Source organism: Ophidiomyces ophidiicola (assembly GCF_022830035.1).
Source record: "Ophidiomyces ophidiicola strain CBS 122913 chromosome Unknown scaffold_29, whole genome shotgun sequence".
Lineage (NCBI taxonomy): Eukaryota > Fungi > Ascomycota > Eurotiomycetes > Onygenales > Onygenaceae > Ophidiomyces > Ophidiomyces ophidiicola.
This window is the reverse complement of record NW_026054669.1, coordinates 12463-267831: the sequence shown is the minus strand read 5'-3', so window position 1 is coordinate 267831 and position 255369 is coordinate 12463. Positions and strand designations below refer to the sequence as shown.

General features: G+C 46.9%; 69 protein-coding genes across 69 annotated transcripts; 35 read left to right on the top strand and 34 right to left on the bottom strand.

The window, feature by feature from the left end:
* Positions 1-896: 896 nt before the first annotated feature.
* On the bottom strand, positions 897-2323 carry LOZ57_005605 (uncharacterized protein; the record flags this gene model as incomplete). The annotated part of the gene is made up of 3 exons (XM_049254634.1): positions 897-1443; positions 1515-2121; positions 2212-2323. The coding sequence occupies 3 exons, from the start codon at positions 2321-2323 to the stop codon at positions 897-899; spliced, it is 1266 nt and encodes a 421-aa protein (XP_049106459.1).
* An 11885-nt stretch (positions 2324-14208) lies between these two features.
* Positions 14209-15277, top strand: YVH1 (tyrosine protein phosphatase yvh1; the record flags this gene model as incomplete). Its single annotated transcript, XM_049254633.1, has 2 exons — positions 14209-14369; positions 14890-15277. 2 exons carry the CDS (start codon positions 14209-14211, stop codon positions 15275-15277), a joined length of 549 nt encoding a protein of 182 aa, XP_049106458.1.
* Positions 15278-16239: 962 nt separating this feature from the next.
* LOZ57_005603 (uncharacterized protein) lies at positions 16240-17025 on the bottom strand (the record flags this gene model as incomplete). The annotated part of the gene is made up of 1 exon (XM_049254632.1): positions 16240-17025. The coding sequence occupies one exon, from the start codon at positions 17023-17025 to the stop codon at positions 16240-16242; it is 786 nt and encodes a 261-aa protein (XP_049106457.1).
* Positions 17026-17695: 670 nt separating this feature from the next.
* On the bottom strand, positions 17696-19845 carry LOZ57_005602 (uncharacterized protein; the record flags this gene model as incomplete). Its single annotated transcript, XM_049254631.1, has 3 exons — positions 17696-19295; positions 19350-19620; positions 19704-19845. 3 exons carry the CDS (start codon positions 19843-19845, stop codon positions 17696-17698), a joined length of 2013 nt encoding a protein of 670 aa, XP_049106456.1.
* Positions 19846-20214: 369 nt separating this feature from the next.
* LOZ57_005601 (uncharacterized protein) lies at positions 20215-21103 on the top strand (the record flags this gene model as incomplete). The annotated part of the gene is made up of 2 exons (XM_049254630.1): positions 20215-20508; positions 20585-21103. The coding sequence occupies 2 exons, from the start codon at positions 20215-20217 to the stop codon at positions 21101-21103; spliced, it is 813 nt and encodes a 270-aa protein (XP_049106455.1).
* A 295-nt stretch (positions 21104-21398) lies between these two features.
* On the bottom strand, positions 21399-22373 carry LOZ57_005600 (uncharacterized protein; the record flags this gene model as incomplete). The annotated part of the gene is made up of 1 exon (XM_049254629.1): positions 21399-22373. The coding sequence occupies one exon, from the start codon at positions 22371-22373 to the stop codon at positions 21399-21401; it is 975 nt and encodes a 324-aa protein (XP_049106454.1).
* A 303-nt stretch (positions 22374-22676) lies between these two features.
* On the top strand, positions 22677-23944 carry MVD1 (diphosphomevalonate decarboxylase; the record flags this gene model as incomplete). Its single annotated transcript, XM_049254628.1, has 2 exons — positions 22677-22744; positions 22807-23944. The coding sequence occupies 2 exons, from the start codon at positions 22677-22679 to the stop codon at positions 23942-23944; spliced, it is 1206 nt and encodes a 401-aa protein (XP_049106453.1).
* A 185-nt stretch (positions 23945-24129) lies between these two features.
* Positions 24130-28538, bottom strand: ELP1 (putative elongator complex protein 1; the record flags this gene model as incomplete). Its single annotated transcript, XM_049254627.1, has 9 exons — positions 24130-25118; positions 25166-25466; positions 25537-25670; positions 25730-26004; positions 26060-26402; positions 26455-26608; positions 26661-27214; positions 27265-27357; positions 27407-28538. 9 exons carry the CDS (start codon positions 28536-28538, stop codon positions 24130-24132), a joined length of 3975 nt encoding a protein of 1324 aa, XP_049106452.1.
* Positions 28539-28913: 375 nt separating this feature from the next.
* On the bottom strand, positions 28914-29271 carry LOZ57_005597 (uncharacterized protein; the record flags this gene model as incomplete). Its single annotated transcript, XM_049254626.1, has 3 exons — positions 28914-28939; positions 29007-29039; positions 29094-29271. 3 exons carry the CDS (start codon positions 29269-29271, stop codon positions 28914-28916), a joined length of 237 nt encoding a protein of 78 aa, XP_049106451.1.
* Positions 29272-29614: 343 nt separating this feature from the next.
* Positions 29615-33110, top strand: MTR4 (ATP-dependent RNA helicase mtr4; the record flags this gene model as incomplete). Its single annotated transcript, XM_049254625.1, has 6 exons — positions 29615-30337; positions 30391-30481; positions 30539-31600; positions 31651-32246; positions 32306-32871; positions 32930-33110. The coding sequence occupies 6 exons, from the start codon at positions 29615-29617 to the stop codon at positions 33108-33110; spliced, it is 3219 nt and encodes a 1072-aa protein (XP_049106450.1).
* A 533-nt stretch (positions 33111-33643) lies between these two features.
* On the top strand, positions 33644-34651 carry STS1 (Tethering factor for nuclear proteasome sts1; the record flags this gene model as incomplete). The annotated part of the gene is made up of 2 exons (XM_049254624.1): positions 33644-33722; positions 33801-34651. 2 exons carry the CDS (start codon positions 33644-33646, stop codon positions 34649-34651), a joined length of 930 nt encoding a protein of 309 aa, XP_049106449.1.
* Positions 34652-36559: 1908 nt separating this feature from the next.
* Positions 36560-37996, bottom strand: LOZ57_005594 (uncharacterized protein; the record flags this gene model as incomplete). The annotated part of the gene is made up of 4 exons (XM_049254623.1): positions 36560-36687; positions 36752-37352; positions 37415-37633; positions 37688-37996. The coding sequence occupies 4 exons, from the start codon at positions 37994-37996 to the stop codon at positions 36560-36562; spliced, it is 1257 nt and encodes a 418-aa protein (XP_049106448.1).
* Positions 37997-38486: 490 nt separating this feature from the next.
* Positions 38487-40291, bottom strand: LOZ57_005593 (uncharacterized protein; the record flags this gene model as incomplete). The annotated part of the gene is made up of 3 exons (XM_049254622.1): positions 38487-39427; positions 39478-40082; positions 40146-40291. The coding sequence occupies 3 exons, from the start codon at positions 40289-40291 to the stop codon at positions 38487-38489; spliced, it is 1692 nt and encodes a 563-aa protein (XP_049106447.1).
* Positions 40292-42173: 1882 nt separating this feature from the next.
* BUD5 (Ras guanine nucleotide exchange factor bud5) lies at positions 42174-45902 on the bottom strand (the record flags this gene model as incomplete). Its single annotated transcript, XM_049254621.1, has 2 exons — positions 42174-45305; positions 45360-45902. The coding sequence occupies 2 exons, from the start codon at positions 45900-45902 to the stop codon at positions 42174-42176; spliced, it is 3675 nt and encodes a 1224-aa protein (XP_049106446.1).
* A 6368-nt stretch (positions 45903-52270) lies between these two features.
* On the top strand, positions 52271-53271 carry LOZ57_005591 (uncharacterized protein; the record flags this gene model as incomplete). Its single annotated transcript, XM_049254620.1, has 3 exons — positions 52271-52642; positions 52706-52974; positions 53067-53271. 3 exons carry the CDS (start codon positions 52271-52273, stop codon positions 53269-53271), a joined length of 846 nt encoding a protein of 281 aa, XP_049106445.1.
* Positions 53272-55397: 2126 nt separating this feature from the next.
* Positions 55398-59057, bottom strand: LOZ57_005590 (uncharacterized protein; the record flags this gene model as incomplete). Its single annotated transcript, XM_049254619.1, has 4 exons — positions 55398-55540; positions 55623-55877; positions 55964-57299; positions 57480-59057. The coding sequence occupies 4 exons, from the start codon at positions 59055-59057 to the stop codon at positions 55398-55400; spliced, it is 3312 nt and encodes a 1103-aa protein (XP_049106444.1).
* A 2242-nt stretch (positions 59058-61299) lies between these two features.
* On the bottom strand, positions 61300-62402 carry LOZ57_005589 (uncharacterized protein; the record flags this gene model as incomplete). Its single annotated transcript, XM_049254618.1, has 4 exons — positions 61300-61947; positions 62073-62196; positions 62260-62300; positions 62349-62402. 4 exons carry the CDS (start codon positions 62400-62402, stop codon positions 61300-61302), a joined length of 867 nt encoding a protein of 288 aa, XP_049106443.1.
* A 1073-nt stretch (positions 62403-63475) lies between these two features.
* LOZ57_005588 (uncharacterized protein) lies at positions 63476-64042 on the top strand (the record flags this gene model as incomplete). Its single annotated transcript, XM_049254617.1, has 3 exons — positions 63476-63547; positions 63611-63840; positions 63895-64042. 3 exons carry the CDS (start codon positions 63476-63478, stop codon positions 64040-64042), a joined length of 450 nt encoding a protein of 149 aa, XP_049106442.1.
* Positions 64043-64564: 522 nt separating this feature from the next.
* On the bottom strand, positions 64565-66094 carry CHL4 (chromosome loss- protein; the record flags this gene model as incomplete). Its single annotated transcript, XM_049254616.1, has 1 exon — positions 64565-66094. The coding sequence occupies one exon, from the start codon at positions 66092-66094 to the stop codon at positions 64565-64567; it is 1530 nt and encodes a 509-aa protein (XP_049106441.1).
* A 1003-nt stretch (positions 66095-67097) lies between these two features.
* Positions 67098-68254, top strand: LOZ57_005586 (uncharacterized protein; the record flags this gene model as incomplete). The annotated part of the gene is made up of 2 exons (XM_049254615.1): positions 67098-67371; positions 67725-68254. 2 exons carry the CDS (start codon positions 67098-67100, stop codon positions 68252-68254), a joined length of 804 nt encoding a protein of 267 aa, XP_049106440.1.
* A 601-nt stretch (positions 68255-68855) lies between these two features.
* Positions 68856-71914, bottom strand: RIM20 (pH-response regulator protein palA/rim20; the record flags this gene model as incomplete). The annotated part of the gene is made up of 6 exons (XM_049254614.1): positions 68856-69321; positions 69379-69781; positions 69835-71301; positions 71360-71414; positions 71522-71759; positions 71907-71914. 6 exons carry the CDS (start codon positions 71912-71914, stop codon positions 68856-68858), a joined length of 2637 nt encoding a protein of 878 aa, XP_049106439.1.
* Positions 71915-72546: 632 nt separating this feature from the next.
* Positions 72547-73873, bottom strand: LOZ57_005584 (uncharacterized protein; the record flags this gene model as incomplete). Its single annotated transcript, XM_049254613.1, has 6 exons — positions 72547-72768; positions 72823-73160; positions 73215-73433; positions 73488-73513; positions 73621-73655; positions 73763-73873. The coding sequence occupies 6 exons, from the start codon at positions 73871-73873 to the stop codon at positions 72547-72549; spliced, it is 951 nt and encodes a 316-aa protein (XP_049106438.1).
* A 2008-nt stretch (positions 73874-75881) lies between these two features.
* Positions 75882-77305, top strand: LOZ57_005583 (uncharacterized protein; the record flags this gene model as incomplete). Its single annotated transcript, XM_049254612.1, has 2 exons — positions 75882-76375; positions 76423-77305. 2 exons carry the CDS (start codon positions 75882-75884, stop codon positions 77303-77305), a joined length of 1377 nt encoding a protein of 458 aa, XP_049106437.1.
* Positions 77306-78698: 1393 nt separating this feature from the next.
* LOZ57_005582 (uncharacterized protein) lies at positions 78699-79991 on the bottom strand (the record flags this gene model as incomplete). Its single annotated transcript, XM_049254611.1, has 3 exons — positions 78699-78751; positions 78813-79458; positions 79509-79991. The coding sequence occupies 3 exons, from the start codon at positions 79989-79991 to the stop codon at positions 78699-78701; spliced, it is 1182 nt and encodes a 393-aa protein (XP_049106436.1).
* A 1102-nt stretch (positions 79992-81093) lies between these two features.
* LOZ57_005581 (uncharacterized protein) lies at positions 81094-81928 on the bottom strand (the record flags this gene model as incomplete). The annotated part of the gene is made up of 3 exons (XM_049254610.1): positions 81094-81203; positions 81284-81758; positions 81821-81928. 3 exons carry the CDS (start codon positions 81926-81928, stop codon positions 81094-81096), a joined length of 693 nt encoding a protein of 230 aa, XP_049106435.1.
* A 188-nt stretch (positions 81929-82116) lies between these two features.
* NOP15 (nucleolar protein) lies at positions 82117-83959 on the top strand (the record flags this gene model as incomplete). The annotated part of the gene is made up of 3 exons (XM_049254609.1): positions 82117-82150; positions 82203-82842; positions 82903-83959. 3 exons carry the CDS (start codon positions 82117-82119, stop codon positions 83957-83959), a joined length of 1731 nt encoding a protein of 576 aa, XP_049106434.1.
* Positions 83960-84193: 234 nt separating this feature from the next.
* Positions 84194-84862, bottom strand: LOZ57_005579 (uncharacterized protein; the record flags this gene model as incomplete). Its single annotated transcript, XM_049254608.1, has 1 exon — positions 84194-84862. The coding sequence occupies one exon, from the start codon at positions 84860-84862 to the stop codon at positions 84194-84196; it is 669 nt and encodes a 222-aa protein (XP_049106433.1).
* A 970-nt stretch (positions 84863-85832) lies between these two features.
* LOZ57_005578 (uncharacterized protein) lies at positions 85833-87358 on the bottom strand (the record flags this gene model as incomplete). Its single annotated transcript, XM_049254607.1, has 4 exons — positions 85833-86447; positions 86502-86789; positions 86844-87154; positions 87229-87358. The coding sequence occupies 4 exons, from the start codon at positions 87356-87358 to the stop codon at positions 85833-85835; spliced, it is 1344 nt and encodes a 447-aa protein (XP_049106432.1).
* Positions 87359-95123: 7765 nt separating this feature from the next.
* Positions 95124-96476, bottom strand: LOZ57_005577 (uncharacterized protein; the record flags this gene model as incomplete). The annotated part of the gene is made up of 5 exons (XM_049254606.1): positions 95124-95604; positions 95659-95801; positions 95858-96082; positions 96137-96241; positions 96312-96476. The coding sequence occupies 5 exons, from the start codon at positions 96474-96476 to the stop codon at positions 95124-95126; spliced, it is 1119 nt and encodes a 372-aa protein (XP_049106431.1).
* A 2487-nt stretch (positions 96477-98963) lies between these two features.
* LOZ57_005576 (uncharacterized protein) lies at positions 98964-100882 on the top strand (the record flags this gene model as incomplete). Its single annotated transcript, XM_049254605.1, has 5 exons — positions 98964-99107; positions 99195-99840; positions 99901-99920; positions 99974-100303; positions 100364-100882. 5 exons carry the CDS (start codon positions 98964-98966, stop codon positions 100880-100882), a joined length of 1659 nt encoding a protein of 552 aa, XP_049106430.1.
* A 226-nt stretch (positions 100883-101108) lies between these two features.
* Positions 101109-102305, bottom strand: LOZ57_005575 (uncharacterized protein; the record flags this gene model as incomplete). The annotated part of the gene is made up of 2 exons (XM_049254604.1): positions 101109-102231; positions 102289-102305. 2 exons carry the CDS (start codon positions 102303-102305, stop codon positions 101109-101111), a joined length of 1140 nt encoding a protein of 379 aa, XP_049106429.1.
* A 456-nt stretch (positions 102306-102761) lies between these two features.
* LOZ57_005574 (uncharacterized protein) lies at positions 102762-103302 on the bottom strand (the record flags this gene model as incomplete). Its single annotated transcript, XM_049254603.1, has 2 exons — positions 102762-103106; positions 103162-103302. 2 exons carry the CDS (start codon positions 103300-103302, stop codon positions 102762-102764), a joined length of 486 nt encoding a protein of 161 aa, XP_049106428.1.
* Positions 103303-104983: 1681 nt separating this feature from the next.
* On the top strand, positions 104984-106579 carry LOZ57_005573 (uncharacterized protein; the record flags this gene model as incomplete). The annotated part of the gene is made up of 5 exons (XM_049254602.1): positions 104984-105351; positions 105402-105434; positions 105464-105595; positions 105653-106101; positions 106149-106579. The coding sequence occupies 5 exons, from the start codon at positions 104984-104986 to the stop codon at positions 106577-106579; spliced, it is 1413 nt and encodes a 470-aa protein (XP_049106427.1).
* A 579-nt stretch (positions 106580-107158) lies between these two features.
* LOZ57_005572 (uncharacterized protein) lies at positions 107159-107746 on the bottom strand (the record flags this gene model as incomplete). The annotated part of the gene is made up of 1 exon (XM_049254601.1): positions 107159-107746. The coding sequence occupies one exon, from the start codon at positions 107744-107746 to the stop codon at positions 107159-107161; it is 588 nt and encodes a 195-aa protein (XP_049106426.1).
* Positions 107747-118002: 10256 nt separating this feature from the next.
* On the bottom strand, positions 118003-119115 carry LOZ57_005571 (uncharacterized protein; the record flags this gene model as incomplete). The annotated part of the gene is made up of 1 exon (XM_049254600.1): positions 118003-119115. The coding sequence occupies one exon, from the start codon at positions 119113-119115 to the stop codon at positions 118003-118005; it is 1113 nt and encodes a 370-aa protein (XP_049106425.1).
* A 350-nt stretch (positions 119116-119465) lies between these two features.
* GET1 (GET complex subunit get1) lies at positions 119466-120234 on the top strand (the record flags this gene model as incomplete). The annotated part of the gene is made up of 2 exons (XM_049254599.1): positions 119466-119552; positions 119614-120234. 2 exons carry the CDS (start codon positions 119466-119468, stop codon positions 120232-120234), a joined length of 708 nt encoding a protein of 235 aa, XP_049106424.1.
* Positions 120235-121502: 1268 nt separating this feature from the next.
* LOZ57_005569 (uncharacterized protein) lies at positions 121503-122454 on the top strand (the record flags this gene model as incomplete). Its single annotated transcript, XM_049254598.1, has 2 exons — positions 121503-121616; positions 121675-122454. 2 exons carry the CDS (start codon positions 121503-121505, stop codon positions 122452-122454), a joined length of 894 nt encoding a protein of 297 aa, XP_049106423.1.
* Positions 122455-125923: 3469 nt separating this feature from the next.
* Positions 125924-126946, top strand: LOZ57_005568 (uncharacterized protein; the record flags this gene model as incomplete). The annotated part of the gene is made up of 2 exons (XM_049254597.1): positions 125924-125995; positions 126068-126946. The coding sequence occupies 2 exons, from the start codon at positions 125924-125926 to the stop codon at positions 126944-126946; spliced, it is 951 nt and encodes a 316-aa protein (XP_049106422.1).
* A 3117-nt stretch (positions 126947-130063) lies between these two features.
* Positions 130064-131689, top strand: LOZ57_005567 (uncharacterized protein; the record flags this gene model as incomplete). The annotated part of the gene is made up of 5 exons (XM_049254596.1): positions 130064-130088; positions 130146-130205; positions 130263-130541; positions 130599-130964; positions 131022-131689. 5 exons carry the CDS (start codon positions 130064-130066, stop codon positions 131687-131689), a joined length of 1398 nt encoding a protein of 465 aa, XP_049106421.1.
* A 2730-nt stretch (positions 131690-134419) lies between these two features.
* LOZ57_005566 (uncharacterized protein) lies at positions 134420-137200 on the top strand (the record flags this gene model as incomplete). The annotated part of the gene is made up of 6 exons (XM_049254595.1): positions 134420-134461; positions 135555-136038; positions 136142-136386; positions 136452-136801; positions 136865-137129; positions 137180-137200. The coding sequence occupies 6 exons, from the start codon at positions 134420-134422 to the stop codon at positions 137198-137200; spliced, it is 1407 nt and encodes a 468-aa protein (XP_049106420.1).
* A 797-nt stretch (positions 137201-137997) lies between these two features.
* On the top strand, positions 137998-139584 carry SFH1 (Chromatin structure remodeling complex protein sfh1; the record flags this gene model as incomplete). The annotated part of the gene is made up of 2 exons (XM_049254594.1): positions 137998-138335; positions 138396-139584. The coding sequence occupies 2 exons, from the start codon at positions 137998-138000 to the stop codon at positions 139582-139584; spliced, it is 1527 nt and encodes a 508-aa protein (XP_049106419.1).
* Positions 139585-141154: 1570 nt separating this feature from the next.
* Positions 141155-141862, top strand: LOZ57_005564 (uncharacterized protein; the record flags this gene model as incomplete). The annotated part of the gene is made up of 2 exons (XM_049254593.1): positions 141155-141739; positions 141803-141862. The coding sequence occupies 2 exons, from the start codon at positions 141155-141157 to the stop codon at positions 141860-141862; spliced, it is 645 nt and encodes a 214-aa protein (XP_049106418.1).
* Positions 141863-142851: 989 nt separating this feature from the next.
* AGP2_2 (general amino acid permease agp2) lies at positions 142852-143202 on the top strand (the record flags this gene model as incomplete). The annotated part of the gene is made up of 1 exon (XM_049254592.1): positions 142852-143202. One exon carries the CDS (start codon positions 142852-142854, stop codon positions 143200-143202), a length of 351 nt encoding a protein of 116 aa, XP_049106417.1.
* A 568-nt stretch (positions 143203-143770) lies between these two features.
* On the top strand, positions 143771-145232 carry AGP2_1 (general amino acid permease agp2; the record flags this gene model as incomplete). The annotated part of the gene is made up of 2 exons (XM_049254591.1): positions 143771-143991; positions 144053-145232. The coding sequence occupies 2 exons, from the start codon at positions 143771-143773 to the stop codon at positions 145230-145232; spliced, it is 1401 nt and encodes a 466-aa protein (XP_049106416.1).
* A 633-nt stretch (positions 145233-145865) lies between these two features.
* On the bottom strand, positions 145866-147267 carry LOZ57_005561 (uncharacterized protein; the record flags this gene model as incomplete). Its single annotated transcript, XM_049254590.1, has 3 exons — positions 145866-146885; positions 146932-147137; positions 147201-147267. 3 exons carry the CDS (start codon positions 147265-147267, stop codon positions 145866-145868), a joined length of 1293 nt encoding a protein of 430 aa, XP_049106415.1.
* Positions 147268-147414: 147 nt separating this feature from the next.
* LOZ57_005560 (uncharacterized protein) lies at positions 147415-149651 on the top strand (the record flags this gene model as incomplete). The annotated part of the gene is made up of 4 exons (XM_049254589.1): positions 147415-147503; positions 147554-148313; positions 148381-148632; positions 148686-149651. The coding sequence occupies 4 exons, from the start codon at positions 147415-147417 to the stop codon at positions 149649-149651; spliced, it is 2067 nt and encodes a 688-aa protein (XP_049106414.1).
* Positions 149652-150406: 755 nt separating this feature from the next.
* On the top strand, positions 150407-151462 carry CKB1 (casein kinase 2 regulatory subunit; the record flags this gene model as incomplete). The annotated part of the gene is made up of 1 exon (XM_049254588.1): positions 150407-151462. One exon carries the CDS (start codon positions 150407-150409, stop codon positions 151460-151462), a length of 1056 nt encoding a protein of 351 aa, XP_049106413.1.
* A 2360-nt stretch (positions 151463-153822) lies between these two features.
* Positions 153823-154741, top strand: LOZ57_005558 (uncharacterized protein; the record flags this gene model as incomplete). Its single annotated transcript, XM_049254587.1, has 3 exons — positions 153823-153991; positions 154095-154576; positions 154637-154741. 3 exons carry the CDS (start codon positions 153823-153825, stop codon positions 154739-154741), a joined length of 756 nt encoding a protein of 251 aa, XP_049106412.1.
* Positions 154742-156123: 1382 nt separating this feature from the next.
* On the bottom strand, positions 156124-157239 carry BAT2 (branched-chain-amino-acid transaminase bat2; the record flags this gene model as incomplete). The annotated part of the gene is made up of 3 exons (XM_049254586.1): positions 156124-156136; positions 156194-156892; positions 156947-157239. The coding sequence occupies 3 exons, from the start codon at positions 157237-157239 to the stop codon at positions 156124-156126; spliced, it is 1005 nt and encodes a 334-aa protein (XP_049106411.1).
* A 984-nt stretch (positions 157240-158223) lies between these two features.
* ppk32 (Protein kinase domain-containing protein ppk32) lies at positions 158224-160940 on the top strand (the record flags this gene model as incomplete). The annotated part of the gene is made up of 2 exons (XM_049254585.1): positions 158224-159658; positions 159712-160940. The coding sequence occupies 2 exons, from the start codon at positions 158224-158226 to the stop codon at positions 160938-160940; spliced, it is 2664 nt and encodes an 887-aa protein (XP_049106410.1).
* Positions 160941-161390: 450 nt separating this feature from the next.
* On the top strand, positions 161391-163767 carry LOZ57_005555 (uncharacterized protein; the record flags this gene model as incomplete). Its single annotated transcript, XM_049254584.1, has 3 exons — positions 161391-161518; positions 161682-162561; positions 162652-163767. 3 exons carry the CDS (start codon positions 161391-161393, stop codon positions 163765-163767), a joined length of 2124 nt encoding a protein of 707 aa, XP_049106409.1.
* A 1246-nt stretch (positions 163768-165013) lies between these two features.
* NOP4 (RNA recognition motif-containing protein) lies at positions 165014-167212 on the bottom strand (the record flags this gene model as incomplete). Its single annotated transcript, XM_049254583.1, has 1 exon — positions 165014-167212. One exon carries the CDS (start codon positions 167210-167212, stop codon positions 165014-165016), a length of 2199 nt encoding a protein of 732 aa, XP_049106408.1.
* A 191-nt stretch (positions 167213-167403) lies between these two features.
* On the top strand, positions 167404-168471 carry RAD10 (ssDNA endonuclease and repair protein rad10; the record flags this gene model as incomplete). The annotated part of the gene is made up of 1 exon (XM_049254582.1): positions 167404-168471. One exon carries the CDS (start codon positions 167404-167406, stop codon positions 168469-168471), a length of 1068 nt encoding a protein of 355 aa, XP_049106407.1.
* A 476-nt stretch (positions 168472-168947) lies between these two features.
* Positions 168948-171054, top strand: LOZ57_005552 (uncharacterized protein; the record flags this gene model as incomplete). Its single annotated transcript, XM_049254581.1, has 4 exons — positions 168948-169551; positions 169654-169940; positions 170000-170133; positions 170196-171054. 4 exons carry the CDS (start codon positions 168948-168950, stop codon positions 171052-171054), a joined length of 1884 nt encoding a protein of 627 aa, XP_049106406.1.
* Positions 171055-171564: 510 nt separating this feature from the next.
* Positions 171565-173091, bottom strand: LOZ57_005551 (uncharacterized protein; the record flags this gene model as incomplete). Its single annotated transcript, XM_049254580.1, has 2 exons — positions 171565-172467; positions 172582-173091. The coding sequence occupies 2 exons, from the start codon at positions 173089-173091 to the stop codon at positions 171565-171567; spliced, it is 1413 nt and encodes a 470-aa protein (XP_049106405.1).
* Positions 173092-173979: 888 nt separating this feature from the next.
* Positions 173980-176500, top strand: LOZ57_005550 (uncharacterized protein; the record flags this gene model as incomplete). Its single annotated transcript, XM_049254579.1, has 5 exons — positions 173980-174134; positions 174388-174854; positions 174919-175214; positions 175268-175956; positions 176038-176500. The coding sequence occupies 5 exons, from the start codon at positions 173980-173982 to the stop codon at positions 176498-176500; spliced, it is 2070 nt and encodes a 689-aa protein (XP_049106404.1).
* Positions 176501-177112: 612 nt separating this feature from the next.
* Positions 177113-178348, top strand: SEC13 (GTPase-activating protein S13; the record flags this gene model as incomplete). The annotated part of the gene is made up of 6 exons (XM_049254578.1): positions 177113-177115; positions 177182-177220; positions 177299-177414; positions 177480-177510; positions 177573-177973; positions 178024-178348. 6 exons carry the CDS (start codon positions 177113-177115, stop codon positions 178346-178348), a joined length of 915 nt encoding a protein of 304 aa, XP_049106403.1.
* A 249-nt stretch (positions 178349-178597) lies between these two features.
* Positions 178598-180200, bottom strand: LOZ57_005548 (uncharacterized protein; the record flags this gene model as incomplete). The annotated part of the gene is made up of 5 exons (XM_049254577.1): positions 178598-179032; positions 179093-179184; positions 179250-179717; positions 179769-180051; positions 180123-180200. 5 exons carry the CDS (start codon positions 180198-180200, stop codon positions 178598-178600), a joined length of 1356 nt encoding a protein of 451 aa, XP_049106402.1.
* A 1632-nt stretch (positions 180201-181832) lies between these two features.
* LOZ57_005547 (uncharacterized protein) lies at positions 181833-185316 on the bottom strand (the record flags this gene model as incomplete). The annotated part of the gene is made up of 2 exons (XM_049254576.1): positions 181833-185021; positions 185308-185316. The coding sequence occupies 2 exons, from the start codon at positions 185314-185316 to the stop codon at positions 181833-181835; spliced, it is 3198 nt and encodes a 1065-aa protein (XP_049106401.1).
* A 1190-nt stretch (positions 185317-186506) lies between these two features.
* Positions 186507-189194, top strand: GCN20 (ATP-binding cassette, regulator of translational elongation; the record flags this gene model as incomplete). Its single annotated transcript, XM_049254575.1, has 8 exons — positions 186507-186569; positions 186628-187359; positions 187439-187519; positions 187588-187891; positions 187942-188115; positions 188174-188264; positions 188337-188786; positions 188843-189194. The coding sequence occupies 8 exons, from the start codon at positions 186507-186509 to the stop codon at positions 189192-189194; spliced, it is 2247 nt and encodes a 748-aa protein (XP_049106400.1).
* A 533-nt stretch (positions 189195-189727) lies between these two features.
* On the top strand, positions 189728-191597 carry LOZ57_005545 (uncharacterized protein; the record flags this gene model as incomplete). Its single annotated transcript, XM_049254574.1, has 3 exons — positions 189728-189921; positions 190060-190356; positions 190442-191597. The coding sequence occupies 3 exons, from the start codon at positions 189728-189730 to the stop codon at positions 191595-191597; spliced, it is 1647 nt and encodes a 548-aa protein (XP_049106399.1).
* A 459-nt stretch (positions 191598-192056) lies between these two features.
* On the bottom strand, positions 192057-194001 carry LOZ57_005544 (uncharacterized protein; the record flags this gene model as incomplete). Its single annotated transcript, XM_049254573.1, has 4 exons — positions 192057-192227; positions 192281-192359; positions 192414-193532; positions 193592-194001. The coding sequence occupies 4 exons, from the start codon at positions 193999-194001 to the stop codon at positions 192057-192059; spliced, it is 1779 nt and encodes a 592-aa protein (XP_049106398.1).
* Positions 194002-195823: 1822 nt separating this feature from the next.
* LOZ57_005543 (uncharacterized protein) lies at positions 195824-198117 on the top strand (the record flags this gene model as incomplete). The annotated part of the gene is made up of 3 exons (XM_049254572.1): positions 195824-196068; positions 196134-197816; positions 197877-198117. 3 exons carry the CDS (start codon positions 195824-195826, stop codon positions 198115-198117), a joined length of 2169 nt encoding a protein of 722 aa, XP_049106397.1.
* A 1967-nt stretch (positions 198118-200084) lies between these two features.
* PHO81 (phosphate system positive regulatory protein pho81) lies at positions 200085-206683 on the top strand (the record flags this gene model as incomplete). The annotated part of the gene is made up of 10 exons (XM_049254571.1): positions 200085-200106; positions 200177-201282; positions 203194-203319; positions 203410-203460; positions 203538-203681; positions 203740-203787; positions 203870-203887; positions 203962-206203; positions 206257-206426; positions 206486-206683. The coding sequence occupies 10 exons, from the start codon at positions 200085-200087 to the stop codon at positions 206681-206683; spliced, it is 4125 nt and encodes a 1374-aa protein (XP_049106396.1).
* A 1309-nt stretch (positions 206684-207992) lies between these two features.
* NAT2 (DUF1279 domain-containing protein) lies at positions 207993-208779 on the bottom strand (the record flags this gene model as incomplete). Its single annotated transcript, XM_049254570.1, has 2 exons — positions 207993-208141; positions 208197-208779. The coding sequence occupies 2 exons, from the start codon at positions 208777-208779 to the stop codon at positions 207993-207995; spliced, it is 732 nt and encodes a 243-aa protein (XP_049106395.1).
* Positions 208780-209239: 460 nt separating this feature from the next.
* Positions 209240-210115, top strand: LOZ57_005540 (uncharacterized protein; the record flags this gene model as incomplete). Its single annotated transcript, XM_049254569.1, has 2 exons — positions 209240-210039; positions 210106-210115. The coding sequence occupies 2 exons, from the start codon at positions 209240-209242 to the stop codon at positions 210113-210115; spliced, it is 810 nt and encodes a 269-aa protein (XP_049106394.1).
* Positions 210116-210448: 333 nt separating this feature from the next.
* On the bottom strand, positions 210449-210898 carry COA1 (cytochrome oxidase assembly protein 1; the record flags this gene model as incomplete). Its single annotated transcript, XM_049254568.1, has 2 exons — positions 210449-210571; positions 210650-210898. 2 exons carry the CDS (start codon positions 210896-210898, stop codon positions 210449-210451), a joined length of 372 nt encoding a protein of 123 aa, XP_049106393.1.
* Positions 210899-212673: 1775 nt separating this feature from the next.
* On the bottom strand, positions 212674-215779 carry LOZ57_005538 (uncharacterized protein; the record flags this gene model as incomplete). The annotated part of the gene is made up of 2 exons (XM_049254567.1): positions 212674-215453; positions 215509-215779. 2 exons carry the CDS (start codon positions 215777-215779, stop codon positions 212674-212676), a joined length of 3051 nt encoding a protein of 1016 aa, XP_049106392.1.
* Positions 215780-226719: 10940 nt separating this feature from the next.
* LOZ57_005537 (uncharacterized protein) lies at positions 226720-229298 on the bottom strand (the record flags this gene model as incomplete). The annotated part of the gene is made up of 8 exons (XM_049254566.1): positions 226720-226838; positions 226896-227085; positions 227147-227536; positions 227662-228032; positions 228083-228194; positions 228242-228475; positions 228559-228773; positions 228836-229298. 8 exons carry the CDS (start codon positions 229296-229298, stop codon positions 226720-226722), a joined length of 2094 nt encoding a protein of 697 aa, XP_049106391.1.
* Positions 229299-255369: the final 26071 nt, after the last annotated feature.

Below are 255369 nucleotides of genomic sequence, written 5' to 3'. Positions count from 1 at the left end.
AGAAAAGAAAAAGAAGGAAGTAGGAAGGACAGAAAAAAAACAAAGAAAAAGTGGAAAAAGGAGAAAAGAAGAAGACAAAGAAGCAGGAAAAGACGGAAAAAGAGAGGAGGAGAGAGAGAGGGGGAGGAAGAGGCGGGAGGATAGGGTGAAAGTGAGGGGTGAGTAGGACAGGGAACGAGGGGAAAAAACGAAGAAGTCCCAGATTTTCGAAAGAGTTCCATCCTGCTTTTTTGGGGAGGGGGGGGGGGGGTTTTTTGGTTCTAAAAGCAGGCTCGAAAGAAAGAAGCTTTGTCAGTCTTGACGCTCCGATCTCTCTTTTCGAAACGGAGGACGGGCGAACGGCGCAGCCAAGAAGAGAAGCAGCCAAGAAGGGGGCAGGGGGGCGGCGCAAGGTAGGGGGGGATATCTGCACGCCCGCCAAGTTTTGCGGAATCGAAAAAGAAGAATAATCGAAGGGCAGAGGGAAGAAGAAAAAAAAAAAACAGGCTTCCAGAAGGGCGGCAGAAAGAAACAAAAAAAACAAAAAACACTTGAAAGGCCCATGTGCCCGCCGTTGCAATTTAGTTTGGGATCTCAAGAAATGATAAAATAGGAATAAAATAGAATAAAAAAGCCAAGGAAAATCAATTATCGTTCTTTTCAGGCCAATCAAACCACACACACACCGAGAAATGAAAAAGGAATCGAAAGTCATGGGAGGCATGCCTTGTTTGAAAAGCAAACCGGATTGTGTTTTTTCCCCACGGCGTTGATATAATAAGAAAGACAGAGAGAGAGGGAAAAAAAAGGCCGCCTTTCCCCGCTAGTTACCCATTCCGCGAGTACGGAGTAATCACATTAAATTTACTAGAAAAAAAAACGAAAAAACAGCTCCCCCCCCCAAAAAAGGGGGGATATCAAGCGCCTGTCATCACTTCATCCAGCGGGTGATGCGCCGCCACCACAGCAGCATTGGTGCTGCTACTGCCCTCGCTCTCGGCATGGTCCCCGGGCTGCTCGCCGATGCTGGGCAGGCCCTCGTGCGGCGCTTCCTCCTTCATGCAGGCGCTCTCCAGGGTGTTGGTCCATTTGCCGCTGGCGCCGTTGTGGCTGTGCTTGAGGTGCTGGCGGAAATGGTCGGCGCGGTAGAATTTTTTGGCCTGGTTGCACTCGCCGAACTTGTGGCTGTTGATGAGGTGGTCCATGCGCCGCTCCCACTCCGGCGCCGGGAAGTTGGCGAATTCCGCGCCGCAGTAGCCGCAGGTGTCGTGCGACGCGCCGTTGGGCGTCTGGTACGCCGGCGACGCGGAAGGGTGGAAAGCCGACTCGGGATTTGACAGTGCCGCGCACGACCACGAGTGGCGCCGCAGGTGGAGCGAGTTCTGGTGGCGTTCCGCTTCGTTCTTGTTCTTGAACCGCTTGTTGCAGAATTGGCAGGTGTATTGCTTTTCCAGCTCATGGGCCCTAGGATTCAAATAATAAATGATTAGTCGTCATCGGCATTATCTGCACGAAACCCTGTCTCAGTATCATACCGTAGCTCTTCTAAACTCTCTAGCTTCTTGGGTTTTTTCGGGCAACACTCGCAAATATACAACCTTCCTATCCTTGGAGCGGTAGGCTTCGACAGGCTAATGCCGTTCTGCGTCGATCCCTTTCGCGACACGGATCCTTTGATATCCACCAGGTCGGAATACTGCGCGCGGTGGGGCGCGGGTGTTAAATATGGTTTTTCATAGCACGTCTCCAGCTCCGACGTTGGTGACATGGCGCCCGGGGATCGTCCGCCAAAGGACGTAATGCTGCTCGCCGCGACCGAGAACCCGGTCGAGGAGCCGTACGATTCCGTGCGCAGACTCGAGATCGACGAAATCGACCCGTGGCTGACGGGGTAGCGGGAAGTGCTGGGTGACGTGCAGCTGTTGGATCGGAGCCCCAGCTGCCTGCGGTCCCGATTCTCGACGACGTCCGCGAAGGCGTACATCGGGTCCGCTGCGGCGCCCCGCGGCGGCGAGGAAGCGCGGCGTTTCATGCCGTGCCGCGACACGGGCGAGAGCCCATCTGCAAACGACAGCATGCGGCCGGGCAGGCTGTGCTGGCGCGCCGGGCCAGCGTCGTCCATGGCGAAATCGGCCTCGGGCTCTGGAAACATGGCGTGGTCGTAGCTAGCCTTGGCCGCCGCCGCCGCCGCCGCCCGGGAGCGCTCCTCCGTGCCGCGGCGTGCGGACGCACCGCTGCCGTAGCGATCGCGGGCGTGGGCGAAGCCGTCGACGTCCATGGGCGAGTGCACGGCGCTGTCGGCGGACGGACTGGGGTAGCTGACGTAATCCGCCCAGGCGCCCATCTTGGTGCCGGGGGAAATCGCGGCCGACGGGGGGCCGCTGCCCCATCGGGAAGGCACGTCGCGCGGGCTGAGCGCGCCATCGCCGATCGAAAGCGTCGACAGCGTGCGCGTTTTGGCGTGGAAGGGCAGCCCGGCGTTGCTGGCGGGCGCGCTCAGCGACGGCGCGCGCGGCGGCGACCCGGGCTTCCCGATCTTCGAAAGCAGGTGTTGGTCGTAGGCATTGGACGAGCGTTCCACGCTTTGTTGTGAAAGGGGTTTTTCTCCTTGTAGGCTATATCCCATCCTACTCCCAGAAGGCATGGACCATGGGGCTATGGTTAGCGACGATTTCGTCACACAACGAGCTTGCAGAGCGCAGAAATCAAAAATCAAGTCATAAAAGCAGCCGTTTGTTTTTCTTTGTTTCAAGGGCCGGGGGTCTCGCAACGGCTAGGTGCCATTTTATACTCGTGTCAAACCCTGCCGGGCGAGACGCAGCAAGCACCGAATTTAAAAGAAGAAGGAAAAACAAAAATATTGCTCTGTACTAGGATCAATGGAGATGATCTGCACCTGGGGAGGCAAAAAAGACAGAGGGACAAGGGAGGGGGTTTAAAAAAGTCAGATGTCACTAAAAAAAAAAAAAAAAAAAAACGGACGAACCGTGAATTGGAGATATTATTAGAAGCAGCCAGTGAGCTGGCGGGCGAGGCGGCGGCGGGGAACAGCGTAGCAGCAGACGGCCTGGAGTCGGACGATGGGCTGGTGGAGGCTGACATCCTGCCAGCAGCAGCAGGAGCAGCGGCAGGCTGGGCGAAGTCGTCGGCAGCGGCAGCAGCGGCAGCGAAGGAGAAGGACTCGTCGCGGCGGAGCAAAGACGGGCGGGCGTGGGCGCTGCCGCCGAAGAGGCTGGAGGAGGCCTTTATCGGGGCGAGGGTGGGCTTGCCCTCGAAGGAGTTCCCCCATTTCCAGCCGGAGTCGTGGCCGTGGGCCAGGTCCTCGATGTATCGCGGTGGCGGCAAGGGCGGCGGCGCCAGCGGCGCGTGGGTGGACTGTGGGATAGGCATTGGCGTGCCATATGACGAGGGGGAGGACGGGGAGCGGTGATCGGAGGGTTGGCGGGAGGAGCGGCGCGAGGGCAGGCGGACGGGCAGGGCAGCGGCGGCGGCGGCGGCGAGAGGGGTGGTAGTGGAGGTGGTGATAGGTAGAGAGTAGGGGTTCACGTCACACACGCGGATGGAGGGCGGCGAAGGAGCCAGTCGAGAGCGCTTGTCCATGCTCGTCGGACATCAATCCGGGCAGCGAGAGCGGACAGCAGCGCCGGGGCGGCGGGCAGGCTGTCAGGACCAGTAGCAAGTCGTGGTAGGTAGTAGAAGTGGCAGCGAGCGCGGCGCGATGACGGCGGCGGCGGCGGATATGGACCGGCAGGCAGCGTTGTCAGTGGCGATTGTGGCAACGGGCAGCGGGTCCCAATGGGCCGTGGTTCAGCTGGCACTGGCAGGGACAGTAGTAGAGAGCAGGTTAGAGGTAGAGGAGAGAGAGAGAGAGAGAGAGTGAAAGAGAGAGAGGGAGGAAGAAGGGAAAAAGAGACGACAAGACAAGCCAGACTAACTAGCAGCCAGACTCGCAGCCAGCCAGCCAGCCAGCGGGGAAGGGGGGGGTCGGTGGTGTGTGGGCGGGCAGCGGGCAAGGCAGCGCAGGGCAGCGCAGCGGCGGCCAGCTGCGACTCGCATTTGCTTAAGTATCATGGCCCGCGGTAGGGCTGAGCGGCGTTCGTTACGTATCCGTACGTACCGTACGCTCGCATCCTTACACACCAAGTTACGCCCGCCCGCCCGCACCCACGCACGCGCGAACGAACGCTTCAGGGCCCCGGCCCCATTGATTATTATTATATGAGTGTCTCACGTCCTTTTGATTGTCGTCTCCCTGGCCGGGCCTGGCCTGTCGATCCGGGGCATGCCCACCGTCGTGAAATTGGCCGGCGTGCGCGCGCCTGCCCTGGCGCTATGCTGTCTCTGTCTCTACGTGCGTCTGTGTGTGTGTGTGTGTGTGTGTGTGCGCGCGCGCGGGCGCCGGCTTCATGCCCGGGCATCCTGCCTCCCCAGGGGCCTGGCCGCGGCCGCTGGGCCTTGGGGCACGCGCGAGGACAACGAGCACTGCTGCTTGGGCGGCAGTCGAAACAACATGTGCTGGGTGAAACAACAGGCAGATTTCCCCGAGACATGAAACGCTGCCGGGCGAGACGGGAACGGCCAGCCCTGTAGCCTTGTGGAAATTGGGCGAGCCAGCAACCAGCTTTTTTCTTTTCGCCTGCTCGGGTAGTTCGGCGCGGGTGCAGGCCTCCAGGCACATGTCCCGCTTAACTAGTTGACTAACTAATCCTCCCAGGGCCGGGACGGGTGCCCGGCCGTTGTGCTCGCCACCGCGCACTTGCACCGCAAAACCCACCGCCCAACAAGAACAACAAGACCACACCAGCGCGCTGCGATCAGCCAGCAGCAACGCGTCTGTCTGTCTGACTCGCACTCGGCCAACGCCCTGGGCTCCCTGACAGCCCGCGCGCCCAGCCCCCAGCCCGCGCCAGCCAGCCATCCTGCCAGCCAGCCCGGCGCCCGCTTCGTATAACTAACTCGCTGCTAACGAGTTTTACCCCCTGTCTGGATCGCTCCAGGATGCGATGCGATGCGATGCGCTGCGCTGCGCTGCGCTGTTGCTGTTGCTGTGGCGGCGGGCCTGGCGCTGCGGGTTGCGAGTAGTTAGTTAGTTAGTTAGTCGAAGCGGCCAGGACGGGGCCGGGGCTTCACAGCAGCCCATCCTGGATCCTGGCGTCGCGCTAGCCTCGTACCCCCCCCCATGGCCATCCTTGTAGGGCCACCCGGGGAGGGCAGAGTTGCGGCCTGGTGGAGGAGGAGGAGGAGGATGATGATGATGATGATGCGGATGATGTGATGTTCAAGAGCAAGCAACAACAGAAACAAGACAAGATGGACACTACCCCCCCTTGACTCCTCTTGACCCGGTTTGCAGCGTACTGGGCCTGGCAGGCGAGCGAACGAGCGACCGTCCCCACGCACGAGTCGAGCGGCAGCCTGGCCGCACCCCGATCAAGCCCGTTCGCGATCGTATCCGCAGAGTTACGTCCCTCGTGGGCGGTGTAGGGCGGAGGCAGAGGACCGAGGACCACACACACACACACACACACAAGAGCCAGCGCTCGCTAGCTCTAGCGAGAAACTCCTCAGCAAGATTAATTGACTATTTTATGATTCTTTTTAGTTACATTGCGCTTCCCCCTTCCCACCATTCCATCCATGCGCGCGCGCCGCGGGCCTGTGACACTGGCGCGCGCGCTGGGTGCTTTCGGTCGGTCGCACTGCCCAAAACGGCTATTCGAGAACCCGCCCGCGCGCCCATATTATTTCGTTCCTGTCGCCGACAAGCTTTTTGCCTGACTTGTTCTCCAGCGGTGGGCGAAAGGAGCGCGCTAGGCAAGCGGGCTAACGATCGAACGAACTAACTACCGGACGTGGTTTAGCTAGTTAGCTAGCCGGGCTGACTAGTTAGTTACCTGTTAGTTGGCTCGTTAGCTGGCCCTGACGACGCACGACGACGACCACGGCGACGATGACGGGCCAGCTACTACGGAGTACTTGGTACTACTAGTAGCTAACGACGGCAGCCGAAACCGCCTAGGCTGAAGGATGCTCCCCCGTTTGTGCTTGTTCCGGGGGCTGGGCATTATCATTCTTATTGGTGTCTGTCCACCGAGCCAGAGTGCCGCCAGCCGTGCATGCATACCCGCATAACTTGCACACTGTGCCGTCATTTATGATTATTATTATTAGTTCCGTTTACTACACTCACCTTTCTTGCTTGAACCAACCCAACCAACTAACCAACCTACTGCTAGCTAACTACCTAGTTCCTCAGCACTACGACCTTCATACATTTTCTTTTCTCGTTTCCTGATACCACCCACTCAACTAACTCACCTGCCTGCCTTGCTTGCTCGCTGCTACTACCTGTCTTGCTCCTCCCACCTGCTGGGCGCGGGGACCGCTGCCTCGCCCTTAGCGTGGTGTGTCAGCGTTAAGAAAAAAAAAACAAAAAAAATCCTACTTGCGCCGAGTTGGGAATAATTTTCCAGAACATCCACCCGCCGGGGCTCCATCCGCATCAGCCGCGGATGGGGTGGGGGGGCGTGTGTGAGTCGTGGGTGGGTTGGGTGGCCCCAGCGCGCGCGCGCTGCAAGGGAGAGGAAAAGGAAGAGAGAGAGAGAGAAAAACAAAAAAAAAAGTCTGTGTTCTCCCGGAGCCCGCGCGCGCCTTACACTAACTAACTAATGGCTGTGGGTTGTACGTGCGTGTGCGTGTGGTTGGAGTTGGTCCCCATATTGCTTGGAGTTGTGTCCAAGGGACATGGCAGAGCAGAGCAAGGCAGGACAGGGCAGCAGGGTAGGGGCGGGCTGGTTGCGATGGTTCATTTATCTATGTATTATTTTGTCATCATCAAATCTCCCGCCCACGTCGCCTGGCAAGACACAGTCAATGCGAAAAAGAGCGAGGGAGGGTAGAATTGAGGGTTGTGATGTACTTTGCACTGCCACAATGCCCGTGCTAATGAAACCTCCCAGCACCAGCATGTATCGTGTATGCCCGATTCCTCGATATGCTTTTTTTTTTTCAAGTAAAAATCATAATCTTACCACGCCTGAGAGCGTTACATGGTCCGCTCCTTGCAACTCAACTCGCCTCCCTTCTCTCATTCACACACAAGGTTCATTATTATTCATACTACTATCTCCCCAAATGTGTCGAATAAATCATGCCGTGCGGATTTCCGTGCCGGGCAAGGTGGAGCCTTGCTCCCTCCCCTCCCTCCAGCGCTCGGCTACCCACAGGTATTATTATTTTTGTCGTCGAAGCTGCCTTGGCTGGCGCGCGTTTCGCCGGCCAGTTCGCAACGACGACTCTGGTGCGTCTTCTCAGCTAACTAACTACTATAGCTACGGCGGACCACAGCCCCCCCCCACCTTAGGGCTGGGCTAACCGTCTCTCGGTACGGAGTACGGAGTAGTCTGTTATACCTCTTCTGCAAGAGTAACGCCCTACTTCTGCGATGTGCCGGGCGGCCAACCACTTCATCTGTCCCTCCTCCCAAGCGCATGAGCCAAGCCGAAACTTCCGCCGGCTCCCCGCAAGAGCCCGCGGTGTTTGGTCAAGCTCAGCCGGCGCGCGCGCGCGCGCCTGGGGCTTGTGAAGGCCAGAGTTTTTTTCAAGGCTTTTTTCGGTGGTTAGGGTGGGGGTGTTAATCATAAACAAGAAGGTCGGATTTGCTCGAGGGATCAAACAAGAGCCGATTTGTTTTTTGGTTGATTATTATTATCCCTACTATTATTACTATTGCTATTATTGATCATCGGGCATGGGGTCTGAATCTGTTAACTAGCCGTCTTTTTTTTTTTTTTTGGCCCGTTGTACTCCGTATGTTTTTGTTTTTCATGTTTACCAAATGCCGATGAACAAGTGGGCGATGATACTTTAATCAATATGCCGACGAAAGGAATCATTCTCAATGCCGGGCGCCCCGACTTCAACTGCTGCTCATCACGCCTGTGGTCTGGCCCGGGTTTGCGCTGAGGTCGAGAAGGAGTCAAGGAATGAACCACACGCCCCGCCAAGGCGCGCGCGCTCTCGCAGAGCTGGACGCGTTGGGCTTAGTGCGCTTCCCAGCTCACACAGCAATCTTCCCATCGCGCCTGGGGGGAAGGACGGCCAGACGTCCGTTGCTGACTGACCTGCTTTTTGCTGTGTGACCACCGCCGCCGCCGCCGCGGCTGCTGCTACTTGTTGTTACAAACGATGGAGTATTCCTCCTCGATCGCCGGGTAAACTCAACAATGAGCGGCTGGAGAGTCCTATTCTGGCAGACTCCTGACGTGTCTAGCCTCTCTCCTTCTGCTACCTCACTACTAACTAGGTACACAGCTGAACGGAAGTACCTTTTGCCGGGCCGCGCGGGATGCGATACCGTGCCTTGGAGAGTAGCGCTCGCCTTGCGGCTACAATTCTACTACTACTACTACTAATAATAACAATAAAGCTGAAAAAGAAAATATAAAAAAAACTCGCTCACTCACTGACTGACTCACTCCAGTAGCAGCCGGGGGTGGAGCAAAGGGGGTGAGGGAGTTCTTGTTTTTGCTTCTTCTTCTCCTCCCTTGTTCTTTCTCGGATGATCAGATCGTGAGATCGCAGGAAAAAAGAAAAAGCGGAGTCGAGTTTATAATAAGAAACATTATTCCCCAAGGCCCAAACCGTGCGCATTCCATTTTTATGTACGGAGTACCTTTTATTATTTTTTGTTTTTTTTTAGCACGAACAGGTCTCGATGTCGACTGTCGTGCGCGTGCACGCACCCCACGCGTCCCACGACTCTCCCTATTATTCATCCATCCATCCGTTCGCCCGCCCGCCCGTCTATCCGCTCGTTCCCCAGGGACAAAAGAGGCCTGTCCGTCTGGGATGCGCCGCATCGTCAGGCGGACGGCGCGGCGGGGGGAGGGGTGGGACGCGTATGAGAGAGGGAGAGGCAGGATGATGCGCGCTGAGGGAGTGTATGAGGGATTTGTTTGCCGTGCTGACTCGGACAGGGCTGACAGGCTGGGCTGGGCTGGCTGGGCTGGGGTGGTGGTGGTGGTGCGGCTGCATGCAATAAATGCAAGCTACCCGTAACTAGTTGACTCTGTACGGAGTACGGACTCACGGAGTACATCATGCAAGAGAGACGATGGAGAGAAAGAAAAATAAATAACTATACCAATAGCATACGGAGTATGTAAGCAGAGAAGACAAGAAATGATCATACTCCGTAACGCGGCCGTGGTCCAGGGAAGTTGCCTGTCCCGAAGACGGCAAGCCAAAATCCCTCCTTGTCTTTTTCATTTCTTGACCATTTAAGACAAAGTATCGAGCCGTGTCGCCCGCCCTGGGTGCGCGGTTTCGTATATATTATTATCGTCGGCTCCTTTCCTCTGGACCCTTCAGCAAGCCCCATCGTTACTCCGTCCTCCGTAAGCAACAACGCATGCCCGCATATGCTCTGCAGAGTTACACCACGGAGCCCGTCAAGCGTCCGGCACGCCTGAAGGGAGAGGGGGTTCCCTAACTAGCTAGCTCTTCTGATCCTCTGCTGAACAGAAAAGAAAATAGAAAGAAAGCCAAAAAACGGAAAGACTTGCCATCATCAGCCTTAAGCCTGGCGAGCGAGCGAAGGCGCAGGCGCAGGCGCAGGCGCAAGCGTGGGCGTGTGAATCAATCGCCGGCGCCCGCGGCGCCCCACCTGAGTCGTGCGGGCGTCGTCGCCCGTCATCAAAAAAACGGGCAAGCTCAGCGCGCGCGCGCGCCGACGGCACTGACCCGTGACCGTTCGGTACGCGCGTACGGTACGGTACGGACATGGTTCCGTTCGGTACGCAACCCGGCAACGTTCGATGTTCTTCTTTCGCTCGCGCCAATCATCGGAACGCCTGAGACGATTAGTTGGTTGGCTGGCTGCTTGCCGGAAGAGGTTTCCGCGCTGCGAGTCTCAGGTGCGACATGATGGATGGACTAGGTGGGTAGTATTATTGCTGTTGTTATTATTCGTGCGTCCCGTGCTAGACTCCGAACCCTAGGAACAGGCCCGGAGCTGTCTTGTGCCCGTTACCATGGTTCGAAGCTCCCCCCCCCAAGCACCCACGGACCGAGTTACGGAGCACCGACTAGCTAAACTAACTAGGTCGCGACAGAATAGACGCCAACTCAGTCTGCTTTTAACATTTTCCCCCTCTCTCCGACCCAGACAAACGAAAAAGAAAGCTCTCAGCGAACTGTGGTAGTAGTGGGAACTCCGAGCGACACAGCAAGTACCAAGTGTTTGGAGTATCCACGCCCCCAACGCCCAGCTAAGCATTTCCTCACGGCTTTTCCCTTCGTCTTGGCCTGCTGGGCAAAAACAAAAAAAAAAAAAAAAATAACAGATTCGCAGTTGTCTAGAAGACAAAAAACCCACCAATAACAACGCCCCCCGTCTATCAAGAGACCAAGCTTTGCGCTTTCTTCGTCGTCACAACGACGACGACGACTGTCCTCGTAACTCCGGGGCTATGTATCATATCTGCGTGTGAATATAAGCCCACCAGTGGTCTCGGCGCAAACGACAACCTGCATACGTCGTCGTCGTCGTCGTAGTCGTCGTCCTACCCCCTCTCTTTGTCTGCTGATGATTCCATACAAGCCTACGGGTGTGCCTTGTGGGGCCCTCTTTCTACTACCTGCAGCTATATTGCGCGCGCGCGGGGCCCAGGCTGGGCCCGTCTCTTTTTTTTTTTTTTTTTTTTTTTTTTTTTCTAGCTAAAAACGGCTGTTTTTAGCGCTGCGATCGAATTGGCCTGGGGAGGGGGGGGGGGTCTTGGGCGGGCTGGAACGTTGTTAACTATATGGTGGGGAAAGGTCTGATATGATATTTGGTGGTGTTCCGCGGAAACGCGCGCGTCGAGAAGGGCAGAACTAAATGGGGGATGCGATGGATTTGCCCTTGCTCCGAGCCATGGATAGTCATGGGAATAATAATATTATTATTATTGCCAGAAACCTGGGGCTGTTTTCGGGTGTTATGTTATGTACGGAGTAAAACAAAAAAAATAAAAATTGAAATGAAGAGAAGGACCGTGCAGCCCGTTAACTATGCCTTGCAGGGGGGGATCAGTTGGTGCCTGCCGAGGTATTTGCCGAGTGCCATCTTGGATTCCAGCAGAAGTGACTATTATTACCATCATTATTATTGACTCCTGCAAAGAGGAAAAGGAAGCCTCTTTCTTGTGTTCCGGTGATCCGTCCACTCTGCTGATGCCTGCTGAAGGGCCCGTGGTTGGGCTGCTACCTCCCAAGTGGATCAAACAGAGGACAGGAACAAAAAAAAATAGGCTGAGTCGATTCCATACACCTTGCGAAGTGCTAACCACTGCTACCACTGATCCTGCAATAATACCCTTTATCGTTTTTTTTTTTTTTTTTTTTTTTTTGCTTTTGATGTCCTAGCCCCGTAAGGCGCTCTCATGACGAAAAAGACAAAAATCCTCGAGATTTGCTCTTTTTTCTGCAAATCTCTGGGTCGGGCTATTGGCCTTCGGCGTTTGTGTGTAACTAACTACTAGCTACTAGTTGCCTGTCTGGAACGCCAGGTTGAAATTCTCATCTCGAGTCTGTTTGGTGGAGGAGAATACGAGCAGGACCGGCGCTTTTCTGCTCATCATCCCTAAGTTTCCCCCCCCCCCCCCCCCCCCCCCCTTCCCCCCCCCTCCCCCCCCCCTCTTTCCTCGCTATTGCCTACCGCCTCTCCACTCTCTTTCCTGCTTCTCGCTTCGCTTCTCCTACCCACATTTCCCCCCCCCCCCCCCCCCCCCTCTTTTAATTGTGAGTAGTGGCTGATATGGGGCACTTCTTCAGATCTTCACGCGCGCATGCGAGATCTACTACTACTAGCTAGTTACTCCCTGGGTGTATCGATCTGGCGGAGCTCAGACTTTCCCACTCTCCCACATGACGACGGGCGTCAGAGAGAAGCGATATGGCTAATTCATTACAAAAAAAAAAACAAAAAATGCTACCGTGCAAATGATCGAGTAGCATGGTTTCAAACAATCCACAGACCTACATACAACCCCCCTTGCTGGCGGCGACGTCTTGGGCTAAACTAGTTTCCCCCGCTGGACAGGTCACAGAGATACGCTTTTTTTTTGGAGGGGTTGATTGACAAATTCGCCTCGATCCTGCGGACATCTCGTGCGCCTCCGGCTCTACGGACAGGGGAGATGGGAGGGAAGAAATCTCTGCCCCGTTGATGGTATTGGACATCTTCGTCGGGGTATTAGGGCCCGGGTTATCCTCCTGCACGTCTATGTGATTGGTCTTGGGGAAAAACCTCAGGTCAGAGGCAATATAGCCGCCAGAGTCCTCGGACCCCCGAACCCCCCCCAATATTGCATCATGGATCGATCATTTCGCTGGCGCCTGGAACTGATGTCACGGCCCCCCGGTGGCCCTGACTAAAGTTTTGGCAAAGCAGCAAACAGTTCCAAAGGGGCGGTGTCCACCACTCTCAATCAAATTCCAAATCATACTACTATTATGATTATTTATTCAGGAATCGGTAGTCGGCCCTCGCTCTGTGGGTCTCCTTGCTGTGATTACCAGGTCCTGGATCATCCGCTACAGAGGCTAGCGGTGAGCCGGTTCCCCCTACGTTGACCGATGACGGTCTCTGTCCTGCTTTCCCCCTTCGGCTGAATGCTTGAGGTTGACAAGCGTGCCTTATGATAATACACTCAACCTGCATGATGGCATCCGCCCACCGCCCACCGCCCGCCGGCCGCAACCAGCACAGCGCTTCGCAAAAACCCCCCTGTTCATTTCCACCTACGTCACGGGCTCGCTGCACGCGGGCACAGTTGGCCGGCGAGCTGTCAGACGCTTCCCCGTCTCCCCGGCGCGTGTGTTAGATGAGCGGCGCACACCCGCGCGAGCGTTACACGATGACTTTGCCTCCCTGCGACACCGCGGTGTGTGTGTGTGTGTGTTGCCCTTTGGGCCGGCGGGCAGGGCTCCACGCGGCGCAACGCCCGGTGGGCTAAGCTTCCCGATCATGGCGCACGCGGCGGCGCCTTGCTCTCGAATTCCCATCACCACCATCATCATCATCGACGGCGCTAGTACTCCGTACTTACCCAGCGATGTGCAACGCCGTGATCCGAACCATGGTACGGCAGCGCCTGCGCAGGGCCAGGACGGTCTCTGGTATTAGGGATTGCTGTTGCTGTTAGTGTTTAATTATTATGATTGCGGGTTCTCGACCGGCTGGGGTTCCCCGCAGATGGGCGAGTTAGTTAGTTATGCGACGTCGCTGGGAAATTTGGCCGTTTAGCTAGTTCGCTGGTCCTTGGTAGCGACCGTTCGGCGTGCGTGCGTGCGTGCGTGGAGTGGGCTGGCCGCATCTGCAACGAGGTTCTAGCCCGCTGGGCCTTTTTTTATTTTATTTTATTTTTTTTTCATGGGCGCGTGTGAAGCTGAGGCAGATCCTCCAAGAGCAGCGGTGCGTACAGCCGGTCTGCCGGCGACGATCCGATCGGAGAGGAGGCGCGCGATCGCCCGAGAGAGCTCATACATCCGTCAATGCATGCAGGTGACGCTGCGGGCGGGCGGGCGAGACAAGTCGTGACAAGGCTGGCCGCCAGCCCATCTGGCCTCTCTCTGGATGCTGGTTGTTCCGCTCGCTGCGACGAGGTCTTCGCTGGCCTGGCAGGGCAAACGCGGGGCCTCACCGCCCACGCCGAGCACGGCCGGCCATTGGCTGCGTTCTGCCCACCAGGCACTTCCGCTTCGACTTCGATTTCGCTCTTCTCTCCCACTACGAACTACGAACTACTTCATCCTCATCCACTCTCTCTACTTGCTTTGTCTGCCGGCAGCGAGCCGGTTCTCCACTGCCGCCCCAGCAACAACTACCCGGCCTCACGCTGCATCTTTCTTTGTCTCACTTCGCGCCCTGTGCCTGCCCTCCCGGTCGCCCGAGGCTGAGCTAGCTCGCTGGCTAGTTAGTCGTGGTGCGGCCTCGCTTCTGCCTGCGCCCGTCCCGCCCCCGACAAATATGTCGATAAGCAAGGTCGGAAATGAGAACCTGTACCTTGGCGGGTATGTTTTGCCCTGCCCTGCCTTGCATGACTCTGCGATCTGCAGTGCGTTGCCTGCGTGCCGAACACGACCGCTGAGCCCGTTGCCTTCCTTGGTCGCCCTCGTTCTAGCTTCCTGTCCCTGAGCAATAAGCTTGCGCTGGCCGACGCCAACATCACCCATGTCGTCACCGTCATGCGCGGCGGCGCCGACAGCGCCCGCTTCCGCGCCTTCCAGCACCATCTGCACATCGCCGTCGACGACATGGACGACGAGGACCTGCTGCAGCACTTCCCGACCACCAACGCCTTTGTCCAATCGGGCCTGGCATCCGGCGGCGGCGTGCTCATCCACTGGTCTGATCCACCCCCCGTCCTTGATATCTTGCTCGCTTTTTAGTCTACCTTTTTTTTTTTTTTTTTCTTTGGGTTTTGCGCTTTCCTTCCGCTTTCAGCGTATGTGGTCTTGGGAGATCGACGTAGGAGCCGCTTGGCCCACGCTCGCCCGACTAATGGCGACTATCAAAAACAGCCTTCGTCGGCGCTACGAGGCGCGGCGCGGGGGGGTGAATGGGCGCGCGCGCTGCACTGGAGCTTCGCGAATGGTGTAACACTGATGTGCAGCGCGCCGACGATGATGATGACGACGAGGTGCTTTTTTTCCTTTGGCCTAAATGAGTGTCTTTGATCGGAGATGTGCATCAGCCCACCACCTGCGTCCAGATATGCTACCCAAGGCTTCAGCTCCGTCCGATTTGCACGTGCGCCCGGCCGAGTCCGACCTGGGTTTTCCTTTGTTGCGCTGCCTGGCTTGCTTTTTGGTTGTTGGAGACAAGATGAGTGGACTGTGAACTAACTAACAAATTGACATGCATAGTGCAATGGGCAAGTCACGATCCGCCACCGTCTGTATAGCCTTTCTCCTACATCGAGATCCTGCCGCGATTGATCCTGCAGAAGCACTGATGCTCCTACGCCGGACGCGGCCGATGTGCGAGCCCAACGATGGCTTTATGGAGCAGCTGCGGCTGTACCACAAAATGGCCTGTCCGGAAAATGTCGTGGACCATCCGCTCTACCAGCGCTGGCTCTATCAGAAAGCGGTTGAGGACAGCGTGGCGTGTGGCCGCGGCCCAGACCTGGACGAGATCCGGTTTGAAGATAAGGCGACGACGAATGATAACAATGCTAACGCGCGCAGTGACAAGGGCGTCGAGGTGAAGTGCCGCAGGTGTCGGTGCGTGCCCGCTGCGAATTGTCATTGATGATTTTTCTTGATTGCGCTTCCTATTCCGGCTGAGAGCCTAGCAGCGATGACACGATTGATCAGCCCCTGGCTAACGCAGATGCTCTAGGCGCCAACTGGCCACGCTGCCCTTCATCATCGGCCATGATCTGCCTGCGAAAACAAGTATTTCGTCTGCTGCCCCAGCTTCCCCGTCGTCGCTCTCGTGCGCGCATCTCTTTCTCCACCCGCTGACCTGGATGCGGCCGTCGCTGTTCCCAGCGTCGTCGCCGCCCAGTAGTAGTGAGGCAGACGGCGGCGGGCGCGAGTCGCCGCTCTCCGGCCGGCTGACCTGCCCTGCGGCAACGTGCGGCGCGAACATAGGGAAGTTCGCTTGGCAAGGCATGCCCTGTAGTTGCGGGACATGGGTGGTGCCGGCGATCGCGCTGGCCAAGGCGAGAGTTGACGTTGTGGACATGGGAGTGAGACACGCGGGCGGTGGAGCCGGCATAAGGATGCCTCCGGGGGTCGCGAAGGATGCCGTTCCTAAGGCTGAGGCGGGCAGAGGCCTGCTGTAGACCGCCAAACCACCCAAAAAAAAAAAAAAAAAAACAAGCTGATGCTTGCAGCTGGCAGCTGCGGGCTGGTGGCGGGGAGGTCTGGGCGCCAGGGACAAGTGGTTTCTCTCACCGGTGGGAAGAGGCGTTGGCTGCCTTGACTACCTTGTTGCATCGCCGGGCGGGCAGCTAGTTAGCTCCGCGGAGCATGGGAGTAGGGATTCTGGCAGGCGTTGTGTTTCACTGGCTCGGTACGGAGTACTAACGGTCAACATACCTACATACACCGTTTCTGACCATAACAACGCCTCGCTGCGAATGCATCCAACGGGTTTTCGCATGGCATGTGAACACACACACTTATTCTATATCTATCGCCCGATACTCGACCGCCACCGTGCACCTCATCCCGTACTCCGTAGTCCGAACAAATTTCCCCCCCAACTCACTCATCCCCCCAGCCCACACCCGCCCCCTCGACCGCCCACCGCACCACACTCGCATCCTCCTCGCGCGACAGCACACGCAGCGCCTCGTCCGGCGCCATCCAGCGCACCTCATAATCCTCCCACGGCTCCGAGCCCGCGTGCGCACGCTCCGGCGCGGCGCGCGCGTCGGCCGCCGCCAGGAACCAGAACACCAGCTTGTGGCAGCCGTCCGGGTACGTGCGCTGCTGCACGGCGATGGGCTCTACGTGCGGCGGCGCCAGCGGGTGCGGGGCCGGCTGGCGGTGTGAGAACCCGTCGCTGTTGTTGCTGTTGCTGCCCGTCTCAGCGCCCGTCGCAGAACTAGGTACAGGATGATGGCGAGGCAGAGCAGTAGCACGAGGAGGACTAGCAGGAACACGGCGAGTAGCGGCGCGAGCAGCAGTAGGAACGGGAGAGACAGCAGGCTGAGCAGGGTCGTGAGGAGGATCTTCACCACCACCATTATTATTGTTATCCTTAGTAGTCGTAGTAGTAGTAGTAGTAGTAGTAGTAGCAGCAGTCGGCTTCGCCTGGTTGGTCGCGTTGGTGGGCAGGCGGTGCGGCCGCAGCGCGACGCGGTAGCCGGACTCCTCGAGGGTCTCGCGCACGGCGGCGGCTGGCAGCGACTCGCCGACGTCCTTGCGGCCCTTGGGCAGGAAGTGCGTGTTGCTGGTCGGCGAGTAGAGAATCAGCACCAGCTTCTGCGCCGCGTCGACCGTCACCGTGCCCGCCGACAGCACGAATGTGTCGGAGAGATGCAGCATGGTTGGGGTGGGGGCGTTCGGATGGAAATGGTGTTATTATTGCTGCTGTTGCATGGTCATACGAGGATCACAACGCGGCGGTGGTGGAGGGCTGGCGGAATGGCGCTGCCTGGGATTCTGTGAGTCGCTGCAGGGGAGGGAGGGAGATGTGCCGTTCGCGGGACGTTTTCTATAATTAATCTGAATGGTGATTTGATAATGCCTCCCGATATGATAGCAGCAGTAGCAGCAGGGCGGATAATAATATGACAGATGTAAGATTGGAGGCAATTTGCGCTCCAACACGACGCAGCGTGGGAGACGCCGCGGGCGAGGTAGCATTCACGTCGCTGAGACTTGCCCGCTGGTAACGGCCTGTACGAGCCCAATTTCATTTCGGGGATAACTACAAGGCCAGGTCATTGAGAAATCCTCCGCTGGAGCAGCATATTATTCTACACTATAGTTAATGTCGCTCTTCCAAGTCCCCAACCTTGTCGCAGCATGTAATATACTCGTACACGAATGGGGTATCGTCAACTCTCTCGTGCCTATAAACCAAATGAAAAACTATCTATGAAAAGAAAAAACGCCCGCTGATCTTGTCACGAATCCCTGGTTTTGGTGTGTTTTGTAAAGAAAAAAAAGAAAAAAGACCTCTGATATTGGGAAGGGAATCTGGAACAGCCAATTACTCCAACGCGGAGAGCCCAGCAGCCTGCCTTGCCATCCGGAGGTCTTTGCCCACAACACCCACCTCCTTGAGGTATAGCCGGAACGCACCCAGCAGCTCTTTCAGGCCTGTCTTCAGCGCTCCCAGCACAATCTCCACCTCGTCAACCCGGCGTGCGTCCCTCCGCTGCGCCTCGGGTGCAGAATCGGCCGGGAAGTCGACGTCTGTCCAGTGAACCTTCAGCCCCTTTTCACTGACAAATCCCTCCAGAGCCAGAATGCTCTCCGTAAACAGCCGTATTACCGCCGGCACGTCGTTCTGTACTTTCCCAAACTGATCTTCGGCCAAACTGGCCACGAGTAGCCTCGTCAGCACCTCCACAGCGTCGACGATGGGCACCAGTTGCTCGTACGGCGAGCCGAGAACCACCTCGCGCAGCCGTCGGGCATATGGCCGCCGGAAGAGAATGCCCAATGGGCTTCGCAGGGCCTTCTGCAGAAGGGGGTGAACCGTCAGTCGAGAGCTCCCGGCTTCTGCTTGGGGACTAGCAAGCAGCTTTAAGTCTTGGGCGGACGCCGTAAGTCTTCGCTTTTGCTCCGGACTTAGTATCACCGCAGAGGCCCGATCAAACATCTGACGTGCTTTGGCTCTAGCATTGGGTGTCCAGTCCTCACTCTGGCCATAGCTTTTGGCCATAGATCCAAACGCCGCTTCAAACTGCTCTGGTTTGCTATTTCCCCTGACCGGCGGCAGGAAGATGTTGTCCTCCTTGGGTGCGGCCGTTAGCCGGGGCAGTGTTGGGTATAACTGGCCTTCTGTTGTTGTCGTCGCTGGAGCTGGGTCTTTGGATTCGGGAGCTGGAGCAGCAGGCGGCGCAGGGGGAGCTTCAAATTGCGAAATTCGAGTAGTCATCCCTTTTATAACACTTGCGCTTGTGTCTAGGACCTGACTCCACGCCGGCCCGCCCTCACGGTCAATATCACTAAATATCCCTTTCCGACGGTCGGGGAATTGTTGACTGATAAGGCATAGCTCCCATAACGAAAACGCAACCACCGGCCCATTTTTCGCCTTCAAGCCATTTATCAAGCTCCCATTAGGGTCTTTTGCCTCGTTTGTCAAGGGCATACCTTTTTTGAGCGGTGCTTGGCCTAGGAGCACGGAAAAAAGTAGGTTGGATGTCTGCCACAGTACGATCAACAGGATACCAGACACTGCTGCTTTAAGTAGAAAACTTATGTGTAATGGCGGAATGATACCCGGGGGATCTTGCGCGGATCTAGGAAAATTCCAAAACATCTTTGCGAAGTAGAGCGTAAAACCCCAAGCCGTTTTCCTCAAAAATAGTATATAGAAAGGAAGACCTAGAACTGAAGTTACAGCTGTCTGAAACAAAGCTAGGCGAAGAATTTGTGGTGCAGACTTCGTGAGGGAATGAAGCAATGGCTCCAGTGGATGGGTTCGTTGGTCTTCGGGTTTTTCGGCGCGGTTTGCGACTGGAATATACAGCTGATCCCAGTCGTAGTATAAATGTAAGGTCGCCTGGCCCACTGCGAGAAGGAAATAGTAGCAATGGAGGTATATTGGCCGTTCATTGAGCCGCGCTCGTTCGAACGATCTAGTCACTGACGTTAAACCCGGCGTTCAAAATGGAGAGTAGGGGCCTGCTAACCGTCCAGGGTTCACCCAGTTCAGCTGTTCATTAAGTGATGCCGACCAGATGTATACTTCGCTAAACCACCAGGCCGAAAACATGTACCAGGCAAAAGTCTGGACGAGTCTGAGCGAGAATGTCGTTTGCCTCCATGATTTGAAGAGTGAGACGGTAGTGCTAGCGCCGATATGCAGCTGGCCCACGCGAAGGATGAATATCGATAGACTTGAAATGAAGAGAAGCAATGTTCGAAAGCCGCAGGCGCCCAGCGGAAACCAGGACCAGAAGACTTAGACGAAACAAAGCCGTTAGCAAGTCGTTATGAAAAGTTGCTTAGGGCAAAATGGGTTTGGAAGAGGCTAAGCGACTTACGAGAGGTCTTGGTGCCAATAAAAAATGCTACGACATAGCAGACAAGAAGAGAAAAAGCGGAGGCATGGACAAATCTGCGATGCAGTGTTGACGTCAAGATTCGTCGATATGGCCTCGTTTTCGCGGGTGGAGTAGCAGCCATTGTGGTTGACAGAAGGGCGATGTTTTAAATAATAGTAGTACCCCACCGCGTCATTCTTGGTAAGGACTGTAGAGGCGGACGGGCGGTTGCTGAAGCTGAATCACTCGAGCAGCGTTTATTGTTGTTGATCAGAGCTTCAATTGCGATTCTTTTAGCGGGCAAACAAAACAAACAGGCCGACCCCCAGGCCCAGCCGCCGATGACATAAGCAGAAGCTACTGGTTACATCATGTGGCCGCAGGCATCACAACCCAATCCTCAGACATCAACAAAAGAGACTCTCGTTGCCGCGTTCTCGCCTGTTTGTTTGCATTGATCCGTTAGAGCTACACCGAATACCCCTGATTTTAATTCCTCTCACCTGCCGGTATGTCGTTTGACCGCCTTTCGTCGTTGGAAGCCCAGACTTCATCTGCACGAGGCACCAGCGCAGCCTACCATGATGACCCGGATTTCCAGCACTTGACAGAGTCACTGTCAAACCAGCTGTTTACGTTGACATCAAATATATCCAAGTTGTCAAATCAAATTGGTCTTCTTGGAACCAAACGAGATACGGAGCGCGTGCGAGAGAGAATACATAACCTGCTTGAGGAAACCCGGGATGGATTCCGGGAGGTTGGAGAAGGTGTCAAGAAAGTCCAAGTTTGGGAAGATATAACTGTAAGTGGCATTAGAGAGATCGCCAGTTACAGTGGTTAGGGAGTGTGCTAATATGAGTTTTGTGTGAACATTGCAGCCTGGCCAGAAATGGACACAGCAGAAACTATCCTCCGAGTTCAAATCCACGCTCGAGGAGTTTCAGTCCGTCCAGCGTCGCGCGCTCGAAAAACAGCGCGCCTCCGCTGCCGCAGCTCGTTCTGCTCTGGAGGAGACCGGCGCCGCCGAAGCTCCCCAGGACGGCCAATCGCTGCAGCAATTACAAGAGCAGCAGCCTCGCCTTGCGTCCCAAGAAGAGGTCGACTTTCAGGATGCCTTGATCATCGAACGTGAAACCGAGATTCGAAATATCGAACAGAGTGTGGGAGAGCTCAATGAGCTTTTCCGTGACGTCGCGCACATTGTCCGCGAGCAAGGCGGTCAGCTGGACCTGATCAGTGAGAATGTTGAACGAACCAGAGATGACACCCGGGGAGCGGATAGGGAGCTACGCAGCGCAAGCAGATATCAGAAGAATGCAAGAAATAAGGCCTGCTGTCTTTTGCTCATTTTGGCGGTTGTGCTGGTCATTATCGTCCTCGCTGTGACCCTTGGTTGAAGAAACATGGATATACCCATCCGCTATATTGTTATTTTGTCAGCTGTTCTGTAAAATTCTGGTGTCCTGGTGTTTTTTGTTATTTACTCGGGTTGATTCCCCTTTTTAGCACTCCATATGCTTTCATCCTTACACCGCGCTACTCATTGCATGAGATGAAGTGAGTTGGAATTTTGCATGTCTTCTCGCAATATCGTACAGTGTCTTCTCTTGGATTTTATAATACTAATACAGTTCCAAACATATGATTAGAGTATCTGCTGGTTTTCATATAAGGGCTGTTGCCTGGTCATCATCATAGCCCAAAAAACCGGCTGATCCTCATTCTACACCCTTCCCATGAATTCAACTTTGGTCTGACATCCAGGTAGAAGCTCAACTTCCCATCTGGATTGGCAGGGCCTAGTCCTTTGGCCTGAGCGGACTTTCCTTGGTAGAAATCGATCACGTACTCGACCCTTTCACCACCACATCTTTCCACAACCCAGTCATGGCGATCAAATGGAAGCTGATAGCCGAGAAGGCCATTGAACCGCGCCCTTGGGCTCAGGAATTGGCTCTCGGCTCCTAGCCCACGAAACGAATATAATTTTGGCCCGCCACACTTTTGGCTCCCGGGGTCTAGGGAGGGTGAGCGCGATTCCCAGGATAATATCTCCGACCAAGCGCGTTCATTTACTGCGTTATGAATGGGTATTATAGACGCCACGGACGTAGCAAGCTCCTTGGCCGATGTTGTCGATGTAGGCGTGCCTTTTCGCACTAGGGCTTCGAAGAATTGCCGCTCAGACGGGTAGACCCAATTTCCTGTGCGCTCGTCATGACCTGTCTCCTTTTCTGAGTTTGAAGGAGTGCCGTGTGATGCCACTTGGGGGTAGGATTGTTGGGCGTATGGGGAGGAGGGTTTGGGAGGTGCCGGGTTTTCGGAATAGCTTGGTAAAGCTCGTGGAATGTTGCTGACTTCTCTATCGGTTGAAAGAGCTCTTTGGAGTTTCACTGGAGGTTTCTCTGGGGCTGTGGACTGTGATTCGGGTGTAGGATTTGGGGATGTATCGGACGTGGAGAGCCAGACAGCTCGGGCTTTGTGATCAATGGGGCAGGCCGGAGCTTCCTCCGGAGTCGAGGACGACGAGGCTGGGAGCGGGTGAGGCGCTGTCCCCTGGCCTTGTGAGAGCCAGACTCCGCGGGTCTTGTGGTCTACAGGGCAGGATGCAGCTGGTGAATCTGGGTTGGCCGCGGAGGCCGTAGGTGTGCTTGCGCCAGCTCCCATGATGGGCGAGGAGCTCTCATGAAATCATTCAGACGGTGGATTATAAATTCCGGGTACGCGATGTTATAAGTTTCTAGAGTATAAGCGTTAGTTAAAAAGTAGATAGCTGTTGTTTCTCTGCTGTTCGTGGAGAAGCTGACCGTCGAATCCCCGAAAAAAAGCTTTGCAGCGATAAGCAGCGCTACGGCGGACTGGGAGCCGCAGTCGGGCCGCTTCCTTCACCCCACCATATCGCAACGACATTTCTACCCAATTCACAAGGCATCTCGACATTTTGCAATATCCGGTCCAGGGAGCATCAAGATGTCAGGCAATAATAAGACGGTTTATCGTTCCAGCACCACAGCTCCGGTGAATATCGCTGTCATCAAGTAACATTTACCCTCACCCGCCTGCCTGGGAAATGGGAAAGCAAAGACTGATGGCATGCTAGATACTGGGGGAAGCGAGATGAGGTCCTTAACTTGCCAACCAATTCCTCACTGTCTGTGACTCTTTCACAGAGCGACTTGCGTGCACATACCACAGCTTCATGTTCCGATAGTTACCCCCATGCTGAAGGCGATACTCTAACGCTCAACTCCCAACCGCAAAACATCCGTACCTCCAAGAGAACGCTGGCCTGCCTGGCCGATCTACGAGCCCATCGCCGAGCCTTGGAAGATGCAAACCAATCTCTTCCCAAGCTCTCAACCTTCCCACTCCGCATCGTATCCGAAAACAACTTCCCTACCGCGGCCGGGCTGGCAAGTTCCGCCGCTGGCTTCGCAGCTCTTGTTCGTGCCGTTGCAGATCTCTACGAATTGCCTCAGTCGCCAAGCGAATTGAGCCGAATTGCTCGCCAGGGTTCCGGATCAGCATGCCGCTCGCTAATGGGTGGCTATGTCGCCTGGATATCTGGCTCTGAGGCGGATGGAAGTGATAGTTTGGCGCAAGAAGTTGCGCCAGCGAGCCATTGGCCAGATATGCGCGCATTGATACTCGTCGTGAGTGATGCCAAAAAGGATGTTCCCAGTACCGAGGGAATGCAGTCTACTTTTAGAACCTCCCCCCTCTTTCCTTCACGGGTTTCCTCTGTTGTACCTGAAAGGATGACTGGTATGGAGAACGCGATTCGCGCCAGAGACTTTACGGCTTTCGCAGAAATTACGATGCGTGACAGCAACAATTTCCATGCAACTTGTTTGGACACTTGGCCGCCGATTTTCTACATGAATGATACCTCTCGTGCCGCTATCAGGGCAGTCCATGACATGAATCGTGCGGCTGGTGAAACAATCTGCGCCTATACGTTCGATGCGGGTCCTAATGCTGTTATTTACTATCTCGAAAAAGATGCAGACCGGGTACTGGGTACATTTCGACAGGCCCTGAACCTTGACACCGAAGGTTTCGGCAACATCAAGCCCTCTCAGGCATCTCTCCTTGGCGCAATTGATCCCAGGGCTGCGACATCGCTTAAAGACGGAATCAATCGCGTGATCTTAACTGGTGTGGGTGAAGGCCCCATCAAGGTGAATCATCATCTCGTTAGCGAGTCGGGTGACACCTTGGGTGGCTCCTCCAGTTGATTTTGGTTACGAAAATCCCTTTAGTATTGAAGTCTGTCAATAGATGAAAATGTAATGAGAAATGACCTCAAGCTGAATAAAATACCAGCATGCTAGAGAGCTTTTATATACATACAACTCCAAACTTAATCCGTTCCAATACATTTTTAATTCCAAGCATCAATTCGCATCCAATCGGCTCGTAATCAACCACTTAGAAGCGCTAATTTTTTGAACTCTTTCAGTATGGGTGGTTCTTTCGGCTTAGAGCTTGCCTCCAAGCTATCCCAGAAGACACCCTCGGCACCAGTAGTGATCCTTTGGAAGGTTTCCTCTGCTTGTTCTCCAGGCTCTGCACCCTCTGATCCAGGAGCGACTTGAGGCTTGATCTCAAACACTTCATCCATGCAGTCCTTGCACATGGTTATCACCTCGTCAAGGTTCTTTTCAACAACAGCAGCTCTCTCCCGCATACCCCGTCTCAGCATAGCCTGCACCAAGACTTCCACTTCCTCAACAGCGCCATTGATCCTTTCCATCAACCTATAGACGCTATTTACTAGATATTCCTCTTCGTAGACTGTTCCCTTTTTGCCACGCGCACGTTTTCGTTCCTCGCGGCGTCGATTTTTGCTGGTTCTCTTTGAAACAGATGTTGAGCCAGTGTACCTAGTGAACATGCTGCGGCCCGCCATCGTGCTTGCGTCGGTGGGTGCAATGGAGATATTATCCAGTATATCACCACCTTCCGCTCCACCAGCCGGTTCTCCGCCAAAAAATGCCAACGGGTCTGTGGCGCGGCGGATGCGCAGCTCTCTGATACGAGGCACCTGTGAAAGTAATTGAGTCCTGCAGTCTGCAAGCAGTTCGATCATGTTGCCCATACTCTCGCCTAGCGAGCTGTCAACAATGTCTATTACGAGTGATTGGTGGCCATTCAATGCGAGGATGCGGCAAGCATCCCCAAATTTCGAACCGCGGCAAAGCAAGCGCGCGGCGGCGGGAATATCTTTTAGGTGGTCATTGTATATGTGAGCTGCGGAAATATAATCTTTAATTTCGGTAAGAGCGGAGACTAGGGATTGGGATAGCTCTGTCATTTGGGCGTCTGCTAATGGGACGAGACTTGCACAGTAGAGACATTCTTGCCACATATTTGCAATCTTGTACGTTTCGTAGGCGGTCTCGAATTGGCCTAGTGATTCATAGGCTATAGCAGAATTAGTATTCCTGGCGCAATACTGGAATATTTGAAAGACTTGCCTATGGCCGCTTCTTTATATTTTGATTGGTCGTGTAGATAGTCAGCATACAGCTGGGTCATGTCGCGTAGAAGTTCTGGTTGATACTTGTACAACTCCAACGCTTCACGGTACAAGACGTGTTTAATAGTGTATAGCTTAAGCTCATCGTATTCATGCAGGGCATGCAGACTTTTTAGAGCTTTCACATTGCGGCCTAGATGATTATCTATTTCGTATCGACGTCTGAGCTCAGTCATTCCTTGCAATTTTTGAAGGAAAGGGAGGTATTCTCTAGGGTCCTGAGGGGCCTGTTAGCCTGGAGTCCATATTCATGTACACATATAAAATGATGCTATGTTCAATTCGTACCCTTTGCGCTTGTTGAGCGACTAAGAGAGTAAGCTCAAGGTCATATAAACCCAGGGCATTATTGAAAAGTCTGTTTGCATCCGTAAGGAAGCACATGTGTTCAATGGCCTCTTCTGCTTGCTCTGCACTTTGCTCTATCATATAAATATTAACATAAGAACTGTTGTATGCTGATATACGGAGAATTACACACCTCGCAATTTTGCCACCAGTTGAAGCCCGGCGTCCAGATCAGGCGGAGATTTACAGACATGGGCAGTGATAAGATTTTGGAGATTCGTCTCGATCCGATTGACAAGCACTGATAAAAAGGCATCACAGATTTGATTGACCTTGTTTCGTTTGCTGGGCTCAGAGACGGCCGGTGGAATTACAGTCATTCCAACCCCCGTTGTGGAGGAGTTTTGTGCTTCGGTGTGTGCAATTTTCAGTGTATCTTTGTAAAGTGTCTCCGATACATCCTCGTCTCTAAATTAGGCGAATTAGTAGAGAAAACCGAATGACAATGATTCTAGAGGCGTACCTGAGACGAGAGAGAAATTCGTCAATGAAATCTATTCTTTTAATTTGGTCAATAAATAGCTGGATGCTGGCCATAAATTGTTCTGGCATGAAGTCATGAAGGATATTCATGTCTACTATGTGGCTTCGGCAAGCAAGATATGCCGACCTGTATCGTTTGCTCTCAATATACTTTCGAATTCCGGCGAGTACTAGTGCTCGAGGATATATTGTCTCGATATTTCCACGGGGCATTTGCATAGTAAGAGCAAAGGTAGAGGGAACCGCAGCGATTAATCGAGCACCTCGCTCGATACTTCTGCACCGCTCGTCTGCTTCAGGGGTATCACCTGGGATTTCGAGGCCTGGAAACATCTGTTAGTTTCAACTCAATTTAGTTGAATGGGATTCACGAACTGTCGACATTCGTGATGTGAACAAATTTTAGCAAATGCTGAGTAGTGGTAAATATGAGATGAGCTGGTGTGATCAAAAACGATGTACAATTTTGGACTAGGAGCCGTTTGTCCGCGTAAAGAGAGCCAGTCCTTGAAAGGGAGAAAAGTATATGCTGCAATATGTTAGAGTGCAAGGCCAGGTACTAGGATAGAGAAAATACTTACCCCTTTCCCCGGTAGAACAAGTGCACTGGCCCAGGTTGCTGCTTGGGAAGGGCTATCATACCACGGCGTTGGCGAGGTACTATCTCCATCTCGAGATATGTAAGAATACGAGGTAGCCTTTTGACCTCCGGAGGTTTTAGATATCCATATTGTATTTTGCTCTAAGTCAGTGAAGATTGAGGAAAGACGGTCCGACTCTGCACTTGCAAAAGCAATTTTTTCGTTTTGCGTATCGATATCAAGCAGTTTTATCATATCTAGGGATATATCGTCTTGCATTAGCACGTACACATCGGTTTCACCTACAATTGCGATCCGCCTTGGCCGCTTTGAGGTCTGCGAAAAGGCATAGAATCGATCCAACTGCGGCTCTGGAGGCGGGACAGACCCCAGTTTCCATGAAATCAGAGCAAACCCTTCATTTGCTAATACTGCAATTTTTGTTCCTGAATTGCTAAATGCGACATCTACCGCATTGTAGTCCAAGGCCACCTCATAGAGTGCCATTGGAGGAGGAATTGCTGCAACCTTCAGAGGGGAAAGTTTCAATGTCTCTGTATAATCGTCAGGCAGGCACACAAAACTACAGAAAAAAGGTACATACTTCCGTCAATCACTGCTACAGAGCCAAAATCAACCGGCTGCATACTAGAGCCCCGCGCAACATCGAAGACATAATCCGCGTCTATTATAGATTCTATTACAGGTTAGAACTAACTGAAAAGGTCAGGGGAGGTTCAACAAACTTATAGATCCTGCCACAAAACGGATTGCCTTCTCGTGGTGCCAACGGAATGATCGTATAAATTCTGCGCCACCAAGTTTTGAAGAAATTGGAATTTCCTGCTTAAGGTAATAGTGGTAGTTGCCCATAGTCCAGAGTTGTATTCTATCCTTGAATTGGACCGCCAGCACGGTAGAATCGAGGTTCCAAGCTAGGTTAATAGATGAAGCCCAGGTCCTTCTATCATCATCGTTTAATCGAAGTGTAAATTGCCCATGTCGTAGACCATTGCGTTCGAAAAATACAACATCAACGCGGCTTTCGAGACGCTGGATCCCGGCAATAAGATTTCCAGAGGGTCTCCAGCTTATTTTACCTTCGAGACCATCGACCGGCTCACTAACACTGTCCAGAGCACCCTCCCTGGAATATACACGTATGACACGCCGGGATCCAGATTCAATGCTGTTCACAGCCAAAAAAGCGCCGTCTCCTCTCCAGCTGATGCAGGTACTCCCATCGTCAAAATCGCTGAGCTTCCCCTCATCAACGTGCTCCGGCATTGTTGGATCTCGTAATGCTTTGGCCCTTTTGCCTTGGAACTGGGTTTCTTTCTTCCCCCAGCCGACGGAGACGTGTTTCGAGAGTTTAAGATCATCGTTAGAGAATTCAACGGTCGCAATGTTCTCAAAATCCCGGGTCATGTAAAGTAATGTGTTGGATCTAGTGGCTATCACCAATAGCTCTTCATCAGGCGCCCAAGAGGCAGCTGTGATCCCAACGTCTATTGATCCAATCATTTCAATTTTATCTTCACCGGGCTGTGGCTCCTCACGTACAACAATAATATCGCCCCCTTCAAGGACCAAGCATGTAGTCAGGGTATCGGCAAAAAATTGCATTGACAGTATGCGATCACATTTTAGCTCTGGGAGCGGGCATGGCGCATCCCAAGAGGCGATAAGTGGGAGCTCTGCGCTTGAGCTAATATCCGCATCCTCCTCTTTTCGCCTCAGTTCGATGACTGCACTAGCCTCAGTTGGGCCAAAGGCGCACAGTATGGAATCTGTGGCTGGATCCCATGCGGTCGCAGTCAAAGGTAACCCCTCAGGCAGCGGCAGCTCCGCAAAGCGGATGTTCCTTAGGTTGCGCATGGTATTTTGAGCTTTTCAAGAAATTCGTTAGAATGTTATTCAGACATTCTAGGCAGTAACAGCTCTTTGGGGTTGAGCACAGGTTGCGCACCACAGCGTGTCCTGGGACGGATGGTGGTTATCAAGAAACTTTTTTTTTGGGTGACAGATCTCCGACCAATGATCTCATTCCTGTTTACAGTGTTGAGTGTGGGATGCCTACAGTCGACAATAAATAACGAACGTATGCACAGAATGAGATGGAAATCGCTTAAAAATACAGATATTCATATGGTTTTCTTAAATTGAAAATTTGTACATGCTGCTCTACAACCCTGAAGTAGCATTCCAATCCCACACCCAGCGTTTCACCCAAGAAATATACGCAAGGGCCATTTATTTCGCTTTCTTGATTTGCCAGACTATAGCACACAAGAGAAGTTAGCAACAATGTTGCTACCCAGCAAATAACAGTAGAACATAGCATACCAGCAATTCCAAACGGCAAGAAGAATCCTAGGCCTAAGGTACGGGTCAGTCATAGTCCTGTACTGCTTCCCCTTCCCATTGACATACCCATGAAGGTCCAGTATCTCCAGAAGAAGTGTTTTGTGAGAGGGTTGAACGGGATGCTGCTTCGTGGTCCTTCAGGGTAGTGGAATGGGCTGGCAAGTTGAGCGCGGGTAGCGTGGAAGCCACGGCGGGTCACGAGCGAGGTGGCCGGGTTGGCCCGGATGGCGGATCGAGCGAACATCTGGATCTGTCAGGAATCGTAGCCATTCTCGCGTATGACTTATATACGTACCTCTGCGATTGGAGTGGATGTAGGCTGGAATGGGTGTGTTGTTCGGAGGGCAACGAGGAACGAGATCAAGCCGAATCGTCAATCCGGCGTGATTTTGACGGGCCGGGTAACGTGATAACTAATCATTCACGTGACACAATGACTGGCTTGGCATGCCCGGAAAAGTTTCTCCGGCCCGTCCTTTTGCAGGTCGAAATTATTTCCATACGCAAAGGAAGCAACTGGGCAGCACGGCCGTTGTTTGGCTATCGAAGCCTAGGGTTTTTGCGGATTACGGTAGCGATCCTGCATTATGGATGAGCTTTTCGACGTCTTCGAGCAGACCCCAGGCTCTGCTCCCCCAACGAACCAGCCAGTGAGAGCTCGACCGAAGAAGGATAAGAGCAAGAAGAGGCAGGCAAATGGCGATGTTAAACAAGACACACTTATGACGGAGGTGGATGCGGATGCAGATTCAATTCCGAAGCAAAATGGAAACGGCGCTCTCCCAGAAACACCAGCTGAACAGCCAGAGGCTAAGCGATTACGAGTCGAACCTGAGCCAGTTGTTGCCGATACTTTCGAAACAGAGCAATCTCGTGAAATTGCAGCTTCAGCAGGATTGCAAGCTACGCAGGAGGGAGCTGCTGTTGTCCTCTCCCACCAAGTTCGACATCAAGTTGCTTTACCACCAAATTATCCTTACGTTCCTATATCCGAGCACAAACCACCCGAGACGCCGGCGAGGACCTGGCCATTTACCCTTGACCCTTTCCAACAAGTCTCTATTGCATCGATTGAGCGAGGCGAGAGTGTCCTCGTATCTGCCCATACTAGCGCTGGGAAAACGGTGGTTGCAGAATATGCTATTGCTCATTGCTTGAAGAACAACCAGAGGGTCATTTACACAAGTCCAATCAAAGCTCTGAGTAATCAGAAGTATCGGGAATTTGCTGCTGAGTTTGGTGATGTGGGCTTGATGACAGGTGATGTGACAATAAACCCCACGGCAACGTGTCTGGTTATGACCACAGAGGTAAATCCCCTAATGACGTAACGTTACTGTAGCCGTTGCTGATCGTATAAAAGATTTTGCGATCCATGTTATATCGGGGCTCCGAAATAATGCGCGAGGTTGCTTGGGTTGTATTTGACGAGATCCATTACATGCGCGACAAGAGTACGGCGAATGCAGGCTCTCTTGTTTTCATTTAGGATATGCTGACCCTGTTTCTAGTTCGTGGTGTTGTCTGGGAAGAAAGTATCATTCTTTTACCCGACAAAGTTCGCTACGTTTTTCTTTCTGCTACGATACCCAATGCCATGCAATTTGCAGAATGGATCACCAAGACTCATAATCAACCTTGCCATGTTGTGTATACCGATTTCCGGCCTACTCCTCTTCAAAATTACCTTTTTCCAGCTGGTGGAGAAGGAATGCATCTTGTTGTTGATGAGAAGGGGACATTCAGGGAAGAAAACTTTCAGAAAGCAATGAGTGCAATTGCGGACAAAAAAGGAGACGACCCGGCTGATATCAATGCCCGTGGAAGAGGAAAAGGAAAAAATAAGAAAACTAATAAAGGCGGTGAAAAGGGCCCCTCAGATGTCTTCAAAATCATAAGGATGATTATGGTAAAAAGTTTCAATCCGGTCATCGTCTTCAGTTTCAGCAAACGCGAGTGCGAGAACCATGCGCTCGCTCTCAAAAATCTAGCCTTTAACGACAACTCGGAAAAGGATATGGTATCAAAAGTTTTCAATAGCGCCATCGAGATGCTTTCCGATGAAGATAAGAAGTTGGAACAGGTCACAAATATCCTTCCACTTCTCCGGAGAGGAATTGGTGTGCATCACTCTGGATTACTACCAATTCTTAAGGAAACCATTGAGATTTTATTCCAAGAAGGTCTTATCAAAGTCTTGTTTGCTACTGAGACATTCTCTATTGGTTTGAATATGCCGGCTAAGACGGTTGTTTTTACAAGTGTGCGAAAATTCGACGGGACGAGTCAACGATGGCTAACGCCTTCAGAATTCGTGCAGATGTCCGGGCGTGCAGGTCGTAGAGGTCTAGATGACAGGGGTATTGTCATCATGATGGTTACTGAGGAGATGGAGCCTTCTGTTGTGAAGGACATTGTTCGAGGTGAACAAGACAAGCTTAATTCAGCGTTCTATTTAGGGTATAATATGATCCTCAACCTACTCCGAGTTGAGGGCATATCGCCAGAGTTCATGTTGGAGCGGTGTTTTGCGCAATTTCAAAGTACATCCAATGTTGGAACGTTAGAAAGAGGTGCGTTTCCACATTTTTTCTGTCACTATTTTTTCTGCTAACAATGTTAGAACTTGAGGAGCTGGAAGCTCGACGAGGAGCCATGAACATTCCCGATGAAGGATCAATTCGAGAATACTACGAATCACGACAACTATTAGATACATATAACAAAGAAATGCGCAATACGATGTGCCATCCAACCTACTGCCAACGATATCTTGAGCCAGGCCGTCTTGTTCACGTCAAATATGAAAACCACGATTTTGGATGGGGGGTAGTTCTAAACTTCCAGCTGCGTAAAGCGCCTAAGAATATGGAAGAGGAATTTTCGCCTGCGGAGAGTATCATAGTGGACGTCTGCCTGGAAGTCTCAGAAAAATCCACCGTATCCTCCAAAATTGACAAGTCGCTGCCCCCCGGTGTTTACCCACCCAAAGATGGCGAAGGGTCGACCATTGCTGCAGTACCTGTGGTACTTAATTGCATACATGCTTTTTCAGCGTTGCGAATGAAAGCACCAAAAGACTTGGTCACGGCAGAGGGGAAAAAATATACCAAGAACTCGCTCGCTGAAGTACAGCGGCGGTTCCCTGATGGCATCGCAGTGCTGGATCCAATCCATGACATGAAGATCGAGGATGACTCGTTTAAGCGGACTATGAGGGTATGCTGTCATGAATTACTTACCTTTGCTGAACTGTTCTAACGAGTTGTTCGCTGTAGAAAATCGAAGTAGTTGAAGCGCGTTTGTTAGCAAATCCATTGCACAACTCACCTCGGCTTCGAGAGTTGTACGACCAATACGCCGAGAAGGTGGAACTTAACAACAAGATCAAAGAGACAAAGCGCAAAATTGCCGAGGCGATGTCGATCATCCAGCTGGACGAACTGAAATGCCGAAAACGTGTTCTGCGACGCTTCCAGTTCATCAACGAAGCCGAGGTGGTGCAGTTAAAGGCCCGCGTTGCCTGCGAGATCAGCAGCGGCGACGAGCTTATGTTGAGCGAGTTGCTGTTCAACGGGTTCTTCAACAATCTTACGCCGGAGCAGTGCGCGGCAGTATTGAGTGTTTTCGTGTTCGAAGAGCGGTCGAAGGAGACCCCGGCAATTACCAACGAGGACCTTGCGAAGCCGTTGCGTGACATCCAAGCCCAGGCCCGAGTGATCGCTAAGGTCGCTCAGGAATCCAAGCTCGCACTGAACGAAGAGGAATACGTCCAGAGTTTCCGGTGGGAGTTGATGGCGGTCATTTTCGAATGGGCGAAAGGAGGCACTTTCGCCGAAATCTGGTAAGTTCAAGTCAGCCGATCCTACCTGGACATTGATGGCCTAACATCGGCGGTTTAGTAAAATGACCGACGTCTACGAAGGTAGCTTGATAAGGACGTTCCGTCGCCTCGAGGAGTGCATGCGGCAGATGGCGCAGGCGTCGAAGGTGATGGGGAGCACCGAGCTGGAGACGAAGTTTGAGTCGTCGCTCTCGCTGGTGAAACGGGATCTTGTCGCTGCTCAGTCGCTATACCTGTGAGAAGGGGCTGCATCGCTGCCGATGGATGATATTGAGATGTTACTTTGGATTAATCTGTGTATCTCGTGTATGTGCTGTTTTGGCGGGCTTAAAAGTGGGTACAGGGCATGGGCGTCTGGGTTTGACGGCCGGCAGCTTCCGGCAGGGCGTTTTGCAAGTAGACAGCGATAGTTCGCATCGGCCAGCGCAACAAAGCAGCTGTTTTGATAGACAACGGCGCGGACTGTGCGCTGGATGTTGCGTGCAGCTCAAAGAAGAACGGGAGGTGGCCGCGTATTGGGCCGTACCGCTGCGCAGTTGCCCAGCGCAACCACCGCTGTATGGCGCGTAACGTACGGTCACGACTAGTTCGCCCACCCGCGGCCTGACCGGCGTGAAATGTTTCTTCGCAGCGCCTTCCGACGCCCTGAAACACCACAACCACAACCACAACCACAATCACAATCACAGCCGCAACCTCATCCGCTCCCTTTCCAAGCCACGGGCTCGCCGTCTGCTCCCTGCTGCTACTACCTGTCTGTTCTGTCGGCATCATGAACAGCGTGGTGGCCTACCCACCTGTTCCGCCGCACTTTTACCAGCACGCCAGACTCAACTCTCCCTCTCGCCTCGGTAAGATGCTGCTGCTGCTGCCCCTGGCGGCAACAATCCGACTCAGCCCTTGTTCTGACTGAGATTCCTCTTCTGTAGCTCCCCCAATGAACCCAAGCGGAAGCCGCAAACGCAAAGCAGACGATGACCATGGCTTGAGCGATCATGACACCCGAATGTCCGCCTCGCCCACAGCTTCGCCAGCCCTGGCTTCCAGGCCGCTTGCCGCTCGCCAGATAAAACGAGCTAGACCCAACGTCTCAGGCCGGCCGCTGTCTCTGGGCCGTCTGCTGGAGACTCTGGATAGCCATGCCCTTCGGTCGGTGCTGAGATCGTTGTGCGATCGCCACCCGGAACTAGGGCAAGAGGTTATTCAGACGGCCCCCCGACCGAATGTGAATTCCGCCCTAGAAGTCCTGAGCAACTATCAGTCTACCCTTCAATCTTCCTTTCCTCTTGGTGGCAGCCCTTCCTCCGATTACTCCTACAACCGTGTCCGACCTCATGTGACGAGCTTGCTAGACGCCCTGAACGACTTTACGCCCAACTTCCTCCCCCCTAATGAGACCCACGCCTCCACTTCGCTTGGCTACCTTGACGGAGCGACTGAAATCATTCACCATCTTCCCCGATGGGACACGCCGCACTACAACCTCGAGAAAGAAGCGGCGTACGAAGAGATAGGAAAAGCATGGGCTCTGGTTATCCGTGAGGCCAGCAAGCGTGGCGGTGGCATACAGCTTCAGTGCGAGGAATGGAGTCAGAAGCTCAGCAAGCATAACCAAACCTCTGGGGGCAAGCTTCAAGATGCACTGAATGAACTGAGTGCCAGCCTGGGCTGGATGACCGGCCCTCCTGGCTATTCCCACTCTGACACTGCGTCCGTCCGCCAGCAACTACTCTCCGGGACATATGGCACCGGCCTACCGCTCAAGGTCGGCCCATGGTAGTGCTACTTTCGTTTCCGCTTCACGACACCCTCCTTCATTTTATCCGATGCTCAGAACAGTGCCGCGATTTCTTTAGTGAGACCGTCAACATCATTTATTGCGTTAAGAGCCACTTTTTTGACCGATCATTCGAGACGATAACGATGCCTATTCGAAAACCAATAGAACAAGGGTTTGTGGTTGGAGTTTATAGCCTTTGCACTCATTTTATTCCTTTCCTTTTAGTTGCTGCTATTCCTCACTGGCATGGCTGAATATGTGTTAGGCGTTGGTGTCTTTCCTTTTCAAGTCCCTTGTCTTCCCCAATTTTCTACTTCATTCTCTGCATTTTGCTCCTCTTATTTTGTATTTTCGTAACACTTTTTATTAAGATTCTCAACTGCGACATTGCATCATTTTTTTTTTACTACTTTCGGTTTTTCCTTTTTTTAGTTGGAGGCAGAAAGCCGTTTACAACTGGCTATGTATACATGTTCTCTTACTTTTCATAGGTTTCATTGTTTCCCCCCCCCCCCCCCCCCCCCCCCCCCCCTCCCCCCCCCCCCCCCCCCCCCCCCCTCCCCCCCCCCCCCCCCCCCCCCCCCCCCCCCCCCCCCCCCCCCCCCCCCCCCCCCCCCCCCCCCCCCCTCCCCCGGATCTCTTGCTCAGGAGTCCCCAGATGAAGGCGGACTTTCACAATCGTACTTCCCAATACATACTACCCCTTTGAACCGAAATGCAATACTTTGCTTGTACCTATCTTCCCTCGCTTTTCAACGCCACATGCCACGAACTGTACAAGTTTCCAGATGACCGGGTTTAGATTACCCAGTACCATGTGGCATAGCCCCTCAGCGGATGATACGAACAGATGATTATTATTGCAGCAATACCCCGCCTAAAGAAAGTTGGAAAAGGCGTCTTGGAAGTAGCGGTGAAGAATCAAACTTCGTTTGGTCTGAGCCACACCAGCCTAATCATGCCCAACGGAAACGACATCTAACATTGCCATCGCACCTCCGGCTACAGCTTTCTTTCCTCCGGAGCTTTCGGGGCTGGTTTGTTTGACGGTAAAAAAAAAAAAATAATAGTAATACGATTCCTGTGGAACACACCACGTCACCACCCAAGGCTGGCTGGATCGGCTTGCCGGCGACCTAACAAGCTTCGGCGAACTTAAAAGCTGTGGCTTCTCGGCATGCCGAGACGGCGTAGACGAGAAGGCTTGTTTGGGTGGGAAAGGGAGCACATGGGTAAAAGCAAGAGGAGATCGATCGGATGACGACGAGGTAGTAAAGGATCTAAAAGGATTTGATACTGCTTCTTCAGCACGATCAGGTGGACGGAATGAGAGTTGTCAGCAGGCAAGTACGGAGTACGGAGTATAGCATCCTCCTATAAAAGGGGCAATTAATCTTCCTAGCCAAGCAAGCTACTAAGGGAAGCTCCGCCACATACGTGCACAATAAAGGAGAAGATTTATAGGCCACAAATCGCATAGAGGAATGCATATGTACGGTGTATGCACGTAATATTCAGACTAAGAATCACGCCCCTTAAAGCTTTTTTCAGTACTTCAGTGTATTAATCTCCATATGCTATTTTTGGGACTTGACCGTTATCTGCAGCCTTGCTTGTTGGGCGCTGGTTGCTTAACATCAGCCCAGAGCTCCATCCACCACATTTACCCATTTGATTGGGTGCGAGTGCGAATTGTGCGGGGCTATGACAATATGGTGCAGGCGATGTTGATATGTCACGTCGACCACTATACATATTTTGGACCGGTCCAAACTCATATCACGCATATATGCTACATAGCCCAGCGCCTTCAATCAAAGCTCTTGGGGCTGATTCTGATTATCATGGGACGCTGCTTTCAAGCCACATCGTGAATATTTGAGAATGGGTCCGATGGGAGGCATACAATCACCCTGGGAGACAAGCACGCTCAAGAGCCAGCATTCGATATCGGGATAATAAATCGGTATATGCAACGCCGGGTTGATGCTGAAAATTAAAATGTACTGCAAGTGCAGAGCCGATGACATTGACCGCTATGAATATGGTTAATCTTTTCGAAGTCGGGACCCAAGCATCGATATGCAAGCCTATACTTACGTCTTGAGTACATTTTCGGCAACACCATGACAACCATCTCCTCATCACTCCTCTCCGCCGGCCAGCTATCAATATCACTATCCAATATATCGTCCGCCATAACAGCAAGCACATTGATCCGAATTCGCTCGTTGTCCATATTCCATGGACGACCGAGATTGTATAAATGCAAATTCCCTGTTTCTAGATTTTCAAGAAACGAGTAGTGCTGCTGTGCGGCGATGGCCCAGCTTAAGTATGTATGCCCCCATACTTCATACTTAAGGTTTGATACCGGTGTGCGCGAGATGGCTGTGTCGTCCTTCACGCGGAGCCAGCGGTGGCCTCTAGCTGGCGGAGCGGTATCCAACGACCATTCAAAGGCCTCTGGACCCTCCCAGTGAGGATGAGCTGACGGCCGCCAGGCTTTGTTTGGGCTAATCTTTTGCGTTGCATTGCCGTCCTCGTCCAGCTCAGGGAAATAAGGGTGCAAGGCGCCAAGATGATAATGTATAAACGATAAAGGGGGATTATTTATGATATTTGCAGATACAGCAAAGTCATCTGGATTGTGCACTTTGTGGTTTACTATTCGCGGAATTGCGTCGTCGGCCAGCCAAACCTACAAAAGGTTTTTCAGATATCAATATGGAGAATAAGCAGCAGGACAGAACACTTACTCACAACATCGTCATCAATTTTGATGTATAATTTCCCTCGATACAAGTGCTTCCAGATCTGTCTAAATTCAGGGCCTCTCACCCTTTTCCCAAGATCTAACTTCTTGTAGCGTCGAGGTGCACGGGATAGCAATGTATCTAAATACACAAGATCCCCTTTGTTTTCGGTATTGACGACCCAAAGAACCTCATCCAGCCATCCGCCATTATCAACAAGGTTTCTCTAATGACATTATCAATATATGACTCAGGATATTTAAAAAGGGGATGTACACACCTCCAGGTAGCAGTGCATGGACTCGACCCTGTCCTTTCGTCCAAAGAAAACAATTCCAGAAATTGTCAAGTTCTCAGGCTTCACAAGCTCCGGCTCAGTCGGTGGTAAAGGAGAAGTTGGTCTCGAAATACTAGCATGATTGAACCCAGAAGCTGCACTTTTCTGATAGAGAATATTCATAAACACCAGAACATTCACCAGCGCCAGCGCAGTGACAGCAAGCAGAGGTCTTCGGCGTTTGATTGCAGCTGCGATTGAAGCTCCGTGACAGTGCTTGGGTTCTCCGAGAATGCCATCATTGCTCAACATCTTGCTTGCAAGGCAAGGATTCAGCGGCCAAGTCAGTCAAACATGCATCCAAGACATCACAAATAGGATTTTTTCCGGGAGCCAGAGAAAATAGCGCCCGGAAAAAACTAAATAAATCATTCTTGACGGTGAACTTGCTGTTGCACAGTCATCTTTCGCGCGCGGCAATATAGCGTTGCTGATTCGCGCGCGGCTCGACGGCCCGAGTCACGTCGGGCGGCTGCATGGGTCTGAACATGTTGGGGGCTGTTTCACAAAGGGCCGTCAGACTGCCATAAGGCGGCCTCGTTGGTGCTACCAGAACGACAAAGCGCTGCGGCGACTACAAAAAAAAAAGAACAAACGATTCCAAGTATAGTCAACGTCCTATAGGCGGGGCCAAAATGGGTTGATATCTTTGTGTGAATGGAGATTTAGTTATTTGGATCAGATCGTGCTTGCTAATCGACCAAAAGATATCGATCCTTTGGTTTTTACTAGTGTTCAACAGTTATTCATCCTCGTCCCTGTTATCGAAAGGCCAATGCTTCTCAACCATAGCCCTCTCCCCTGGCTCTACAGCAGCCAACAATACTGATTTCAAGGTCTTGCACCTTTCCTTTGCATCCTCATACATATCCAGGGGCACCCACCCATTTTCAGCCATGCCAAAGCCCATTTGTATTTCCTTCATGTGCCTGTCAGACTCTTCTTGCTCTTCATGTAGTTTGAGATACTTGTCGATTTCTGCTTGTTCGTAATTCAAAGGACATGAAGATCCAAAGGTTGCAAGTTCAGACTCCCTTAGAAGGAATGGCCACATTTGCCTTGCTGTCATCAGATCTATTTTCAGAGTGACATTAGTTCCCTCCCAAGGGGTTGAGGAGTGTTCAAAAAGTTTCTGCTTCAACACTATCATTGGATGCGTGCATATTCTAACATTATCCTTATTTAGCTCCTCTGATATGGACATATAGTGATAATGTGTATGACGTCGGCGATATAGCTCCATAGCAACATCCTGTTCATTGGAATTCAGCTGGTCAAAGTCTTTTTGGAGTTCAGGTTTAATACACTTTTCAGATTCTTCGTCTCCATAATTTTGGAAGTGCTTAGCAGGCTTTACCTGCAGAAAAAGAGGGAGAATCAAGCAATGCTGCCAGTCTATCAAGCCATTTATGGTAAAGGATTCAGAGATCAAGATATTATTAGGCTGAGGATCAGGATGCCGCAGGGTATGGCGGTTGAGATAGCTCTCTTGTGATGGTGCAAGATGCTTAGCAATCTTCAGATAGTTCTTAAGGTTCTCAATATGCTCTGCAGGTGAGACCTTTTCATAATTATAGGACTCTCTATACATAGGCTCAAGGGGATATCTAGGTTTGGCATATTTCTCTGCCCATAGGAGTTCTCTCTCTGCGCCGGCGCAAAGAATTTCTTCGGAGGTCTCGCCTATCAACACATCAGTCTCAGTCCGAACAAGAGAATAAGACAGCCCATACATGAGCCGCGATTAATCTGGAGCCCTGATCGTTCATCCAGCCACGCACGATCCTGCACATCGGGGCCAACGCAAAAGCCATCCCCAATCTCAGTTCGCTTCATTCTGGGATCTAGATCTTTTGCATAAAAGAGACTTCCGCTCGCCGGGAGAGGAATTGAAAACAGCCGTGCTTCCAAGGTCACAAGTTCACGAATCAGTTTGATTCGCTGGTCGTCAGTCATGGTGTACCAGACATCGCCCGCCTGCAGACCTTGCATCTTTTCCATTATGATATACTCCACGCCGACGTCATTCTTGTTTGTGGCAGAGTATGCAAAAACTTTGGGAGCTGGGACATTGTGCTGCCGCACAAAGTCCATTGTAGCAACTTCACTGGCTGTGGCATATTTCTTTGGAAGTGTAAAAGGGTATGGTAAGCGAGCAAGCACCTGCAGCCCATCATGCATGGAAATTTCAAAAATACGATTGAAGCCACCCTCAGCAAATTTTTTTATCCCAAAGACATCTTGCTCTTTGTGCCCAATGGCCTCCGCGGCAACGCGCTTCAATTGCTCAACATTGAAAGGCAGGCGACGCTCAGCAAGCCGAAGCTCTTCATTATAGCTTCACGACCAAACCGTCAAACATTGCGCAAACGAGAGAAATCAAAGAATCAAAGTCACTCACAGCCAGCGTCCGGAGGTGTAGTTGAATAGATCGTCTGGATCTCTTTGTTCTACCGCGGCACTAAAATACCTAACGCAGCAGCATGGAGACTTCTGTTTAACAAATGTAGTACCGCAATGGAGCAGCCGACTACCCCGTGCTAACATGATACAAAGTGGGCGAAGTGGACATCGGGAGTGGCGTTGCTCGAACTGGCTGGAGGTTGTAGTCGTGACTCCAGCAGCCGGAAAAACAAAGGCCCGTCCAGCGTCCCGTTGCCGACGGAGCCTCCCGTGCCGCCGGCAACCAAATGCCGCCGCGAAGCCCAACCACCGTCGACTTCCTAGTCAACAAGCTAACCAACAAAGCGACGTTGGGTGTCCCGCTCGATCCTTCACGGCTCCATCAGTCCAGCCAAGCTGTCATCTACTCGCAAGAACTGTCTCCATCGAACAAACCGCTGGCCCCTCTGTGGGCTCACCCATTATGTACAATTCTTCCTGGTGGAATCCTGCCCGATCAGTGCCCCAAACACCGCACAATCGTACGCACCCTGCGCTCGCTGTGGGGGGGCCGGACGGAGTCGAAGCGAAATCGCTAAGAGATCTGGCCAGACGTCATGCAGCGTTCTTTGGGGGCTGCTGATGCGGGGTTGGGGATGTGCCGCTATAATAATAATAATAATGATAATAATAGCAACAAGGTAGGTGCGTGGGTGATTGCGCTTGGGCAAGGGAGAGAGAGAGAGGAATGCCTGGATCAGTACGGAAGAATTGCCTTCTTTCGTTTAAGTGGAGCTTTGAACGGTCGGTTTCGTCCGCGAATTAATAATACATAGGCGTCTTAAGGACACGGTGGGCTGTAAGATCGAACAAAGGTAATCATTTCTGAATGGAGAAGGACTCGAATAATGATAGTCGACGGGGACCGTTGTTTCTTGCCCCGTCTCGGGAAAAGCCATTGATTCTTTTTCGGACCTCCTGGTCGAATTCGCCGCCGCCAATGCTTTTACTACGCTATTAGGAGTTGGGTTTACATACCTATTAAGCGAACTGATAGTTTGCTTGCCATGTTTCCATCTGGGGTAGTATGTTTGAGTCAAGTCTAGACCTGCAATGCACTGTCGGGCTGGATGGTCCTTGGTTTCCGAGCTGGCCCCATTGGAGTAACGACGGGAAGGATGCTTGCTACCCCGGTGGAAAGCTATCAAAACGGCCTAAGCGCCGGATCACACTGCATGCTTTGTTACGCCGCTGCTGCATATGGCGGGCAAATCGGTAGATGTGCAGGGGAAAGGGACTGGACAGGTAGATCTGGCTCATATCAATTCAGTTTGGATTCATATTCCTAGTCTGTATACACGCTCAATAGGAGGATGTTCAAAAGGAGGAGGATCCGATAATCAGATCCAAGAAAAAGTATTCGCCATAATAACAAGACTCGCGAATCGGATTAAAAAAGAATAAAAGCCAAACACACCGTGGGGCCAAGAAGACGCAAAAATCCATCTGTGCTCCGGATATTCCCAACCTGTGCCATGCAAAGTATAGTGATAAAAAACGAGTAGTGGCGCCGAAGGATCACACTTGCAAGAAACTAATACGAAGTAGCAGTATGTAAGAAAGCCTCCCTTTTTTACCCCCCTCCCAAGTTTTTTTTAACGTTCCAGGAACCATCCCGAGCCCACAACCCCCAAGGTAAACAAGACAAATAGTATATGCAAAAAAGGCCAAGTAGAGTACAGAGCAATATCCACAAAAGAAGAGAAAAGGACCGAAAAAAAAATAATAGTGTCAAATATAAACCACAAGTGAATAGAAAGACAGGTACATCAAAGGTCATAAAATCGTCATGCATGAAGCACACAGGTTTGAACAAAAGGCATAGAGGCACAACGAGTTTGGAGGGGGTATATTCGAGCGGCAAATAAAAAAACAATTCGACCGTGCGTCGTTAGTGGAGACGGCGGGCATGGAGCGGGAGAAAAGGATGGGTTTAGGTAAGAGAAGCGGAAAAGGAAAGGGGGAAGTGTAGATCGTAAGAATTTCATCAGCTCACAACAGCCTTAATCTTCGAGCTCTGAGTCCAAGCCAGGAAATCAAACTTGTCCTTGGAATTGTCGCGCGAAAACAACGAGAAGGCATTGTTCCCGCCATGGTGGTGATTATTGTGATGCTGCTGCGGCTGACGATTATTCATCGCCGCCGCGTCGCCCGGTGAGTTGCGCTGCGTCGATCGCTCGCGCGGCTCCAAAATCAGCGATCGCCGGTAATAATCTCGGACCCCCTTTTCGCCTGCTGCTGATCGCACGCGCACCAGCTGGTCCTGGATCCACGTCTGCAGCTCAGGCACCTCCGTCAATCGGTAGGGAATCTGGAAACGCTGCAGCTCGCTGATGATCCGCGCAGTCTTCATATGCTTGTCAAAATTGATGACCTCGATGGACGCACCGCCGGGCACTGCGAGGGTACGGGTGTCCTGGTTGCCGTGGTCGACGAAGGTGAGGTCGGTTAGGTAGGTACCGACGAAGGGTAGGCAGGGCGGGACGTGGTTCTGGATGCGGTGACGGAGGACGGCATAGTTGCGAGAGACATCGACAATTTCGCGAAGGGTCTCGAGCGTGTTCTTAGTTTTCTGTGAGAGGAGTTCCCAGGTGCGCTTGAGCCGCGCGATCGTAGACGAGTTGAGCGAGCAGATGATAGCCATCAGACTGTCATAATTATTGAGTTCCAAGCACTTGGTCGCAATCTTGACCCACTGTTTGATAACAGCAGCCCGCTTCTTGGGCTCTTCTAATTGCAACACGGTATCTGCAACAAGATTGGCAAGGTCGGTGGATAGCGTGGACATAGCGCGAACATTGACAGCCAAAGAGCCGGTCTTCTTCATCCATTCAGTGCCCAACAGCTCTTCAGGCAAAATCGAGCAGAATATCCTCGATTCTTTTAACGTAATCTGCCGAGCCAGTTCCATGGGGTCGAAATCCAAAATCGTCAAGTTCTGCCCTCCATTTCTCCACTGCTTCAGCAGATTCAACTGACTCTTCGAAATAATCGGCGCTGGCAAGGGCTGATCGGGATTAACATATTGCGCCATCGCGGTGTTCGTCTTGCCTATCGAAGACACCAGTCTGGGAACAAGCGGTCCATGAAGATCCGACACCTTCTCGACGAGCTCAACGAGCCGTTTTCCAGCAGTAGGCAGAGTGGCCATGAGCCGGTTGCGCGCAAAGCTCAAGATACACGGAAGGGCGATGTCATCACAATCGTGGCGCCAATGGGCTTCCAGCCATCCTTTAAAGATATTCGAAACACGTAATCGAACCGCCCCGCCAGCGCTAGGGTTGTCGCCGATGTAATCATATCGATCGATCAGCGCCTCAGCAAACTCAAGCGGAGAAGCGAAGTGTCGGAAGGTCAGGTAGAAAGTCGAGACAAATAGCACATCGGGGGTCGACTCATGGGCGGTAAGTTTCTCGATGAGCGCCCTGAGGCTGCCGCCAATGACTTGACCATCCTTGAATTTGAGTTCATGTGCGTACGTCTTCTCAAGGATGCACTCCTCGCTTTCTTCGCCTTCGTCTCCGCAGCTGGTATCTGCACAAACGACATCATCCTTCAAAGGAGGGGGTGGGGCGAGGCCAGTGCCGATCGGCGTGGATGGAAGAGTCAAGTCGTCAGCGACAGTCACCGATTCAGAATCCACGGTACTATCGACGCAGGTCCGCTCGCTCTGCGCGCTCTCAAGGCCGCGAGCTGGTTCTTCCTGAGTCTCCAGCTCCTCTTGGATTCTGGGGTGTCTGTAGATAGCGAGTTCATGGTGATTTTTCGATTCAACGTGTGTGAGGAGAGAGTCGTTCGGGTCAGAGTAAGTGGAGAGAACCGAGCTAAAGGGCTCGTCAAGGGTAGAAGTTGGAGTGTGAATAGTTGGAGCGACATAGCTGGAGGAAGGCGTCGTGCCGCCATCAGTAGTCAGCGAAGGCGTCAAGGATATCGTCGACAGAGAGCACCCGGGAATCTGTAGTGGAGGAGGCAGTCTGGCGTCACGAGATTTCGTAGGCACAACCGATTCCTGACTCGGGGAGCCATCGATTCTGGGCATGTTCTGAGGCAAAGCATCTCCGAAGCCCGGAGGAGGCGGTGTACCGGGCTTCCCAGAGTCGGACATCGAGATGCCCAGGCCAATTTCATTAATTTCAAAATCCCCTGCTTGTTCCAAGACTTGTCGGGCTTTGGCAACGCAATCGCCAGCTCCACGTACGCAGAAAGTGGCGGCGTCGACTAAGCGTTTCCCTTCGTTCGGCATGAATATCGTCTCGTCGTCACCGTCGTGTGCAGGCTGAAAGGTATCTCTAGCGGCATGGACAAGAGCTTCGATCCGCTCGTACATGGCATCCTTAGACTTCTCCAGGACATCTGATCGATGGAAGTCGTGTTCCCAGACCGCCTCGACGACGCATAGGAGCACGCGGCACGACTGCACAGCTTGGCGCGTCGTCATGATAAGTTCCGTTGAGGATCGAGACTGCAGGTGGTTTCCGAGGAAAACCCCGAGCAGGCCCAAAAAGTCGTCGATGGCGGCTGTCAGGCGCTCGCTGGCCAAGTTCGGATTCTGGGCAATGGAGGAATTCCCCGTGTAGGACATCCTGTGAGAGACAGAGGCACGCTTCTGGATACCGGAGTGTCTGACTCGGCTGGCAGTGTCATGGTAGGAGAGCTGGGAGGTTGCACGCGAACTCAGCGATATATTACTTCGGGTCCGGCTCCCGATGCGCGAGGCGCCGCTGACGGAGGATGCCGGCGTGCTGGCTTGGGTCGAGCCCCAGGTGCTGCTTGATAGGTTGAAGGAGCCATCGACGGGGGGTGTCAGTGGTTCATCGTACATGCGAGACAGGGAGTCGCCGGGACTAATCTCTGAGATTATTCTTGATAGGCCAACCTCCTCGTTCCACACGTCCAGAAAACGCACACCACGTGTAACGATTCTGAATGCCTTAAAGAGCATCTGATCAAACACGGCATCAAGAGGGTCGTCGAGCGGCGCGCCATTGGCGATATCGCGCAGATTCTTCGCCATTTTCGCCAGCGACGATAGATCGGAGAGCAGAGCTTTCCGATTCCTGCGCAGGCCAACCAGCCTCAGAACCAAGTCATCTTCTCTTTTTAAACACTCAGATTGTTCCTAGTCTCGTTAGATTTTTTCGTTTGGCAAAATATTGAAAGAATGTATACATACTAAAAGGAAGCGAACCCCGGCAATGATGCCTCGCATATAGTCCTGGTTGCCGAAGCGGTGCAGTGTGGCACATGATCCCGCGCGAATGACATCCCAGAAATCCATCAGGGCCTTGAGCAAGGGCCGCATCAACTGTTGGTCATAGGCCTCGCAGTAATTCGTCGGCAGCCAACCTCGCGACCCGGTGTCCAAGAGGGTGCCATCAGCCCAGCCGTTAGTATGCACAGAATGTACCAGCACCAAATCACCTTGATCCAACGGCAGCGTCACGGTGGCGGAAGACAGAGGTGCGCCGGGACGGAAGGGATAGAAGGCGCGGAGATAGTTCGGAAAGGGGGTTCTGTCCTGATTTTGACGGTCCACCATTTCCTCTCGGGAACTGTGGGGCGTCAGCGGCGGAGTCATTCTTAATTGCGTTTTCAGAGCGGAGATTAAACGCTGGTTGGAAGCGGCACGGGAGGAGAATGATCCATTTCGGTGAGCAGAATGGTTTTTGACCTGCGAGAAGTTCAGAGGCGCGATATACTCAGGTCGGTCTTCCATAGTGAATTGTGTTACGCGTGCAGCAGGGGAGTGAGTTCCCTTCTCAATAGCTCGTGTAGTATACCGGGTCAGAATGCTAACATGATCAATCGCGTCAAATTTTTGCAGTAGGGACCGACAGATGGATGCCGTCTAGAGCGGCTATTGCGATTGCAAGTAGAAGACTATAGACCGGTCTGGTTAGCATGTTCTGAAGGCCATGGTTACCCACCAACGGATATAGAACAGTCGTCGAGGACAGCCGCCAGCACATACCACAGCAACCACGTCACACAAGCAGGAATTCCAGAGAGATGAGGCGTCTTGCAGCTCCCGCGCTCGACGTATAGATGGCCGTTCAAAAAAAAAAATAGGAAAAGAATCCTCAGCTCCGGTAGGTATAGAGTGTATGTATGCAGCAGAACAGCAAAGCAGCTCGCAGAGCCGGCACCAATGAAGCGTGCTTCGGCGGGATATTGGACTGATAGTAAGCAGCAGGGGATACTCCTCGGGTTTGTGGACAGCAAATGGGTATGATGCGTCCCGGGGGGTGGTGAGCAAACAGACGAGGATGAGCAACGGCACAGCACCGGCTTGCCAGAGGAGAAGGAAGGGATATGCCGGCCACGGGTCAACAAAACACAGTAGTAGGGGTAGTAATGGAGGAGAGAAAGAGTAGGGAGGTGAGAGAGAAAGAAGAAGAGAGAAAGCAAGAGATTGGCAGACTGTTCTCTCCCAGAACGACGGGCAGGGCAGTGGAGCAGACGGGCGAGCTAGAGCAGGGCGGCGCGGAAGGCAAAAGACGAGAGCGAGCGAAGGGGGGGCGCATCATCGTGTGCCGGACTGGAGACCGTTGACAGGCAAAAAGCAAAAGCCAAAGCAAAGCAAAGCCAGAGCCAGGGGGGGCCGGGCAGGCGACAGAGTTCCAACGGTACGTGATAGCGTGCGTTCCGACGGGCAAGGTTTCTGGACCGTCACATCACGGGCGTTCATCTTATTATTATTATTATTATGACTTGGGTTAGGTTATTCGGGCCCACCAGAGGGATCGTGACAGCGACGGTGATTCATATTAATTCTGACTGCGGCAGTTCCTTCTGGCCCTCGCTTGTGCTCTTGTCCCGTCGGCTTGTCTGCTGTGCCTGCGTCGCGGAGTCAGCGGCCGTGCGGTGCGCAGACAGCACGAATCGAGGCTGCAGGGAAACTCCGCGCGTCGTCTTGGATGGCGCCACCCCCCCACTTTCCGGCTGCCGTCCGTGTCGTCACAGGGATGCACTCGGGCGAGTTGGCGGGCGGTGATGGTGGTGTGGTGGTGGTGATGGTAGTGGAGCGAACAGGAGGAGGATAGCGAGGATGGGATGGAGTCGGGGTTACCTATTACGGCATCTCCATCTCTCTCTCTCTCTCTCTCCATCTCGCCGCCTCTCTCTGTCTTCTACGCGCGCTCTCTCTCTCTACGGAGTACAGCCTACGAACTTCTTCTCTCTGCACGCTCTGGCCACCATCCCGGCTGCCGCCAAACCTTGCCTGAGCTTAGCGCTGCCGAACCAGTCACCTCCCGCGCCCTCGCGACCTGAGCCATCACCGCCCACCGCATCATCCATCCAACTTCACGCCCTCTCTCACCCTCTCTTTCTCTCTCTCCCCAAGCCCTCGCCGCGACGTAGCAGCAGCGGCGGCACTCCAGTCGCATCCACGGCTGCTCCGCGCCCACCAGCTGTTGATCGGCACGATGGCGTTTTGAGACCTGAACCCACTTCGCCGCCCGGGCTCGCAATCTCTCCCTCGTCGCTCTTGCGTTCATTTGCCCTAACTCTCGCAACAGAGTTCAACGGTGGCTACTTAAACCCTTTGCCCGTCGAAGCAAAACCATCCCCTCGGTTAACCCGGGGCCTGGCGAGCTCGAAAGAGCACCTCCCGCCGGGTAGTTCTGTCTGTCACCTTCCCTTTCGCGACAGGCCCCAGTGTGTGTGTGTGTGCGTGTGGGTGTGTACACCGAATGTATGACTATATGTAGTGTGCGTGCAGGATGCAGTGGATTGGCAACATGTCCGCTGTAGCAACTCTATCCCGCCGGCTGGACGATGCCTACTGGTCGAACTGAAAAGCGACACGGAGCTTCTTCGTGCATGCATCACCAGCCGATCACCAGACGCCCATCCGCGCTGATCGCGGGTATCCCCCATACAGCCCTTTTTTTTTCTTGTTTTCTGGAAGCGCAGCACTGACAGAACGCCAGCCGGCTCTGCTGACCAGCTGTTGGACTGGTATCCCCTTCTGCCAACTTCACGGCCAGAGACACCTTATCCACGGGACCAGCTGGTTAGTTGGCGCGCCGTCTAGAAAGCTCCAGCTAGCAGAACCCACACGATCTCCCGGGTCTGGCTTGTGTTGTTCGCCTCGCGGAGACTGTTTTGCAGTTTTGGCTGGTAAGCCCAAATGTTAATTTTCCGCTCGGTGGGTTGTATCTCTGCTTCTCGAAAAGAAGAAGCACGATAAACCACCATTGGAGCAAAGAGGAAGAAAAATGGGGCCGGGGCAACATCAAGCATGCGCCCACGATCGTAAAAGCCCCGAAGCGGCCTCCACTTTTCACGACTCTCCCCCGTATTTGAACTCGCCTAAAGCCCGAACGAGATAGCGTGGGAAGCAGCTGCACCAGCAGCAGCAACAGCCGCTTTGTTAACACTAGAGCATTAGAGCTATTTAGTTTCCGCCAACGCGGTACCCGGGTCGTGGCCAATCCTCGCAAGCGAGCTGAGCTGAGCTCTCACGGTGTGCGTGTGTGTGTTGCCGGAGGGCTGAAAAGACTTCCGTAGCCGGTCATTATGTTATCGATTATGATTTCCCGTAACCAGCCCAGGAGATTTTGATACAGGGACTGCGCCAGATGAACCGGTGGGGGGAAGGAGGGGAGCCCGAGGGAGGGAGTCTTCCTCCAATGAGCGACCCGGCAGCCCCAGACAAGCTTTGGGCTCAGACAGCGAGCGGACAGCTTTTTACCCTTCGTTCATTTCGCCCGCTAGGTCTTTTGGCGGTTTTGACTTCGCCCGGACACCCGGCGGTGCGGGCAAGACACGATAATAACAGATTCAGTGAATCAAGTATCAATAATGGCTTTGTGACGTGAGGCTCTTTCGTTTCATGGGGGCATCTCAGGGGGATGCATATTCGGCATTGACACAGCACCTTAACAGCGCGCCGGTATTGATACATCATTCGTGCGAGGTAAGATTGCACATAACTAGACATATTCCTCTCTTCCTTTATGCGCAGCGAAATGAAAGGGCCGCTTCTTTTGGCCTCACGATCTCCCCCCCGATGCGGCGTTCCGATACACAACCAGCCAGAGAGACCGGTTTCACCGCGCCTGAAGCGGGCAGATATGCCACTGCCAATGCCCGGTCGATCCGGACAAGACTCCAAATGGGAAAAACAGCCGCAAGATAGGGAGTCATAGATGAAATTCTGCCAAATTTTTTCGCTACCGATTGACAGGCGAGCACACACAAGGAAGAAGACTAGAAGAATGCAGTAACCAGTCTGGCAAACTCCCCGATAAACTCTCCCGTTTCTTGCTTTACCACTTGAGCGCGCTCTTGTCGCGATAGGGTTATGCTTTGCACCAAGAGCCAAAGTTCCTCCAATGCCAGCACACGGACGCTTTGTCCGTCTTGGCCCTGACAACTCTCCCCCCCTTTTCTTCTGTTTGGGTCGGTTGTGGCCCCTTTTTCGACGATTGGTAACTCAGGGTTTCACGACCTTAGACTTTCATCCCGATGGCGCTGCGCCGTCCAACTGGGACAGGGCAAACCGTCTGTCAAAAGAACAACCGAAAAGTGCCCGGTTTAAAACACACGCTTTCCAGGGTCGCTCGTTGGATCGCCTAGAAAAACCTCCTGAGGGCAAACATACACAAAGTGCGAAGTATGTTTGTGCAAGCATTTGGATTGGCATCACGATTCTCGCCCTACGATGGATCCTTGACAAGCCAAAAAAAAAAAAAAAAAATAAGCAAAACAGGCTTGTCTAAAAAACAAAATTTTATTACATCACATCGCGCGCATTTCGACTTCCATGTGTTGCTCGAGAGCCGCTCACTCCCCCCGCCGGGGTCTTGGAACAAGCATCTGTGTTGGGGTTTGAAATTGGAAAGAAACCGGCGCTCAGAGACAGGGTTAGCGGGGGGCCCTGTTAGGGCCGATAATGATAATGACGATGCCGCTCGCGTTCTTGTTGTTACTGTTGGCTGAGTGACCGTTAACCTCTGGCGGTTAGCTACGCAGCTAGCTAACCTTGCCGCGATCACAAGATCACCTCCAGGGTTCCCGCCCGGCGGCGAGGGTTGTCTTGCAGCGGGATCCCTGCTTGGTGCATTTGCCTGGACTCCCCCTCCCCCAACACGTGCGAATCAATCCATTAAATTTTTTCTCTCTCTCTCTCTCTCTTTCTCGCGCGCACGGCCGTGCATGCGTAGGGCGGACATTTTTCGGGTTCAGCTTCAGCCAGGTCTAGACCTCGCTGCGCGAGGGGGAGCGTGAGTGCAATTAAAATGATTCAAAATGAAAAATGAGTCGGCAGACCTGTCGAGTCGATGCTCTGTGTGACCCGCCGACAGCCCGTGTGTTCCCCGGCCTTCCGTTGCTCCGTAGCATCGTACGGTGGGAGTGTAGGGGCGGGCGTGAGTTCTGCGATGATTATTAGACCTACTTACTGCTACCACCGCAAGGAAAGGCCCGGGCCTAGGGGGAATGGGAGATTGCTTCGGGCTATTATCCCGTCCCGATGTAATATTATTCTGATTGTGTGTTCCAGAGTACGGAGTATGATCGTGCCTGGTGGCGAACGAACCCACCAGGGAAGATGCGTAGATTACGCCGAGCAGGGCTTTGCCTGTGAGAGAAGGCGGTTCGAGAAGGAGAAGAAAAAACGCCCTTCAGTGCGCCTGTTCGTGTTTGTTCCGCTGTTCGGCCATGTCCCTGTGGTGACGGTGGTTGGATTGCGACGATCAGTTGGTTTTTTTTTTTTTTTTGACATCTGAAAACCGGTAGCATGTGCTATGAAACATCGTCGCTGGGCGATGGACATCACGGAGGGAGCAGCCCTTGTCGAGTTAGTTACCTAGTCAGTCAGCGATCTTGTCGGCCACGCGAACATCGGCCGTTTGGCCATGGCCAGGCTGGCTGGGGCCTTTCCACGCGGGCATCGAGCTGCGGCGACGATGATGATGATGATGATTACTTTTATCCGATCAGCGCTTCCTTTCCTGTTCATGTCGGGATGTCTCAGACAGGCGGTGAATTATTTCATCCTTCCAGCCCAAGCCGGCTTGTCAGTTTCGTTTCAGGACCCTATTCATCCTACGACCCGTTTTTTCGGTAGATTCCGTAGGATTCCGTCCCGTCGAAGCACAGCACTGGGGAGGGGCGCTTGTATATATAGATCTGCAAACCTATCGTCAACACCATCTGCGCTGGCTTCGGGGGAGGGGATTCTAGATGGCGAGAGACCAAGCAGGGCAAGACTTCGGAAATATCCGCGAAACACATAACAACACCGGCGCCGGACGCACAAGGGGGAGGACGGGCGGGTGAAATGACGATGCGTCAAACGGGCGACAACGGGGGCCCGCTCGGCCGGTGCGGCCATAGCGTCTATACAGAAAAGAATCATCATTCATGCCTGACGAACTACTGACTCGCGCGCAAACAAACCGGGCGCGACGCAGCGTGATTGCGCCACGCGTGGGTGCGCTGGGCAGCCATCACTGATACTATATAAGTACTCCGGACTCCGGACTCTCGTATGGAGCGCGTGCAAGCTGGCGATCGACGGCCCGGGGGCGATGTGATGAGCACGCAGGCTCACGCAGGGTGCCTAGGACCCCTGGCGCAGACTCTTGGACAAAGCGCTGGGCGGGTAGGCGGGCGGTTGCGCGCCGGGCCGTTGGCGGCGACATGTATATCAAATAATAATAATAATAATGGCGAAGTGATAAGCTGCGAGCGAGGGAGCTGGAGGGGAGGCTGTTGAGCGGAGTGGTGGTGGTGGTGGGGATGGAGAGCGGTGGGAGACGAGAGCAGCGCGAGACGGGCGGGCGGTTTGCTGCTCTGGAGGCTGCTGTTTGCCCGAAGCAAGCTGTTGGATGACGGCTCCAGAGTCGCGATATCCCATCATCAGCGTGTCTGCCATCTCTCTCTCTCTCGCTCGCTCTGCTGCGCCGCCTCCGTCGCTGAGACACCAATCACGCCGCCTGCCTGCTCGTGTTCGCCCGTCTGCTCTTCTTCGCCTCTTCTCACTTCTTCTCTCTCTCTCTATCACGCTCTTTCCACTCTCTTCCCTCTCTCCCTCTCTTCCCTCTCTTCCATCCGCCTGTCGCTCGTTTCGCCATGGTTGCCGCCCCCGAGCCCGCGCCCAGCGCCCACCCCGACACCATCACCTTCACCGTCAACCCGCGCACGCTGTCCATGGACGAGAAGGCCGCGCCAGCAACCTCCACCACCACCACCACTACCACCGCTGCCGCTGCTGTCCCCGCTGCTGCTGCGGCTCGCGGCTCTGAAGCCCCCGCCAACCCCGTCTCCGTGCGCGCGGTGGGCTCCCACGTCGCCGCCGCGCCGCTGGGCATCACGCTGGTCCACGCGGCCGTCGCCGTCAGCAGCATCGTCGCCGTGATCCTGCTGGCCGTGGCCATCAGCAAGGAGACCGGCAGCGACCGCCGCGGCTACTACAGCGGCCTGCCCTACGTGCCCATCGCCACGGTACACCCCCTCTCCTCGAATATACTCTTCATATTTGACCGTCGCCCGCTGACTCCCTCGCAGGTCTGCCTCAGCGCGCTGTGGGCGCTCGTCGCGCTGGCCATCACGCGGCTCGCCCGCTCGCGCCTGCACCCGGCCTTCTACGTCGCCTTCGACCTGCTGCTGTGGCTCTCGCTCATCAGCATCTCCGCCTGCCTGCTGGCCATCATCGGCGCCGTCGACGACTACGCCTGCCAGTACCCGAGCTCCTCGCGCCGCCGCCGCTGCTACGCCGAGTTCGCGCTCTCCTACCGCCTGCAGCTCGCCGCCAACGTGCTCGCCGTGCTCAGCGGGTAAGTCTTTCTCCAGCTCTCCCTGGCCGCCGCCGCGCACAGACCCCAGTAGTTCTGTAGTTTCTGACTCGCTGGCGCCCCGCCGGTTCTAGAATCGGCCATTTTGGCATCTTCGTCTGGGGCTGCAAGGCCGTGCACAGTCTCAACAGCCACGCCCGCTTCGAGGTCACCATCAACGTGAATGGCTTGACCGCCGCGCAGGCCGCCCAGCCGGCTCCTCTGCCTGCCCCCGGCGCACCTCCTCCCGCTGCTGCTGCTGCTGCTGCTGCTGCTCCGGCGCATGTCAGCTACGCGTAAAACAATCCCCCAAGCTCTCCCACCTCCAAGATACCCGACTCATTCGTCACGCCCTTTTTTTTGTCTCATTCCTTCTATTCTTGTCTGGATACTTTGTTTGTTTTTGTAACCTGTACATTGCTTTTACTTTTGCATTCTTCGTCCGCACTCCCCCATCCAATAACCATCATCTGTGTATTAGCATATCTTTTCTTATCTTCTTCTTGTCTTTTCTTTTTTTTCCCTTGAAAGTTCCCTCCGAGAGTCCTCCGTACATAAGGCAAAAAAAAAAAACCCTGTGATGATACCCTCCCCACGCCCACCCCCCACCCCCGTATCACAATAGTAATGACATATCATAATGCACAACCCGACATGCAATGAAACTCTGTTTTATGACTTGTACTCATGCACGCCGAGTTCTTCAAGGCCAAACAAAAAACCACTGTAAGGCCAAGATGGGGAAACTCCATCGGCTAGCTAACTCTCTCTTGCATGTGCATGCATGCATGCATGCATCACGTATAGCTACGGCTGCTAGGACGGTCTGGAACATCGAGGGATATTTTGAACTTGCATGCAAAGTCCCTCTTAGTTTATGGAGTGAATCCATAATAATAATAATAATAATAATAATAATAATAATAATCAATAGGGCTATAGAAGCAAGAGACTGTCCCCACGAACAAGAAAAAAAAAAAATTCCAAAAAGTGAACATGTCTCAACTGCGCACAAGTCAAAGCGTCATATCTCCCCACCGCCCACCCAACAAAAAAAAAAAAAAAAAAAATTGGGATCAAAGAAGATTTTTGTTTTTTTAAATATTTGATTAGCAATATTTTGTGTGGTCAATAGAAGTCTTAAGCAGCACAAAGCAAAACTGTACAATCCTGCAGCTCCAAAATTCTTTTTTTCCAAAGTAACGACATGTAAAGAAGAGTTAATATATGTGAGAGTGTATGTAAACAGAGACAAAATTCCCCCCGCCCTAGCGCCAACAAAATACATTTAAATCACACGAGAAAAGAGAGAGAACGATAACTATTAAAAAGCTGGGGGTAATCACAGCAAAAACAAAAAAAAGACAACAGCCAAACTTATATGTATAGATACACGCAAAACAGACCAAAAAAAGAGATCAAAAAACTAGAACCAGAACCAGAGCCAGACCAAAATACCAATTAGATATTAACCCCCATTTTTTTTTACCCATTTTCTCTGTTTGCCTTCAGCATTCTGGTTCTGTTCCACAAAAACATTAAAAGATAATCAGGCCATGGGGTGTGACCCAGGCAGTTTTAACTGTGTTTTCCCCTCTTTCCCGTTGTTGTTTTTTTTTTTCCCCCTGCAAGAGACTGACCAACGCACACATAAACACACACACGTACAGCGGATAGACATACAAAAACAAAAACAGAAAAAAAGAGAGTTGGAGAGTGGCTGGTGAGGGAGGACAAATGATGGAGTTAAGGTGGGCGGTCTTTTCGTTTCGTGAGGTAAGTAGGTAGGAAGGAGGGCGGGCATCAGATGATGGTGGGTGTGTTTCGGTGCAGGTATAAAACCCAGAGACAGATGTAGAGATCAAAGGTCAACGGTGCGGGGGCGGGAGGTAGATATCCGTGAGGACTTCAGTGTCGAAAAAAAAGTCTTGAAACAGAGTAATAATAAAAGGAGGGTAAAAAAAAAAAATCCAATCCAATCCAATCCCAACCAACAGCAACCAAAGAAAAAGAGAGAGGCGTATGTTTCGTGTCCATGCAATGAGGGCGAGAAAAAACAAGTCCAAAAGAATGATCTCCCCAGGGCTTGCGAGAGGAGAGAGAGGGGGGGTCGTCGTGAGATTCGCGCGGAAATTAAACGAATGGGGGGGGGGGAAGGAGGGCTTTTTGTGCTGCATATACATATATCGGAGAGAGGGCAAAAAATAGAGAAATGCAGAGAACTTGTAGTGGTATTGCGCCGTACCAAGGGGGCGCCATCAGGTAACCCCTGGGGAAAAAGGGGGGTATAATCGAGTCAGTCTAATATCTTTTTTCTTCTTCAGTCTTTCATCTTCCGCCACAGTAAAATCCAATTATGATTAATTCCTTATATTCCATGGAGTCTCTTTTCCTCGTGTATTTTCTTTCTATATCCCAATATCAAATCACCCCATGCCCATGCCCACACCCACCACGCCGATGCGCGGCACGGGCTTGCGCTTCGAATTATCCGGCGCTTTCGGGATGCGCGGCACGCCCTGGATCATGCGCGGCTCTTTCATATAATTCGGGTCCAGCTTCGCCGGCACTAATCAAACCACCCCCAGTCAGCACACATCCATACCCCCCCCCATCAGAATCTTCCCACCCCTTTATTCCTTTCTACTCACCTCTCGTCACAATACTCTTCCAGTCGCCCGAGACGGAGATCTCGCGGCGGCCATGGGCGGCGAACGGCGACGCGCTGGCCGACCGCCACAGGTGGTTGGACGTGTCGGACAGGAAGTCGGTGGTCATGCGGCCCGAGAAGATCGACGACCGCCCGCGGTTGCGCTTCGACAGGATGATCTCGTCGAACAGCACGATGCGCGGGTCCTTGGCCTTGGGGTCCACGCGCTCGCGCTCGCCGATGAACTCGTTGAAGCCTGGTCGTCCTCGGTCGTCAGCATAAGCATAGATAATAGATAATTAAAAAAAAAAAAAAAAAAAATAAGGGGAGGGCACGGCTCACCCTGCGTCTGCTGCAGCACGGCCATGTACTCCGCATGCTCATGCGGCAAGCTCTTCAGAAACGCATCCATATGGAAACTATTGGTCAGGCCGGCCTTCTTCTTATCGCCGGTGGCGGGGCGCATGAACTTCTTGTACGTGTACAGCAGGCTGGCGAAGCAGCGCACGAACGCCGCGCGGATCTGGTTGGGGTGGAACGCCACGCCGCACGGCAGGCAGATGTGCGCCGCGCACCGGCCGTGCACCACCAGCTTGCAGCCCGAGCACCGGTACATGGCGTCCTCGGCCTTCTCGTCGCAGATCGTGCACACGCCCGCCGCGTCGACCTGCTGCTGCTGCTGTAGCTGCAGGCAGTGCGCCTCGACCAGCGTGCTGCCCACCGGGTTGCGCATCGGCTGCGGGAACGCGTGCGGCATGATTGTCGACGCCGCGATGGTCGACTGCGCGTACACGGACGGCGCGTACACCGAGGCGTTGTACTCGTTGCCCGTCGTCGACACGGACAGGTTGTACGAGTGGCCGAGGAAGGGCACGCTGGGCCGTCGCGAGACGCCGGGTCGTCGATCGACGGCCATGGACGAGCTTCGTCGGGAGGCGGTGTCGAAATGCGCCGAGCGCTTCTCGCGAAGGGACGCTTGCAGGGCGAACCCGGAGTCGTTTCGGGACACCGGCGTCGTCGGCAGCGGCGGGAATTTGCTCGACGTGGGCGACGTCCGGGGAGACGGCGGCGTGCTGGCCTTTGAGCGCGAGCTGGTGGTCGGCCGATCGTTGCCGCGGGAGTACGCCAGGTCGGTATGGGCGATTGAAAAGACGTTGAAAACGGGCGGCGGCGGCGCAACGTATGCGTCTTGGCCGAAGGAGCCGGAGCTCAAGTTGACGTATTTTGAGAGGTGGGTGGGAGGCGCCTTGGGGGAATAGAGGGATGGGGTTTCGGCGCCCATGGCGTCAAAGGGGTACGTTTCAATGGCGTAGGCGGGCGGGCCAGGCCGCACACCGAACCGGTACAGCGGAGCGGCGAGTTGGAGGAGAGACTGCAATTTCCGGCGTTGATGGCGAGGCAGCGGGGTGGGTCTTTGAGTGCTCTCGATGACATCCTGGTCGAGGTCGACAAGAACGAAGTCGTCGGAGGGCAGCTCCAAATTTTCATATCGGCGCTCCACGCCGACGATATACGGGCATGGTGCTTCTACGGCTTGCAGGAGGCGGGCGGGGAGAATAGGAATGAACACGCCGGTCCATTGGAACGGGAAAAGGAGTTCTGTGATGGCTCTGCTGACAAGATTCAGCATCGCAGTATGGGACGAGAGGAGGATGATGCGGGATTCGGCGAGTAGGTACTGGAAACGAGATTAGCTAGTGCCTTCGCGGGGGATTTCGGGAAAGTATACTTCAAAGAGGATGATGATATTAGAGATAGAAAGGGCACGGAAGAGGGGATATAAGTCAGTCTGCAACAGTTAGCAACGCTCCCGTCAAAAAAAAAAAAAAAAAAAAAAAAAAAGGATAATACGCCATACATTGCGGGCACTGGGCAGCTCATTCGCGGCCTCCTTGCGAGCAAACAGGCGCAGCTCTCGAACCGAGATCTCGACCTGAGTCTTGGACGACAGCGGGCTAAAGGCCTCGACGCACAGATTCACGACATATCGCTCCAGCGGCTGCCAGCGGCCGACTCGCGGCGAGGTCGGCGGAACCCTTGACACGGCGCCGTCCATCATGGGCACGGTGATGGCGCGCAGCCACTCCTTCCAGAAGGTGGTCATGGAGGCATCGCGGCCCATGATGCCGTAGGCCCGGGGGATCCAGAAGCCGGTGTCGCCGTCGGTCAGGCCGTCGATCTTGGAGGCGGCGCCGTGACGCACGGGCCGCAGGAGGTCGGCCATGAGGCCGATCTTCTCCTCGACGGCGCTGATTTCGTCCTCGAGCTGGTCGCGGGCGGCCGAGCCGGAGGGCACGGTGGGCAGCTGGGCGAGCAGGCGCGAGAGCTTTGCGCGCTCGGAGCCGAGGCGCTCGCCCAGGCTGGCGGCCAGCTCGCGCTCCTCCTCGGTCATGTTGTCGCGGCGCCACTCCTCGCAGCGCTTCTCGAGCTCCTCGGCGGCGCGGTTGCTGAGCGGGATCCAGATGACGACACACACGCCGTGCAGCTTCGAGCCGTCGCCGCCGGTCATGGCGAAGCCGTGCCAGGTGGATCGCGGGCGCTGGTCGGACGAGACGATGTTGATATCATTGGGGAAGGCGAACATGGGCACGTAGTCGGGGAACTTGCCGCGGCGCTGGCCCTCGTCGGGGGCGCCCTTGGGGGGGTAGCGGTCGAGGAGGACGGGCTCGAAGCGGCGCTTGAGCGGGTGCATGTTGGGGGTGACCTCCAGGGGCTGGGGGGTGGGGATGACGGAATTGTAGTTGCTCAGGCGGCGGGAGGTGCGAATGGACGCTGGAGGAGGAGGAGGAGGGACAGTGAGCGTTAGCCCGCCACGTCTGCAGACCTGGGCGTAGGAGTACTCACCTTGACGGGCCAGGGACGGCTGGCGCTTCAGGCTGGTCATGTCGCGGAAGGACATGTGCCGTCGCACGCTGCCGATGCTGGACTTCAGGGGGTTGGGGCTCATGTCTTCGGGCACGATCTTCTGGGTGCGCGGGCGGGGCCGGGCAGGCTTGGGGGTGACGACGGCGCCGGCGCTGAGGTTCAGGTCGGACAGGAAGGAGTCGCGCTCGGCGGCGAATTTGCGCAGGGCGTTGTCGAAGTCGACGTCGTTGAGCAGGGCGACGCGGTTGGGGGCGGCGGGCTTGATGGTCATGCTGCTGCGGTTGCTGTGGGTGGTGCCGTTGGTATCGGGGGAGGTGTCAGCGGCGGCGAAGGACTGGAAGGACAGGCGGTGGGCGTCGGGCGGCAGGGCACGGCGGGCAGCGTGCTCGGCCTCCTCGGCGGCGGCATCTTCCTCAATGGTGTCGGCGATGGGCAGGGACGGGGAGGAGTACTCGTCGCCCAGCTTGCGGAAGATGTCGATGATCTCGGAGCCGTCGACGCCGGCGATCCAGAAGAAGTCGGCGAGGGGCGCGGAGTGCGGGTCGACGGCGGCGGTGGCGAGGGGGGCCATGGTGAGGAGGTGGAAGAGGGAGAGGGAGAGGGAGAGGGAGAGGGAGAGGGAGAGGGAGAGGAGAGAGAGGCGAGAGAGAAGGCAGTGGTGATGGTGGTGCGCGAGGCCAGGCTCAGGGCGGTGGGCGGCTTAGGCGGTCGGAGGGTCCCCGCAGCGACGCACGCTCGGGGCATGCACAGCGCGCGTCGCGGGCCCGGGCATGGGCGGGCCAAAAGGGGGAGGCAGAAGCGCGAGAAAGAGAAGAGGAGAGAAGAGAAGAGAAGAGAAGAGAAGGCAGAGTAGAGAGACAGTGAGAGTAAGAGCGAAGAGGAGCGTGAGAGTCAGAGACGGGGAGAGAGAGCGAGAGCGAGAGATGGAAGAGAGAAGAAGAGAGCAGCAGTTAACTAACTAACTACCTAGCTGGCTGGCGGGCGGGCGGCGATCGGAAAATCTCTCAGGGGTTGAGCAGGCCACGGCCACGGCCACCCACGCAGGCGCATCACCAACACAGGCACCCCGTACGGAGTACTCTACACTAACTACTACATAGTACTATACTCTACAGCCGCAGGTTGGCCGTGGGCCCGCGCGGATCGCCCGCCTGGCCCGCAGGGGACGCCGGTCGCGGCCGCGGCCAGAGGTCGGAGGAGCAGAGCTGCGAGTATACGCAGCATAACCAACTGACTAATTAACTAGTTAACTGCTCCGTTATCTGTCTGTCTCTCTGATCGCCCGACATGTGAACGGGGCCTGCCCTGCCCTGCCCTGCCATCGCCCGTCGTATCCCGCCTGTCGCTCTCGCTCACTCGCTCGCTCGCTGCCTGCCACGCCCGCCAATCCTTCGTCCAGCCGCCGCCCCGGAAGGGATACGCCCGCCGTCATGCCCGCCCCTGGTCAACTCACCACGCCCTCGCTGCTAATCCGCGCGCCGTGTTTCGCTGCCACCAATCACTCCTCGTTTCTTTTTCGTTTTGCGGAGACCATCCCTTCTTAGCCCTTACCCTCCCCCCGGCCGCTGGACCCTGTAGGGCGCCCTGCGCAGGCATCGCGAAGACTCACATATGCCCGCCTCGTGCCTGCTGCCGCCCTTCCCGCAGGGATGCAGGGTCTCTCTCTCTCTCGCTAGCCGACCGTCGTCTACTCCCCAGCTCACTAACTCCCTCCCTCCCTCCCTAGCGAGCCACCATGAAACCCCAAAACCACAGCGTCCTGCTTGCCCGCCACGAATTACCATGCTGACTTGCCAACCCGGCCAGGCCCCGTCGCTGAAACAAGACGCGGGAAACCCCTCGTGCAACGCCAGAGTATCACCCCCGTCCTCGTCCTCGTCCTCGTCCTCCTCCTCTCATCTCGCCTCCGCCCTCAACACACTAACTACCCCCCCCGTTCAAACGGCCCACGTATCGCCGCCCCGTTGCCCGCCGCGCCCAATACCAAAAAAAAAAAAAAAAAATATACTCGTCACGCCCGCGCCATCGCTGCTGCACGATCTGTATTTGTGTGGTGTGTATTGTGTGCGTGGGTGGCGGTTTTTCGCCGCCCCTCGAAACCCATCACAATCAACAATCGGGCGGGCCGCCGCGCGCGCGAGCGGGCACACCCGTTTACCGGTAACACGTACCTGGGGCCAACTTTCCGCCGACAGTATAAGATAGACATACCCAGTAATAAGAAGTATATTAATTAATTCTTTGTTTTTATTTTTTTCACTTAATTTGTATCACCGCTTCTTGGTCATCAAATTGCCCGTCGTCAGAAACCCGCGCTCGCCCAACGCACTGCGCCACTCCAGCGAGAGCTGCCCCAGCGTCGTGCGCCCGCCCTCGCGAGCCACCGTCGTCGTCGTCGTCGTCGCTGCCGCGCTGCTGCTGCTGCTGCTGTTGCTGCCGCCCTCCGCCCCGTCCGCCTCGCCGGCGTCCTGTTCCACCAGGAACGCGATCTGTAACACGTCGCGTGGGCTCAGCGTCGGCGCGTTGCTGCTGCTGCTGCTGTTGTTAGTGGCCGTGCCCGTCGCCCGCGGCTCCACGTCCCAGTTGAGCGACTGTGCGACGAAAGGCGCTTTGGCGTTCAATGTGATCGCCTGCGTTTCAGGCCGATCCGATCAGTCACAGCCCGCTTTCGATTCGCAGGGCAAAAAAGGAAAAATAAGAAAACAAGCAAGAGAAAAAAGGGAAGGAGGAAAAAGAAAGAACGAAACCAAGCAATAATAAATAATGAAGGGCTGAAGGAAGGGAAATATAATAACAATAAAAGTGACATGTAACTAGTGGCCCAGGCACGTACATACCCCAAGCGTAATGATCTCATCGCCCACATTCTCCAGTTGCGCCTCCAGCACAAACCGCTGTAATTTACTTTTCCCATACGGCCCCAGCGATCGGTTATCCACTTCGCGCGCCGCCAACTCCGTGGCCTTGGTCCGTACGTTCAAACAGGGCTGCGCAACAAACTGGTATAACTTCCGGAACGTCCGCGCCCTCCCGCCCGACGCTTGGACGCCACTGCCACTGCCGCCGCTGCCCAGCACGCCCACACCTGTCGTCGTTGTCATCGCCGCCGCTGCTGCTGCTGTTGTCAAGGTCTCCGTGTAGCTGATACTCACCGCCAGAACGTGATTGCCCTCCTCCTTCAGATCGAAGCGGACGATGCGCTGGATCGAATCCACGCGGGCGATTCCCGCGCCGAGCCTGGCGTCGGCTGCCTGCTGCAGCTCGTCGTGGGCGTCGTGCAGCTCGAGCGGGACGATCTGGGAGGGCGTTTGCATTTCCGCGACGAGACGGATCGCCGTGACGACGCGCGACGCTCCTCCTCCTCCTCCTCCTCCTTCGTCCCGGAGCTCGTTGTTGGCCGACAGGGAGCACGCGAAGGTTTCGCCGACGTATGCGGAGCCAAACGACGGAGGTAGCGCGAGCTGGAGATGGGGCAAAAAGGGACAGGTATCAGTTTTATTTTTAATTTCTTTTTTTTTTTTTTTCCGTTCCCCATGTGCGTGGGGGGAGGGAAGGAGAAAGTGTGTTCTGGGTTGCGGCGTCTTACGTTAGGGCTTAGCATGAACTGCTTGTCCAAGTTTCCGACGGGATAGCTGAGCGATGCTTCAACTGGGATGTTGGCGAATTCTTCCGGCAGAGGATACTGGTACGAGAAGGATGGCCGCGAGAGCCTGGTTGACAAACGCAGTTAGCTCCGGGCGTTGAAGCCGGAGTCGTAGCGGGAACATAGTTACCGTAAGACTTCATCGTCATCGTGATCATCGGTCAGCGAAAGCTACACTGTAGCCCGTAGGGTCAGGAGGGCCGTACCTTTGAGCGAGACGGAATGGGGCTCCTTGGCCCCATCCGCGCCGGAGAGAGCTCTGGGACGAGCCATGGGTGTTGCGCTGCGATGTCCGCCCGCGGCGACTGCAGCTCAGCGTGGATGACATCCATCCAACCAATGGTGTACACGCAAACCCCGTGACTGATTAGATTGAGATAAGATAAGGAACAGTCACGTGCAGGTGACGTTTGAAGCCGCCGCGACTTCCCACGCAAGTCATTCCACGCAGCCAATTCGAAGGATCAGGGGAGTACATAAGGGGCATCTTGGGCCAATTTCCCTTCACGCTCATTCTCAATGCCTGTTTTGAGCTAGACAAGCTATCTCGAACACCCTGCGGGAATGCCGGACCACCGCACTCCGTCACGCGCGCCCGTCAGGCGTGGCCCTTCTTCCACCGTCACCGTTCAGCCCGAAGCCAATAATGTCATCTGCCGGCCGCGCCCAAACGCAAACATGAAACGAGAAGCTGAAGCCAGTATTGGGGAACCTTCCACCACACCCAAACGCCGCAAGGCACAACACCAACATCAACAACAAGCTCGTTCGGAGGATCGGGGCCATCCTGCCACCTTCTTCATCCCGCCGCCGCGGAGGGTCCGACCGGCTCCAACAGCAGCAGCAAGAGCAGCAGCGGCTAGGCGCATCTTGGTTGATGACGACGACGACGACGACGATGTGGTCGAGGTCCACGGCGAGACCAGACTGCGTTCGTTCCGAACACACCCGTCGCAGGCGTTCCGTTCGCGGCAGGCTCGGGCGACCAGCGGGCAGTGAGTGTTCGACACTGCCCCCCCCCGCGTGTTTTCTTCCTTTTTCGGTCTCTTGGACCAGCTGGCTAACCATGCCGGGGTTGGCGGCGGCGGCTGTGTAGGATGTTTATCGTGAGCCGCGAGCGGAGTGACGGGCCAGACGGGCCAGAGGAGACCGTCGACGTCGTCGGCTCGACGGGCAATGTCTACACGGTCGTCATTGGGAAGCTGCCCTCGTGCTCCTGCCCGGATTCGCTGAAGGGCAATCAGTGCAAACACATCATCTATGTCTGTCTGCCAATTACATTGTCCTGTCTCTCTGCCACACTGGCCGGTTTATCCTGGAGAAGTATGGTTCCTAATGTTCCCTAAATGGTGCAGGTCCTTTGCCATGTTCTCAAAGTCCGGAATCACCTACGATACCAGGTCGCCTTCCTGACCTCCGTAAGTCGCCGTCTTCCGTAATCGCCGAACGCTGCTCGGGGAGTCTAATACTGTCTGTCCCAGGAACTGCGTGAGATTTTCGCCAACGCCCCGATAATGGAGCCGGGCACCACGGCTACCAAGAGAAAGCGCCAGCCGATCGAGGGCGACTGTCCTATATGCTTCTCGGAACTTACTTCCGACACCAGTGCCATCGTTTGGTGCGAGGCGTCGTGCGGGAACAACGTCCATAAAACATGCTTTGAGAAATGGGCGTCCAACAATCGGGGGAAAACTCTCTGCTGCATCTTCTGGTTAGTTCAACCAAACGCTGCTGGGAGGTTGTAAATACTGACTTTCCCACCTAGTCGATCGCCCTGGAAGACCTCTACGTCAGAGTTGACTTCGATTGTCAGGAATGCATCCGTGGGCGAGGAGGGCTACCTCAACGTCGGAGAGGCAATGGGCTTGCCACACCAGCGGGGTAGGCTTCGCTCCCTGTACAGCGCCCTCTAACGGCCTTTGTTTGAACTCATAATGGAGACATTCGCTGACCTGACGTTTATTTAGATTATTCCACCTATCATCAACCCTGGGTGCGCCAACATTTATATCTCTCCTTCTAGCGTAGATTGGCCTTGACTAGATGATTAGGAAGACCGCTTTCTCTTGAACAGCCTTGTTTCCTTCTAGACCGGCTCGATTAGGCATTACTGTAAGCGTAAACATGCATACTAGGAAAGGCAGAGATCAGGACTGGGCATAATTTCTCTGGTGCTATTAAGGACGTAGCATTGAACAAATCGCGATATCATTGCCGCACCTCATAATCACCGCGTACTGTGCTCTCTCAACCCAAATATAACCTTGTTGGGCAACGGGTAGCCATTGACGAGATATAGAAATAACATAAGGCGATCTTAAGTAGAATATCATATCCATATTCACCAACTATTCATAAGCTACTTTACCTGCCCTGACTCCGTACACCCCAACCTATTAAAGAAAACCGCACTCCCTCCCCCCAAAGAACGCCATTCACAAAGTATCCTCCACCACCCGCTTCCCACCCTTAACCGCAGCCGAGCTAACACCTTCTTCACCCGTCATCCACGCCGGCATCCTCGCCGCATCAATCACCCCCATCTCCGCCAGCTTGCGCAGACCGGATATCACATCTGATCCAGAGAACGTGAGCGTAAGCGTGGGTTGTGGCGACGCGGTGAGAGGACCAGGGGATGATGTGCCGGTGGTAGAGATGGGGTCTTGAAGGCGGATTTCGAGTTTTTCGAGGGTTGGGTTGCTGTTGCTGGTAGCAGCAGCAGTAGTAGAAGCTGTCGCCGAGGATGAGGAGAGCGTGAGGGGCTGGCGGGACGAGTCGGTGGTTCCAAAGCGGGAGATCACCGTCTTCTGTCGTTTCAGTAACAGTTCCGGCTCGATGTCGTCTAGGTCGGACTGCCGTCGCGTCCTCCTTTTCGCCGTCGTCGCCGACTGCTGGGGGATATTCTCCTTCTCGGCCGTTTGGGTTTCCGCGTCGCCCACGGCGACGGATTCCGGCGGCCGGGGATCAAGAGGCCCCTGTTCGGCCACCGCGTCGGCGAAGATGCTAAAAGCGCCGTTCGCCGCGTTGCTCCGCCACGGCCCGCGGAGGGAGAGCAGCGTGTGTAGGTTCTTGGTCGTGAGGGACGTCAGTCGCAGTGTGTATCGTTGCTGTGGGCGCGATAACGCTTTGGGTATGGCGTCGATGACTATTCGTCGCAGCGTTTTGACGTCCGTGGTGTGTGAGCGGGCGGGCGTGGAGGCGTTGCGCACTGCGGGGATCGAAAATAATGACGAGTATATAAAGGGCGAGCTATCGGGGAACACGAGGTATATTATTCGGGAGGCATCGGTGAAGGCGTGGGGTGTTTGTCTGGGGTATTGATAGGGTGAATCGATGACGAAAATGCGCACGAAGGTCAATGGCAAGGTTGCAGAGCGAGATATATAGTAATGAGCCTTGACAAGCGGCGATATCTCGTTTTGAATTAACTTGAGAAATGTCGGGCCGTTGAATCGCGGGAGCGGAGCGCTATTCTCGGCGGTCGCGTGCTTTGATTCATCTGCGCCGCCTTGCAGAACAAGCTGCAGCGCAGTCCACCGGTGGCTTGCGGAGGAGTGGTCCTCGATATAGCGGATGTCTGCCATAGCAAGCTGGCGCAGCGTTAGGCCATGCCTCCAGTCTCCGTCCAATATGCGATCCACCACCTCCCTCTTGCCGCCTTTGCGCTCCAGGAGCTCCGCGTATACATCTCTCAGCTCCTCGATGGAGTCGGCCGTGTCGTACAAACTGACATCGTCGGCATCCTCTCCGACCGACCGCGCAGTTCTCCTTTTGGCATCACTGCTCAAGTACGGGCGGCACGTCGGCAGGTGCTTGTCGTCGAGCCATTGCAGGACGAGGGCGATGAGGGAGCTCCGAGACAGCCGGGAAAGGGACTTGACCAGGGCAGAGGTGCTTGCGGGAACGCGAAAGGTATCAGGGAGACTGGCGGCCGACGGCGCAAGGACAGCAGAGCGACGCGCCATGGAGGGCGGCACGCAACAGCAGCGTAGCTGCGTCGATGCATCGCAGCCACCGTCGAGCAGACGTGCAGCAGCGCGCGGGAGGCTTAGCTAAGCGGCGGGAAGCCACGTGCCGATACGCGTTATCACTGGGCAAACGGTGCAAACATGGCCCCGTTGAGTCGCCGGTGATGCCGCGCACAGGACGTCTGACTCATCCTCTGGCGAGCGTACTACCTGCTCGCGCATCGAAGACTCGATCGCGGTATTATTTTTGTTTAGCCGCCAGGAGCCACGTAAGAGTGATTCCTCCTGGAGGCTCGAGCCCGGGTCTGCCCGACGCAGCGTATTCTGTAGAGTTTGACGCTGCATCCTGAGTGATTAATAAGAGGCTTGGATCCCGAGGCTTTCTCGTTGTCTCGGTTGCCAACCACGGACAGCGCGCTCGACAACCGGTTTTCCCACGCCATTATTCAGCACTAAGCCAGGTGCGCGTTGCCTCTTCCCAGATGGTTAGCCGCAGAGCCGATGGCGGAGCGGTTGCAGGGCGCGGTGCGGTGAGCGGGTGCGTCAGTTAATAATCAGGAGCGCACTTCGTACTCCGTAGACCCCGCCGGCTGGATTTGCCGCATGCGGCCGCGTTAGACTTTTTGCTGCTCCTCCTCCTCCTCCTCCTCCACCACCACAACCACCACCGCGGACGCCCGTCGGACCAACACCGGTCCTCTCGCTCCTCTACTCTGCTCTCTTCCCTCCCTCCGCCGTTGGGCATTGCATCCTCGACTGTGTGTGTGAACCGCCGTTGTCGAGCGTCAGCCTCGCCGCCCACCCACCACCACACCCCCCCTTCTGCCTTGTGACACCGGGCCTGCCTCCGATCCGCCGTCCCGCTGGCCGTCTTCTCGCAGCGCCCTCCCCCCCAGCTCTGCTGCGCGACCGACAACAACTCCCTCAAAAACATCCTCGACTTCGCTCACCAGCCCATCGCCCGTCTCTGGGACCGGACTGCCCCATCGATCGCTTTGCCATGTCCGGCTACAATGGCCGCCGTGGCCCCAACTTCTCGCAGTACTTGAACGACCTGAACGCCGTACCCTCGCTCTTCGACCAGACCGCCCAGCAGGACCACGAGCTCTACGACGTGAGCGCCGATCTAGCCCTCTTCACCAACGCCGAGTTTCTGGATTACGATTCGAAGGGTGACATGTCAGATCGGGCCCCTGTCGCGTTTGCAGACGCTCCAGCAGCACATGCAGACGCTGCTTCAGCCCAGTCGATGAATTACCTAGATATGCTGAGTGGTACGTCTTGAAAGCAATCCCAATCCTGGGGCGATTTGCACACTTTCACTGTACCCCTGCTCTTCACTATTGATGCTTGGTGTCGCTCCTGGCCGAGAGGCATATATTATGGCGGACTCCCTCCTTTGCACTCTCTCTTGACCCTGTGCTACCTAGCCATTTTCGTCGCATGTTCTTTTGAATCTTTCTCCTTGCACCTTCTCTCCTTCCACGTGATCCACCTGGTTTCCCTTGCACCTCTCTACTGACATCATGGCCTTTTACCTGGAGCTGGCCGGTATTTTGTTTCTTTCATTGCTTTTTCCAACGGTGGATATGTGTCATGATCCAATGCTAACTCTATCCGTCACCAGACTTCAGCATCCCTAGCTATCAGTACCCCCCACCTCCCATGGTCCCAGTATCTGCACCTGCCTACTCGATAGCCCCACCAGTTCAGCCCATCTCGAAGCCGGTTACAAGTTTATCCCCAGGCCCCGTCGACTCAAGCCTCGTCCAGCCTGCCCAACCTAGAATCCAGCCTAACAACGGCGCCAAGCGCAAGCAAGATTCGCCTATCCTCGACGAATCCGCGCGTCTAGCCCAGGAAGAAGACAAGCGCCGACGCAACACTGCTGCCAGCGCGCGCTTCCGCGTCAAGAAGAAGGAACGCGAGAAGACCCTGGAGCGCACCGTCAAGGACGTCACCTCCAAGAACACTGCCCTCGAAGCACGTGTCAGTGAGCTTGAGCTAGAGAATCGCTGGCTGAAGAACCTGATCACCGAGAAGAACGGCACGTTCCTTTCGGACAATGAGATATCGAGTTTGCTGAACAAGTTTCAAGAAAGCAAGGATGTGCAAGGTGTGAAGACTGAGAGCAGCGAGCTTCCCAGCTCAGTATGAAAAAGAGACGTTTGACGACCCTTTTACGTGGTTCTCATTTCTTTTACATGAAAGGCAAGAAAGATTAAAAATGAATTTTATGAATCATGTCTCCTGTTCTAATTACCATTTATGGTAGATTCGCATTTGCTGCCTGAATCTGTTACTATGCTTCTTCCGTTGGGCGGTTTTTATTTGGTCTTTGGTTGGCCTTTTGCGGACTTTCTTTAGCTGGGCAGAATGGGAGACTTTGGGCCTGCTGACAGACACCCTTTTACAATGCTGGTATGCCGCCTTACTGTGTGCACATACATCTAGTCCACTCGGATCCACAGTACATACATCAAAATCAACTCTCGCATGTTTCTGTATTATAGTCCTGCTCCAGCTTTTTCCTATAGAGTAATAATTGATCTACACTTCCCTTCAAATTTCCCATTTTTCGCCTTATCATGTTCATGAATTACAATGGCGCGCATGGGGTGGCATTTCAAAATTCAAACCAGCTATACAGCCGGAATTTATATATATACGGAGTATACTCTCCTACCAGAGCCTAGTCTATAGAACAAACAGGAAAATATATCCAACCGTCTTGAAGCCGATATCCAAAACAAAACCCTCATGAAAACCTCAATCCATTGACAGGATCCCACTTTCCAGGTATAGGGCGCCGCTGCTCATCACTATCACCAGCAACACCGCCGCCGCCGCTGGCAGGCACACTAGGCGCCGGAAACCCAGCACCGGAGCTCCGCGCATCCACGCCGCCTTGCGGCGCTGACGCCCCGAACTTGATCCCCATTTCCGGAGCCCAGAGCCCCGACACCGCGCTCTGCGGTATGCTCGGAAACGCTCCTGGGCCCACCGCGGCCGCGGCGGGGGTGGCGGGGGTGGGCGCTGGGGTGAAGTTTGATAGAGGAGGTGCTTGGGCGGGGATGCGGGTTGGCTGCGGTGCGGTGAGTGGTGGAGGGGCGTTGTTGGTTGTATTCTGAGGCCGCGATAGGGGCGGGGCTTGAACGGGAGCTGGGTTTGGTGTGGGTGGTGAGATGTTGAGAGAGGCCATGGCCGCGGTGTTGGTGATGTCTCTGGATAATACGATGAGCAGCGTGATCAAGGGATGTTGGGAAATGTGTGTTACTTACGTCTCGAGCTGACCTGCTTCCATTCTTCTCTGCTGAACGAATTTCTTGCTCTCGTCCCTAAATCGAGTAACTATTTTAGCCAGGTCATTATAGAATTTCCTGCCGACTTCGATATTCGATATTATGTCTTTATATTTTAGATATCCATTCTCTAAATCTTGCAGCGCTTTCTCTCTATCTTTTGTTGACGAGTCGCCTTTTCTCGCTGTTATAAATGCTTTGTTCGATTCTCGAAGCTGATCTTCAAGTTGCGTCTGGCTTTTCTGCTCCTCAGTAAGCATGTCACGATCGCTGTCATATAGACGCAGTTGCTCTTCAAACAAATCCTCAAACTGGCCTGGCTCAATGACCTGCATTGGATACTCTCGCTCGAGGCGAGTAGTCTCCTTAACCAAGGCAGAATCTATTATGGTGGTCAGTTCAAATTCGGCGAATCGATACATTTAAAACGCTTACGGATTTTGTCAGCTTTCGCCTTCTCTCTTAAAGCTTCAATCTTGCGTTTGCGTCTACCCTCCAGCCTGGTCACTTCATTAAGAGTGCTTCTGAGCTGCCTCGACTCTCGTTCCACCTGTGGTGTTATCACAACTCTTTTGCTACTAGGAACATATGCTTCCAGGTCCCTGCTCGTCCCGGTTAAAACTCGCAAGACACGCTCAGACTCGCTGAGCTTTTTGAAAACCAGGGTGTCACTGTTATTCGCGGATGAGAGATAACCATCGATTTCGCGGATGTTCGTGTACAGCTTTACAGCGGCCTGCTCCGAGGGAAGCCTAGCCCAGCGATCTGTCCCATACTTCGATCGTGCTCTATCATCTTCTTCCTTTTCTGCCATCAATAGTTCAACTCCTTCAGCATATATAGCGTTGTCATTCGCTTTAAGCCTAGAAGTGTCGTCCAAAGAACGATGAAGACGGTGTAAACCATCTTGTTGTCGTATTTCTTCCGCATGCGATAAAAGCGCTGGAGGTAATCCTAGAGGCTTTTCAAGAGCCTGCAAAGACCCTGGGAGATTCAGCGACTGAAGCAGCTCTCGAAGCCTTAATGTCATTGACTCCAATTCTCCAATTGTCTGGTTAACAAGTTGATCTCGCCGGTCGGCATAGATACTGGCAGCGATATGTACTGCATATGGCACCAGTTTCGAGAATAGGGGTTTGCCTAGGGGAGCATCTTCACCAATCATAGACAGCGCGTTTGTGACTTCAACTGGTGCTTTTGAAGAAACCATCGGTGCTCTCTCAAGCAGTTTCAGCTCTGATTTCGGTGGCACGGGATTTAGATATATCATATCATTATCACGTTCCGCCCTTTTCAAGTCTTCACCCACCCGAGACTTTAACGTATTCAAATCCCCTAAAACAACCTTGTTGATCCATTTCGACTCTCTCAATGCTTCATTAACACAGACAAGGCTATCTCGCAATCGTGCGACTTCCTCTCCATATTTCCTCTTTTCCAAACAATCTAGCGACTGCCGATACTGTGCAGCTGCGGCAAAATGGTGATGCTTAGCAGTAATATGGTGAATCCATTCTGTGCTGATAGCATTCGACTTCACAGCGAAATCGCCCGCGTTGGCGTAGAAGTCTGATACTTTTGCAGCGAGTCGCGCTATAGAGGCATCTTTCAAACCATCTTTGACTGCCTTTTGCCAGAAGCATTCCTGCGCTTGTGCAAGCATTAATTCCTCTAGGCTCTGCAGAGTCATCTGGTCCATGTCTTCTGGCGGTGAGCCCCGGAGATCTGGGATAACATCCGTTCGTAAGTGTAAAAGAACCCCCGCGGCCTGGCAGAAATATTTGCATGCCGTCTTGAGATTGTTCGAATCGGAGGTGTTTAAAGAAATGGCAAGTTGGGAATACAGTGCGGCCAGGTTAAAGAGTACATTCGCTAGCTCGTATCGAATATTGTTTTGGGAAGCTATAAAATGCAATGGGGTGTTAGCCGTGAGTGTGTAAAGAGCATGGGTAAATCCAACCTGGCCTCAAAGTGTTGAATCCAAAGGCAGGGTACCACGAAAAGTCCGCGCCGACCTATTGACAGTCATAAGTTTGCATTAGTGCCTTTCCTCTCCCAAGACGATCCAAACATGATTCTTTCCAAGCTCTCCATAGCTATCTTACACACCAGATTCACTCACATCAATGGGGAACTTCCCCCCAATCCACTTCAACTGCGCCGCATATATAATCAGCCGACTTATACCGCTCACATGAGGCTCCTGGACATTTATAGCTTCACTGCGGAGCCGGTCGATGATGAGGAGGTCCTCCGAAAACATCTCAGGGTGCTGGTCATATTTGGAAGAAATGTACTGCCCCAGAGCCTTGGATAGGGAGACCGGATGGGACCGCCGGAATGGAATTTTGAGTATACTACTATAGTATTCATATCAGTAAAGAACTAGTAAGATGGTGTCATTGTATGAGCAGCTTTTTGTTAAGCTGTTCGCTTTGTAGGTAGAAAGGTGGTGCGCTTCGCGGGGCAAATGGTAAACTGAGGACCTCAAGAGAGAAGATACTTACGAAGTCATGGTTGTAGAAAAGAAAGAGTGTTCCTGAAGTGCAAGAAGATCGCGTATAAAGGCTATCCCAGCTCAATCGGCCCCTAAGAAGGCGTCAATGAACGTTGGGCACACAGATTCCTTAGATTTTTGAGGCTGCTAGCAATCACCACGACGACCAGACATCGTTGCCAAGACCACGCACATATGCTGGGAAATGACGTCTAAGCGGAGCTCTCTCAACGAGCTCCAGGCTGTGTGTATGAAATAAAAATGACACAGTAAAAATGGTAGTTATCTGAGGACAAGATGTCACATAACTACAGCACGGTGATGTGGGCATCCCAACAGTATCTCTTCGGCCTGGGGTCATCCTTGTCCCATCAAGCTACATACATACTCCAGGAATAGAAAGAGAATGTTTTCCATTAACAGATCCTTTATCATGGTATGACACTCGATCCAGTCGATCAAGCTACGCAGTTACATATGTTTTGAAAAAGTGACGCGTAGCTTGGAAGTCCAAAGCGCAGAAAAATAGCAAGTTAAAGCAGATGTGAAGAATGGGAATGTGAAATTGGATCAGGACAATCGCCACAATTACCAAGTGTGCACGACTAAAGGAATATGTCATGTTGTTAGAAAGAAATACCATCACCAGATTAAACCTTCTCGTCATATACGGGAAGGAGGTTGATTTTCATCTTGATATATTCGAAAGATGAGAGGAGGATCATGTTCTGGATCGACGTGCGAAATAGCAAGACAGTCATACCACGGTATGTAGATGACCTTGCAGCAGCAACCGTCGCTTCATTGGTCTCCTTAGACTTCCCGAGCAAGACACTTTGAGCACGAGTCTTCCGCGTATCAAGGCCGTAGGTCTATATTGATCGTCAGTATCCTGAGGTACAGAACTGCTAAAGGCATGGACGCACGCATATCCAAGGAACCACACCACAAAGCGCTCCAGCGGCCATTGAGGCACCGAACGGAGATCCTTTATCTCCTTGATAAGTAGAGATAAGTTGCTTCGTGGTTTCATATATTGCGAAGTAAATGCCAGTGCCGATGGTGTCGCGTAGTGCATGCAGACGAACTCCAGTGTAGAGACCGCCGATACCATGGCGAGATATAATCTGCTTGATGGCCTCGGTGGTAGTTAGACGTTTTACGTCCCGAAGAGAAGAGCTTTCAATGACTGTGCCAGAGGCTTGCGCCCGATTGGCCATAAGAACCGAAGTTTGAACTACATTTTTGGCAAGTTCGAAAGGGCCTATACTCCCGTGAGTAAGAGTAACCAGAAAGAGAATACGGGTATAGTACTTACAAGCTAGAGGGGCAGCTGCTAAGCCTGCGGCCATACCTCCGATCATGAAAGTAGCCAAAGTTGCAAAAGTCGGCAGGCTACCAGGAGTATTGTAGTAAATCAAAGGAGAAGTGCCAGTGGCGCTTTCGATTGCATCTGATACCATATATTTCACCTTTTGATATACGGTGAAATTGATAACTCGCACAATAGTGACACTTGCAAGCGGTGGCAACGCGCCTGTTACGAATTAGTACAAGAAGAGAAGTGTGAAACTGTTTTTATCGTTCTCACCAGCTGTATACCCGCGAAGGCCTTCGCTGCGCCACATATAACGAGCACAGTGTCCATAGCCACGAAAATCATGTCTTTGAGCCTCAGAGTCAACGAATGATAGAAAAGAGGGAGGGTGAAAATGTTGACTTACGTCTGCATACGAGTTTTGAGATTCTCCAGCGGTGTCTAGATTAGAAAGGCAGTTAGTATGTGCCAGAAAAATATACAAGTTTTTCCATGGATGCCAATGTCCTTCGACGATACCAGGGATGGAATTGACTATCTCAACCTACCGATATCAATGTCGCGAGGATAGTAGACGCGCCTGACGACACCTGCGTCCGGTACTCTTTGAGGAATCGATTCCTCTTGGACGTATCAGTCCACCACAGGGCGGTTGCCATTGATGATGCTGGTCTTGTAGTTTTGGTTGTGGTGATGGTTTTTGTTATGTGACCAGCATCATCCTGGGGGAAAGTCATTGGGGAGAAGGCTCTGTGTGTTCCTCTTTAGGGTATGGACTGCGGAATCCTATGGAACGCAAAGCGGTCTCTCGGCGTGAACACGAGTAGACCCCCCAGCGTTCCACAGTTGTCCATGGATTGAACAGAAAGGAACAGCCCTTAGGTAGATATGGGGATTCCAATGCACACTCTTGAACAAAAGAATGGCTAAGAACCCCAGAGGCTTGTGGCGGGCCTTCTCTGGGACCACCACCGTGGCTTTCTGATAGGGAAATTAAATCTCAGTGCACTGAAGGGCTTTTATGTCGTAAGCTTAGGGACTGGTAAGTCCTTCACCAACGACTTCTGTCTCCAACAGCCGCCCAAATGGTGTCTGGCAGAGGTAAAAGCTCACCAAAGAGCTCAATGCACAGGTAAGTCTCTATTGCAAAGGGTGGAACCCAGCTAAGTTGCAGCAGAAAGGACTTGTAGGTGAGGCCAGGAGCGCCTTTGGTCACAACGCCCTTTGTCTCTAACAAACAGTCCCTGGCTCTTGGTTTAGCGTAATAGTAAGTCAAGCAAGTGAGCACAAACAAAACAAAGACACAAATTAGCAGTCTGACCAGGAACTGCAAACTGCCACCAGTCTGCAGGTCAAGCCATGAGCAGTGAAGAGGGGAAAAGAGAGCAGGCGACGTTGTGAAGAACGCAAGCCAAAAGCTGTTGCGGACGTTTGGTGGTGGTGTGGATGGGCTGCAGCACGCTGATTGGCGGTGCCCGCCACGCCAGCACAGATGCGGCCTAGTGTGGGACGCCGGCCAGCCAGTGACGTCGTTGGGGATGCGCTGTTGAACTTGCTCTCGCAGGATGGGCGGCGGCATGTATACTCAGGCTAGCAGCGGAAGCTGTCCGCGAAGCCAATGGGCGTTGTCGTTGTTGTGGAGGGAAGCTCGCCTTGCGGGCCTGGCCTCTGTGCCCAGGATGCGCAGCTGGCTTTGTCGCACTTGCAGGCCATAGCCGTGACGGACTTGGTGAAACACGGTCAGCGGGCACTCCTACCACCTCTCTCTGATGCCTCCAGCGCACTGTGGCGGACTGGCTGCTGTGCAGCCACGGTTGACGCAGCGAAACACAACTGTCCAATGCAGCTAGCTGGCCGTCATCTAGTTAGACTACACAGGCCACAGAGGTGCGGGACAGGGTTGGGCCACCCAGGCATTGAGGAGTACTCTACCCTAGGATGTGGCCGTGTGCCCTTTGCCTGTTTTGGGTGACAGCTCATGGCCCGCAGGAGGACCGAGCGCCTCGAAGTGCGGAGTAATGGGATATCGATGAACTGCCGGTCGGGCTGGATGGCAATCCCTTGCTCTCCCCTCTTGCCTATCATGACAGAGGGGTGAATACGAACCTGGTTGACGTGACGCTCAGGGGTAAGTCGCTACCTTTGTCTGATTGACTGTTCCTCTCTCTCCTCGTGGAAACTGTGGCCTGTCGTTTGGAGCATTCGGGATCCCCTCAGAGCACGACGCTCAGAACCTAACCTTATTAATATTTCTGAACTGCCAGAGTCATGCTAGTCTCCTATCACTGTCTCCCTAGCATTATCGGCATCCAACAGTGGACTGCATTTCCTATCTGCCTAGGCAATATTCCTATGGTGTTTGACATGTTTGGTTGCACGGGTGGTTGTTCGCCGAACCTCGGAACCTCGGATCCCCGCAAATGCTTATTTTAGGGCCTGAGATATTAAAAGCCAGAACGGCCAAAATAGAGGCATAAATACTACCGGAGCTCAACGCTCGACTGCATTCAAATATTTCAAACGATCGCCCGTTCTATTTCTAAGTTTAAGAGCTATTGAGTAAGGAAATTGTGATGGGTGTGCTCGGCTAGAGGAGTAGAAACTTGCTGATGCAGTTCTTTGATAGATAACTACCTCACCGAGAAGCTCAATTCACCTCTCCTCACAATGGGCAAAAGAACAGCTTCTCCTGCCTATGTCCTGGGCGTGGGCATGACAAAGTTCATCAAACCTCGAGGAAAGGTAGACTACACGGAACTGGGCTTCGAAGCTGGTGTTAAGGCCATGCTGGACGCTCACATCACATACGACGACGTCGATCAAGGAGTTGCTTGCTACTGCTACGGCGACAGCACATGTGGCCAGCGCGTCTTCTACCAGTTTGGTTTGACGAAGATTCCCATCTACAATGTCAACAACAATTGCTCCACCGGCTCGACGGGTTTGGCGATGGCGAGAACATTCGTGTCGCATGGCGCAGCGGACTGTGTCCTGGTGGTGGGCTTTGAGAAGATGAACCCTGGAAGCTTGCAGGCTCATTTCCAAGATCGCGCCAATCCTACAGAACAGTTTGGTACCATGATGGCTGCTACAAGAGGCATCACCAATGCGCCGGGCGCCGCTCAGATGTTTGGTAATGCAGGCAGAGAGTACATGGAAAAGTATAGCCTCCTTTATTTTGTTTTAATACACTTCTAATTCCCCATAGGTATGGCGCTAAGGCAGAGGACTTCGCGGAAATCGGCCGTATTAATCATGAACACTCGAAGCGCAACCCCTACTCTCAATTCACCGATGAATATACCCTAGAACAGATTTCGAAGGCCCCTATGATTCACTACCCCCTGACGAAACTCCAATGCTGCCCTACCTCCGACGGTGGCGCCGCTGCTGTGATCGTCTCTCAGGCTTTCCTCGACGCTCGCCCGCACCTTAAAGACCAGGCTATCCTTATTTCTGGCCAATGCCTTGCTACTGACACTCCTTCAGTCTACAACCGAAGTTCAATTAGCTTGATGGGATTCGAAATGGGACGATATGCTTGCCAAACCGCCTGCAAAGAAGCCGGCGTTAATGTCAAAGATATCAAGATCTGTGAGCTTCACGACTGCTTCTCCGCCAACGAAATGATTACCATCGACGCCTTAGAACTCTCTGAGCCAGGTAAGGCGCATGAGATGGTTCGCCGCGGCGATATTACATACGGCGGCAAGATGGTGATTAATCCCTCTGGCGGCTTGATTTCCAAGGGCCATCCATTGGGTGCTACGGGTATCGCCCAGTGTTCTGAGCTCGTCTGGCACCTTCGTGGCTGGGCCAATAACCGCTTGGTCAAGGGTACCGATTCTGCTCTCCAGCATAACCTCGGGTTAGGTGGAGCTGTGGTCGTCACCGTTTATCAGCGTGCAGACAAAAAGGCAGCAACGCCAGTGTCAAACGAGGAAGTAGGAAAGCGGAATGGTCTTGGGTATAACCCTGCTGTAGAAGCTAAGGGGTTCACCCAGGAGCAGATGAACAGTGTGTTGAGCAAGGAGAATAGAAGCGATTGGGCCATGTCAGACACATCGGAAAGGGTATTGGCTCGATTTTAGGCTCTTCTAAGACTATATTGTAATTTCTAGGATCGGTTTTGCTATAATATCGTCGCGTCGCAATGCTATATAGTTATTTCTAAGTCCAGTACTCCGCACCCACAGGTTTGATCAGCGCTAGTCCTAAGCAGGCTAGACCATTGATGCAGACTTTTCTCCCAACTTGATTATTTCTTTCCTTCTTTTTTCTTTTTATCGATTAAAAACATATATCTAGGTCTCAAATACCCTTGTTTGGTATATTCTTGCCGTTACCTTAACAAATTATGTCGGAGACCAAGAACAAACAAAAACAATGCCCGTTCTAATCCCAGCCTTCCCTCCACATTGTGGACAAATATGGCGATTGATGGGTTCGCTTTTGGGCATATATATTTTTTTCGAAGATGAAGCAAAACGATTTGTACTCGCATACTATCGATAGGATAGCCACTCGCATATCGGATCCGCTTGTCTTGCGACGACGACGACGCGAGGCAATGACGATAATGAAATGAGGGGATACACTCATGAAGCACAGGATTCTTCAAAAAAGAGAACCGTTTCGGACATCCCACTCAAGAAACTCGGCAATACAATACGTACTATTAAATCATTTCACCACTAACCAAATTTATCTAGTAATAAGGTTGAGAACACCTGCCACAGCCTCAAACCCCCTTCCTTGTCACGGCATCATCGAAGTCTCGTTCGTCCTTTTCTCCCGTGACTTATCGAGGTCAAAAGTATGCCAACATTAATAGATATAAATGAGTTTTTCTCAAAATTCCAAAGTCTCCCTCATCTTGTTTCTGCATGCTTTCTTCAATGAGGCACCGCGTTCAACAGTGTGAGATACATTCCATGAGCACGATTACTTGGCGAGCCGCGTGGATAGGATAATACACGGCGGCTGCAATTGGCGTTTGATATCTTCCGTTATCACAGAGTAAAGACCCTGCATTGAAAGGCCCCATACGTATGCAACGGCAATTGCATCGTGCCGCGTGAAACACAATTCCTCAATGCAAATGTTCGTAGGAATACTTTTCTATTGATTTTTTTTTGTTTGAGTAAATTAATGCTGTAAGAGTATTGAATTGGAGAAAAAAGAATGGTAAATTTTTATTTCCATCCGTCAATGATATTACAAGAAAAAAAACCCTTTAACAGCTAAGAAAAATGAGGTGGCACAAATGAAAACGGGGAATGTTCAACATTCAAGTGGAATGCGTGACGGAATATACATAAAATTTGTGTGGGAAGAAGAAGGGGGGGGCACAGGGGGTATTTCGACTCAAATTCTAAGAACATTTGACCCTGGAAAAATTGCGACAGAAAGCTCACATCCCATTAAAAAATAGTTTTAGGAAACGAGCCTTTTCGTCATAGCATCAAAGGAAAAAGCTTCAGGTCAATTCCAGAAAGGAACGGCACGCTTCTGGGGGGGAGACATGGGGATAGCGCCTGTAGTAGAGTCTGTTAGTATCCATGCTAGTTTCCTGTCAGGTATGGACGTAGAACTTACCTCCAAAGCCACCGGAGCTTCCGACGCCTGTTCCTGGAGGGAATTCCGAGGCACCGCAGAGACAAGAGCAAGAGCAAGTGCCGTCGCCCATGTTGCCATTTCCAGGAACGACTTGCCCTTGGTTGCCACCAACAGGAGGAGCAGGGGGAGGAATGACCGGAGGAGGGTTTTCAGCGATTCCGGTGCCAACAGGAGGGATTTCGGCTGCTGGTGGTGGCAGTGGTGGTGCCTCGACTGGTGGAGAAGGAGGAGGAGGGGGTGGTGGTGGTGGTGGTGGAGCTCCACCAGCGCCTCCCTGGTCGAGTGCCAGCGCCTTTTGTTTGAATGCTTCATGAGACTTCTCGGGGGTAGGGTTCAAACTGAACACCATCCCCTTCGTGCAGTGGGGTCGCTGGCGACAGTACATCCAAATTGGGTCCGTGGTGGTAACCTGGAACATCATTGACGGAGGCGGGTTGACTGTGTTGTTTGCATTGGGCATAAAGCCAGAATCCACACCACCTTCCATGCGGGTGCAGGGGTTATCAAACGTGGACTGGGTGACTGTGTGATTCTGTGACTGGAAGTTGAATTGGACCATATCGCCAATCTGAGGGTTCAAGACTTCGGGTACGAAAACAAGTCCCGCATCTCCTCCAACCGTGACCTAGATGGCGTTAGATACATCAAACTGAAAGGCTGAAATGGAGTACTGACCTGATGCACTGTCCCTTGCTTCATGGGGGGTTTGTTCCACTGTTGTGGAACAGCACCACCACCAAGATTAGTCGTAATGATGGTCACAGTCACCCCACCACCTAAATGGCCTTTTCCAATTCCCTTGCCGATCCCCTTGCCGATTCCATTCCCACCTCCGATGATTGTTTTGCCGTGTCCAATTCCGCCGGCCATTCCACCACCAATGGAGCCGCCGATAGCACCGCCAACGGAACCGCCGACAGCACCACTAGCCCCCCCTTGGGATTGGCCTCCGCCGCCCATCTGAACACTACCACCACTCATTTGGTCTTGGCCACCCATCTGGGAGTCGCCGCCAATTTGGCCGGTTCCCGGCCCGGGAAGCGCAAATGGAAGTGAGTTTTCACCGCCTACTGCGCCTGTTGGCGCCGCCCCCCCGTCCTGGGGGCTCGCGATGACGGTCGCCGCAAGAAGCGAGAAGAGAGGAAGCAGTCGAGTCATTGTTGTGTAGTTGCGTAAAACGTTGAAGTACCGGAGAAGAAAGAAAATAGTTCTTAAGACAATGTAACCCCGAGAGTGGAATAATCGAAGTCACTTAAGAGGAATATAGAATGAGATCCTGCTCAGGTCATTAAATACTGTGCCAGCCGTATTAGAACGAAAGAGATCCAGCCCGCAACAAAAGAATGTAAGTGACAGAAAAGGAGGGCGAAGCACCGCTGGACATAAAACTTCTCCTTGGTGGGACGAAGAAGAAAAGAAGAGCAGGACGGACAGAGACATCTCAGGGGAATCGCTCTTGTTAAATGGGGCATTAAATTAGCAGCTTTCCTAATTCTCGACACTGGAACACATCCTGTCTTAGGCTGAGGACTAAACATATTCCTTTCTGACAGCCGGAATGGCGCTTTCTGGCAAAAATTCCGTTCTTGGTTGAAGTGCTAACCATGGGAGTGCAGCTGTCTGGGCATTGACTTCGGGAGCTCTGACAGTGGTGAGGGTCGGGATGTGTCGCGACAGTCTCACCCTACCCCAACCCCGTGTTTCGGACCACAAGCGCGCGCTGTGGCTGGCCGGCGACCCTCTAGTTTGCCCAGAAAATCCAAAAAATTCGGGGAATTTGCCAGTGAACTGTCGTGTTTGATGATAATTACATGTTCACGCTATTGAACGCTTCCTGCCGCTGATTCTTCGGGGCTTAGAATAAAGTACAAAATAAATTGCCAGCGACGAGTCGAGAGTCAGCGAGGTCTCCCAGCCGCCGAATTTCCGGTCGCCAAAACTACTGAAAGCATGAAAGGTGTTTTCCCATCGTTTTGTGTCATCCAAAAGTAGATGGGCCCCCAGGCCCACGCCAGTATTCCCCGAGATTCCTTTGGCGCATGGGATTTCCCGAAGTGAAACCCAAAGCCACGATTCTGGGTCAGAGGGTCCCGTTTTGGTAATTCAGCAAGTTCCGAATAAGCAGTCGGTTCTCTTTTCGGAATGTTGCCTTCTAACTTGGCACAGATAGCGTCTCAGGTGCTCGACGGTGGCCACAACCTACTAACCTCAGCATCAAAAAACTTTCCGTCAAGTTCCAAAAATGGCCAAAGTGGCTTGCTTAATCTTGCTGAGGCGTGCGTGCGCGTCTTTGCCCTTCGTAGAGTCCTGTGTAATATCCAGCAAAGTACCAAGCCGTCATCAAGTTCTTCAAACCTTCATCTTCTTGGCCTATCAATGGAAATTGTTGGTCAGTACGCAGTATGCTGGGCTAGAAGCTGTCAATTCTGGACGGGCTAAAAAAGACATACCGTTTAAGCCATCAGCCGTGCCCAATACCTCGCGCGGAATTCTGGTGAATAGGCTGGGCATCTGGCTAGGTTCAGTCTGCTCGGTGCCTTCTTGGGCCCTTTCTTTACGTAGCCGCTTTGGCATAGGTTCCTGCTGTGGGCCACCGTGAGCAAATGCTATTTTTACATGCATCAAGCAAAATATTGAATGCGCGACAGGCGGAAAACAGCCAGAAAAGGGCGTGAAATGTTCCAACATATGACAGCCACGAACCTGTATAGTGGGCGGCGGCTCCTCGTCTTCTCGCATGGATTCAAGACTCTGGCCATCAAGTGCTACCTCCTGAGAGTGATGTGCATTCACTCCACCGTTTTGGGTAGTCGCGGCGGGGCCAGCCCCCGTCGCCCCTTCGGCAGCCTTTTCAGCCTCGTTAGCTTCATGATCCCGTAAAGCATCCTCCAAGCTCTCCCCTTTAGCTTGGATGCCACGGTAGAGCTGATGAAACGCGGCCTGTCAGAGGTTGCAAGCCACGCTGTGACAGAAAGTGGTTAGCTTACCTTGTATTCCTCGGCCGCCGCCTCCCAAGACTCTATTAGTGCAGAATCGTCCCAGATCTCCTCGTGGGTCAATGGCCGATTCTTGCTGCCTCTCTTTCGTTTTCCCATCTTCTGTCAATGCCGTCTCGTTTTAGCCAAGGGCGAGATGTCAACATGAGGCCGCCATGTTTGCTCTGTTTGTCTGGAGCTCCTGACAAGGCTTGGCGCGATCCAAAAAAATCGAAAATTGAAGGCAGAGAAAATCCAAACATCGCGTGTATAGCCAGCCGCCACAGTCTGGGCGCGTGTTCGAGCCAATGGCTACAGAAAAGAAAGAGAAGAAGCGGAAAGGTAATGCTCCTTCTCATGCACTCTATGCTGCCTAGCTAACGCGCTTCTTTAGCCGCTGCAAGCTCCGGCGCAGTCGACCTTGATACCCCCTCCAAGAAGTCCAAGAAATCGTCCGTGAAGCCTGTCAAAGCTGCGACAGAGTCAAGAACCAGAGTTCCAAAAAGTGGCAAAGCTTCAGACGACGTCAATGGGTCAGTCTCAAAGTCCCTCAAGGTAGACAGCACTCCCACCAGGGATATCAAGCCACGAAAACGGGCAGCCGATTTCCTCAGTGATGATGAGGCGGATGCTACAAAGTTATCTAAAAAAGGCACAAAAAGCTCCAAAAAAGTCACTGACGAAATTGTGAAGCCTGTTAAAAAGAAGGCTAAGGAAGAGTCTGCATCTACATCTCTAGTAACCAGCAAAAAACCATCATCAAAAGACAAAAAAGTGAAGGAATCCAAAGAACTAGCAAAGGCAGTAGTCGAAACTTCCCCCGAAGAAGATGAACAAGAAGACGAAGGTGATGATGCTGAATTCCTCCGAGGTTTCGAGAGTAGTGGAGAGGAGGATGCTTCTGGAGATGAAGGATTCGCCCATGGTCAGGAAGTCCCGCAGATTCCAGACTCAAAGCAAGTCAAGAGGAAAATACGCAGTATGAAGAAGCATCATCCTGATGAAAAGGATGAACCCGGCGTTGTGTATCTAGGGTAAGCTTTTCCTACGTCGTTCCACCAAAACCACCACTATGTCTAACTGTCGAGATGCAGGCGAATCCCTCATGGATTCTACGAACATGAAATGCGTGCCTACTTCTCGCAATTTGGCGATATCACCCGTTTGAGGATGGCGCGCAACCGCACCACCGGTCGCTCTAAACACTACGCATTTATCGAATTCTCCTCTGTGGCTGTTGCCAAGATTGTGGCAGACACTATGCACAACTATTTGATGTTTGGACACATTTTGAAATGTGAATATAGGCCCCAGGATTCAGTTCATCCGGAAATCTGGAAGGGGGCAAATAGAAGATTCAAAAAGGTTCCCTGGAACCAAATTGAAAAGCAGCAGTTGGATGCTGGGAAGACTCGGGAACAATGGGCAAAGAAAATCGGGAAAGAAGAGTCTAAAAGAGCTGCGAAGGCTGAAAAGATGAAGGCTTTGGGGTACGAAATGGACCTCCCAAAGCTAACAAGTGTGGATGTTGTTCCTGTTCAAAAGACCCTGGCCGAGGCTGAAGAACCGGCCATCCAGAACATCGCCGATGAAACTCCGAAAGCACTTGAAGCTCCGCCAAAGAAAGGAAAGGAAGAAGTTCCTATTAAGGAAAAGTCTAAGTCATCAGGCAAAAAAGCAAAAAAGACCAAGGACTCCGCGGAATCAAGTACAAAGACCCTAGCCAAGGCTGAGGAGCCAGCCATCCAGAACATCGCCGATGAAACTCCAAAAGCACTTGAAGTTCCGCCAGAGAACGGAGAAAAGGAAGTTTATGTCAAGGAAAAGCCTAAGTCATCAAGCAAGAAAGGGAAAAAAACCAAGGACGCCGCGGAATCAAGCGCAAAGACCGCTGACGTCCCAAAGGAGGAAAACGCAGCCTTGGAGAAACCGGCAAAGTTGAAAAAGGGCGATTCTGATAAGAAGTCTGCAACGAGTAAAGAGGGGAAAGTAGAGAAGAAATCCAAGGCCAAAACTCCAGCAACCGTAAAGGATGATTCTGCAGCTCCTTCTAAAGAACCTAAGGCAAAGGAATCGAAAGAAAAGGAGCCAAAAAGGAAGGTGAATAAAGGGGAATCCGGAGAAAAGAAGAAAAAGAAGGCCAAGGCATAAATGATGTGATACCTGCTTGTTTGATACTGTTTACATTAACGCGTTCGAGTACAACCTCAGATCAAATTGAATATCAAACCAATGGCAGAAAAAACATGTATGCACTTCGGTTCAGATTGCCTTCCTTCATTTCATGTAGCCACCCACCCTAGACCTCACTCAGGCTTCATGCGCGATGACCTTGAACAAGCTGCCATTTGAGAACCTTTTGCATAACACCCGGTGGAAACGCCCTCAAAATGGAGACACAGACTTCCCGTAGATTTTCTCCGCGACCATTCGCAACTTCATCGGCATAAGACTGTCGCCATACTTTTCTTGGATATCAGGCTTCTCCACCGCGTATCCGATAAAATGATTGCCTTCCGGGTTTTTAGCCAGACGCTCACACGCCTTGCGGGTATTGGGGCTCCACCAGGACGGCAGGACACCGCATCTCATCTTGCCGTTCAGATTCCACTCCCCATTCCCGCTCCCTGCAAGCTTCGCCTCATCGCGTCCCGTCAATCTCTCCGCCCGCGCTAGGAATATACGGAAATCTCTCACTGGGTCGCCCCCAGCGTACAGACCATGTGGATCCGCGAGGAATTTGTAATCGTCTTCAACGCGTAGCCGGTACATATCGATAAGGTACCTGTACACCTCATCTCTTGACTTGAGGGTTTCCAGAAACTGGTTGTTTTTGATGGCCGCGAATGTGCATGGATTGCCCTTGTGTTGTTTCCAATGTGCTTTTTGACAGTCAATGTTGCAGTAGCGTGATTCACGGCAGCGCGCGCACATTTTGAGGCTTTCACCGGGTGGCGGAGAGTTGTTGCAAGAAGCACAGGTGGTGTCGTTGTGTGCTGCCATCAGAGCAAGCAGTCTATTCATTCCAGCATGAGGATCGGGACGGGCTGCCATATCGCTTGGGTTTATTTGTGTGGTTTGTAAAGAGGATATGCATGTACACAAATGGTATGCTATGTGCTGTGGACAGCCAACACCTATATCTGTGTGGTGTGTCAGAAAAGAAGAAAAGGAGCAACTAGGAGGGTTGATTGCGCACGTGAGATATTTTTATGTGTGCAGACTGACAGGCGACTGCCATGCACTGAAGGGATCAAACACTCAAAAGTGCATGTTGTGAGCAGAGTGTCAGTCAGGAAGCTCAAATGGTACTCACTATGAACCCGTTCTCAATCTAGTCGCCCAGTCTGCGTTATCACGAGCTATTTAGATACATGCTTGGTATGAGGGAGTAATTACAGATATTCGGTGTATGAAATTCTCAGCTGCGACTTGCAGGCTTCAATCATGTTTGACAAGCATTGTAGACAACAATATCACAGGAAGCCGGACGCCTTAATAACTTGGGTATAAATAGCACTGAAGAGAAAACTGAATTGGCATTGATCTCGTCGCCCGGGTGAACTCCGTGGTGCTATTAAAGATCAGTAGGAGAAGTGTAAGAACAGCCCAGGATTATTAAATTTTTTTTTATCAAACTGCACCACAGAAAAGCAAAGATGGGAAAACAAAATCAAATCAACAGGTACATTGGTCATATCGTCCGTCAACAACCTTACGTAGGCGTTCGTCTTTTGTGAATCGAGCCCGAAAAGAAATGAATGATGCCATATTACTTAGTTGTACAGGGTTTGAATTGAAAGAGACTCGGGGAACGTTCAGAAATGCACCCGCCCAGCCGAAAAATGAACGTAAAGGCAGAGAACCGTTAATTCATCTTTCTAATAAAAACGCAACGGTACGGGTATAAGTAGACGAGAAAGAAGCCGTAGAGTCCACATGGCCGAAGCCAAATGTGCTCAAAAGGGCGAAGTTCGAAATAAAGAAGGATATTTTTAGGGGAATCAGGATCGGGGTATATTTCTTAAGAAGGCTTGTCGCATCCAATCCGGCCGAGCAGAGCTTTTCGGTCATGTTGATCGCTAAGGCTGACGCGGCCGCGGGCTGTTCTAAATCTCACTGGGTGGTGATTTGGAGCAGTGCCATTGGCTATTACAGATTTGGCCCAGCCAGCTTCAGGGGAATTGTAGAAATCTCCGCTATTCGTAGCAATATGAGGTTCTTCGGGGGCATCTTCGCCTTCATCGTCACTACGAGTATCCTCTGCAGACGAGCCTGTTCGAAGAACGTTGACCGCAACACGAAGAATCATACCGAACCATATTAGAGAGAGGACTTGAAGGAATAAAAGGAGGGAAAGGAATGCCCATTTTATGCGGAAGCTCATGCATATAGGTCCTTCAATGTCCATGTACGGATAGATAAGTGACGTCCAGGAATCATGGTTGACACCAACAAGCCTCTGGCCATTGGCACCTGAGTAACAGCCATAAGGTATGGCATCGGTGATATTTTGATAAATGGACCACCATAACATCATATAAATCACGTGGCGGGCGATGAACCAAGTGGCCAGGAATACGCCAAACGCAACGGTGCAAAGACGCTCGTATCCTAGGTATTTCAACATTTTGGCAGACTAGTTCACAATTAGTTCCAATTAGTCAGAAAAACTAGGCAAGGAGTGCCTTACGGGCAATAGGAAGTCTACAATGTCCATGATGCAAAGCACAAGATTGGCGACGTTGTAGAAACTGTAGACATATGCAGATCCGAGAAGGGTGCTCGTGACAATGTGGTGTGTCAACATCTGATAGTGGTCTTTTCTCCTTTCTTCAATATTGATGACGAATATTTGCTGCAACCAAAACGACAATTGCAACAAGCAGTACAATTTGAAATAGCCTGGGATCTCCCTCGACGGCCAATCAGTCCAGATTTCGCGGAAATTCATGAAATACTTCGAATAAACCCAGATATACTACGCGAAGGCATGTCAGTATCCCTCTTGGAAAGAGTGAAGAGGTAGACTAACCAGTCCATACGACCAGAACACGACATAATAGACGAGCAACCAGCCTTGCTCTGCAAATCTCAGCGAATTCTTGGACTTTAAGCCGAGTTGCAAAGCAATTGGCCGGAGGACCCAGTCAATTGCAATTGCCCTGACCGCAGTGAATGCGATCATGGAACTGAGTATAAAATACACATCGTCCATGCCCTGGACATATGTTCCCTTGGCGGGCAGATAGTGCGGGAGGGACAACAAAGGCGCAGTGTACGGCTTCAGGGAGGGGTAGAGGTTATGCACCGCGAAGATCATCGTCAGGACGGTAAGAGATATCCCTGCGGTATGACTATGCATTAGTGTACTGCTGATCGAGTGCCAGGAAAAAAACTCCCACGGTAGGAGGGCATACCTATCTGGTTGCTAAAGAGCCATTCTCGAAGACTGGCATCTTTGCCCGCGGGTCTCCTTCCTTCCAGCGGCGAGACGCATGCTTCAACTTCTGTAACAGAATTGGATTTGCTACGCGCCGGCTTCGCCATTACGATTCTGGATCAATGGCGGCCCCAGGCACCACGTAGTCCTCGGGCGAAGAGGAAGTCCGTGGTTTGCGTTTGGTCAACGTCCAACAGAGCAAATCAGAATGAGGGCTTGACAGTTCACGGCGTCGCGTGCGGAACGGCAAAGGAGACACAGGAGACAGAATGCAAAGACAAAGCCTGGTCTGATCGAGGCGTTGATGTGTTCGAGGGGCTTGCAGAACGGCAAAGCAGGGAGCAGCAGCGACGGCGAGAAGATGCGGATTGCAGGAGAAGCCAAACGGAAACAAAAAGAAAGACAGGCGTGATGCCGAGCACAAAGTCACACGCGCAGCTGGTGAATAATAGGATTGTGCACAATGCTGCCGGCGGCGACGGATTTCGCGACGGCTCAACAATCCACAGGTTGACAAAATGGTACTTCCAAGCCGAGACTCTGGCCGTGCCCTTTGCGCACTGCAGGTACCGGGTACTTCTGCACAGCGGCGGGCAGTGCACTAGGGGGTGGTACCAGGTACCTAGATTAAGGGATGGCGGCGCGATCGGCCACCAAACCAGTCTCACCATCTCACCGCTTCCGACTAGCTCTCCAATAAACAGCACGCAATTTCTCACGCCGCCCGCCTGCCCCATGTTCTCCTCCACGCGCTGCCTGGCCTGCTGCCTACAGATATCTTCTGGCCGCCATGCCAGCCATACGCATGCAATCCTCGCTGCCACTGCCGCTGGCGCACGCCCTCTCGCTCGCTTGCTGTGAAACGTACCCTCGCCACTCCAGGACACACAGAACCATTAACCGGCCCCCGTTTCCACCTCCACCACACCCCAAAAGCCACCTCCGCACTCGATCCAGCAGCAGCCGATACCATAGGCTACCAAAACCGTTATTTGAGGGAGGCTGTGATACCCGCTCGGCCTCGGGTCTGCCGATCTCGCCGGTGCGCCATAGTTAAGTACCGCTCGATTCGTACCACTCCGACGGCCGTTCGCCAATCGCCATTGGATGTTGTTGACCTCAGTGCAAGTTTTGGTAGACAATACCTGGTATCGCTCGCTTATCGAATCTAGCAGTCCCGTGGTTAGAAGCAAGCTCCCTTTGGAAGCGCATGAGTCAAATCTATAGCTGAATAGATTGCATCATGTCGCCCAAAGACTTCGGACGTAAATCGCCTGTCGAAGTCTACGGGTAAGTTTAAAACGGTGTCTATACAGCAGCTGACCTCTTTTGGTTGGTTGCTGATTAGAAATATGCTTATAATTAAACACCGTTTCCCGCCGTTTCGGCTGGCGCGTGCCTCTTTACCAAAACATTATTGCGGATGGGAGCTATAGGTCAATGACGAGTATTATGTATGTGGTTGTGCCGTGTCGTTGTGGAACGCCGAGGGTTCTAGCAGACGTCTTGTACAGAACACAGAGCGACCCAGCCATCTGGCGACAGGCCAGTTGCAGCCAGCATCAATCTCGAACTATCGTCTATGAGAGTGGACTCCTTATCATAACGAATGGAAACTCCAGCATTCTTCCTATTAAGTTTGCCTCTTTTTTTTGGGTACCACTACGTTGGAACACTTAGGCCTGAGAAATATGCGATGGCCTGTGCTTTCCTGCAATATTTTTTCCGCGACAAATACCCTACAACGAACACCAAGCCGATGACATTATGGACAGTTTTGATATACTGGCAGGTTCAAGTAGAGACTCTACTGCAGCACATGGTTGTCAAAACGATTGGCCATACCCGTCCTAATTCAAGAAACACATCGGGGGACAATGAGCAGCATGTCATCACAAGAGACGTTCGCCAACACCCACAACCCAGTGGTTGCTACTTATGTTCACTGATGTGGCTTGTTCCACTTCAAGTTCTGATTGTTTGTTTGTTACAGCTCATGCAGCTTGCTAAGCTTTTGAACTTATGGTATTATTGCATATTACTTGGTAAGTTTGAGGCCCACTGGTTCATGAAGCTTATGAGATGAGCAATGCCTGATCGATCAACGCCTTTGCTTATCACCACACCCACCACTATTGGCTTATGAATATGAGAATACAAGATTTCGTCATGAGACTTGTAAATTTAAAATCAATCCAAAGTGGCCGCTAGAACTCCACTTGACCCAATGCATGACCGTTTACTTCTGAGCCCTCAACACAGATCTTGTCCTTGAAACCTACAACCATGGTTGTTAAGAAGATAAGTTTTGTTAGGTCGCAGCCACACTGGCAACTACTATAGTCAATCAAAAATTATTGTCGTGGTATGAGTATGTTTACTAACACAGCCAGTTCTAGCCTGGAATTTGCAGGTTTACCCATCTCATGCAACCTATTCTTCAAGATGGGCAAGCCATTAACCATTACACAGAGTTTAAAACTGATTGTGATGTCAAATAAGTTCTACCGTCCCACTCTATAAAGATATTTTCACAAAGATAGAACTATACTACGCATAAATTAATTCCTTACAAATGAGCATACCTATCCTGCTCTCATCAAATGTTTATCTCTAAGATGACAGCATGGTGTGATTGACCCTTTACACAACAGAATAATCACACAGTAATTTTTTTGAGGTATCAACTAAGTGTCTATAACCAAAGCCAGGTCAGGTGTGGGCAATCACCCTGTTCACAAGAAGAAGTAAAACACACCGCACTCTTCTCTATAGCAGGGATTCCAGAACCAGTATTACTGACAAGCGTACCCCTCTTGATAAAATCAAAAATTGTTTGACTGTCTAGCAGTATTGCAAGACCATAGGGCAGATAAACAATGTTCCTACTTTATAATTATTTAGAGAAAATATAAATTCTTGTTGATTGCATTTTCATAAGCTTCTATACTCTACTATACGCTATTACTTCAGGTCTCACCCCTATTTCAGACACCATATCCTCCCCTGTTGTTGGCCTCCAAGGCTCCAAGACTACAATACTGTTGCTTTGCTGCCCTTGCATTTGACCTCAGCACATATTACCGACCTTGGAACTCCGTAGACAGCTGCATGATGCCACATCCAAGTCGATATCAAATCTTCCCCAACAAACGAAAGATCATGTTGTGCACCAGACAGAAGACATTGTGAAAGAGCTTGAGGTCATGATCTTTTCAAGTAACAACTCTCTTGATTTGTATTGATCGATTACTTATAGATCTGGGAGCTGGGCCGTTTGACTTAAATTTGGAAATAAAAGCTCATTTTGATCACCGACTCTCACTGTGCCAACAGATCGAATGAGCTCCCAAGGAATCAAGGATATCTCACCACTTAACTTTTCACAGTTTGTCTTCACTAACTGGGTTATCGGTTCCAGGAATATTGTCTTAGAAGACCCTGAGAAAAATTGGTTGATTTACCGGACAGATGCTGGTGCCTGATACCTCTCTACTTTTGAACAAGCGGCTCTCGCAAGCCAGTACAGGTTTTCGGAATTTCATAGTGATGCTGAACAACTGACGTTGAAATATGAGCTAGAAGAGCTCCAAGTAAAGTCAATCAACTTTCTCTTGATAATTTTGGCTGTGTAATGAGCCATTTTCCATCATCCATCTAATATTCACTTGAGGTTAAGAGGAAATGGTATCAGTGTAAACATAGAAATTCCCATCATGAAACAGACAAATATTCTTGAACAAACAGCATCGACGCGACTAGAGTTGAGTCTAGTCAAACCCAAACCCCAAAACCTTTTTCACCCTAGATTCAAAATAGGACATGTATAAAGGTCATCGGCGAGGCATGAAACCCCTTAGGATTAATATTAGGTCTTCAAAAGAGGATTAAAGTCCACATGCACCCTATATATATTTTCAGGTTCAGGCAGCCAAATTTTATTCCGCGGAATGTCAAATTGTGACCACCTGTTTTGAAGCGATCTTCCAAATCATCTATTCCTTTAATGGTACTCCATGAAATAAAATTTCTGGGCTGGCGATGACGGTGAATCTGTGACATTGCAGGTAGTCGGCAATTTTTGGTTCACCAGGCCCAGGGGGTCAGTCGCTCTAGCAAAACGAAACAGCGTTCATTATTCGATTCAAGAAAGTTGATAGGGCATATGTTCTCGTTGGCTGAGAGCATAGGAAATTTGGTAATAACTGGCACTTCATATATAGAATAAAGATCAGAGCAAAGAATAGAATGATAGGACCACTAGCCAATATTCTAGGCTCGCACGCTCAAACGATTGGTATAGAGGCTAGAGTACTGCTCTGGCCCAAGAAATTCATATGAGCAACTATACTCTCATTTTATGTGGACAGGAAGCTAGTTCTTAACGTAGTAACAGGGAGCAGGCATTGCTTTCATGGACGTTGAATCGGCTTCTGCCAGAGCAAGCACAGGAACTAATTGATAGATCCTTAGGAACAATGCATCGATCCTAACACCATTGAACAGATAGAATTATTTTTATTCTTTGATCCGTAGAGCATCTGGTAGTCACTGGTGGGTTAATACTCAAGCAGGAGCTTCTGGTTTGCCCTAGTGTGGTTGCTTTGACGGTTTCCATTTTCATCAATTCTTTCTCGTATCAAGGGGCCAAAATGCGGATCACATAGTGGAGCAAATTGCGTATGGAATACGTTGCTGAGCACGCTCTCCAGCAACGCTTTGTACGCTTGATCTGCCGATGGCACACTTGCACCCAAAGTCCTGGTTGTTGGAAATATATGAACGTCGGTAGGGTGCTCCACAGGGTGGTTCGATACAAGGCCAATGAATGAGGCTCAACAAGCGTGCTTAAGGCTTGTCTTTTGCCCTCGAGATCGTACTTACACGATTCCAAAAAATGCGTTTCAATTGACTCGGAGATTTTCGAGGGCCAGGATCCAAGAGGCCCATACTTTTTCTTTTCTGGGTTTCAATTGTCAGTGGCCTGAGAAATAGTTATCAAATGCGTCGTGATATCTATAACGGCAAGATTCCAAGGTAACTAGCCATATCGGACAGGGTTTTTTTGATCTGCTGAAGCTGCTCCAAAGTGCTCGAGTTGAACGAGGCAAACCTGGCGCTCATTTTCTTTCCCTTCAGAGGCTGACAGATCCGGGGCGCATTGTTCCACAACGTTTGATGAGCCGAAGGATCATACCACGTAATAAGGGAGTAGGAAGTCAACACATGGTAAACCTAGCAGGAGGCGCTATCGACGCCGCAATGAGCCCTTTTTCTCATTATTTTTTTTCGGTGGGTGAACCATCTAGTTCATTTTCTGGGTCGAGTCGAAGAACCGAAATCCTGGAACCATCGATGTTAGTTAACTGGTTAGTTAGGCTCCTGGGGTCAAATCCTTCCGGCTACGGACTACCCATTAGGGGGAAAGAATCAGGGAATTTTTACTCCGTACTCCGGGGGCAACATCAGCAACAGACATCACTCTGTTCTAGGGAGGCCGAGATAATTATGAGGAGGATGAGCGCAGCAGGGCGAGGCAGTTGACTGCTATCCGAGGACAACTGCCGCCTTGCCTTGGTACTCGGCGAGCAGCATTCAAGGAGAAGGGCCAGGATGGCGCAGGCAAAAAAGGCTCCCGTCGGTCCCGAAATATGCGTGCCCCTTTCAAATGGTTTCATGCAGGATTTGTTCTTGCGAGCGCGGGGTTCGTGCCTGCAGGGTTCGAGCGCTATTGCTTCGATTTCAATTCCGTCTGGGTGGCAGATTACCTCTTCATTCGGACCAGCTGGACTTCTACAAACGTATTCTGAGCCTATCCTTCCGTGCTGTGATGTAGTTATGGCGCGAGAGGATGGCGATGCCTGGATGGAAAATATTCCGAGGAGGTTAAGGGGGCAGTATGCACAGCAAAATGGGCCGGTCGACACGGTAGTGTTTCAATTTTGGATCCTGGCTGCTAAGCGTCCTCTGGATTGCTAAGTATGGGTGTTTTTTGCGAGGTACCCGCAACGTGTGCTCTAAGCGCCAGGAACATATACGAGCCGATTCTTGGAAATTCGTGTAAAAGCGCATTTTCAGGGCCGTGTCTTGGGGGTCGAACATAATAATAACAGAAACGTACTGCTGGGACACGCAGTCCCGCAAGCCCCCTTACAGGACTATGCATACATATATGTATAACTATGGGGACGGGCTGCGACGATATGCCTTGGGTGACGCCTCGTTTAGAACAATCCGAAGTCAAGCGGATCGTGCAGGCGTACTGAGTAATAATCTCTCTTATGCACGAGAATGAGCTCTCAATACTCCAGTTTTTGAGGCCAGGCTAGTTTTTGTAGAAGTCTGAGCCGTCAGGGGTCCGAGGATGTTTCTCATGGGCCGCGTTGGAATCATATCAAGCGACGCTCTAGGATCGATTTGCCGCCCCCGGCTCGCTCCGTTGAATATTCTGCTTCCCACGTCTTTTTTTTTCTGGCGCAATGTGACACTATGGCTGATTTCGCAGCTGTAGTGAACCCACAGCGACCATATCTCGCCCACCGGAGATGAGGCAGAATTCTCCCTCAATATCGTTGGATTCTCGCAGCGCTGGCCCGCAAGGGACCCATGTAACCTCAGCAACTACCCTCGTGGGCAGAGTGGGTTCGATTCTCCAGGTTTTCGTCTTGCTCCCACGGCTCCGACATGTTCATGGAAATGACATGCATGCCAGGCAGGGCAAAGGATTTGCTGCGACTCCACGCCTCCATCTCTCGGCGAGCACGCTGCAGCGCTGTTGCGCGGCCCCCCTGGACCAGGCAAGCTGTTTCAAGACTTTTCTCGAAGGCCGGCAGAGTGACCTAGCCGGTGCTATGGTCGAAGCTTGGCCGTTTAGTACCAGCGACCGTTGCGCCTGGTGTGGTCGAGCGAAGGATGCAGTGGCAGTGACCTTAGTCATTAACTTACTATCCGGGCCTTTGCCTAGTTCGTTAATTAACTAGCTAACCAGTGCGCTGGCCGCACAACAGTACTCGCAGCGGCCGAAGAAACGAAGAAGCACGACAAGAAGCAGTCCAGCAGCGGCAAAAGAGCATTGGCAATCTCTTCCGCTGTGCGTCCTGACTCACAGCCACTCATCCCCTCCCCCCCCGCGGCCTCCCACGCGTTTCACTCGTCGGCGTCCAAGGCCTTGCTTGCACCCCAGCACCCGACCTGCGCCAAACCAACTTCGCCCGCCACGACTCTCAGGCCTCCCACATGCGAGCGCGCCGGCCGGGGTGCGCGTGGGGAAGACACAGTCCGCCTTCCGTACGACCCGAGCGCCCTTGAACCGCGCGCGAGGGATGCCAAAAATTGCGCCGTGCTCGCCCGCTTGCCCAATAATAATCTGCGGCCGGCGTTGTCCTGTGTTTGGCCTCATCCCGGCCACCAGCCGCTCCGCGCGATAACGCTTTGCTGCATGTGAAACCCCCCCGGGCGGTGCGTTGGAGCCCGAGGCAGGGATGGTGCTGGCTGGCTCTCCGTCTTGTGCTGGAACTCCACTGACCGCCTAAGAATAATAATGAGAGGATGGCCTGTTCTTCGCGCTTTAAGCATCGTGATAGGGCGTTATGGAGCGGCCGGAGAAATATAAGCAAAGTGAAACGCTTGTATGAATGTCAATCGTCAGCTATAGTGGGTATATAATATAGTATGCAAAAATGGCGCGGCGTGATAGTGCGTTCGTTGTAGGTATGTACAGTGCGGCATGAGTCTCCATATACGAAGCCGGAAAAAAAAAAAAAAATAAGAAAGTCTTGAACCAACCCCACGCCAGCAGTCTATTGCTTTTATTAGAATTCCTCCCAGGAAAGATGCCGTCCCAAAGGGTCAAAGCCTGCGTAGCTCACTTTACTACTGTCCTGGGTGCTGTTGATGCGTACTGCGGACCTCCACATCCACGGTGAATGTCCGCGTCTCTTTGATGATCCGCGACTGGCTCGACTGGCTGTTGCACTCATCCCAGTCCACCACCCCACTCTCCACCTGCGTCCCATGACCGTGACGTGCTCGCCCTCGCTTTGAGCTCAAGACTCCAAGCTCGTTGAAGTCGTCCGGATCCTTGCGCGTCGCCTTCTTCCCGGATGCTTTGGAGCCGGACAGGTTGTAGCGGTACGACCCTTTGGTCGATCGGCGGTACTGATCGTCCGCGCGGAGCAAACCGGACTCAAGGCTGTCCAGGAACGGCTTCAGGAAGGGGATGCAGGCTGTCACAACAGCGAGCGCCTGCACGATCTGAGTGCAGATAGACATGCGCCAATAATCGAATGTGGCATTCTTGGTGTTTTGGACTTGGTTAAGGAAGTATAATTGCAAAGCAACCGCGACTACCACACTGTAGGCCTTATTTTAGTGCGGCGGGCCAAAAATATCAGCGGGGCCAACTTACAAGAGACGGCACGCAAACACGGACGCAATGGTAATCTTGCGGCGGGTTGATGTTTGGATTTGGGTAATAATCATTAGCATGAGTCCCAATTGAATTATGTCCGAGACCATGTTCAGAACCCCATAAAAATTCCAGAAATTTTTCTGTACGGCACTTGTCAGCCTTAAACAATTCCACTCCACAGTTGACCAAGACATACTCTTGCCAAGCAGACATTGTTGATATAGTCCCATGGCCTGGGTAGATCGCATTGAAAGCTAACAACGAGAATTGACGACGCGGTCCAGAGAATTACAATACCCCCAAGGCAATATATAGTGTATTTGTATTGCTTCAGAAGGGCAAATTGGTAATTCAGAACAAGCAGCGAAATTTTGGTTAAGCAAATGGCCAGAATGAACAAGATTGTTGCTGCATAGTCGGCCTGAATAATTGCACATTAGCTTCCCTCATACTCCCCTGGCGCAGTTTCACTCACTTTCAAGACCGTTTCCAACTGAGACTTGCTTAAGGAGTCAACATATTTCCCCCAACCATTAGTGTTCTGTATCCCAACGGCGATGGATTGGCCGGTCGCAAGTAACTGGGGTAGTTATATGTCAGTAAGGTCAAGGAGAACGAAAACTAAAATATAAAAAAAATAGACGACTTACGACAGAGGCTAAAATGATATAGTCTTCTGTAGTGAGATGCCGTCGAATCGCTAACTTGGTTGCAATCGAAGCGATGACCGCTAACACGGCGACAACTAAAAAAATCCACACGAATATGTCTACCAACGCAGACTTGTCGGTGTCTGTTATCAAATTCTGCGCCATTCATACAGTCAAGGCAAATTTTCTTTTCTCATGATAGTAGCAAACAAGTCTGGAATGGACAGTTGTGCAACGGCGCTGAAAAACGTCAAAGAGAAGCAGTAATTATTGTCGTCATCATTCAGATAACGCTAATGAAACGGTGTGGAAGGTATGGACAAAAGGGGGGTTTTTCTATCCGTATACATACAAAAGAAAAGAAAGAAAGAGAGCAAGAATAGGAAAAAAAGGAAATATCGGGGAGCGAGATCTGACGAACAAGGAAAGTATTTATCCAAATGCAAGTATGTATGAATTATGTATGTAGGTCCTGGGGTGCCTTGGACATCGACCAGGTCCACCTTTAGTTACCCCGAAATCCTGCACCTCAAGAGACACGGCTCTCAAAAAGGATTTGTATGGTCAAGGCGTTCATCAACATTGGACACATGCGTCTCACAAGGATGCCCCTCGCCTAGGCAATTTCTGGCGAGGGAGGGTTGAGCGGATAAGAAACAGTGAACAATAATGGGGTTTCCTTTTTTCTTATTCGGTGATGTTTTTCTTGGAAACCCAAGGTGATCTGGGGGATGGTCTGTGGAACGCGTCCAAAAGGGTGGACGGGACTAGCGACAGCCACCGCCAGATCTGCAGGATGTGTGAAAGAGGCAAAAAAGGAAAATTTTTCGGTAGGGCTTGAATGGGGCTGGGGAGAGCTTGGTGAGGCAGCTCTGGAGCAACTATGGATTTAATTCGCCTAACAGCATAATGAACCAAGCCGAAATGGCGGTCGCCAATAGGGGGCTCAAGGACCCTAGAGGCCACCACGAAGCTGTTTTTGTTATCCGTTCTCCGTGGATATACATAATAGGATACATAGGAGGGCGGTCCGTCACAAAGCCGGCTTCTAAACTCCATTGGCCTTGGGGCGACAAGGAAAATTCCGCTGACCAGGATTAGGTCCGTATCCGTCTCCGGGACGGGGGTTGTGTGAGGCCCCCCAGCCCGTAGCTGCTGTCCATAATTGATCACAACGGCTCCCGCCCGAAGGCGGACACCAAGTATGCTAAAACGAGAGCGTACAAAGGGTTTTTTTGGGTGTGTTACAGCTCACCTCCCATACAGGTGGATGGATGACGGATCTCGGTGGCCTAAGCCCTGGGATCATCCTGGTCAGGTGGCTTGGAGCACTCGCGCTTAAATTGGACGGCCAAATAAGATTTCGGGAAGTTCGCTGCGCAGACAAGGAGCAGGGCCCGCCAGCCAGTCAGCGGCCACCAATGCGATGGGCTTCGTATCATCAGAGCCAAGCCGCGAGCCTTGGCCTCGATGCAAAGAAAGCTGGAGAAAGATTAAGATGCTGCTTTGGGTGCTGCAAGTGTTTGCTAGTGTGGGGGGTGGAGACAGAGAACCGCCCGGTGTGCAAGCGGAAGCGGACTGCTCGGCATCGTGGATATTTGGGAGTCGCTGCCCGGGTGGCCTCGCGTCGCTACGAGAGCGATAATGCACGACGAGCAGCGTCGCCGCCTGTGAGATGGTTGAGGTTGGAATACGGTTGCTGAGTCAACGCCCAAGAGCGGCCGGCTGCGGATGCTGACTCACAAGCCCGGCGCTAACCCAAATACGCCGGCCCGCATGGCACGTGCACGCCGCGGCGGCGGCTGCAAACCGCGCAAACACACCTCAGTCACTCACGTGACTGCGATCGCGGCGACCACTCGATCCCACCGTGACGCTCCGGGGTCGTCGTCCCAGTGCAAGTCTGTTGCTGCTGCTCGCCAGGGGCCGCCACGCAATACCCGGAACTCTGGCGTGCCCAATCACTGCAGCCGCCGCCGCCGCAGCCAGCATCAGTGGGGGGGCGGCACAGTGCTTGTTACTGCTGCTGCCATGCTTGGGCCCCCTGCAGGCTTGTCCAGAGCCACACGGCTCTCAAACTCGCGAACTAACCTGGGATCTAGTCCCCCCCCCCCCGTCCCAGGATTATCAACTAACTATCCGGTACAAGCGCGGCACCGATGAGCCGATGATGCTGTTGTTACGCATTCCTCCCCCCGCCCGCGACAGGAATCACGCCCAGAGTATCTGTCACCCCCCGGGCACAGCATGGCAAACTCCCTCGCTGTCAACACCCTGGCTAGCTCCGCCTTTGGCGTGGAAAAAAGTGCGCGGAGACATGTCGAAGTATCACGCCTGCCATGAGCCACAAAAACGCCTGGCTCGCGAGTAGATCCGCTTGAGCTGAAAGCTTCCGCGCGGGCTACAATTAGTCAAGATCCTCGTTGGGACCTCGCGCTGCTTCCTTTCCTTCCCCGAGAATTTATTCTTTCAACTTCTTTGTTGTTGTTCTCGTTTCTTCCACCCCCCCAACGCGTATCCTTTCACTCATGCGTCTGGGTTCCGTGCCCTTTTGTTGTTGATCGTTCAATTGCTGCTCCGCGTTTGGGAGCACTACCCCCAAACTGCCTTCGTTCTTTTCTCGAACTTCAACCATCAACATCCCCCTCCCTCATGGCGAAAGAGGAGTCAGCACAAGAGCTGGCCTCCTTGGATGGCCATGGATCCAAAGCAGGATTCAAATCCAAGTCATACCAGCTCTCTCAAGATCGCGACCGCGATGAACTCCAGCGATTGGGCAAGAAGCAGGTGTTACGGGTAGGCCCCGATCCTTCTGTTCCCTCCATGTGAACAGTAATGATAGTACTACGCCATATACAAGCTAACAACGAACCGTCTTTCTAGCGGAACTTTGCGTTCATGTCCATTCTTGGCTTCAGCTGTACTGTCCTCATCACCTGGGAAGGCGCGTTGATTTTGTTTCTTACCGGCCTCTCCAACGGTGGCTCTGCGGGTTTAATATATGGCTACCTTGTCGTGTGGATCGGCAACTTCGCCGTTTTTGCGTCGCTCTCGGAACTGGTCTCCATGGCCCCAACATCTGGTGGCCAATATCATTGGGTCGCCATGCTGGCTCCTCCACGCTGGAGCAAGTTTCTGAGCTACATCACCGGTTGGGTCACTGTTCTCGGATGGCAAGCGTCTATCGCTTCTACATGCTCACTCACGGGGGGCCTCATTCAGGGCTTAATTACACTGACCCAACCCGACTATCAACCGAAATCATGGCACGGCGCTCTTCTCTTCTGGGCTGTGGTGTTGTTTTGCGTCTTAATCAACACGGTCATCAGTAAGATTCTACCAAAAATTGAGGGGCTGATCTTGATCTTTCACATTCTGGGCTTCTTCGCCGTTCTGATTCCCTTGGTCAAACTTTCCTCTAAAGCGGATGCATCTGAAGTCTTCACTATGTTCAATAACGGTGGCAAATGGTCAAGCCAAGGCGTGTCCTTTCTCGTTGGCCTCATTGGGAATGCATTCGCTTTCCTTGGTGAGTTTACGTTTTGAATATACTCCGTACTCAAATAACATCTGCTGACATACTATTTAGGCCTTGATGGCGCGTACCATGTATGGATAACCCAAAACTATCATCTTCCCATACGCTCTCTAACCGATTTTAGATGTCTGAAGAGATCCAGCGGCCGTCTGTCGTCGTTCCCCGGTCTATCATGCTGACCCTGGTGATCAACGGAACCTTGGGTTTCGGTATGATTATTGCGGTGCTATTCTGTTCCGGGAACCTCGAAGTTGCTCTTGAATCACCTACTGGCTTTCCCTTCATGGAGATTTTCAGGCAGGCTACAAATTCGACCGCAGGAGCGGCTACAATGGCCAGTATTATTACTGCCCTAGCAATGTGTGCAAATGTTGGCTTTCTTGCCTCAGCATCAAGAATGCTCTGGTCATTTGCCCGAGACCGGGGCGTTCCCGGTTGGCGACTGTTATCGAAGGTAATTATTTCACTTAATCCTTGCAGCCCTCAAAGTCTTATCCTAACGTGATGTAACTAGGTGGAACCTCGCACTATGGTCCCTGTCTGGTCTATTGCGACGATCACCTTTATTTCCATCCTCCTTTCTCTCATCGCCATTGGCTCGCTCACTGCGTTCAACATTGTCGTCTCTTTGACCGTCGCCGCTCTCTACATAAGCTACTTCCTAGCTATTGCTTTGCTCCTCTACCGCCGTCTGACAGGAGGCATTGCGCACTCGTCAGACTCCCCCACTATGCTATCAAACACCACCGGCACGCGTCTCGTTTGGGGTCCCTGGCGTTTCGGCAAATTTGGTATCTTCATCAACATTTTTGCTCTTTTCTATCTTGCCCTAGTACTTGTGTTTAGCTTTTTCCCAGCCACCTCGACTGTGAATGCCGCTAAGGACATGAATTACAGCAGTGTTTTGATTGTCGCAGTTATGAGTTTCAGTGTCGTCTATTATTTTACGCATGCGCGGAAGACATATGAAGGGCCTATCGTGGAGACCGACGGAACGGCCGCTGGCTCACCCACGATATCCTCAAAAATGTAGGTGTTCTTTGTGATTTGGGGCAAATGGGGTACTAGGATGCAGGAGGATATAGGTTTTTATAATATCGGTTGACTTCGCGTATTTACATATTGGGAATTGTCGTTGGTACGTACATAGCTTTGCAGACTGGGAGTGTGTAGATGATACGCTTCTTCACCCTAAAATTTGTCTATAAAGAAAAAAGGAAAATTCATTTGTTTCTATTTCAAAAATAACGTTTTACAACCTAACCTTCGAGTTCCAGTCCAGCTGTGGCTCCCTCTACAAAGTTGGAGGCTTCTTTTAAGGCTTCTTTCATGATATCAGCCTCGTTCGAACGATCACCAGCTTCCTGCGCTCGTTTCGCTAAAGCTCTGGAAATTGCCTGGACTACCTCTTCATCGTCGAAAACGCTCGTCCCATCGCTGCCTACTATCCCACCGGTCCTCCTGACAATGTCCGCCCACACGGCGTCCTCCCGTTGTTTTAAAACGGCGTCATGCATAACCGTATTCTTTAGTAGGCCCAACGCATGTAATTTCCCCATCGCACTCGTCAAATTCGAGCCCATCAATTCTACAAATTGATCGACTTGCTGATCCGCTGACACCGTGGGCGCCATGGCGCCAAAGAAGAAGCGATTTGTGGCTGACAAGTAAATTAATGAGGCGCACCAGGCGTCGAAAATCGTGAAAGCTAGCGTGCGCACGGTGTATAGGAGCGTGTACAAGCTCCATGGGACGATGGCTGTGTTCAGCGCATTTTTAGTGTACGGGTCGTATGAGGCCACCACGCCCAGGTCTGCAAATAGCAAGATGAACGCTGCCCAGAGGAAATGTTTTCTCCATCGCGCTGCTTCTGGACCCACTAGTGGCGCGGATGTCGCAATTCCAATGACAAAGAGGTGAAATAGGTGCGGGAGGAGTATGTTGAATGGGATATGGTAAATGAGGTACGAGTTAGGACTATCTGGGCCACAGAAGGCACAGGAGAGCAGCGTCTCAGGGCCGAAGCGGAGATATGTCTTTCGGGCCTGTGGCGAGGTAAAGTGCGTGCGGAGTAAGCTATCGATTGGGGTCAGGGGGCGTGTACGAGAGATGCGCGTGAAGAGCAAGTCCGTGGGGATGGAGAAGCGTGACGAGGTGGTACTAAAGACGTTGGATGTCGGAGCATAGGGGTTCATCGGGAGACTGAGCAGGAGAAAGAGAGCGGTTGAGAAGAAGAGGATATTGAGCGCGCGCGAGGCCTGCGGCGTGAGCGGCTGCCGGGGCACATGGCGCTGTTGGGCGATGGCGCGGCGGGTGGACTGAACGAGGGAAATGGCGCGAGGAATGAGGATTGGAGCGAAGAAGATGGCAAGCGACTTGATGCTGGATAGATACGGGCAGTGTTAGTCAATGTGCGACACTGTAGGATCAGGAACGTACGTGTCAAAGGCCGTCATGATGATTCAAATGCGCGAATCTCTAGGTAGCAAGAAGAACTGGCAAAGAACAAATCAAATAAAGGGCAACTTCCGGTCATTATCGACTGTCTGCCTGCGCTTGCATCTGGCTGTGACAAGCAGCCGGCTCTGGTTTGTTAGCGACGCTGTCGCGCTGAAGCTGCCAAAAATAATATGAAGAGCTGCCAAGATGACGCTACATTTAGGCTTCCCGCCTGGAGAATCTTCAAATGCGAGGAACGTGAGATGTATGTCCACAAACTACTTAAGATGCTAGACAGAAGAAACAAGGCACATATAAAAGAGATATACAGTATTAATGTAAAGAGATGCTTGCACCCCCTCAACGCCCAAACATATAACCCACACACATGATGAAGGGAGTCCCTTTTGTTGCCCAGTATCATAAGAATCATGACTCTTCCACTACTATTTCACCTTGAACCCACTTGTATTTCATACGCGGTTAGAGTACAGGGCTGGGTGATGAGCCAGGTTCGGAACTGCAAGATCTGGTTCGGCTGTAAATTTCCCAAATTGTTCTGGGTTATCATTGATTGGTGATGAGATCTTTACAGGGATTCGGGGCGTCGTTCGCATCGACACTGATCTGGTCGATATAGCTCTAGGGCTAGAATAATTAGAGGATGAAGGGCGGTAGGTTGGCAGGGAATCCTGGCGATTGAGCTGAAAGGATTTGTGACTGTTGTCTCGGGTAATGACCTTTTGCTTAGCGACCGCTCCGTGTGCGCGGACATGACGAGCTGTGACTCCGATATTTCTCTCTTGGAAGATGAAGCTCTGTATTAGAGTGTCAGTACGCTATAATGCTAGAAAATAAAAGATGAAATCGTACCACAACGATGTTGATGGCACCCATGATTATTACCACGATACCTGAAGATATCACGATTCTCCAGAAAGCCAGTCCCAATGACTCTTGACTCGTGGCCTCTTTGTTGAGGTTGCCTAGAGTCGAGACTCCAATTATGATCATGGTGAATCCCAGCGTAACAAAACCCGAGTCTTGTCCAAACAACGGCCAATTGCGGTTAAAATACCCACGAAAAACTGTCAACTCAGAAACTATGAGAAAAACTGTACAGCGTTAATATTCCAGCCATTACCGCCGCGGGTGTCTTAATCATCACACTCACGACTGATACTGGCCACCACCACATGAGTGACAGCGTCGAAAAAGAAAAATTTGCTGACAACGAATGTCTTCACCAGCATAACAGTACAAGCAGAAATCACTGCAAGAAGACTGATGATATTCATAACTCGGATAACATTCAAGATCACGTAGCCTGGACCAGCCAGAGGTTTCTTAAGAAACGGCATTTTAACAAAAAACTAGAGAGGGAGTAGCGAGTGCTGTGAGTTTGATTAGGTAGGAGATTCGAGGCAAAAAGCGGACGTTTGCTGAAAGAGACTCGAGCTGTCACAGCTCGTGAATATCAAGACGAAGGTGCCGTTGTTGGACAAAGAAGCGAACGTATTCGAAGCCAGCGAAGATGTAGGAGCTTCACGGAATAGGAAGAGAAAGGCCTTGTTACCTGACAGGCGCTTAAAAAAATAGTGATTGAAAAATGGGAGGCTTGCCGAGACGCTGTTAATTCAACATATTGTTGAATGTGCCATTGAAGGCAAACAGTCGACAGGAGGTCGGAAGACAAAGGAATGAATAGACTATGCAAAGTTTTCTTAATAAAATGGAAGAGGGGAAGGAGAAAAAGTATTAAGACCAGCAGCACACAATAGAAACTGGGAATGAAACACAAGGCGGAGTAGGAAGCGAATAGACCCAGTCTCTAAAGCGCTTAATTGCAGGACAATAATAGGGACAGCGACATATCTTCTCATTTTCATGTGATGTGTTCCTCTTGGGCTTGATAACAATAAGTATCACCATGGATATTTGGGGAATTTCCGCCCCAACCATAAACAGACCGAGTAGGGATGAGACCCTCGCGTTTCAAAACGGGTGTGCAGAACGGGAAGGCGAATCGAAAGAATGGCTAGCCTGGGAAGGACTGAAGCCTTGTGCGGCCCCAGGAAGTTCCAAAGCTTCCTGAATTACTGGCTAGCAGTGTAAGTTCGGAATTCTGGTCATGTTGGTGATGAAACACGGCATTTCCTCGCCTTGGTAGGTTTTTTAGAATGCTAGCACGTTTATAGGCTGGATGTTTTGGCGCCGGGGTTGGCTTTGTGGAGACGGCGGCTGCTGAAGGGAACTAAAAATATGCAACGAGTAACTAGTCACATAATTAGCACCTCCGGGGATAGATCAGCCGGTTATTCGGATATCTCAGTCTTCATCTTTTTAGTCGTCTGAAAGAACAAAATCGCGGATGAGGGCATTCGACTAATGATGTAATCGCCCTCAAACTAATCGCATCTATTCTTGCATCATGATTGGCTGGACCCCTCTGCTTAACGTAATTACTCTAGATCATGACCAACTGCTTTATACGTGCATGTGTGCGCGCATCACCCTTGCTTTAGGGTCCAGGTTTACTTATCTAATGAGGCCTCTGTTTAGGCTAAAAGAATGAGGAACGTGAAACAGACAACATCCCGAAGGTACGCGCCCAATCAGCCACTTCTTAGATGTATAGCGATAGTTCGCTCACTTTCGTATTTTAGAACGAAGACACCTACAATATCTGTGCCATATGACTTCCCCAGTCTCTCTGGAGCCATCTCGCAAACGACAGGAGGCTGACTATCTCGACCCACCACGACCTCCATTGAAAAGGCAGAAGCTCGAGCTGCCCTATTCAGTATATTGGGATAATTTGTCTAAGATTTGGTTAACGAGGGACGCTCTCGAAGAGTTGGATCGACGAAATAGTGCTTCTAGCCGCATCTCAGGGCCACCTCACTCCCACCACCGGCCGTTTACTCGGCAGCTGCAAGCGAGACTCAAGCGTCGTTACCAGACACTTACCCCCGATTCCCTAATCGACCTTCAACCCGAGAGCCTGAGCGAGATTAGAAGATTCTCCAGACGAGGTGGACCTGACCTGTCCGATCCAGGAATGTATGTAATTATTGCGACGTGCTATTACCTCTGCTGACACCCTAGCTTAGGTCCCAGGCCCTCATATTCCTTTTTACCAATCAGTGAGTGCAAACAGCTCACATTCACGCAGCCGGAAGCGCCGTGCCGGATCTCCCTCAGACAGTAGCAACAATAAGACCACAAAGACTACAAGCACCACCGCCTATAACCGGAACTTTGAGCAGAAGCTGATCGACAATGGCGTTTACCCCAAGGGCTACGAGTATCCTGATGGTTGAGTACCTGCGAAGCCAAATAATTGGGAGGAAATAAATGAAAGACTGCGCCAACCGCGGAGCTCACTCTCACCATCAAAATTCTGTGAAAAGGACTTTCAGAAATCTGAACAAGCAGACACAAATACATCTAAAGAGAAACCAGTAACATCTTTTGTTGTCCCAACCATTGATGGTGATATTGATGACCCCAAATGTGTTGGAGGAGACTACCCTTTTGGAAACCTTGCTCCTCTGACTGATGGAACACTGGCAAATGCAAAACCAGACCACTTCTTTGGTGCTCACCCTGAGCAGCTCAAGCCTGAAATCCGCGATGAGCTTAAGGAGTTCATTATTCCATCAACCCAGAGTTCTCTTCCAATGGCTCCCAACTTCTTTCTAGAGGCAAAAGGCCCTGACGGGTCGCCTGCTGTGGCCACAAGGCAAGCTTGTTACGATGGTGTGCTGGGGCTCGAGGAATACATAAACTTCAGTCATACAAGCGGGATGAGTCTGTCTACGATAATAATGCTTACACAATAATATCAACATACCAAGCTGGCCAACTCAAGTTCTACACAACACACCCCACTGTTCCCCGGGAAAGCGATGGGCGTTCTGAATATATTATGACTCAACTAAATGCTTGGAGTATGGTTGGGAGTGCAGATGGCTTTCGGCAGGGGGCGTCCGCGTATCGGAATGCACGGGATTGGGCAAAAGAACAGAGGGATGAGTTTATTAAATCTGCGAACGAGAGACACACGCAGGCTCTATCCGAACTTCTCTCATCTGAACGTGAGCCAACTTCTGAACCAACTGTGGTCTTGGAGGGCTCTGATACATCAGCTACATCCGATGAAGCCGAATTTCACGATGCTGAATGGAGTTTTGCACATCCAAACGACAGCGCTGAGGATCGGGCTTCGAACAAACATACAAGAGCCGAGCCAACCAGTAGTAATAGCCGCAAGTCTCTCCAAAATTAAGATATTTGCCATTTGCGCTTATCCTTATAGCATGTAGAAGTGATTTTTTCTTTTCGCTTCACCTTGCTACCCCAAGTGTCGTGAAAGAACTGCCAAGGCGTGATTGAATTAGCAAGCTTGAAGAGGTAACTACATAACGGAAAATATATTGTTCCGCCAATCATTACATTTAGAAGAATGCGCTCTGCCTCGTCATGCCTGGCTAAAAATAATTCAAAACGGGCGCTTAGGACCAGCCTTGGAATCACGGTCGCCGACTCCGATGCATTTCAGGAGCAAGGTAGACCATTTATCTGTACACCGATTGGATGGATATACCGGCACTATGAGTCATTGGGGGTACCAGAAAGTGTTGCCTTCTCGAAATATGCGTGGCGTATAGTACGAATGGTTCTTCCCATCAAGAGTTGGAAAGCGAGACCTAAACTGAAACGGTTGATTGAATGAAGCTAAATCGTTATACGTATACATGTCGTAAGCGGGAAAGCTGAAAACTATTCGCTCGACCTCATCGCTTGGACGACTTTGATCTCCATACGCCTGGGCCAAGCATGAATATCATTGTACATCCAGATAGGTCTACCATACCGCATAGTTCTCCATTTCAAATCGATACTGATCCCTTTCGCACTCCGTACCTGTCTCCATGGCGCTGCCTTCCTTACGCCGGATTATCCCTTGACTAGATGACATGACCCGACGGTAATGAACGAGGCCGTCTCTCTCCGTTTTATCTTGGATCTCGTTTTCGATGAAATTCTTGCGGACTGCCCTTCGCTCGCGTGCCTCCGGAGGGTTGAACATTTTTAAGAATTTCAAGTATTCTGCGCGCTCTGGGCGTTTTGAGTATTTGCGTGATCCCTCCGGCCTAGCTTGGAGAGAATTTGTTTCCGCCACCTTATCTGGATGAGCGACCTGAGTTTTGTCATAGCCCAACGACGACCGGCCGTCGGAACTACAGGAGGTGGATGGGTCGGCGGAATACAAAGGATTGCTTAAATCCTCATGCACTATTGGCTCGAAGTTAATGGGCTGGACGACGGGATTGCGCAAAGACATGGTTGTGATTTCTTGTTGGTTATGCTTCTTATCAGGTTCGAGAAGTGCCTTGAGTTGTCCTCTAGCGTGGTAAGACAAGTGGAAATACATTCCCCAGCCATGTGACATGGAATCATTACTGTACATAATACCAGAATAGTTAGCTACTTAGTCAGCCCTTTGAGCTTACCCACAAAGCTGGAAGAAAATAGGAGAATGATCTTCTACTACACAACCAAAATCACATGGACATTCCATAGCTCAGTTAGATCAGGTAACAAACTGGTAGCATGTCTTGCTTGATTGGGGACTCTGAGGGCAGCCCAAAATTCTAAAAAATCTTACTGAAATACTCATGAACTCTAAATATATTTAATGAGAAATAATGAAATCAGCAAACAAAATCAGATCAATTATTGAGTCTCTCTCTAATTCTGTATTGCAAACAGCTAAATACATAATTAACTATAGCCAAAGTAACTCTAGCTCTCAAGTAATTTCACTTGGCACATGACATCTAGCAGAATTCATCACCAAAAATAATAAGATATCATTATTGCAAATTCAAGTCTTCAGCATTTATCAATCTTATATATCAAAGAAGAATTCTAAAGTGCTTCTACTGAATAGTTCACAGCTGATTTAATCAGAATCAGAGCTCTTCAACATTTTTTATTCAGCAGACTGAAATCTTGACTCATTGATAATCAGAACAGCAATTCACAAATTCATTCAGAACATAATGATAGTTACAAAGCTATCTTCTTATAGAGTGTCACTATTAAGCAAGCAAGACATTTTGAATAAGTTCTCAAGCAATCTCTTGACTAACTTGATGATGAACTTTTTGTCTGAAAGTGGTAATTCAAATAATGTTCCATCAACAACTTTCAATTAAATATAGCAGAAACTATCTATCTCAACAACATATGAATTTTCATCTCTTGATCAGATAACTACAGAAAATCAACAATCAATTGCAATCATGATCTTTAATGATCAAAACTTCTCAAACACTGACAATTCTTCAGAATCATCAATTAAAGCTCTAGAGAAATGTGCAGCTCATATAAATGACATGAATATGCAACATATTATAGATGCAGTAACAGCAAATATGTGCACAATTATACACTCAGAATTAGCAGTCTTATACAGAGAATCATCTACTTCTCTTTTAACTTCAGTTTTATCAGCTCAATATTCTATGCCTAACAACTTCATACCCCAGCAAAACTGGAAAATCACTGATATTGGCTATTTCTACTCAGATATGCCATGTCATTGAGAAAGAGACATTGTAGACTGAGAAGAAAAGATCTAAATTAAAGATGTCTATCTTTTCATGACTAGAATCAAAGCAGCAGCAGTAATTAAAGACTCACTGCAGATAGAAGCTGAATTGCACTTATGTCTTTGTGAAAATGTTATGATCTGATGAAGAGTTGAACTAAATAATCTTGCATGCAAAGTTCTTGTCTGAGATTCAGTTGATATTCATGATTGATGCTTTGCTCTTGAAAAATGTTTCTGAATTTCATCAGCCCAAGCACAAGCAAAATTTAATAACATCCACTACACAGTTCTGAATATCTGTAACAATAAGTCAACAGCAGTCTATCTCACTGATATCACAGCAGCAGCTCATCAATGTGAACTGATCACTTCAGAATTTGCAGTTGTACTGCATGCATGATGTCATCTTGAAACTTTTCTATGAGTCATAATAGATCAATCACTAGAAGGCACAACAATGAATGTCTTTTGTGAACTGCTGACTTGCAAAGAAGTCAATTGATTTGATCAATATAATATGACATCTATCTATCAATCTCTCTATAAAGCTGTCACATTTCAGGCACCAAATATGAGATGCCCATATGCAACTAGTTGATTCTATGAAAAGTTCAGCTGCATGCAAAATAATCAACAATGAAGAACAAGATCAAATGACTGATTCCAAAAATTTCAGTTCAAGCCAACTGAATGAAGTTCATCATCTCCATTTCATAATACAGTAGAACTGCAATGAGTATACATAACAGATTCAGATTCAACAAATGTTGATGAAGATTACTCATATGAATCAGAAGAAAATCCAATTATCACTGAAAACAACATATTTTCAGAATCTGAAATAGATCAGATAAATGCTGATTCTCACACTATCTGCTATCATTGTAAAGAAGTCTTTTCTTCATGAAATCAGCTTTTTGAACATCTACATACATGTGAATCATCAGTCTACCTCACTAGTTCTGAACATGATATAGTGATGTTGCAATGCATTGATCTCATTCTGAACACACAATGAAACTTCCATCACTGAAAATATGCAACAGCACAAGATTACATTAAGAACTCTTTCAAACTAACAGTCTGTTGCCTTGACTCAGAGTGCAACTCTATGTTAGTTAACTGTAAATTCCTCCAGAAACAGGATCTGATGATAATTATTTAAGATTTAACATCATTGTTCATTAGTGGAATTGGTGAGAGATTGATATCTCATGTCTCAGCATGCTTTTCACTATACTTTTCAGATTTCAACTCAAAAGATGATAAAATCATTATTTGCATCATGATAATGGTTCAAATTGTCAACACTCTTTCAGTTAACATACTCATTGAAGTTGACAATCTGACATCAGAAGGCATTATTCTTGATTTTCTTTGATGATGTGCAATATTTGCAAGAGCAGATAATGCCCACACATAGCTGACTGTCACTTCAAAATCTAATCATCAATCAAAATGAACATTGTACATCATCTTAACTGTGAACATTTCATCACATTCTTGAATCAAACTATCAATTAGAATCTGGAATCAACAATCACTATCAACAGATAGAGACTATATTTTTCACCCCCAATGCTCTACTTTAACATGCTATAATTAAGTAATGCAGACTAATCTTTCATTTACTATTTTAGAAAACAATACTGATATCCTCTACACTATTAAACATCATGCCCACATTAGATATCTAGAGAAAGTTCAGAAAGACTTTGCATATCATGTTGACATTCTGATGCTGAAAACTTTAGCTTGCATACCAGCACAACAACTGTCAATAATAAAATTAATCACATCAGTACTAGAGAAAATCAAGCTACTGAATGGAGTCATCATATTCAGCAAATCATCAGACACTCAAAAACTGACTGATGCAGTCATGACTCATCACAACATATGAAAAGACAAAGAGACATTTATGAACATTTCACAACACTGATGAATGAGAATCTCAATTAAAGACACTGCTAAATCATAAGAATCTGCAAGAAAGTATTCTCTTTCTAAATAAGAAGAAGCTATAATTGACAAAACATTTAATGAACTTCACTGCAAAGACTGTATGACACACAGTCTACATCATGCAAAGTACACTTACTCAGTCTTTATAGCATACTGATGAGTCATGAAAAATGGGCAGCAAATAGTCAAAGATCACTCAGTGATTGGCATTTGTTCATTAAATGTCCATTTCATTCCAGATATCTACCCACTACATTAATAAGAGAATATAATAGCAGCCATAGTTGACTGTTTCTACATTACAGTTTTAGATGCCACATTCTTTTTTTATCAATGGTGAGTACACTCTGATGACCAAGATAAACTAACAGTGGTAACACACAGAGAACAGAAAGTTTTTAATGTTGCAGTCATGAAATACATTAATAGTGTCTCTTATGTCCAATGTCAAATGGATTATGAATTTCAACACTGGAAAAAATTTGTCCATATATATATAGATGACATAGTCATTTTCTTCAAAACACTAGAGAAGCATATTCAGCATATTCACATCATTCTTGATCATCTTGACTCTCTGAACATTTTTCTGAATTTAAAGAAAGTCTTCATTGGATTTCCATTGATCAATCTTCTAGAACAATGAATTACTGATCTAGACATGTCCACAGCAAAAGAAAAACTTGAAGCAATCACTCAATTAAAATTCCTAAAAACTTTACATCAACTGGAAATGTATCTTGATTTAACAGAATGGCTATGTCAATACATTTCTTACTATGCACAACTCAGCAAACCACTCCAAATCAGAAAAATGGAACTCAATACAAAAGCACCATCTAAAGACAAGAAATGGCTAAACTATGCTAACAGAACTTACATGAACAATTCATTACAGTAAGAACTGAATTCTTTTGCAAAAATTCAAAAGCACTTCACTGTTGAAAATTTTCTAGCACATCATGATTCAAATTGCTACTTATTTATGAACATCAATGCTTCAAAGAAATGAGACTTTGAAGTCATGATTTTTCATGTCAAAAGTACATGAACTGGCATAATTAATAAGTAATTTATCACACCACCATCTTCAATACTAGTTGAATCAATCATGTTTCTAAGTAAACTACTCAACAATGCTGAATGAAACTACTAATCAACAGAACTTGAAGTTTCTTGTCTAGTCTGGACTCTCTGAAAAACTTGTCATTTAGTTCTAAATAATCTCAATCCAACAGTAGTATACATGGATCACACTGCCATTCTAGTCATAGCCAAACAAATCTCAATGAACATCACAGCCACTGACAAACTAAATTTACATCTAGTCCAAGCTGCAGCATATATACAGCAATATCAACTACTTATCTACCACAAGTCAGAAAAAATCCACATAATATCAGATGCACTATTCTGACTGAAATCAAATCTTGACACATCAGCACATGCTTTTCTTATCTCATACACTGTCATGATTGTTGAACTTAACTCAAAGTTCTGTGTGAAACTAATAGAAGAATATACCAAAGATTCATTCTTCATCAAAGTCTCACAAACACTTAACTCATCAATGACAGCCAAATTATCATTTTATGTACAGAATGATCTTATATGATGTTATGACAATGGACACAACAGTCTCTGCATTTCCAAAACAAGCATATCTACAATAATTAAATTAGCACATGATCCAATCCACTTTGACATTGAACAAACACTAGCATGACTTCATGAACTTTCCATTCATTAAATGCACCATAATGTCTGAATCTACATTCAACATTGTCAACAATGTAACTGCATTTGCTCAAGATGTCATAAATCATTTAATGATTATCAATTAATATTGACTTCAAAGATTCCTCATCACACAATCATCATGAACTTTATACTAGAGCTATCTGATGAACAATATAATATGCTTCTGACAGTAATTGATAAGTATATCAAGAGAATTGTCTTGATCTCAGATCACACAACATGAACAGTCCATGACTGGACTATAGCTTTCTACATCAGACTCAGTATAGCAGATTGGGCAATTCTCAAAGTTATAATTTCTGACAGAGATTCAAAATTCATGTCACAGTTATGATGCTCACTTCTAGCCCAAACAGATACCAAACTACTATACTCAACAGTCTATCACCCACAAATGAATGGTCAGTCAGAAAGAACTAATCAAACAGTTGAAATTGCACTCATTCATCTTCTACTAAGCATCAATGACTCATTGCAATGACACACACTTCTATCTACATTGCAAAGATACCTAAATTCAGCAATGAACACCAGCACAAAAACATCAGCATATAAAATACTCTATGATATAAAACTCTCAACAGTATTAAACTGGCCACTGAATGACCAATCTCAATTCACAGTCAAGACAGATGCTGCTCTACTTCTTGATGAAGCAACAATGGTAGCAAAACATTATTTTGATAAAAAGCATCAATATTCAGAATTTAAGAAAGAAGATCAAGTTTATCTCCAACTTTGCAAAGAATATATCACTGTGCTCAGCAAACAACTGTGAAAATTTGATGACTGATATGCAGAATCTTTTACCATAACAAAAAAAGTAGAAAAGTTAGCTTGTGAGCTGAATCTGTCAGACTCATGAAAAGTCCATAAAACAGTCAGCATTGTTCATTTGAAATCAGCTTCAAATCTATCAGATCTTTTTAAATGAACAATTCAATTCTCCTCATCAATACAAATTGATGGTCATGAGAAATATGAACTAGAATGAATTGTTGCAGAATGTCTGAAAGACAAAGATATCAAAGCAAAAAAAGAATATCTAGTTCACTGAAAGAGATATGAACTTCAAGAAGACTTCTGATTAAAAGAATCAGAACTAGCCAACACAAAAGAACTGTTGCATCAATACAAACATGCAAACAAGCTTATATAATGTTATGTTCAACAACAACAACAACACAAACAACTCACAAATGCTAAGCAAATATATAATAGTTCACTTCCCCCAAACATTCTTCATTCTACAATCTCATCTAACATAACATCTTTTCTGACATTCTCTAACAGACTTTTTCTAGTATTCAAGAAATCAATCTTTCAATTTATATCCAAGCAACTGCTCAGTCTTTTCAACTCAAGCAACAGTCCATTCACTTTGTATTCAAGCAACTGCTCATTCTCTTCTACTTAAGCAACTGCACATTCTCTAATTCCCAATCATCTGTTCAGCATGAACACCCCCCCAAATACTAATGCATCTTCAAAAATCTCTATTAGAGCATCAAAGCTCATAATTCTATCTGTATCAAAGACCCTCTTCTGAGCCAAGAAATGATGTAAACTTCAAGATCAATGTGAAGTTTCAGAAGAGAACACAGACTTTTAAGCAGACTATATTCTACAATTCATATCTGAAAATGCTCAAGTCAGAATTCTATCTGCTAATGAATGGAACTTTCAGGACTCTTCATTCTGCAATTCTCCATCAGCTGTCTCAGAACCATGTCATCTCACTCAGATTAAGATAGAAATGATCACAGATGCATGAAAGAACAAAATTATGATAAATAAGCATACAGAAAACAAAATCATCACATGAAATCACAATGAATGAATTTATATTCATCTATCTGTCAGAGCACCTTTTTTTGAACAGTGTGATTCAGTGAAATGCAATATTGATGATGAACATGTACAATATGATGAATCTTTTACAATCTTGCAACAATGAACAGCAGCTGCTTTAGCCCTACAAACTCAAGCTGAATTAATCAGAGCTGAAATCAACAGAAAATGTGAAGAAGAAATAATTCAGTGAAGAGAGAGTCAGATCATATGAAAGCAGAAATTTCTTTAAAGAGAATGATTCAAAAATCACAACATCATCATTTAAGCTTCAGAAACAACAGACATGATAATCAATGAAGCAATTAATCATCTAGAGAATCTCTCTGAAGAAAACTTCCAAAAGAAATTGCCAATTGAGTACATTGACTGTCCAGAAAGACAAGAAATCTGGACAAAAAAATACAACATGAAAACTTCAGATGATATCTTTGACTTCTCTGAATCTGAAGATAATGTTCTTGCATTGATTGATGATGACTTATCAACAAGCTCATGAACTGTTCAAACCAATGACAATTTCACAACATTCATGCCAAAACAAAAGCTCAATAAATGAAAAGCTCTGAACAATAAAGCTACTCCATGCAAGAAAAAGACATCAGTTAAACAGAAAGCAATCTGAAAGAGTAAATAACTACTTAAGTCTACTGAAAAGATCAATCAACTGAATGACATCTCTGAATTCAATACTAATAAATTCTTCACTGATGACAACATTGTTTCCTCTACATTCTCTGACTATCACACTAACAGTTCACTTAATTGAGGAACATCTAGAAGTCATCTCTCATCTGAACCAAATGACACAGCAATGTTGGCTTCAAATACAGAAACAAGATTAGTCATAGAGATACCAAAATGCAATGAATCAATGCCTCAATCATCATCAAAGAAAATCAGTGGTAATGAGCTTCTGGGTTTTACTGATCTTTCCATCTGAGAACAAGAACTAGTATCTCAATGTCTCCAAAATGAGCAAGTGCTTTATTTACAAAACAGACAGTTCTCTGTCTTTTATCTTCCCATGAACTTTTCAGCAATAAACACTAATGACATACTTATGATGAATAAGTTAGATGCAATAATCAAATGATCAGCAATATCTAGTGAATGAACAGTAACATTCACAAAGTACAGAAATGCTTGATATGCCATGACAATTGATCAACATCTTGAATTCTTCCAATTCTTTCCCAAACAACAAAAGCTAAACACATCAAAATCAGAGAAATGACATCTAGTCTCAAAAGCTCTCATTACTTCAGTGATTAATTCTTATTTTAAAGAAATATTGAATAAACTTCAGAAAGATCATCATGAACTCTTATTGAGATCAATAAAATATGAACTCATTCACTTTCTATGTTGATTCTCTGAAGAATTCATTCAAATGCAATCATCTACAACAATAACTACAGAAATCTGATTGACTCTAGATGAAGATGATGTTATAACAATGGAAGAAATTCAAGCATGGCTTAATCTATCAACAGACAAAAAAAGAGAAGCTTACAGAGAATGTCAATTCATTCTAAATGACTTCATAAGATGCAAAGTACTATATCTTTCTAATCATCAATGGAAAGCTCATTCAGCTCATCTGCATACACTAGAAGCAACAGCTGAAGATTATTCACATCTAACTTAAATTGATGACACTGACATGCTAGAACAGAATTTAAACAACACTCTACAACTGTGAAAGAACTTTGCATTAGATGGAGAATGATATTCCCAGCAATAAATTAAAATATATGCACTAATGCAATCAATTATGTCTACTCTGACTTGAAAGAAGTTTCTTTATCTAATGATGCATATTAAATTGATCAATAAAACAGTCATTGAGAAGATGTTCTTCTTCTTCAACTTTCTCTACTATAATTATCAGTTCTAATCTAATATACTGATATGTGCAGTACTCATACTTTCAGTGAGAGCACTGGTTTTAAAAGATATTTTCTGACAACTGACATGGAATCATTACTGTACATAATATCAGAATAGTTAGCTACTTAGTCAGCTCTTTGAGCTTACTCATGAAGCTGGAAGGAAATAGAAGAATGATCTTCTACTACACAACCAAAATTGCACAGACATTCCATAGCTCAGTTAGATCAGATAACACATGCAAGACCAATCATTGTGTGAGAAATTTGTCATCATCTGATCAAATCTCACAGCCCTGCCAGGTTTCAGTCTCAAATTTGAAATAAAATTTAAAGAACATACTAGAACTGTAAAACAACTTCATATTAAATAAAGAATAATATCTGTAATGTTAATTTAAAATATATGACTTAATGCAGTCTATTATATCACTCTGACTTAAAAAAAATTCTTATACTCAATAACTCATTCTCAATTGATTAATAAATCAGTCATTAAAAATATGTCATTCTTCTTCAACTTTTCTTACTATAACTATTAATGTTAACTACAGCATGAAGCTCAGTGAGAGCACTGAGAATAAATTTATTTTCTGACAACTGACATGGAAAGTTCTTTCTTATTGTACATAAGTAGTTACATAGTAGTTAGTCAGCACCTTGAGCTTATCTAGAAGCCAGAATGAGAAAGAAGAAAGATCATCATCTACTACTCAATCAAATTACATATGGACTTTCTGTAGTCATATAGACCAGGTAGCACAGACACGATATTATAGTAGACTCTCAGTCACATGATCATCACATGTTCCTGTGTAATCTGATAACAACCCTTAATGAGTACAAACAAAGCAAATACGGAGGCCCCTCCTGAAACTCTCATGCACAAAGTTTGAACAACCAAGAACTGGAGAGTGCGCTGCAAGTCTGAACAGCCTCACGAGCCCACTATATATAGCACTCTCCCGAAGAAAGATTCCGACATGGCTCGTGGAAACCAACGCGACAAAGCCCGTGAGAAAACCCAGAAGGAGATGGCTTCTCAGGTACACTCGATCTCTTCCTCAGCTGACAGTTTTCACTGTCATAGCCTCGTCAATAGGGGTTTTCTACGGGTACTAACCCACAATAGAAAAAGAAGAATAATATGTCGGGGACTGAATTCGCAAGAACTAAGGAAGCCCAGGCGGCCATTATGCGTGCGAAGCAGGAAGCTGGTAGGACCGCTTCACCATGACTTAAGGTCTATCGGCTAATCAGATGTGCAGCAAATGCAAAGAAATCCGATGGATCGAGTAAAACGAAGTAGTTCGTTTCCTTTCCATATCTGAAGATATTTAGCGCCTGGAATTTCGGTGGAACTTTGGTCCTACCTTTGCGATATATATCCACCTGTCTATGTCAGAATTCAGGGCATGATTAGAAAAAAAAAAAAAAAAAGCCTGGATGGAATAATGGGAACTGCGCATTTATCTGTGCTGCTACTTCCGCGGAAAAGCAGCCGAACGAGATTCAGTCCAGCGATTTTAGCGACAGCATGATTATCAGTTAAATGAAGCGTTTTATATTTTTAGTCCTTTTTTTTTGGCTGAAGGTCCTATTATGACTAGTATCGAGCGCCTAAACATTTCTTTGTTGGTCTACGTTTGGTATCTGACCCCTGATGTCGATTTTTGCTTGAGCAGCTAGGTCCATCCAGCGGTGTTTACTGTCACGGATGCCTGTGCTTCTTTTTTGCTGGTAAGCTGTAAGGATACGAGAGTCAAGGGAGGTAAGATCCAGTTTAAATCTGGATAGAGAAATCTTAAGGAATATCCATAGCGCCTCCCCTTCCCAGTCAACATCCAGAGCGTAGCTGACAGTTCCTGCAATAAAGGCTGTTTGGCCTGCCTTGTTATTAAGAAGCTCAAGCATGTGTAAAAGGAACATCCAGCCGGATATATCGTGTGGATGACTCAAACACCATTTGTGCACCATTTCAAGCGCTTCCGTCCCTTCAGATTGCAGGTGATTTAAGCTTGATTGACACTCAGCTGGTGTTGATAGGCTGAGGAACTGACGTAGATAACTGAATGCATAATAATTCATTGGGTGTTGCTCTCCCGCCCGAAGAGCAACGACAAGTTCGTGCTGAAAGAACATTTCACGGACCACGGCATCATCCTCTTGAAGGGCGATAGGACTTGCTTCTTCTGGTTTTGATAATATTTTTGCTGCATGCTCAATACCTAGCTGGAATATTTCTATCATTATCCAATATCGATGATGCCATATCGTAGGAGACTTTGCATGACGATGTAAGGGAGATCGAAGCAATGTCGTAGTAAATGATACTTCTTCTTGTACTGCTTCAATATACTCATCGGATTTCGCTATTTTCTTTAGCCTAAGAAGCCTTTGCCGCCGCCAGTTGCACGCTGTTAAGTGTTCTGAATCAAAAAGAAGAATAATCTCAGAGGCTATTTTTACCCCCACATCATCAAACAGCAGCCCTTCCTCTGCCGGGGATTTTTCGTTGTTTGCGCTGTCACTATCAGCATTCTTCCACTTGAAGAAAATGCCTCTCGCTATGACAAAAGCCTGAGCGAGGGCACGTTTTGTGATTCCGATACTGGCGCCATCGCGCAACAATGGACCAAATCCTGGTGGGAGAATCTCAATATCATAAACACATCCATGTCTATCGGCAAAAACTTCAAGCAAGAAGTTGTAGGCATCGTCTGATTCCGACATTTAACCCGATTCTGCATTAAACTCGTTCGAGGGGGTTTCTTCCCAGATTGATAATTCTACGGAGTTCCTCATGTTCATCAACTGCAAACGTTGCAAACAAGCTGCATCATTGAAATCGCACATCGCACTTGATGAGACAACCAAACACAAGTGCTCAGGCCGCCAGCGCAGCCTTCTTTTGCATGCAATATTCATAATTGTGGTCGAAGGACGCCATCTTATGTACTAGGTAACATTCCACTACAGTGTGCCTTTGCTGCCGTATTCTATTACATAGCCTACCAAATGCAATACAACCTGTCCAACCATTCCACATCGCAACAATTGGCTCAACTTCATACGGTGTCACGATGGCTTCGCTGCTTCTTGTCGTCCTAGCGATCCATATCGTTACATATCTAATCAACACGATCGGCGCCAGTACAATAGACAGTCTAGTATGTTCTTGCCTTCGAACCCTAGCAGACTCTAACAGAATAATAATCAATTCCTCAATAGCTATGGCTGATATATCTTAAACTACCCAACCAAACCTCCCAGACTGCAAAAGAGCAGATGCGACTAAAGACGGAAGTTGTTCAGCTAAAACGAGAGATGCATGCTACGAGTTCGCAGGATGAATTCGCAAAATGGGCGAAGTTGCGAAGACGACACGATAAATCTATGGAAGAATATGAGACGAAAAGTATGATCATTCCAAGTCCTAGTGCTTTACTAGAAGTGGTGGTCAGGATATTGATTATTTCATTGGAAATCATAGACAAAGCTCTCGCCCAACAGAAGAGTTCTTTCGACATGGCAGTAAAATCCGTTAGGTTCGTCGGTACTACAGGTTTGAAGTTTTTCCTCCAGTTCTGGTATTCGAAATCGCCCATTTTTGAACTTCCTCACGGATGGATCCCATGGCAAGTTGAATGGATGCTGTCATTTCCACGAGCTCCACTGGGCACCGTTAGCATCCAGGTTTGGAGTGGTGTATGCGCGACCGTTGTCTCTCTCGTTGGTGATGCCGTTGGTGTTATGGTGGTATATATCACTGCCAAATCACCCAATAAAACAACGGGAGCGCCTAGGAGAGAGAAAGTTGCGCAGCCCATGGAGGCTAGAAAGGAATTATGATGACAGCTTTATGAATTAATTTTGAAGAATCAACGCTATTCATGTACAATAAAATGAACTAAAGGAATGAGGATTACAAACACGGAAGGCCAAAGGAAAAACGGAAGGGTAGACAGTATATACTGTAGGGATAAAGTTCATCAGATATGAAAGGAGTCTTCAACGGCTTTGCTAAATGCAAAAACCTCTGTGCTTGACTCTATAAATGTGTTATCGTCATTTGAACAGGTAGACTGAGTCCGGCCCCTTCGAAAGGGCATCTGCGAAGGTACGTGCTGACCGATGTAAAGTCAGCCAAAGCGCGCCTGTCGCCGCTTTCCATAAGCTACAGACCCTAAAGATAAAAAAAAAAGTGAACTCCTCGCCTCAAGAATAAGCCCCATCGAGTTATCCGTCAAACCGGGAATAGTTCCCAGTCGACAAGACAATCGCATAGCTATCCAACCACGACGAAGAGCAACCAGCTCCTACCTGAGCCCCGCTCTCAGACTCCATTGTTTCCCCTAGAAGTCTCCTCTCTGCCACCATCCGCATAAATCAAGAGAACCAAAAGCTCCAAATGAGGCACCACCAAGCTCGGACTCCTATCGTCGTCCTTATCCCTGACGCCGAAACGAACAGGGTGGTCCTGGGGTACACCATAGAAAGCAAAATTCAATCGAAATTATGGGACAGATAGGAAGAGAGTGCAAACGACTCACACGGCTAGGGTCGAGTCCGAAGACGAGAGGTAAGGAGAGGCGTGAGCCGCTATCAGTTGCTTTTATGGCGGCGCGTTTCCGCAGTGCCTGACACGGTATATTGTGCAGGTTGTCCGGGGACTTTCTCCCAAAGCTAGGTATGGTATGAGTGAGCCAACAACAAGGATGGACACTCTGTTCGTAAGCTTTGAATGCGATTCTTCGAGCGAGGAGTTGGAGAAAAAAAAAGTTTGAAAGGGAGGAGAATTTGTTAGTTTTTGTAGCAATATTGCGCTAGTCCATAAATAGAAAGGCTTGGAGCTCAAGAGTTTATGACTAAGCGGTAATTACATAGCACCCCGCTGCTACTTCCGTCATCGTCGCCTCGGCTGAACTCAGGAAGCTCTTATCACAGCACCTACGCTGGCGAGGATTGTGACGGTGGGTCATGACATTGCTGTAGACTTCTCAGAAGTACAGTTCAATTGACACCGTTCAACCAAGCTTTCCATTCTTTTTCATACCTCCTTTTCAGACCCATTATCATCATCCATGGTCCAGTCGAGGAGATTCGGCCTCTAAGACACCATGGGGGACGCACTGTGTGGACCTTCAAATGCACTTCAAAACTTCCAAAAACATACCTCTGTGGACAGGACTCTTCAGCAAGATCGCTTATCTTCACAGCACGGTGCAGCCCAAGTATGGACATTCAAAGCACAGCTGTCACATGCCCATGTTAATCAATCATAATTTCTAGGGGTTTCGATCTCATAATCACAATGAGGGTGTCTTAGATTCAGAATTCAATACTTTTGAAACTGGTATTTCTGGACCTGCGTTACCAAGCCTTCACGGTCCTCCCTTACTTCAGCAACCAGCGTTCTCCAGCCCGCACTTTAACCAACATGGAAAACATTCTGGGTGGGCCACCGATTTCGAGCAACTCCATATTTCATCACCTTCAGCTTCTGTCGTACAAACTCGTTTACAAGCTCAAACCGCTATTCAGAATCCTGTTTCTGTTGGCTGGCAAAATGACCTCATGAATAACTCCAGGTCAGGGATGCAATCGGCGATGCCGCAACGACAGATGATGCATAACCCCATGATGAATATGCCACTACAAACAGTCGATGATTTCACAATGAACCATGGCGTCCCTGCACAGGCAGCTCAATCTCACGACCCGCAGGGCTCGGAAATATTCGATGACTCTGCTTTTGAAGCCGCATTCGCAGAGGCTCGCGCTGAAGTTGAACTACAAGAGAACAATTTGTGGTTGGAGGGGGAGCCTGTCAATACACTGCCGTCGTTTGAGCAAATCAGAATAGGCTCTGACACGATACCTGCTCAGCATGCAGGAGTGGATGAGGCCGAGGAACTTGCCCGAACAGCAGGGCAGCTTCTGGAAAGCGTTAGTCACGACCAAAGTCAAAAGTTCAAAGAGAGCAATTTCCTTGCCTTGATGCGCCAACTTCGAGACCGCGAAGTTACGGTCGAAGGCGACGAATTCCGCCAAGTCAGTACCCTTCCATAATTCTCTCGGCTGGGACTTTGGTACTGGATAAGGCCATTCAAGGTAGTAGTCGTTTGTACTAATGTGCCTTTCAGGCATCACAGCCTTCACATCCAGGTGGGCCGTATTACCCTGAGCGAAGAAAATTTTGGAGTACCAAAACTACTGAGAGTGCATAATGACCCTGTTGGTGAGTCCGGAGGAAGCTCGCAGCCTAAAGGTCGCGCACGAACCATCGATTTGCCGTCTCCAAGAAGCCTGGTGTCCCTGGTTTCCCAAACTTTTGACGGTTCACTATCCGTTTCGACAGACTTAATCAAAACTCTTGGACCAAAAAATGGTGCGCTTGGGAAGAGTGAGTTGCCTGATCATGGGGAAATGCTGAGGTTTATCCAATGATAACCACAATATTGGATATCCTTTGCTTGGTATCACTCCACGTGCTTTAGAATCTCATGATATCATTTCGTAGAATTTTGGTTGCGAGGTATGGAAAGCATACGGACGATTTCGTTAATGCCTTCTTTTTGGGCGGATGCCTACCCCTTTATTCAGCTTGGGTTAGCGAGTCATTTAGCTAGCCTGTTCTACAACTCTTGGATTCATGAGGACGTTAAATTATTATTATTGAACAACATTCCACAATCAAAAACTAGTTGATTAAGATTTACAGTAATACCTGGATTGATGGTAGTCAATATTCTTCCCACTATAAAAAAAGAAAGGAAAATTGGTTACGTACTGAATCCAAGACTTATCTTATTTTGTGCCTATTCACCAAAGTATGAACCCACTGAAAATATCCCTTCATGAGGCAGAATGGCGTTGGATATCAATCAACCAAACTCACAGGGTCAGGATTTTGAAAATTAACCGTAATTTCGAATATTCCAGAATATATTAAGACCTCTAAGCTTACTACTGACTATGGAAGGGAACACCATTGCAAGGAAGTGGAATCATTGCTTGTCCACACTTCAACTCGACCCAGGCTTCATCTGCAAGATACACAGATGCAAGATTTCTGCAACATGCTTAGCAGGGCTGATGTCACCAAGTTCATGGTTTTTTTTTTTTTTTTTTTTTTTTTCAATTGGATCCAGTCAAGAATATTTCCCAAATAATCAGGTGCTTTTGAATACAATTAAATATTGGCCATAATCTGGAGCAGTGGGGTTCAGACTATCATACGTCTGTCACATAGACATATTGCCTCTCATACAAAACGCAATTAACAGTCTCCAGAAGCCATGTGGTTTGGCTGACAATACAGTCTATGACTTGTTGAAGACATATTTCACCATACCTCAGCAATTGAGGCCAGGAATGCATATTCGCCAAAAGACCGGCTCCATGACAAGGGGTATCTTCATACTTATTGCACAGTCCAAGGGTGCTGAAACTGGAAACTAGTCAATTTGGTCATTTAGATCGCCTGTATTTCCTATAGTGCGCATCAATGACATTCGCTACGTCACCAGCAGGATGGCGTAGGGTAGTCTCCCAGTTCAAATAATCCAGGCAGGCAGCATCGACAATAGTTTGTTTAGCTGTACGACTCGTCAAGGCCCCTTTTAATATATCACTCGACTCCTGAGCAGAATTATATCGAAGAGCATTGGGGTGGTTAACTATAGCCTTTTGCTCAATAATGTAAAATATAGGGGTGTATTCCTTCTCCATTTCCCATGCCACTTCTGACGATTGGAATTATATTTGGACAAGCTCGAATTTCGGCATGTCTCTAAAATCGGCAGATGGAAGTCTTTATTTGAACAAGGTCCTGCGCCTCGGGTAGTGACGGGAAGGAAATAGACCAAGCTCAGCCGTACGTTATCCAGGTCACCAAAGTATGTTGCCTTTGACTTGCGAATATAAAATCAAATCTCGAGGAGTGTCGCAGGGCGAGTAGGACTCCACTTCTTCGTAAGTATACTGGATGAGGATTTGGGTAATTTTGACTATAGTAAATGTAGCCTGGGGTTAAGTTGAAAAGGGTAAGGAGATTCTGCCCACATCTAAGACAAACTTGTTAGGTTCTGAAAACATAAAAGCGGAGACTGGACCTATGACCGGCCAGGGCAGATAAATTATCGAGAAGAACGCAGATAGATGCAGAGTGGGAAACGCCTCAACTCGTACTAGCGAACAGCACGCGGTGTATGAGACTTTGATTTGATCTTGAATTTCGCTAGTCAAAGCATAAATCAAAGGAAATGACTCAAGATAAACTAGGAGTGGGTGTTCGAGGACTGGAAGCAAGATCTTTAGCAAACCGAAGAACTTTAGTTCAGGGCTCTAGATCCCGTACGGGGTTATCCGTAGTCCAGGTCAATATTCGGGGGATTTATAGGGGCTCATTCTTGGCGGCGCATTTCACGACGCATGGCCCCAGTGGGGGCTCTGTAGTTAGATTTCAAAGGTATATCCTCCGTATATTTATAGTTATGCATCTCAAACGGGAAGGCAAAGCGAAACTCTGACCAAGTAGGTTGAGGTGTGCCCATACGACAGCGAAGGCACATGATAGAGTAGTCAGTGAGTGGTGTTGGGCGGTTAGCCGGGCCACCAAATTCGTCTTTAAACTGCTGGACTGTTGGATTAGTAGTCTTAGCAAGTCCCACAACATGCTTCTGTATAATATCCTAGTCCTGCTACAGAGAGAACCAGATAATTTGGAGACAAGATGTCGATGTGCCGGGCATGATGGCTGGTGTTTTCAAGATCAGCTGTTTTGATGCCGCCAAGGCCGCCAGAAACACAGCTGATGAGTAACTAACGAGCGGTGATGCGGCAGAATTAAGTTACGAGAAATAGGCGGCTTGGCACCGGACGACATCGACCGCTCGGTGCAAGCGGGTCTGCAATGCTTCTTGTTGCAAGGAACGCCTGCTACTCCCCGGGTGCGTGCTGTGAAGAACCGCACCTCGTGGCAGTGCTAGACCTCCATCAACCTATTTGACTGGTCTGCCATGATGAACCTTTCTCTCCATGCTGCACTTCGGCCAATGTTGTTCGAGGTTAGCTGTTGGGTCTCGAATCCCTCAGAACCAACTGAGATGCGACCTCAAAGCAGCCCGTGCCATAGAAGCCTATAAATATACTTCGATGGTCTATGGAAAATGATTACTCTCCTCCCTATTAAACGGCATCTGCTCGAAAACGCTCCATTAGTACTGTTCGATCTCTCCAATCCCGACCTCACGGAAGACTCTCATTACTTTCAGGATTTTGTAAAAGGAGTGGACAAATAATGTCCAGTAATCGACCGCGATTGTATGCAGGCACCGCCTGTGACCAATGTCACCGTACCAAAATGAGGTGTTGTGGTACTCGTCCCACCTGCCGCCGCTGCCTGGAGAATGAGAGTGCCTGCACCTACAGTACCAGCAAACAGAGCAAGCCAAAGCTACACGGGCATCACTCGACCAGCTCGGCAATATCGCCATTACCGTCTTCTCTCTCCGTGTCTGCCGGTCAAGGGCGACCCATGAAGCAGCCCTGTGGTCTATCTAGAAGAGAAACCGTTGGAGCGGAAGCGCGATATGAGCAAATCATTGCAGTGGGTCGTCTGCAACAAACATGCTACCGTTACCATGCTAATGTTGAATTCTCCGTGGCTTTCTTTATATAGAAAGACTGTTTTTCTCAAGCAGATGAGACATTGCAGTTGGACCTTACTCTTCATGGAGATGCTATTTTCACTCCGGATAGATTTGCAGCAGTCACTGGATTAGCAACACAAAAGGGTTCTGCTTGTGCGCTGGCGACACAGGGATCGCTAAATTTGCCCGTCACTACCGGCGTCGATTCTATACCATTACTTTGGGGCGGCACTTCGATCACACCTGAAGTCCCATCACCGGTATTATTACATGCGTCGTGGCCTGACTCCGACCTGGAATTAGGTTTACATGACGAACATTCTGACCGAAGTCTCTCCCATCAGTCAAAGGTGCCCACCGAACCATTCCTGGATCGTATTCCACCTCAATCATCTATGCCGCCTATGTCCACATTTTCCTCGCCTTTGAATGATTTTCGCTCGATTGAGCTGATTTCCAGTCTATACGATGCTCAGTTATGGGGCCCGGACACGCCGATAGAGATTTCGCTGCTTCACGCTCGACAAGGCTTAGCCCTCGTTTCGAGCTGCCTTCCCGTCGATAACTGGTCGTCAATATACACGGAAGTACCCGGATCATCTTCCCTTGCCCTCTGCTGTATTCACCTCACACAGCAGGTTTTAAGTTGTTACGCTAGTGTGAAATTTCACAACAGGCCTTTCAAAGGTTACTGCCAGACTGTCCGCTATGGCCAATTTTTGATGGATGAAGAACAGCTTACAATAGAAAAAATGGATATTTCTCAGGAGCTAAAGCATTGCCGGGAAATCATGATGACTATCAGACAATGGTGTAACGACTTGGTGAAGGCAGAAAAGGAAGGTTCATTGCTATTACTCCCATTCATACAATCTCTCAGAGATCGGGTTGACTCCCTCGGCAAGTAGAGAATTTACTACATGTACAGAGTAACAGGTATCCATACAGACCGTTCAGCTGAAATAGGATGCTGGAATGGCATCATTCAAATAAGCATTGTCTTAGCCTTGGCTTGAGCGCCGTTCGTGATTAAACTCAAACGTTTATTTCTATTTTCAATTTCTGCCCTGTTTGCTTGCGGGAAAATATCATAACTTCGCACAAGATAACTCGCCGCATTGAACGGGCAGCCCGTAACTTCACCCAGGTGCTGAGGCCTACCCATGCTTCTCGTATATCTTTGTCTTCCCTGTCGAAGGATCAGCTTCCTTGCACAAGGCTGCTGGCTTCTATGAACCAAGCTTCGGGGAACGGAGGGCGCCAATGGCAGGTTGAGAAGTTTATTTGCCCCGGCGACTTGATAGTTATTGATGTAACCTCACTGAAACAAGTCAGGGCCACTTTCAATGATCTTATCAATCTGTGCCTGTGTGTGAAGCGCACTGCTGCTGTCAGATAGGAAAGAAAACACGACAAGAGTCCACAGATTTGTTTGCCAGTCTCACTGACGGGAGTAATATGGCCTTACACATAGTGGCGTTGAACGATTCCTGGGCTGCTGAGCACATCGCTCGTGTCCACATGAGGCAGTATCCAGGAATTGATGGATGAATATTCCATGACGAAGGCCAGGCCATGTGAGAGGCTGTGGGAATCCCGGGGGCTCTTGAGGTCATTTCTTCGGTCCCATCGCGCCCCCACTGTTTGTTGCATCAAGTCTTCCATACCCCGTACGGAGTACACCAGTCTCTATTCCTCTATCGAGCGGTATGCAGCCCTTTAAAAAAGCGGGAATAAGCTCCCGTAATGGTAGACCGTCTCCTCATTTCCACGAAGAACGGCGGATACTAGGGTTTAATGCTCTTAACTCGCTTTTTTAATCATACGGAGACCGCTCTTCCGCACAGAACAGCTTGTTGCCGAGCATTGCCCCTGAAAGCATCGCTCTGCAAGCTTCTGTCGTGCTGGAGCCCTAGATCCGTATTGAGAATATCGGTCTTCATCGATGTTAGCATACAAGAATTTTGGGTGCTCGCCAATCATTGGGGCCCTCTTCTCGCCAAAGCCAGACGATGGGAGCGAGCTATCTTGATATCGTCTAATGCAAGGCCCCACCTCGCCAATGCACCGCAAATGGGAGAGAAATGCACGGATACAAGAAAATACAGGTGGTTCCATCCGCTTGAGATATAATTTCTATCGGAATTCTGTATGTTCGGGCTTTTCACCCCCACTAGCTTCAAGCTTCCCGGTGCGTCTTTTAATTCCATTGAATTTGGCACCATCAGTGTTGCCCCAAGCTTAAGGACCTGACGTCGGCATAATGGGGGAATTAGATTTATGGGCCTTTTGGAAATACTCTGCCGCGTCTTTTAAGGCTTCAAATGAGGACAGATCTTTCCAGATGATCGCCTCTAATAGCACCGTCTTTTCTGAGAAATTCTTGGGCCCCATCTGCGGTTGGATTAGGCCAGTGATAACAGCCACAAGTTCTAAGTCGACCATGTTAGCAAGCCTAGAAGAAATAGGAGAGATCGCAGGCTAGGAAAATTTATCCGGATGCTTGGCCAATCCCTCGCGGCCGGTTGAAAATATCCTATCTTCTTGCGAGAAGGTCCAAAGACCACTAGCTTCGACCCCTTATGCAGGGACGCTGTTGTGAGCCATTAAATTCGTTTTCTAGGCCCATTTGGTTGCCGCCCTGCAAACTGCTAGAAATGACGACCACGACTCCGAGTGCTACTGGGTGAATAGAGGGCTCAAGTGATGATGTAGACTCTGGATATAACCTGTCACTCCTGGGAGGACTGGTTTGTGGATAGTGGTAAAATATCCTGCCTTGGACGATTTCTAGCTCTGTCCTTCTGATATGCTTTCATACTACCAAGAAACAACAAATGGGTTAGTATCATGCGATGTGTAAGCTTGAATCTTGAATCGATTTTCCGTCTCACGGTCCAAAATTGCCTATACCTATCACCAGCGTTTTTTAGTCTCTAAACCAACTATATAGGGATAGGTGCATACACCTTAACAGGATGCATTGCGAAAACGACTGAGGCAAGTATTCACGAGTCAAACCCTTAAGTATTGGAGTGCGTGACCTTGAGTATCATGGTATCAAAGATGCCCACGATTGCCTATTATAGGCGCCTAGAATCCCAATTCATCTCTTCAGTACAGCTCAGAATTTCAATTAGACTGTCTGACACATGGTCTTCTATCCAGTTAGCAATCCCTATGGAGTAAATTTTCTCCTGGATCTTTTACTATATTGGCGGTACAAAGGGAGATCTACTTCTGCTCTTCCTGTACGACACACCTCTCTGCAAAGGTTTGAGTCTCTTTTGGGTAATTAGTGGCCTGGTCAAAATAATGAGCAATGATATTTCAAGCCGTGATAAAATGTGATCTTAGGGTCACAGAGGCGAGTCAGCACCCCTACAAAATGAAATCCCGAGATCAGTTAAAACAGTCCACTGACAAACAAATCTACCAGTTGCAGCAAAAACTGGTCGCTAGATCTTGCTAACTAACTGCCCCGTGCTACGGATTTCGGTCATAAAAGTCCGTTCCCGTACTTCCCTGACTCAGGATATATACGGAGAAAGCTTGAAAATCCAAAGTTAGACGCCTGCAGCTAAATTTCAGAAGATTCGCGCTCCTTGAATAAGGGAAATATTATCAAATCCACTTAACGTTAATTTAAAGACCCCTTTTCTATTAGACTTCCCTACCGAAGATTAATCGTCTCTTGCTAGGTTGAGCCATTGGCAAAATGTCACATCTAGTTGATTTGTTTGCCAGGATTTGCTTTGTGGGTGTTTGGGCTAGTGTTGCTCGGGTTAGTATGATCCCTTCTCACTTTGCAGTGACGCTTCATTCTTTGGCCTACCCATTGGGAGGCGCGAGTGGCAGGGCAATATTAACCCTTGATCCTATATTAACTCTTGGGACAGGCCCTCTGCACTGTAGTATACCGGGTGTGGTTTCATCCTCTGGCAAAGTATCCTGGGCCCTTCTGGGCCAAGGTCACTGATGCATATGGGAGCTATCATGCCTGGAAAGGTGATCTGCATCTGGATATGTGGAAATGCCATCTGAAATATGGTGAGAAGCCGGCCATAAAGCGTTGTTGCCCCATCATTGGGCTAATTCTGTAACCAGGGGATAAGGTTCGATATGGGCCTAACCGAATTATGTTCAATAACGTGGCGGCACTGAAAGGCATGTTCTTGTTGCAAAACTAAGCAGTCAAGTCCTTGAAACTGAGCATATGGATAGATATTTATGCAATCGGGGCCAATGTCAAAAAGGCAACAGCATATACTTCCTTGGGCCGTCGATCACCAAATACGCTTACTTTGCGGGACAAGAAGCAGCATGCTAGCCGGCGTCGAATTATCAGCCAGGGTCTGTCAGACTCAGCATTACGTACATATGAAGAGACAATTGATAAGCACATCGATAACTTCATTGAAAGGCTTAGCAAAGGAGATACAGCAAACATAGAGAGCACACCCACTGGGACATGGTCTGTTTCCAAGAATATGGCTCGTTGGTGTAAGTCCACTTGCACATTGAAAGAAAGAAGCGAATACTGAAGATCTCTGCTGAAAGGTGAATACCTCGCGTTCGATATTACAGTAGACGTTGTTTTTGGTGACCAATTTGAAATGATTTCAAAGGCAAACAATCGACCTGTCCTTGAAGCCATAGCAGTATCTAGCAAACGTGTGGGAGTGCTGATGCAGAACCCTGAACTCAAGGGCAGCTTCCTAGACAAATTGCTATTTCAAAAAGGTATAGTGGCTCGTCGGAAACTGCTTGGTTTCGTGGATCGAATGTTGAAAAACAAAAATGAACAACACCGTCCTGCACAGCAAAATGTACTCACCATGCTTCTCAATGGAAAAGACCAGACGACAGGGGAAATGCTGTCGCCATCTGTGGTGTTGGCTGAATCAACAACTTTGATTGTTGCTGGTAGGTGCAAAGTGCTGTAGCTATCCGGCTTAAATAACAGTATTTAATATCTTTTAGGGACGGACACAACAGCCACAGCACTGTCGGCATTTTTTTTCTATGTAAGTCGCTCGCCTACGGCTTACGAAAAAGTCAGTAAAGAAATTCGCACAACATTCAACTCCGTGGACGATATCAAAAATCGACAGAAGTTGAACAGTTGCCTCTACCTGCGCGCCTGTATTGACGAAGCTATGCGCATGTCCCCTTCGGTTGGTAGCAGCCTCTGGCGCGAGGTGGAGAACGAGGGCATGACTGTCGACAAGGATATCATTCCGGGCGGCTATGACGTTGGAGTTGCCATCTATAGCATCCATCACAAGGACGACTATTTCCCGCAACCGTTCAGCTTTATCCCGGAGCGCTGGACTCCTGACGGCAAGCAGTATACTCGCGAGTCTGTTGAGCTGGCACGGGCGGCGTTCAATCCATTTTCCATTGGGCCACGTAGCTGTGTTGGTAAGGGTCTCGCAATGTTCGAAATGACACGCATTTTAGCCACCACCCTCCTTCTATATGACTTCCGGGTGGTGGGCGGACCGGAAGGGAGGTTGGGTGAAGGCTCGCCATTGGCAGGTTGGGGCAGAGACCGGCAAAACGAGTTGCAACTCTGTGACCATGTGACAAGTGCGACCACAGGGCCTCTGCTCCAGTTCAAGCGACGTGACAATCACGCGTCCGCATAATGTTGCGTTAGAATGCGAGTATATGGAGTGATAAACGCTAGATGAGAGCATAATTTATTCACTGGTAAACTGTAAGTGTCGGCAATACTCCGTATTTCAATGGCCTTGGAGTAGTTAGTCAGTTAGTAAGGATTTGTGTGGATATTATTGCTGTCCTGAGTCCTGACTCTTCAGCGAGTGTACGGAGTAGTTATTTCAAAAAGTCGGAATTCACGAGAGCTCCGAATTCCGAATATTGGACGGAGTACTCCGTACTCCGAACTACCCCTAATACTGGTGAATCGGGGCTTCTGACTGTGCGAAAAAAAAATTAAATACGGAGTACTTCTGAATAACTTATGCTCTTCCTCGCTAGCAGACCTCCAAGGCCTGTAAGACAGGATTCTTGAATTTTACAACCGTTCGGCACCATTATCCAACGGTTGGCGATTTGAATCTCCTTGGTCGTGATGGAAGGGCGAAGAAAAATCCCAAACCCCCATTAAAATAGGTGACCCGGGAAGCACCTATGTCAGCTTTACTCTTGAAGCTGGGCTTGCCCTTCAGCCCCGTGGCCTTCTTGATGAACGACTCACGAACACAAACACAAGACCGAGTCGAAATGATCTTTCATCATAAGACTAAGCACTTTGCTCATGGCACCGCAATTTTCCATTGCGATGAAGGTATTAGCTGACATACTCGGTACTCTTAGCATCATTACCCGATTGTCGCTGTTTACACCTTCCTGTGGATCTCCCTCGTCAAACGGATGGAAATACAGTCCAGCAACACTCTACCTTTTTGGCTTAGAGCATACATTAGCTCTTGAGAATACCCCAGACAGTGTCTGACTGCACATTACAGTCTTTTGATTATTTACGCTGATCTTATGTTGCTCGATTTACCGAATTGGCAAGTCAAAATCATAACTTTTTGGGCTGTGCGCTTGATATTTTGAGAGACAGATAGATGGTTAATCTTTTTTGTCTGAAACATATCTTTTTGTTGTACAAGATAAGACTGGGAGCTTTCATGACGGGCCTTTCACGGGTTTGTTGAGATGGACGTTATACTTGTCTTATAAATGGATTTAAATAGAACATATTTAAGCTTCTTCAACACAGGCTGAAAATATGTCTTCAATTCATTTATAACAAGTATGTAATAGCCCTGAACCGCACAGAGTTCATCTTGGCTGGGCGGAGGCCAAGATGTGACTGTGGTGTTGGCCAACGACAACATAACAATTTATGGAGTTTGCTAAGACAAGAACGGGAACCCGGGGGGCGAAAGGTATCTGCTACGACCGATGCTTTTGTCGCTTGAAGCCGGGCTCTGCTGAATATCTTGAATAGCTTCTTAAACGACTTTCATCAACCCCCTGCGCGCGCGCTTCATCGTTCTATTCCACTCAAGCCGTAGACTGGCTATGGTCTATACTCCATCTGACCTTCTAGACCTTCCTAATGGGTATCGATGGAACAATCCTAGCATAATGCATGTCTTCCTTACCCTTTTCTCAGCACTTCACAACATGTTGTTCTTAGGGACAGAACACTTGCATGGGAACTTCAACACCACTGGCCATATTCAGGGTGCAAGAGATAAATCCACTCAAACCCATTCGCTGCATCAGGCAATGCCACCCGTTCAGTACAGAATTTTACAAAATCTGACCTGAAGCTAGCTCAAAGGCGTACTTGGACTCTGAAACTGCATGAGTTTGCCACATATGCCTTCCCGTTTCCACTATTTTTATCCATGTCCTATTTCCAATCGATGCCATTCTTCTTCTAGCCTTTGACTGGATAGTTCAAAATCGGGAACTGATATGTCATATAACTACGGATTAAGATGGCTTACAAATACCGTGGTCACCAGAGTATTTAGCAAGAAGAAAAAGTAGCACGCTTGAAATGTTTTCAGCTTGTGCTATTGAAGCAATACCGCCAGCTTCTTTCACTTTCAGCTAGAATTCAATCCTGGGGTGAAGTGTTGACACAGGACCACTGGAACGAATGGTATACGTATTCCAGTTTCCATGTAAAAAGAACTGTGGGTTTACCCAATTCTTACCATGAAAAAGATTGATAGCTAATTAATAGTTGCTAATCAGGGATAATATTTACTTCCAATCAGTACATCCATTGGTGTTAATACCCCATCGTGCATGATAGAAAGTATCAGCTGCTTCGACGGATTATCTCTGCCCTACTACCAGTAGCCTACAACATGACATGTGACTGTTGGCTTCATCTGGTTGTGCTGGTCACAGGAAAAACCAAGAGCTTTTCTATGAGTTGGCAGTTCAAGACCTGGACATGATATTCCTTACAAACTTCAGAGTTGAGCTGCTTCAGCAAGTGGAAGCATCAGGGCTGTTAGTTGATTATGAACATTTACGTATGCTCCATGATTTGGGATGCTTCCATGTTGCAGAACCTGTTGACCTAGCTGGAATTACCTCACTTAAACGCTCAACCTACTATGGGGCAAGCCTGCCACCTTTTGCTGGATGGCTGATACTAGCATTGAAAATCTTTCAAGTGAACTAGAGTCAGTTAGCTACTGGACAGTATGCTTTCGATCTCCCAGTTCCCAGCAGATAGCTCACTAGGCTAACCATGATAATTATGCCTACTTATACCATAACCCTTTTCCTTGCCATAAAAATTCTTCATCGCCCGCGAGAGTTACAAGAAGACAAACAGCTAGAAGTTGTTCTATTTTGTGCCCCAGTGGGAGACGATGGCAGCATACGACACGAAAAATTCCCTCAATTCTGGCGAAGTGAGTTTTTTTCCAGATTCAAAATCAGGATAGTAACCGCCCTGGGATCAAAAGATATCTGGCATACTATGAAACTGGCCTCTCCCCTTTTTGGCATCATTGATTCTTTTCTAATAATCTCAATTGGATGGAAGCAACCTCTTTTCTGGGAACAGATATTTAGCAACAAATTGGCTGAACCTGACATTTTTGGGTGTGAAGTCAGGAAATCCTCTTTTCCAACATGGAATGTCTAACTCAGTGATTTGGCTCTGGTTCTATGTGCAGTTAAACTTGGGAACATCGATTTAATTTAGTGTTGCAGCTTTCGTTTGCTCTTAAGGACATTCTGAATGTAACTGTAGAAGTTCTTTTTGCAAAGAATTGCGACCTTCGAAATCCCCGCTTTTCTGAAGAGGCGCTCGCCAAGTCAAATGCCCCTTTGGGGCCATAGGTAGCACTTTTCTCCCATCGCATCGAGACAGATTTCGAGGGTGTCATAGAACACGAGTTGCTGGTGAGACAATGCCGGATTGCAGATGCCTAAACCAAGGTCTGTTGGCTGGCGTCTTCCGCATGCTTATTTGAAGAATTAGCCAGTCATCCAGTATGGGGACTCAATTCCCGCCAGCCATTGCATGCATGCGTCGACAAAGAGGTCACGCCTGCCGCCGATTCCCATGATGCGCGCACGCTGTGATGCTGCGGTTGATCGTGCGCTCTGCAGGCACAGTGCCAAGCGCTGCGGCCCCCAAGCCCAAGCCGGCTACGAAAGCGTTGTCTGCTTGCGATGCATCGCCAACGAACAACACATACCGACCAGGTCCTCTCCTTGACGAAACAAGAGCCCGAGCCTTGACGAATGCGTGGTTCCGCCGAAGCGCACCCCAGCCACGAATCAAACTTAGCCTCCCAACCAACCAACTAACTAGTTAACTAGCACAAGCGCGCGAGCCGTTCAGCACATCTTATTGCCGCTTTCCATCCTAACATTTCTCTGCCAAATTGCGCGCAAACAGGACGCTCTTGTGCCTCCTATTCTGTCTTATAATTGGCCTTCCCCTCTTGTCAGCTAGACAGGATTCCCCCAGCTCGCCTGCTTGGGCGCGGCTAGTATCGTGACCGCTTCACCTCCAGCACCGTGGATAACAATATCGCATATCAACAACCACCTTCACCACCTCCTCCTCCCCATTCCCCTTCTTCCTCCCGCTCCGACGCTCCTCCATCGCCCGGCCCACCTCCGTTTTCGTCGCTATACTTCTCCCCTGAACCCGGGCCTAAAGACACTGTAACAGAATCGCCCGTCCCCGGTGTCCTCGCGTTTGCCTCGACTGCATCCCGTGAAGAACGCCCGGCCTCGCATTCCCTCGCCACCACATCTTCTGTTATCGCAGATACAAAAGCCGCTCTTTCAAAGGATACCCGAGGAGAGTCTTCAGGGAAAAGTCGAGACGACGCCGAGCCTCCACCTCCTTATACAGAGGGTTCAAGCCCGCTCCTGTCATTTTCGTACGTCATGGCGGCTGCGGGAGGGGCTGCAAGTATTATCACGCAAGTCCAACAGACAGGAGGGCCGCCTTTGAATACCCTGGGAGGTATGTGTGCCAGACACCGGTTAAACTGAACCATGATGGATTGATACGTCCTGTTGGGTTAAAATATATGTTTTCTGAAGCTAATATTCTTTCTATTGATTAGACGTCGGAGGCGACGAGAATATCACTCTCGATTTACGGTTCGTACCCTTTGTTCCCCATATGTTTCTGGTATTTCCTGTTCGTTACGATGTTGATTCAATTGCTCATAGAGGCACACGATTCACACTGTCTCGCGATGAATTGCTGACATTACCGGAATTTGTCTTACTATCGCTTTTTCCTAATGGGCTACTTCCAGATAGCCATATGGGGGCGTTTAATGAAGGTGATGTATACTCAGTTGATGTAAGTAAATGCGTGATCTTAAAGCGATACCGTTTTAGATTTTGACGCTTAATGATTTTTCCTAGTACGACCCTACATCCCTTCAGTATATGCTTGAATTCTTCCGATCTGTAGCACAGTCAATACCGTCTCCCACACCGTCACCAACCACTTCGCCCGATGCAGATCCACTCGAGTCCCTTCAAAACTCTCAGCGTGACATGCTCCAGGATCGTGCAGGTATTATAGTACTCCGTGAAGACCTGGATTTCTATGCAATACCGCCCAACTCGGAGGTTGAGCATCCAGAAATGATGGACATCAAACGAGCCGCTGGTAAAGCATTACTTAAACAGGATGGTATTTTTTCAGGCCTTCGGAAGACTGACGAGGCTGGAACAACGGAACAGCATTTAATTGAAATGTTGACTGCAGGGTGAGTTGCCTTTTTACGTCATGGCCAGTTGTTTCATGCCAGCTAATTATTGTATTTCTTCAGCGGGTTTAACCATGATGACTGTTGGGGTCACCGTGCCGCGGAGCCTAATAAAGCGGTAGTATGCAGCCTAGCATTAGCTAGATTACGAACCGATATACGTGGCGATCTCAACGGCAACAATGCTGTAGGTATGGCGCAAAAATTGCTGCTCTTTTGGAGGAAACCAGCGCGAAGGTGCTGGTGGGAAGGCGTCGAGCTAGAAAATGTAGACGGTGTAGAGGGCAAGCTCAAAGTCTGGATTCGAAGGGTGTGGACACTCGAAATGGTATGTTGACTCCACCGAATGCTTGGCTGAACTAACATGGCTATGCATAGAGTGTGATCGGATTACGCTAAGTTATTTTGTGAGGGAGGGCCGATGACTTTTTCTCTCCAGTACACAAAGCAGGCATCGCAGGCCCGATTTAGCTACCAGTATCTTCTGGAAATGTTTCAAGGTGGTCGCGTGCAATTACTAGCCGACTCTTAAACCCGCAACCTCCAGCACATTGTTAGGCGATTTTTCTGTCCCGCGGCACCCATTTTCCTTATGTCTCCTTTTCATACGCTGCTTATATTCCCCCTACTGTTAAATTTTCAGCTTCGAAAAATACCCGCATTGGCTGGTTTTCCAACTCCCAGTTCTTTTTCTTGAAGAAAAGATCTCTCTACAAAACCATCCCAGGCGTTTTCATTTGTGGATTTTTGTCAACCTTTACCTGTAGCTACAATGCTAACTCTGTTGAATTACGTACTTTTTTTTGTCCTTTTAGGCTACTTTGTAGTTACTTCGTACTGTACCGTCAATGATCTGTGAAGTCAACAGGGAGGCAATTGTTAACTACCCGCTAAGCCTGATTTGGGCTAGCGTCTTGTGCTTGTTAATTGAGCTCTTGAGGAACGGCTACTCCCAGAGTTATTCAATACAATCCTCCCAGCTTGCATTTGGCTGTTTTAAATGAGTTGACTTCGGCAGTATAGCTTATAGGACTTATCCAGAAACCATTTGAAGAGAGGTGGCTGAAGACTTTGACCGCGTCTTCGTCTCCGTGGAAGCTTCTCATTAAGCTTGTCGCGCATCATTGCGCCTAGATGACAGTGACAGTTGCTTGACCACTCCTTACCGGGAGAAAGGAAAAACAGAAAAAAGAAGGATGTCTCTCCCTTTTGCCACCGTCACATCTTACTCTCCCCGTCTGCGACAGTATGCCAACGCGCTATTAATACCAGTCCTTCCAGCAACACAAGTTCCCACTGTCCGAACAACGAAGCGCGGTACCACAGCGATCAATTATGCGGAAGACGATGGAGACGATGATACATGGGACGACGGTGATCGGAATCGCCCTACTGGTCTGAGGAGTATGAAGAGGGAAGAGATTCACCCAGATCGAGGACCTACAGGTGAAAAACTGGGAACTGAGATTTATGCGCCTGCAAATGTACAACCGAATTTTAGAGATTGGGCCATCAGGCGGCGGCCAAAATCGACGTGAGCTTCACTCCTTTGCCGTCCGCAAGCCCACAGAGATCTAATTTTCGTTTCTTTTAGGAAGGAAGTCCAGTCCGCGAGATTTGGCTTGCTGCCGTCAAATCTGGTTCCTATTCGTATCGACCTTGAGATCCCTTCACACCAACCCGTTGAACCCTTTCCTTTACCTCGAAATTACCTAGAGCTTGGCATTAATCCTACAGCGCCCGCATATCGAAAGCCAGAGGCGGCTCCTCCTTATCGACTGAAAGATTTTATTCTTTGGAATCTTCATGAGCCGTATGTTACACCTGAAGAATATGCCCTTTCCTTTGTCCGCGAATTAGACCTGCCAAGTCTCCCAGCAATGGTCTCGGCAGTGTGCACACAGATCCGTCAACAGTTGGAGGAATACGCTGGGGTGGCTATGCACCCGATCTTCCAGAAAACGACAACCTCGGGGGAGTCAAATCGTTTACCAAGCCATACGAATTATGATTTGGATTCACCTACACCAGTTCGAATACCACCTACGACACCAGTACAACTGGACGATGCCAATAAAAAGCAAACGATTTCCCAGGGGTTGCCTCCTAGTGACAACCTGTTCAACACCGACGACGCGTATCGCTGCATTGTAACATTAGATATTACTCTGCAAAACAGATTATACACCGACAAGTTCGAATGGTCTTTGCTTCACGATCAAGGCATGGCGGACGTGTTTGCGCGTGTCACGTGCGCAGATCTGGGCCTGGGGCCAGAATGGGTCAATGTCATATCACACGGAATCTGCGAGACAGTTCTCAAACTAAAAAAGGAAGCATGCGAAAGTGGTGGTCTCGTTGGTATTGGCGGAGATGGAGTTGAGATCGACAATCAAACCGCCAACGGCAAAGAGGCAGGCTGGCGATACGACCCTGACGGTTTAGGCGACGAATGGGAGCCAAGGGTGCAGTTCCTTTCCAAGGAGGACATCGAGAAACGGGAGGGCGACAGAGAGCGGCAAATCAGGAGACTGCGGCGAGAGACAGCGAGATTTTCGTCGACAGCAGGCATGTCCCTGGAGCTCACACGCCATACGGCCGGCGGTTATTTCGATCTTCCCGATCCAGATACACCTATGGGTCGGGGCGAGCGCAATAAACGACGTCGTCGGGCTCGAAGTAATAGCCCGGCAAGCGGGACCCCTGGCGGTCGAGGGACTCCAGACATCGGTGGTGCTGTGGCCGGGTATGGGGGTGGAGGCGGCACTTTAACTGATATGTAGGAACCCCATGTAATACCCTCGGTATTTGGAATTCGCTAACACTCATTGTAGGGAGCGACAAAACTGGCGGTGCACAAACTGTGCGTGGCCGGGACATGCTACATGGGCGGCCCGAGACGGCCCAGAGGGCCCCAAGGTATGGCTGTTGCGTACTTGGACTTGATTGATTCATCCGCTAATGTTTGCTTCTTTTTCTGGTACAGGTTCTTTGCCAAAACTGTGGTTTCGAATATGAACGTGATGGACGGCTACCAGCATGGTCCAAAGATCTCTTTGCGCCCCGTCGAGTGCTTGTCTGATTACAACCAAAAGCGAAAAAAACTTAGCACCCGCTGGATTTTAGCTCTGCTTGCGATATCCATACCCCCATGCTTCACTGCGATTGTCATGTGTTTACGGTGTATTTGTACAACGATCACAGGTTTCTTTTTGGCGTTTGAGCTACATAGAAAAGGGGGGCCTAACCGACCGTTTCAGGCCCTGGGGCGATAGCGGAGTTTTACATGAGGGAGGCTTCAAGGTTGTTTTCAACAATGGAGTTGGATTGTAGACACAGGTCTTATGTTTATTTCCGGCATTGAGAGTAGTTAGTTAGTTAACTAAGTCAGGGGCCCGGTCTTTGATAGCCAGCCACCCGGCGCTTCGCTCTCGCCGTCGCAGCAGGCAAAACAAAAGCAAACCCAGTGCGACTCTTAATGGGCTGGTGTCCAGCTTGCCGCCTGCAGCAATCCTAATATCTACTCCGTACTCCATACTCCGTACGTCGCACGCATTCCCGCCCTGGCAACATCGCCCAATCCTTCAGCTCCCACCCGCCTCAACGAGGGATGCGCACCCGGTGTAACGTCGCTCTGCCAGCTGTGGGTTGCACGGTTCGGCGCGTTTTATTCTGCTGAGAATGCGCTCTGTTCTGGTGGGCGCTGGGGCCAATCGCACCCGTTGCCTATTGACGACAATCGCGAACAATAGCCCCATTGAAGTGTCAATAGAAATAGCGCCCGCGTCAATCGCAATCCCGCCACCACAGCTGTGGGCTATTGTCTGCTATATTTATCAGTCAGTATTCATGCACTTTTCTGCTTGATGAGAAGTGCTTTTTGTTTTGTTTTTGCCCGCCACCGTTTGCTGCTAGTAGTCCTCAATAATAATAATAATAATAATAGGGATACCACCCCAGATGCCGGGTATAGAAATTCATTTTTGTTATTGCTTGTCTTTGAAAGAATAACTAAATCAGCGGATTCATCCGGCTTTATTCTGCTGCTTGTAACCTTGCCGTCAATGGTCTCCCAGCAACCCGCCGAGACTCTGCTGCAAGCTTGCAATAGGTGCCCTGCTTGTTTATTGAGCAGGTCTTCGACAGCAAACAGAACTTCCTATATATAACCTCTATTTTCTGTTTTACGTCTACAGAGAGCTCTCAAGTCTCAGTTGGCTTACCTTTTTGCTACTGCGCCTGTATTTTCGCATCTTTATCCCTTTATCAAAAGTATACTGCAGCGCTGGTCGCACCCGATACCTCCCTTACAGACGCCGCTTGCTTCTCTTGCATAATATTTTCTCAGCGACGATGTTTCCACCGTCCGACTCGATTGGCCATCAGAATCTCAAGCTCGCTGAGTTTGTCACAAACCTCCAGAGCCAAGCGCCGCTGCCTGCGCCGCCTCCACCATACATTGCCTCGCATTCCAACATCGATTTGTTTGACGATGACGAAGACGATGAGACACTAGCCCTCCCACCGATCGTGTTGAAAATCGACACTTCTATCACCATCGAGGGCCAAGAAAACACTGTTGCGATTCCAAGCTCGGTTGATGGAGGAAATCCGATCGCAGCTGAAGCAACAACCCAGGCACAGCCATCGAGCACCAGTGCCGGCGCTATGCAGCAGCTACAGCAACAACGGCAGGCTAAATCAGCCCAGATCGCCTCATCGGTGGTAACAGCATTGAAAGCTTGCGGCGTCCTAGACGATATTGATAGCGGCAAGACGCGACCTATAGAAATTAATATCGATGCTGGCATTCACATCAAAGGAGCTAAAAACGTGGTATGCTCTGGGATGAGAAAACGCCTGGACGCCACGACTTTGTCGCCGTCAGCTCTTGTAACAGACATTCCCCTTGCCGGCCGCAAACGTCGAGTTCAATCAGTAAGTTCACAGCGTTGCTTACCCTTGCTGCGTCGTTTTAACTGACAGTCTCTGGTAATGTAGGAGCCTCCTGAACAAAAAAGCAGCAAAAGAGCGCAGACCATGCAGGATAAAAACCAATGACGTCTGCAGAAACCCGGGCTGCAGTCTGATTTTATTTCGCACTCGCTCCGGTCGAATCCGGCCGACGACGACGCTTTCATCAAATTGGCATTTCGAACAGAGCCTGTTGCACCGGAAACCGGTATCGCCCCCCCGCTTCGCTGTCGGACATGCGCGCTATCCGTGCTCCTTCGTCATTAGGATTGTGAATTCAACGGCCCCGCGTCAGCTGCCTGGAGACAGTCCTTGATTTGTGGTCTGTTTCTCTGGATTCCAGCCGAGCCTTGTCCACACTTCCAAGACCGTTCGCTACCGACGGCATCTTCTTGTTGTATGATATTAGCAGCAGTGCATTTCGCGTATGTGGGCAGCCGCCTTGTGCATCGGTACTTATTAGTAGTAGATAGAACACTAGACTAGCACTAGAATCTTCACATGTATTTTCCCAAAGAAATTGGCAGCCACGGTACTCGTTTCCGCCTAGCCGTATCCGGCGGGCTTTGCGTTGAGGAAGGAGCGGTCACGGGACGTCGGTGGCGCAAACGTTATACGCTAGCCTGCACTGGGACTAGCGCATACTTGGGTTACGTCGTTGTTGAGCAAGAACAGCGCTGTTTTGTCGTCAAACACACCATGTCCTCGCCCGACCGGCGATCGACAGCGGCAATACTCTTTTCTGGCTTTACAGAGCGCCGCGCACGCAGCCCTGCCATGGTTGCTTGAACGCTGCGTGGCCACATGGGCCGCTCGGAGGATTCAGGTTAATACCCCCCTTGGTGGAGCCTGCCCGCCCCGGTTCTGTCCCGGCCATGGAGCTCCTGCCCACTCTCTCGTTTCTGCCTTTAAAAGGCTGCGGCGGGGCGCTTCCAATGTTTCTCGAAAATCCGGGGATCAACTGAATTTTTCTTTCTTTCGTTTCTTTTCCTCGCCATGTGTTGTTGAATAGGGTCAAGATTCCAAAAAAGACCACTAGAATTCCCCCTTTGCTCTCGACCGTCCTCTCTTTCGCAATGGCCCGCGACAAGAACGCGCCGTTGGCGGCTGACACCGCGTTCACCAGCTCCGTACAGTCCCCCTCGCTTGCGTCCCACCTGGCAGATCCGGAGAAGTCCGTGCCGTCGTCCCAACATGCTTCGATTCAGGAGGATGTTGGCGACCGGCCTACCATCGATATGACGCACCGAAAGCTGAAGCCAAGGCATATCCAGCTGATTGGAATCGGAGGCTCAATTGGAACAGCACTGTTCGTGCAGATTGGAAAAGGCCTGCTAAGTGGTGGGCCTGGGAGTCTTTTTCTAGCGTTCACGTTGTGGTACGTTTTGCCCCCGGGATGTTTCTTCTTCTTCCTCCGTGTGTGGTAAGAAGTTGGAGAAACATTGGTTTTCTTTTCTTTTCTGTTTGCTGCTTTGATTATTCTGCTCTATTTTCTGGGTGTAATGCCCCGGCTTGTATGTGTGGCCCCTTGTCCTTTGCCCTAGAGAAATGATAAGGTAGGCAAGGTATGGATAAGAGGTATTGAACGACCTTTACTCTCGGGATTTTTTTCGACGGTGCCATTCTGGATGACTGCCGTGACATTTATGATGTCATATTTAGTATACTTTCCGCCGAAGAATCGTGGTGTCTTGAAAATCTGCAATGCGTCCCCTACAATTCCCCCTGTTGCATTTTTAATATAAATGGAATCTTATGAATTTGAAAAATAGGTGCACCGTTATCTTGGCTATTACCATGTGTATGGCATATTCTCTCCCTGTTATCTTCGCATGAAGTGCAATGCCGATCATCATCACGCAAGTCACACAAACCATATCATCAACATCACCCTACACCCTATGCGACCTTTCGAAACTCCTAACTACTTCCCTATCGCGACCCTTTCCCCCTCTTTAAGACTCTGCTAAGACATGAGGATACGAAGAAACAGGCATGGCCGAGATGGTCACATATTTACCTATATCCTCACCGTTCATCCGATTTGCTGGTCGCTTTGTCGACGAAGCATTTGGTGTTGCAGCGGGATACAATTTCTTCGTTTTTGAAGCCGCTTTGGTTCCCTTCGAGGTCGTAGCATGCACTTTCATCATTCAGTTTTGGAGCCAGACCGTCCCCGTTGCAGCCATTATTACAGTCATAATTGTAGCCTATGGGTATGTGCTCCCTTCACTAGACTTAACTTTTACTGAGACCCAACGTTTACCTTCTTTGCAGATTTCTCAATTTCTTTGCCGTCAAATGGTACGGAGAATCCGAGTTCTGGCTCTCCTTAGGTAAAATGCTGCTCATCGTAGGGCTGATCATTTACACATTCATTGCTATGCTTGGTGGCAACCCACTTGGAGACCGCTTTGGATTCAGATACTGGAAAACGCCGGGATCTTTTGCTGAACTGTACAAGACGGGCGATCTGGGCCGCTTCCTTGGATTCCTGCAGTGTTTAATCCAAGCTAGCTTCACGATTGCAGGTCCAGACTACGTTTCCATGGCTGCTGGCGAGGCTGAGAACCCGCGCGTGTCCATGCCTCGCGCATACAACGCTGTTTTCTACCGGTTAACTTCATTCTTTGTCCTGGGAAGTATGGCAGTGGGTATCAACGTGCCGTATGATGATCCGGTTCTTAAGGATGCATTTGAGAAAAATCTTCCTGGTGCTGCTGCTTCCCCTTATGTTGTCTCCATGACCCGCCTTAAGATTCCAATTCTGCCACACATCGTGAATGCGGCGGTGCTCTTAGCCGCGTTTAGTGCTGGAAACAGTTTCGTATACTGCGCCAGCCGCAGTTTGTACGGTCTCGCTCTGGAAGGGAAGGCACCCCGAATCTTCACGCACTGCACAAAGAGCGGCGTGCCAAAGTATACTGTTATTCTCGTTCTCCTGATTTCCTTGCTGGGCTTCTTACAGGTCTCGAACAGTGCGGCGGTCGTTTTGCAATGGTTTGTTAGTCTTGTCACAGCCTCGCAGCTGATCAACTTTGCCATCATGGCATTCACATACATTCGCTTCAAGAAAGCTTGTGATGTCCAAGGATTATCTCGCAGAACTTTGCCATTTAGGTCGCCATGGCAGCCGTTTTTGGCATGGTACTCGTTTATAGCGTGCACAGTCATGTCCATCGTGGGTGGCTACACGGTGTTTCTACCCGGAAAATGGAACTTGCCGTCATTTTTCTTTTCGTATACGATGATAGCTGTGGTTCCCGCTATATTTTTTGGCTGGAAGTTCACCAAACGTACAAGATTGATTCCGCCAACGGAGGTCGATTTAAAGAAAGATCTCGCTGGAATTGAAGAATACGAAAGAAATTTTGTTCCCCAACCACCAAAGTATGCATACCTGTCCATTTACAGTACCTGTTCACAGGGAGTATCCCTTCTACTTCTCACATGCTAATGATGAAACTTTCTAGAAACCTATTCGAAAAAATTCTTGATTTCCTCTTTTAGGTAGATATGGTGTCATGGAGCGCTATTCATATGACCTTTGGATACGTCGAGGGCGCTTTGGTTGTTAAATTTTCAAATGTATTGACTGGGTTGGAAGACATAGACCACTCCGCGCCATTATATGTGCTTTTGGAGATAGTATTGATGGCTTGGAGTGAGGGAAGAAGGGCGGTCTGCAAGTCTTTGAAACCTTTACTCAACATTTGCATCCCTTTGTCAGGCTGCACATTCTCTTACGGCGCCGGAGGCCTGTGGATAGATTCAGGTATAAATCGTATGCACATATTCAAGTACATATTCCCACCCATTACCTTTACTATTTAATTGACTTTTCTGAGATGACACCACTGATCATCTTATGGAAGGAGGGCGAGATAAAGCCCAGAAACGATTGAAAATGAGCTGTAGCTTTCCTTGATGGTATTTGTCTAGGAACTCGCATGTAACCTGCTTTGTGGATGGGACGTGCCAGTTAGTTATACGGGGTAAAGAAGCTCAATTGGGGAAACAGTTAACGAAACCACCAGTTGACCTGCAAAAAGATCAACATATTAGCTTAGGTTCAGATAAGGTTGGATGGCTACAGAGTATCTCCTAGGCCGATGACACTCACCGATGCTGTAATTCCCATTCCAACACCCCTGATACTATGCCACCAGCCCATCGGAATAAAAATACCATCCCCGGCATGAACCACAGTTTCATAGGCGTCGTTGTACATCGCCGGTACGTCGGATCCAGTATCTTGCTCTCCCCATGTTTCCCGCTCAAGCAAGTCCTTCTCCGGCCCATACATCATATCGTCACCTCGAAATACGGCACTTCCAGCTCCACCATTCCTTCCAAGTCGCTGACTCACGCAATTAAAGATCGCAAGGCCGGCACTTGGAGGGAGCAGTCGTACATGTTTTGAGCCTGCGAGCTGCACAAAAATATTCGGATTGGGGTCTCGATGCAAGGGGGTGTATGTGGGCGCAACTCCTACCCAAATATTTGTGTCGTAGATGTCTCCTTTGCCGGCGTCTGAGACGTATGATGGGGTCGGGAGATCGTCCCGCAGCTGGGGTGTGAGGTCCAGCAACTGGCACTGGGCGAGGTAGAGGCGGGTATCTGGGCGGCGGCTTGCTTCGGCGTTCGCAGCTGCGTTTCCTAGGCTGGACGACTCGATTGATCGGGTCCAGTCGAGGAATAGACCCAGAGGAGCGTGGAAACGCTTGAATGATTCCTCCAGATGCCCATCTTCACAAACTCTTCTTGTAGTCAATTCGAGCGGCACGTAACAGTCACGATGCGACGACAAGTACCCGACATTGAGCGATCTCAGCGATGACACGTCACCGTCACTGGCCAACGGCACCGGAACAAACCATCGTGAGGCTGCCGGCAGCTCTCGAAATCGGCCTCGAGGAAGCACAACGGGGCGCTGGGGCTTGAAGTAGGACTCGCGGAACACAGAAGTGCAGCTGCTGGCCAGTGTCTCTAGGGCCGAAAAGCGAATAAGACCCGCTGCCTTGCTCTTCATGCCCTCTCTCGCCGCACCAGCCAGCGTCAGAGCAGCAGATTGTGGCAGCGTGTCGGCGTCGCGACTATGAAGCTCATCCTTTGGTCAGCAGCCAGTTAGCGAGCGTCTAATAGGCCAAGCGGACGTCCGCCATTCCCCAGATTCCAAAGGTTGCCGAGATTCCCCTCTCCAGTAGACCCCAACGTCGCTCCTCTGCGCGGCCCGGCGCTGTCTCAACGCTGCCACGGCCTCGATTGCGTGTGTCCCTCCGGCATCCTGAATCCAGCGCGATGTCTGCCAAATCGCCAGCCTCGGGCGTCGGCACAGCCCCAAGCGAGAGCCAGACGCCCACTTCCGGGAATGCCGCGGGCGATGCGAAGCGAAAAGCGGAGCCGAACAGCGGAACTCACACACGGTCAAAGCGGAACCGATATATCTCGCTTGCTTGGTGGGTGCTCTTGCGAACGTCGAGCCACGCCATTGCGCTGACGATAGGTGATTCCGTAGCAATGAGTGCAAACGGCGGAAGATCAAATGCAACGGGCAGGTGCCATGCCAGCGCTGCGGGCATCTGTCTCTGGAATGTATGCTGACTGCTGTTGGCCTGGCGCTCAGTCGACTGTGCAGTATGGCTAATGCGAGTACTCTGCAGGTCTTTACGCCCCGAATTGCTGCAGCAGCAATTTCAAGGATTCAGAGTAGGCTTGCGCTTTTGCTGTGACCCTTCCACCTGGGAAGCCCCGGCTAACAGCTTTCGTGCAATTTAGGGAGTTTCGGTCCATGAAAAAGCATATCGAGCAGTTGCAGGAACAAGTGAATACCTTATTTTCCAATATCACGGAGCTCTATCATAAATCTGAATCTACCCCCGTCGATCCCGGCCAGTTCAGTCGCGAAGCGTCGCGATCGATATCCGGCCAACCCGCCGCGTATGACAGCCAAAATACACCACAAGTAAAATCACGCTCGAAACATCCGCGATTTCACGGTCCGACCAGTACGGCGTTCAACTTCGATGTCGCGAAGTCAAGCTTGCAGACCATGGGGATTGCACCGGTGGATGATGGTGCACATGAGCTCTTTACTGCACAAGATCCAACCCCCGCGCAAACCCCTCCACAACACCTGGCACCCTATCCCCATATGTTCGCCCATCCTAGCAAGGATCCACTCTGGGTAATCAAGCGGGAAGAGGCCGTTCGCTTATGTCGGATATACGAGGAGGAAATAGGCATGATGTATCCCATTTTTGATATTGAGAAGCTAGTCACACAAACGAATCTTCTCTTCACATTCCTGGAAGCTGCTGATCGGACGGGCTTTGCGAAGAGATTCAAGCCTGGGGCGGATTGTTTGAGTGACGATGATACAAGTATATTAAAAATGGTGCTTGCTATTACCCTAACAGTGGAAGGTAGTGGAGAGAGTGCATTGGGCGCGCGATTCTATAATAGCGTGAAACAAAATGTAGAATTCAGCATCTGGGAGCCCGGTGATATCAAAACCATAAAGCTCCTTGCTCTGGTGGTAAGTACAAATAAAATTATTAGTGCTATCGGCCTATTGATATTTAATGTGGCTTACTATGTTCTAGGCAACCTACCACTTTCATACAGACAATGATGCTCTAGCGTATCGGTCAATTGGGATAGCCGCGCGAATGTGCCTAGAGATTGGCCTGCACCGTCGAGATGCCGTCTTGAAGGCATTTCATACCGATGAAGAATTAGCTGCTGCGAATAAGCTATTTTGGTCCGTTTATTCCTTGGACCGGCGTTGGAGTGTGGGGACTGGATTACCTTTCACAATTCAAGACGAGGATATAGATCCATATCTGCCAGATCCCGTGAGCTACCTTTACCGGTTTCTTTTTTCCTAGTCGATTCTAATGGCAAACAGGACGATTCTGCTCCCTATCTCAGAGCTATGGTTTCATACTGCCGCCTGAGCTCAAAAGTATGGTACTCTGGACTTGGCTCCGAGAGCGCTGCAATTAAAAGGGATAAGATTGAGTTCCTGGACTACCAAGTTGTTCAGTGGATGAAAAATGTGCCCAATGGGCTTAAATTTCACCCAGCTGATCTGAACACAAACTCTGAAACCGTTAGGGCGGTGAAGCGATTGCGCCTTCTGTTGCATATTCGCGGCAATCATTTAAGAATCCTCATCTATCGACCAGTATTACATTCAGCAACCAGTATAATGGAAAATATGTCCTACGCGCGTACTGTTGTGGGCATAGCTGCCGACACTATCCGAGTTCTGACTCGACTTAATCAGACGACAGACATTTATCGGTCCCAACAAATGCTATTTAATTACTTTCTCATCGCTTCACTTGCTGTTTTATTTCTTGCCGTATCACATGCTCCTGTTGAATTTAATCGCCAAGTTCGAGATGAATTTTATATGGCGCTTGATCTTATCAAAGGTTTCAGCACCAAATCTTACGTGGCAAAAAGGCTATGGAAGATGATCAGGGGGCTTCGAGAGATTGGAGAAAAGCTCGGCCTGTTTCCTCGCCCTCTGGGGCATGAACCGAGTGACCCGCATTCAAGCGCCGCCGTTGCTATGGCTGGACTTGCTGGTCACCCTATTGAGGTTTTGTCTGCAAACTATCCTGGAATGAACGTTAATGGCGAACTGGGCAACAGTCCTGTCAACGGCCTCCAGATGAGTAACGAACTAACCAGCCTTTTTGAAGCCATGGGATCTTATGGAACGTATCTTCACACGACAGGCGCCGATGGTCTAAATGGCGATTTTGTAAATCATGAAGGCGAGTTACACCATATTTCTGATGGCTTGCCTGGTGGGTTGGTGAATGAAGGAGAGTTTTCACGCATTGTCCGGGACTTATTTTGAATTTAGCGGGTTTTATTGATTATTAGTATGGTTAAAGAATTCTATGGATCTACTTCATGTGTCTGGTACTTGTCGTTTATATCGCGATTCGCCCCCTGTTGTTTGGGTTGTTTGCACTCTCTATTGCAAACATACCAAACAGAACACTAAGCGGGCATCAGGTGATTAGCGCGATATACCGCAATCCCACCACCTGATAAGGAAAGAAAGACAACCTCACTCTGCCGCGGTTCTCTTGAACATATTCCCACCAGGGCTTGTATGCGCCGCGACATTCGTGATGCCATTGAGCCACCCTCGTTCACGTGGTTTACATTCCGCATGCTTATTTTCTTGAAAACCCTTTACACCTGCCCCTGTGGGAACGCGAGTCTGTACATTGTGGGACTGTTGCCCAACGCCATTCCCAGTCTTCGTCGATAGGTGTGCTGCTTATCGCCTATTCACTTCACCACACGCCTTTAAGCAATTATTTTTATGCCGCTAATGTGTACGGGATAATATCGACTTGGTCGCTCTCTCTTTGAGCCCCTTCCCCAATCCCCACCACGCCTTGGACCATCATTCCGTGATTTCTGCCACAGACCTTAGTACTACACCACATTCGATTTCACACAGCACCCTATAGTAACACTAGCGAGTCCTTGTACCGAAACGTAAACGCACACCTTCCCGCCTGTGCTTACCTTTTGTGAACCGGCTCCTCCGCAACATCATCTTAAACAGCCTACGAACCCGGAACCGATTATTCCATCATGTCCGTCTCTTCCGGGGTACCGGAGTCGTGGATCTCGGCCTTTTGCTCCCTCATGGGACATGAGTATTTTGCTGAGGTCTCAGAGGACTTCATTGAGGACGACTTCAATTTGACGGGGTTACAATCGCAAGTTCCAAAGTTCAAAGAAGCCTTGGAGATGATTTTAGACGTGGAGCCGGATGATGACGACGAAGATGATGAGGACGAATATGATGACGATGAAGATGTCATATTGGGTGACACTCGTGATTACGATAGATCAAGTGGTGGGAGACATATTCGCGTCGCCAGCGATTTGAGCGCTATCGAAACATCTGCCGAGCTTCTTTACGGATTGATTCATCAACGATACATTACTTCACGCCTGGGTATACAGCAAATGCTAGAAAAATACGAACGCCAGGACTTTGGTATTTGCCCTCGCGTCTTTTGCCAGGGCTGCAGAGTGCTACCAGTTGGACGGACGGATACTCCTGGTCTGGATACTGTAAAGTTATACTGCCCAAGCTGCCAGGACTTATACACGCCGCCAAACAGTCGATTTCAGACCGTCGATGGCGCTTTTTTCGGCACCACATTTGGGTGCCTTTTTTTCATGAGTTTCCCTGAACTTGATGTTTCTGGCCCACCAGATGCGCCGGTAACTAGTTTACTCTCCACAGATGGCAGTAAAAGTGCTGGTGCAAGTTCCAATAGCCAACCAATTCAGATAAACGGCGTGATGGTGGAAAATCTTGCACCAGGGTTAGGGCAAGGCAGAATATACGAAGCGAAAGTGTACGGATTTAAAGTGTCGGAGCGCGCTAGGTCAGGCCCGCGAATGAAGTGGTTAAGGATGAAGCCGGACAATATCTACGAGCTAGATGAAAGTGCCATTTACCATGCTGCTAATCGAGAAGCTGGCACTGTTGACGGCGATACCGAAATGGATGCCGAGGATCCACAGCAGGCCGCTATTAGCCGACGGAAGAAGGCGCCAATACGAAAACGAAGAGTTGCAGCACCCACAAACCCAGAGCCTATGAATACTAATGGGGCTGGAGAGTTGGGTTGAAAAGAAAAGAAAAATATGTCCTCAGGAGTATACCCCATAAGAAATTTTGACATCCGTAAATGCATCAAAGTGGCATTGTAATTTTGATGATTTACTGTTTGAGATCGGACTCAGTACATACTCTTAGCGATTGCCCACCGCGTTTCCTGTTTCCAAGTTCTTCCTAATCTTTTATACTGCCTTGCATTTACGCTCTGCTACCCCTAAAAAAAGGAAAGTTGGAGGTATATGTCATTTCATTTTACTTCCTATTCGAGTTTAAATTTGTTTTCTCTAAACTTTTCTGGTCACTTAGGCTGTCAAAAACGACACAGCAGAGACGCTCAGAGTCTATTGTCTCCCAGGATTTTCATATTCCCTTTGGTCAGTGGGTGCATAGCGAGAATTAGAGCATTTGATTAATGATAATGACATTGGCCTTGGGTTCCTTGGGTTCTGAGCAACGTTCTCGGTAACCAACGGTTTCCCTAGGCTAGTTCTATCTTTCTAGCGGATGCCCCTCGAGGTCAAGCTGAACAGTCACGTGTACAGTTACCATATCCTCCAAGGTCAATGACAATGCTTCGTATGTTATATCCTATCGGGGCAGCTTATCGGGGCTGATGATTGGCTATGAAGGGCTGGTAGGAACGCATATCGTATTTTTTTTTCAGCCAGTAGCATCGCCAAATGTATTCCCTCCCGCGGCATGTTCCTAAAAAGCTCCGGCAACGCCAGGAGAGGATGACGTCGTGCGGCCAGCCTTCCGGTTATCAATGGAGCTTTGAAAAAAAGGAACAATTCCAAAAATAGCGTACGGAGCATCGAGCCCGGGGTCCGAGGCGTGCTGCAATACTCTTCGCTCTTAGGTGGCCATCACAGCGCAGAATGAGCTACCTGCATATTTTCGGAGATTGTGGTATAAGGAACGGGTTTAGTTGCCATGGGCGCAGGTTAAATGAAAAGGTATTGCAGCGGTGTAGTGTCAATAGGTATTCAGGTGATGGATCGTGGTTCCATTTGATTGACCCTGCAACGACACCATAAGTCCGAACCAGACACCAAATCAGGATAGAAAGAAGCCGGCGCGGGAGTATGAAAACTGGGGATCACGGAAAGGGCCGCAGCTAGAAATGGAAATTTCCATGGGGTGGCAGACACGAAGGTCATTTAGCTTGGGGCGGTGCACTAGAACAGGGCTGGTCAAACAGTGATGAGAGGCCCCTGAGCCGGCCGCTTTGGTGATATACGGAAGCCTGAAGTTTCGGAACGCTTCTTTGCGGCCATCTCAGCTGAAGAGGCTCGGCACATCGTATTGAGAGCCGATTGATAACTGGGGCACGAGTACACGTGGCTCGTGCACACGCGTTTTTGCTGGGAGCCTCATCGCGTGTTCGCAGTACGTGGACGGCGACGACAACACAGCCGGTATCAACGGGCAACCCGCCAACGACCAATGCACAGGACTGACGGCTTTTGGCTTTCACCCCTCAGCCCCCGACGTACACGCCGTCGCCCACAAGCCCAGCCCAACCCCAAGGGCTCCAGGAGCCATTCCGCTCTCCGCCTCACACACCAACGCTCATACACACATGTGCGCAGCACAAATGGACTGTTCGAGCAAAAGCGGTGCTGAAGATCACAAGGCAGACTCCACTTGGGATGAAGTCTAGAACTTTCTTTTAATGGAATGTCAAATGATGTGGCTCTGCTCGGTTTCCAAATCAAGTGCAGGCGCTTGATAGCTGGCTTGCTGTTCCGGTTTCACTTCGAGCGTCGTTAGAAATATGCACGTCAAGTGACAAATCGGAATGTGCCCCCGTCCCCGATCTTCATACCGTCTACCTGGTCTTCCTGGCCACGCCCTTGAGTCATATCTTGGGACCCTGAGAATGGTTTTCTACGGCCCTAATCCCTAGCTGCTTTCAATTATGGGCACCTCAGGTTTAAAATTCAGCCCCAACAGTGCCGAACATCCACCAGATGAATCGGTTTGAGGCTACCGGCCGGCGCCACGAGATATGTGGATCAGCTTCTATTTGCTTGGTTAACTACCCATGCGCTTTCGTGTTTAAGATCACTTCCCGCCGGCTTAACTAACCCCTGCATGCCACCTTTTTCCCTTTTGTGTAAAGTTTAGCTGCAACCACAGCTTGAATTATATGTTTGCCTGATATATGCTACTTTGCCTAGGAATTTCTAATCTTTCAGAAGCTACATATAAACCCTTCACCGTTGTCTATTGATCACCTTCGATCATGTCCGGTTTTCTGTTGGCTGATTGTTCTAGCCCTCTTATCGCTCACTTCCCCCCTTATCAATCGTCACGTCATCAAAATATAAGCGGCGTTATATGTTCAAAAAGAGCACGTTCCACAACTATGGGACGACAGAACAATCGGTCAACTTCGCCTCGGTCCGGCACCTTTCCGAGAATAGCGGGAAATAGTGCCTTCAGTGAGCATGCCCACCCGGATGAAGATTGGACACAGATATCAGATCTCACTGAGAGGCGGCGAATACAAAATCGCATTGCCCAGCGTAATTATCGTAAGCTGCTGTTCCCATTTCAATTTTTCTTAAAAAAAAACGAAAGCACAGGCACAACCATTCAAAATCAAAAACGTGGAGCCCTGAGCTGACTCATTCATAGGTAAGAAATTAAAGCAGAGAATGGAAGAAGAGCGATCTGCAGACGAAAGTGATGCTTTTAAATTATCGCCTGAGCAACGGCCCCTGCGTTCTCAGACAAAAGCCGAAGAAGCCCAACATACTATGAATTCAACAACACCTTTAGGAACTCACTCCACTTACACGAGTTTCATGCCAAATGATGGCCATATTGGGCCGCATCAATCGCAGTATAACCCAAGTTGTCCACCTGAACTATCGCCATCGCCTTTCTATGCAGAACCCTACACATATTCACAATACCAAACAGAACTATCGCAATATTTAAGGCCTCGACCAGAATCACAGCACGGCCTTTCTAGCTCAGAGCATCTAGGTGCAAGTCGAGAACTCCCTTTGAACCCTGAGGTTGGCCATTTTATCGATTACCGCAACTACTGCCAGTTTATATCTGACGCGAATATACCTGTCACCGAGCCGTTATATCAACAAGCTGGTTCCCAGGTACTGCCCCATGCGTCCCATCGTACAGTGCGACGACTGTGTTAACAAATTACTCATTAGCCTTCCATGCCAGAAAATTATGCCTATCAGCACTATGACCCGAATTCATACCCTTATTCAACGTCTTCAAGCCATAGTGGCCAGAAGCACTATCGGCGGTCCTAAACGTTTTAATATACTATACATTAACACGGGTGAGTTAAGCCGGGTACCATCTCATCCGCTATAACGCCTCCAATTCAGAATTCTTGGTGTTCTACGGAGTTGGCTACGCATCAACAGCCTTTTAACATTTCCCTCTGGCATTAATAGACGTTTCGATAAGTGGAGCCTTGTGTTTGGGTTGGCGGTAGATGTTTCTCTTTCTGTCCGGAATAGCAATAGTTTTGGACCTTGTTTTTCTGATAAGGGTTGGCAAGGAAAAGAGGGCCTATGTATTATTATAAATGCCATTGTTGATCAGTAATCTTAATGACTCATACGCACATACGATGGAGTACGGAGTACCTACCCGACTAATACACCGTACTTCGGTACTTCGTACAGAGTACATAGAGAAGTCTGTGTGGATATGACTAAAAATAGATTTTGCATTTAAGGTTGCGGGGAGTAGAAAAGGTTAAATACTTTTGAGGTGGTCGTAGTGGTCTTTGGCATCATGAAGCAAGTATTTCGGCGCTGTAGAAAAGATGGATCGCGTCAAAAGCCCAGCAGCACCATCCATAGTCCGTACACGCGAACGGGAATCAGTAAAAGACAGCGGAGGCCGCGGCCGGCGTGAAGATCGGAACCGAAACGGCGAGCTAAGCTTGCTTCGCATAACATACGAGCTGGGGTAAACATACGAGCGCGGGTGAGTCAAGCTGCACGATCATGGAAAATTAAGCGGGCCAGTCGTGAGTGAGCTGGTCTCAATTTCAATTTAGACGATCACTCCGATTTCGGCCTTCCCCATTGGAAGCAGTGAAGAGCTGAATCTTCTATCCTGAGTTTACGCAAGGAGTATTCTGTGCCAGTAGGCCACAACTCTTGCCGCTGAGGTCAAGTATGCGGAAGAAATGAAGGCCCAAGGGATCAGATCGGGTTTCAATATGAAGAGGGAGCCCTGGCTAGAGCTGTTTCCGGAGATTAGGGATATGCAGGTTAACCATGCGTGCACGTTCCAAGAGGACCCGTCAGGGCCCTGTTAGACGATTACGAATGGGGCTGAGCCAAAATTGGCGGGAACTTCTAGATGCCTGTCGGCTGGAGGACGTTCTCACAGATAGTCCATACTTTGGAATCTTCGAGTCTTTGATGGAGCACCAAAGACCCGGGGGAACGACTTTTTTGAACTAATTACTGAAAAATCGACCACACGTAAAGCTCTATTTTACTATCAGCAGTCTAGAAAAGAGAAGACCACGCAGAAAGAAAAACGCCTAAACACGCTATCGTAAAACACAGAAAACCGCCAAGAGTCAAATGGGACGAAAATACTCTGGTATTGGACAGCATTCAGAGAAGATGCGTTTTCGATACGATCATTCTTGGAACAACACAGGCATTTACAGTTTCACACTACAAGAAGGATTAGTTTGGGGTATTAGTGATTCATTTGCGCAGCTTTGGACGTACCTCCATGGGTGTTCTTCTTCCCCGTATTGGATCCCTTCGATCCAGTTCTTCATCTCAAGTGCAACCTTACCGGCCTCCTCATCTTTCTTCAACCCACATTCAACAAGCCTGCCCTTCCAGCTAATGTTGCGCACAGGGCTGACAATAGCAGCGGTTCCAGCACCAAAGGCTTCAATCAGCCGGCCTTCGTCCGCCGCTTGTGCAAGCTCTGGCATAGTAATCTTGCGCTCCACAATATTCCAGCCCCGGGGAACAAGTCTCTCACGAGCCAGAGTCAACACGGAGTCACGTGTGACGCCTTCAAGGATTGTACCGTCCAATGGGGGTGTGATGAGCTCATTTTGACCAGTCTCCTTGTTCTTCAAAGCGATGAAGAGATTCATGGTGCCGACTTCGGTCAAGTATTGTTCTTCACCAAACAACCACAAATTCTGCTGGAAACCCCGGCTGCTTGCTTCAAGCTGTGGAACAATACATGGTGCATAGTTTGCTCCAAGTTTTTTATCTCCAACGCCTCCAGGCCAAGCACGAACGGCGTAGTCTGTTGCTTCAAGGGAAACGGCTTTGAAGCCAGTAGGGTAGTAGGGGCCAACAGGGCTGGCAATAACAAATATCATTGCTGAGCCTGGCGCAGAGACACCAAGAGTTTTCTGTGTGCCAATCATCGTAGGTCTCAAGTATAACGAGTAGCCTCGTTCCCTAGAATAACTAGCTTTAGAATGTGGTTTAAAGAATAACCGAGGAAGAGCTCACTGTGGGATGAATCTACTATCCAGCTTCACGAGCTCGCCAACGAGCTTAATCATCGCTTTAGAGTCAAAATTGGGAAGTGCAATCCGTCTAGAAGATTTGTTGAGTCGTGCCATATTTTTATCCGGTCTAAATAATCGAACAGAGCCATCTTTGCCCTTGTAGGCCTTCATTCCTTCAAAGCACTCAAAAGCATAATGAAAAACGCAGGTGGCTGGGTCGAGCTTCAAATCCTGGTACGGAACAATTTCTGGAGCAAGCCATCCGTCCTTGGTGTTCCAATGCGCCTGGAGCATGTGGTCTATTCAATAAAATCAGCGCTGCTTCTCTCCAATGCGACACTGAATGGGATGTGAACCTGTAAAAGTAGATCCAAACACAAGCTCTTTTGGCGGAAGGAGCTGTTTTGGATGCGCAGTTTTTGTAATAGTAAGCTTTGAAGCATCTATACCTGGAAGCCCGTCACTTCTGCTTGGGGGCTGCCAGGCACTGGAATGCCTTCGCCATATGGCATTGGCGGTGTATCTCAAGACAGGGGACTTAGAAGGGCCGGTCGAAAGTGGTCGCGCACTTGCGCAACCTAATCTAAGAACACTTTTCATGTTTTGAATGAAAATATACTAATTCCCGGGAACGAGACGAACGCGCAGAACAGGGATTGAGGAGCGGAGAGGATTCTACTTGACTGCAAAATGGGCAATGGGTTTGAGTCACCGAAGATCCCTCAAAATATAATCCGGAGCGAGCTTCTTGGTCCGGTCCCAAAGCGCTTAACGGCGGCGCCGGGGCAGGCCTTTTTCCGCGTAAACGAGGCAAGTTACCGAGCCGGCCAATCAGGCGCCGTTCGCGTGACTCGGCTCGGGGCAAAATCGGAGGCCCCTGCACTAGCCTATATCTGGTACTGAGCCTCGGTGATATTGCTTATATAAGGAAGCTTTACCTAACTGGTCACGTGCGTCAGCTTTGGGTAAGTAAGCCGGGCATCAAAGCCTCGTCAGTCTTTTGGCATCGCTGTCCAATTGCTCAGAAACTAATAATATCGGACGTCTGTCCCGCCAGCCCAATTTTTTACTATTTTGCTATTTTCCTTCTTATATAGAAACAAGTATTCCAATGGAAAGATCCTGACACGGGCACTGAAAGCGACTCGCATTTCACGCAGCATAATAAGGTTGGGGGGCTGATTTCTGCTTGCAAGGTGTATGGTTACATATGGTGCCTCCGTTGAGAGACTTCACTCATCTTATTAAAAGTTGATTACTTCATGCAAGATCATCGTCATGTTTTCTTCTGCCTTAAAGTCCTTTAGCTCAAATATTTCCTCAAATTACCAGATATGCCCGACCCACTCTTTCACCTCGGGGCCCTGGAAGGTCCATGATGGGAAGAAGAAAGGTACCGGCACTCCGGCCTCCGTCTTTATTTTTGACCGCAAATCATTAGACTCCAAGGCGGGTGGCTTTGGGTCGCGTTCCAGTAATTCCTATCTCAAGAAGCTACAAGAGGGCGTGATTGAACGACTGAAGCGGGAAGCTTCTAATCTAGCGAGGCTCAGGCATCCGTCTATTCTCCAAATTCTTGAGCCTGTGGAAGATACAAGGAATGGCGGACTGATGTTTGTTACGGAGCCATTGACTGCATCTTTGGCCGGGTTGCTTCAGGAAAAGGACGAGCAAGAGAGAGCCGGGGGTCGAACGAGTCGATACGTTATAGAGGCTTCAGATGGTTCAAAGCGACGAAGAGATCTCGACATTGATGAACTTGAAATTCAAAAAGGACTGCTTCAGATCGGCAAGGGCCTCGAATTTCTGCATGAATCCGCCGCACTCGTCCACGGAAATCTTACTCCGGATGCCATTTATATCAATTCTAAGTCTGACTGGAAGATATCCGGTCTCTCGTTTTCAGGCCCAGCTGACTCGCAAAGTACTTCAACACTACCTCCCCTCGCTCTATCTGAAGTTTTGTATCACGACGCCCAACTTCCCCCTTTTGTCCAGCTAGACTTGGACTACACTTCGCCAGACTTTGTTATCGACTCAAATATATCAACCGCAGCGGACCTTTTCTCTCTTGGACTGTTAATAATTGCGCTTTATAATTCTCCACACATCTCTCCTCTTCAAAGCCACCAGAGCATCAATACATACAAGAAGCTCTTATCATCGCCCTCGACAGTTCCCTCTCAGAACAACTCTTTCTGCTGTTCCAGACCAATTCCGAAAGACCTTCAGTCGGAGATTCTTCCGAGATTAATTACAAGGCGACCAGCACAGCGGATGAATGCTCGGGAATTTCAGCAGGCCCGGTATTTCGATAATGTTCTTGTATCAACCATACGATTTCTAGAATCCTTCCCTGCTAAGACGCCAAATGAGAAATCCCAGTTTATGAGGGGCCTCTCACATGTCTTACCTGAGTTTCCTACTTCTGTGCTGGAGAGAAAAGTGCTCCCTGCCTTGCTAGAGGAGGGTAAGGATCATGAGCTTCTGCCGCTCATTCTACAAAACACGTTCAAAATAATCGACCGCCTTCCGGCTGGGTGCCGCGTTGTGTCCGATAAAGTACTTCCCCAGTTGAAAGTATTATTCCCTTCTTCAAATGGCAAAGCCACCACTGTAGAACGAGGCAGTGGTAAAGATGCAGGTCTTATGGTTATTCTTGAGAATATTAAACTGTTAGCTGAGAATTGTTCTGGGAAGGAGTTTAAAGAAGGTGAGCGTATCAACTGCTTCTTACCCTCAACATACAACTTATATCCGCTTTAGATGTTTGGCCTTTGATTTCTTTGGGCTTAGACTCTCCTACTCATTCGCTAGTCGACACGTCTTTAAGATGCCTTCCAGCTATGCTTCCCGTACTTGATTTCTCCACTGTCAAGGATGAAGTGTTCCCGCCGATAGCACTTGTGTTTAGTAAAACAAGTAGCCTAGCTATCAAAATACGGGGTTTGGAAGCTTTTGTTATCCTCTGTGGCGGATCTCTCGACTCTCCGGATTCTTCGGATGACCTTTCCGGGATTAAGAGTGCACCTAAATCTCAACATGTGGCTTCTTCATCCATTCTTGATAAATTTACAATACAGGAGAAGGTAGTCCCATTAATGAAAGGAATCAAAACCAAAGAACCCGCTGTGATGATGGCGGCTCTGAAAGTATTTAAACAAATTGGTCATCATGTGGATATCGATTTTCTAGCACTGGAGGTTCTTCCAATTATGTGGACATTTAGTCTTGGTCCGTTGCTAAATGTGCAGCAATTCACTAGCTATATGGATCTTATCAAGTCGTTGTCGTCGGTTATTGAGAAAGAGCAGACTAAAAAGCTTCAGGAGTTGTCATCGACATCCAGTGGTGACAAATCCCAAACTAGTACTTCCAGCGCTTTTGGTCCGCAAATAAATATCAATGGCGGCAGTACTGATCAGGAGATGGATTTTGAAAGTCTCGTTTTAGGGAAGGCTCGCACGGTGACATCTCCTTCCAATGTGTGGGGAACTCCGTCAGTGCCCTCTCTTCAGCCAATATCGCCTGATACTGGACCTAAGTTCTCATGGTCCTCGTCAAATAGTGCTTTGGGGGTATCGCCTAACCCACGGTCAATTACCCCAGATACAAAAATTGGTTCGTTTCCTGTACTCAAACCTACAAGTGGACAAGGCACGTCCTTCTACCAGCAGCCCACAACAAGTCTATCCTGGAATACAACACTCTCAAAGCCGTCGCTGAACTTGCAGTCAAGTCTTTCTAATACTCCTCCGCTAGCACCGTCCACGTATGCAACGCTTCAGCCGACCCAGCAGCCCATGACGACAGCGGCAATGTTTACTATACCTCCACCTCCCCCGATAAATCCTCAACAATCTAACTCATCGACATCACGATTTCTTCCCTCACCCCCGCCGACCACTTCTAATACGAAAAATTCTCCACCAAACCAGCCGGCAAGGTATGGGCAACAGGGACAAGGTCTTGATAAATATGAAAGCTTGCTTTAAGCTTACAATCCCGGGACTCGTGCTTCAAGACAAGCGTATATTATCCCACTTCCATTAAATCCTACCTAAAGGACTGTACAATACATTGCATCAATGTTTTCCGTAGCTGTGTAAACGAGGCACTGCATATATCCAGGCATCGTCGACATTATAGCAGCCCAATACGCGCGGAGGTTAAACTTCAGCCTCGGAGGATTACCTCATCGCCTCTGGGACGCAGTTTCTTTCCCCGCAGGGCCCGGATTGCTGCGGTGCCTGTTTGGTGAGATGACCCCTCTTCGCCGCATTTCTAGTATTGGGGCCCGCTCCTTCGTTCAAAGATATCACGCCAGGCCCAACTCCTTCATTCATCCCCTGCCGCAACAGCTACAGCTATTATCAACACGCTCATTTTCAAGCACCTCATTATTACTCAACTCATCTAGCGGAGTACCCAATTCCTTTACCAGCATGGATCGCAAGGCCAATGAGCAGTACCTTGCCGATTCCCCGCCCACTGTTGTCCGGCTGGAGATCAAACAACACTTTGATGCGTTGAAAGACGAGAAATTGAAACGATACGCGCACCACATTAGCAGGTGAGTCTTGGGATATTGGTCATCTCGCTGATGCTACTGGATTTCCTCTGCTATTTTCCCCTGGTATTAGATATTGCGTAATATCCCTCCAGAACTTGCCAGATATATTCCCTTTCTTTTCTTCAGACTCTGAGTGCTTTCACTGACAGTCATTGTGCTTCAGAGCAGCATTCCTAGGGACTAGAATTACTCTTCGCCAAGTCTCTCCGGAATCAGAACCCATATACGATCTAATATTATCCTTGTATCGCGCGTGCAACGGCGATTGGAAGTCCCTAGGTGACAAGACAGCCGTTAGCCAGAGCGAAGTACAGCACTTTCTTGAATATGCTGCTCAGTTTCTAGGAAATTGTGGAAACTATAAAGGCTTTGGTGACTCTAAATTCGTACCTAGAATTCCAGAGAATTTGTTCAGGCAGCTGGCATCCGCGACAGATGAATCTAAGAAAGCATTCGAAACCGCTTCCACAACTGGAGGCGGCATTTATGTCACCTCCTCCCTTGCCTTGATGCATCTAGGATACCCAGAGGATGGCCATATGACAACATACTATCCCGACTCCCCTACAATTACGAAAGAAGAGATCACCCTGGTGGGCGATTTCTTAGAAAAGAAAAAGTTACTCCTTGAAAACACAAGATTACGCAAGACGAAGAATGGGGACTTCGAACTACTAATAGCCTCGGCACAAAAGAACCCAGCGGGCCGTGATAGAGATGTTGGCGATGTCAATGGATGGCCCTTAGATGGAAAGTTGGAAGGGAAACAACTTACTCTAGTTTATGGAGATTACGCAGACCTCCTGGAGAAAATAACTAAAAGCTGCATGCAGGCAGGCTTGAATCCAGCCAATGATATCCAGAAGAACATGTACGAACAATATGCCAAGTCATTCTCTACCGGGTCTTTGGAGGCCTATAAGGAAAGCCAACGGTTTTGGATCAGAGACAAAGGGCCTATGGTAGAATCCGATTTGGGATTTGTCGAGACATACCGTGACCCTCATGGTGTTCGAGGAGAATGGGAGGGCTTCGCCGCTATGGTATGATTTACACTAACTCTTTTTTTTTTTTTTTTTTCTTTTTTTTTGCATTTATTTTTTTTGCATTTATTTGGACTAATCATTAAACAGGTGAATCAAGAGCGTACAAAATCGTTTGAAAAGCTGGTTGCCAATGCTCCTAGCTTTATTCCAAAGCTTCCCTGGGGTAAGGACTTTGAGAAGGACAAATTTCATAGCCCAGATTTTACTTCTCTGGAAGTTTTAACTTTTGCGGGAAGTGGAATTCCCGCTGGAATCAATATCCCGAATTACGATGATATTCGGCAGAATTTGGGTTTCAAAAATGTTTCACTTGGGAATGTTTTGAGTGCAAAAGCCCCAAACGAACCCGTTCCTTTTATTCGTTCGGAGGATTTGGAGATTTTCCGAAAATACCGAGACCCTGCCTTTGAAGTTCAAGTCGGTGTTCACGAACTTCTAGGCCATGGAACTGGCAAACTCTTACAGGAGACTGCTCCCGGCGAATATAATTTTGACGTTTCCAACCCTCCTATTAGCCCAATCACAAATAAACCTATTTCTACATGGTATAAACCAGGTCAGACCTGGAGCTCGGTATTTGGACCTATCGCCTCCTCATACGAGGAATGCCGTGCAGAATGTGTTGCTATGGCTCTTGGATGTGATTTTGAAATCTTGAAACTTTTCGGTTTCGGTGACGGCCACATCGACCTTGATGGCGAAGCGGGGGATGTGCTTTATGTCAGCTACCTAACCATGGCCCGAGCCGGTATCACGGCGTTAGAGTTTTGGGACCCCAAAAGCCAGAAATGGGGACAGGCACATATGCAAGCGAGATTCAGCATCCTACGAACATTCCTTGACGCGCCTGATTGCTTCGTGCAGCTGAAGCATACCAAAGAAGATTTGTCAGATATTGAGATCTATCTGGATCGGAGCAAGATTCTGACCCATGGACGCCCTGCTGTTGAGCAGTATTTGCAAAAGCTTCACATTTTCAAATCTACTGCTGATGTTGTTGAGGGAAAAAAGTTGTACGATGGAATCACGCATGTGGACGAATGGTGGGGTCAGAAATTGCGGCCGGTTGTGCTTCAGAAAAAGGTTCCCCGAAAAGTTTTTGTACAAGCGAACACTGTATTGGACGGGGACAGGGTGGTGCTTAAGGAGTATGACCCGACTCTGCAGGGAATGATTCAGAGCTATGCTGAGCGTGATGTGTAACGCGGCTCATGTCATTGGCTGGTAGAAAATGCTCCTTTCGGGTATTTTCGTATACAAGTAATCTCGGGACCTTTCTCCTGCCCAGCGCAAGGTGACGAGATTATACACATCATTAATTGAAACACCTAGACTCACTCCATCGAGTGCTGCTCTCCACCACCGGATCCTGATACAGTAGCTCCTCCATACAGCCCCCTAGCTTATGTAACCATCAGTCATTGCGGGGAAGGAGTACTAAAGACAGGCCTTACCCCGCCAAACAAGACATAGAGATCGAACTCGCATCACACTTAAAACATCATCTGTTTTCTAGTAAAAGACACAGACATAATGGCAAGCCCCAAGGGTATCATGTCTCCAGAGGCGAAAAACCTCAACCCCCCCAAAAATGACCCAATATCCCTCGACGAGTTGAGTAAATGCAATGGTCTGTTGGTACCGCCCTTCACAACTCGCATCCTTCTTTCTTCCCGTGAATCATAGGTTTTTAACGTTGCTCCGACCGCAATAATAGGTGTCGATTCCAACCGCCCAACCCTCGTTGCAATCAAAGGAGTCGTATTTGACGTTTCAAGTAATGCAGCCTACAAACAGGGTGGAAACTACAATGGTACGTGCACTAATACGTCCTAAAGGCCCGCTTGCCTTTAAAGGGATTTATCCAAACGAATATTGTACTAAAGACCAATCATATAATATAACAGTCTTCGCGGGCAAGGACGCTTCTCGCGCTCTAGCATGCTCGTCCCTAAAGGTCCAAGACTGCCGGCCAGAATGGCAGGATCTAGGAGAAAAGGAGAAAGGAGTGTTAGAAGACTGGTTTAAGTTTTTCAGCAAGAGATACAATATTATTGGAAAGGTTGCAGGGGCGTCGAACTTTTGACTTTAACCGGACAGGGATGGTTTGTGATATTCTGCTATTCTGCTTACAGGTTCGGGCAACTAAGGAGCGAGTTGGCCGGCCTCATGTGAATTTAATGCTACTGATAAGATATGGTATTCGATGTCCGTCATTCAAAAGTGACAAGATTCTCTAGGGGACGTCAACCTCAGTAGGACACCATCCAGGGTCCACGAGCCAAAGTTTTGGAAAGAATGCGAAGGAAGAGTATGATGGAACGAAATATCGGCCTGGACTCCAGTACACATATAGGGTATCTAGCAACTTTTGTGGTAGGGGGAAAATATTGAGATGCTTATCAAGCCGAGAGCCCCATTTACGGCACGGCCTTTCTACAAAGGGCGCTCATTTCCCTTTCCTCGTTTTTCTCAACATTCGTTTCTTCGCAATTATACGATTCCTTTTCGCAAGGTGGTTCTGGTCTTCAGGTTTGGCTGACCCTTGTTCTGACGGTTTTAGTTTTTTCTCGTCAGAACCACCTCCTGATCTCTCCGGTCTCTTTCTCTTGGTTCCACGTTTTATTCCTTCAGAGTTGGTGTTGCGTCTATCAGACTTTCGCTTGTCGTGAGGCCCACGTTCCTTCTGAGTTCGCGCTTTAATTTCCGATTCTTGTCTGCGCTTCACCACCTGCGCGTTCTCGATAGCAAATTCCACGATAAGGCGTTTCTTTTTCTCATCTGCATCAACCTTCGTAGCTCCTAATGCACCAACGGCGTGGCCATTCAGCCATCTCAATCCCATCAGGGCAGATCTGTGAGAGGTATATTCGATGAAGCCGTATCCACGACTTCTACCCGCACCGCTAGTTTCCTGAATTTTGCTTCCTTCCCTGCCCTCAAATATGACTTTTGCCTGCTTGACTATACCTTTGCCCTTGATTTTTCGCAACTTTTCTTGCTCTTTCATCAAATCTGCACTTCTGGACAGTTCATCTTTCGACAACGGCTGGCGGAGGCCCTTTTTCACATCCGTGGCAAAACCGACAACGGCCTCTCTCGCTAGCTGTTTCAAAGCTTTAGAATCAACATTCCTAGGAATATTTCGAACAGACAATCGGGTGAGGCTGATATGTAACATTGGGTTGCTTTTGATGAGTTTCTGCCTCTGTTTAACACTAGCTTCTCTCATCGCAACTTCCGATGGTGATAGCTTAGAGTATAGGGGTGAATTGGTTGCAATGGTGCCTTCAGACAGCAGAAAAAGCTTTCGCTTATCCTTATCTCGAGCATCGCGGCGTGAGGTCCCTTCTGCCTCAAGTCTGCCTGCCTCTCTCCTACTTACTGCTTGCGATATCTGCAAAACACGGCCATCCATGGTGTATTTACCTGAAGGGTCGTTTTTCTCGTCTTCAAGAACAGACTTTTTCATGCCTGTGGCGGAGTGTGGTTTGAAATCTTTAGACTGCTGATCCATTTGCCTCGGCGCCTCACGAAGGCATGCCTTGGCATCATCTTCTTTGTAAAAACAGACAAAAGCTGTGCCTCTTGGGCGTTCAGTTTCAGGATCAACAACTACCCTGGCATAACGGACTGCACCAAATGTGGTAAAGTGCTCATAAAGTGTTTCGTCCGATGCACTAAATGGAAGGTTTCGAATGAAAATTGTGGACAAATTTCGGTCATCCTCCTCCTCCTCTTCTTCTGCTTTTTCCTCATCATTCTCTGCGCTCTCTATACTCCCGGTATCTCCATTATCCACTTCGATGTCCACACCACCGTCAGAATCATCTTCGTCAGCAACGTCATCTCCAGATACCCTATCTGAAGTTTCTGGGGTATTAGCTGATTCCTCCCCTGCATCCTCTGTAAATTGCCTTTGTTTCTCCCAGACTTCCTTATCAACAGCCCAGTCGACCGCTAGTGTCCTGCCATCGATGTCTTTTCCATTGACAGATTCCATAGCCCTTTCTGCATTCTTTTTCCCTCTCATTACAATAAAGCCAAAACCAGAATGCCGGCCGCCCTTCTTTGGGATATCAGCATACTTCACTTTGCCATAACTTCTGAATAGAACCGCTAGTTGATCGGGCTCTGTCACGCTCCATGGTAAATTTCGAACAATTAGCCTTGGGGGCAAAGCCCCTTGCCTGCGCTGTTCTCTCTGCTCTTTTAACTGGGTCGCCTGTGCTGAAGGGACACTCTTGCCTAACTTTTCGTCGATCTCTCTATGACGAGGCTCCGCTACCTCAATCTTGATTTTTCGACCGTCAAACTCTGAGTCGTTCAATTCTTCCATTGCACGTTGCGCATCGTCGACATCTGCAAACGTAACAAACCCGTAGCCCTTGCATTGTTTTGTCTGAGGGTCAGCAACTGCTGTAGCGTGTTTGATAGGATAGGTCTGAGAAAAGTAGTTCGCTAACGACTCAGTTGTAGCCGATGCTGGGAGGGACCGCACGAAAAGGGTTCTGCGAGGAGCTTTTTTCGGAGAGGATTGCGCCTCATCCTCAGCCGGTCCCTGCTTCATATCATTCTGTGCAGCTTGGGATTCGTTTTCGAAGTTTCCAGCGCCCGATAAGCGTCTTCGTTTCCGCGTATCTGCCATTGCTGGTCTAAACGTCGAACTTGTGATGGAAGCAAGCCCTCAAACAGAATATTCAATTAAGCTTCCTTCGCCGTATTTACACACATACAGTACGGAACCGGCCGTATCGTAATTATGGCCAGCTTAACTCCGGTGTCGCCGAGAGGACTCTGAACTTCGCCAAACTTTCGGTGCTCGAAGCCTCGAACAGGATGGACGAGGAGGACTTTGGAGAAGTCCCAGACTTCAGTCAACTCCTTGAGCCCGACGCACCACCCCAACCTGCGCCGCAATCCCCCCATCCGCAGCCTCCTGCCCCGTCAAAGATTATTCAACCAACGCCACAAATCCTCCCCAATCGCAGCGCGCGGTCCGCTATCCTCGTCTCAGCACGACAGAAGGGCAATCCTATATTAAATCATGTTCGGCTCTTGCCTTGGGAGTATGCCGACATACCGGCTGATTATATACTTGGAGCGACAACTTGCGCCCTTTTTCTCTCCCTAAAATATCATCGCCTACACCCGGAATATGTGTATTCGCGTATAAAATTACTGGGCGGAAAGTATACTCTGCGTATTCTTCTGGTAATGGTAGATATACCAAACCATGAAGACAGTCTGAAAGAGTTATCTAAAACGTCTATCGTGAATAATCTGACTCTGATTTTATGTTGGTCTGCAGCGGAAGCCGGACACTACCTGGAACTGTTCAAATCATCCGAAAACGCCCCACCAACTGCGATTCGATCTCAACAGCCACGGTCTTATAAAGATAGCTTAGTGGAATTTATTACAACACCAAGGAGTATTAACAAATCGGATGCTGCCAGCTTGATCTCCACGTTTGGTAGTTTGCAAGCAGCTATCGACGCACAGCCAGAACAAATTAGTACTGTTCCCGGATGGGGAGAGAGAAAAGTCAGCCAGTGGACCAACGCTGTGAAGGAAGAGTTCAAAACTCGAGCTGCTCAAGCAACTATTGCTTCCGAGAAGAACAATGGCATAGCGCGCTCGGCGAGTGTAGTTTGCCCAGGTGCAGATGAAGAATACCTAGATGGTATCTTTAGGGAAGCAGTTGAAGAAGAGGAGCGTCTTCTTTCTGGACAAGTCCTGGCCGGTAGCACCTTTGAAAAATCTAGGTCACGGGAATCGGACAAGCGATCATTTTTAGGTCACAACATTCAAAATGTGGGAGAAGTAAGCTCCAAAAGCAAGGCTGAAGGGGAAAATGAGGGCATCATGACAGCTCTAGCCAAACTGAGAGAAGAAAAAGGCTGAAATCAGTTTATGTTCTGATATACTGTAACCGGCGCCTTTCAGCAATCTTATACCACACAACTAGCACAATAAATTGGTGGCTGTATATGAATAATGTCCTTTGTTCATATCTGCATGCACACAAAGCCGTCCGGTTCTGCTAAATGATATTATTGAGCAACTCAAATGCTGTTCTCATTTATTTATTCCAAATTACAGTACGCGTAAGTTATGACGCCGTTTGCACTAGTCAATACCCACGATAAATACCTAGAAATAGACCCGTCACGTGTACGCCCCCACACCTTGTCCCCTTTCGGAAAGCCCGTTGCACCTCAGTCTGACGTCTTGCGATTCCAGGCGCCAGGATTCCTCTAAACCACTACTCATCTCTTGGGTTTTGAATTACTGTGTATGCTACATGTTGTAATCTATGTCTCAGTGATCTGGTCGGTTGCCTACCTCCAGGCACGGAGTCTCTAATAAAAGATGGGATCATGGGAAAGGCCGCCGGGAGTACTTTCGTTCGTGGCAAAGCGCGCGACTTAACCCATCCAGACAGCAATGGAGACTCCTCCAGGGTGCAGAGGACCTTGCAGACTAATACCGCTGTGACTCCCAACCGTTCCAGTCAAAATCCAGGGCCATCTCCGCTTCCAAAGAACAGAGATGGCCCTAGGAATTTTGAATTCGTCCTAGTCACCGACTCAGAGTCCCGAAGACAAGTACGACGCTATGCTATGCGCCAATACGTTCACCAACGCCGCCTGGATGGCATTGCTCGGTTGGAGTCGAACAAAGCTCGTGTTCGTGGGTGGTCAATTGCTGGGACCAGCACCGAAGGCGTTTCATCAGCCGCGGAGGAAGAAGAACCCGGAAACTCCCCCCTCTCTAATTCCAGCTCCAGCTCAAGCTCCAGTGTGAATTCTGTCGATTTTGGAATACCAGGTACTGCTATACCTGAGCCGGCTGGAATGTATGCAGATTGTTATGAGCTCCCTACCTCAGATCCACAGGCCGGGCCAAGCTCTGGAGCAATGGACCCTTTCCAAAGTCTCCCTTTGACTCTAGACAAAACAGAATATGGTCTGATACCACACTGTAAGTCAATATCAACATCCCTTGATTGGTTTAGCCCACTTTTCTGGTTCCGTTCAATTCCCTGTTTATCTCTTTCCAATTATATACTCAAAGTTTCTCTAGTTATCACAATATACCCGTTTAGAATGTACAAGATGGACCCTAGGCACCAATACAACCCAATAAGGGCAATTTTTCAGCGCGTTGCAATTCATGATCCTGTACCCTTTCAAGCGATGCTTGCTGTTTCGGCGAAACACATGGCAGGTACACATAACCAAACCGAAAATGTACTTTCCTTAACGCATAAAATGCGAGCATTGAGATTGTTAAACGAGCGTCTGAAGAATGACACATCGGGGAAGGAAGAAGGCACTATATATAGCGCAGCTAGCATGGCTGTCATTGAAGTATGTGGCTACACTATTACCCTCCTTTCATTTGTATGCATTTTACTCATATCATCTAGAAATGGTCTAAAGACGATAATGTCGAGAATATGCATATTCGAGGCCTTACGCAGTTGCTTAAAAAACGGGGCGGGATGCGTGGAATGCGCGCAACGAGCCCAACAAGTCACTTTATGGAAAAGGTCCTGTACTGGTAAGCTTTCCGTAGGGCCCGTCTGATCCCTAATGGTCGTCATTAAACATGCAAAATTATAGGGTCGATTTTAGCTGTGCTCCTGATGCAATTGTTGGGGCCACGTTTCCATGGACAGGTGACACGCCTGACATACCCCCAACCCTTTCATATATGGCTCCAAGGTTATCCGTGGATTCATCAATAGCTCTTACTCATAAAGACCTACCGGAAATACTTCAAGCTTGCGAAAATTTTTTCTCATTTTTTCACTCTCTTAATGAACTTCAGCAATCCTTGCTTGCACGTTATGAAGTTGAAGATATCGAGGAAAATGAATCTCCGCCAACCCCGAGCTTCTTTTACCAGACTTCACCCGTATACGACATTTTAACTTCAGTCGCTGATTACGATCACGGTATACAAGATATTAGCTACATTGACGAATACGTTTGTGTGGCTTGCCTATTTTATCTCAATGTTGCCCTTTTTGACTCATATTCGGCACCCCAAAACTTCAATAATTATCTGGACTGGATCAATTTCGAAGTTGGAAAACTCAGCTCATACGGGACCGTTAGCGTCGCATCGGTACTGTGGATTTTCCTAGACAATGGAGGCTTCCCAACCGGGCAACAAGCAGACAATGGCGAAAGGAGCTGGTCGGTATCCCAAATGCTACGAGTTGCAAAACGACTTTGCCGTACGGCATCAGGCACCCTATGGGATGATTTGAAATCTACGCTTTTGGACTTTTTGTTCATACATCGCGAGTGTGGAATTGGCAACAGCTCTGTTGGAAAACAAGAGCTATCTGCTCGGAGACGGTGGCGACATAACCAGCCAGTTATTATTCGGAAAGAGGCTGAGCTACGGCGGATTATGGTTCAGCAGATTTACGCCGCGTTTCCTTCTGCGAAAGTAGAGAGTATACCTTGCTAGTTGATAACATCAGTGCGCAAATGTTTTAATATTTATAACTCATAGTGGTAGAAAGTACATGTCTTGCGCTGATTGTCAAGTCCATCCCAGATGCGAAATATTCTTTCCAACAAACAGGAGCATGTTTTTGGTCTGCTTGAGACCAGCAAGGAACCCCATACGATGATACCATTACGGGATCAATTGGGTTATCCATATCAGCCTTTCTTTAGCGCTGCATCCATTTCACGGCATTGCAGTTTCACTTTGTTTGTGGGTCATTATAAGGTTGTGCTGTACATACATCCTTCCGCCGTCAGGTCAGACAAGGCCTTTTTGTTGACTTAGCCTTGGATATATAGCTGATCAACGAATTGACTCTTGCATATTATATGTCAGAGCAGCCAAATAGCCACCCAAGCTAATTATCTTGATCCCGTGGTCATGCCGAGAACGGCTAGCAAGCGATGGCCCATATTATTCCAAGACTTAGTCAGTAGTCCACACGCCACAATGGATTATCTATAAAATCTACCCTAGATACAGCTCCAGTGGTAGATTATGGTACATCTGATAATCCAGATCATTGCTCCATTTGAGAACGAAGCACTTGATGAGGGCGACAACAGCCATGGAAGTAAGGACAGGCGATGAATGTGTAGACGTTGGGTATCCCCAAAAAGAAGTTCTGTCAAGCTCTGCGGTCGACCCGTCCCACATAACCAGTGCTATGTCGGTCACAATTCGGACCATATCCCCAGAGTTTCCACTGCCCGCAGCCACTGCACCTGCGGCCATGTCTGCCATTTCTTCCCTGACAAACTGAGAATCCCATCCCCTAGCTTCAAGCCTTTCCGGATATTTGGCGACGACAGCGCGAAGAGTATCTGCTAAATGACCTCGGTGTAAGTCCATTCTCTTTTTTGCAAACGCAGTAAGAATATCACGCAAGCCACGATGGATCGACCAAGAAAGGAGTGTCCAAGGCAGAAAATCCAATGCTTTATTAAGAATAGTAGACTCGTTTTCGGGGACATATAAAATCACACCATCGTGGTGGCCCTGGCTACTAGGAAGATAAAGCATCGTGGTATCCCTCAATTCCTCAGGATCCGCACTTATCGCTTTCATGAAGAGAAAGTCTACCTTCTTCACATCGCCACCTATCATATTGTAGAGGTGCCTTCCCCCATGTGCACCACCAAACCCGCGAATCGTGTATCTCAAGATCCAGCTCCCTCCAGGCTTCCGTTCGGGGAAGGCACATTTGAAGGAGATGGGTGCCGCAGCATCTACCACTCCAGCTAACATTTGCAAACACTTATCCACTCTTCTTTCAAACTTCAAAGGATAAACGTCTTTGGAGAATGAATGGGAGTCATGTGCACCAAAATGAACACGCGCAATCTCACCAAGGGGCCACTCCACACGCCACTATCCACAGTAGCATGCATATGCGGCGCGAAATCCAGCAGCATCGCTATGTTGGAATACGGGCCGTGCATTTGTCACACAAAATAAGGCAATGAGAGTCGTGCGAGAGATGACAGTGCAGGTGGTGAGCTTGTGCTTAACCAAAGTTTGGAGAGGGAGGTTATCCCAGGTGCTGTCGGAGAAAATAGACATAGGCTCGACCCCGATAGTGGTGCAGTGGGAAACAGTGCCAATGTCTTTTTCGGAGGTTACTTCGAAACGTGGCTGCTGCAACTGTTCCACAAATCCAGGAGAGGCGTGAATAACTGAAAGGACGAGCGACCATGCAGCCCTCCCAGAGGGTTCGCCCAGTGGCAGGCGACTAACAAATACTGTCCGCCTTCCACATAATCCATCCGGAAGGCTGGCAGTGATTATAGGGCCGATAGGGGGTGGTTTAATAATGCGATACCATGGAATTTGGAGCTGGCGAAGTTTCCATCTGCCCAAATGACGAGCATCACGAAGGGAATAGAAAGGGTCTGTCTCATCGATAAAACTTCTGAATTGAGTGACAATGGAGCCCAATCCAATCACTGTGGCAGCCAGAGAAAGCCAGGTGGCGACAGTCTGAGAAGTATCCATCCAGTTTGCGTATTAATTGGATCTCCAATAGCATGAGTTTAAAGCAAATACATAGTGGACTTGCTTCTGTAAGGGGTCAAAGTAACAGCACGGTCTAAATTAATCATCGAAGGCTGGATACCCCGTATTTTAGCAATGGGATCCTAGGCTTGCAGCCTCCCACGGGCCATCGATGATCCGCGTGTGCAGCAGACAAGCGACCGGGAGCCAATCGCAAGGTCTTTTAAGAAGCATATCACCAGGGGCAGGTATAGCCCTGGCTTTTTGCTCCTCTTTAACTCCATAATAGCCACTGATTATCGGTAGTGAAGTACAGAGCGCCGTACTCAGGGCAGTTATAGCAAGACACGCTCTCCGAGTCAACATAGCCAATTTCTTTCGCTAGACTGCGAAGAGAACAACTAGTTAGTTATGTGCTAGTAAAAAGACTTGACTTATGTATTCCCGTAAATATCACCCTTTACCTATCGCCATTTTTCCTGTCTATGTCCGAATATAACTTCCCATAACGATGTCCGATGGATTCCGGCTTCGGTTCTTTATTTCTCCGAGATGTTATTGCCGATGACGCCACCGGCCTTGAACTCGCCTGGCCGTGGTCAACGTTGAAGGATCGATCAATAACATGCACGGCCTCCTCACCTTATGTGCTACAAGCTGGTGCTATTCGTACGCCCAAGAGCAGACAAGCTGTCCCTGGTGCTGCAAAGCTTCTTGGCCCACAACCTCCGCTTGAGTCGAGCCGCCACTAATAAACCTTGCAACTGGACCGTGCGTGAATAAGCGCGAGCCGGCTTATCTTTGCACCATGCCTGTCCAGGCAGCAGCATCTCGAGGCTGGGTTTCTTCCTTGATGCAAGCAACAGAGCACTTGGGCCCAGGTCCATAATGGATTCGGATGGCAGAGGTACCGATGCTCCCAACGAAAATTATGCCACAAGCTCTCGTGCGGCAAGTGTTTCCTTGAGAACCAGCAAGCGAATGCGGATTATTATATCTGCTAACAATCAATCTAACAGTGCGACAATTGCCGCATCCGCAAGGTCAGGGCGCCAGAGTTACTGTACATGAGCATTTAGGGCGAATGGTTGCTAAAAGCCCGTCTATGTAATGTAGATCAAATGCGACAGAGCCTCACCCTGTTCCAATTGCCGGCTGGCGAAATCCGCTTGTCGAACCTCCCCACGTGCTAAGGAGCAGCGACAGAGGGTCTTGATTTCCCACCAATAGTATGCACTTCTCTGTGTGGTCAAGTCGGCTTAATAGCGGTCAGCTAACAATTCGATTACACCTCAGTGAGAAGAAAATTGAGGCAATAGACGAGAGGCTATCGGGTATTGAGCGTCTTCTACAAGACCTTGCACTCTCCATTCCAACCTCTACCAAATCTCACCCTAGCCCCCCGCACTCGGCTAGCTCTTCACGGCAAAATGACAGTACAAGATTGTGCCCGACCATTCAGGAGCCAGAAGCAGCCACACCCAGTGCACATTTTGAAGGAGAATCAGCACTTAGCACCCATTCTGTGCTCGCCAGCGCTATTTTCGAAAAACAAATGGGAAGCAGCCCAAACATAGAGCAGAATCCAGCCATGAAACAAGCCTTGTCGTCCTTGCGGGATATTGTGGAGACACAGACTCGCCCTTCGCCTAGCATTCATACCCTACGGTTTCCCAGTCAGAAACCTGGAAATAAACTTGACCTATCCCAACTAGAACTGCCACCGCTCGATGTTGTTCTCTCCATGCTTCGTCTTTCAAAAGGTATCGTCGAATGCGGATGCTCCCCGCGCCCTCGAACCAAGGGGCACTGACTGATTCGCCACAGGGCACTACCCGGTCTTTTTCCTCACTCTCCCATTGATGGATTTACCGTATTTTACACAGCTCTGCAAAGACCTATACTTCTGCACAGAGGAGTACTCAAGTGCACAATTTGCCACCGTCAACTGTATTCTATCATATCTTTTCAGGGAGTACACTTATTATGGCGAAAATGACTCCCTAAAGGATAAATTTGAAGAGTATTCCGACCTATGCAAGCTGAATTTTGAAACTGTTATCAGCACCTTTGACTTATTTGTGGAGCCGAGCTATGATAATATTTTGGCATTAGCCCTAGGAGTGCGTTTTCTCAGATACATTATGGTGTATCACTGGTCACTAACAGTAGTAAGGCCTTTCATGCAACAGAGCTCTCAAAAATTTCACTGTGTTGGAACTTCACAGCCGTGGCTGCCCGGATGTGCCAAAGCTTAGGATACCACCGAGCGTCTATTAAAAAGGATGGCAACGGGGAAGACTCGGTTAACATTACGCTTAAAAAGGGAGTCTTTTGGTTCATATACCTTATGGATAAAAATATGTCCCTATGCCTAGGCCGGACTTCCACTCTGCAAGATTATGATATATCTGTGGAATATCCTGACCTGCCCATCGATTCAGGCGTGCGCCCATGGCGTATACTTTACGAATCCTGGCTTGACTTAAGCAGGATTGTGGGCAGAGTCTACGAGCATTTATTCTCTGCCCAAGCATTATGCGATAGTGCAGCGTCTCGCCTAAAGAAAGCTCGAGCGCTAGAGGAGGAAATCAAAAATTGGAGAAGTCAATTCACTCGGTGTGATCTTGGTCTAGCGCACCACAGTTTTTTCTTTCAATGGATGGGACCAAGTGCCGATCTGAGTTACTATCTACTTCTAACCTTAGTTTACCGTGTTTTGCCGCCGACGCAACCGCCGGAGACTCCCTCTGGCCTGAGCATTGGTTGTGTCGAAGCTGCTCGAAATGCTATGCAGCTGCATCAGCAAGTTATGCTGGCATTCAACGAAAAGGACACTTACATCCTGAAAGGTTATGTAGATTGGTATGTTCATCCGCGCCCTTGCGTATTTTTTATCATTTTCTTTGTTTTATTCGCTTATATATTTACTTAAATGGATTCCAGGACCCTTTTACAATGTCCATTCGTCCCGTTTCTGGTAATATTCTGCCATATCGTTGCTTCGGGAGACCTAGATGACTTGAGGCTACTTGGAGATGTTGCAACGAATCTCCAATCTGCAGGGAAAGTCTCTGAAGGTGCTGAGCGTCTGTACCGTCTTTGTATGGTATTTTATCAGGTCGCAAAGGTGTACGTGAATGCCAAGATCCTTGAAGCTGGGAATGGAAATGAGCTACAGGATTGCCAACTCGCAGTGAACCCTGGGAACCAGTTTGATAGCTATCTCAACGCCCTAGGACTTGGGCCCCCATTAGCACCATTTATTCCAAAAGGAATCACTGATGTTGGAGGTAATAACGAGGAAGATCCTCTACAGGGGCTTTTTGACATCGACATGGCACAGTCACTGGAAGACTGGTATTCTGGGAACCGGCATATGATGGGTTTGTTGGAGTCAGATTTATAAGGATTATGGGGCGATGAATGTCTGGAACATGTATTATATTGACATGGAAATTTGGGGTAGGTCCACTGGCTGGCCCTTAGAAGCTCTGAGTTTTTGAGGCCCTTTATGCTACATAGCATGCCATGGGGTTTATTAATGACTGATAATACGAAACCGCCTAAATATACAAGCGATACGGTTCGACGAATAACCATGTCACACAAGCATTAATCTTTGCTTCTCGTTTACGGAATACTTAGTGGAGAAACCACATTCTATTTTTCTCGACTAGTTGAACATAATACTACAAGCTCTAGCCCACTCTATGGGTGCTCACGGTACAGACCCGGTCAGGATTGATGTTTTCGGGTCAGCATCTTTGTAAGATTTCGTCAAGTTGAGCCGCTCGCGCGGCGCTCAAAGGTAACTAGCTACCGGCTTTTAGATAATCCGATTTCCGCGATTGATAAGATTAGATCTTCCTAGGGGCTGGAAGCGTGGCTCGTTCGCGACTTGCGGCCAGCTATTCTGATCAACTCCAGCAACCAGCACTGCTCTCGCCCGTTGTCCTCTGATAGTCACTACGAGTCCCTACGCCTCTGTCCTAATTTAATTGCGCCCATTGTCATCAAAATGGTATGATATCCCCTCCCACAGCCTTCGCAATCATCAAACTGACGCCTTTCTCACTCACGATTGCAGGCCCAAGTCATAACCAACTCCGGCCATGATGATATGATTGTATGTTGTTTTTGCACCAACCTCCCTCGAAGCTTTGATATTTCTCCTCGAATCCTACACTCTCTGACCCTCCGGTAGCATGATGCTGGCATCGATTACTATGGGCGCAGATTGGCGACTTGCTCCTCAGACAAAACGATAAAAATATTTGAACTAGAGAGCGACACACATCGACTTGTCGAAACGTTAAAGGGGTGAGAGATGTCTATGAGAATTTTTTTCTTCTGGCTTTAAAGGCTTTGTTATTAACTCCCTGAAGACATGAAGGTGCAGTGTGGTGTGTTGCCTGGGTATGAATAGTCGAACTGCTCCAAATATCACCAATATATATTGACTAGAATTGCCTTTCTAGGCCCATCCCAAGTTCGGCACTATCCTTGCATCTTCATCTTACGATGGAAAGGTTCTTATTTGGCGCGAACAAGGCTCCGCCGCCGCCACAGGCAGCTCCTGGAGTCGGGTCTTCGATTTTTCCCTCCACACCGCTTCCGTAAACATGATTTCCTGGGCGCCACATGAAATCGGCTGTGTTCTCGCATGCGCCTCATCAGATGGACATGTCAGCGTATTAGAATTCCGTGATAATAGCTGGACCCATCAAATCTTTCACGCCCACGGTATGGGTGTGAACTCCGTGAGCTGGGCCCCGGCCGCTACTCCTGGGTCAATAATTAGCACAACACCAAACCCGGGACAAGTTCGTCGATTTGTGACTGGTGGAAGTGACAATTTGGTCAAGATCTGGGATTTTAAGTATGCGCTAGCCCTTCCCATCTTTCTACATCTCTCTAATGGCTCTACAGCCCCGAAACGAAGAGTTATACCACCTCTAATGTCCTTGAGGGCCACACGGACTGGGTTCGGGATGTTTCTTGGTCACCAAGCATTCTTTCACGATCATACATTGCCTCCGCTTCTCAAGACAAGACTGTCCGAATCTGGACTTCTGACGCTTCAAATCCTAATGAATGGAAAAGCCATCAGTTGGAGTTTGATGCTGTGATTTGGCGTGTCTCTTGGAGTCTCAGTGGGAATATTTTGGCTGTTAGTGGTGGCGATAACAAAGTCAGTTTGTGGAAGGAGAATCTTAAAGGCTCGTGGGAAAAGGTGAAGGATATCGAAGAATAAAATATCAAAGTAATTATTGGACACAAAGTATACACCAACAGAGTAGATTGTTAACTCTCGTTAGAAGGCATAAATTCCAGAAATAAGGCGTCGACACTTTTAGTGATGATAACGATGATTCACCCTCAAACATCTGTTCATGACCCTTTTCTTATTTCTTTGGAGTATTCCTAAATCACCCGAAGGTCAAGAATTAAGCAGGCCCTGGAATTACTTTGTTACACTAAAATATCTTCCTCGCTCTTCCATTTAGTGAATCTCCCAGAGAAGAAAAGGTCCGCCCTCCCATTCGCACGTCGAAAGCATATCCTTCCATCTTCCCAGCATTATCCTTCCACCAGGGATCAAAACGCCTTCATATCCCGATGCCCACTCAAAGTCGTCCCAACTTTGGGGTTCCCATTTTTCCCCGCGGCCTAGTTCCTGGCGAAGTTCTTGCTCCTCTTCTGTAGGCTCGAATATTACAAAGCACACTCGCCGCCATTCAGGAAAGCCTCCCTGTCTACCTGGAAGGTACTCAACCATTCCGGTGATACAATAGTAATCATCTTCTTCGCCCGCAATATATTGTCTGCCGTAGATGTAGTGCCGATTAAACGTTGTAACACAAGGCAACGCCGGAAATGCTTTTGCAAATAGACTCGGCCAGAATTGATCCTTTAAAGGGCATTCAAGATCAAGGCGCTATTGAGGTAAATTTCAACTTCCAATATACAATAATGCATGATAATTGTCACTACGTACCACAAAAGGAATTTTGTCCCAATGTGTCGAGAAATCTGCACAACCCTGTCGGTCTATGAGGTCTTCCTTTCCCATATAGGGATGAATGCAAGCTGCCAACGAATTAGCAATAGCATAGTATATGCATTTAAGTAGATAGAAGGCAATCTTCACACACAATAGTAGCCTCCCCATGATGGGCCTACAATAAGCCTCCTTTCAAAATTGACGTCCCAAGGATGAGGGCGTAGTTCATACCACCTAAAAGCTGAGTTGAATGTATACTCTTCCCGACTGGTCAAATGGTGCTTCCAGAAATTTCTGATGTGTAAAAGCTGTTCCAGATCAAAATATTCGCCTTGGAACAGCGCCAACCGGCGGCGGCCTGTGCCGATTCCATACGCAATCGAAATATCGTAATCTTTGCGCGAAGAACGAAAAGGAGAATCCAGACGCAATGCCAAATGTGTTAGACATATCTGAATAGCCAGAAACGATTCGCTGGGTTTAACCGGTTCTCGTAGGTTATACCCAACTGTAGGGCGATGAAGGAAATCATTATTCTCAACATTCTGTTGAATGACATGAAGATTGTGCGAGAATATTGCATCTTGAAACCATTCCTCTGCATACCATCTAAAGCTTTCTGAATATCGAAGTTAGCTGAGAACAGGTGTGTTTTATTAGAGCCAAATACCATTCATGAGAGTCGACATGCACTGAAGCCACAAACTCTCTCTTTCACCCTCGCCATTTCCAAAATTGACAGCCTTGCTGAGAATAATATGTCGAAATTGGTATTCCCTTTTTATTTCCAGAGACGACTTGTCTGGAGGTGGCGGGTCATATTTCTCCAAAAACAATTCGCGCCAAATTCCAGACCCCGGCGGGGAAAGAGTCTCTGCAAAATACTTGCATGTTTTTATCAAGCTGACAAGGTCCTTGTCGTCGATTAAATAGCAAGCGATCTCCTGCACGATCTAGAGCCGGGTATAAAGCAAAAATCATCAGATATTAGAGCTAAAATGTCCCGGAAAAAGAGGCACTCCACCTCTCTAGGTAGCCACAAAAAAGGACCCTGATATGGATAAGCCCGGCCCATTTGAACAGACAGAGGGACTACTGGCATATTGCAGCGGTTATTCTACAAGACCTGTAGATGGCAACATGCAAGAAGAAACAAATGAAGAAAAACATTGACACTGTTCCTTAAAAAGAGTGATCAAGACTTCATTCAGATTAGATTGCTCAAGGACGCAATATGATATCAACAGAATCTATTGTGCCCATTGAAGGGAAGAGTGTTTTTAGATCAACATTTCTCAGAATTGGCGACAACACAAGCAACATAGGAACACCAGAGGAGTAGTTAACTTAAGACTCCTTGGATATTGCCATAGCAATTAACATTATGACGCCAAAAAACAACACAGGCACCAGCTACTAACTAGCTAGCCAATGTGGTAATCTCTAGACAATAATAATGGCATTGTTATAAGTGGTGTTGTGCAAGGTTTGCCTAAGCACTGAGGTGTCAAGGCATGCCTGTCCACCACCACCAGAGCCAAGCCAACAGCGGGTTTTTGGCCACGCAATAACCCGCAAATTATCATCTCTGCTGGACCGAGACCTGGTATCGCTCATTTGCACCGAATTTGGGCCCGGTGGGTCTTGATATATACACATGTAGGGACTGTGCGAGAAAGGATTCAATATGCTATGCTAAGAGCTTGGAGATTGTTGTGCCACCTCATGTATCCACAGGGAGGATGCGATTCTAGCTACTACTCTGGACGGAGTGCGGATTACGAAGTACACACGTAGTTAGTTAGTTCAGCCACTGCGTCAGGTGCTTTCTTAACCGTCCCGAAGGCGTGCACTTCCGTGCAGGACGTAATAAATTCCGTCTAGTCAACCTTTGGGGACATTCCATGGAAGCCTGACTTGGCCAGAATACTACAGAGAATCATAGGAATGTAAAGTTTCGGACTGATTAATGGAATCCAATATTGTATGGCTCGGTTGTTTTCTTTCCCTGCGAAAACTCGACATGGCTAAAGTACATCGAAATCAAAACCAGCATGGGCCAAGTAGCCCAGGCATGACTTTTGGCGTCTATCAAACTAGTAGCAAGGCTTTTGACAGGAAGGAGAAAAGAAAACAGTAAACGAAATGCAAGGAAAAAACAATAGTCACAGTTATGGAACAAAATTAAAAACCCGGGGCAATAAAAATTCATATAAAACTGGCATCCCCGCCATGTGTAACAAAGGAAAAAGAGAATCGACCGCTATTATCGGGAATGTTAGGTACCGGAGGAAGGGTGTTTCAGCTACCACTGCTGATGACTGCAGGAGAGTTGAAGAACTGAGAATAGTAGATCTTAGGACGGGAAAATGAGTCGGATGCTTCTGGCAAGCCAAGGGCATCTAAACGCTTCAAAATCCGGAAATTACAATAGAAAATCGAAATCAGGAGCCGAAGGAGCTATCGCTTGAGCAAATGCAGGCAAGAGAAATGACGCAGAAGAAAAAAGAGGCAATGATCGGTGTGAGCTTGATACAATAATAGTAAACATAAAAAGACTCGGGTTAACGGAAGAGCATGCGTAGGTTGCAGTCGTCTCTGGATTAAGCGATGAATAAAACGCCGTGGAAATCGTATGGTCGTAGACGTCATTCTCATTACTGAAGCAGAAAAGCATCGCAGGAGAACCATCATGCCTCGAATCAAGAAAAACAAGAATAGAATAAGAGGGTTCTCAGGAATGAATGCCGAGCATAACGGAATCGCCTCGCGGCTGGTTGAAGATCTTGCTGAAGGGGGGATCGGGGGTGTTGCGATGGTCAGTCTCAAGAGGCAGGCAGACTCCCTCGGCCTTCCGGACGACGTCTTTCAATGCCCGCGTCACGACGCCGGCGCGAACGACGAGATCACGAAGGGACTGTGTATCAAATGCAAGCTTTTGTTGGCCGTCAATACTTGTCCTGGGGTGGACATTTTCACGTAATTTTCTTTCGCGATGTATGGTATCAAGAACAAACTTCGCTTTGGTGGATGAATCCGTACGAGGACGGTAGTGCTGTTTGCCGTTCCGCGGAGGCGGGGGAAGTTCGGAGACAAAGCTGTCATCATCAGCTATAGCTAAATTATCATTTAATCCAGCTAGCCTTTTATCGGTCCCCGACTCGATTTCAAAATCTTCCAAGCTAAACGTGAGAGATGAGGTTGACCGTCTCATTCTCAACTCGCGTTCGTTGTCCTCCTCTTCGAAAGTGGCCAAACTAATAATCCCTTGAGCTTCTTTCCACAAGTCACTAGCGGGACCGTCGATTATATGCATTGCCCTCGCCCGCGCTCGGAGCAGCTTGAGCTCTTCAACCAGCACAGTGAGCTCTTGGACGTGACTGAATTGGCCATAAACACTCTCCTGGCGTTCCATAATAGCCTGAGGGACTCTGACGGTTTGGTTTTTATCGCTTTTACTCTGGCATTTCTCGAAAGGGTTGGCTTGACTTGGTCGATCGTTGTCCTCGAAATCGAAATCCCCATCCCACTCCTCACTAGCTCCTTTATTGCCTAATCCCCAAGTTGCAAATTTCTTTGCAGCGCTCGTTTCTTTTGGTACATTCGGATCTCTGGATATCGGCACACTTTGGCTTCTAAGATGAAGAGAACTTGAGGTGCGTCGAAGCACAGTTCTACCCCCACGCAGATTAAGAAGCTGGTCAATATGAGAGGTCCTTGGGCGGGGTTCAGAACCCTGTTCATCCTTCTTGACCTTTTGCTGTTCGGACCAATCGTAGAGACAGAGTCGTGAGCTTTTCTCACAATCTTCACCTAGTGTTGCTGAAGAAAGAGGCCGTAGATCAGTTGCCTTAGGGCTGCTCAAGGTAGACAATAATTCAGCATTTGAGGCTTCAAAGTTGGGAATCGGCTGTTCATCAAGCGAAGCACAAGCATCCATTTCATCTTGAAACTCATCCATACTTTGGATCTTTGGTAGGCCTCTTGAATACTGCGGCTGTGGCGAATTAGATACCAGGCGAATTTCTTGACCCGGTCGCTCTGGAAACTTCAATCGAGGAGATGGGGTGTGCCTTTCAAGGTTGGGAAGTCGTTTATCGTGTGGAAAAAAAGGCAGAGATCTGTTCGCCGCAAAGCCAATGGGATAATTTTCTGCTTGAAGGGAGACCAGATTGGGTGCAGAGACTGACTGGTCGAATATGGTCTCAATACGAGGCCCACGACGATTTGCCTTGCTACTACCTGCTACACGAGTAGGGAATGAATCAAAACCGATGTCACTTTGGAAGTCAGTATCATCGTCCTCACCGGAACTGAAGACTTTAATATCATTATCGGACCCAATTAGTGTAGATGCAGGGTCCGATGCTGCAGCTGAATGACGAGGGCTTGCTGGAGACCCTGCTAGCGAACGAGGAGAATCGGGAACGGGGGAGTTGGGGCAGCTTGGGGGAACGGCGCGAATGGACTGACGAGCTCGAATATCTGCAATATCTGGATTAGCCACGGTTGGATTAAGGGCTTCGCATCGGAGATCTGTAAAATTCGGACAATGGCGCAAGCGGGATTTCGGGGCATATTCATCGGCTGCGGCACCAATTCGATCAAAACGGCTCGCAGAAAATTCAACTTGCGACGAAGTACTTGGTCGACGAAATATATCAGGGTCCGTGATGTTTCCTCGTCGTCGTACACGTATCGAGTTTCCGTGAAGCCTTTCGCTCTTGGAGGTGCTATAGAAATCCGATGACGGAGTGTCAAGCTGCGCATCGTCATGGGAGAACGAAGATTGACGTCGTAAAGGCTTCGGAGTTTCCCACGACGAAGCAAACGGTTCGCGAAAAACATCTTGCGAAGGGGGACGGGCACTTGAGGGCAGGGTTTTGGAATTAGAGCGACTAGCAAAAGCAGCATCTCCAGTTTCTGATGCATTCCATGAATAGTATCTCTCGCGGGCCATTGGTTCCAAGTTTGAGGAAGAATTGGTTTTTCGGCCAGGAGGCAAGATGGACGAGGCAAGTAGCAAAGTAGGCGCAACATTGGAGTGGGCAACAAGGCGACGAGGAGATTGATTTCGATTTCTTGATGGGGGGGCACGGCGCCGAGTGGAACGGTCCGATGAATATGAAAAGCGAGCTCTGCTGAAATATGGTCGCCAGGAGCTACTGTGAGTTGGGGTGGGTGGCGAGTTCTCCTCTGTCGAGGGGATTGTTGGCGTGAACTTCGGGGTACCGCAGCCTACCCGGCTATCTGTAGAAGAACGCCGGCGCATATTTGCAGATCGTTGGTGGCTCGTTGCAGGTCGCCGCAGCACAGGTAGAGTAGCAGGCTCAAACTTTTGTAATCGGTGTGCGGACGATGGGCCGTGAGAGGATGTCGAACGTTTCACGAGCTTGTTGGGAGAAGGGGCAGGATAGTTGGAAGGAAAAAAGGGCGTAGTAGATCCGGTAACTGATGGTGATTGTGGTCGCGATCCCGAAAGCGAGCTGCCATTTAAAGAAGACGTGATGATCGAGAGCCGGCGTACCCAGGACGAGGACGGGCGGCTACTATTGGGAGGTTCCAGTTCATCCACGACATCTCCCTCACTGATTTTAATTCCGGGCCCAACATACGTCCTTCGGCGGGGACGAATGGGAGGTCTGTCAGCTTGCCTCAAAGGCAGGGTGTTGGGCAGTGTTTGCGATTCTTGGCTCTGAAACGGATGCGCCATGCGTTCCGGTTGGGAAGAGTCTGGGCGAGGGAGAGCAGGGTGGGCAGCCGTCGCCGGGCGAGGCTCCGCTATACTCTCTGAGGGGGAATGGTATGATCTGGTAAGGAGGGACTGCCTCTTCCGGGCGGTCATCGGGCGTTGTTTTGGCGGCGAGGGTCGACCGAGAGCGAAACCAGTAGCGGCGATGCCAATTGTGCCAGCCGCACAGAGCTAAAAGAGACGGAGAGAGGCGGTTAGCAACAGCGAGGAGAACCATGGAAACACGGGTGCTAGACGACGTCGGCGGCAGCAGCACAGCACGATGGGCAGCGCCGGCACCGAGTAGGGCCAAACATGCGCGCGCATAGCGGGCTGGGTAGCGTGGGGAGGGCGCTTGAAACACTCACCGTCGATACATGCTCCATCGTTGCGTGTAGAGCAGGGTCAGAGGGGTCTCAACTGGCACGACATCGAAGTTCACGGGCTGGCGATGGAGGAGGCCCAGAGGTCACCTTACATGGGCCATTCTGGTCGGGTGCTGTGCGGGCGCGTGTTGGCGGACGGGAGTGGTCAGCACAGCAGCAATGGCAGGCGAACCGGCATTCCTGGCGATGGCGGCAGAGGAGCCGAGCACGGAGTGGCGATTAAGCACGAGCTTGACGACGGGCAGGTCCAGTAGTTTAGTAGGCCGTGGTGGTTGTTGTCGTTCAAGCGCTGGGAGCGAAGCGAGGAGAAGCGCAGCGGTAGGTTTGTTGACGGGGGGGTCGCTTGGGTTAGTGGGAGCTGGAGCGAGCGGCCGGTCTGGGATCTCCAGCTTTAGAGCAACTCTAAAGGCCGGCGGGCGGTTTCAAGTGCGGTAAGCGTCGAAACACGGGCGTCCAGGCGACGTGCCCGCGCGTGGTCTCTCGGGGCGGGCGATGACGCTGGCGATGAGCTCTGGGCTGGCTTGTTGTTGCGGTTGCGACGGGCAGCCCACCTCCAGCGCGGACGGGCCATCGTTGCAGCGCATCATCCCTACGCCAGGCCGGGGCCTCCAGCAGCCCGCTCTGGCCGCTGATTCGCGCTGCGCAATCCCTTGCCCTGAGACTTTTCTTGACGCCAAACCGAGCCGTCGCGACGAGCCCGCCAATAAGCCTTGCGCCCCTCCGTGCCAGCGTTGCGCGAAGCTTCTCGCCGGCGAATCCGTAGCACGTCGACATCCGCATCATCGACAGCTCTCCCCGCCGCGCCAATGACGGCCACTGGCGCCTACCAACTGGTTTCCTACACGGCGGGCGACGACGGTCACTGCGCATCGTCATCATTGCCATCATCATCATCGCCCACGAGGGCGGGCGGCCAGCCGCTGGCATGGCCGTGCTGCTCGTGGGCGCGAAACAGGGAAACGCAGGGCCGCGGGCGTGGTTGCGTGCTTAGCCCGAAGCCACAGCTCGGGCTGAATCCCTCCGCGCAGCTGGCCAGCTCATGACACTAATTCCCTCGTCGTTTATTCTTAAAACTCAACCCGCGCGACGGGGATGTGGGAAATTAACCCTCTCCACGCTGGCCCTGCCTGGGCGTCTGGGCGCGCTCGGAGGATTCAGCCCGCCCCCGCTGACTCAGCGCCGTGGCCGCCACGCCCGCACAACCACGCGCGCCGACAGGCACACCACGGCCGATCCGCCCTGTCATCGATCTGTCCGCGCTGCCTCTGCACGCTGCTTTGAGTTGCCGATGATGGAGTCCGAAATCCAGGCGCGCATACCCGGCATTGATCATGTGATATCAGAGTACTCCGTGGTGCGTGGTGCACGACGTACACGGCGCCCGATGCGGCCTTCGCTGACGTTCGCCATAGGGCTATCTGACACACGCTTCCAAAGCGTATGTCGAAGACGCTGACCTCGTGGATCAGTCGCCGCTGTCAGAGGCTGCTGACACCGTGACGTCGCTGCTCTTGTCCGCCTCCGGTGACTTTAGCCCCGAGAATGAGGCCGCCATCAGGAATCTGGTCGAGAAGTTCATCTCCGCCTTGAGCTCCGCCAATGGCGTCGACGCGGAGCGCCGGCAGATGCCCTTTGCGGCAAAGAAGCTGGACCAGACCATCCATGTAGGCTCTCAGCGCAATATTTCTTCCACCCTGGGCCTCTCGGGCGTCTCCATAGACCTCGAGGCGGCTGCAACTCGAAAAGTCGAGTCTCGGGTGGACAAGAAGAAGCTTGAAAAAGCCGAAAAAAAAATTCGAGCCAAGCAAGACAAGAAGATTATGAAAAATGTTGAGTACGAAGCGTCGAAGTTACTCAATGAGCCTGACAGTACACAATCGTATGAAGAGTTCTTCATGGCTGTAAACCCCTTGCAACTGGGGTCGGATTCCCAGACGAAGAGCAAGGACGTCAAGGTCGATGGAATCGACATCTCTATTGCGGGAAATCGTATATTGACAGATACGTCCCTTACTTTGGCATATGGACGACGCTACGGCCTGGTTGGTCAAAACGGTATTGGAAAAAGTACACTTCTACGTGCGCTTAGCAAGCGAGAAGTCGCCATTCCAACATATATTTCAATTCTTCACGTGGAACAGGAGGTTAGCATACATAGCCTAAGGCTATCCTAATTGATTGTGCCGTTACGGGGCCCCTGCCCCTTACTAACAAACGTGATAGATCAAAGGTGACGATACTCCAGCTTTGCAGGCTGTTCTTGACGCCGATGTCTGGCGAAAGCGCCTTTTAGCGGATCAAGATGTAGGTAGCCTACTTCCAAAACCAGAAATACAACAATGTCTGTAATGTGATTACTAATATGCTTGCAGAAAATATCGGCCCAATTGGCTTCTATTGATACCGAAAGGTCGACCATGGCTGATACATCGAAGGATGCCCTACGGTTGGATCAGGAAAGAGAAGCTCTGGATGTCACTCTAGCGGATGTCCATGCCAAGCTGGCAGAGATGGAATCTGACAAGGCTGAGCCCCGCGCAGCGAGTATCCTCGCTGGCTTAGGCTTTTCCCCGGAGCGGCAGCAGTATGCGACAAAGACATTCTCTGGTGGTTGGCGTATGCGATTGGCATTGGCTCGTGCTCTATTTTGCGAACCCGATCTTTTGCTTCTGGACGGTACGCTCCCAACAGTCTGGGTGACAGGTGTCAATCTAATAAGTTCCCAGAACCTTCGAACATGTTGGATGTGCCATCCATCACGTTCTTGTCTAATTACCTACAAACTTACCCAAGCACCGTTTTGGTTGTGTCTCACGACAGAGCATTCCTCAACGAAGTTGCCACGGACATCATTCACCAACACTCGGAGAGATTGGATTACTATCGGGGCGCTAACTTTGGTCAGTACAGCTGTCACCCGACACCTTTGTGGCGAACCTTCCTACTAACCATATCTAGATTCGTTCTATGCCACGAAGGAAGAACGAAAGAAGAATGCGAAACGGGAGTATGAAAATCAGATGGCTCAACGAGCGCATCTCCAAGGCATGTGACTGTGGCAATGTTTAATATGGAAAATCCTGGCTAACCCAGCTATTATAGCTTTTATTGATAAGTTTAGATATAATGCCGCCAAAGCTTCGGAAGCTCAGTCAAGAATCAAAAAACTTGAACGAATGCCTGTGCTCACTCCCCCTGAGAGTGAATATGTTGTCCATTTCAAGTTTCCAGATGTTGAAAAATTATCGCCCCCAATCGTGCAAATGACCGATGTTACATTCGGTTACATGCCGGATAAGATATTGTTACGGAACGTTGATCTTGACGTACAGTTGGATTCTAGGATTGGTATTGTTGGGCCAAACGGTGCCGGTAAAACCACTGTTTTAAAACTCCTTACCAGCCAACTTCAGCCTTCCTCTGGCCTTATTTCTCAGCACCCCAGACTTCGTATTGGCTTTTTCGCCCAGCACCATGTCGATGCACTAGACATGAATACAAGTGCTGTTGGTTTTATGGCGAAAACTTACCCTGGGAAAACAGAGGAGGAATATAGACGCCATCTCGGAGCGTGCGTGGCCCTCATCTTTCCCTCCGTTGTCGCATATCATCTAACCCGTATTATAGCTTCGGTATTACCGGTATGACTGGCCTTCAAAAACTTGAACTATTGTCTGGTGGTCAAAAATCCCGAGTGGCTTTTGCGTGCATCTCGCTAACCAACCCCCACATTCTTGTCCTTGATGAACCGTCCAATCATCTCGATATTGAAGCAATGGACGCCCTCTCGGAAGCCCTTCAAAACTTCCAGGGAGGCGTATTAATTGTATCTCACGACGTGACGCTTCTTCAAAATGTTTGCACGAGTTTGTGGGTTTGCGACAATGGAACAGTAGAGAAATTCCCTGGTGATGTTAATGCCTATAAGAAGAGAATTTCTGAACAGGCCAACGCAGCAGGGGTAGTCGCGGCGCATTGAGGCCGAGAATTTTATTAAAAAAAAGCACTAACTAATTAAAAGCCTTGGATTATCTCGTAGCCATGCCCATAGCAATGAAAATTAATCGACGATAATGATGAATATTTAACGCTCCATGCATAATCGAGAATATCAGTCTCTCTGTGTAATCAGTATATATGTTTTACTTGGTAGAAACCATCCCATTAACTCTCGCTGGCGACTGTAGCTACCGAGGGTCTAGATGCGGACAGCTCGAAATAGTTGAACTAACAACCATAATGATAATAATAATAAGCATTCTTCTCGAAATATATGTCCTTAATCAAGTTCGTGATCGTACCACGGTCGCCCCGAAATCTAAACTCCGAGCGCCAAGCATTAACTACATTTGGAGCTTCACGGCACCTCTCACCTAGTTAGTTACTTACCCTGCAGGCTGTTCGGCAACAACTGCAAGAATTTTTAATGCGCACTCACCATTTTCGTTCAATAACAACGTTACAGGAAAGAAGAAATCCTAGATATGAGATTCCAAGAGTAAACTCGAGGAAATGCACGCCGCCCGGGATGATGAAGCTAATCACCCCAGCGCTCCACTCCTAGAGAATCACGCCTCGCCGCAACGTGAGGAAAATGCAGATGCTTCATGGAGGCTGAATGAACTGGTTTATACCACCTCTGGGACTTGGTTCATCTGGGCTCTCACGTTGTCAGCTGGTATCAGTGGCCTTCTATTTGGATACGAGTACGATTCTTTCTTTCTAATGTTTCTTTGAGAACCCAGAAAAATATATTGACATACTTTATATCATACTCTTAACCGTCTGTCTTTGGTGCTTCTGTTTTTTGCCCTGGTCCTGACTTTTATCTTTCTCGGGGGCAGTACCGGGGTCATATCATCGACGTTGGTCTCCATCAAAAGGGACCTGTCGCATCGAGAGCTGACCACATTGGACAAAAGCTTGATCACGTCAAGTACTAGCTTGTTTGCGCTCATTGCTAGCCCCGTGGCTGGTACTCTAGGTGACAAACTGGGAAGAAAACCGATTATCTTGATTGCCGATGCCTTGTTTATCCTGGGTGCCCTATGGCAAGCCGCCACCTCTACTGTTAGCGGTATGATTGTTGGCCGCAGCTTGGTGGGATTAGCTGTTGGAACGGCAAGTTTAATTGCGCCTTTGTATGTGAAGCCCCTTGTCAGATTCCATGGTAGCTCGCTATCATTCCAGAGAACTTATTTGTCTTATTCGCTGAATCTTTGTTAGATACATTGCGGAGCTATCCCCTTCACAGCTTCGGGGCAGATTGGTAACTATTCTCATACTGTTCATCACAGGTGGCCAGGTCGTTGCTTATGTCGTTGGCTGGTTACTTTCGACGACAACTTCGGGTTGGCGCTGGATGGTTGGCCTCGGTGCCCTTCCTGCACTGGTTCAGCTCATACTTCTCATGTTCCTCCCAGAAACCCCGCGCTGGCTCGTGAATGCTGGAAATGACGGCGAAGCTCGCCTAGTTTTAGGAAAAGTATATGGGACCACTGAAACAGCCAGACAGGAGGTGGATCGAGTCATTCGAGATATAGAAGCAGAGATTAACGAAGAACATTCCACATCGACTTCTTGTGGTGATTTGTCTTCCAACGGCCCCCTTTCCCGGTGGCTGGCCTCAACAACAAATAATTGGAACGTACTCTTCACAGTTCCAGCAAATCGCCGCGCCTTAATCATAGCTTGTATGTTGCAAGGCTTCCAGCAGCTTTGTGGTTTCAATTCGCTCATGTATTTCTCCGCCACTATCTTCAATATCCTGTCTTTCTCTTCGCCTACCCTAACTTCTCTATCCGTGGCGGTGACAAACTTCCTCTTCACCCTACTCGCCTTCTCTCTTATAGACCGTATCGGCCGTCGGCGTATCCTCCTTTACTCCGTTCCAATCATGGCTCTCTCCTTAATTCTTTGTGCAGTCGCGTTCCCCCACATTAATATAGAAACTCCAAACCCAGCCGTTCCACCAAACGCCACCGACCCACCTCGATTATCACCCATTTTAATCCTTATCTCCCTCACCATATACACAGCCTCCTTCGCTTCCGGCCTCGGAAACGTTCCGTGGCAACAATCAGAGCTTTTCCCTCTTCAAGTCAGATCACTCGGCTCCGCACTCGCCACTGCAACGAATTGGGGCTCAAATTTCCTTGTGGGGCTTACATTCTTGCCTTTAATGGAATTTATCTCGCCTGGCTGGACCTTTGTGATTTATGCATGCGTCTGTATTGTCGGGTGGTTGTCGGTGTGGGCGATTTACCCTGAAATGAGTGGGTTGGGTTTGGAAGATGTACGAGGCCTGCTAGCGGACGGGTGGGGCGTAAGGGAGAGTATAGAAAGCTTTTCTAAGAGGCAGAAGAGTCATATTGATTCATGAGAAGGCAGTCTACTTTTGCATTGCTTCGGTGGTTTATAGATGGCGTTTCCTGATCTGAAGTGTTGATCATTCTATTGTCTTTTACAGGTACTTCGTATAGTTTACCTTTCTGCTTTTGTATGTATGTATGCACAATATTTATTATATCTCTCTGCTATTTTAAGAAGTATTAGCATCGCTTCAAACAGACCTTCTTACAACAACTTCAAGTGAATGTAAACGCTACATACAAATGACTCCAAACGATAGCAATATGCATGCAAAATAAACTACTTTTCCGCCCATGGTATTTGCAATAGGCAAAGGGGTATCACATTCATTAAAAAATTAGGTATAAATGGAATTTTGACAGTCATGCCAGGAAGGGAGAGGAATACAAACCCAGTGAATCATGCAACTGAAAAAGCTTTGTAAAGAAAAGAGCAGCGCACATTTTCTTTTCGCATTAGGACTCTCGAATCACTCCTGATCTTCAGACTCTGGTGTCACATCTGGAACAAAGTGCGGTGCAAATTTGCTTTTTGCGCGTAGTCGGTACCCATGAGTATAGAAAAAAAAGGGTATTGGGATCAAAACTGTGGCAATGCAGCCCAGTAGAGTGCCTGCCCAGTTAACTCCCAATCCATTAAACTGTGAATGTAGGTTAGGCGTTTAGTGGTAATTTATCTGTGGAAAGAACTTACTAAGTACTGCGAGAAGAGAGGAAATCCAGCGGCTGCAACAGATCGTAGAAGAGCATTAGCAGCGATGGCAGATGCAGCACTACAAGAAATTAGCAGGGCATTTTGGACAAAGGGGGAAAGGGTGCAAACATACAAGAGCAAATAGGCGTCAATGATATAGTTCAGAGCTTGTAGGAAAATAACAAGAAGGCCAAATCCTGTTAGTATACCAGATAACGTTGGCACAATCCAATGGATGCTCTCTTTATAGCCAGACCAACCAAACCAGAAAAGGCCAATTGCAAAAGCAATACCTCCAGCAATGACATGAACAAGACGCCATTCGGGTATAGTAACATTGTTATTTGCGGCAAGTTTTCGAGCATACCAAGGCTGAGAAAGGATGATAGTCATTCCACCAATAAATTGGCCGACAATCATACCAAAGTATGGCAGGCCACCAACTCCCTTGCCAAAACCGTGAATTTTTTGAAATACGACGGGGTATGCGGTTAGAAAGAGATACAGTAGTCCATAGATGAAAGCGGTATAGATACTAATAAGGAGGACAATGGGCTCCGTAAACAGAATTTTGATGGGTCGGCTGAAATTCTTTTCAACAAGTTCCGTAAAATCTACTTCAATCTCCTCCTGTTTAGCATGGATTCCCCAGTTCTTTGTACGACGACGTAGCTCAGCCGCTTTTTGAATGAGGACCACGGGTGGATAGGTCTCGGCCAGAAAAAAATAATCAAGGATCAAGGCACTGGCACCGAGGATTCCAGGGAGATAGGCCGTCCATCGCCAGCCAAGATGGCTCTCGACAATGAAACCACCGATGAAAGGAGCCAAAAGTGGGCCCGTGAATACGGTCATGCAAAAGGGCGTGATAGCAAGACCTCTGAGACGGTTGTCAAACATATCAGAAAATATTGCAGCAACCACTGCTATGGGGCAGGCTCCAAAAAAACCTCCAAAAAAACGGCAGATCATAATAGTTTGAAGATCCTTAGCAGTTGCCAGGCCAAATTGGAACACCATGAAACCAAATGTACTTAGGACTACTGGCAAACGCCGCCCTTTGAGCTCAGATAACGGTGCCCAGATAATTGGTCCAGTGGCATAACCCAAGACAAAGAGTGATAGTCCCAGGATTCCAACCTCAAAAGAAACCCCAAAAATCTTCGCTACTTCAGTAGTTGCAGTGGAAAAGATGCTGCTGGTGAAAGACGAGATGATTGTTGTCCACCCCAGTATCACTGCAGTTATTACCCTACCATAGAAAATACAAATCAGCTCAATATGTATTTATTTGCATATAGGCTCACATACTTTCTTTTCATGCTCCAATTCTGAGGATGTAAAGGATCCTCTGGCCCATCAAACTCAACAACATATTCTTCCTTTTCTGGTAATGGTGGGGGGTACGGCTTCCCTGCCCCAAATGCTGGCAATGGTCCCTTTGACACTCGCGATCGTACTCCCGCTCCAACTGTTGCACTATGTTGGCTTCGTTGTGTAGCGATGCGACTTAGAGCGGTTGGGTGCCGCTCCAGATCTCGGGATGTGGGTGCACGGAAGACATCTGTGCCTCCAACGCTGGAAACAATGGACGAGGCGCTTCTCGACGAGGAAATTGAGGATCGAGGTTCTCGCGGGGGTTCTTGTTCGAAGGGAGCCGGAAGGTGGCCTTGACCGGCACTGATCCCCGCTTTCTCAAGGTCTCTAGAAACAATGTCCATTTTCACCCGGACAGTGGGTGAAAGGGTGTTTCAATTAGTCCCTACGCCCCGAGTACCCTTTAAAGAGAAATACAGAGGCGAAGGTCTGTCCACAGACGACTGTTGATTTGGTTATAGATTCTAATACTTGGATTCAGGCAGACAAAACTTTCAGGTGGGAAAAGACACCTATGGGCTTATGCGTGTGCAAGAGAGGAACGTCAGAAGTCCATGTTGGCAGAGCTGATGACTTGTAGATATATATGGAAGTCAAACTGTGAAGCAATTGCTCCAGTGATAAATAGAAAGATAGTAGTAATTCAAGGTTAAGGTGAAAAATAGATAACCTTTTATGGAATCAGGCAAGGGTGGCGAATATCCACCAATATATTACTTTCTTGGTGTTTTGGTTCGTGCCTTCTGTAGATGCCTACGGAGAATTGCAACTATGTGAATGTAGATATCCGACGCCAGTAAGACAAACAGAGACTAGGTGAAGAAATCTAGAGATGGTCCTCGCTCACCCATTGCTATCTTTCCCAGCGCAAAGGAGGATTCTCTTATTAATTCTTCCCCACGACGGTGGCGATGATGTCAACACACATCAAGCCACTGGTCCGGGACCGGCAAAAAGGTGCCGAAAATGCCGATAGCAATGCAATCGAAACAAACATCTAGAGGCGTGTCGAGTACGGAGTACTGCCGGACGTCTAACCCCTGCCTTGACTTTCTGGGATCATTATTACAGAGTCGCATCGTGGAGGTAGAGCTAACCGCTAGGTGGACGCTTGGTAACTTAAGCATCTGATCCTATCAAAAGTCAGTTGCCTTAGGTGTGATTCTGGGTCATATTTCAGCCGTTATTATTCAGCATCTCACCTGGTCGGGTTTCTAGCCAGTTCCGCTTCTAGAACACTGCTGTGAGCACCATCTTGATCAGCCCTAGATTCCGAATCCATCGTGGGACTATACCCGTGGAGCACCACTACTACTGACACTACGGAGTACTCCGTACAAGAGGGAGAATCCACATGCCCTCCATAGTTGGGTAGTTAGTGCCCATCTTTTATGCAGACGAAGGATCATTATCGCCGCTATTATTGCTGGACAAAAGACCCGCTGGGTGCTTTGACAAGCTTGTGCGTTCTTGGACGGCCATCTCAATTAATTAGTTTTTCAATGCCGCCTGCGCGAAATTGTGTGTTGGCGAGTCCATTGTGGCTGGGCGCTGTTTGCGCTGTTTGCACGGCAGACTATATTGCCGGTGGGGCCGTGGCTGCCGCACCACTCCCGATGTGCCGCCCTCCCATTGGCGGCATGTGCAGCGCCTGTTCCTGTCCTGGCTAGCGCCCCTACCCCTGGCAGGCGGTCAGCCAATCACACCGGCCTGTCCGCCAATCCATCTCTTTCGGGCAACGGCCCTCCCTTTCCAACTCGCGTCCCTTTGTTCCATCCCAATCTCGCCGTTCGTTTCTGGTTCCAATACTCCCGTTCCCGTCGTTCTTTGCTGTCTCTCTCTCTCTGTTGCCCGTCGGCTCGCGGTGCACTCTAGGCCGTCTTTCTCTGCTTATAGCACACAGCATGGACCTCTGAGTCTGTTCATTCCCTCCTCAGCATCCACATCCAACTTTCGTCCTTCCTTAGGTTCCGCGAGATTCGTTTGTTTGCTCTCTTTCCAACATCCGATCTGCTATACACTCATTCATCCTATTTCCAACTTGAGCAGTTATCGGCTTTAATACCTAAAGAGTGCCTTGCATTGTTGTTCTTTGTCTTAATTCCTAATCCAACCCCTAATCACCCTCGAGAGACGACCTGCATGAAAAGACCCTGACAGGAAGAAATGGCCCGGCATGCACATCGGGCCCTATCGCGGTTCGCGCCTCGTGCACTCTCTATACCAGCAGATGAACCCGTTGCCCTAACACACCTGGATACGCCCTCTCTTGTAAAGAGAAGTCCTGCTGATACCACCTCGAGCGCCCCGGCAGGAACTAAGTCTTGTGGGCCAAATGACACAACTGGAATCTGTACGCGGCCTGTCAGTAGCACCACTACTATGACTCTGCCCATTGTTTTGGGTGCAGTGTATGTTTAATTACCATCCTGTCCAGCCCCTTCAAACTCTAATGACTAGAGCTAACTTGCTTCAGGATTCCTATAACCTGTGCTTTTCTTGCTTTTTTCTTTTTGCATCGCAGGCATGTCAAAAAGTTACGACAGGAAGACGCGAATGATAAACACAAATCCCTTGATTTTGGCCTCGATTATCCCTCTTCCGGCAACAAGAACAAAAAATCTGGAAACAGCGATGGTGGGATTTCAATGGCCGAAAAGCCAAATCACCAGCGTGGGCATGGTATCTCGATAGATTTGACAATGAATAGTCCGTATCTACTACCGCCAGGTTTGCATGGGTCTCGTGAATCGATCCATTCGCTGTCGAGGTCATTCCAGGGAGAGGGCGACAAGTATCGCCCTGCAACATCCTTCACTCCTGGCGATGGTGGTTCTGTACGGTCTTACTCACCAACCTACGGCCGTAGGGCGGATGACGCGTCGAGCTACACTTCTCCCAGTTCCAAATACCCTTATAATGACGATATGAACCAAAATTTGTTGAAGAACGCCCAGCGAATGTCCAGATCCCCTCCTATCATACAGACAGATCCCGTTGAGGCCGACATCGGCGCTTCCAGTCACTCGACTAAAGAAGGCACCCCGGTATCATCACCTTTGACCTCGCCCCGTGCTCAGGGAGAGCTCACCGTCCCTACCGCCAACACAGCAGGAAACGATTTTGAAAAAGAGGAATCGGCCCTCCGAAAGAGCAATAACTACCTAGGCGCCCTCATCCAGCGGGGTGATGCCAAATCGCCTGAGAACCACCTTGATAACGTACCTTTGGCTCCCAGGAGCAGCTCTCTCCAAAAGGAGGAGAAGCCACAGGGGCTCAGCAACGCTGACCAATCCAAGTCTATTCCTATTCCTGAGTCTGCTCTAAGCACATTGCATGTAAAATCTCAAGCGCCGCGCATCTCTCTTCCTCTCGACGATGACAAAAGTGACTATGGGGATGATTCAGCATCATTAAAGCGAACCGTACCACAAGTCACAGTGCACGATATCGCAAACTCTCCACAAAATGACAAGAAAGAGACGGATACCACGTATGATATTTACGATGACTATTACGATGAGGGATATCAAGTCGACACCCGCAGACTTACCGTAGGTATCCGCCCGTTGCCACCTGAAGACCCATCAGACAACGCAGAACAGAGGGCCAATCGCATTCGATCATTCTACAAAGAGTATTTCGATGACAGCAAACCACAAGAGGACTATTATGAAGATTACGGGCCCGAAGCTACCGGGTATGGAGCGTATGGGGAACGAGCGGACTACGGACATGCACGTCCGTTTGCGCAACCAGAGGGAAGACGAGCTATGACACCCCCTCCTAGAATGCCACCCATCCCGTCTGAATATCGACGTCGCCCGGCGTTCGGTCCTCTGAGTGATGGGAGCCGTTCAGTGGCGCCTTCAGTTTCCAGCGGACCCCGTGCTGGCTCCTCAGCGTCAAATCAATTGCCAGGAGGGCGTCGTAAAAAGCCGTTGGCGCCTCCAGCTCCACTACAGCTTCTTCCGACCCCCCACAAACTTCAAGACGAATCAATTATGCCAATTGATTTCGCGCCGGGCGCTAGGTCTCGTGAACGTCGGGATGGACGTTGCGACACCCCCACAGGCGGGTTGCAGCCATACATGCTGACGGTTCCTGCGCATGTGCCCCTTGCATCTTCATATGACGATCTGGCTCTTCTCCCAAGCCCGTAAGTGCTCATCAAGATACGCGAAAGCCGATGAACCGTTCACTAACTTCCCTATTATAGGCACGCGTTGCGAAAATCCGGCACTTTTACAGCGTTGGATTTCGTTCCTCCGTCGCGATTCAAAAATTCCGATGCCAGTGATACTGGCAGTATCCGCAGCAATCGAACTGGCATCTCGGCTGCTCAGGCGTACAGTATCCGCACTGGCGCCTACCGTATCAGCCGTCTCCCGCCCCAGACAGTTGGCACCAAGGAAGATATCATGTCGAATCTTCACCCAACCTGGGACATGAAGACCTAGCTAGCCTCATGGCAATTCCTTTAGGTTCCTCTTCCAGCGTGGGTGTTCTATTTAATGAGCGTTACATGTTTCCCAGCAGCAGCCGCTTGATGACCTTGCCATACTCGCTATCTTATCCAGCCACCGGCATTCTCGCCTGGTATTTTTTTGTTGTTCATTTTCCTTCTTGCTCCGCAACCCTTGTAGATTGGTGAGTTGTTGGGATTTCTTTTCGGCTCTACCTGTGTGCCATCGCGCTGCACAGCAATGTTTGAATATCTCAGCCCCATCAACGCCACACAACATCATGGTGCGAGTGTAATGTATTTTACTATATATATATATATATATATAACACATATTTGTCAGTATTCTGGATTCGATTGGAGTACCCCGTAGCTTGTTCGAAATGGCTTGCACTTCGTTTGGTCTAGCTCTCGCCCTTTAGTATATGAAACTCTGGGTTGGTCCGTTTCTTTGGATTTCCATGTGTAGGTCCAAGGTTGCAGTTAACCATGGAACCCCTCGAAGCTGGAATGGCAGAGTTTGGGCCCGTGATATGGCGGCGTCTGTTCCACGATTCGGCTTCATGATTTTCTGCCGATCGGCAAGAGGTAATTAATCTCGCACCTGAGCACAGCAGGCCTGCCCGCGAGGACCCGGATCGACCGCAAACAGGGTGCCGGGCGATCAGGAGTGGGAAATTACTCGCGCCAGAAAGAACCCATGTGGTCGGCCGGGGTTGGCCGTCACGGCAGGCAAAGAACCTGCTTGGGTGGCCGTTGCTATTTTTGGGCCAGGAACAAGCTTCGCGTGGCTGACTCAGCCGAAGGGAGGCGGTGTCAGGCCGGGCGGGCGGTATTATTGGTACGGTAACTCTCGCTGGGTCACGCCCGCGCGGCATGATTGGTGGGCGCGCAGGCCAACATGTGGGATCGCGCTGAGGGAAGAAAAAGGCCTCACACCAAAGGGCCGTCGGGCAGGCGGGCGGTAAAAAAAGGGCACGCGCGCGCTCACCCAGCGCGCTGCGCTGTTCCTGCAGCTACTCGTCGCGTTTGCAGCGTCGTCAGGCCCGCTGCCGCGCCGTCTCGCTGCTGCGACTCGCGCCTCTCCACTGCTTGGCGCTGTTGCTCTAGCCCCCCCCGGTCACGTCTCGTTCTGCAACACTCTCTCCACCCGGCTGGCCTTCTCGCTTCCTCGCTCCTCCTCCCCGTCCTTCTCCTCCTCTTCCTGCTACCTGTCGTCGTCGACGCCGTCGTTGCTCCCCATCCCCCAGCGGACGAAGACGCTGCCTTGTCGCCGTCTGCCCGGGCGCTTTCTCTCGTTCGATCTCCGACTATTGGCCCGATTCCCTCCCAGCGGCGCTCTCTGTTTGGTCAGAGCAACCGTCTTGGCTCCAGCCTGCCTACGCCCCTTATTCGCCCAACTGTGTCCCTTTTGGTCTTCATCGCCTCTTCGTCGTCGCGTGGTCGATTCGGCCTGATTGCTATCGTTCGCGCGGATTGCATAGCTGGAATCAACGGCGAGACCACGACAGGCGTTTCCTTGTTCACTTCGAGCCGATCTTCCGATAATTAGCTGCCACCTCTCCACCCTGACCACTACTCAAGTTTTTCCCTTCGTCGCCCCGGCCCATGGGACCGTCATCCACGATCTTTGTCCAAACTTGAGGAGAAAAATTTTTTGTTTCGACTTCTCAAGCAAGCGTACATTTTTCTGCTGGTTTAAGCCATCGTGGCTTTTGGATTTTAGACCAGCCGCTCCCTTGTTTCGCATTGTTCCATAGTCGGACTCTAGTCTGCACGAAGCCACCTGACAGCTAAAAAATCTCATCATCCATCAGCTCCTGTCTGCATGAAGAGTCTTACAATCCCTTTGTCGGCCGGCCATTGACCCTTCGTTCCTCTGCGACTTTGCTGGCACCTTACAAGCAGTAGTGCTCCTCTCTTTTCGGCCTGTCAGAAACAGGGTGACGCTTGCTATTCGCCATGTCAAGCGGTTCTCCACCGGGTATGTGCTTGCTGACTTCCTCCGTCGCGACTAGCATCTGGGCTTTGTGTTAACAGATAGGACGATTCAGGGGCTAGCCCTCCGACCTCCCAGGCACCTCCCCCCGCATCATCAGCACCACCTCCCGCATCGTCGGCGCCTTCTCCTGCACCGTCACCTTCCTCAGCACCACCGCCGCAGTCTAGCTCTCCGCCTCCGCAACCGTCGCCAGCGCCCCCACCTTCAACAAGCGCACCTGCACCAGCACCGCCAAATTCAACACCAACCCCCGCTCCCCAGCCGCCTTCCACGCAACAACCCGCACCCTCGGCGCCTGCGCCGCCGCCAACAGAACCGTCTCGAAGCTCGGTCGTTGTGATAGTAACATCGACCCTATCGCCCACTGATGCCAACACTTCTACGCCGCCACCAAGCAATGCGACCTCTTCCCCGTCAACCACCGTCTCAAAGCTGCCAACATCCACTGCGGAGCCCAGCAGCGGCGGCCTCTCTCCAGGCGGTACTATTGCCGTAGCCGTGGTGGTGCCTGTGGTGTCCGTGGCTTTAATCATACTTGCGCTACTTTTTTGGTGGAGAAAACGCAAGGCGAGAAAATTGGCGGAAGAAGAAAGAAAGCGAGAGATCGAGGAGTATAGATTCGACCCCAACAATGACCCGACCCTTCCCGCTATCGGGCTGACCAGATACAACGACGATACCGCAGCCAAGGATGGCGATACTGGGTATCGCGGCTGGGGCACGACATCGACCTCGCGCAAGTACTCGACGAACATGTCGAGCGGACCCAGTATGCCCGTTTCTGACAACGGCAGTCAACAGCCGTTCCGATCTGGATCTCCCTTAGACGACGGCGGGTATTACCCTGATGGCGGAATTCGGCCAGATTCCGGCGACTCAGAGACCATCGGTGCGTTGCCTGCTTCCACTGTAGTGAACCGAACCGACATTCATCGCGGCCCGTCCAACGCATCGTCTGGATACTCCGCTGCCAACCATTCCGACGTGTCGGATGACTTCTCACCACCGGGTGCTCCTCCCGGAACTCAATATTATGAAGAAAACCCGTACTATAGCGACATGCCCCAGCAAGGGCCCTATGGGGACAATTTGAACGCTGCGCCACCGGTGATCCGAGATGTCCAGGCTCGGCGGAACACACGTATTGAAAGCCCGACGGTATTTCCGCAACAAGGAAACGCGGGTATTTCGCAGAATTTTTAGAACGGTCGACTAATCCCTCTTTGTCAATACGTATTTCGTTACCCGCCCGTCGTTTATATATAACACCCTTCTTCTTTTTCTCTTTTTTTCTTTATCTTCATATCAGGGCTGCATCGATGCCATTTAATGGTTGTGAACGTAATTTTGACTCTTCTCCGGCCTGCTCGGCACCTTTTTTTATATTACCTTTTGTGGGTGAATTGTCATATCCTGGAATATGTACCGGATGGCTCTTGGCTCCTTTGGCTGATCACGATGTCACCTTCTTTCACTATATTTTTTCCTTCCCTGCCCTATGAGAGCGCATGAAGTTTCTTGTCTTTGCAGTTTGTCACGCCAGGCACTGCTTGCTGTCTTGAGCACTTTGACACAACCTATGCAATGTGTCAACACTATTTTCCTTTTCTTTTTGTCTGTTTTGAAAAAGCCATAATATAGCTTGTTGATTATAGTAATGAACCGAACCGTGAAGACCTCTCTTTACAGCCAAACCCAAGCCCTACATACCAGTTTCCGGCCTAGTCGTAGGGCAGGTGATGTCATGCGAGATGCCAGGCAGAAGACAAGCTTTTTCAAGGTGCGCGCCTTCGACGACCACGAGCAAGGAATTCTAAATCAGGCGCGGAAAACTCGGGTGTGTTCCGCTGCAGTCAGGAACGCGTCCGACGGCATATTATGATTTAACTGCTCCGGGAAGGTGATGGGCGCGAGGAGTGGCCGCTGTGGCTCCACTACAGCCCGCCACGAACCACACGTGCCTGCCATTTTGGGACGCAAGCCAGCCGGCGCGAACAGCCCGATTTAGCAGTCACAGAAGACCCGGGTCTCGCCAGGGTAGGCACGCTGGACACACCGCAACAATTAGCCAATGGTAGCGGCGGGCGGTCGCGGATGGCCGGATGATAGGGTGAGCAGCACGGAGCAAGGTTGCCAGGCGGGCTTGGCGGGGTGGCCGCCGCGAGAAGGGGAAGCGGCGGCGCGGGGACCTCGCGTCCTCCGTACTCCGTAAGTACTCCGTAGGGAGGAGCATACGGAGCATCAGGTAACGTTAGGGAGTTCCGTACGGAGTAGTTCTACTGACAATACGGAGGAATGCTCGACGACCCCGCGGCACCACCACGACCACCACCACGACCACGACCATCGCCAGCAGTCGCTGCCTAAGTCGCTTGACGAAGCTTCCCGGCCGTAGACGACGGGCTTGGCCTGCTAGACAGCCAAACAGACAGGAAAACTCGCATTCTAGCCCTGACCGCCAACCGCCCTGCCTGCGCCTGACCATCGAGACGTGGCCAGCGCACCCCCCACGGCGTCTCCTGCCCGTCTACCTATCCGCCCGTTAAATATCCTGGGCTCCGTCCGCCGCCCTGTGCCTCGCTCCCACCCCCTTCGCAACCCCCCCTATCGCCCTCCAGTACGCTGTGTCGCCCTTCCCGCCCCTCCCTCGACGTCCTGCTGTTCTGCCTCCGGCTGTCGGCCCTTGGCGCCTCGCCGTTGTTGCGTCACTCCTCCCGCCCGTCCTCACCAGCAGCTTCCCCGTTCCGTGCATCTCCCTCCCTCCCTCCCTCCCCCACCCCGCCATCCCGCCGTCGACGCCTGACGGCCCGGCGCGCCAGTGAGCGCCCTCGTCACGATGTGAGTCCCTGTATGCCCCCCGCCCTCCCCCGACCCTCATCGCGCTGACGCCGTGTCCCGCGGCGCTGCAGGAAATTTGGAAAGCATATCCAGCGCCGCCAGCTCGATCTGCCGGAGTATGCGGCCAGCTTTTTCAACTACAAAGCTCTCAAGAAGGTGCGAGTTTTGCTCCACATTGGTGCTTCCGTGCCGTCCTTGTTGCCAGCTAACCCCCAGGCGCCCCCTACCTAGCTTATCAAACAACTGAGCGCGACGCCCACCATTCCCGCCCAGGGAGCCACCGCCTCACCAGTGTCTGAGATCCTCGACCCTCAAGCCGCCCTGCGTGCGAACAAAGAGGTGTTCTTCTTTCGTCTGGTATGCATCAAATCGCCTCCCCTCCACCCCCTAGCTGCGGCTTGCTTGCTATCGAAGGCTAACGCTGCGTCATGTTTCGTTCGTTTATAGGAAAGGGAGATTGAGAAGGTCAACGTGTTCTATCTGCAAAAGGAGGCAGAGGTAGGACTGTCCACTAGAGCTGCGCTTCGGTTTTCCTTGGCAAGAATGGAGTCCCTAACCGTCGCTGCTGGCCACAGTTCTCCCTGCGCCTCAAGACATTACTTGACAAGCAAAGAGTCGTTCAGTCAAAACGTTCCATATCAAATTCGAAGGCTCCCGCCAATTTCGTCACTTTGTTTGAAGGCTTTCAGCAATTTGATGGTGATCTTAACAAGCTTCAAGTGAGTTTAGGTGCCAGATAGTTGTGTGCTTCTATTGAGAAACTCACCCTTATTCTAGCAATTTGTTGAAGTAAATGAAACTGCAGTCTCAAAGATCCTTAAAAAGGTTTGTCACAAACACTACTTTCTGTGCAGCTGTGAGTTCTTAAGAGGTTAAAGACAGCTAACTGAGATTTATGCGCTTTTAGTGGGATAAAACTTCCAAGGTACGGTTCTTTTGTGGGGTGTTTGACGTTACGCTGAGCAAGCATGTGAAAACAGTGACTAAATATTCATGTAGTCTCGGACAAAAGAGCTGTATCTCCAGCGTGCGGTAGAAGTACAGCCATGCTTCAATCGAGATGTTCTAAGAGATCTTTCAGACCGTGCAACCACAGCACGATTGGAATTAGAGGCTTGGGCTGAAGGTGAAAACATACAGTTTGACACATCTCACAGCGTGGAGCGATCCAATGTCCCAGAAGAAGATGATGTTGATCTTCATGCCCTACATACTGCATCAGCAGGTAATCTTGCCATTTTGCGAGATTGGATATCCAAACTTCAATTCTCTCAGGATGCTGGACTTCGTGTTACCCGCATATTTTTGGCGGCAATCAATGATTTCCCAGATGAAGTACTCACCTTGCTCCTAGACACAGGCCTTGTGGACATGCATGCCCAGGATGATATCAATGAAAGGAGCTGTTTACATGAGGCCGCTATTTCTGGTCGGGGGTTTGTCTTGAAGGCTGCACTCGAGCGTGGAGTTGATGTTTCCCATACCGATGTCTACGGCAGAATACCGCTGCACTATGCATGTATGCATGGCCGGGTAGAGATGGTCTGTGCATTGGTTGATGCCGGCCCGCCCACGGTGGATTTTATGGACCATGATAACTTCACACCATTGATACATGGCATTATCCGGGATCAGCTACCTTGTGTAGAACAGCTTCTCTCTCGCAATGCGCGCATCAATCCGTCGTCGGAATCGGATCATATTCCACTAAATCTGGCATGCCAGCATGCCTCTTTACCAATAATACGGATGCTCTTGGAGCGAAATGCCGAACTTCTTCCGGACGCTGAAGGGTTATACCCTCAACATCTGGTTGCGCGTTCGTGTCGCGCCCCTGATGTAATACTTCTTCTCAGGGATCACGGGGCTGATCTTGATCAAAAAGACAAACTCTACCAATGGACACCATTGTTTCATGCCGCTAGCGAAGGATGCGTTGCGTGCCTGCGGACTTTACTAGACAGTGGTGTTGATGCCGATGCGCTTGACGAAAAGAATTTGCCTGCCATGTATTACGCTGTTTGGGAAGGCCACCTAGAGTGCATGATCCTTCTATGGTCAAGAAAAGCAGGACCGAGGCTTAGCCAGGCACCCCCTAATTCTCTCAATGGGCCAAATTTCCGTGACGCTGGCTCTATGACATCTCCTACTCTCGCAGAACGCCCCGGCCCGGGAAGTATGGAAGGAGATGGTATTCCAGATCTGTCTCTGCCTCCTCCTATTATTCCGCTCCGTCGCTACGGTCACAATTTCTTGGATAATAAAACATTCATCCAGATTTGCTTTGACTCAGCCCCATCTGAATCAATCGTGTTTTACCAAGCTGGCCGCTATGCTGCCGCCCGACTTGCCATATCCTCGAAACTTTCTGATTTAATTCCGCGAAATATCATGCTGCCGTTGCAAGAGGATTCTAGGGTTGTTTCATTCCAAATAGACCGGCTAGATACCTTTGCTCTAGAGTTTGAGATTTTTCCTACGTTTGGCTCGAAGGTAATCGCGAAAACTGTCGCTTTGCCAAACCTATTCTCTACCGGAAATCGAAGTTCTGGGGCATGTTGCTTGCCTCTTTTCGACCCAAGGCTACGGCCAATCGGCGAAATTAAATTTTGTTTCCAGGTAATCAAGCCATATTATGGGGAACCACTTGAAATCACACACTTCGCGACCTATTGGAAAGCCACCAGTGCTCTTGATTCCGATCACAATGGCCAAATCACCGGGTCGAGCCTCTCTGGGGACTATGTCCAACTCTTTATTCAACTAACAAGGGATAATATTCCGGTATTATGTCCAGAGTTCACCATCAAGCACCATGGAATTGAGATTCCCGTTTGTCGTCTCACCTATGACCAATTCAAGGTCGTGGGGCGTGAGCGTCATAACCAGAATAATTCAGCAGAATCCTTATTACGTTCACTGGAAGCACTAAGTGTTGATGACCTTGCGCATGCTCACCGCTTACTTGCAACCTCCTTTTTATCTTTGCAGGAAGTTCTCGCACACCTTTCGACAAACATCCATGTCAACCTTTGCATTTTGTATCCATCTGCCACAGACGAAAACGAGTTCAGCCTTGGCCCTCCAACAGATGTGAATATTTTCGCCGACTCTATTCTCACAGAAGTCTTCAATCATGCCAGGGCCTCAAAGGAAAATAATCCATACTTTATGCGCTCCGTTGTTTTTACTTCATACAACCCGAATATATGCATTGCTTTGAATTGGAAACAACCGAATTGTAAGTATAGATATATCGGTTTCTCTGTGCTTCTGTTAATCTGTGATATTTAGACCCTGTACTTCTTTGCAATGATCTAGGCCAAATCCGAGATCTCACCCGAGACTCCATGACACAGTCGCCAATCTGCTGTAGCGGACGCGCTTCAATGTCTGTCAAGGAAGCAGCTCGAATTGCACAGGGTAACAATTTCATGGGTTTGATGTGTCGGTCTAGTTTGTTGGTACGTCATATCCAGAGCCAGGACGCCGAATGTGCTAGCTAACTCGTTTCTGCCTGTAGAACGTAATGCCCGCTCTTATCGAATCCGTTAAAGAACAAGGTCTCGTCCTGGTTGCAGATACATCTGATGAAAGTGGAGAAAGGAGCCGACCAGTACCTCCCATGGGAGCTGAATGGGCGTATCGCATGCCTACTGGTGTCAACGGCGTAATGAGAGGAACCGGTATTCTACGATTCAACGATACCATTGACATGTGATCGTGAATCCTTTTTCCTCACATTACATTTGGCTCCAGGTTGTCCCTCCTTCATTTAGAGTTCTTTGTCACATTTGTTTTCTTATTGCATTGTTATATCTGAAAAATGGAGAAAGGGGGGGTGGATGTTCTATATCTTTGCATTTCTTCAAAAAGGGGGGTGGATTCTTTGAATACTATGCACATTTGAAAAGAAAGCGTCCCCATTGTTGCCATTTTCTCCTACCCCCTCCCTCATACCAGACTGTAGGCTGCGGCATTCTAGGAGTAAGCTCATGCGGGTAATATTAGCAAAATAAATGGTAGGTGTTATTGATTGTGAGGTATTAAATAGAATCCTAGGGAAGATTTAATTATGTATGTACTAATATGTGCTTATGACTTTGAAATACATGCTAATTTGCTGCTACTGCGGTATGAATCTGAGAAAGTGCACTCTGAGCTCTTCTGTACCCTCTTAGTTTAAATAGCATTTGACTGGAAGAGACATCTGTCTGTCCCAAAGACTTGATTATTGACAATCCCATGGTAAGCTAGCTTTTCCATTCAATGGGCCTAGCATCCAGACAGCTAAAACCAAATACTAGCAAGCCGAGTAGCAAGCTTGGTTCGCCTGTTTGCTCAAAACGTTAAAAAGCAAAGAACAATAGCTCGCTAGAAGAAAATGGAGTCAAGAAATACCATGAGACGGTACCCCAAATTTATCCTTGCTGATGCCAACCATTGTTGATTTCGGGTATGAGGTGATAAAATCTGGGCTACCTGGGGTCAACGTGCAGAATACGCCTGGCTATGTATGCTGCTTTACCGGAAGCTGGCAACTAGTTCGACGGTGATTCCTTTTGATTGGAACTAAACAAATATAAATTGGTATAACTAAACCACTCATCTATCTTTACTCCACCAGTTAGATCTGACGGCATGAACCAACGAACTTTATCAATAGGCGCTGTTGAACACTATTTCAAGAGTTTTGAGTCCTAACTAAGAAATTATGTACATACATTTGAAGAAGTTACGTTTCGTGTCCTTCACTTCATCCTGGATGTACTCCCCACAGGACAATTATACATCAAGGTTCCTACCTAAGGAGACTAGATTAGTTATATCTCATATGCTGTTCTAAAATTTAACCTACATAAGCTAGTAAAAGGTCTAATGGGATGCTCCTTCCGTCTGCCTGAAACGCCATGTAATTCGGCATCAGGAAGTGGGCTCGATGTCCCAAAAATATATTCCCGGTAGCCAAGAGTCTGAGATTGCACGCATGCATGTCTGGAAACATGAAGGTGTAGATGAACGTGTTTCTACTAACCTTTTGGCTTCTGCCTTCCAATATTCCACCCCCATCGCCTTAATGTTTTGACAACATGAGGTGTGACCGCAGCGGTAAGTGGAACCCGAAAGAAAATAAGGCTCTTATGCACCGCATATGCTAGAGCAAGCTGTGTCCAGATACCTGCCAACATTGTCAGAAAATTATCAGACAGGTTATTGATAGACGGCAAACATACTAGCTCCCTCCCCTGTCACTTTGTTTTCGGGTGGAGTAATGCCATGATCCAATGCGGTGGTCTCGAATCCCGTTGTTATCGCTACATGTCCCGATTCAGGAGGCTCGGAATTGCTCGCCTTGCGGCCCCAGAGTGGTCCAACGGCATTCTTGGCCGACTCAACGACGACATGTTCATAGTGGCCGATGCGCTCAACGCCCAATAGCCTGACAGCTGCAAAGCAAAATGGGAAATCTAGTGCTGATAAAAATAAATACACACCCAGTGCAGACCATCCGTATTCTCGAGAAAGCTTGCGCATTCGTGCAGAGAACGTTTGGGGTGTAGGGGACGACGACTTGGTGGAAGTAAAGCGACGGGAGTGTCGAAAGAATAAGCTGGGAATAGACCATAGAGTTACAGGGCGGAAGCTATCGGGTTTGACTTGTCGTGTCGATTTGCTGAGTGTGTGAACAGTTTGGCCATCGAATTGAACGGTTATCGAGGGTTGGGTCGGCCTTGGTATTTTGCTAAATTTGCCCAAGGAGAAGGAAGAATGATACCGACAAGGAAGATGCCAGGTTTGGATCAGTGGACGCCGCATTGCAGTTCTTGTTGCTCTGTGCAGAGCTCCAGCTTTAGGCCAACTATAGCTCTCAAGGCCTTTAGATTGGCTCAATATTCGACTAGGCGGTAGTAAGTAGAGGTAGGAAAGAGCACTTTACTCCAGGCTGCGTTAGCTATGGATGATACTCGGCGGTAAAGACACTTGCTCCACTATAATTCACACCTCTACCACTCAACAGATGGTGCTGGTTGTATGTAAATACGTATGTCTGAATCTGTACGAAGTCATAGGAGATTACTCCGTAAAAAATCTCACATCTTGCATTAGTTAACTAGCTAGGTTACTCCGTAGTTAACTGACTAAACTAACTGACCAACAATCCGGATAATTAATTTTCCATTACTAAATTTCGCAAATGGAAACCAAGAAACCTTTCATGCACAACCTTCAATAAGTGACTTTGAGGTTGTCATTTCCGTCTGTGATACTGCCAGATATGCCTCCATGCCTTATTAGAAAAAGTCTCCGGCAGCTGTTTCCCAATAAACTGAGCAATTCACCTCTCCCACCGCAAAGAATTTCACAACGATTGTTCGGCATAAAGTCCTTATATCCTCCGAAAACGAACCGATTCAATGTTGGCGCAGATATACCAATTCTCACATCCTCACCTTCTGCAGCATCTGAGCGCAAAGCAAATACTCTTCCCTTACGCTCTGGCGCTCTCGCCATAAAGAAGGGTATGTCTGCCGTTTTTGACCCAGAAACTGGTACAAGAACACCCTGTACCGTTCTCCAATTAGACAGAGTCCAGGTCATTTCGCATAAGACCCGTGATAAGCATGGGTATTTTGCAGTACAAGTTGGGTCAGGGTGGAAACATGAGGGCAATGTTACAAAGCCTATGCTTGGCCATTTTTCGGCGAATAGAGTCTCACCAAAGCGATATATTCAGGAATTCCGAGTCAAAGATGAAATGGGTCTACTGCCCGTTGGCGAGATGATAAACGCGGATTGGTTTCAAGAAGGACAGTTTGTTGATGTGCGATCTAACAGCCGGGGCATGGGGTTTTCTGGTGTTATGAAACGATGGGGATTTGGTGGGCAGGATCGAAGCCATGGTGTTAGCTTAACGCATCGATCTTTGGGATCAACTGGCCCGAGTCAAGGCGGTGGTTCGAGAGTGTATCCAGGAAAAAAGATGCCTGGAAATATGGGGAATGAACAAGTTACGATACAAAATTTGAGGGTTCTCAAAATTGATGCAGAAAAGGGGCTTCTAGTTGTAAAGGGCAAGTCAAAAATTTTGGATTTGTTTCTTCACTGCTTTTTTCACTGCTCATGCTAATTTATCTTTTGCAGGGAGTGTTAGCGGGCCAAAGGGACGTTGCGTGAAGATACAGGATGCCATCAAGAAGCCTTGGCCCGTGATTCCCGCTCAATCAGACTCTGGATTGAAAAATTAGCGATAATATCCCTTTTGTATATTATACAGCATTTGATGAGTGGCAGTTCTTATTTGCATTCTTATTTTAAATGCAAAATATCACCTTAAAATCTTAACCCCGTTTTTGTATTCCGTAGAAGCAACCATTCGGATGTACAGTATGTACTATACATACGAGTACTCTGTACCTTCTTCGCCTAAACCCCGAGGAAAAAAGCTGCCGAAGAAACGCCTTGTAAACGGGATTTTGTAGAATCCTTAAACTGGCTCGGCTTGCTGCTTCCCGTCCGCAGTCATCGAACCCTGGAAGGGATCGCCTTCATCAAGTAGCAGAATTACTGTTCCGTCTTCCATCTCCAGGCTCCAGTCCTCAGTGTGAAACTAAGTAGTGATACTGAATGAGCAAAATATAGTTACCCATCTTAAGAAGGGCAATAGGGCACGCTGGTAAAAACTTACGAAACCCATACGGTTTGCTCGAATACTCTTGAACCGCATTTTTCCTTTAGCGCGCGTACCTTTAACCCAAAAAGAAATATCTATCCGTCCATGAAGCTGATTCATCTCGCCACTAATCCACGGGACTTTTTGGGCAAAGTAGATCTCGTCTCCCAAAATTTCTCTCGCTTTCGATGATGTTCGTAGTGCATACATGGTGCTATTAACGACACTGGAGGACGATTTTTGGTAATTAAAGATCCCAAACATGGAAGCCGCAATTATGGTGGCAAAAATGGGAATAGTTTTAATCCATTGCCGATGGGAGTTGATTGACGGAAGCTCGCGGTCTGCCCTTCGTGTTAAGAGGGGGCCTGTATTGGGGCCTGGGGCTGCAACCAGGGAACGTCGAGAAGAAAAAACATAGCGTCGAATTCTGCTAGTATTTGAAGGTCGAAAAGGCCTAACACAATTCATAATAATTGTCGAGAGGTTCCACGCCCCTGTTTTTGATTCCAGAAGTTTGTTTTCTACAGCTCCTCCAAAACTACAATGTGCTGGGGGTAGTGTTATGTAACGGCTCGGAAAATTGGTATTCCGAGGGTATGGAATTCTGCCACCCACATAGCTACTACACCTCCTCCATACTGACATACAGCAAACTTGATTGGTAATCCCTCTTTTTAAATCGACTTACGGGCCTATTTGACTTCATAGAAAATGGGTGAGGTTACTACCATGGCGGCTGCTCGTCTTCGTAGGACATTTCGCTATCCCAGCTTTGACAATGATGACAGCCTACGGGAGGAGTTAGATGAACAGGGTGCGGAAATGAACACAATAACTTCACTTTTCATACATACCCAGGAGAACTTTCTGACAGGAACTCTTTAGAACAAGAGGCTTTAATAGACGATCTTCGTCGTCAAAACGAGAAAAGGAATGTTCAGTATCAGGTAAGGTGGTGTTTGTGTTTACAAATTCCCTGCTACCTTTTTTAAGGGTGTTGACTATCTCTGCAGTATATATTAACTGTCTTCCCACTGTTGTGTTCATTAATATATATTCCATTCCTATTATCGCCTGGCCGAAGTGCTCTTCAGATATCCTGCTCTCTTCTAGGGTGTGCTTCCCTTTTATGCTCAGCATATATCATGTGGTGTCTCATACCAGTGCACCGGGGTACAAAGGGAAAGCGTCCGATGATGAATATAGAGCAACAAAGTGAAGTTTTAAAACGACACATATTCTCAGGCAATGCATTGCTATGTGTATTTCTTTTAGTGGCAGCCAGTCCCACTGATGATATATCTGATTCGAAAGACACTCTGTGGATACTCAATACAGTTCCAGGTGGTCAGCTCTTCTTTCTGCTATTTAATCCGAAGTATCTAAAATTCTTTCTATAGTGGTTTGCCTTACCATCTACATGGCTCGCAGAACAATGATGTCTGTTAATATTGGAGAACTAGAGCATCTTCGTTATGAATATAAAGGTGCTTGAACTGGAAACCAAAGTTGAATTATAATACTGTTCGCTTGGGTTCAATTCTAAAAGGTTCCACCTCTCATCTAAGAAATTCACTTATGCTCACCCCAAGAAATGCATCAGTATTTTGCAGGGCCTTTTCGGCTTTTGGGTCCAGAAGTGCATTGTCGACACTTGTTCTACTCAGCACCTTGGGATGCTGGTTTTATTCTACTAAAATTAATTTTCATATCACCAAATACCTACTTCTTTCTTCCTTTCTTGAATTTTGAATGAAGATTTTGGGTTGTGCCTACCCTGTATTTAGTATACATTGCATGAAATGACCAGGCAGTACTTTTAACACACACAACTACACCAATCCCAAATTATTCTAGAGTTGTATTCTCAACTTATGCTAGGAATAGGGGTGATATAAACGCTGATGAAACAGCTTAGGTTTGATGCAGAATTGTTCATAAATATCCTGCTTCAATCAAGCCAATTGTATTGAAACATCAAAAATAGACAAGGGCACGAGTTTGCTTCATTCACAAGCTCAGCGGCACAAAAAGATTCACGCCCACGCTTCACTGTCAATGTCCGCTGCCTCTCCCTCCGCCCACTGCATGGCCATTATTTTCGCCCTTCGATTCTTTTCGTTCTCTGTCATAGGCTTCGACTCAACCACGATCATTGACTCCGATGATGGGGAAGCCGTGGAAGGGGACTCGCTTAGTTCAAAAGCTTGTTCGCCGTATATAGGATTCGACTGGATGCTGCGAGTTTCGACATCGACGGCAGTAGAGTGTGGAGATTGGTTGTTTGTAACTGGAGTACCAGTATCTTGTACAATTTGTTGCTCATAAATTTGCTTCGCTCTCGTGGCTTCTATCTGTGACCTGGGTCCCATTTCTTCTTGGTCACTGGGAACAAAAGGGTCTTCTGTGTACCGGACCTTAGGGGCTTTTCTTTTCGGCACGATCCTACCTCTCTCCGTGCGAAGATTATGGATAGAAATAGCGTCAGGCTGGAACTCTTCGTCTTCTTTCGATCGCAATTTATTCCTCACTGCGGCGGCTCTGGAGGACCTACCGCCTAGATCAGACTGTATAATGGTAGTGTTCTCCGAAATCCCGTCAAGGCCAAACGCAGAGGTGCTATTTCCAATTTGATGTTGTCGTACAGAAACGATATGGGTATTATGATGAGCTAGGGCGTCTCCAGCCATGTTCTGCAAGGCCGAAACAGAAGCTTCTGGGTCAGAATATTCAAAAGTGATACCTTCTGTAACCTCGTAACGGTTTGTCATGTCCTCTCTAAAAACCGCGTTGCTTGGAATGACAAATTTAGTCGAGCTAACTGTAGCAGTCCCTAATGTCGGGTCAATGGCAATGTCCCCGTCGTCCTGTGTTTCTGAAGGATTGTTCCTGTTATTAATCATGAGCAACGGATCAATACCAGTGGTATCACCGATAGGAGGGGCTGATCCATCAGCTTCGTCATGATAGATGTCATGATCATCAAGAACTGGATCAAGCTCCTTCGCCTTCTCTGCCTCTTCGAGCCGCTTCTTCAGCCTACGTGTCTCTGTAAGATGCTCACCGTGGTCACCCGCCTTAATAATCCAATTAATATTTGACTGGCTAAAATCGACAAGACTTTCGACGCTTCTAGGATCAGCCACTTTCCTTGTGTCGTGGCCGAGTGAGGTTCCAGTGGGCTCATAGGGCTTCATTGTCGGGTCACGGCGACAGGCTCCGCAGGAACAAATCTTTCGACATTTTGGACAGCTCCAATTCAATTGCTCCAAAGTCTCGCGCGGCGATATATCAAATGCCCTATAAAGACTACCATAGCAGTAGCTCACGGCACAGGAGCTGCATGTAGCCAGCTTCCATTTGGGCTCGGGAGTCTTGCAAATATGGCAACTGCCGTGTTGTTTCCGGAATTTTTCAGAGCGGCGAATCCTACGACGTTTTCTGACTTGGCCATCGTCATTAACTTCAATTACTTCGTTATGTTCCTCACGGATATCTGGTTTTGTGATGTCGTTCCATGGCCGTCTCTTCAGTTCCTCTTGGCAAATCTCAGCCAGGGATTTCTTCTCAAGGCGGCCCGTCTCTACTGAAAGGGGTTCCAAAGATTCGCCAATGGTCGATGTGCGACTTCGAAATTGTAATATTTGATTTCGCCAAATCTCATGCTGTTTAGTCAGATCCTTCCATCGAAACTGCTCGACCCATTTAAGTCTCGAGATACATGCACAGCTTCTACCAATCGAGTAACATTCCAGGCAGATATCGTAATTATCATCATCTCCATCTGTAAGCTTTCCAATACAAGAAGTACACGTTAGGAACCGGTTGAAAATGTTGCATCTGCAATATGAACATATGACATTACTGCTGAATTCAATGCACTCGACATTTTGCGGCTCTGGAAGATCCCTAGAAAAGGTTTCTGAGAGCAAGATCTCTGTGTATAGAGAGAAGAGGCGTCGGAAATCCTTTTGCAATTGCCGTACTTTAGGGTTACCACGTGGATCTGCCCCTCGCAAACGGTCAGAGTACAGCATTAACGTGTAATATATGATAGCTTTATTCTTGTATTGTTCATCTCGACAAACCATTCTGGCTTTCGGGAGGGCTTCATTGATGGCCATTTCTAAAGTTTCCACGGTAGTTCTATTCCACGCTACTTTCATGGTTCTCGTACCTCTATTCCATACTTGATGAGGTGCCAGCGGGGGAATGAGAATAAAATCGCCAACTTTTTGCTCAACCACGTATGTTTTAAATGGTGCTAGCTTCCAGGCATTTATCTGTGCGAAATGGTCCTCGATCTCAATATCGTGTCCGAGTCGGGAAAGCCAATACTCCGAGACCAGGTGCCTATCTTTGGTTTCTGTCATGAACCAGATGGACGAGCCTGGTTTTGTGATGTTTCCATCCTCAACAAGGCCTGAAGATGTTTCAACCATTATGTTGTGCCCCAGTGTTGCACACATTTCTCGATGAGACGGAGTATACGTCCCTTCGTGTCCGATATAACACATTAAATTTTCTGCTCTCATTTCTGGCGGAAGACAGCTCATTAAGTCCCCAGACCTCGCAATACTGCCGTTAGAACCGGCAGTCGAGTGATTCAAGTAAAACAAGAACGGAGGAAGTAGACTTCCTAACTTCTCGTGCCACACGGGGGGGCAATCGATGTCTTTAAGATAAATACGCTGTCTATCCATATCTTTATAATTCGTGTCGGTCCACTGATCCGTCAGCAACGGCATGTTCTTCAAGTAATGGCCGATAGTTAAAGGGAGGTTTGATTTGACGGTAATATTCCTCGCGTTTTCCGCTATTAAACCCTTTTATTAGTTGACGTCTAAAAGCGTGCTTATATATAACATTACTCTTCTTCCCATGATTGTCCTTTAGCCATTGTGACGAGAATGTCCATTTTTCTAACCGTTCCTGGTATCCCTCGACCACTAACGGTTTACCGCCCATAATAACATGTAGTTGAACCAACTTCTCAAAATCTTCAATCCCCTGCTCATCGATAGCATCGCAGTGAATCCTGACGACGTATTCAAAATTTGGAGTGGACTCAACTAAGGCGGCAAGATCGAGATTCGGTGAGATGGGTTCGAAAGATGCACGCGGTTGTCTTCGAGGAGCCATTGCTAACTTTCGATGTCCGAACCCACATTACCCTTGGGTTTTCAAATGGATCAAGTAGCCCGTCCTGGCTGGTTCTGTATTGAGCTTAAGGGGAAGTACAGAGTAACCGATATCCGTTAAGGGTTATGGATCCAAGATGAGGCTTCCAGTCGCATACCGAAATGTAGCATTGGGCTTACCTCATCCCCTCAGACGAATGCTGCTAAGATTCCTTAGCGCAAATTTAGTGTTCTAAACTTACTTATTCTGGTAATTCTACCAGAACCTGAGCAGTCCAGTGTCTGAGCCATCTTCCAGATTTTTTGCAGTAAGTAGTAAGTAAGAAATCATCATGCAATTTTGAAATTTGTAACTTAAGCTGGTAATTTCAAATGAAGTATCTGAATTCAAGTATTTGATATGATATGAGTTACTATAAACTCACTTTATTACTTCAGATCAAGAATATGTATTATATCTACAGAGTGATTTAATCTACTTCATATCATCAGATTTTTCCATTTCTATTTAATGAAGAGAAATAAGACATAAAATGCTTATTTTATAAATTGTTGAAGAAATAAAAATATTTTATGAATTATAATTTTATATAACTGTAAGACTCTGTGCTGCAGCCATCTTATATTCATCTCATTATTCAAAAGAGATTTATAAAATCTTCTTGATGCTTAGATGATTATGCTCTTAGTCACTCAGAGTTCATAAACTCTGTAACTGATTATATAATCTCATTAACACAGTGAAACATATGGGAAATTCATCACAGATGCTTTCTTATAAAGATTAGTGACAGTATATCTAGAAACTCTAGATACTATTGTAGCAATATGAATTATCTCTCTTTCTCATATACTTAGATTTTTTTATAATTACTTCACACTGAATTAATTTTACTTATGAAAATCATAAATCATTGCCATATTATCTATAATCATCTGATTCTAACAGTTTATCACTTAAAAGAGCAGATGGTTCAAGAATGATTTCTAAAAATAATGAGATAGAATTAGGCTGACTGCAGAGACAGAGATTTCTCAACTGAAATCCCATTTCTAATGCACTAATGGGAAATTGGGATGGGACTGGGAATTGATAGTTCAAACTGAGATGGGACTGGGACTTGAGTTTCAAGTACTGAGATGGGAATGGGACTTAATTTAAAGAAATTGAAATTATTTAATTAGGGATAGAGATCCCCAATTTCCCTAAACTTAAAATAAAACCTTATTTTATACTATTTTTAGTACCAAAATCATATACAAATGTATATATGCATTTTGACTTGATGTGCCAATTTTTCTATTTTGTCATATTTTGGTGTAAAAATACACTTTCAAAATAAAGTTTGAAAAAAAATTAAAGTTGTTTTAGGGATTGGGAAATCCAGGGATGGGACATAACATAGAAAATTTGAAACTGGAAAGGGAATGGGACTTGTTTTCATATTTTGGGATGGGATTGGGACCAATTTTCAAATTTTGGGAAGGAATTGTGTCATGCCCACTGTAGACTAGACCTGCCCTAAGAGCTAGTATCTTATTAGTTAGCATAGCTCTAATCTCACTAGTACTTAAAGCCACACTGGTCTTCTTTCACAGAAGATCAGTGATGAGTTCTTCTCTTACTGTGCATATAGCAATACTACTTTGATACTATAAGTGCAACTTAGTTATCTTTCTTACACTGTAGACTTAATACATTGTTCTCTAGCATCTATCTTATAGACTGCCATCTTACAGTTCTCATTGCTAAAAATGTGAGATGATTCATTAAGCTACTCTGTTAGAAAACTTCTTTCTATTCTATCTTCTCAATATCAACACATTTTACACAACAACAAACACAATTCCACACTGTTAGATACAATTAGATACTATGGCTGGAACCAGAAGTGGAAACAGAAAGAAACAAATAGATATGAATTCTGACAATAATTCACAGATTAAAGTCTCTACCACTGTCTCTCAGAAAGAACAGATGAGTCAGACTATAGCATCAGAGACTATAGCTGAAACTTCTTCAATGAATAATCAAGAAGCATCAGTAGTGCAAGTTGAACACTTAATTAATGCTTTCAGTAAGTCAATGAATGTTGACACTTCAGAGAGAGCAACTTCAAGAGAACAGACATCAGAAGCTGTCATTTTAAATCAGAAAAAGAACATTACAGTTCAGAATCTTCTTTATGATGCAGATCAAATCATCATGAAGCTTGAGACAAAGCTCAATCTCATCAAGAAAAAACAAAAGATTTAAAGATTGGAAAATCTCATTAAGAACAATGAAATCTTCAATAATTCTTCACTGAAGAAAAGAACTGAATGGAATCAAGAAACAATATCTCCTACATCTTTCTTTAATCTGACACTCAGAATGCAACTGATTTCTCCAAAATTAATCACAGAGAACATCAAAGACACAACAGATGCATAAGTGACAGCACTGAAAGTGCAATGAAAGAACTCTTTCTGTGATGAAAGTGCAAAAAACATAGATTCTGTGTGTGCTTCAATCTGAAAAGTGGAAAAAAGATTCATTGTCTGAACTCTCAAGAATTTAGAAGAGTTTATCACTGCCTCCAAAGTCTTCCATCTCTACCAAGAGAAATACTTCAAGAACAATGATAAACACAAGATATTGGAAGTCATTCAACACTTTGAACCAAAGCTATTGATCAAGTGGTCACATAACTTTAAGAATTCTGAGAAAAGAACCTCATGGGAAGACTTAAAAGCATGATTAAAATGTCAAATTGTGGACTCAAAACACACTCTTAGAAATGCAGAATGTGAATATCTGACACTGATGCAGAAGAAAAATCAAAAAGTGCATGACTTTGTCATGTAATTAGAGACTCTGAAATGCAGACTGAAACACAAATATGATGAACATCAGAGAAAATCACACCTCTATTCAAAGATGCTCAGTGAAGTACATGCTGAATATGATAAGTATGCAGATAACTTTGATGCACTTAACTATGACACACTGATACAAAGACTTACCACTGCAGAGAGAAACATTTCAGAAAAGTACAAGAAATTAAAGCTCAAAACATTTTCTTCATTCTTCTTTCATCAGAAAGATAGTAAGAAAACCTACTACAAAGAAAAGAAAAAGAGCAAGTCATGGAACAATAAAACAGATCAAAACTCAGAGTATGATAATTTCTCAGCAGACAAAAGCAGCAGAAAGTGTAAGTTTGATAATGAATTGATATCATATTGTACTTTCCACAAGTGAAAAGAGCATGCAACTGAAGATTGCTTGATTCTGAAGAAACAGAAATTGATGAACATCATGTCAAAAAATGAATAAAAGAGTTTATTAACACCATGATGGCTCTAAATTTATACAAGAAGTGGCAAAGTCTCATGTCTTTTCTGATCACAGTACAGATTCAATCAGCAACAGAGAAAGAAACAGTTCTGGTCTTAGTGAACTCAGAAGCAGAAGCAAACTTCATTGATCAATACTGAGTTAAATCAAAAGAACTGATTAATGATGAAAAACTCCTTAAGTTAGTCAAAACAATTGATGAACACAAGATACAGTTATGGAACCCATCATCTTGCTGTCAGCACAACCAACAGTAATGAGATTATGCAGTCAGTGAGTCAAGAGTTTGAAAGTATTGACCTAATCAATTACAATATGATCTTAGACTACTCTTGACTCAAAGAAATCAATTCACTGATTAACTGACAGAAGAACAACTGAACATACTGACAAAACATCTCTGAAGATCTTTAAAAATCAGAGATTATCTCAGCTGAAGAAGCTATGGCAGAAGTTATTACAGAGACTTAAACTTATATGGTCTTAATTGATGAACTTCTTATCACAGACAATGATTGAGATATCAGTGTGCTCTACAGCACAAACATTGCAGACACTGTGTCAGAATCTTCTGACTATGTTATGCCACTCACACAAAGTTTCTCCAAAGATAACACTGACATTGCAATTAATGATGCAAATGTTGTGAATTCTGTGTTGACATTGTCTGACTATGTTACATCATATGCACACATCTTCTCTGAAGAAAACACTGTCAATTCATCCAGACCACTAAACACTGAACATGTCATAGATCTGAAGAAAGAGAAGAAACCATCATTCATGCCAATCTATAATCTGTCAGAAACAGAGCTTGCAGTACTCTGGAAATACATAACTGATGCACTGAAGAAGAAATGAATTCAACTCTCAAAAAGCTCAGCTGAGACATCTATACTCTTTGCATCAAAGAAGAATGAAGGTCTCAGACTCTGTGTAGACTATAGAGATTTTAATCACATTACACTAAAGAATAGATATTCATTATCATTAGTTAGTGAAATGTTAGACAGATTGTCTGATGCTAAGATCTACACAAAGCTTAATTTCAGAGATGCTTATCATTGTATCTTAATATGCAAAACTGATAGATGAAAGATCACATTCCACATTCATTATGATCATTATGAATATAGAGTAATGTTTTTTGATCTTATTAATGCATCTGCCACTTTTCAAGCTTACATAAATGAAGCTCTTGCAGATTTACTAAATGTGTGCTGTGTAGTCTATCTGAATGACATTCTTATATATTCAAATAGCATGGAAGAACATAAGACACACACATGTAAAATATTAGAGTGCTTGAAGTGTGCAGTACTGTTTGTCAAACAATTTAAATGTAAGTTTGCAACAGAAAAAGTCTTCTTCTTGGGGTTTGTCATAGAATCCAAGAGTATTTCAATGGAAATAAATAGAGTGTTGACCATTCTAGACTGATCAACTCTCAAAAGCATTAAGAAAGTTCAATTCTTTCTTGAATTTACAAATTTCTATCACCACTTTATTCATGTCTATTCACACATAGTAAATGCACTCTTTGAGCTCACCAAAGAGAATACAAAGGAGAAACAGCACAACTTTGACTGAACAAAAGACATTCAAAGCACATTTGAAGAACTAAAAAGAAGCTTTATCTCAGCACCTTGCCTAGCACACTTTAACAATCAGCAGCACATTCAGTTAGAACTAGATACATCTGATTATGCAGTAGCAGCTATTCTTACACAACTTCAAGAAGATGAACTATGACACCCAGTTATCTTCTGAAGTAGAAAGCTAATTGACACAGAAATCCACTATGATACTCATGACAAAGAACTTTTAGCTATAGTAGCTGCATTCAAACACTGAACACACTATCTGGAGGGAAGTCAGAAATCAGTACATGTCTTGTCTGACCATGTCAATCTACAGTTCTTTATGACAATCAAGAGCTTAAACAGACATCAGACAAGATGGGCAGAAGCACTTAGCACATATGACTTCATATTACTGCACCATCTGAGTAAATTAAATCCAGCAGATGCACCAAGTCATCAATCAGATTACAAAGATGTTTATCATGATGAGACTCTTCTATCTACTCTGCAACAGAAGATCAGGCATGGTGTTCAACTAGAATGAAATCTAAAGAACAACAAACAGTTGACTTTCATAGTAAACTGCATCAGAGTGCATGATTGAATGCTAAAAGCACAAGAAACAAATAAAAACACAGATGTTGGCACAAATTCTTCTCTTACATTGCACTCAATACAGACAATAACATCATCAGAAGACATTAGAGAATCAATTCTTGTGTCAAGATTTATAATTAATGCTGTCATGAAGTCTGAGACAGTCTACACTGAAATGTCTGAATTCTTAATCTCTCTATTGCTGCAGCTCCAAGAGCTGGACACATTTGTGTTCATTCAAAGAAGAGAGATGGAGAAGAAAGATGTCTTCATGACTGAAGATGTAACATGAACAATTTTCAAAGACAATGTGCTATGAGCAAATAATAGGGCATATGTATCTAGTCAATCAGCATTAATCAATGAGATTATATGCTTAAATCATGATGATTCACAGAGGGGTCACTTTGGAATGAAACATATCATTGAAGCCATTCAAGATAAGTACTATTGGCATGAACTTATCAAGAATGTAGTGGATTATGTCAAGACATGTGATATCTGTCAGAGAATCAAACCCAGAAGACATAAAACATATGGGGAATTAGAAACTATTTCAATGTCTTCACAATTCATGAAGTCAATCTCAATGAACTTCATCACAGAGTTATCTCTCTTCAATTGAAGAGACAATATCTTTAATGTCATTCTAGTAGTGGTGGACATCTATATAAAATTCACCCTATATCTATCATGTAGAAAAGACATCAACACAGAAGACTTAGCAGAACTATGCTATGAGCACATCTTTACTATCTATGATACATTCAAGAATTTGATTTCTGACAGAAGATCTCTATTTACAAGCAACTATTGATCAACTCTATGCTTCTACTTTGGTGCAAAACAAAGATTAAGCACCACTTACCATTCTCAAACAGATGGTCAAACAGAAAGACAAAATCAAACTCTGAAACATTACTTACAAGAATTTATTAATTACCACCAAAATGATTGAGTGCAATGACTATCTATGGCTCAACACACATACAATCAATTGAAACATAGTTCAATGGGGGAAATATCAGCAGTTGCATTAATGGAGTATAGACCAGAATTACATATAAATGTGAACAAATCATTGGAACACACAGCTCCAAAAGCCACAGAAAGGGCAGAGTCATTGCAAAAGATGTGCAAACATCTTAAAAAAACACTTTATGTTGCTCATGAAGTGCAGAAAAAGTATTATGATTCAAAGTACATATCATAAGTATTCAATGTAGAAGAATGAGTACTCCTCAATGCAAAAAACTTAAGCATGCTTCATCCAGCCCAAAAACTGGACCACAAGTATATAGAACCATTTGAAATCATTGAAAAATGGAGAAAACAATTCTATAAGCTCCAATTACCACTCTTATTTAGAAGTATTCACCCAGTATTTCATATTTCCATGCTAGAGAAATACAATAAAAGGGAAAATAAATTACCACCACCAGATTCAGAACTGGTGGATGGTCATGAAAAATATCAAGTAGAAGATATTCTGAACAAACAGATACACAAAAACAAAATTGAATATTTAGTCTGTTAGAAAGAATGGGAATCAGAAAATGACATCTGAAAATCAGAAAAACATGTTCAGAATACAGAAGCACTAGACTTCTTTAAACAACAAGAAACATCTGAAGAAGAATGTTCAAAAAAGTGCTGACAGAGAAGAAAAACAGCATAATTGCTGCAAAAAACATAAGAAAGTACTTCATGTTGTGTAAGAAATATGAAAAATGAAACTTTCAAAGACTTTTGTTCTTGTTATTTAATGAAGAAAAGAAAAAGAAGTGTAACAGAAGACTTCTTCATTGATTAAATGTCTGAAGATGGCCACTACATGAACTTAAGAAACTAGATACAGAAAAAAGTGCTGAAGCATGCAAAAAACAACTCTTTTTCAAGTCAAAACTCAATCTTTCTGAGAGTCAGAAATCTCCCACTCATCACAGATGATGATGTGGACAGCATGATGAGCAGCACAGTGAGCAGTGATGATGTGAGCAGCTTAGTGAGCAAGACAGTGAGCACAATAAGTAAGATAATGTTTCAAACATGTCTGCATTAATTCAATCTGCTTTCTCTCTTCTCTCTCTTCTCTGACTCTACTTCTCTGCAAACACAGAGAAGTGCTGGGGGCAGTCACAGACAGAGACAGCACAGACACACAGACTCTTGCTGCTAATGAAATTCATTCACAGATGACAGTCTCACATTTAATGTTGACTGTGACAGCAGCTTCATGAGTTCAACATCTTTCAATATTGATCAAAACAGCTGCACATGCACACTCACTGTGCTGTCTTATGACAGAAGTGGTCAGATGTTGCATCTCATGTCAGAGATCTGAACACTTAGTGAAGACAGTCATGTTTAATCTATCAGCATAGTAGATCAGATCTCATAAATTGAAAATTCATCAGAGCTCACTCTTCAAATCAATGATCTAAAGTCTGTGTCAGCAAGAAATGAAACAATCTAGACATCAGAAGTGCATGGAACTTAACAAATTCTAGAGTGTTGATACAACTTAGTGCTGAAAATACATCAATGAACAATCATCAAAAACTCTCATGCATGCAAAAGATATAGAATTCTTACTGAGGTACATGAATGATGTGCCCCCCAGTACACTTTACAATGATGATGTTCAGACATAACAACACATGAGTCATCAGAATTGATGAGCAGAGAGAGACAGTGAGAGCATGGAATGCAACTACATTAAAATTGATTAGTGAATGTTCACATAAGTTCAAAAATCAAGATGCCAAAAACACTGTGAAGAACATAAACAAAAGCAAAAGCAGATATATCACAAAAGATTAATGCTAATGATGAATAGCATAGATGAGTCAAGAGTCATTAGTGAAATCAAAATAACAGTAGTAAATGCTACTGTGCAATAATATTGTGAATTAATAATTCACAACATGCAAAAGCAAAACTCTCATTGCACTGCTAAGCATCAACAAGAATGTCAAAGTGACATGAACAGATCAATTCAGTACTCATACAATGTGAAGAATGATGAATGATGAGGCAGTGCAGTGAGAAAAGCAGTGAGACATGATGACAGTGATGATGTGATGATGCTTAAGTGAAGAAAGAAGAAGAAAAAGCTCCTGTGCTGATGTTATTGATATTCACTAAGTGTTAGCATCACACTAATGCTGATGACTATGCAATCATCAACCATGCTAATGCTCACACTAATACTGATGATGTGGTGTCACTAATTATTCAATCAACATTGATGCAATAAAATGCTGATGCTCAATCAGCATCAGTACAACAAAATACTGACATCATATCTTAATGCTGCAACACTGCAGACTTCACTCACATCAACATTCAACACTATTGCAAATTATTAATCATATGCTTTAATATTTCAAAATTAGAACATCAATAGTGCAATCTAATGTCTAATTATATCACTATGCTACATTTTAGAATCTTGAGAACAATGTCTACAAGAAAGAGAGATAATTATCATGCTCACTGTAGACTAGATCTGCTCTAAGAGCTAGTATCTTATTAGTTAGCATAGTTCTAACCTCACTAGTACTTAAAGCCACACTGGCCTTCTCTCACAGAAGGTCAGCAATGAGTTCTTCTCTTACTGCACATATAGCAATACTACTTTGATACTATAAGTGCAACTTAGTTATCTTTCTTACACTGTAGACTTGATACATTGTTCTCTAGCACCTATCTTATAGGCTGCCACCTTACAGATTGGGATCAACTCAATTGGGATTAACATTCAGTCTTGTCCCATTGGGATCCCAAAGAGATCCCAACAGTCAGCCTAGATAGAATATCTGAGATCAAACTGAATTCTCAACTCTTTTCTCAGTATCAGAAATAGCTGAGACACTAAGTGTGACAGTAAATTCAAATAAAAGCACAAATGGGATTGAGAAACTATCTTCAGAAAATGTCAAATCTTTTAAAAACTTAAGAGAGTAAATACATCTCATGAAAAGAATTCAAAAACTACAGCAAAAATTATAAACTATGAATAGAAAGTATAAATAAAGAGAATTACATAATGTTCTAATCTTTAACTTAAATTTTTTAAAGAAGAGCTCAGTTATTAAGTCTTCATAATATAAGATCAACTATCAGATTCAGAACTATACAGTTTATTTTTATTAACAGTTCATCACATATAGAATCTATCTAAAATGTCAGTAATTGAAATAATGATGAAACTTTAAAATTTGTAGTTACAGAACTAGATTATATTGAAAGAAATCTTTAAAAATCACACTCAGTTCAGAACTTTATTTTTAATATTTAAACTTAGACTGACTGTAGAAACAGAGATTTTCCAACTGAGATCTCATCTCTAATGCACTAATGCACTAATGGGAAATTGAGATGGAACTGAAACTTAATAATTCAAACTGAGATGAAACTGAGACTTAAGTTTCAAGTAGACTGACCATTGAGATCTCTTTGAGATTTCAATGAGACAAGACTGAATGTCAATCTCAATTGAGTTGATCTCAATCTCTTCTCAAAATTCAAAAGTTAGTTTCAATCTTAGTTTACAACATGAATACAAGTCTCATTCTCTTTTCAGTTTCAAATTTTATATTTTAAGTCTCATCTCTAGATTTCTCTATCTCTAAAACAACTTTAATTTTTTTTTAAACTTTATTTTGAAAGTGTATTTTTACATCAAAATATGACAAAATAGAAAAATTGGCACATTAAGTCAGAATGCATATATACATTTGTATATGATTTTGATACTAAAAATAGTATAAAATAAGATTTTATTTTAAGTTTAGGGAAATTGAGAATCTCTATCTCTAATTAAATAATCTTAATCTCTTTAAATTAAGTTTCATTTCCATCTTAGTACTTGAAACTCAAGTCCCAGTCTCATTTCAGTTTAAATCATCAAGTTCTAGTTCCATCCCAATTTCCCATTAGTGCATTAGAGACAGGATTTCAGTTGGGAAATCCCCATCCCCACAGTCAGCCTAGTTCTGAATTTAGAACTTTAGAAATCAACTTTCAGACTTTCAACTTCATGAAGAATTAGAACTTTATAGTGCAAGTAAAAACATTAAATTTGCACTAAAGAATCTTGAAAGCACATGTGACATTTGATGTAATTGAGATGAGAGAATCAAAAGATGAAGAGTGTTCTAATTTACTATACTGCCAAGTTAATATAAAAAATGACATCTGGTTTTATATTAAATATTTGGTAGAGAGTAGAGACTCTACCAAAAATGTATGTTGGGTGGGCCAGCGTCCATATAAGGGCGCGTGGTATGATTGGGAGCATGTGGTTGGGAGCAGCAAATCAAATAGTTACCTAGGTGGGCTCTACTCATAAATACATCCTTCGATAATTTAACTCGCGACATGTTCGTAATCATGCGCTTGCACATTTTCCTCAATCTAAACTGGGAACCTTGCATTTTCGGTAGAGAGGATTAGTGAGGAGCAGTATTTGAAATCAAGAGATCGCCAGTCAGTTATGTCCAAGCTTGCTGCTTGACGTGCAAGAAGATACGATTCTGTGAAAATAAATTAATTTTGTGGTAGTAGTAGAAATAGAAAAGTGGCTCACATACGACTAATCCTGACAGTATCGAACCATCGACTTGCAGTGTCCTCGTTTACATCACTTCCTATCAAAACACCCGTACCAGGTTCAATGAGAAAAGCCGGGGCGAGGGATCGCATTTTTAAATGTGTTGCAATGATGTTTGAGAACCTGTCACCTTGGGCAGCGAAATCTGCAGGGCTACGTTCAAGAGGCCACTAAATAATGTTAACTTACCGACGAAATGCTAATGGACGGGTCCGATGCAAGTTCACTTACCCTTCTTGCCAATATTCCGCCCTGCCACGTGTGAAATAACCATGACATTCTCTCAACACAATTTAATAGAATAAGGGAGGCTAAAAATGTCCGAAAGTTGCCTTCCCTCTGCCTTTGAAGTAGTCTCTGCTCAATCTTATTTAAAACAGCTCTACTAATTTTTGCCGCTCTTTTTTCCACCGCACCGCATAATTGTGAGCAAATTAGCGAGTATGACTCAGGTCCATCCTCTTTCCTGATTGGAATGCGCCATTCGCTTGAGCTGGAAGATAGAGGCTGAATTGCTGTTGGTGGCAGCGTCGGGTTTAGAAATATTTTCCATGGGAGGAGTGGGCCAACAAGGACCGACGTGGTGGCCCAGAGCTCAAGTACACCCTCCAAAAGATCATCCTTTCTAACCGTCAGTAACGGTATCCTTTATTATTTGGCAGGGAAATCATGGTGATCATATGCGCGTCACAGAACCACGGAATGGATCATAGGGGTCCCAGCGATGCGGTAGAGGTGATCCTTACCTGGCTAGCTTTGCAAAGATCGGATGCCATTATTAGTGTCTGTTTAATAATTTCTGACGATTCTGCCTTGAAGAATTGGTCTGTAACTCGCTTAATATAAGCTTCCAACTTCCCAGTCAGCTCTTCCACCTCTCCGTCTAATATATGGACATCCTGTGACTGGGCTCCAGGCTCCGAATTATTACTAGAAATAGACAACTGTGAGCCTAGCTCAGCTACTGTTTGTTTCTGAGCGTAAAGCGTATTAAAGGTAAGAACAAATGAAGGATCTCCCTCAAAATGGGTTACTTCGATACGGCCTCCTGAGTGTTCAAAATGAACCTGAGATCTAATATTGTTGATGTCGTGATAAGCCACAGTAGAGTGCAAGCCTGTAGTCACTTAGAGCTTAATCGCGACAAATGAGGTTTAGTAAACTTACCAACTGAATATGCTTCCAATCGAGTCATTAGTCGAGTTCGGAAGCAGCATTCCATCCACACACGTGGGTTCTGAAGATTCTTGCATTGAGAACATGGTGTACCAGCAGAGCACTACAAAATACGTCAGCAATGAAAGCAGCAAGGGCAGGAATCCCTACAGTCTTCTTCAGCATCCGACACCGAAGACATGCCCCCATCTTGCGAACCAACTGTACCTGCTTCCGTCGCTCCTCGGAGAATGCAGACCGTGATTTATGTTTGGTTCGGTTAACGGTAGCATGGTTAGAAGATTCGGTGCTTACGGGAGGGCTAATACGAAGGCCAATTGGTCGAGGGTAGATAGCGCGATTTGCGTTGTCAAGTGGTTCGGAGGAAAAGGCAATGATGTTATGCTATATATTTTTTAAAACGTGTGAGGAATATAAGCGTCATACTGCATAGTAAACTTAGTAAGGTGCACGCAAATGATACCCACATCCGAAATAAAAGTCTCAGCAGTGCTTTCTGAGACGATCTCATTTGCCGACGCAGCTATAAGCGAAAGTTGAGAGGGGTGGCGTATGTCTGCTAGAGTATCTGTACCTAAGGATAGTCCTGGACCCGTGAATCGGGCAGACGGGGCGAGTTTAACATGAACAGGTAATAACTGGGGGGTTTGATTTGGGGAGGCCGTGAACTGATCCTCGAAGTCTATGCAATGCGCCCCCTATCAGTCACATAATATCTGTTGAGCGATTATAATAGGTTCTTACCGATTATAATATTGCCAGAGTGTTCTAAAGTTGGGTCTACAACAATGGTCTTATCGTTATGGGTATTTTCCTGGGCGTCTCCTGTTTCGTCGGTTGCACCGACTCGCCGAGATGCCTCAGCAAGTACATTCAAGCCATTGAGGCCTCCAACACTGTTAAAAGAAGCAGTTCTAGTAGTATCTAGAGAGATATTCCTAGGCACGATATCGGATTGGCCGTTTGTTGAGAGTTGCCTGGAGCCAGCTCCTATAGATACGCGAGAGAGATGAAGTACTCGTTGTTTATCTGCGAAGGATATCGCCTGACAGTTTTTCATTAAATGGGTTAGAAGGCTATCCGGTCTACCCTTTGGGAAACTTTCCCCGCATAGCTTGCAAGTGTGTTCATAGCGATTGCTCGAATCAGGGAGCTTATTTCCTCTATTGAAGAATTCCGAAACGATAGCGTTAGGTCTTCGGCCCATTCCAACCTGGATATAACGATATAAAGTACGTCAGTAACGCGGAGTCTGGTTGGAAAAGACGGAGTTAGTATCGCTTAAGTAGGTAGGAAGGGCTGTAAAATTCTCGAGTCAATAGCTCGCCGACACATGCAATATGACCAGATTAATGCCTTACGAAATCTTACATACCTGTATGCCCTCTACCTTAAATCACAAAAATATCTAATGAAGGCCCGCCTGGCCACCTTCGACAGATGACAATGATAATCTAAATACTGGCAAAAAGGAGGCGGTCTGAATAGATGCGGCTCTTTCCGCCTTCAAGTAGTTAGATAGGTATGGGGCGAACAAAGACCATACCGGAATCCTGGATCTTTGCGCTACCATCGGGTTACCGATTTTCCGAGCTGTTATGGAACATAATTCCACACCAAACGCCCAATCTCACCCAACTTCTCACAAAATTACAACTACACCTTCTGTGAGAATATAACATTCTCAAATATAATCAAATTTATATACTATATATTGTTTTATATAACATGTGTATAACATGTATAACTTCTATATATACTGAGTGATATACATAAATCTTGATTAAATATAAAGTTTGATCTATAATCTTTTTGAGATTAGATTAAATTTTAAAAGTGTATTTCAAACTTTCTAATAGAGTTACAGCAATAAGATTACTATCATAGTATTGCTTGCAGATTATTAATCAATAAAATAATAATAAATTAAGATGATGAATTATATTATAATATAAGATTATTAATAACATTATAAAATTTAATGTTGTATAGTTTAATTTTAAAATTAATAAACTATTGTACATTATAATCAATTTTAATAAGTTTTATAATTAATTATATCAACTTTCTATATCTCTACATCATAGATATTTAGATTTATAGAAAGTATCTGTGAGCAAGTTAATGTGCAGTAGAAGCTCATACAAGAAAAGCTTAGTTAGTAGAATATACTTACTAATAACTATATAAATATATATAAATATATAAGTATATAGTTATATATAAGATTTTGATGAATGAGTAGAGTGAGAACAGTGATAATAAAGTTCAGAAAATATTAATATAGAAGAAATAGTCAATAAATATTTAAAAAAGTTATTGAATTGTTCTGTTAATTACATTTTGCAGTGAAAGTTTTAATCTTATTTATAGACTGTGAGTTTAGAGTTTGAGTTATGTAAGTTATGACATATTTATCTTGATGCAGTATGATGCTGTATATTATGCAATACTTGCAATAGTTTTGTAAAAAGTAGTTTTACTTTTTAGAAAACTGAATTATTATTAGACTGCAGCAGGGACAGAGATTTTCCAACTGGAATTCCATCTCTAATAAATACACTAATGGAAAATTGAGATGGGACTGAAACTTGATAGTTCAAACTGAAATGAAACTGAAACTTAAGTTTCAAGTATTGAGATGGGAATGAAATTTAATTTAAAGAGATTAAAATTATTTAATTAGAGATAGAGATTCTCAATTTCTCTAAACTTAAAATAAAATCTTATTTTATACTATTTTTAGTATCAAAATCATATATAAATGTATATATGCATTTTAACTTAATGTGTCAATTTTTCTATTTTGTCATATTTTGATGTAAAAATACACTTTCAAAATAAAGTTTGAAAAAAAATTAAAGTTGTGTTAGAGATAGAAAAATCTAGAGATGGAACATAATATAGAAAATTTGAAACTGAGAAGAGAATGGAACTTTTATTCATATTTTAAGATGAACTTGAAACTAATTTTTAAATTTTGAAAAGAGATTGAAATCAACTCAATTGAGATTAATATTCAGTCTTGTTTCATTGAGATTTCAAAAAGATGTCAATAATCAGTTTGATTATTATATGAGACATTTTATAAATTCTGATTCAGTAGCTAATACTTTCTATAAACTGAAAAATCTATGATGTAGATGTATATGTAGATGTATATATATATATATATATTATATATATATATATAGAAAGTTGGTATAACTAGTGATTATACAGAGATAGATTAGTGTGTGACACTGTGTTATAATCTGTGTTGCTATATAAGTTATGCCAAGATGCTGTCTAACTTTAGCAGTGCAAGTTATCATACTAGGCCCAATATAGTCTAGTGCATTCGAAAAGTCTTGGCATTACGCGCGCCAGAGCTTAGTAATCAGTCTGTGCACTGTGTAATCAGTTGTGTAATTACTAAACTCTCTAATTACTAAGCTATCAGCCTGTCTGCATGTGTACTGTTTTGGCATAGTAATTCTACAGCCTGCCAATTGTCATGCCCACTGTAGACTAGATCTGTACTAAGAGCTAGTATCATATTAGTTAGTATAGTTCTAATCTCATCAGTATCTAAAGTCACACTGATCTTCTTTCACACAAGATCAGTAATAAGTTCTTCTCTTACTGTGCATATAGCAATACTACTTTAATACTATAAGTGCAACTTAGTTATTTTTCTTACACTGTAGACTTGATACATTGTTCTTTAACATCTATTTTATAGACTGTCACTTTACAGTTTTCATTGCTTCAATATGAGACAGTTCATTAAGCTACTTAGTAAGAAAATTTCTTTCTATTCTATCTTCTCAAATTTAACACATTTTATGCAACAACAAAGACAATTTCATGCTGTTGAATACAATGACTGAAATCAGAAGTGAAATCAGAAAAAGATAACAGAATGTAATTTCTGATAATAATTCACAGATTGAAGTCTCTATCACTGTCTTTTAAGAGAAACAGATGAGTCAAACTATAGCATCAGAAGCTATAGCTGAGACTTCTTCAATGAGTAATTAAAAAACATCAGTAGTATAAGTTAAAGACTTAATTAATGCTTTAAGTAAGTCAATAAATGTTGACATCTCAGAGAGAGCAACTTCAAAAGAACAGACATCAGAAACTGTCATTTTAAAATAAAAAAAGAACATTACAGTTCAGAATCTTCTTCATAATGATAATTAAATTATCATAAAGCTTGAGACAAAGCTCAATCTCATTAAAAAAAAACAAGAGATTCAAAGATTGAAAAATCTTATTAATAATAATGAAATCTTCAACAATTCTTCACTGAAAAAAGAAGCAGAATGAAATCAAGAAACAATATTCTCAATATCTTTTCTCAATTTAACATTCAGAACACAACTGATTTCTTTAAAATTAACTATGAAGAATATTAACAGTGCAATGAACACATAAACAATAATGCTGAAAGTGCAAAGAGAGAACTCTTTTGATAATAAAAGTGCAAAAGACATGAATTTCATGCACACTCTGATTCAAAAAGTGAAAAAACAATTCATTGTTCAGAATTTTGAGAATTTAATAGAGTTTATCACTGTCTCTGAAGTCTTTCATCTCTATTAAGAGAAATACTTCAAGAACAATAATAAACACAAAATGTTGAAAGCTGTTCAACACTTTAAATTAAAGTTATTAATTAAGTGATCACATAATTTTAAGAACTCTGAGAAAAGAAACTAATGAAAATACTTAAAAACATAATTGAAACATTAAATTGTGCATTCAGAATGCACTCTTAGAGATGCAGAATGTAAATATCTGACACTGATGCAGAAGAAAAATTAAAAGATGCATAACTTTATCATGTAATTAGAAATTCTGAAGCACAGACTGAAACATAAATATGATGAACATCAGAAAAAGTCACATATCTATTTAAAGAAGCTCAGTAAAGTATGTGCTGAATATAATAAATATGCTAATAATTTTGATGCACTTAACTATAACACACTGATATAGAGACTTGTCACTGCAGAGAGAAACATCTCAGAAAAACACAGAAAGTCAAAATTCAAGACATTTTCTTCATTCTTCTTTCATCAGAAAGATAGTAGCAAAATCTACTATAAAGAAAAGAAAAAGAGCAAGTCATGAAACAATAAAATAAATCAAAACTCAGAATATAATAATTTCTTGATGAACAAAAGCAGTGAAAAGCACAAATTTAATAATGAATCAGTATCATATTGTACTTTTCACAAGCAAAAAGAGCATGCAACTGAGAATTACTTAATTTCAAAGAAGCAGAAACTGACAGACACTATGTCAAAAAATAAGTAAAAGAGTTTATTAAAATCACAATGATTCTAGATTTATGTAAAAAGCAGTAAAGTTCAATGTCTTTTCTGATCACAATATAAATTTAATCAGAAACAGAGAAAGAAACAGTTCTGATCTTAATAAATTCAGAAGTAGAAGCAAACTTTATTGAGTGATACTAAATTAAGTTAAAGAGACTGATTAACAACAGAAAATCTCTCAAGCTAGTCAAAGCAATTAATGAACATAAGATATGCATCTATGAAATTCATCATCTTGCTGTCAGTGTAACTGACAGTAATGGGATTACACAATCAATAAGTCAAGAGTTTGAGAGTGTTAATCTAATCAATTACAATATGATCTTAGACTACTCTTGACTTAAAAAAATTAATTCTCTAATTAATTGACAGAAGAACATTTAAACATATTGACAAAACATCTCTGAAAATCTTCAAGATTTAGAGATTATCTCAACTGAAAAAACTATGACAGAAGTTATTACAGAAACTCAGACTTATATAATTTTAATTAATGAAATTCTCATCAGAGATAATAATTGAGATATCAGCACACTCTACAGCATAAACATTGTAAAATCTGCATCAGAAATGTCTGATTATATTGTGTCAAATGGACAAAGTTTCTTTAAAGATAATACTGACATTGTAATTAATGATGTAAATGTTGTGAATACTGCATTGACATTTTCTGACTATCTTATATTCTACACACACATCTTCTTGAAAGAAAACATCATCAGTTCATTCAGATCATTAAATGCAGAACACATCATAGATTTGAAGAAAGAGAAGAAATCATCATTTATGTCAATCTATAATCTGTTAGAAACAGAGCTTGCAGTACTTCAGAAATACATAGCTGATGCACTAAAGAGAAAATGAATTCAATTCTCAAAGAGCTCAGCTGAAACATTCATACTTTTTGCATTAAAGACAAATGAGAATCTCAGACTTTGTGTAGAGAAATCTTAACTGCATTACACTAAAGAACAGATATTTATTATTATTAGTTAGTGAAATATTAGACAGATTGTCTGATGCTAGAATCTACACAAAACTTAATCTTAGAGATACTTATCATTGTATCTCAATACACAAAACTGATAGATGAAAAACTGCATTCCACACTTATTATGATCATTATAAATACAGAGTGATGCTTTTTGATCTTATCAATACATCTGTCACTTTTTAAGCTTATATAAATGAAGTTCTTGCAGATTTACTAGATGTATGTTGTGTAGTCTATCTGAATGACATTTTTATATCTTTAAATAGCATGGAGAAACATAAGATGCACATATGTATGATATTAAAGTGCTTAAAACATGCAGTATTATTTGTCAAAGAATTTAAATGTAAATTTGCAACAGAGAAAGTCTTCTTTCTGAAGTTTGTCATAGAATTTAAAGACATTTTAATGAAAATGAATAGAGTGTTAATTATTCTAGACTGATCAACACTTAAAAGCATTAAGAAAGTTTAATTTTTTCTTGTGTTTGCAAACTTTTATCACTATTTTCTTTATGTCTATTCATGCACAGCAAATGCACTCTTTGAGCTCATCAAAAAAGATACAAAGAAGAAACAGCACAACTTTAATTTAATAAAAAATGCTCAATGTGCATTTAAAGAACTAAAAAGAAGCTTTATCTCAGCATCTTTTCTAGTACATTTTGACAACAGACAGCACATTCAGCTGGAACTAGATGTGTCTGATTTAGACTGACTGTTGAAATTTCTTTGAAATTTCAATGAAACAAGACTAAATGTCAATCTCAATTAAGTTGATCCCAATCTCTTTTCAAAATTCAAAAATTAGTTTCAATTCCAGCTCAAAATATGAATACAAGATTCATTCTCTTTTCAGTTTTAAATTTTATATTTTAAGTCTCATCTCTAGATTTCTCTATCTCCAAAACAACTTTAATTTTTTTTCAAACTTTATTTTCAAAGTGTATTTTTAAATCAAAATATGACAAAATAGAAAAAATGCATATATACATTTGTATATGATTTTGATACTAAAAATAGTATAAAATAAGATTTTATTTTAAGTTTTGAGACATTGGGAATCTCTATCTCTAATTAAATAATTTCAATTTCTTTAAATTAAGTTTCATTTACATTTCAGTACTTGAAACTCAAGTTTCAGTTCCATCTCAATTTGAATCATCAAGTTCCAACTTCCAGTCCCATCTCAATTTTCCATTAGTGCATTAGAGACAGAATCTCAGTTGGAAAATCTCTGTCTCTGCAGTCAGTCTAGTCTGATTATGCAGTAGCAGCTATTCTTACTCAACTTCAGAAAGATGAGCTATGGCACTCAGTTGTCTTCTGAAGTAAAAAGCTAATTGATGTGGAAATTCATCATGATACTCATGACAAAGAACTTTGAGCTATAGTAGCTGCAATTAAGCACTGAAGACACTATCTGAGAAAAAGTCAGAAATCAGTGCATGTCTTGTCTGATCATGTCAATTTACAGTTCTTTATGACAATCAAGAGCTTAAACAGACATGAGACAAAATGAGCAGAAGCACTTAGTACATATGACTTTATATTACTACATTATTCAGATAAACTAAACTCAGTAGATGCATCAAGTTATTGATCAGATTACAAAGACATCTATCATGATGAGACTCTTCTATCTATTCTGCAAGACTGCAACAGAAGATCAGATATACTAGAATGAAATTCAGATAACAACAAACACTTAACTTCTATAGTAAACTGCATCAGAGTGCATGACCAAGTGCTGAAAGTATAAGAAATAAATAAAAACACAGATGTTGGCACAAGTTCTTCTCTTGCATTATGCTCAATACAGAGAATAACACTGCTGAAAGACATTAGAAAATCAATTCTTGTGTCAAGACTCATAACTAATTCTGTCATAAAATCTGAGACAGTCTATTCTGAAATGTCCAAATTCTTAATCTTTTGATTGCTGCAGCTTCAAGAGCTGGACACATTTATATTCATTCAAAGAGAAGAGATGGAGAAAAAAGATGTCTTCATGACTGAAGATGTAATATGAATTATTTTTAAAAATAATGTGCTACAGATAAAAAATAGAATATATGTATCTAGTCAATCAGCATTAATTAATGAGATTATACACCCAAATTATGATGATTTACAGATAGATCACTTTGAAATGAAACATATCATTAAAGTCATTCAAGATAAGTACCATTGACATGAACTTATCAAAAATGTAGTGAATTATGTCAAGACATGTAATATCTGTCAGAGAATGAAATTCAGAAGACATAAAATACATGAAGAATTAAAAATCATTTCAATGTCTTTACAATTTATGAAATCTATCTCAATGAATTTCATTACAGAGCTATTTCTCTTCAATTAATGAGACAATTTCTTTGATGCCATTTTAGTATTGATGGACATTCATATTAAATTCACTCTATATCTATCATGTAGAAAAGACATCAACATAGAAGACTTAGCAGAGCTATGCTATAAGCACATCTTTACTACTATAATACATTTAAAAATTTACTCTTAAATAGAGAATCTCTATTCACAAGCAATTACTGATCAACTTTATGCTTTTATTTTGATGCAAAATAAAGATTAAGCACTGCTTATCATTCTCAAACAGCTGATCAAACAGAAAGACAGAACCAAACTCTGAAATATTACTTATAAGAGTTTATTAATTATCATCAAGATGATTGAGTGCAATGACTATCTATGATTGAGCATACATACAATCAATTAAAGCACAGCTTGACAGAGAAGATATCAGCAGTTGCATTAATGAAATATAGATCAGAGTTATGTATAAATGTGAACAAATTACTAGAACATACAGTTTCAAAAGTCACAGAAAGAGCAGAATCATTACAAAAGATGCACAAACATCTTGAAAAAACACTTCATATTGTCTGTGAAGCAGAGAAAAAGTATTATGATTCAAAGCACATATTATAAGTATTCAACATAGAAGAATGAATACTTCTCAATGCAAAGAACTTAAGCATGCTTTGTTCAGCCCAAAAACTGAATCATAAATATATAGAATCATTTGAAATCATTGAAAAATGAGAAAAACAATTCTATAAGCTTCAATTATCATTTTTATTTAGAAGTATTCATTCAGTATTTCATATCTTCATGCTAGAGAAATACAATTAAAGAAAAAATAAACTATCATCATCAGATTCAGAACTGATGAATGATTATGAAAAATATCAAGTAGAAGATATTTTTGCTAAACATATACACAGAAATAAGATTGAATATCTAGTCTGTTGAAAAGAATGAGAATCAGAAAATGACATCTGAAAATCAGAAAAACATATTCAGAATACAGAAGCACTAGACTTCTTTGAACAATAAGAAACACTCAAAGAAGAGTGCTTAAAAAAGCACTGATGAAAGAGAAAAACAGCATAACTGCTGCAAGAAATATAAGAAAGTACTTCATGTTATATAAAAATCATAAAAAACAAAACTTTCAAAGACTTTTATTCTTATTATTAAATAAAGAAAAGAAAAGAAAGTGTAATGAAAGACTTTTTCATTGATGAAATACTTAAAGACAGTTACTATATGGGCTTAAGAAACTAGATATATGAAAAAGTGTCAAAGCACATAAAAAACAACTTTTTTTCAAGCTGAAGCTCAATCTTTCTGCAAGTTGAAAATCTTCCACTTATCATGAATGACAGTGATGACATGGACAGCATAATGAATAAGATGATAAGCATAATAAGTAAGATAATATTTCAAATATATTTATACTTACTTAATGTACTCTCTCTCTTCTCTCTCTTTTCTGACCCTACTTCTCTGCAAACACAGAGAGGCACTGAGAAATAAATGCAGATGAAGACAGCATAGATACACAGACTTTTATTGCTGACAGATTTTATTCACAGATAGTAGTTTTATGTCTGACATTGATCATAATAATAGCTTTACAGATCTGATGTGTTTCAATACTGACTATGACAGCTGCACACACATGCTTACTGCACTATCTTGTGACAGAAGCAGTCAGATGTTGCATCTTACATCAGAAATTTAAACACTTAGTGAAGATGATTATGTTCAATCTATTAGCATAGTAGATCAGATTTCATAAATTGAAGATTCATCAGAGCTTACTTTTTGAGCTAACAATCTAAAATCTGTATCAGTAAGAATCAGAACAATCTAGACATCAGAAGTGCACAGAACTTCACAAACTCTAAAATATTAATGTAACTTAATATCAAAAACTAGACTGACCACAGAGACAGAAATTTCCCAACTGAAATCCCATTTCTAATGCATCAATGAGAAATTGGAATGAAACTGAAACTCAATAGTTCAAACTGAAATGAAACTGAAACTTGAGTTTCAAGTACTGAGATGGAAATGAAACTTAATTTAAAGAGATTGAAATTATTTGATTAGAGATAGAGATTCTCAATTTCCATAAACCTAAAATAAAACCTTATTTTATACTATTTTTAGTATCAAAATCATATACAAATGTAAATATGCATTTTGACTTAATGTGCTAATTTTTCTATTTTGTCATATTTTGGTGTAATAATACACTTTCAAAATAAAGTTTGAAGAAAAATTAAAGTTTTTTTAGGAATAGGGAAATCTAGAAATGAGACATAACATAGAAAATTTGAAACTGAAAAGAGAATGGGACTAATTTTCAAATTTTGGAAAGAGATTGAGATGAACTCAATTGAGATTGACATTCAGTCTTGTCTCTTTGAAATCTCAAAGGGATCCCAATGGTCAGTCTATCAAAAACACATCAACAGATGATAATTAAAAATCATCACACATGCAAAAGATATAAAGTTTTTACTGAGATACATAAATAGTGCACCTCTCAGCACACTTCACAACAGTGACATTTAGACATAATAACATATAAGTTGTTGAAGTTGACAAGCAGAAGAAGGCAACAGAGGCACAGAACACAACTACATTGAAATTGATTAGTAAATGTTTACATAAGTTTAAAAAATAAGATGTCAAAAACACCATGAAGAACATAAATAAAAGCAAAAGCAGATATATTGCAAAAGATTAATGCTAACAATAAATAGTATAGATAAGTTAAGAGTCATTAGTAAAATCAAAACAACAGTAGTAAATGCTACTATGTAATAACATTATGAATCAATAATTCACAATGCACAAAAGTAAAATATTCATCACATCACTTAACATTAATAAGAATGGTAAAGTGATGCAAACAGATTAATTCAGTACTCACACAACAAGAAGAATAATGAGTGGCAAGACAGCACAGTAAGAAAAGCAGCAAGACATGACAGTATTAAGTAATGATGATGTAGTAATACTTAAGTAAAGAAAGAAGAAGAAAAAGCTTATTTGCTGACATTATTGATATTCACTAAGTATTAACATTATGTGAGAATATAACATTCTCAAATAAAATTAAATTTATATACTATATATTATCTTAAATAACATGTGTATAACATGTATAACTTCTATAACATTTACAGAGTCATATACATAAATCTTGATGAAATATAAAATTTGATCTATAACTCTTTTGAAATTAGTTCAGATCTTATTTTATAAAAGTTTATTTCAAACTTTATATTTCTAATAGAGTTAGACTGACCATTGGAGTCCCTTTGACATCCCAAAGAGACAAGACTGAATATCAATCTCAATTGAGTTGATCCCAATCTCTTCCCAAAATTTGAAAATTAGTCCCAATTCCATCTCAAAATATGAAAACAAGTCCCATTCTCTTCCCAGTTTCAAATTTTCTATGTTATGTCCCATCTCTAGATTTTCCTATCTCTAAAACAACTTTAATTTATATAATTGATTATAATTATTCTTATATTTAATATAAGATCTAGATCAAATTCTATATTCCAAAGATTTTACTCCTTTAGTTCTATTTTTATTCATATGATTTTTAAGACATTTTATAAAATATCCTTTATTTGGTTCTAAATTTTTAGATTTTCAAGATCAAACTTTATTTTGAAAGTGTATTTTTACACCAAAATATGACAAAATAGAAAAATTGGCACATCAAGTCAAAATGCATGTATACATTTGTATATGATTTTGGTACTAAAAATAGTATAAAATAAGATTTTATTTTAAGTTTAGAGAAATTGAGGATTTCTATCCATAATTAAATAATCTCAATCTCTTTAAATTAAGTCCCATTTCCATCTCAGTACTTGAAACTCAAGTCTCAGTTTTATTGTAAGACTTCACATTGCAGTCTTCTTACATTCATTCCATCATCTAAAAGAGATTCATAAAATCTTCTTGATGCTTAGATGATCATGCTTCATGTCATCTGAGATTCATAAACTCTGTAACTGATCACATGATTTCACTAGCATAACTGAACACACAAAATCTGCCACAGATGCTTTCTTACAAAGATCAGTGGCAACATATCTAGAGACTCTAGATACTGTTATAATAATACAAGTTATCTCTCTCTCTCTCTCATGTTTATATCTCTTTGTAACCATCTCTCTCAATCTAATCTCATTTACAAAGACTGTAAGTCATTGTCATGTTATCTGTAATCATTCAATCCTCACAGTTTGCGACTTAAATAAGCAGATGGCTCAACAATGATTTCCACAAAACAGAATAATCAAGACCAAACTTAATTCTCAACTCTTTTCTCAGTATCAGAGTTAGCTGAGACATGAAGCGTGACAATAAATCTGAATGAAAGCATAATTCAGACTGAGAAATCATCTTCAGAGAACACAGAATTTCTTGAAAACTTAAGAGAGCAGATACATCTCATGAAAAGAATTCAAGAACTACAGCAGAGTTTATAAATTCTAGATAGAAAGCATGAATGAACAGAATTACTTAATATTCTGATCTTTAATTTAAATTCTTCAAAGAAGAGTTCAGTCATCAAGTCTTCACAACATAAAATCAACTATCAAATCAAGAACTATGCAGTCTATCAGCAGTTTATCTTCTAAATAGAATTCATTCAAGATGCTAGTGATCTGGACAACAATGAAACTCTGAAGTATGCAGTCACAGAGTTGGACTATAATGAGAAAGATCTTTGAGAATCACACTCAGTTCAGAACTCTACTCTAAACATCTGAACTGAATTTAAACAATTTCTACTTTTACAACTAAATGATTCTGAAAATTAAATCTGATTGATCTGGAGAAATCTTTTCCATCTTTGTAAAAGAGATGATGAATCAGACTTTGACTGATTGCAACAATTTCAACAACATTTACAACAAGTAAATGAAGAGACACAAAGTGTGAATAAGTTCATCAAACATCTTTTTCTATGACAATATGACAAATCTATGCACTATAAGCTGAATGAAGAGAAGAATCTTCCAAAGAAACTGAATGAGATTCTGACAGTTGTGATGTGATTACAATCTAGTGTCAAGAGTTTCACTCTCAGCCCAAAGTCACAATTCATCTCAGAGACAATTACCAACCATAATGGAACACCATTCTATTCAAATTGAGTCTGTGGATCATAAGATCAGAGTTATAGAAACAAGATCTGAACTTCATTGTGACAGAGAGAAAACCAACATCAGAGAATCTTCAATTTTCAGTTTACAAATTCAAAGTGAAATGAAAAATCAGATAAGAATGCTTGCTACAATTGTGATGAGACTGATCACTATGTGAATAAGTGCATCAAATCAAAGAAGAAATAGAAGTTTGAGAAGCAGTCTGTAGATAGAATAAATATTAAGCAATTGAAGTTGTCTGAACTATAAGCTGTTTCTCCAATCACATTGTCTGTCAGAGTTCATAACTCTGAGATAGAAAAAGAAGTTAAGTGAACTGCTGTGACAGACTTACTATGTTTCTTTCTGATCATAAGTCTGAAGCTTACAGTAAGACTGGATCTGAAGATTTGTAAGATGAATATTGAGATGAAGACTGCAGAAAAGAATCATTTCAAGCTAGTATCTGAAGAAATTACAAACATTTTCTTTGAGACACAAGATACTATGAGTAAATGATAGATGTTTAATAAGCAAGCATTGATTGCTAATATATCTGAGAATATAATGTTAGATCTCTTCTGACTACATCATCATGATTCTGTTGTTTCATTTAAAAATCTGTCACTTAAGTTTTGTAAACAGAGTGGATTAGACTCTATGACAAAAATCAAGTCAGTCTCTCTAAATGAACTTATTGATGATGGAAAACTCTTCTATGTAATGAGAATTTGTAAAAGTGAACAAGTCATCATCATGAATGTGAATCTGTAGATATCAGACAGTTATAAAGATTTGATTAATGCATTCAGTGATGCAAAAAATGCTTTCTTACTCTCTCATCAGAAGAATGATCTAGACATTGAGTTATTGTCAGAAGCAGTGTCAAAGTTTGACTTCATTTATCAGCTTTTAGAAACAGAGACAGAGACTTTACAAGAATATGTCAACTCTGTCTTGTTAAGTGAATTCATCAGACTCTTCAGATTATCAGCTGAATCATTCATTTTGTTTGCAAAGAAGAAGAATGGGGGGTTACAAATGTGTGTGAATTATCAGAACTTAAATTCAAAGACAGTAAAGAACTAATATTCACTCTTACTGATTGAAAACATTCTGAATTGAATTGAGAAAGCTAAGATCTATACCCAGCTGAATGTGAAGAATGCATATCATCATTTACAAATAAAAAAAAAAGATGAATGGAAGACAGCTTTTTGAACTTCACTGAGAATGTTTAAATATCAGATGATTTTATTTGAACTTACAAATGCATCAGCAGCATTTCAGTCATACATTAACAAGACACTGAGAAAGTACTTAGATGTTTTTGTGATGATGTATCTGAATGATGTTGTGGTGTATTCTGAGAATGAGAAAGAACATACTGAACATATTCATAAAGTACTCAAGATACTGAAAGAGACTGAACTCTATTGTAAAAGATTCAAGTGCTGATTTAGTGTTACAGAGATAGACTTTCTGAAATATGTGATATCATCAGAAGATATCTCAATGAAAAAAGTCTGAATGAACACAATCATTTCTTGATCAGAGCTTAAGAGTTGCTGAAATATTCAAGTCTTTCTGAAATTTACTAACTTCTACTGATGATTCATTCCCAAGTTCTCCAAGCTTGCACTTGGTTTGACTAGCATGTTAAAGAGTGGGAAGTCAGTGAAGAAGCAATTCAGAAAGAAAAGAAGAAGAAGTAAAGAAGTGAGCAGTTCACTCAGCTTTCTCACAGAGAAGACTCATAAATTCTTTTATGACTTAAAGAAGACATTTACAAAGTAAGTTGACATGTACATATTTATGGAAGTAGCTAGATAAAGATAGTAGTTAGTTAGTCAGCATCTCAAGCCTATTGAGGAAGCTTGGAGGAGAAAGAACAAGATCATCTTCTACTACTCAACCAAAATCACATGGACATTCTGTAGCTCTTATAGACCAGATAACAAACTGATAGCATGTCTTGCTTGATTGGGGACTCTGAGGGCAGCCCAAAATTTTAAAATTTCTTGCTAAATTACACATGAACTCTAAACATATTTAATGACTAAATAACTAAATTTCCTGAAATAATGGAACCAGCAAACAAAATCAGATCAATTATTGAGTCTCTCCTGAAGTCTGTATTGCAAATAGCTAAATACATACTTAACTATAGCCAAAGTAACCCTAGCTCTCAAGTAATTTCACTTGGCATCCAGCATTTAGCAGAATTCATCACCAAAAATAATGGGATATCATTATCACAAAGTTGAACCTCTAACATTTATCAATCTTGTATACCAAAAGAGAATCTGAAAGTACTTCCACTGAACAGTTCATGGCTGACTTGATCAGACTCAGAATTCTCTGACATATTTTACTCCACAGACTGAAATCTGGACCCATCTATAATCAGAATGACAATCCACAAATTCATTCAGGACACAATGATAGTTACAAAGCTAACTTTCTATAGAGCATCACTATCAAGTAAGTAAGTCATGTCAGACAGATTCTCAAGCAATCTCTCAAGTAACTTAATTATGGATCTTTCATCTGAAAGTGGTAATTCAAATGACATCCCATCAACAACTTTCAATCAAATGCAGCAGAAACTACCCACTCTGACAATATATGAAGATTCATCTCCAGACCAGACAACTACAGCAAATCAACAATTCATAATCATCCAACAATCTATTACAATCATGTTCTTCAAAGATCCAAATGCTGACAACTCTTCAGAATCATCAATTAAAGCTCTGGAGAAACATGCATCTCATATAAATGACATGGATATGCAACAGATCATAGATGCAGTTACAGCAAATATGTGTACAATTATACATTCAGAATTAGCAGTCTTACACAGAGAACCAACTACTTCTCTTCCAACAGCAATTTTACCAGCCCAACATCCTACTACAAGCAACCATGCACCCCAGCAAAGCTGGAAAATCACTGATATTGGCTATTTCTATCTGGATATGCCATGCCATTGAGACTGAGACATTGCAGACTGAGAAGAAAAGACCTGAATTAAAGATGTATATCTTTTTACCATCAGAATTAAGACTGCAGCTGCTATTAAAGACCCACTGCAGATAGATGCTGAATTACACTCATGTCTCTGTGGAAATGTTATGATCTGATGAACAGTTAAATTAAATGATCTAGCACACAAAGCTCTTGTCTGTGATTCAGTTGACATTCAGAATTGATGCTTTATTCTTGAAAAATGTTTTCAGATATCATCAGCACAAGCACAATCTAAATTTGATAGCATTCACTATACAGTTGCAGATGCTCACAACAGCAAGTCAACAGCATTCTATCTCACTGATATTATGACAGCAGCTCATCAATGTGGACTAGCCACTTTAGAATTTGCAGTTGTACTGCATGCATGGTGTCATCTTGAAACTTCTCTATGAGTCACAATAGATGAATCACTAGAAGGCACAACAATGAACATCTTTTGTGAACTGCTGATTCACAAAGAAGTCAATTGATTTGACCAATATAACATAACACCCACATACTGCTCTTCATACAGAGTCATCACATTTCAGACACCAAATACAAGATGTCAGTATACTGCAGATTGATTCTATGGACAGTTCAGTCATCCACAGAATAATCAATCATGAAGAATGTGGTCAAATGACTGACTCCAAAAATTCTAGTCCAAGCCAACTGAATGAAGTCCACCATCTTCATTCCATAATACAGTAGGATCACAATGAGCATATATAACAGATTCAGACCCAACAAATGTTGATGAAGATTACTCATATGAATCAGAAGAAAACTCAATTATCTCTGAAGACAACACATCTTCAGAATCTGAAATGAATCAGATGAATGCTGATTCTCACACTATCTGCTACCATTGTGAAGAAGTCTTTTCTTCACAAAATCAGCTCTTTAAACATCTAAATATCTGTGAATCATCAGTCTATCTCACTAGTTCTGAACATGATATAGTGGCATCACAACACATTGATCTCATTCTGGACATGCAATGGAACTTCTGTCACTGAAAACATGCAACAGTGCAAGGTTACATTAAGAACTCTTCCAAACTAACAGCCTGTTGCCTTAACTCAGAGTGCAACTCTATGTTAGTTAACTGTAAATTCCTTCAGAAACAGGACCCAATGATAATTATTCAAGATTTAACACCATTGTCTGTTAGTGGAATTGATGAGGAATTGATATCCCATGTCTCAGCATGTTTCCCACTACACTTTTCAGATTTCAACTCAAAAGATGATAAAATCATCATTTGCATCATGATAATGGTCTGAGTTGTCAATACTCTGTCAGTTAACATACTCATTGAAGTTGACAATCTGGTGCCAGAAGGCATTATTCTTGATTTTCTTCAACAGCATGCAATATTTGCAAGGGCAGATAATGCCCACACACAGCTGACTGTCACTCCAAAATCTAATCATCAATCAAAACAAACATTGTATGCTGTCTTGACTGTGGACATTCCACCACATTCTTGAATTGAACTATCAATTAGAATCCAGAACAAACAATCACTATCAACAGATAGAGACTATATTTTTCACCCCCAATGCTCTACTTTAACATGCTATAATCAAGTAATGCAGACTAACCTCCCATTCACTATTTTAGAAAACAATACCAATATCCCCTACACTATTAAATGTCATGTTCACATCAGATATCTAGAGAAAGCCCAGAAAGACTTTGCATATCATGTTAACATTCTGATGCTGAAAACTTTAGCTTGCATACCAGCACAACAACTGCCAATAATAAAATTAATAACATCAGTACTAGAGGAAACCAAGCTACTGAATGGAGTCACCATATTTGGTAAATCATCAGACACCCAAAAGCTGACTGACACAGTCATGGCTCATCACAATGTATGGGAAGACAAAGGGACATTTGTGAACATTCCACAACACAGATGAATGAGAATCTCAATTAAAGACACTGCTAAATCACAAGAATCTGCAAGAAAGTATTCTCTTTCCAAACAAGAAGAAGTCATAATTGACAAGACATTTGATGAACTTCATCACAAAGACTGTATGACACACAGTCTACACCATGCAAAGTACACTTATCCAGTCTTTATAGTATACTGATGGGTCATGGAAAATGAGCAGCAAATAGTCAAAGACTGTTCAGTGATTGACATTTGCTCATTAAATGTCTGTTCAGTTCCAGATATCTACCCACTACATTGACAAGAGAATATAATAGCAGTCATAGTTGACTGTTTCTACATTACAGTTTTAGATGCCACATTCTTTTTTTATCAATGGTGAGTACACCCTGATGACTGAGATAAACTAACAGTGATAACACACAGAGAACAGAAAGTTTTTAATGTTGCAGTCATGAAATACATTAATAGTGTCTCTTATGTTCAACATCAAATGGATTATGAATTCTGACACTGGAAAAAATTTGTCTGTATATATATAGATGACATAGTCATTTTCTCCAAAACACTAAAGAAGCATATTCAGCATCTTCACATCATTTTTAACCATCTTGACTCTCTGAACATTTCTCTGAATTCAAAGAAAGCCTTCATTGGATTTCCATCAATCAATCTTCTAGAACAATGGATTACTGGCCTAGGCATGTCCACAGCAAAAGAAAAACTTGAAGTGATTGCTCAATTGAAATTTCCAAAAACTTTACACCAACTGGAAATGTATCTTGGTTTAACAGAATGGCTACGCCAATACATTTCTTACTATGCACAACTCAGTGAACCACTCCAAATCAGGAAAACAGAACTCAATACAAAGGCATCAACTAAGGGCAAAAAGTGACTGAACTATGCTAATAAAACTTATATGGACAATTCATTGCAACAAGAACTTGATGTTTTTGCAAAAATTCAAAAGCATTTCACTGTTGAAAATTTTCTCACTCATCATAATCTCAATTGCAAATTATTTATGGACATTGACACTTCAAAGGAATGAGGCTTTGGAGTTATGATTTTTCATGTCAAGAGCACATGGACTGGCATAATTAACAAGCAATTTGCTATATCACCATCTTTGACATTAGTTGAATCAATCATGTTTCTAAGCAAACTACTCAACAAAGCAGAATGAAACTACTGGCCAATGAAACTTGAAGTTTCTTGCCTAGTCTGAACTCTCTGGAAAACTTGCCATCTAGTTCTGAATAATCAAAACTCAACAGTAGTATACATGGACCACACTGCCACTCTAGCCATAACTAAACAGACTTCAATGAACACCACAGCCACAGACAAATTGAATTTATGTCTGGTTCAAGCAGCAGCATATATACAGCAATATTGACTAATTATATATCACAAATCTGGAAAAATGCACATAATATCAGATGCACTATCTCAACTGAAATTAAATCTTGATACATCTGTACACATCTTTCTTGTCTCATACACTGCCACAATTGTTGAACTTAACCCAAAGTTCCATGCTGAACTAATAGAAGAATATATCAAAGACCCATTCTTCATGAAAGTCTTCTGAACACTCAACTCATCAACAACAGTCAAACTGCCATTCTATATACAGAATGATCTCATATGGCATTGAGACAACAGACACAATAGTCTATGCATTTCAAAAGTAAGTATATCTACAATAATTAAATTAGCACATGGTCCAATCCACTTTGGCATTGAACAAACACTAGCAAGACTCCATGAACTTTCCATTCATCAAATGCATCATAATGTTCAAATCTACATTCAACATTGTCAACAATGTAATTGCATTCACTCTAGATGCCACAGACCATTTGGTGACTACCAACCAATATTGACACCAAAGATTCCCCACCACACAATCATCATGAATTTTATACAAGAGCTATCTGATAGACAATATAATATGCTCCTGACAATAACTGACAAGTACACCAAAAGAATTGCCTTGATCTCAGATCACACAACATGAACAGCCCATGACTGAGCTATAGCTTTCTACATCAGACTCAGTATAGCAGATTGAGCAATCCCTAAAGTGATAATCTCTGACAGAAATCCAAAATTCACATCACAGTTATGGTGCTTGCTTCTAGCCCAAATGGATATCAAGCTACTATACTCAACAGCCTATCACCCACAAACAGATGATCAGTTCAAAAGAACTAATCAAACAGTTGAAATTGCACTCATTCATCTTCTACTAAGCATTATCAATCCATTACAATGGCACACACTTCTGCCTACATTGCAAAGATACCTAAATTCAGCCATGAATATCAGCACAAGGACATCAGCATATGAAATTCTCTATGACATATTATCTCCAACAGTATTGAATTGACCACTAGACAATCAATCTTGATTCACAGTCAGAGTCAATGCAGCTTTACTTCTTGATGAAGCAACAATGGTAGCAAAGCATTATTTTGACAAAAAGCATTGCTATCCAGAATTTAAGAAAGAAGACCAAGTTTATCTCCAACTTTGCAAAGAATATACCACTGCACTCAGCAAACAACTCTGAAAATTTGGTGACTGATACACAGAATCTTTCACCATCACAAAAAAAGTAGAAAAGTTAGCTTGCGAACTGAATCTGTCAGACACATGAAAAGTTCATAAAACAGTCAGTGTCATTCATTTGAAATCAGTCTCAAATATATCAGACCTCTTTAAACAAACAATCCAGCCTCCCCTACCAATACAAATCAATGGTCATGAAGAATATGAACTGGAACAAATTGTTGCAGAACATATGAAAGACAAAGATACCAAAGCACAAAAAGAATATCTAGTTCACTGAAAAGACTATGAATCTCAAGAAGACTTCTGGTTAAAAGAATCAGAACTAGTCAACACCAAAGAACTTTTACAGCAATACCAACTTGCTGACAAACCTATATAATATTCAACAACAACATCAACAACACAAACAGCCCACACACACTAAGTGAATATATATATTCCCCCCCCCAAACATTCTTCATTCTACAACTCTCATCCACAAAGCAACATATTACATCTCTTCTTGAACCACAGAATATTGTATCTCACCAGCATACAAGCACAAGCATATCTCAAGCATTCCACAGAATTCTCTTGAATCACAGAAGTCCATATTGCATTTGATCAGCTTACAAGCATATCTCAAGCATTGCACAAAATTCTCTTGTACCTTAGCAACAGCCCAACATGAATACCCCCCCAAACACCAATGCATTCCCAAAAACTCCAACCAGAGCATCAAAACCTATCATCTTGTCTGCAGCTAAGACCCTCTCCCATGCCAAAGAATGACATAAACTGCAAGAACAATGTGAACTACCAGAGAAAAAAACAGATTTTCAAGCAGGATATACTCTATGTTTTGTATCTGAAAATGCTTGAGTCTGACTTCACTCTGCTAATGGATGGAATTTTCAGAGTCCTTCATCTCAAAATCCTCCACCAGCTGTCTCTGAACCACACCATCTAATTCAAATTAAGATAGGAATGGCCACAGACACATGGAAAGATAAGATCATGACAAACAAACATACTGAGAACAAAACAATCATCCAAAACCACAATGAATGAGTTTATATTCATCTATTCATCAGAGCATCTTTCTTTGAGCAGTGCAATTCAGTCAGACATAATATTGATGATGATAATGTTTGATATGATGAGAACTTTACCACATTACAGCAATGAACAACAGCTGCTCTAGCTCTACAAAAGCAAGCTGAAATGATACAAACAGAAATGAATAGGAAACATGAAGAAGAAATGATCCAGTGATGAGAAAGTCAGATTATATGAGAACAAAAATTTCTTCAATGTAAATGATTCAAAAACAACAACACTGTAATCTGGGTCTCAGAAACAACAGACATCATTATCAATGAAGCAATCAACCATCTGGAAAATCTCTCTGAAGAAAACTTCCAAAAGAAATTGCCAATTGAATACATCAGCTGTTCAGCAAGGCAAGAAATTTGAACAAAAAAATACAACATGAAAGCTCCAGAAGACATCTTCAATCTCTCTGAATCTGAAGATAATATTCTAGCATTTCTTGATGACTTGCCATCTGATAATGCTGACACTAGCCCATGAACAGTCCCCTTCATGCCCACCCCAAAGCAAAAGCTCAGCAAACATAAAGCTTCAGTGAAGAAAAGCACCCCATGCAAAAAGAAAATCCCAGCTAAACAAACCCCAATTCAAAAAAGTCAACATCTACAAAAATCAGCAAAAAAAGCCAATCCACAAGATGATATCTCTGAACAAGAACTTGACACTGACAGAGTCTCCACTGATGATAACATGAAATCCTCAACATTATCAGACTATCACAATAACAGTTTTCTTGATTGGGATACACCACAAAGCCATCTATTCCCTGAACCAACAGCAATGGCAATCTCACCACAAGGTACAGCAACAGCTTTGGCTATAGAAATTCCAAAACACAAAGAGCACAAAGACTCAGAGCCTCAAATGCAAATGGAATCATCATTTAAAGACAACAATGACAATCTCTCTGGCTTCACTGATCTTCTCTCTTGGGAGCAAGAACTAATAGCACAACACTCTCATCAAGACCAAATTACCTATCTACAAAACAGGCAATTCCCTATATTTTATCTGCCCACAGACTTTTCAGTGCAAAATGATGATGACATTCTTATCACAGATGAACTGGACACTATAATCAAATGATCTGCAATTCCAAGTGAATGAACAGCAACTCTCACCAAGTACAAGAATACTCAGTATGCAATGATCATGGATCAACATCTTGAATTCTTCCAATTCTTCCCCAAACAATGCCACATAAACTTACCAAACCTAGAGGAATGACATCTAGTGTCTCAAGCACTCATTATTGCAGTTGTTAACTCTTATTTCAAAGGCATGCTGAATAAACTTCAACCTTATCAACTCACATTATTAACAAAGTCTACTAAATATGAACTCCTCCACTTTCTGTGTCAATTCTCTGAAGAACCCATTCAGATCCAACCACCAAACACAATAAACACAGAAACCTGAACAGCATTAGATGAAGACAACATTATACAGCTACTCCACAAAAGTTTCTGCAAAATCTTAATTTTACGCATCCCAATGTGATGATTTTCTACCATCTACACTTCACACAATCTATAATAAAATGTCTCCTAGAACACCTTTACGGCCTATCTCTGGAAATAGGAAACCTGGATATGAGATCTCTCCATATCTATGTGCACAAGCTGTAGGAATGCATTGTTGTGGCAAGAGACCCTCTGCAATATCTGACACACTAAAGTTATCTGAATCCATGGTTCAAAGAACCATCCTTCTTGATGCCTCCCGTGATCAACAAAAAAGTCTCCCAAGGTCAGGAAGGCCCAGAAAATGTTCAGAGAGAGATGAGCAACAGATCTTACACTATGCCCACCTCCAACCTACCATAACCTACAAAGAACTAGAGCTGGAAGTTCAACTTGGGTTATCCCACGACACCTATTATTGAATCTTTAAAAAACACAACATCACAAACTGGATTGCGAGAAAAAGACCTGAATTAACACCAGAACATGCTCAAAAACAATTAGAATGGGCTATTAAATATAAAGATTGGTCATTCTCTGAGTGGAGTAAGGTTATATGGAGTGATGAATGTTCAGTGGAGTGTGGTGCTGGCAAGCAATGACAATGGGTGCTCTGTACACCACAACAAAAATGGAATAAGAATATGATTGATGTTAAAAAGCTTGGGAAAGAGATCAAACTGATGGTATGGGGTGCTTTTTGGGGAAAAAATCAGGGTCCTATTCTTAAATGCCACTTTGATGAAGAGGCAAAGAACAGTGGTGTGTCTGCAAGATCCTATCTCAATTTACTCAAGAAAGTTCTTCCTACAATCTGGGAACCTGGTCTTATTTTCATGCAAGATAATGCCACCATACATTCTGCAAGAATAATCAAAGATTGGCTGGCCTCAGAGGCCATAATAACCATGGAATGGTCAGCAAGGAGTCCAGACTTAAACCCAATTGAAAACTGCTGGACAAAGCTAAAAGAATTGATATATTTACAGCATCCTGAACTTCTTTTGATGCCAAAGAATTCTAGGCAGGTTCAGGAGGCACTATTTAATGCTATTGAAGAGGCATGGGAGAGCATAGAAGATGAGTATTTTGAAAATCTAGTGAAGAGTATGGATACATGGGTAAATATGATCATTGCTGCAGAGGGCTGGTATACACACTATTGACTAATTAGTTTTAAAAGATCTTCTAGTATGGTATACTCCAGTCAATTATCTACTAATCTACTATAATTTTAATGGAATTAATTACATTCTGTGGTTGTGCTGTTGCTTTGAAATAATAGGGTTGTTGGGCGCCGCTGAGATTTTGGGTGTTTCACACAAACTTTTGCGTTAGTACTGTAACTACAGAAGAGATTCAAGGATGGCTCACTCTGAGCATGAATGACAAACAGAATTTCTACAGAGAACAGTGATTTCTTCTAAATGACTTCATCAGATGTAAACTATTGCATCTCTCTAACCATCAATGGAAAGTCCATTCAGCTCATCTACAAGCACTTGAAGCAGCAGCTGAGGACTATCCACACTTGACTCAAATTGATGACACTGGCATACTAGGACAGGACTCAAAGAATACACTACAGCTATGGAAAAACTTTGCACTAGATGGAGAATGATATCCACAATGCCAAATCAAAATATATGCTTTAATGAGGCTGATCATGTCTACTCTAGCTCAGAAAAAATTCCTATATCCAATGACACATGCAAAATTGATCAACAAAGCTGTCATTGAGAGAATGTCATTCTTTTTTGACTTCCCCTACTATGATTATCAATTCTAGCAACATTACAAGCTTTCAGTGCACACACTTTCAGTGAGAACACTGATCTTTAAAAAAACATATTCTCTGGCAACTGACATGTACATATTTATGGAAGTAGCTAGATAAAGATAGTAGTTAGTTAGTCAGCACCCCAAGTCTATCAAGAAAGCTCAGAGGAGAAAGAACAAGATCATCTTCTACTACTCAACCAAAATTGCATGGACATTCTGTAGCTCTTATAGACCAGGTAACATAAGTGGTGATATATCACTTTAATTCAAAAAAGAAAATCAAGCTGAAAACAGATGCATCTGAATTTGCTGTGTGTGAAATTCTCTTTCAGCTACAGAATGATGGCATGTAGAGATCAGTGGAATTCTATTTAAAAAAGATGATTTCAGCTGAGTACAACTATGACATTCATGATCAAAAATTACTGATCATAGTTGAGTTATTTTGTCAATGAAGATGCTGACTAAAGAAATAAATTCAATCCATTTCTGTTCTGACTGATCATAACAGTCTCAGACATTTTGAAATCATGCAAGAGTTGTCAAGATGATAAGTGTGATGGACTCAGAAGTTGTCAGCTTTCTGATTTAAGATTGATTATGTAAAAGAATTAAAAAATCCAGCAGATGGTTCTTTGTAAAGATCAGACTATGCTGAAGCATTGAGATATAAGAATACTTAAGAGCATGAAGTAGCTGACCAGCTCTGTTTCATACTGATCTATTCTGATCAGTGAGCTGAGAAGAAAGACTCAGAACATGTCTTATCTAACAGAAATGCACACTCTGTGAACAGAAAGACATATTACAAATCAGAATAGACTTATGCAAAACTGCTTCTGAATGATACTTATAATATTCAAAAATTTGAGAATGAGTTATGAGATGTCAAGCAGCTCATTTTCAGTGATACTCTGAATGAAACAGACTCACAAAAAACTACATTTCTGAATCTAATGACAATGTTATCTGACATGCTTATTGATGATGATCATACAATAGAGATTAGAAAAAGTCTTCAGTTAGATTCAATTAAGTTCATAAACTGAACAGAGAAGAAAGACTGTCTTTTTATGAAAGAGTGTCTTTATATACTCACAAATGAAGTTCTGCAAATTGAACTAATTAAAAGACATTATGATTTATCTCTGACAGATCACTTTATGAGTGAAAGAACTTACAAACTGCTAGCACACAGATTTTATTGATCAAGAATGAAGAAGCTTGTGAAAGAATGTGTTGATATCTGTGATGTTTACTTAAAATTCAGACAGATTCAGATGAAATCACAAGAAGAGATGTCTTCTTTGCCAATTTCTAAAAAGTTTTGAAAACATATTGTGATGGATGTGATTATGAATCTTTCATCAAGTCAGAATTTTGAGAAAGTGAAATTCAACTGTATTCTGATCATTATGAACTGATTTATGAAAATGTCTCACTTTGTTTCAGTCAGAAAGAAGCTGACATCTGAACAACTTACTGAATTAATTATGCATGAGCTAGTCAGATTGCATAAACTTCTCTCAAGCATAGTCTCTGACTGTAAGTCAATATTTATAAGTGAGTTCTGAGGAGATGTGTTATATTTTCTTAAAGTTAATAGAAGAATGAG